The 288,358-nt window shown below is 41.2% G+C and overlaps 3 protein-coding genes across 9 annotated transcripts; 1 reads left to right on the top strand and 2 right to left on the bottom strand.

The window, feature by feature from the left end:
- Positions 1-98,468: 98,468 nt before the first annotated feature.
- TRIB1 (tribbles pseudokinase 1) lies at positions 98,469-104,028 on the bottom strand. Its single transcript, XM_074887857.1, has 3 exons — positions 103,531-104,028; positions 102,806-103,098; positions 98,469-100,726 (listed from the first exon to the last, which is right to left on the bottom strand). Exons 1-3 carry the CDS (start codon positions 103,831-103,833, stop codon positions 100,258-100,260), a joined length of 1,065 nt encoding a protein of 354 aa, XP_074743958.1. The 5' UTR covers positions 103,834-104,028; the 3' UTR covers positions 98,469-100,257.
- Positions 104,029-113,685: 9,657 nt separating this feature from the next.
- On the bottom strand, positions 113,686-245,502 carry NSMCE2 (NSE2 SUMO ligase component of SMC5/6 complex). The gene is made up of 8 exons (XM_074887843.1): positions 245,349-245,502; positions 244,280-244,338; positions 241,434-241,581; positions 216,019-216,125; positions 182,707-182,860; positions 117,744-117,844; positions 117,321-117,427; positions 113,686-114,074 (listed from the first exon to the last, which is right to left on the bottom strand). Exons 1-8 carry the CDS (start codon positions 245,485-245,487, stop codon positions 113,915-113,917), a joined length of 975 nt encoding a protein of 324 aa, XP_074743944.1. The 5' UTR covers positions 245,488-245,502; the 3' UTR covers positions 113,686-113,914.
- Positions 245,503-245,525: 23 nt separating this feature from the next.
- WASHC5 (WASH complex subunit 5) lies at positions 245,526-275,204 on the top strand. Of its 7 annotated transcripts, none has more exons than XM_074887784.1 (29): positions 245,526-245,688; positions 246,628-246,928; positions 249,287-249,432; positions 250,497-250,581; positions 250,853-250,953; positions 251,877-252,069; positions 255,014-255,166; positions 257,529-257,642; positions 258,768-258,939; positions 259,803-259,930; positions 260,787-260,916; positions 262,065-262,177; positions 262,746-262,912; positions 263,548-263,623; positions 264,330-264,440; positions 264,558-264,698; positions 266,001-266,081; positions 266,732-266,833; positions 267,473-267,652; positions 268,370-268,494; positions 268,891-269,053; positions 269,773-269,875; positions 269,985-270,064; positions 271,667-271,770; positions 272,249-272,378; positions 272,498-272,594; positions 273,007-273,160; positions 273,442-273,529; positions 274,777-275,204. In XM_074887784.1, the coding sequence occupies exons 2-29, from the start codon at positions 246,743-246,745 to the stop codon at positions 274,831-274,833; spliced, it is 3,480 nt and encodes a 1,159-aa protein (XP_074743885.1). In that variant the 5' UTR covers positions 245,526-245,688; positions 246,628-246,742; the 3' UTR covers positions 274,834-275,204. The 7 variants fall into 7 exon arrangements, with proteins under 7 accessions (XP_074743885.1, XP_074743902.1, XP_074743921.1 ...); XM_074887793.1 differs by lacking the exon at positions 245,526-245,688 and adding an exon at positions 245,717-245,732; XM_074887801.1 differs by lacking the exon at positions 266,732-266,833.
- Positions 275,205-288,358: the final 13,154 nt, after the last annotated feature.

Here is a 288,358-nt window from a genome sequence, read left to right as displayed (position 1 = left end):
GCAGTAGAGACTGCATCCTGTTGAGTTTTTAAACTTTCAAAAGCTGTGTCCCACCATACCTTCTGTCTTTTGAAATGAATTCTCACCATTCACCCCATCAGCATGTCTCATCAATTCGTTTTAACAAGTTAAAGCCGTTCTTGTTTCTCCTTTATCCCCTCATGGCAAAGCTCCTTGCTCCAAAAACTACAGGCACATTTGCTCCTTATGCGTTATAATTTCAAGGTCTTTACAAGGGCAATTATAAATTTTCTTTGATCTATACAGCACCAAGCACAGCAGTTCCTAACTTTGCACATCACTAAGCACTGCATAGTGTAAGTCAAGTCAAATAATAAATAGAGCTATCAGTATTTAACTTATTGATCATTTCCCTGGGGCCCTCAACATACTTCTCAAAAACTCTTGCTTAGAGGTTCCTTCACCATGAAGAAAGCTCATCCATTTGATCAACTCATTTTTTTAGACTCTTCTGTGGTGTGACCTGCAAAACACTAAAATGATACCTCTATATAAGGTTCATCATCTCTGAATGCAAGTCCCTCTGCCTTTTCACTCCCTTTCAGATCAAGATCATTGAAGTGGAGACACCCTAATATAATATCTTTATACTTTTCACAGAATCACAAAATCATGAAGGTAGGAAAAGACCTTGTAGGTCATCCAGTCCAACCATTTTCTCACCAGTCATTTCAAGTTCAATTAGTGAAAGAGAAGAGGGTACAGTACTGACACGCAGGACAGACTTGATTAGGGTCTCCTCACTTTTTTTGCCCCCAGAAAGTCTGTGCTCTAGAAAAAGTAAGCAAGAAAGAGACCTTAAAGGAGAGGCCTTGCAAGAGGCTGTAGAGGTAAAATATACACAAAATGCACGTGTCACAACATAAGTTTATCACGGACTAAGTGAAAACCGAGATGAAAAGGACTTTATGAGGTCACTTAGTCCATCAAGTCAAGGTCACATACACTTAACCCATCCCTTTCTTTCCATTTTCCAGCACATACAGTAGGGGCTGAAAAGACCAGTCAAATCTGGCAAATCAATAAATGGTTACAGGACTGAGTCCACAGCCAGGGGTTTGGCTACTTAGATCATGGGACTTGTTTTGAGAAACCTGGCCTATGGGGGGTTCATGGGGTCCACCTGTCAGAGAAGGGGAAGAGCATCTTCAGTCATAGGCTTGTCAAGCTGGTGAAGGGGCTTTTAAGATAAAATTGCTGGGTAAGGGGAACCTCAATGTCCTGGGTTTGAGTGAGTGACCAGGGTTTTTGGAGCGGAGGAGGGGGCTACAGCAGTGGCCCCCTGTGAGAAGCTTCTCGAAGATCTCCCAGCTCCAAGTCAGACCCACTTCTGCACCAAGGCCAAGCCAATTAACTGTGCCTCTACGATAATGTATTTAAGAAGGGGAATCTGGGAGGAGGAGTTGGAGTTGTGAGGAGGAGTTGAGAGGAGAACATCTGTTCGAACAGTCAGGTCAGTGGAAGAAAGGAGAAGAAGAGGGAGGTGCACCGGTGCAGAGGCCCCTGTATCCCATGGTGAGACAGCAGAGGCCACCCCGCCCCTGCCACCCCTGGAGGTCTACGGTGGAGCAGATGCTGATCTGCAGCCTATGGAGGACCCCACACTGGAGCAGGTGACTGCACCCAAAGAAGGCCAGGACTCTGTGGGGGGAAGAAGCCCCCGCTGTTGTAGTTCCGTGCTGGGAGGACTGCAGCATGTGGGGGTGACCCATGCTGGAGCAGATAGGGAAACACTGCAGCCCATGGGAGGGACTCATATTGGAGAAAGTTTGTGGAGGACTCTCTCCTGTGAGAGGGGAACTGTGCTGGAACAAGGGAAGAATGCCAGAAGTTCCCCCACTCCCCAAGGTGGAAGAAGTGGGGGATGGACTGCACACCCCATTCCTCCCCCCTGTGCCACTGGAGGAGAGGAGGTAGAGATATCAGGAGCAAAGCTGAACCTGGGAAGAAGGGAAAGTTGGGGGAAATGTTTTTAAGATGTGGTTATACTTCTCACTGTCCTACTCTGCTTGTTAAGTAGTGGTGGTGGTGGTGTTTGAATTAAATTGATGTTCTTTTTTTCTTCCCCTAATCAGTCTGTCTTTTGCCCATGGCTGTAATGGGTGAGTCATCCCTCTCTGTCCTTATTTCAATTCTCAAGCCTTTGGCTTTATTTTCTCCTTCCCACCGCTGGGAGAAAGGGGAGAGTGAGCAGCTGTGTGGTGTTCAGTTGCCTTCTGAGCTCACACCATGACATTGCCAATGCCAGCAAAAGATGCCCAGAGCCAGGAGAGGGATCACAGATCAGCAGGAGAGCACCTGAAGAGCAGCACAAAGGAATTCCAGAGAGAAAGTCAGCTTCACTGGGGGCCCAACTTAAATGCCTCTATGCAAATGCACATAGTATAGAGAATAAACAAGAGGAGCTAGAGACATGCACAGATCTGTAGGGCTATGATCTTATTGGCATCATGGACATATGGTGGGATGGCTCTTATGACTGGAGTGTTGGAAAGGGTCTTTAGGGAGGACGGTCTGGGGAGATGAAGAGTCATTCTCTGTGCTGACAACCAGCTGGAGTGCATGGAGCTCTGCCTGGGGGTGGATGAGGAGCCAACCAAGAGTTTATGGGTCAGGATTAAAGGGAGGGCAGGGACACGTGATGTTATAGTGGGGGTCTGCTACAGGCCATCCAACCAGGAAGACTCAGTAGATGAGGCCCTCTATAGACAAATAGAAGCAACCGCACATTCACAAGCCCTGGTCCTCAATGGAGACTTCAACCACCCTGATATCTCTTGGAGGGTCAACACTGCAGCGCATAAGTGATCCATGGGGTTACTGGAATGCGCTGATGATAACTTCCTTCTCCATCTAACAGAGGAGCCAATGAGGAGAGGTGCTATGCTGGACCTTGTTCTCACAGGAGAGTGTGAAGCTCAAGGGCAGCCTTCTCTGCAGTGACCATGAAATGGTGGATGTCAAGATCCTTAAGGTGGTGAGGAGACCACACAGCAAGCTCACTACCCTGGACTTCAGGAGAGCAGGCTTAGACCTCTTCAGGGATCTGTGTAAGGAACTGAAGGAAGTAATGCCTCAAACATTCATCGACACAGAAGACCTCAAGGAGAAATTGAAGCCTTTGTGATTAGTCTAAGGAATGAATTATCTGCCTAGGGAAGCACAGGGTGTATCGAAGGGTGCATGGCTCTGCTCCCTTGCAGTTGCATAACCAAATTCCCTAGATAAGCCTTGAAGGAAGGAGACGTAGACTGAGAAAAACCATATGTTCGGGTTAATGCCTACACTTTAATTTACGACTATAGCCTCGAAGAAGAGCTAAAAGATTGGTAAGAAAGATAAACAACCGACACCAGATGGAGCTAATGACTGGATAATTGCCCAAGAAACAAAAACTGAGGAAAAGGTAAAGGTGGTAGGGGGAGATCGCAACCACCAACTCAATTGGACAAAAGGGTTAATGTATCCCATTCCCCCCCAACTCATGCACAGAACCCATGCTCCATCTTTTGCCCATCTCTCATGGAAATTTTTTCATGGAATACCTGCCCCTCTTTGTCTAGTATGCTAATCAGCTAATAAGATGAACCTAAAAGGCGACAGAAAACTTTGCTCTGTGTGCACCCACCACCCAAGATCACCAGACCTGAGATAATGCTGGATCCAGGGGTAGCGATCCAGATTTCTTTGACTATCTTTCTCTCCTTTCTTTTTTTTTTCTTTTCTCTTTTTCTTTTCTTTTCTTTTCTTTTCTTTTCTTTTCTTTTCTTTTCTTTTCTTTTCTTTTCTTTTCTTTTCTTTTCTTTTCTTTTCTTTTCTTTTCTTTTCTTTTCTTTTCTTTTCTTTTCTTTTCTTTTCTTTTCTTTTCTTTTCTTTTCTTTTCTTTTCTTTTCTTTTCTTTTCTTTCTTATAGATTTATAAGAGACCATATTGCTTATTGTCAAACATAAAGACCTGGGGAACTACAGGCCAGTCAGTCTCACCTCTGTGCCCAACAAGATCATGGAGCAGATCCTCCTGGAAAATATGCTAAGACACATGGAAAATAAGGAGGTGATTGGTGACAGCCAACATGACTTCACTAAGGCCAAACTGTGCCTGACAAATTTGGTGGCCTTCTACAACAGGGTTACAGCACTGGTAGAGAAGGGAAGAGCAACTGACATCAACAACATGGACTTGTGCAAAACGTTTGACACTGTTCCGCATGCCGTCCTTTTCTCTAAATTGGAGACACATGGATTTGATGGATGGACCTCTTGATGCATAAGGAATTGGCTGGATGGTTACACTCAGAGAGTTGCGGTCAACAGCTCAATGTCCATGGGCAGAGTAGTGATGAGTGGCATTCCTCAGGGGTCAGTGTTTGGTCCAGCGCTCTTTAATATCTTTGTCAGTGACATGGACAGTGGGATTCAGTGCACCCTCAGCAAGTTCAGCAACACCACCAAGCTGTGTGGTACAGTCGACTCGCTGGAGGGAAGGGATGTGCCATCCAGAGGGACCTTGACAGGCTTGAGAGGTGGGCCCATGAGAACCTCATGAAGTTCAACAAGGCCAAGTGCAAGTTCCTGCACATGGGTCAGGGCAATTCCAAGCACAAATACAGGCTGGGCAAAGAGTGGATTGAGAGCAGCCCTGAGGAGAAGGACTTGGGGATATTAGTGGATGGAAAACTGACTATGAGTCAGCAGTGTGTGCTCACAGCCCAGAAAGCCAAACATATCTTGGGCTGCATCAAGAGAAGTGTGGCCAGCAGGTCGAGGGAGGTGATATTCCCCTTCTACTCTGCTCTTGTGAGACCCTACCTGGAGTACTGTGTCCAGCTCTGGGGCCCTCAACATAAGCAGGACATGGACCTGTTTCAGCAGGTCCAGAGGAGGCCATGAAGATGATCAGGGGGCTGGAGCACCTCCCCTGTGAGAACAGGCTGAGAGAGTTGGGGTTGTTCAGCCTGGAGAAGAGAAGACTCTGGGGAGACCTTATAACAGCCTTCCAGTACTTCAAGGAGGCCTAAAGGAAAGATGGGGAAAGACTCTTTATCAGGGACTGTAGTGATAGGATGAGGCGTAATTGTTTTAAACTGAAAGAGGGCAGATTTCGGATAGATATAAGGAAGAAATTCTTTACTGGGAGGCACTGGAACAGGCTGCCCAGAGAAGTGGTGGATGCCCCCTTACCGAAAATGTTCAAGGCCAGGTTGGACTGGGCTTTGAGCAATGTGATCTGGTGGAAGGTGTCCCTGTCCATGGCCGGGGGGGGTGGAACTAGATGATCGTTAAGGTCCCTCCCAACCCAAACCATTCTATGATAATATGCAATTTCCTGTTTCTTTTCCAAGACAGGACTTCTCCTCTTCATACTTATGCTTATATCCATGTAATCCTCAAGGAGCTCTGAACACTCAGAGGACACCTAGACTAATGCAGTGGGCAGGAAATATTACCTCCCAACAGGTGGAATCAGAAAGATGTATTCTTTCCCAGAAAAATGTGAATTCTTTCAAGCCAGAACAACAGTCAGATCTGAAAAAGCAGACCTCACGAGAGGAACAAGGCACAGAAAAATAGAAAATAAGGGGAGAGAGAAACTTTCTTAAGAGTGTGTTCAGCAACTGCACTTCAAGGTCTTACTGAGAAGTGTATAAAATGTAACACAACAGAACTTTTCAGCCTGAGGCAATAACGAAGGCAGGGAGGGCCAATTCTGCTGGTCCTACTGCTCACTGATGCTGTGCCGGCATTTTAACAGGGAAAAACCATGAAAATAATCTCCCTTCAATTTGCAGCTTAAAAATCCATATATGAGGCAACATCTAAATATATTAAAGCTCAGTCCATGATTTCCAACATACAGAAAATGAAGAAAGACAGGCTTGGTCTTAAAGAATCACTTTCTTCAAATTGGGACAGTACTTAAAGTTTAAAACACTCTGAGCTAGATTCACAGTGGGTGCAGACATAACCAGAACTTTTGAAGGGAATTACATTGACTTTCATCTGCTGAATATCTAGCTCTGCTTCTACCTCCTGTCCTGATTGCAAAATCATCTGTTTCAAAGACAGATCTTTTTTTTACCCAAAAATATATTCACCTTTATAGGTTCATTGCTGTAGCTTCGAAGTAGGATTACATGATCACTGATAAATACAAGAACTTATTTTGCCATGTCTGGATGTCTGATCCTGCATAAATAGATTTTTGTTTAACAAACAACCCTTTGTTTCTTGTTCCTTTTTTGCCCAGGGGTTAATTTTGGCATGCCACATGCTAAGGGGATATATTGCTTTTAGTCAGAGAACAGTGGGGATGCTGTTTGTCTGGAATGCAAAGAGAATGGAGCTAATCACTAAAGAAAATAAACAATTGGCCCTGTGCTTTGCCTTCTTTGACAGGTCTGGTTCTGAAGGTGGCACTTGGTCTGCCTGATTAAAAACAAACACTGACGTTAATAGTGTGACTCAGCCCACGGATGTTTGCTGCAGAACAATATGCCACTGTAAAACACTGAAGCATGATATCCAGAGGGAGGGTCTTTCCTGCTGTATGGAACAATGTATGAAGTTTTGCAAGCACAGCTCTATCCTGAAAGAAGACTGACTCACCAGGATACCATGGGAAACATGTACTGGATTTGAAAGACTTCCACCAGTAAGGCTTGATAGATATTCCCACCTGTCCATGCAAAGAGTGAAACAGTCAAGAATTAGGGCACAAACAAGACAAGCTAAAAGGTAGATGTTAGCAGCAAAGGAAACTGTAAGACCAGCCCCACAACTCAAGAGCTGCTAACAGATTTGGTCTGCCAGCCTTCCAGCTCATTGCACATCAACCTGGTCCAGGCTGTCAGCGCTGGGAAGATCTGAGCTGGTCATGTGCGTTTGTCTAATCTCCATGTACAGGGAGGTAGCTTTTAAGAGATGCCAGAACCTGTGGCAGTTTAACAGGAGAGAGGTACAGAGCAGAGGTCTAACAATAAGAAAGGGAAAGACCATCCTGTGGCCTCATATTTATTCAAAGAGATTGTAAATCTTCATAAGATGACTTCCATCTGTGGTGAAAGCGAGTTCTTTGAAGAAAAAGCAGGAGTCCATCATTTCTGTAGTAGGTGGCAACTAATTCTGCTTGGTACAAGGGGAAAGTGGCATCAGGATATATGCAGATGCCATATAAAACCAGTAAGATTAAGATCTCTAGGGTGTGGCTCTTTGGGCTCTGTTTTCTGATGACCAAGTTGGAGTTTTTGTGACACTGGCTTTGTGAAAAGGTGTGAGATGGGATCAGGTGACTCCACCATTTAGGGAAGAATGGTTTTGTCCTTCAACTAACAGCTTCTTTAGTTAGCTGGTTGCAGCGAGTAATGAGAAGTGGCCCACTGAAGAATGCCCCACAAGAGGAATACAGCCAGAGAAGAATCGGTCTAAGGCTACATCACTCCATCTCTCATGCCAGGCTGGGAGCCTTGTAGGTACCTGGCAAGTCTGCTGTCATCAGCTGTCCCTGTAAAAGAGCAGCCTTTCTTTGGGACAAAGGGGCAGGAAGGCTCCAGCATCACCGGCATCCCAGCACATGATGGAGGAAAGGGGAAAGCTTACCCACCACCTCCCTTCTCTACCTCAAGTACCACGTGGAGGTGAACATTGTCTCACACAGCTCTGACCGCACCCCTGGATCCCTGGGGGTGGTCCCACACCCAGAGAAGCTTGAAGGGTGGTGGAGGCAATCTGTGAAAGTTCCATATCTCATTTTATCCCAAAGAGAGGTCAGGAAATGTGTTCAAATTCCACCAGTGTCCTTCTTAGTCATTCCTCCTCCTCCCATCCTCCACCCCTGTAGCTTACACCCAAAGAAAGGAGCCTGAGAGACCAACCAGAGCTCCCTCAATGTAATCATCTCCACTGTCCTGCTTTCTTCCTCCATCCAAATTTTCATCCTTCCTCTGTCAGAAACCCTTAGCCTCTCTCTTTTTGAAAACAGCTTTCAGGCTTTCTGGACTTCCCACAGAATGTAATTCAAACAAACAAACATGAAAAACAGTCTTGGTGAGGGAGAAGCACATTAAAATTCCTATTTGCCCCTTCTAGATTTCTGCCCAGGCTGGCTTTGAGTTGACACCAGCAATGATAGCATAGACAGCCTGCAGGAGTCCTCTCAGCTCATGCAAGAACAACCAGGCCAGAAATCAGCATTTTCCTCCAGGACATGCAGAGTCATAGCCCTGGACATTCAAGTCAAAGGTCTGGTTCTCAGCACATGAAGAGGAAAGAATCAAAGTGGAGCTGATTCTCTTTGTTTGTCTTTTGGAGCAGGAAAGAAAGATATCATAGAATCATAGAATGATATGGAGAAAGAAAGGACAAGGATCAGGAGAAGAGGGCTGTATCTCAGGATCTCCTTTCTTAAGTGACTCCAAAATGGGAGAATACCCCTGTGCTGGCCCTCTGCAAGTCCTATCAAATTTCAGAGCAGTGGTGGATTTTGGTAGATTTTGGACCATGTAGGCAGTCAGCCCTCAGGAGCCAGGAAGGAGCCTGCAGCCTTCACTGCAACAAAGCCTGGAGCCTGGCTAGGTTGTACATAATATATCTATTAACAAGTTAGACTCACAACAACCTTCAGGCTCACCCCCCTTTCCAGCATATGTGCCTTCTCTCAAGCATTTGTAGAGTCTGGATAGAGTCTTGCTCCTTGGCCCAAATTACAGCATGTAGCCCATCAAGTCTTCCTGTTCCCTAGTGACTAACAATGTCTGGAGTGTGAGATCAAAAAAGAGGACTGAGGTCCCCATGCTTGACCACAGTGAGGTTCCTGCCACCCACAGCTGCCCAGCTCCAGCTCTAGTTCCATTCCTCTTACCCAGCACAAGTACCATGACAAATGTCTCATGCTTTGGGTCATGGCCAAGCATGAGACCTCCTGACTGACCTGACTCACAGTCTCACACCTTGGTAAATTCACACACAGAGGAACCCATAGCTTCAGGGCCATGGGGATGGGACTGTGCCCCCCAGTTACCTGCTTTCTAGCTAGTAGGTTTGTTATGCTGTCATCTTGACATCCACAAGGTTTTCCTGAGCAATGTGCAAATCAGTACTGCCCCTTGACACACCTTTCATTAGCTAGCAGTGGGGCTTTGCTTCAAGATGAGAAGCATCCACCAAAGCAGTGCCACAAAAGTTAGCAGACACATCTAAGAGCACTGCCACTTCCTCCTCCCCCTCTCCTGTCTATTGCCATAGTTCCCCAGCTCCCCCGGCAGCTCTCATATTCCCACAATCCCATCCGAAGCAGCCACATCCTCGAGACATGCCAGGAAGGCTGACACTACAAAACCACACTACTTGACTTTCAAAGCTGTCCTGCCTGTGGGGAGCTATCAAACACAGCTGTTCTGGGCATGCCAGCAAAAGCAGAGTGAAGCAACAGCATTACCTGGACTTTAAATCCATCTGATACTGTTTTCAAACAGCCATTTTCCTGGTTGATCTTTTAAACATTTCCGAAGATTTTTACACTCTCTGAATAGAAACAGCAGCAGCCTCCAGCCCTGAGCTGCAATTCAATCATCAGCACTGCTCTGAAATCTAAGTTTTTGCTCTGATGTGTCTAAACTTGAAGGACTAGACCAGCATCTATGACCCAAACTCTGCTCACAGCTTCATTTTATAAAAAAGGCCATAGTACTTCATATTTCTTGAATCTGCTTGGTTCTCTCTCCTGCTTGCCATACGCATACAGTGCTGAATAGCACTGTGGGGTATGTTTACCCTTTAAGGTAAACCCAAAAGGCCAATTCAATCATTAGGAAGTAAAAGGTTTTTACCATGGGGCAAACCTATCTGAGTGTCAGTGGCTGGTTTCCAAATGGTTCAAAGGGTTTAGTCCAGCTCTGTCATTAATTTCAGGGACAGCTTCTTGGCTAAGTTCCACACACTCCTTTGAACCATATCTTAAGGCCTCCATCCCCAAGGGAAAAAATCTCTTCAGGCAAAAATTAATGCAATGAATAAAACATTTAAGCAAGCTTCTTGAGACTTTCTTTTCCCTGTGTGTTTGCCCAGTGGCGCCCTGACATAAACATGCAGGTCATAGACAAAGATGCAGAACAAATAATTGATTATTACTTCTGCCAACCTCAGGACTAATCATTACATGGGTATCTGTACCACTCTCTCTGCCTTCTGATTTCCACCTCTGCTTTAATACATTCTTCAATGAGAGGATTTTGAAAAAGAGCTTATGCAGCTTGTCACTCCACTCTTCCAGGGTTTTAGGGAGAGCTCAGCACTGAAGTTCTTTAGGTACTCTCCAGCCCTAGATAATTAACACATTTCCTCTTTCTACCCTCACACTTCAGAGTTCTACAGCACCAGAAAAGAACATCAGTAGAGTTTTAATTTCCTTTTTTTAATGGAAGAACTTCTTCCTTCTTGTTGCTATGAAAAGTAGAAGACACAAGAAACAAAGGTTAAATGTCTAATTTCACCAGGGTCTCAGATGTCCAGCCAGTTATCAATATCTCTTCCTTCATGCTCTTTTTTATTTCTCACTTCTTTACTTCTTCCCTCTCTATTGCAGGCCCTCTCCTATAGCACTGTTCCCCAGCTTAGCGAAGGAAAAGTTTTGCTGACTAGTGAAGAAGAAATTCTAATGCTGCTTTCTTTAGAGCAAGAGTGGAACAGTGTCCTGAGGGAAGTGCCAGAAGTCCAATTGATTGAAACATTTAAAACAAGATGTCATGCTGTGCAGGAACAAGTAGGAAATGTGCTGTAGAGAATGGTCTTTAACTGGTAAAAAGTAACTGTTACACCTAGTTAGAAAATGATTGATGATGGGGGGAATAGATGGCTTTCACAGCGTTTTTCTGCTGGGGAAGGGCAGAACAGAAGAGATACAAGGGGAGGTGTTTGTATCCCCCCATTAGCACTGCTAAACACAGTGCACATGGTTGAGGAGACATGACATGAAGCAGATGCACCACAGTATGTCCCTTCCCTCCCCTTTGCAATGTCGATGACGGATCCCTTTCTTCCTCTGCTCTCTCCTTCACTTGTCTCTAGAACACTTATACTATATTGACACATCAACAATCCTGCCTGTTCTGCTCCCAACATCATCAATTTTTGTAATTATACAGGAAAAAAAAATAAAACTGAACTTGTCTAGCACAACTTGTTCCTTACAAACCTATTCCACTTCCTGCATTTCTGGTGCACTTCAAACTCTTTCTGGAAATAATTATTCTGGATTGGGCCACATAAATTCTGTCATGGGAAGCCCCTACAAAGAGAAAGATAACTGAAAAGGAGTAAAAACTTGCAGGTAGTGCTGTGAGGTCAGTCTGATGCAATGTCTTCATTAGGATCTAGCAGGGGCTTATCAAAACCAATGCTAGCAGGGGAGTGAGTGGTTTGGCAAAGTAGTTATGGGACAGAGGGGAAGACTCAAAGCCCGTAGGCCTGCAGAGTTCTGCCAAAATCTCGTTCACCAGGCATCAAGATTCACAGAGCTCAATCCTGCCAGATGCTTGGCCTGTACCTCATGCACAAACAGGACAGTGCCATGTCTTCTCTTCAGAGTCACGGCCTCTTCACATGAAACTCAGCTGGTGACCCAGATCCACCAGGCAACTACACTGGGTACACAGGTCACAGTGCAGGAGGGAAGCAGCACCTGGGATATGCACTCTAGATGAGTTTTACTACACATGTGACACCTCTACAACATGACACTCCCAGCTGCAGCCCAGCATCCCCTTTTCATGACCAGATACAGGAGCTCTCACCCACTGGGGGAAAAAACACACCAAAATGTGGGCAAGCAGCTGTCCCAGAGATAAAACCAGATGCTAGATTCATTATTTCTCAGCAGTGAGTGATCTCTCTAAGACTGATACAGCACAGGAGTGACTCCACATACGACATGAAGATCAGTCAGGCCCAGCATCAAAAACAAAACTGTAATTAGAGTGAATGCCTGAAGAACAGAAGTTCTGTACCACAGCACTGACCTTACAAAAAGTCTTCCTATAATTAAATCAAACTCTCCAGCAAAATGTTTATGCCATACTGTAATTGCACCAGCTGCAAGATCTGCAGTGATGGAAACCCTTTGTAAAGGTTAGAATTATAATTTTATAATATGATCCTATTAATGGACATTTTATCATTTAAACAGTGAGTCAGGAAAAATACTTTTTCCTTTCTCTCTCCCCTCCTTTCCCAGCCTTCTGCTATGGATGCAGACACTGTGAGCAACCATCACTCATACTTTTTTTTTCATTTGCAGATACTTCTCTTCCTAGTTAGAATGGCAATCATGAGAGCGTTTGAAAAGAAAGCTTAAAGGCTTAAAAAAGAAGTAGTATTTTGCACTGAAAAGAAAGCTTTGGAAAAATTTCAAAAGTAGTAGGGTTTTATACTGAATAAAAGGTAGGAATAATACTTTTTTTCCCCTAAATGCTATTTTCCAACTTCAGAATTCAGAATTCAAAAGTCTACTTTATTCTCAGCTAAATACAACATACAGGCATACAGCCCTAGCTGGGGCTAGAGGTGTTTCTACAGGGAACCCAGCCTGTCATCTACTCGAACCACAGAGATTGCAAGTTTTTTGTCATTATTGACGTGGGAAGCTGCATTTCCCAATGTTCTTGTAGGAATATGAATCACATTGACATTCAGCAGGATTTGTGCTCCGAGATAATAGTTGAAAATTCTACCCATAAATATTTATATTGAAAATATTGCCTGGAATACATCTCAATAAAGTCACTGTCCCAGTTGCACAGAGTAATGACAGAGTAACTCAAATAGTAACAGCAAAAATCAGGCATTTCACAAGTGAGCCACTAAGGCAGGTCTCACTGAGAAGGAAGGCTGAGCACGGGCCAGCACAGGATGACACAGTGAATCACCTCATTACCATCTTGACAGACAAAAGCAGAGCAGAAATGCCCAGCAACACCTGGTATTTCAGTGGCATTTCAGCACGGCACTTAGCATACTAATTACCAGCAAATAACACAGCCCTCTCTGGTAAAGCTAAATTGAGGCTATTGCACTCCAAATAGGCCAAGCCCAAATGCACACTTGATTTGACATGAAACATGTACCTGGGCATCAGCAGTGTTTCCACCCTTGGATGCAGGGCTGGAGGCAGGGCTGGCTCCACGGGGGACCTGTGGTGGGCTCACATGGGCACTGTTGCACAAGACTCAGAGAAACAAACGGTAAACCAGAAAAACCCCGACTTCCATTTCCAAAGGTGGAATGGAGGGCAGGGAGGGGGGTGGGGGGGGGAGATTTTGCGAGGTTTCAGGGATGCACCTGAGGTGCTGCATGCTGGAATGGAGGCGTGAAAATAAGACAGCTGGGAAATGGCAGCAGTGGAGGATGGGGTGAAGACCAGTTCATTATCCCTCCAGATGGCCCTTGAATGTCAAAGCAGAGTTTCAGCAGTGGAATAGAAACTACTGTAAGGAACCTTTCTATCAGAAAAGCAGTCTGGAGGAGATGTAAGCAAATCTGAGTCAAACGAGTACAGAAACTGTGGAATTAGGGGAGTCATAGCAGGTACTGGAAACAGTAAATCTTTGGGTGAATTAGAATTAAGGTATCAGATAGTCATCTGGCAGTACTTCCCTAATATTTATATAGCCCTTAAAATAAAGTGAGAAAGAAAAGAAGTAAATACTGCACAAGTATTTCTCACAGGTGGTCAGGGTGAAAACCCTTAGGAAAAAACCATGGAAAGACCAAAAGAGAGTAGTCCAGAGGTTAAAACTGTGGAGAGCTTCAAAATCCCAACCAAAGACTGTTACAAATACATAAGGTATCTCCAAAGCAGTAAAACACCCTCACTGGCTTGACTTTCAGATAGCAGCAGTAGTGTAAAGCCAAGCAAAGACTTTAATAAGCACATTTCCCATGTCAGAAAACAGCCACAGACTGCACACGCTGCCCACATGTACACACAGAAAATGCTTCAGAGCCCCATTGTCTCCCCTGCCAGGACATCACTGCCTTTTGGGGCGAATGCGACTACATTGACCACTCCAGCAGGGAACAGAGAGCAGAAAAGCCAGCCTCAGTAACAGACACTCAGAAACGAAAATTCTTAAGTATAGAAGCACAAATTTCATCTCTAAGACAGATATTCACAAATTCATCCTTGCCCTCAAAACAAAGGTACAAAGCTCATTATACAGAATAAGGCACTGGTCAATTATAAGAAGATACTCAGGTTTGGCTCAAGGGCCACAATGAAGGCAAAGGTCACCATTCACCTCAGTGCTTACTTGTGTTCTGGGTACCCAAGAAGAGGCTGTTGCAGTTTAGCTGCAGTAACAGAGAGTCAAAAAAGTAGCTTTTGCAGCCCCTGCTAAGAGGCATAGCAAATTCACCTAAGCTGTGATCTGCTGTGGCTTGTTTGCAACTGATACTAAACTCAGCAAGTGAAAAGCCATTGAGTACCTCTGTACAATACTGCTGTGATGTCCTGGAACAATTTCTACAATAAAAATAGTGGATGCCCAAGCAACATAGTGGCCTTTTGCTAAAAAGCAAGAATTTCTCAGTTTCCAAGTGTTGCATTATTCTTCTATTCACCGTCGTCAAGCGAGAGAGACAGGTTTCAAATTTACATGTGATTGACTAGATTACCTGAGTGATGCACTTATTTTGTTTGGCAAATGAAATGAACAGAAATGTTAATGCTCCATAAGAACTGTGCCTGGTATAGCATGCACTTCTCATCTGGCCGTTGCCTTTATCACATGCAATAGCAAATGGGTTTGCTTTCATTAAAGTCCCAGCTTCAATACCTCTGTTGCTCTAGCAAGAGCTACTCTTTGTAAGTTGTTTTGAAAAAATTAAACAGATTTTTTTTCTATTCTAGTTGGCAGCTCTTCCTAACCTAAGTGACATCCACATTTTACATAACTCTTTCTCTGTACACTGCAGTGCTAGAGAATTTCCCAGCATTAAAAACACCTTTGTCTCATGCCTACCACTATTATTAGGGGGCAATGTTTGTATGTGAGTTCCCCAGGCCAAGATCCCTAGCCATGCTTGAAGCAGTGCTTCTAAAATAGCTACTGAGAGCAAGACTGGACCGATGCCCACATCTCAGTGCTATTACTAGGGTGATGTGAACCAGCTAGGTGATGCATGATTTGGATACGTGCTGCAACCACATTGCTCTGTTGCAGTAGAAATAAACTTTCACAACAGTTATTTGATAGGGGAAAGAATATGGTGAAAGGGCTGGGTGGATCAGAGTTAAGATTACAGTAAATGGGCTGTAATGTCACATGCGGCAATAGCAGCCATGAGATCAGTTACATACAGTTAAGTGTGCTAACTTCTCATTTCCTTGTTTTTTCTGGGTCTGTGTCTAGCATGTGGCTGCCTGAACAAATCAACTTAATGGTGTTTCTCCATCTGTTGGGATATAGTGTGATAAGCTTGTATAATTTGTAAGTTAATTATTTACATATGTTCCTGAAATTGGAGAAAAAACTGTATGCAGGGAACGAGCAGGGATGGAGGAGTTAAGGGATGCGGTGACTGCGTTCACCTCTGATCTCCTTGCAGCTCAGGGAGAGCTTGGTGGTTCCTACAGATTTCCAGGAAAACAATATGAGAGTGAAAGAAAGGAATCCAAAATGCAGTCATCGGGTTTCCAGCTAAGAGCAGTTAATGCAAAAGGATCCTAAGGTCAGTTACCGAGTCTGAAGTCACCCTGCTGCTGAAGCACAAGGCTTTCAAGCAGGGCAGGAGGGAGGGGGAAGCCGCTGGCATCCTGCACTCCTGCTCCTCTGCCACAGCTCAGCAGCCCGGGGGGATCCTGTTCAGATAAACCCTGTGGGCCAAAAGCTCCCTCTGATAAAGGTGCTTCTGGAAAGGAAGAGTTTCTCACTAGCAGTGGATGTGTTGAAATATCCATCCATTTCATTTTACATAATTTCCAAATGCAGCACGTTCACAAGCCTGGCAGAGCAGACAGAGGGATTTGGGCCACAGCTGCTGTCCCCTGCAAACACCAAAAGTTTAAGAGCCTCATGTGTCCAAACTGCTTTTAGTCATGGATTTTGTTTAAGCTTAGCAACAGCTGATGTCCCAAGTTTAGGGAGAGGCAGAAAATTTTTATTTTCCAGTTTTCTCCTTGGCATCAATTGCCAGTAGACTCCACGGGGATGACAAAGCCGGCTTTCTCGCTTCCTTGCTCCACAGATTGAATCCAGCGTGAAAGAGAATCTAAACAAGTTGTCAAAGCTGCTATAATTTCAGTTTTTACCAAAATCATGTTTTTGTGAAAGAAACATATTTCCATTAAAAAAATATTTTCCCTAAAACTCCTATAATGTGGTATTGGCTAATTTCACATCACCCCATCCTACACTATAAGTAGCAGCTTTCAAGACCACATTGTGGTCAAGACAAGATGCATCTGGACTAGGCTACCCTGAGATGGTGCTGTCCCTTGCCACAAGAAGGGATGCAGTGTATTATAGGAAACACATTCTCATAAGGTTCCTGGCCTGTGGGAAAGAAAGAGAAAATTATATTGGACTAAAATTTCCACTACAGTGGCATATCCCCATTTGAATTTTATTCCTGATACAAATTTCCCACCAAAACCCCTAAAACTCATCTTTAACTGACCAGAACAGATACATGTCAATATTTGTTGTAATTCACTTTTCATTTCTCGGAATGAGGGTGCTGACTGCTTTTGACAAACAGACGATACTGATGAGACAATGCCACAATACTAGAGAGATTTTCTGCAGTTCTAACGCAGACAAGAAATTCTTAACAAGTAGCACCATCCTCTGGATATCAGTGGGAATCGAGCACAAAGCAAACGCTTGGTTCCTCAGGTAGTGCTGGATTTAGATTTCACCATCCGTGGAGTTCCCAGTCTCTGCACCGTTTGCTGGAGTTCAGCGTGAGGTCTCCATATGCACCATGCGCAACAGTGTCACAAATTTAATTCAGTATAAAAGAAAAGCCACTGGAGCAACAGATTAAAGTTAGAAGGAAGAAGAAATCAGCTGAAGAGATAAAGACAAGAAAAAGTAATATATATCAGAGTGTAAGCAAAACTCTTCTGAGAGCTGTTTTCCATACTGTTTTACAACCTGTAGATCACTATCATACTCTCCAGATTAACACTGAGTCATTGAGTCATAGAACAGAATTAATTTATTCTGAGATTTATGTTAAGTTTTGACTACACATTAATATGAAAGCAAATCTTGGTGTTTTTTCTTCATTTTGCATTCAAGGATTTAAGGACCTTGCAGAGAAAAAACTCCAAACACTGAGAAGACTTATAGTTCAAAATGGTTCCTCTGTCAGTATATCCCAATTTTTTTCTCAGCTATTTTGATGTTTCTATTTATTTCAAATCTGTTTTCAAGTTTGCATGTAACTGTGTAAGAACAAAGTAAAAAAACTAAGTTTCTTTTTAAAAACAGTGCTAAAAAAGGAAAACTCATTCTTGAACAGAAATGGCTGGATTTTTAACTATGAAGGTGCAAAAGAAAATATTTAAATCATGACCCTAATTGGAAAAATCAATGGGAAGATCCTGGGATTAGTTATCAGAGAGAGTCGATAAATCCTTCTTGTCACAATGATGTCTTTAATGGCATCTTTCTAAATGATGTAACCTACTTAAACAACAGATTTTGAGGCCTGATACCACTCATGTAAGATACAGAGGAAAAATTCATGGAAGAGTTGAAATTCACAGCTCTGCAACATACAAAAATGCTATATGATATATAGGCATTACGTTAGGGGATTCCCACAAACTTCAGTTTGTGAAATCACGGTGCTTATTTTATAGCTACTGTAAAACAAAGCACTTCTGAATATGCAGGGATAGTGATAAACCTAGGTCAGATGGGACTGTAAGGTCATTATGATAGGTTTCAGACAGTGTCCTGAAAGGAAGATCATTTGGAGTTTTAGGCAAAAAAAAACAAAGATCTTGTTACTTGCAATATAGAGGAGAAATGAGATTTAACATTTAATTTCCCTAATTACACTGCCAGTGCTAATATCTGAACAGGGATTAGAAGATCAGCCTGACAGTTTAGTGTCTTCTTCTGTTTCATAAGATCACTTCCAAGCAATAGCATCATCCTTATTGAGAAATATAAAAATATTTCACACCAACAACTGCAGACTATTCTGGGAAATGTCCTTGTAGATGCTGAGGGTCTCCAGCTTTGATGACATCAATGGGAACAAAAGATGCTCATCTGGGCCTATTCAAGGAGACAGCACTTGGCTTTTGCTCACAAGCAGCTCTCAGTACTGCTGATGGCTTCTGCTCCCCATTAGTACCTCCTGCAGAGATGCCCAGCACAGATCAGTCTATAGTTTGGGGATGGTTCCGTATAAACTTACCTGGGTCTTTGTGTAATGGCAGTAATTTATTATAGTAACAGATAGGACTGTTAGCACCAGACTTGTGGCATTTTTATGTAGAAACACATATTGGCTGTACAAAAAAGCAGAAAGCTCGTATTCACAGATGCAAAGGCATTTTGCCCAATTGTGAACTCACTCAAGACATTGCAATCGGGAGCAAAGCTGAAAGTGCCGCAGCCCTGGCCTCTTGCCAGCTCCCTGCCCAGTGCTGATAGCACAGGCTGCTGCCGCTGCTGACAGAAACTCTGAACTGGTTCAAGCCTGTGTTTCTTGGCTCAGGGAAGAACTTTTTACAGCACAGATTAGGAAGGCTGAAGGCAAGGATACACAAGATGGCTGCAAACTACCTCAGCCTTGCATGGAAATAAGGGCAGTTGCTCAGTTATGCTATTCTTGTTGGGTGATTGCGCTCTAACAGAAGTGAGCACATGTATACATACTGAGATATGCTGTACCTCTCTCTCACCAAAGGAGAAGACAGATGGATAGCCTACCAGCCTCCAGACACTCTCCTGTCCAAGTGATGTTGCCCGTCTCTTGATACTGGATGAAGATCCACTGGTCCATTCTCCTCATTTGCTGTATTCCAATCCCATTCCCAAGTGAGCTGCTTTAGAGGTGCATTCCTTGTATCTACCATCATATCAAAATAGAAATGCATGTCTTCCTCCATCTGACATGTAATCTTCCTACAACACCCATTCATTCCTTGCAGATAAGTTCCTTAAATGGAAACCAACTCATAGCGTGATCATTTCTTCATGCAGTCAGCCTAAAAATAAAAATCTAAAGGCGAGGGATTTCAAATGATATGTGGTGCAATGATTGCAATCATCAGATCTAAAGAAGATGAAAACACAAGAACTGGAGCTGAGCAGTAGCTTCAGGAGGGATGAATGTACTGATCACAAAGCTGAAAAACAAACACTCTTCTGTCTTACCTTCTCTATTCAAGGTGCAGAAAGTTTGACAATTGCCCCATTAATCATTTAATACTCATGTGTTCTTCTGCTATTGATGTTGAGCCTCTTTGTACTGCTACACTGTTTATAGCTAAATTTGTTTTACTGAAGTTAAAAAAGCAGCCTTCCCACCTCCCATTTCTTGAATGTTGCTGTTCTTCAGCCTTCTTTTACAATGGTTTCCTAAAATCTCTCTAATGGCTTGGTGGTTGTTTAAAAAATACAGAATTTATTTTAATTGTCTTTTTTTCCTAGAATGTTTCAGCCACTGTAGGTGGGATCACAGCCTCAAGGGCACATGGGTTTGGGGAGATAACCATCCTTAACCAGTGCTGGAAACCTTTGGCCTCAAGCTTCATGTCTCATTACATACTAAGATGTGAGAAAATATGATATGGCCTGGAGGGATGAGGGGCTCACTAATTTCACTCTTTGAATGATGCACCTTCCACTTGGGAAGACTTGCACCGAGTTCTTCAGTGCACAGTTCATACACAGCTCAAGGATCCAGCAGCTTTTAGCTGGCATGCTGTAGGATGAAGACACACAAACTCATCTCTCCCACAGCCCAGTAAAACCAGAATTCTCCAGGTGACATGTCACCCTGCTTCAGCCTCCTGTTGCATGTAATGGGAGAATTGCACTGACACAGAACACCAACTAGAAATCCAGTGGTCTCAGACATCCTAAAAATGTTCCCAGTAATTTCTGTTCTTGTCTCTGGCTGAAATGAGCTGCAAATTTTCTGAGTACTTTTTTAAATGCCTAGAATTTCAGTGTGTAGTAGTAAACATTACAAACTAGAGGGAATATGCTTGAAATATTTGTGCTAACTAGCAAGAGAGCAGAGAATGAAACAGGTGCTAATCTTGGTCCTGGAAAGGTCCACTGAGATAGACCCGGTTCTGCAGAGTCCCAAGGTTCAGAACATGCCACAGCCAAAAGCCCCGATACCCTCTTCTTCAAAAAAATCAGCTTTGCCTTAACAGCTCCACTCTTGCAGTGCTGACCTGGATGGAACTGGCAGAGGGAGCAGGCAGAAGGAGCCACAGGGGATGCAGTGCTGATGACAGACCATCAGGCCTTTGATCTAACAGGCCTTACTGCTTCCCCAAGGAGGGCGTTTTATGGTTTCTGTTCTCCCATCACAAACCTCACCAAAACATCTACCTGAGGAATCGTAGCATCTGAATTCCCCAAAGGCACCCAAGTACTCATTTCTTCTGTTGGAATTCTGAGCCATTTAGAGCTGATTTCCTTTTCCCTCCAAAAGAGCAGTTTGAATTTCTCTAGTTTTATGATGCTGTATTTTATTGTTCATTGGGCAAAAAGTTCCAAATATCATGATTCTTCTCTTGCATTTACTGCACAGTTACATTGGAAGGAAGTTTGTAATCATTAAGTCTTCTTTTCCTCTTCATTGCAGCCTGTGCACATAGTTATTCACAACTTTTTTTTTTTTTTTTGTTACTGTTGCAGCCACAAAACTCTAGGTGATGTTAATAGAGCTGTTGTGGTGTAAGTAAAGGCAGAGTTTTCCTCATCGTAGAAAACTCCTGTAGCTTCATATTGTGACCTTTACAAATCCTCTTCTCTGTGCTGGTCTGTTGAAATAGATATGTTTCCAAATGCATGGCATTTGAAAACGAAGAACTCTACATACGCTATAATTACACTTATTTTGTCAAGGTCTGTTCCACTCTTTGAAATGCTTGCAGTAGGCCATAATCCAGCATATCCTGTAAGGCAGCATCAATTTCTAAGGAAACAGATTAATGCACTAAATATATTTGCTTACTACTCTGCACAGGCACGTTGGTGAAATATTCAGCAGTGAAGCATCCTGGTATTTTCCATGAGCTATTCAGAGCAGAGCGTTATTATGGCTGTTACTGGAGTTGTTTTGGTGCATGCAATACATCAGCCTGATGCATCCAGTAAGGAGAAAGGGAGTCCCATAGTGGGCACTGGCCAAGAAATGGGATCCTTGTAATTTTGCCAGGCTACTCCAACAAGCCTTCTCCCTCTCATAAACAATCAGATGAAAAGGATTTATCTGTTTACCAACTACAGGTCAGAATTCCTTTGAAATGTCTGAGTCTGCTCTAGGGAAGAAGAAAAAGTTAATACTTTCCTTAACTTCTTTGCATAAGCCTTTGTGTTAATCTTCTCCTGCTATTTTTTATTTGTCAGGTCCCTTTAGGCTGTGTGTATATACATCTAAGCACATCACTAAGCTTAAACACAAAGGTTTCCCATTTACCAGTAGTAGTGGTAATTCTGTTCTTACAAGTACTAGACACATCATGTCCTTTGACATTTCAGCAATGCGTTAACCTGTTGACTGGAATATAAATGTGACCTAAGAACTGATTTTGCACCAAAGAGTAGATTAAGTTTTTCTTGGAAAAGTAGTTCAACATTTTTAAGTTCTGTTTTCAGCTTTTCCACTGGATGGGCAAAATTTAGCACAAGTACACATCTTTGAATGAGGAGAGTAGTTCAACATGAATGTTACCTTGCAGAAATGATTACTACAATGGCCAGGAAGGTCCTGGTTAAGTGAAATGGCTTCTATTGGGTACCTGACCTTAAGGTAGCTGTTGCTTCTGCTAAGCAGAACATGCCGAGCTAAGTTGCACCAACCTCATTAAGCAGACCCATTAAAACCAAAGATGGCTAGCATATTGCTTCATTTTGTGTGAACACTATATGTTAAAAACCAGGATGTAAATACATAGGTGTAAATTTTTTTTTAAAAGCCTATTTAATGAAAAGGTGAACAGAGGATTTTCAGACTAACGTCAGACCCCTGCTGCATGAAGCTGCTCTCTCCCTGCACATCCCATGGATGAGCCCTTGTGCTTCCAGAGAAGAGACCTAACTCACTCTCCCTGAACTTCCCTCTGGAGGAATTTATTGCTCTCCACTGATTGGCTGGGCCTCCTGTCTTAGAGACCCTTGAATTAGATATGGAAAGTTAGCCAGTGTCTCCTCCATTGCCTCCCCAAAATCATGCTCCACTTTTTTCCTTTTTTAAAAAAAGAACAAAAAACACAGATGTGGTTATAATGCTGATGTGGTAGCTCCAATCTGAGTTAACTTTTCTCATTAAAGTCTTTACCTTAAGCAAACAATAAACCAGGTCTTCCAACACATCATAACAAACTGTTTTTCTGGATAAGTTGAACTCTGCTGAATACTTCAACCCCAAAATAGTTCAGTTTATTAAAAAAGTGGTGAGTCAGGTTTGCACTGTGACTGTAACTATATACTTTCTCCTAAATTAATAGCAAACCATTCTCTTCAGTCACATATTTTCAAAGTGCTATTTCAATGATAGTGATATGACTTGAGGGAGGTGGTTAATAGACCTGACACATTTAAAGAAGTTAATGAAAAGGAGTACATTACTCCTTTACAGCAGCAGGCTCAGTAGCATCGGTTGGTCTATGATCCCATATTGTCTGGCACATGTGAGGCATGTAACTGCAAAGCAATGCTAAGGGAGGATCACTTTTGCCCAAATCTCAATTCACCACTATCTACAAGCACGTGTTTCAAAAGCTTTCTGAATCTGGGTCTCAATTATAAATTAAATAGCAGTATGAGAGGATGGAGGGGAGTCTGCAGCTTCCCATTTAAATAGCCTTTGCAGGTAAGGTAATTCAGGCTCACTTTTCCCCAGTGCAGCTGTACGCAATTTCCAGTCAATAAGTTGAGCAAACGGCATCTGCTCATAATAAATCAACAGGCAACAGCCACAGCAACTGATAAAGAAGCAGAAACATGTCCTAGCAGGGACTGCCCTTTTCCACAAGAGCCTTCAGGGCCAGGCTTATGTAGGGGAGACCACACACGCACAAGGGAGGCAACGAGTTCCCTGTGGCCCCAGGGCTCCTGCTCCTCCCAGCAACACTGGCTTGGCAGCCAACACCCTGGGGAAACCAGCATGAGGTGCAAGAGGTGGCAGCAACCTCTGCTCTTGGAGGAATCAGGCATGGGTGAAGACACCCAGCTGCTCTCTGCACTGCTGGTGGGGGATGTCACCTCCCCAGGGCCAACAGCCCTTCACAGTCCTTTCCCACCATGCACAAGATGACTTTCTTCAACTCAGCCTCCTTTCCTGCCCGCTTGTCAGTAATCACTCCTCCCTTCCTCATTCTTTTATTCAGTTTCTCTTAGTTAATATACTTATTACAGGACTCAGCAGGCCTAAAGCTCCCTTGCCGTTAAATAAAAAACAAAAAGACAACCTAACATGAGTCTTTTCTCAGATGCTCCCACTCCCTATCATCCTCCTCAGCTGTCTCGGTATGACCCCTCTAAGACAGTGATATTTTGCCATCTCATTGCTTTGGCACAGAAAGGACACAGATATTTGCCAGCAGCATTATGGAAATGAGCAAGATGCAACCCAAGAATGGGGTTGCCCAGGTTCTGGTGCCCTGCACCATTGGGCAAGGAAGCACACAAAGCTATGGTGAGACTGGTGTCTTCTTGTGCAAACACAATGTCAGGTGCTGACTCTTCCATCAAACTTTCTCAGACACTTGTGCTTGTGGTTATGAGTCTTAATCAGCAGCAAGGATCCAGTCCGGTGCTTGGTTCCCAAGCAAAAGTCACAGCAAAGCTGGAAGAGTCAGGATCAACCCCCTGGGAGTTTCAAAAACAGCGCCCTTCATTAACTTCTCAGTGGCTGTGGTTTTTAGAAGAGAAAAATCATCTCTTTCAACATCACAGTGAAAAAAAAATAGTGAAATACATCTACTTTGAAGTGGTGGGGAAGCACCATTACCCATTCACAGACGGCAGTCTGGCGTTCATTACGTGTGATAGGGAGTCTGCGTGCGGTAATGCATGTAAGGACGCATTTCTTATAGAGAGCAGGAAAGGTACATGCTTCATGCTCACATGCCACGCAAGCTGCTTTTCACACAAGATGGCCCACTGACTCTTACTGTCCCCTCTTTTGGGGAGCTGTGGGATTCATCCCTCTTTGGCCTTTCTTCTTTCTGGGGCATCTCAGAATCAATCACAGAATCACAGAATCAACTAGGTTGGAAAGGACCTTGAAGATCATCTAGTCCAACCATTAACCTAACACTGCCAGTTCCCATCTACACCATATCTCTCAGCGATCTCAATGCTGGTTGATCATGCAGAGATCTGGACTGTCACCCAGCTTTGGCTTTCTCTGTTCAGCCTCTTAGAGCAAACTTTTGCTTCTATTAGCTTTCATTTCCTACACGCTTGAAAGGCTGAAGTCCTTGGTTTAGCTCTATTTTCTGTATCCCCAATCCCTGACAGCATAATCAATGGCTCTGATTTTTACAACTCCCTATAACTTTTCCCTGTTCCTACTACTGTTCCTTTGTTCATCCATAAGTTTATTATAAATTCTGTAATGCAGGTGGGACTCCTTGAAATGCCAAGCCGGCTTTCAAAAGTTAAAAGCTGGGTCAGCTCTAACAAAAAAAAATGGATCTATATTTAGATTGTCCAAGAAATTCCGGTTCCCACTAATAGATAACAGAATATTGGTTGAGCAGATGATGAACAGTAATAGTAAAAGGAAAGGTTTTAGTTTTATCATTGCATTTCCTGGCTAGTCAGAGTTTATTTTCTCCCTTTGGAGACTGCATAAGCATTGTTTGCATTGGATACTGTAGTTAGCCTGCATGGCCTGTTACCAAAGACTTCCATGAGGATATAGCTGCCCAAAGAAATATCACAAAGTTATTTCACAAAAAAAATTACAAAGAATGAGAAGACTATTACTGGGGATTGACATCTAGGACTATTCTCTCCTTTGCTTGGCTCTGTGGACAATTTGTTTCCCTGCTACAAGACTGGCAGCAAACTCACCTTGCCCACAGAGCCCTGAACAGCCATAATCCTACAGAACTGGGTTCACTCAAAAATTTCCAAATCATGGAAATGCACTGGGACTACAAAGAAATGTCCCCTATGTTACATCCAGTGGCATTAAGGACAGCAAAATCATCACTTTCCCACAGGGTTCCCCGCTGGAGCAGATCCAGGGAGGAGCATTAACATGCTTCCTATCTTCCCCAAAACTGCACCCATCCAAAACCTGTTCAATCCCCCTGTCATCCTCTGCCAGTCCCCACCAAGCCTCCCCACCTGCCTGTGCAGAGATCTGACGGGCTGTGGGATCTCAGGGGGTTGTGGGGAAGCAATTACAAATGGATTTTGGATCCTGGATGAAAGAGCTTGACAACAACTGCTCCAGTCTTTCTGAGGGAAACACCAAGAAGCCAGATCCTAATCTCCCAATCCTGTCCTGACAGTGTGATCTTGCGTCAGTTGCTGCCATCCATGCGTTCAGATTTCTCCAGCACCAAACAAAGCCTGATAGTGCTCATTTACCTACAGAAGTGTGGGGATGCATCCTTGATTAATTAGTACTTACTCGGCTCTCAGAGAACAAAGCAGCCTTATACTACTAAATACCTTCAAGCCAAAGTGACCTCTGGACAGCCAAGTTCAAGGATGGATTTCGTCTATCATTCCCAAGTATTTCTTTTCACCTGAATAACAGTGATTTCAGTCATTCCCAAGTTCAGAACCTGTTGGGGACCGATTCCATGAAATGCGTATTAAAACAGCTTTGTCCTTCTTCCATAGAAGTAGAAGGATTAAATACACACATTTACCACTTCTCAAGAACCATTCCAGCAATGTTCCTATTACAGAACTCTTCATGTTGATTACTGCATTATCTGTTATGTATGCTCTAATTTTCTCCCTATGGCATACTGGGGAAAAAAACGTAGTTTTGTAAGAAAAACCCCACAAGTGTTTTTTTTTCCCCTGGTTAAAACAGAATTTCAGGAAACTGTACTTTCTCTGCTTCGTTGGGATTCAGGCAGAATCTGAGCTCCCCCTGCTGTTTGCAAAAAACCTGATGTATGGCTGAGCTACATGAATTCTTAATACCGAGTTTCTCTGGCTGAAGACAGGCCCTGGGGATCCCGCTGTTCGGGCTTTGGCTCGGGCTGCTGCACGGAAAGAAATAAGTAGCTAGATTTCAGTCAAAGCCTGTTCTTGCAGTCCCACCATTGAATATGGAAAGTATTACGTTCAGAAGCAGAGAAGATTGCTGTACATAAAAACAGCCATTTGATATATGAGTCAGAAGAAGAGAACATTTATACAAGCCCAAAAAGGTGTTGACCTTAAACCATCCTCTAATCTGTAGCCAGAAGTGGATCCAGCCCTTTTATAGTGGGCGATATTCCCAGTAACACTCCAAGGGCCAGAGCCAAGGCTGTATGACACTGAAATTACTACGTCCTTCATGCAAACAACAAGTCTGCCCATGGAAAGATATGTGCTTTATATAAGCGAAAATATTCAGAGCTAAGGCTGCTGGAAGAAAGCCCAGCCCCTCTGCCAGAACATCTCTGTCAACAGGGCACAGGTCTGCACTAGGGATATCAATGATTTGGGGATGTTCACCTTGACAGAAGTGAACAGAGTCCAGTTATCACAAGCCAAGGGTTTCAAGTCCCATTATTAAAATGCCTCTGGCACCTCAGTGTGTGGTATGAATTCCCCTTAGATTAACCAGTCATTGCCCTCAGTCTTTTAATTCACTCATCAAAGAGGCAGACACCTCTGAACTGCTCTCCAGGGGAGGCTAAATTAGACTCTCTGAATCACCCTCTGGAAGAGCCCCTCATGCTGTCCAGATGGGGAGAGCGTAGCAGATCCCAAGCCAGCTGAGACGCACTAGTCCTTGATCTCCCCACCTCATATGGTACTTTTGAAAAATAATGTCTTTTACTGAAGTTAACCCAAAGGGGGGAAGAAAAAGAAAAAAAGAAAGTAAAGGAGAGTTCTTCTAATAAAGATTCCAAAATGCTAAAATATTTTCCTGTTTTTCTGGTTGTATGTCAGGTCTCGTTAGCCTGTGTTAATGAACTTGTTCCAGGCAAGTTTTGGCGTAGTTGTTTGTGGTTTTGCCTAACACATGTGAAAGGGCAGGCTAAGTCTGGCTTGTTTTCAAGTTAGTTTAACAATCAGAAGAGTTGGGTGGGAATATAAAAGAAGAAACAGCTTACAGTTTGACATTCAATACTTGTTCTAACAGTAAGAAAAAAAATCTAAAGCACTGTTTTGCACTTTGGCTTCTTCCTCTATTATAGCACAGTGATGTATGACTCTTTTAAGGGGGATTTGGTATGGTTTTGTCTGCATTTGGGTTCTGTTTTAAAGAGTGGCAATCAGAAGCTACCTCACATAAATCCTCTTGTGCTGTTGATGCAGAAAGTCTTACACCAACACAGCCATCTTGGCAGAGTCTTGTCATTCCTAGAAAGTTTTAGTAGATTAAATACATCTTTGTGATATCAGCAGAAAGGTTGCATATCAATTGTTTTCTTTGGAAGAATTCCCCAGGTTTGAAGTTTGAAGGAACTGGGTACGAACAGCAAATGGAGATATCCAAATCGATGAGGGCTGCCTAAGCAAGAGCTTGGCATCATCGGTATTCTTGATATCTCGCCCCATCTACCCAGCCACTGCATTCCTGGAATATCAGCACCAGTTTCTAAAGAGAACAAAATTAGTGACACTGAGAAAGAAACCCTCCAACTCCTAAATTTTGTGTACTGCAACAGAGAGATTCTGCAAGAAAACTGAAATCTGTAACAGCATCTGGATGATAACAGAGGGGATGAGTCAGTCACACATTGCTACTGCTTGCTTTGTTTATGTTTGCCATATCACTTTGAGTCTCTCCATTATTCATTTTTATTTATTTTACAGCATCGGGGTTGCAAAAACTGAGAGCTGTTACAAAAACAAGGTCAATGCCCTGCTGAGTGCAGAGTTAAGCAAAATTATCTGTGCAGCTGAACTCTATTTTGCAATCCTCGTATTTAAATGAACTGTGAGAGCCTAAAACAACTGCCAGATCACAGTATTCATGGGCAAGGTTCGATAGATCTTTATGTCTTCCTAAGGAATCAGGTATCTTCATCCAACTACTATGTGCACCATCAGAAATCTAAATAATTTAGACATGCAAAGGTATCCACTTGTCTTTAAGCAGTCAGATACACAAGATGCACTATGTAGGACACCCTGCTAATACTGAAAAGCTAAATGAAAGCTGTGCCACTCAAAAGCCATGTTTGACAAGCCTGTATTACTGTCGCTGATAGCTAGCAGTCACTCTGATCCTAGAGAACTGTCTCCACAGGACAAACTTCTGAGGAGTATTTCTTTGCCCCACCATTGTTACGGTGACAAACTCCTGGTAGAATAAGAAGAGGTTTATCCCTACCACCCTATTTCTATCTGTGCTTTAACTCTCCCCTTATATACCGCTACCATAGGTCTTTCCAGCTCCAACAAGTATTTCTCAAATCAATTTAGCAGTATCACTATATTAACAGCTATCAAAATCCTTTGGTTTTATCATCAGGCAAAGAGCATCTTTCTGTCCCTATTCCTTCCTCTAGCACAATGACAAACGGCACCCAGTAGTTTTCTCTTACCACATCTTAATTCATAACTAACAGGCTTCCTTCACCATTTTTTCTATCCACCAACCTCAGAAGGTACTAGAGGTGCTTAATAAAGACCTGAGCACCCTGGCCACATTGCAGCATTATCACACACCTTTAACACACCAATAAATGTGGCTACACCACATGGCGTATTGGCAGCACATGGAAGCACCAGAGAAAGCCCATAGCATCCTTTAACACAAAGTTGTTTAACCTGCCCCAGAGCAACACCCCTATCCTTTCCTTACACCCTTTGGGCAGTTGCATCCAGGTTTCCTAAAAACTGGCAGTGTAAACACAGCTGTGGACTTGGGCTCTCCTTGAAGCCTCATTATTACAGTTCAATTGTTGCTGGCTTTTTTTCCTCCAAGTTTCCAAATTACCTCCAGCCTCTATGTTGTTATAAACTAATTAGGCTTTAATAAGTCAGAAAAGGAGGCAGATTAGGATAATTAGGCCCTATGATTGATTACTGGAGCTGTTGTGGAATACACCAACTAAAATGCAATGAAGGAGAGAGTGGGCATTTGCAGAGGGCAGACAGGGTTAGGAAAACAGACACCCAGACTAGCAAATATTAGTCTTGAGCTAAACTCAGTCAATTCACAGTAAAAAACCTCTAGCATAGATGCATCCTTCTCTGGTTTCAAAAGAAAAGCCAAAGTTTAAACATCCAAGGTGTGGGCTCTCAGCATTTCATCAAACATGCTTGTCTCTCCCCTTTGCCAAGACAGCAGCCCATGGGGAGCAGCGATGGCAGTGCTCTGTCCTCTGCATCAACCTGTTGCACAGGAAGCACAAGAATGAGGAAAAGCCCAAGCTCTCCTCAGCTTTCCCTGCCTTGAGAGCTTCCAGCAAGGCTTTGAGTTATCCAGAAATACCTGCCCCTGTGGCCCATCACACCAAGCTTGCAACCACCCAGCCAGAAGGTCTTTAGGCAAACACCCCAGAACAGAGCCGGCTCTGTACTCGCATACAGGTGAGCTGTGAGTCATGCCCTCTGAATCTAGGTGTGCAATTTTATTTCCCACATGATAATAAAAGGGTAGTAACACTCAGCTAGTTGGCTCATCACATCAGCATAGCAAAGGCTTTATTTAATAACCTAATCCAGCTCTGAAATACATCCAGATTTAAACCAGTTGAAAATAAATAGTTCTCCAAGTGGTTACGGATGAGTCAGTTTATCGTGTAGCTTTAAGTGAATTTTGATAAAATGTTCAAAGAAAATTACTGTCCCTGTGTGAGGCAACACTGAGTAATAGGGAAAGTTTTCAACAGGCTGCCATGTTTTGAAAAACACCCAAAGTAGATAAAACCAACAAATTTCTTCTATCCTTTCTTTTTCCTATGTATCCTCAATGCAGTTGGAGATTTTTAGAAACCTGTAAATTAGTCATATCTGGGCAGAATATTATTATGGTGCATCAAAGCTCTATCTTATCAAATCCTTAGGTAAGCCTGGATGGTAAAATTAAGAAAGGGGGAAACTATAACTCTGTCTGCTGGGACAAAAAGGAAGTTTTGTTCCAGAATTAGAAAGTTCCATTTGGCAACATTAGGATTATGATTAAATAGACTTAAATAGATTATCAGTCCCTTGACAAACATGTTAGAGAGACAGTCTTTTAGGATTCCAGTCCTATAAATACACACTTTACTAGGGAGCAGGTAGGTGCTGATGAAAAAGAGCCTCTTATCCAAGAGCTTTCTCTGAAAAGCAGAGCAGCAGGGTGTGGCTGTTTGATAAGATGAACTCAGGATCCAATCACTGAACTTACACGTTGCAGTAATCTACAGGACAAAGGTTTACAATGAAATATAATTGCAATAGCCTGCTCCTAGGAAACAGCTCTTAAGTAAAGGTGTCTTGGGTCATAACATTCAGCTAAAGCACAGGAAAGCTGCTGCCTATCCCTCACCAACCTGCATGATTTTGAGCACATCATCAAATCCTACTTTTATTCTGGGTCCAGCACCCACGCTAGAAATAGTTGTAAGCTCAGTTCAAAGTTACGAATGTGAACATCTCTTCTTAGCTGCCACATGAGCATCTCAGGTCATGACCCAACATCTTCTGATAAAATGCCAGGGTGTTTTGCAGTTAAGCAATTTCAGGCCTTGTTCAAACCTAAACCCAGAATCCAGGTGTTCAATCACAATTCATTCACAGACAGGATCAGACCCCTCAGGGAAATCTGTGACACCTAATGCTTTTCTTCCAGAGCAACAGCCTAATGATTAACACCCTCATCCAATAAGTGGGAAGCTAAAAGCTGAATTATTTCTCTACTAGCAGAAATGAAAAGCCCTGTTTCTCCCCTACAAGGTTATACATTGAAACACAAACATTCTGAAACAGAGGTATAGATGTATGTGCTGGTTTTGGCTGGGGTAGAGTTAATTTTCTTTATAGTAGCTAGCATGAGGCTATGTTTTGGATTTGTGCTGAAAACAGTCTTGATAATAAAGGGATGTTTTTGTTATTCCTGAGCAGTGCTTACACAGAGTCAAGACCTTTTCCTTCTCACACAACCCCACCAGAGAGAAGGCTGGGGGTCCACAAGAAGTTGAGGGGGGATGAAGCCGGAACAACTGACCAAAGGGATATTCCATGTCATACGGCATCATGCTTGGCATATAAAGCTGGGGGAAAAAGAAAGAAGGTGGGGATGTTCAGAGTGATGGCGTTTGTCTTCCCAAGTAACTGTTACACATGATGGAGTCTTGTTTTCCCAGAGATGGCTGAACACCTGCCGGTGGATGGGAAGTTGTGAATGAATTCCTTGTTTTGCTTTGCTGGCATGTATAGCTTTTGCTTTACCTATTAAACTGTCTTTATCTCAACCCACGAGTTTTCTCACTTTTGCTCTTCCAATTCTCTTCCCCATCCCACCAGGGAGGAGTGAGTGAGCGGCTGTGTGCGGCTTAGTTGCCGGCTGGTGTTAAACCATGTCAGTGCGGTTCTACCCCAATAGTTCATGAGTTTGCCTGTAAGGAACAGGCTAGGTTTCAGTCTGGGGTCAGTTTTGCACAAAACCATTGTTTCTTTATGCCCTTTCTGAGCCAGCAAGTATAACATTATTTTCTGCACAGTGTCAAGGCTGTAAAAGAAAAGCAGGGTACCATGACTGTATAGCAGCCTGTACTGCCATATTTAGGGCAATTTTCAAGGAACTGCAGATTTAAAAGACCTGAGGCTCAGGGGAGAACAGCTGCTCCATAGATGGTGGACTGGTACAAGGTGGAAGGTGGTACCCTTCAAGTCCTTCGCTGAAAAGAAAAAAGAATCCCACTCAAAAGTTAGAAGGGATGTGCATTTCCCAAACTTGCACATTCCTGTCCTTGCTACCCCCACCTCATTTGGGGCAAGGCTTTCTAAGTAGGCACAGGGCTACAGGGAGGTGCTTAAATTAAGGCTTCTGGGGCTGGGATTTACCACCCACCCTTGTTCTCAGCCACTCTGACTAATGAGCTGTAGGCAGCTGCATGCTGAATACATTGACTCCAGGCAATTCCCTGCTTAATGCACAAGCTTTTTGGGGTCATCAACTTTTCTTTGTCTCACTTCTCATCTAGAGGGACAGCATAACCATGAGGAGACTGTTTAAGAGGAAAGTGTCCCCAGGAAGGAGATGCTATGTGTTCCCTTAGTAAACCCCTTTTTAGAACCCTTCTTATACAGTAGAGACAGCAAGGACTCTGGATTCTGTTCCAATCTCTTTTGTCACTTCACTTTTGGATGGTTAAGTCCTTTGCTGGGTCTCTTTTTTTAATCCCTCTCTCATGAGGAGTTACAAAGCGGTGGAACTGACTTGTGGCACTCTAGGGCTATTTCTGCAACACCTGTTAGAAAAGGACCCATGTTTTCTCTGTGGGTTGCTGCAATGCAAGTGGTGTGCTGCAGTAATTAATACCAGGCAGATATGAAGAGGAAAAGGTTGTTTCTAGTTGTGAAGAAGCAGGTTTGGCTGAGGTTCTGCTAAGTCAGTTCCCACACTTGATCTGAAAAGCAAATGCAAATGTTTCATAGTGCCCTGAGCAAATTTCACTAAGTTCAAGCAGGGCCAGCAGGATGGCTCCTCCAGAAAGCCTTCCTCCTCAGCTCTTCCTCAGTCTCTGCTGCCTCCTTATGCTCTGGTGTGAGGGAGAGAGGCACCAAGAGCTTTCTTTTCCCGGTGGCCTGCTGAAAATGTCTCCTTCCACATAAGCTGTAGAGAGGCAAACGAAAGTGGGGACAAAAGCCCAAAATTTTTTTCCTTGTGTGTAGGGATGTTTGTAATTATTAATCTCACAACGGCAGAGGTAAATACGATAACTGCATGACTCAGGCTGTGCCTCAAAGGTCATTCTCTGTTTCTATCCCAAGCCAAAGGGGAAGAAGGAAAAAAGCCTGTTATATTCATGTTCTCATTTCTCTCTGAGGTGAATCACTCTACCAGTTAAACGCTATAAAATGACAAACATTGGTAAATAAGATAATATTAATGATACTGATGACTCAACTGAAATAAACACACATCAGTCACAGCTCAGCAGCCTGAAAGAACCTTATGAGAAGAAAAAAACTGCTCAAATCAAAGACGAGATGATGATTGCAAATCTGCTATTAATAAATATTTTTCTATGACAAAGCATTCCACGCAGTATTTATATTTCATTATGCACAACACAAACCAAGCGACTGGAAACATTACTCATAGCAATTGTGGAAAAAAACCTGTGAGAACTCTTTTTCATTTCTGCTAGGGCAATGTAATTGTCTCTCTTAAAAAGCAACAAAGTTGCCTTCATATAAAACCCTTTTGTCCTCTGCCCTGGAAGATTAGGCTGCATTCCCAGATTTGCACCTTCCTTCTAATGCTAAATCTGAGACATAGCCTGAGTGACTGGTGAGCAGAGAGTCTCCAGCACCCTAATTCAGCAAGAAACTACACCATATGTCTGGTTTGAAGGTGTATTCCCAATGCACGGAGGAAAACCTGCAGCATCTAGAGTTTGACAGAATGGCTCTTCAGCTCCTGGTGGAAGGACTGGAGGCTTTCAGCCCGAGGAAGTCCCAGGTTTCAGGGCAGAGCGGCCATCATGAGCTTTGACTGCATTGCTCATACAGTTACAGATATTGCCCAAGGAAAGAGCATGAGGAACAGTGGCACAGCGCAACGGCAATGTTTTTATCGCCAACATATTCTCAGGACACACTCACATATGTGCCTGTGATCTCCCCCCTCCCAGCAATGGACTGAATAGCCCCTGTTCTTCCTGCACATGCTGTCCCTCCTGCATTTTCGTTTTTCCTAGATTAATGACTCTCTCATTCATCTGAAAATATTTTTGTCCCTCAGTAGTGTCTGCATCTATCTGGGAGAGTCCAAATTAAAAATACGGAGCCAAAATGAAGCCTAGATATTGCAGGAACTGATGTGTGGGCTTTCACACAGGAGGCAGTCCTTTTTTCTGCTCCTGCAACAACCTCTCCTCATGATGAAGTCTGGAGATATAAATCCTGCCTCCCAATATGTGGCTCCCACTGAAGTCACCAGCAGGTGTTTGCAGACAGAGGGTAAAATTTGCACATAGGGAAGGATCATTTGCAGTTTACTTTTCAGAGCAGTTAAGCCTGATCTGTTGGAGATATATATGTATGTGAGTCATCTCACGCTCACTCACTTTCCTCCCCTTCTGAACAGTGAGCGATCTTCAGACTAGTAACCACATATCTGTTCTGCAACATCTTTATGTCTTCTTCCCTGAAGACTTCACAGTCGACTTAGAGAGGGAGAAAATTTGCACCAAAATACTGAGCAATTTTAGGCCTGATCTTGCAGAACAGAAGTGATAGACTTCCTTTCCTGATCACATACCCCAGAGTGTTTTCATTTACCAGGATATAAATTTTGAGAAAGTTTAATGTCTTTGGGTATAAATCAGAAATAACTCAGAGGAAGGCACTAGAGGATTTTTAGTCATTACTAGTGGTATGTGCCATATATCACATAAACTACAAACTTCAAGGCGCAACTCTGTTCTCCTTTAACATGGTATAAATCCGGAGGAACTCAGCTCAGCACACCCGAGTCTCCCCAGCACTAAATTCATCCAGCTGTATTTGTGATTTAGAAGCCGCAACACAAATGTCACAGCACTGAAAAGGCACTGAGGACAACGAGCAGCTCTGCAGTTAACCTTGAGGCTGGGCATCTGCATCAGACTCCAGGCTCTGTCACAGGCTCTGTTCTCCAATTCCCTTGATCCCAAATCAGCTCTACCTCTTGGAAACAGGTTATTACTTTCCTCCCAACTTCTCTCGTTTATCAACACTTCATTAGAGGAACAACCCCTTAGTAGGTGTTTAAAAAAAATCTCTGACTAGGTTGAAAAATGTACTGTGTTAAGCATGCTTTTATATAATAAAAGAAAGTTAATCCCTGCATGGCATAACTGTGGCATTAAAAAATGTCAGTCTCCTTGCTTTGCTCAGCATTAATCAGCCTACTCTACAGGGTTTTTAAGCAAGAGAACTTTTAGGAGGTAAGTGTTATTGGCTATGTGACCTTGCAATAAAACTTTCCTTTGGAACTTCTGAATGCTTCCCCAGGCAATCAAAATAATTTCAATAGCTCTGTGTGTCCGTCCCCCCCCCCCCCCCCCGAGTTCATATGAAAACAATTAGGTTCTGAGAAAGCATCTACACAGCTGAGATTACAGTCCAAAGCAATGAGGAAATAGCTCCTCCAGCCGCTCTGAATTTTACGTAAAACTATCAGTCCCAAATACCGCTTTTCCCCTTAAAAATAGTTTCTCCAAATTAAGCGTTGGGACTGAGCATTTTGCCATCATTTCTTTAATCTGCCTTGATTAAAGGATTCTTAATAAAAAGTCTGTCTTTCTGAATGCTCTGGATTTCATCACTACTCATTAACGGATACTAACTGGAGTTACAGACCACAGCACAGGAAGATGATTAAGATGCCTGTCCCAGATGAAACATTATTTTAATGTTTGGGCAGAGAGGTATCTGTTTTCCTTTGGACCACATAAGGATTTGCAACATGAAGAACTGAACACAGATAAAATGAGCTAACTCAGGTGGTTTATCATACTGGACTGGCACAAATGTTACAAGGGACAAAGGCAGTCAGTGGGCTGGCCAGAAATGCCATACTGTGGAACATGTACCTTCAAGCAAGGAGCTGCTCCTGCTGCTGCTCCCTGGCCTCACCCCCTGATCTCCATCTCACCTGTGTTGATGTGTCTTTAAGAAGCCCTCTCCATCTCAGTAGTCCTTACCAGAGAGGTAAGCCTCACTTGCAATAGCCCAAACCTAGAATAACTCCTTGTAATCTCAATTATTAGACTTAAAATACTTTTTCTGAGGCTGGAAGCAAGCCTGGCCAAGGGATGCAGGGGAGCGGATGGCACCTAAGGTTCATCCACCACCCTCTTAAACAAGGCCAATTCCTCACTGGCAAATACTCAGCACTCCGTGTCCTACAAATGTTTTATTTCCAAGGGCAGATGAGGGAACATCTTATCATCTTGAGAAAGGAATTTGGGGTATTACCAAGAAAATAGAGGTGCCCAAGGTGCACTGAAATTTTGCCTGGGCAGCTCTTCTCCTCTGAAGGAGCCGTGTGGACATCTCAAGGCTGCTTATGTAATTTGTTAAGCAAACTTGGCTGCATATCGGAGCTGGTCAGGACATTTTCCACAAAGTAAGATTTCAAAACTGAAATGTTCTAGTTAAGGCATCAGGTTTTGAGAAAGGGTTTTTTGCAAGAGATTCATGTAATTTACAACCTGGTGGTTAGGACAGTGGCCAGGAGATGAAAGAGCCAGGTGAAACTCCTTTCCCTGCACAGACGAGAAAGAGTTGCAATGAAATCTTTTGACCAGTAAGACGGATGGGGCTTAAACAAGAGATTCTTACACTCCAGGCACCCAGCACCTTAAAGACAGGAAACAAAAGAGTCTGAAACCTTGAAAACTACTGCAAAACAGAGTAGTCATCTTCTAAATCAGTTCTCCTGCATATATGCAGCAGGCCTCAGTAAAGTGGTTTCATGCAGGGAACAGTAATTGAAAACAGTCATTGAAGTGGTAAACAAAACCAGAACACTAAATATTAATGTGCAGTAAGTGACCGTGTAGGTTTTCCTTCAATATTAAGGATTTAAACCCCACAGTGTATTCGCAATAACCCATTCTTGTTTTTAAAACATTTTGTTCCAGATAGCTCAAAACCCTGCTCCCTCCTGGCAGTGAGAACAATAGTTTTCTATTGAAAACTAAGGATAACTTGTTCTAGGGTGAAAAATTCTGCAAAGTTCAACCAAGTGGCTCACAGGCAAATGGGTTGTGTAGCAAGAATAATGGGTCAGAACCTTGGTTTTTACTTCTCATCTGAAAAAGAGCACCTCCAACAACACAGAGCCCCATAGCAACATGCTCGGGCATTGACTCTGCATTGAGTCAGAGGGAAGAATGCCATTTAATGACTCACCAGCACCACTTATGCTGCATTGTATAATGCTAAATAATCTAATCTGTCTATCTACTCAAGAGCCTTTAAAGGGTGCTAGTATGCAATGTAAAGAGTTTTCATTGGCATACATGAAAGGCATTAAGGACTGGATTGCACTCAATGGAAAGCTGCCATCATTTCCACTGGTAGTTGGACCAGAGCTTACACATGCAATGCATAGTGTTTGGGAAAGCTCTTTGTGGGGCAGGGGGAAGGAGGCTCTTAAAATCAAAAGGCAATACCTATCAAAGACAGTGGTTTCTGGACAAAGTTCTGTTCTCAGGTATTCTGCATTATCTGTGTGTGCAGATCTCCCTTTGATGTCGATGAGAAACCTGCTCATCAGGGGAGCACCACACTGACAGCGAAATCTCCTTTTACAGAGAAGGGAGAGGAGGTCAGTTCGTCCTGCAGCTACCCGGACAGTCGCTGGGTTTCCCGGCATTTTCCTGTAGGTGGCACTGCTAAATTTTTTAACAAAAGTGAATTTTATGAACTCTGACTAAATTCTCAATCATTTAGTAATCTTATCTGAATGGAAAAGCTAAACCACACAAGTCATTTCCCTGTCACAGCAGCATGCCTCGCACAGACACAAAGGAGTCTGTGCCTGATCCTGCATCCAGTGAAAGTCTAGGGGAAAAAGAAATGTAAGGTCAAGACTTGTATTTGTGTCATCAACTGAATACTTTCCTGCTAGGGACTCAGTTCAGATGGAGAATTCTGGATGATTTCCTCTCAGGATTACAATTGTAGGATCTCTACCTTCTAGGTTACACAGTGATATGTGGATGTGTCGGAGCTGTTCCTTGCCTCCAGTATAAAACATGCGCTCCTCTTTCAGGTCATGGCCTGGGTTAAACAGCCATGCTGCCTACTGTGGGCTTCTGCTAGCAATTTCAGTGCCTCACAAACAGTGCTGTGAGAGTACTACAGGTGCCAGGATGCTCCTTTTCCAGCAGAAGAACCACTTCTCCTTTTCCAGCCCTACTGTCAAATCCTGATATTTGCAGCAAACTAAAACAGTCAATCATGTATGGAAAAATCAAAGTAGCAGTGGACAAAAAGGATCATCTGAGGGGCAGAGGATAAACTCCTCTGGGGACTATTCAACCTTCATCAGCCCTGGGCATCCCATGTCAAACCCCTACGCAATAGAACCACAGTGCATCTGCACACAATATACAGTCAATGAGGATACAAGAATTGCCCTTCAAAATATCTCACTGTGCAAGAGCCAAACCCAAGTTGTCAGCTGGCTGCTTTACAATGGGCTGACAGTAGAAGGACAGTCCCGTGCAAATCCAATCATGTATTAAAATGTCAGCAATATTGCCGCTAACCCTATCTACCTAATATCTGATATGTAACCTGTCCTGTGAAGATCAATACTCTTCTATTCAAATGCTGTAGGTAAATGCATAAGCTTGCAGAGTCCTGAAAAAGTCTTTGTTTCAAGAGCATCATGTGACAGGAAGTCCCACGTGTCAGATATTATTTTACAAAAACGTCCTTCTTTTGCACCAACTACGGATGTCTCCCTCAGTTTCCTTGCTTCCTTTTATAGTCAGATATATGGAACAGTAACTAGCAGGGACACATAAGCTTTTGGAAAATCCTATCCAGAAAACCTTGTTCCTGTCCAGGTTATCAGTCCAGAGAAGCTTCTGGTTTCCCCCCAGATATGCTTCTTTCCTTACTATGGGAAAGGAAGTCAGGCAGGACTCTGAGCATGCCATAATTAAAGCTTCTCTGGTGGCCACATTCAAAGAAACGTGGATATAGTCATAAGCCAGAGAGAAGCTTGTATCATGACTGCTCTCTTTGTACCTCTTCTTTTGTTAATGGAGGATCTCTCAAGCCAGCTTCTTCTGCCAGCACTGAAAGGAGAGAGCAAAAAAATCCCTCTCTTCCTCTATCACAACTGCACTTGTTTGACAGGCACTCAACCCAAGGACGCTGCTTGCCTTCCAAGGTAAAAGCTCTCAAAAAAATGATTCTGATGTATGTTGTAAACTCCCAGTTTTTACTATCATCGTGGGATTCAAGTATCTGGAGAAGAGATTTGACTTATGAGAGATGGCAGCATTAGCAGCTCAAAAGTTCATTCATCCTCAAGAGCATATATATCAGCTGAAATGAGTTTCACAGGACCATTCACTTGAACTGATTTACAGGTACACCGGCAGACACAGAGACACTTCTTTCAATGACATAATTTTAATAGGCCAGGAGCAGTTTTACTACTGCAGCCAAGATCAGGATATTTTTATTTTGTTTGTCAGAAGGGAAGCTTTGCTTTGCATGCATTTAGCCTCAGGAAGAGTTTCCTGACAGTATTGCCAAAAGCACATGATTTTTGCAACAGAGGCAACACTGGGAGAATGATGGGCTTCACTGGTCTTGACTGGAGTTCATAAATGTTTTTGCAGCCATCATACAGAGGACCTGAGCCAAACTGTCTGGTGCAGGTGTGCTGAGCAGCCACAGGAGCCTGGCTCTGCCCTTCTCTGTCCCGAGGCAGGAGGCAGCTGCACTGGGCTGCCCGTTTCTGCCAGCACCAGGGCAGACAGGCCCAGCTCCACCTCCAAGAAGACAAAGGTGCCCATGAGGCTGCATGCACTGCCATCACAGGGGACACTTTGGAAGAGGTTCTGGAGAAGGTGCAAAAATGTTTTATCTGGGTATAACACTTTTTTCCGCAGCCCCAGGGATCATGAACCACAAGCGGACTGTGGAAGTGCTGCCTGGGCAGCCAGTGGTGCCATGCATTATCTCACCAGCAAATCCCACTCCTAAAGCAGCGATGTGAGCAATGCTTGTGCAGAGCAAGGCTGATGATGATGCGAGGGGAGAGAGCTCAATGAGGGAAAGGGTAAATTGCATAATATCTCCCATCCCCTCAGCAAAGCCAGCACTTGATGCGGAAAAATGAGGTGGCATGGTTTTATTTTTATGTGACATTTTTTTCCCTCTGTTAGAAAGGGGAACTTTTCAGCCACGGCATTTTCGCCTCCAAACTGAGTCTGTGGAACAAACTTTCAGCTGCTGACTCAGACAAACACTCAGTGCTTTCAGTGGGAGTTTTGCCCAAGCTATGACTGCAGGATTTGGTCACTGCTCCATACAAAGTAGGTATTTGAAATAGTCATTTTAAGTCACAAGATCCCTTCTCCCTTGTTCATGGAAGATGTTGCCAAAGCCCATGTTATTCTGAGGCTTCCTCAGAGCTCTTCCTTTAAGTCTATCCAATTTTCTCTCTATCCCAAGGGTGGTAGGGAAAAAAAATAAATGGATTCTTAATGTCTAATCTAATTCCTCATTTAAATTTCTCAGATGTAGAGAAGAAGGGGGCTTAAATCTAGGAAACTCTAAACATTTCTAGGTAGAGAGACCATTTTTGTGGGTCTCTTCTGTAACATTAAGCATTTTGCTGAAGTTTAATTAACAGTAGCTATGGATCAAATAATTGGCCCTGTGAAGGATCCCATACACCACTGTCACATTAAACTCATGTTAAGCAAAATGCATTCATGCCATAAATATTCTACTAGCAGACAGACACATAGTCAAACTTGCTCCCAGATGCACTGGGCTCAGCCTGATCCAGCTGATCACAGAAGTACTTCATTCTGGAACAGGGTGGGGGGGGCGGTTGAAGATGAAAGAATATCTTTTACTCCGGTTTGCCTCAGATGTTTCAGCGCTGGAGTTGTTGTACAGCGAGACATAGTTGGGCACTTGGATGGCAGAAAGCCACAGCCCTCATCAGTAGCACTGAGGTGAAAATTATCGTGCTATAATTCAAGCCCTGTCATGCCTCATTGCTTAATTATACAGTTCTGATTACAACGGAATCATTTTTCTATAGTATGTCCCAAGCTGACATCACTTTGATTAACAACTCATTTATCTGATTACATAGTAACTCAATAACATTTTGAATTGGAAGGAAACCAGGAAGCCCTTTCATGCCCATTCAGCTTCCTAGCTAGCATGTGTATAAGTACCCTGTAATTTCATCTTCTTTATTTATAGCATGAACAATGCTTTAATGATCTGGAGAATGGAACAAGCAGTAAGGTACAGACATTTGAAGATAATAAAAAACCTAAGAGCTGTGAGAGAAAGAGATAGACCCTACAGGGACCTGTAGCAGTCCTGCAGCTGGTGCCATCTTCATGCTTATGTTCCTAATCATTTATTACAGAAGGGCTCAGAGGCCCCAGCTATGTCGTAGCCCTATTATGTTCAGCTCTGAGCAGGCTTCTAATTGAGGAGAGTCTGTTTCAAAGAACTCACAGTCTTAGGCTTTGATTCAGCAAAGAACTGAGGCATTAAGTCTCTGACTTTAGGCTTCATTATCATACCTCCTCTTGCAACACTGACTCTTTCTTTTATGACTTCTGATGTTTCCCATAATATGGTGTAGTTCACATCTTCAAAGTGCTATAAAATATAAGTAAATTAAGCTTTAAGACTACCCCAATGAGATCAGCAGACAGTTGTTTCAGAGACAGAAATTGAGTCATAGAAATATGAAGTGACTTACCCAAGGCCTCATGGTAAATCATTGTTAGTAAGCCAAAGAGAAAAAGGCTAGTTCCTAAAGCTCTGTTATCCCACCGTATCTTGCTATTTATTCTTGATTCACCCATTTGCTTTATGTAACTTCCTACATATGCCATGGGAATAGGAGGAGAAGACCACTGTTAATGACCATACGGCCCTACCATGATGGGATCCAAGGGAGAAAACTATGAGACACAGCAACTGCATTTCAGCAAAAAGGCTCTCCATCAGAAAAGACTGGGTGACATCATTACTGCACAAAAGTGCACTCATTCCATCAAAATCCCCAGTGAGGGTCCAAGCAGCTGGCATACCCATTGATTGGTTCATTCCTGTTACTCAACTTGAGAAGAACTCCAGAAAACAGCACTCCACAGCAGTGGCTGGCATCTACCTGCAACCCTGGAGGCCTTCCATTGCCCTGTCTCTCCAGCAATTCCCTACAAAAGCCAAGGCATTGTCACCAGAACCGTCTAAACAATTAGAAATCATATATTCCAAAACTGTTTTTTAAATGAGATCTATGACAAGCTTTTTTAATGTAGGAAAGCTGATTTTTCATTCCATCTTGTTTAGAACAGTTTTGATAACAAAATCATGCTTTTCTACACTCCTCTCAACAGTTTTAGCTGATTAAAATAGCACTCCAGCTTGTAACATCCTCAGGAAAGGAATATGTCTGCTGCACGTGTAAGGTGATGTTAACAGCTGCCTTGCATATTGTTCATTGTCAGCTCATGATTATTACTTCTCTGATCCTTTAAATAACAGTTCTGTCGAATTTCCAAGGCATTTCCAAAGCCCATGCATTCTGTACACATTCTTGTCTACTTTGCATATAAATGGGCTGGAGGTATTTCATTAGTTAGTATCTGCAGGTTGCTCTTGAGTTTCCAAGATACAGCTATATTCACTAAACCTCAAATCAAGCCCCTCATCATGTCACATGAAATAAGCCATCTGCTGCCAAAGTTCACAACCTGTGTGACAGATCCAATGCAGCAGGTGTGGCTATTATGTCAAAAATTATCTTGGGAGTTCTCCAGTTGTTTCCCAGTCCAACATCTGTTTATTGACCTCCCTGCAGTTAATCTGTGAATACTTCCCATTTCTCTTCTTGACTACATGGGCATGGTATGCAGCCTTCTGCAAGAGAAAGATAAAGTTCATCATGTGAATACTCCACTTGTCTGGAAATGTTTTCCTAAGTGGCAGTGGAAATGAAATGCTGTGTATACATCCATGGCAAACTGCAGCTGAACTGAACCTAAAATGGCACCTGCATGAAGCCAACAGCATCCTCTAATAAATTTAGAGGGGCAGCAGAAGGAAAATTATCAGCATTTTACCATCAACACTTTGAGAGTGCATGCTGAAATGCAAAAACAAGGACTTGATTAATTGGAAGAATCCACAAGAACAATTTCTAACCTGCTTCAAAAACACCAAGAACGGATTCCAGCCATCCAGCCCATTGCAGTAACAGTTACTTAGCTGTCTCCAAGACACAAAGCCATCTGGCTTTGGATTTTTTCCACAGCCCAGCATTTGTTATTTGAAAGGCTGGTAAATGTCTCAGGCCAAGACTGATCCAGCTCTGAGCAACTCTGGGCAGATTGGGAGCATGGAGCGAGAAGCATCATTACAGATTTCTTGATCCACAGGTCATGGGACAAATCCAAACCAGTCACTCATAAACACCCCCTCCCTCCCCAAATTCGAGCAAATTTGCAGTATCCTAAAGGGCTGAAGCCACTGCATTTGCTCTAGACATGCTCTGCTTTCTAATGGGGAATAAAAGACAAATCACGGCAACAACATGATTGTGAAAACTGATTGCAGGACCCGTCCTGTTTCACTTCTAGCCCAAGGCATCGATGCTAGGGGAAGACAGCTATAAACAAACTGCACATAATTATTCCATTATTACAGTACATGCCTACTGCGTGGGTGGGAATTCTTCTCTTCTATCTCTAGCATGTTTCCCTGCAAAGCTTCCTCCACCTCCCGTCATCTGTTCAATTAAGTAACACAACCAAAGGACATTACCTCAATGTATTAACAGGGGATACTAAAGCACAGCACACAATGTCTGAGGAACCTTTAGACAGGTGTGTATTCATCTGATTAAAAATAATAATAATAATAACAACACTCCCACAACCTCCAGGTTCTTTACTGCTTTTCTTTACCTTTCCAACTTTTCCAGGTGTAAGTTATTTGCATTTTATTATTATTTTTTAAAGAGTAATAATTAGGGAGGGTGTGAACAGAGAATCACACTGCATCTGGCTACAACCTTTGCCAAATTTTGAGTCTTCCTTGCATTCCAGGGTTAGGATCAGGGAATTAAGGACTCTTGTAATGTGGTGCTGTAGAAATACGCATTTCTCAACCAGGGCCTGATTTTTTTATTCATTCATATGGATGTAAATTGGGAGTAACTGCATCAAATCAGCTGAATGCGACACAGTTAGGATTGCAAGGAACAGAAGTTTTCTTGCTTTCTATTTCAAAAAAAAAAAAAGGGGGGGGGAAATAGAATGAGAACTTCCTTGTGGACAGACTGCATTTGCATATTTATTCCCACAAGTATAGAGTTTTGTTCATGTGGTTAAGGAAAAGGTGAATTAATTGGGCAAGAAGCTATGTATGAAAGGGTGACCAGAAATCTCCCTAGAATATCCTAGTGCTTCCATCAGCTGAAGGGCTTGGGTAATGAAATGTGAGTTTGACAGGTCTCACTCTTTAAACTGAAAAATGGGCTGGACTAACTCTTTGCAGGGAAAATGTTTCCAGCACCTCCACGACCCCAGCCACAGTGGGCCAGGCTAGAGCAGTTTCTGTATGTTTTGTCACAGAGGTTGTGCTTATCTTCTTCCATTCCGACTAACATCACACCTACTGGGGCAGGTACTTCACCCCACAGGGACAGGCTACAGTATATTTGCCAACCTCTGGTGTACCTCAGCAGTTTGACATTTCTTCTCTATTTATTGACCTCTTAGACACCCTGTCCAGTTTCCAAGCTCTTGAATCCACACTCTGCTTTCATCTACTAGAGGACCATAAACTGATGTTATCGTACAATAGCAGGGACATGAGGCAACACCTTGACTGGAACATCACTCTGCTTTTCAGAACTGTTCACCTGTAGGGTCATTAACTTCTTCAAAGACTGCATTCCTCTACCATCTCCCTTCATGTTGCACCCTACATTTTATTAATACCTCCTTATGGAGTAAATGTTCATTTCTTTAGCTCCAGCTCACTCTACATGGACTGTCCAGTTTGCCATTATCCTGGACAAGGTGCTACCATTTACATCTGTGCACTGCGGAGGTAGGTTATCGTGCTGTCACAAGTAAATGATGGTCCATCCTTTCTGCACTGCTGTAAAGGGTTGTGCAAAGCAGATGGCCATGGAAAGACAATTGCCCGCTCCCTTGAAGGACAGCAGTACACAGAAGTCAGCTTTCTTGTCCAAAAAGGAAGAAAACAGGGCTCATGCATTTTCCTGATCCCTCAAAATCTTTGCCGTCAGAAGGTTCTCCATAAACATACATTACACTTCTGAAGTAAACACAAAGTTCCAGGTAATTCTCATTTATCCCGTTCAGAGTATTTCTGTTTTGTGAAAAGAAATAGATCTCAGAACAGAGGAGACAGTTGTCCTGCCATGTGGAGAACTACTGTTCTCCATTAAAAGAGTATCATGTTATAATTAGCCAGTCAGGCTTTGAAATACTGTTCTAGCCTTTAGCTAATGTTGTAGAAAAAAATTCTACAGCCTTTAAACTTTAGTGAAGAGAATTATTTATGTTCAGATTAGGACATTAACATTTTGTCCTTCACAGTCTGCTAGTACCAAACGAGACTTGTATTTACTATTTGCAAGGTGAACTAAAATAGTGGCAAGACTGGACAAGGAGTGTGTGACTCAAAAAGGGCCTACTTTCAGCAGGGCTTCAGAAGGCATCTTACTATCACTAAGATCTTCAAAAATGCTGCTCAGCTGACATCTAGAGCTACAGGCAACCAAGTTCATGCCAGAAGCAACAACTTGCTTCTGACATTGTCGAGCTTTTTGATAACATCTTAACTAATGCCCAAATCCTGTCTGGGCAGGATTGAACCTAGATATTCTCCCACTTGTCTCCAAGGTCTCAAACCAATAGGTATATTTAGGTATACACTATATATGGGCACAACTTCATGGCCAGGACTCATACAGAAGACCACTGGTGAGAAGGTGATCTTATGTTTATCACCATCCCATTTTAAGCCATACCTAGGTAATTGTCCTTAGAATGGGGGATATCTATATTTATTACCTTTTCCAACAACTCAAGAAGTGGAAGAACTAGAAAACAGGTGTCTTGTCTCCCGAATGACAGATCTAGCTCTGAATATCTTGGTGCCAGTGAGAAGGCATGTCCCTCTCCTCAATGGGAAAGGATTGTGCTGGCAAGTTCTAACAACAGATCTTCATCATGTACAGTCTATACTGGGACTGTCCTGGAGGAAGGCACCCCATTTAAGAGGCCTAACTGTTGGGTTTTCCTATTAGGCAAACAAGAGCTAAACCCTCCCCCAGCTTTGCATGGGAAGGAAGTCTGAGTGCCTAACTCAGGGCTGGGGATGCCACGAGACAGCAGGGTGCCTGAAAGTTAGGCAATGCAATGTCTATGATCACATAAAGAGTTAGCCCAAAGGGCCTCAGAGGTATTTCACAGAGAAATGAAACAGAGTCTCTGACCATTGCAACACTTGCCATCAGAAACTGCAAAGTCAGCTGATTTTGCGAGAAACTTGCCGGTGAACACAAACATTGGCATCTTGTACTTTCTACATACACATGCTTTGAAACTGCAACATTCTCAACACTAGGCTGAAAATGTTGCACATGCTTTATTTTTCCCTTTTCCACTACTGTCAATGAAACAAACTACTTTGCTCGTTAGTGAAAACCCTGTCTCAAGAACCTCTATCGGTAAAGTCAGTGAAGAAGGTAAGTGCTCTTTTCTGCATTTGACAGCCTCTTCCAAACTCCTTTTTCCAGCACACAAAGTGACAGAAGCTGAGAGTAGCCTAATCTGGTACGCTAGGAACTTGGTTCTGGTCCTGGCTCTGACACCAATTTACTGCCTGACCTTCATCTTCATAGGACTTCATTTCCCTCCCCCAGCTCTGTCATCGCTTGCTCTTGTTAGGCTGAATTCTTCTAGAGAAAGACTGCTTCTCATTAGCATGAACTCTTTTACTTAGCTTAGAAGAAGACTGATATAAACTGGAGAGTTTTAATGCTTAAATGATGCAACTGCCCACCTAGGGGAATTTAAAGAAGCCAACTACTAATGATACACTAAAACATGATCCTCAGGCTGGAACTTCTTTCAGCTTTGGAGCTATATCAAGAGACTGGAAATTATTCCTACCATTTTGTTTGTATGTCTTGATTTTCCAGTTCTGGTACGAACACAGCCAGCAGTAGCTGGATTTCAAGGAGGCCTGAATACTGCCAAGACAGATGATCTTGTGAAGTCCTCATCATTCCATTTACCAGAGATGCCCAGAAAAGTAGAGAATTTAATAAGCATCTTTTAACACTCAGCGGCCTGCAAGAGAGGCTTTCTGGGTGCATGGGAAGTCTGCGCTGTCTCAACCTTGAATACACTTTCTGTTAGAAGTGAATTGCACAAGCTCAGATTTCCCAGAAAACAGCAGTTTGTTACTGAAGGCTGCAATAAGTTACTACAGCTCTGAGAAATATTCCAGATAAGCGAAGTCCTCAGCTTGCAATACAGCATCTTTTCTTTCAGCAAATGTGGCAGTGCTAACCCTGCTACATCTGTAAGTCAGGTTTGCATGACAGGCAGCTAGTTCCCGTGGGTGTGATTCCTTCACCTTCACTTCACTCTCCAAAAGTTAAATACCATGGTCTACTCTAATCACCTTAGGCTCATTATACGGGGAGTCAGAAGCAATTTCACTCAAATTTCTTATTCCCATCGACTTAATACAAAAGATTCAATGTTGACTAAGTCAGACTTAGATGTCTTCTCTGTGACACATGTTCATGTACTCTGTGTCACACACCCAGTGATGGTTTAGTCACACATCCTTAAGACTAAACCTTGAAGTTGGAATCGAGGCCATCATGACTCTTTTCCTATTCTGGTACTTGTGTTCATACTGCTCAACTCAAGTGCTTTCACACAGAGTTATCAGTCTGAATGAACTGAGGTGCAGATCATCACACCTGCCTTCATGCTGTGTGGATGATGCTTTCAACAGTTAAATCTGAATGGGAGATTCAGATTACCAATGGACAAAGTTTTTAAATTATAACAATAATCTTAAAGTGTTCACACAAAAAATGCACAGTTCCCTTCATTTGACTCCTTCTGGAGTACCCATACTGCAATACAATGAGCACAACTTGAGAAAAAAGAACCAAATTTTAGGCAGAACCTAGATTTTCATGATCCAAAAGCAGGACAGTGACAAGGCAGATAACCACAAGGTGAAACTAAAGATTCAGCACTTTTCAACACTGACGGAGGTCTTTTTATTACAAGACCTGCAACACTCTTTGCTAATGAAATATCATCTTCTATTTTTACAGGTAAATCCTGATTTTTAAGCACACAGCAGAAGATTGGAAACATGCTGTGAATTTCAAGCATTAAAAAAATATATCCCAGAAAATCCTAGGATATACATCTGCTTGTAAACACTGTTTGTACAAAATTTGGGCTGGCATCTAAATCCAGGTACATACTAAAGTTTTTGTTATGTCAGATTTCTGAGCCATGTGCCAGGTATGCTACATGAGATAACAAAAATCATCAAAGGGACACTAATTTTGTAACCAGGAGGAATAAATCTCACAATCCTGTAGGATTTTTTCCTCTGGTCAGCACAGTGGACTCTCCTTCTAGTTTCATGACAAGGGTTCTGATCCAAGTAGAGGATCTGTTAGAAAGTCGTGAGGACCTAAAATTTGATAACAGGAAAGTAACTTTGGAACTATAATATGAGACACATAAGAGAAACACTTAGAAGCAGTAGTAGTCAGATCAACAAATAATGTTGCTGCTCAGTTGAACATGGGCATGTAACAAACAGAAAAGAACTTGTGTTTTTGAAGGATCAATTAAGTAGCATGATTTACCTATGAATGGTAGAAAATAAGCACATAATTCACCAAGCCTCTGTCCTTCACAAAAAAAATAACTTTTCATCAAATATTGCCTGAAGAAATCTTCCTTGTGTTCTTCTACTCCAACTGAACTTTCTAATCCAATTTCCCTTGTTTCTCACAACCATTTCCCAGTATGCTTTCTTCTGATTTCAGATAAGGTAAAGTCCAAAGATCGTCAGTCTGCTGCATTGACTTGCTTTTCATGAGCTTTACATTAGGGATAGGACATGGAGAGCTGGGCATAGAGGCCACAGGAAGTAAAAAGGTAGGAAAAGTTTACATGAAGGACTTAGCCTGGAAACTAGAAAAGTATCTTGTTAATAGAAGAAAATGCAGTAAAGATGAACATTGCCTGTATGCACTTGGGAGAGAAACATCGGGCAAGAACTACCTCCTTGTTTTTAATCTTACCATCAAGAGAATCAGTCCAGTTGACTGTAGGCATTAAGGAACTGAAAAACTAGCATGTATTGTTGAGCTCTGCTGTGTTTGCTTACACAAAGAAGAAGAATTCCTTCAGCCAAAAGAATTATTAAGTTGAATGGTATGGACTGTTTCAAGTGGTCAGATGAGATCATCTGCCTGACCCTTCTGACCCTAAAAATTACAAAACATGTCCTACCTTCCAGATACAACCGTTAGGATCAGTGCCTCTGAAAGTCAAGCCACTCATCACATTTAAAAATTCAGGCAGCTACTCTGAAAATATAGTCTTTAGCTTCTTTAGGCCAAATATTACTTTCATTATAACAACACTGAAAGTGTGTGAGATAATATATCCCTGGCATTCCCACCTGGCTCTTCACCCCCTACTAATGTCAGTGTGTTTCAGGCTACAGCATGGTTACCTGCTTTATAATCTTGTAAACGGTCTGAAATGTCCAGACCATGGCAAAGTTTGATACTGGTTATTCATGTTTATTGGAAGATGTATTTTCATGTAGATCTTTTTTCAATAATGTTTTTCTTCAGTGAATCCAAAGATCCAAAGATTTTTAAATGGGGGGGGGGGAGGAAGCACCAGAAACTGCCAAGCCTTGACTCTCAGTTATGTTTGCTGGCAATGAGCCTGCAAAGCACTTAAGCACATGCTCAACTCAGTGCACAGGTATGTCTTCATTGACTTTACTAGGACAGGTATGCCAGGTATGCAACATCTTACAGGGCAAAGCTCTTCACACAGCAGTTCTCAAATACTTCCTTGTTATAACTCAGTTTCTGACATTCTCATGACTAAATATTAATCCCAAACAGTTTAGTATCTGTTGAGTCAGGACGCCACTTGTAACCCACTTGGGGCATGACCTCTCGTCCCAGAAGAACTGTCCTAGAGCCCTGCGAGCACACAGTGAGTTTCTGTGGTGATTATATGTCAGTATGTGACCACTACACAAGCAAGGAAAACCTACACTCTCTCATTACTGAGGCTGGTTTGGGCACTAGTCCAGTTCTGCCAAGTCCTTTATCTTCTCATGTAGTTAGTAATCAGTTTGTTTCTACCTCACCCATATTTACTCTGGTAGCTGAGCACCATCTCAATAAGGTGAGCAGCTCATTTTGTATTCCCTTTCCTAATTGGAGCCTTTAGGCATCAGATCATGTTTGTGCAAGACACTGTAGAATAGCTCAAAGTATTCAAGTTCTAGTTGATTCAGGTAGTAGAGAGCCTTGATATCATCTGTTGCATCTGAGATTAATTGGTTGTTGTGACCCAACATTTCACATGAGTTTTGGGTACCATTTTAGATCACTGGAACAGAGTATTCCCATATATATGAAGTATCCAGTATAGGTCCGGTTTCAACCTATGACTCTAATCACTCTATAATAAATTAACAAAAATACTGGATGCTTTTCCCTCTTTTTTCATCCTTTGTCTCTTGTTTTATGAATACTAGCTCTTTGTGGAGGAGAAAGTCTTTCTTTTGGGTGCTTATCAGCCTTTCATTTTGTTCATAGAACTTCTGCTCCCAGTCCCTGTAATGAAAATGCTTATACCTGCTGTGAGCAAGGGAGCCAATAATCAGATATCCCATACTAGGAGGCTAATAGCAGGAAATCAGCACAAAGGAAAATGTCATTTTAAATGACCGTTTAACTGTCAGATAGTGCAGAGGAGGACTGCTGGAACCAATAAAATACAGTCTGCTGCAGTAGAGAAAGATGCTCAAAATTTATATATTTGTCCACAAAGGAAATTTTTACCCTGCATTCATGAAACCAGCAGTTAGAAAAAAAAAAAAAATCTTAACGCTTTCAAACACATACCATCTCCTATTTTTACCCTCATTTTCCGTGTAAACAAGTCTTTCCTTAAAAAAACCCAACACTGTGGGATTCATCAGCTTAAGTGCCTACAAGCTGTGCAGTCCTCAAGGTTCCATCCACGCTCCATGGTGAGACAGACTGCTCAAACGCAACTCAATCCCATCCCAAGCAAAGTGGGTTTTGTCACCTGATACTTACTTCCCCTTTAATTGAACGTTGCCTAGTTCTTTTATAGCTCAAGAGGATAAACAGGAACACCCCCCCGCCCCGACTTTCTCTATCCCATTCATTAATTTGTATAGCTCTTAGTCATCTGCTCTCTAACAAAGTAGTCCTATTCTTTTCAATTTCTTCCTGAGGGAAGTCTGTCCATGCTTAATTATATTTGTTGCCTGTTCTCAACCCCCCTGTGTTTCTGCTGTCTCCTTTGTCAGGGCAAAATGCAGTTGGTAGTCCTGACTGTAGGGCTGACAATTCACACTGACAATTCACACTATGCTGACTAGTTGTGCAAGACATTCAAGTTAGGGGAAGAGAAACTCCACATATCTTGTGTAACTAACCAAAACCATGTAAATTACTACTGAATATGCAACTAGGACTGCTCTGCTTCCTGCAGAAAAAAAAAATAAAAAAAAAAAAAGGATGGGAACTTCTTGGTAGGCTTTTGTGTGCGTCCTGCTTCGAAGCCAAGAAGAACCGAGGCTGTGGGAAGAAGCAGGGTGCCCCATAGGAAATTTAAACACAGTCTGAGACAGGGTGCCTTACTCTCTAAGACCCCTGCTTGTCCTGTTCCATCAGTATCATGGTTTTCACCTCACAGTTCCCATGATTTAGACCTCCCACTGTAGCCTCTCCATTCCCACACCCCTCTGCCTCTCAGCCTTGACACCAGAGCAGCCCCTACCACTCTCAGCAACAAGTCCCAGAAAAACCCCACTATCTTTTTCTGGCAGACACCCCTCTCTACTTGCACATCCCCTCTCAGCCCATCCCAGTGACTTAGGCATCCCACCCCTGAACCCCCTTCTCCTCCCTCCTCTGATGTACCCTGCTCAGAAGAAGTGGAGGGCTCAGACAGGTTGCATGTCCATAGGAGGATGCTGCCCCTCCGTCAGACTTTGCCCTGGGGATGGCAGTAATTGGGGCTGACAGGACTGGTTACCACAACCAAGCAGGATCTTGGCCTGCTCTTTCTATATAAACAATTTTTGATTCTTGTTCTGAAGGACACAATTAGGACATTAGCCACACATTTCAGAAAATGTCTCTCAATGGCACCTGAAAAGAGATGAAAAGGACATGTCCAATGAAAAGCAAGACTTGTTGAAGCCCTCAAAACTGGGCTTCATTCCCCTTTTCTTTTCCCTTTTTTCTAAAAGCATCTGTGAGTTATTTTCTGACTGGATGGCAAACACGATGCTCTGTCCTGCTGTTGAGACCAAATGCAGGCGGAAAGCACAAGCTGTTCACAAAAGATCATCAGCCCATGAGTGACTTGCGGGGAAAAAATGTGAGTGATTTTCAGCAGCAAGGCAGTCTTAGATGTTGATTATTGGAACCCACAGTGAGACAGCCACAGGAGGGGGAGGCTTTCCTGTGAACCAGTAACAGGCTGGTATGTCCCACATAAACTGGTTAAATAACACGGTATTGACTCTGCCCCTTGGCTGGGCATCTTAGGTAAGAGTGAATTGTGAAATCCCCAACCCAATATCACCCTCTGACATTTGCTTTTGAAGAAGTTACCACAGAAACCTCAAAAGCAGGTTCCAGCGAGACACATGTAGGGCTTTAGTCCTGCACCAGCCCCATGCAGGAAAGCATATTTCATCAGTCCCGAGGCCCCAGTGCTCCACGGGGGTCCGTGTCCCAAAGGCAGAACTGCTTCCTCCTCATGGAAATCCCCATGGGATGCAGCGAGACCATAGACCCCTGCAGGGTCTCATGGGGCAAGATGGGAAGTCAGTCTGAGAAAAGAGCTGGTTGAATATATTCAGGAACCACCATGCATGTTTACAAACGCCAGCCCAGATCTGGGTATCTGGCTGATGAATAAGGATGGCAATGAATGGCTGTAGGGGTTCCCATCTTCACCTCCGAGCCCTGCCCCTGCTTTGAGACAGCTCAGCTGCTAGTGTGGCAGTAGCTGAACCACTGCAAATTACAGCTTGGTGTATTAAGGAGAGCCAAAGTCAGTGCCAGTTTTTCTGTTAATATTACTGGGCTGTGAACTGTGCTGGTTCAACAGCTGACTCCCAAAGAGCTGAGCCACCTTCACAGTGCGAATGAAAACTTCCGAGAGAGAGGTGGGGCAGACAGCCGGCGGCAGGAATCACTGCAGCCATCTCCGGGTAAGTCATCATTACCCGTGAATCAGAGTCCTTACAAAGTGGATCTGAGGCGAGATGTAAAATATTACACATAGCTCTAATAACCCTGGGTTTTTCTGAGCCTCATGATGTATGGCATTCCCCCATGGCACAGACTAAATCCATGACTGCATGCTTTCTAAGAAGCTTAGGAAGTGATTGTATAAAATTAGTATTAACTAGTTTCACTATTATTAAATGGAAAATTAAAGCTTTCAACACTAAGCTATTCAAGGTGGTTGCTACACGAATACTCTGTAATGCCCTCATCAACAATAACCATCATTAAGGCTGCTCCTTAAAAGCTGGGGAAAAATTCATAATCTGTTGTGTTATAATCCACTTTCCTAGAGCAGCCATGAATTTAAAAATCTATTAAGAATGGCATGTACAGGGAGCAATTTCCTGTAAGATCACAGAACAGCTCAGCCATAAATAGAGCAAACCCTATCAGTTCAGTTGCGAAGGATAATCAGACATATCCTGTCCTGGATTCATAACATCAATTTATCTGTTTGGCTGACTTTTCTTCACTCTCTGTATTATAGTTTGTGGTTCCAATGTACCAGGATACTTAAGGAAACCAAAAACCATGAAGGATGTTTCCTTTGCACCACATTTTGGTCATCTTAAAAATCATGCATCTTATTCTCCCTTTCCTCAGCATTTACAGACTTCAGAGCCATTGCATTACCTTTAGCCAGGCAAACACACACAAATTCCCACACCAGGCCTGCTAAGACAAACCAAAGGAAAAAGTTAATAGCACTGCCAGCAGTGCAAAGTGCTGCCACTGGAATAAGGGGCAGCAGCTGCTGCCATGTCAGAGCCTCAAAGAGTCGTCCACATGCAAGAGGAGAAAAAGAGGGTAAAAGCACCCCAGGGGTGCAGTGAGACTGCAAGCTGCCAGCCAGACCACAGTGCTTGATCTGAATAGAGAACAGTAGAGAGGGTCATCCTGCATCAGACCTGCAAGGTCAGTAAATAATTCGTTTCCCTATTCTGCAGGTGAGAAAGTGGGAACCAAATTATTTAATGCCATCCAGTGGGTCCGTAGTAGTAGGACTAGGACTGTTTTTCTCACAGCCTCTGAGCTACACACATAGCTTTCTAGAACATTATATTCTACACACAGCATTCAAAATAAAATTACAAGGTTCAAGACAGCAAAAACAAAGAATGGTGCAGATTTTCTGCTCTAATAGATCCTTGATTGCCTTCTTTGCTAGTATCCACAAGAAAGGAACATGGGGGGAAAGGGGGAAGGGGAAGTCTAAAATGCCCTCTAAGGTTCAGACTCTTGCATATTTGGGTGGGCAAAAATTCTTTTGGACAACCCCCTGTTCACTTGCTGATCATGGAGGCAGTAACTTCTCAAAGGCAAGGCAGTCTGCCAGGGACCCAGGCAAGTTTTTAATGGGTGAAGCTCTACGTTCAGCGGAAATTAATTGAATGTGAGATGTTTTAAATGAGACAGTTCTGTCTGATTCCATGTCAGAAGGACACACCTATGTGCTCCCAGGATTGTCAGTCAGTTGTTGTTCCTGGAGTGAAGCTCAGTCTTTTCTCATTAAAACAAAAAAAAAAAGCAACAACAACAAAAGACATTAAAGAAAACCACCTAATCATACAGTTGTAGTACTTAGATTCAGATTTCTGAGATTTCTGAGTCAAGAGGAATGGGACAGCCTTGAATTTAAAGCTCCCATGTGCCAGAGTAATGCTGCACCAGTGTATGTGCAATATTCACTAGCCACCTTCTAGACAATACCAACAAGCTTAATCCAAATGCATTTTATAGGAGACTGGGTCCTAGCTATTTTCCAAAGATGCTGTATAGACAAATATACCCCAGAATGGCAAATCTGAGAATCCTGTGAAGTGCCACCATGAGCGGAGGCTGTGACAGATCCCATACGTCAGCCCTTGGGCACTTCTGCCTACGTTCACCTGCAGAAACCGAGGCATCAGGACTTTTTCCAGTCGCCTCAGCATAGTCCTTCCCTCTCCCCCCTACTCAGTGCAAAGCATTTTCCCTGAATATCCTGGCCTAGATTTTACCATCAAATATCTTAGTGCCAGCTTACTGTTGATAGAACATGGTCTGTTCTTTCATAAAAAGAGCTTTAAATAAATCTCCTATGTTAACACACAGGGTTCAGCAAGTAGGAAAAATCAGATTTTCAAGAGCCCTCACTGTTGTTTTCATTAAAATTAGCAGCAATACTCCCATTAAACTTGAGAACACTGCAGCCAGTGCTAAGCTACTTTAAAAGTCTTGTCTGTCTTGACTAAATTCTACAGTCTTACTCCAAACAAAAATCAGTTCCATGCAAGAGGCTCAAAAGAACTAGACTATGAAAAATCCATAAATTAGCTCATAGGCTAATCAGCTCTTCAAAGTCATTCTTATTTGTTTCCTTGGAAATGAAAAACAGCCAGAGAAAAAATCTTCAAGCTCATGAAAGTATTCTCTCTATAGCTACATGAAAAAGATCTGAGGATTTAAGCAAACGATGAGTGCTCAGTAATAACCTCTTCAAAGTGTGCCCTCTATGCTAATGTCCTTGATTGCGATAGTCAGAAGAATAATAAAATTATACAGACTAAAATTCACCCATTCAAGTGGTGTCTGCTTGGAGCTAATTCTCTACATGGAGGTCAAATTCAAGCCACTGTAAAACTGATAACCAGATAGTGCTACAGTTGATAGGAAACCCTGATGATATTTTAAAAATATATGGTTGATGATTTTCTTTTGGTTTTCATCCCTCTTTTTTTCCTATTCAGATTGTAAAATGGAGAGGATTAGGCAATTTGGAGGACTGAAGTTTTAGTCTGCCAGATTTAATACAGCATAAACTCCTACTCTCCCAAGGAGATACCCGATAACTGGTCAGTAGCCACTGTGAAATGAGTTGGTGGGAGCATTTTGGAGAAGTTTCTTAGGAGATCATTGTCTCACAGGTTTTGAAAAGGTCAGAGTATGATGGATTCTCCCACTATAGACACCACTGGGATTAATGCACGCTGGTTTAGATCTATATTTCCCTTCATATTTCCACATCTTACAGAACTGATACCATAACATCTAATCTCAGGCATGCTGGCACAGAAGATTTCTATTTTGGTTTAGATTTTTCTACACGACAGGCAGAAACTGGGCCCATTTAAAAAAAGCAACCCACCTTCTGTTACTTTGCTAATTGGTTACTTTCTCAGATTCCCTGCGAGTTAAAGAACCTGGTGGTTTTACTGGACTATGAGCTCTTTCCACTCAATAAGCAATCAAGAAGGTTTTAAATATATATAATTTTTAGTATTTTCAGCCCTGTCTAGTGTTTAAAAAAAAAGTCCTTATTCCTCCTTTCCACCAAGGCCAAGGTATTCTCAAATAAGACTTCCTCTATACAAGCATTTGTAAGTGGCTACACCCTGATATCCCCGACCCAAGAACTGGACCACCCTACCACTCTATCTGATGTTGTTTCAAGATATTCTGAAATTGCTTCTTCAGCAAATGCATCATCTTACTTATCTCTTTTGTCAGACAAAAGAGAGCGTGACTACCCACTTAGATAGTCCTAACTACGTCTCCCTAGAAAGGTTAGCAGCAGCAAAATGTCCCAGCTTCACTCTGTCAACTGTGGTTCCCAAGCCTCCCTAGCATGAAAAGGCCAAACCCCATAGCAGAAAGCCCAATGTCACTTGCTGTCAAAGTTGAGAGCCCACATCACAGAGCACTTTCATAGCGCATTTCCCAGAGAAACTGTCTCTTTAGGACTTCTGATGCCTTTGCTCATTCAGCTTGGACATCCTTGTAACTAGTTAAGTAAAACTACAAGCCTGAGCTCCCACACACAAGTGGCTCTAGGGAAGAAAAACTAACCTCCCAGTCACCTTTGCCATCTCTCAGGAGGCTTTTAGGAACGTGGAGTCACACGTACTCCCCTGTTTGATGGGAAAACAATAGCAAGACATCTGGTAGTCCTCTGTATGCTTACAGAGAAGAAAATAAGCAAGCCTAATCTGTGCATCAGGAATTCGGTCCACCCTCTTATTCCAGTCCCTCTTATTAAAGGATTGGCTTGCAGAAGCCTGGCCATCGCCAGGGCACTTGCACTCTGCCTTCCCTGGGAGTCCATCCTTCCCAGATGGCCTCCTCCAGCCCTGAGGCAGCAGCGTGTCCCGGCCGCCCGCGGAGGAGCCGCCCAGCGCGGGAGCTCCCCCCCCCCGCCCCCCCCCCCCCGCCAGCGCGGAGCCCCCCCCGCCCCGCCACCGCCGCCGCCCGCCGGCCCGGGGCTGCCTCCGCCGCCGCCCGGCTCCGCACTGCCACCGTGTGTCCGGCTCCGCTCCGCACCCGGCCCGGGTGGCGCGTCCGCAGCCGCCCCAAGCAGGCAGGTGTCACGCGTGCAGAGGTGCGGGAACCTCAACCTGGCCGCCATGACCGCCGCTTGCGGAGTGGGACTCTCTCCTGGCGCGATGGACACCTGCCCCGTTCCGCAGGGGCAGGATGGAGAATGTCCCACCCTGCGTCTGCTTCTGAGCTGCTGACCAGGACAGTCATGGAGAAGGTGGGGGTTCAAACCTCCTCTGGTATAGAGAGATGGAGGTCGTGTGTCCCACATTCTGGCTGAGTGAATTAACCACAGGAATATCTGGGTGCAACTTTTAGAGGGAAGTTCTGATTTCGTATGTGTGCTCTGGGATGACTTTTGGCTCAGGCCCCAGGTGACAAATATGAGCAGGAGGGATTGTGAATCATGTAGGGGTGTAGGCACTCCTCTACTCAAAGCAAAGCAGAAGCAGAAACAAAGCAGACATGCCTAGAAGCAGAGATGTTAGGGACTGCCAGAACTTTGTTGGTGAAAACCTGATGACTGCTAACTTTATGTACCACCTAATTTGTAGTAGATTAGTTCATTTAATGTCTGGACTTGCTCTTCTCTAGGGGTGAGACTCCAATGCTGAAGTCTTTCTGAGAATTCATTGTGACTATAATTAAATGGCTGGTGTACTAAAAGCCCAATACCAACATCTGGAAGAGTCACAGTCCAGTCCCTTCTCCAAATAATATTTTTTAATGTAAAACAGAAGCCCACCATCCAGAGGCATTCATAATGATTCACAAAGGCCCAACTGACATGGAGTTGCACGCATACCCCAGTGCTCTACTGCCAGCCAAAAGCAGATCTGAGCTGAGCTTCTACATGACCCAAGTGCTCCCCAACACCCTCATCCTCTCGAGACATGAGGAGATTTCATTTCATGTGCTGTTTTCAGAGTCAGACTGGACCATCACAGCAAGACAAGAGGAAGTACACCTAGCTTGTGAATCTCATGAATGAAGAAGCAAACCATGGCCTGCTTTCTCCAGAGTTATCCAGAAATGCAAATGTAGACATAGTGAAGCAACAGAGACATTCCTGGCAGAAAGAGCAGTGCCCTGAAACAAAAAATGAAAGAGAGGTTTTGAGGGTCTAGGTTGGCAATTAGACATTTAAATCCTCCTTTCAAGCCTATCTCCATCCTTCTAGATCATGAGGACCCTAGGTGTACTTCTGCTTACAGCAGCTCAGCACGTTTCTGCACTACCTGTGTTTGTTTAGTAGAAGCAATATCGATATTGTTGTCTCCATGCATCACCCTTGCAAGCAATGGAGCTGACTACAAATGAGGTTATTAGAAACAGGTAAATAAACTATTACATCCATTAAATGTGTGGATATAAATGCATGTAGTCAGGCAGGACAATTAGGTTCAAGGCATCATTATATTCTGTACTTCAGACAGAAACGTAAGTGCTGGATCCTGCCTGGAAAAGGCAATAAGATTAAATGGAAAGTGGTTATTGGGTTGAGGGGTACTATTCCTTAACATATTGCACAATTACCTTATTTCCTGGGGCATTATAATTAACACCACGGTCCTGCCCACAGAGGTAAATACTTTCAGGACAGAACTAAGGGCCATCACCAGAGCAGCACATGGAGAATAGCTTGTGCTATACACCCTGGGGTACTTAAGGGCATTATTTAATAAGCATTAGACTTTGACCTGTTTCCTGTCAAAATCCAGTGAATTTAGAGCAACAATACTGGGACCAGTAGTGTGTTCAGAAAAGTCCAACAACACATTCAGACCTGTTAATGCACTTATGTTCTTCTTAAAGTGACACAGATGTAGGAGAGGAGGGGGAAGTAGCAAAAATAAAGTGTCTTTTCCTTATGCCTTTTTGATCTCTCCTGACCTCCTGCTCAGCCATGGCAAACAAGCTCTAGAGACACAATCCAAACAGAGGGGCAGACCATCAAGAGAGCATGTGACATCTGGGTGAAGAGTTTCTTGCACCGTGGGCTGGTAAGGAGCAGGCTATGTTTTGAAAGCAGACTCTTTGACACAGGGTCTTGCATTTCATCTTGCTGTCACGCTGTGTTACCACACCACATCACACTGTGTGACATAACCAACAAACCCTGTTGTAACCTGCCTTGGTATGTGTCATGGGAAGGCAACCTGCTGCTTGATGCTTGTAAGGGCACTTCAGGAAAAAGGCAATCCTGCTACTTCCCCACACCCAGAAGTGTACCAGAAGCAAAGCTGAACATAGAGAGCTGCTCTCTTCCTGCCTGTCCTTAATCAGCTCCAAGCAGTCATCACTTGTTCCCCTGAACATTTCAGAAATTCCAGAGTACATAGCAATATAAAGCCGCTGAAATGGAGTAACGTCTCATGAAGAAAGAGGCTGCCTGTTGAAACCTACTATTTCACATTCAAGTAGGAGGTGGTATGATAGAGCACACCACAGCAAAGTCCTGGCAGCGCACATCAGGAAGGACAAATGAACTTTTCAGAGCTGACTCAAGGCATTTCAATGTTGTCATCCACTGAAGTTTGCTCCACTAACCCTCTTTGCGTGAAGGTAGCGCAGTTGGGAAGTGATACCAAGTTACACTACACAGAATCTGAGAACTTTACACTTTTCTTTTTGCTACATTCCCCAGGAATTACCAGTTTTTTCACTTTCTAGTGTCCCCACAGATGACATTTAAGTAAGCACTCTCCTGATTTATCTTGTCCCCAGGGGATTTCTAACCTATGTGGACTATGTCTGTGGATAATGAAATACATTGTCATACCACAAATTAAACACATTAAATTAAATGACTGTCTCTCGTGCTCTTTCTCACTTTGTGAACTTCTAACCATGTATCATTATCCCTGACATCTTCAATACCACAGACTCACCTTAAATTCAGAGAAATATATTCTGTCCCACAGCTCAATAAGCAACATTTTAGAAAACCTCTTTTTATGCTCACCAAGCAGGTCATTCACCCATGGGTGCCAGCTCAGCAAAATGGAGAGTCGCTCCTTGCACCTTGGCATAGAGGTGGATTTCATCCAGCAAGAGAAATTTGCTTCCCCAGCAAACAGAATTTAACTGTGAGCCATGTAGGCAAAGAGTTGAGTTGTTTCTCTTCTCAACATCCCCCAAAGCATTTTTTGGTCAACAAGAGGTATTAGGGAGAAAACATGTCTCTGTGCAATGTGGTGTACAGACCTCCCTGGTGCCCACCTGTCTGCATCATGGTGTGCAGGTGGGAGCATCTGTTCTGTGACACACTCATTGCAAAAGAATTAAATATTCACATCTTTAAGTGTTTATAGTTTGGGGTGAAAAAATAGAGCAAGATACAGTCAAATTCTTCCACCAAACCTGAATTGCAATGCACTGGGGTCCACCTCACAAGGTTGTATGTGTCCTCTAGTGTCTGTGTCCTTGTACCTCTGCTTTGTTGCTGAATTCCTCAGCAGACCATACAGCGTGATCATGACAGAGCCATTGGCAGCCTGCCTAGGTCTCTGCCTTGAGCAGCACACAGGGGCCATACAAAGCCAGCAAATCCCCAGGTGCTTTCATCAGGTGCTGAGCGTCCTTTGGTGCATCAAGGCAGGCATTTCACTGCATGCAGGAGCAGCCCAGCGTGACGTCAGTGCAAGTGGTATGGGGAGGAGAGCAGCTCATCCTCTGTGTACACAGCAGCCACCTAGGTGAATGGCTGCGGGCAGCGTGATTAATAAGAGCTGAGATGTGCAGCTATCTTGATGAGAGAAACAGATTGTATTGCAGTATGGATTACTGTTTGCATATTTGCAGGGAGAAAGGGCAGTGGTAAACGTTTCCAGGGACAGATGGACATGACCACAGAACCAGCTGTATAACCAGGCACCTTCAGGAGCCCCAGGATGCTGCAGGCATGGGCAGGTAATGGAGGAGAGGCATACTGAGGACTAAGACTTGGAGGGAGTGGGGCTAACGGCATTGCTGGACCAAAGGCAGGATGGCGGCAGTGGGACTCTACAGCAGGCACCTTTGAGCTTGCGATGTGGGCCAGCCAGGGCCCTCCCATCAGATGCTGGTACCACCATGGGCCACACACACGAGACATGGGCCAGGATGGTGGGCAGCACTTGGCCCACAAGACCTAACAGGCCCCGGTGCTGGTGGCACACGTGGGATGGTGACGCAGCCACCAGGGCCACATGGCCACCTGCCCTTGGGAGTAGGACGGGGACTGGCATCTGCAGGAAAAGAAAACTCCAGCCCCTCAGGTATCCTGCCCTCCTTGCACTGCAATCTCGTCGGATCACCTCAGAGAAAATGGCTGAGTGCCTTGGCTGGCGCTCAGGCGGGACAACAAAGGGCGAGCTCGGGTGATTCACCGGCTGTGCCAGACGGCTCTCCCTCCCCACTGGCACCCGCCCTGCTCTGCGGCAGCACCCTGCTTGCCCCGGGCATGGGCACCATCAGCCTCTGCTCCACAGTGACCCCCTAACACCATTTTTAAGGTTTTAATCCCAGCAACCTGGCCCAACTCCAGCATAAAACCTTCCTGGCTGACAGGACCCTCTCGGGGCCCACAGGCTCCCACCTACCCCAGAAGTGCCCAGCTCTGTGTGTAGGCCAGCCCCTCTCAGCCACCACATAACTGCCTCGCCCAGCCCCACTTTCCTCCCCTGACTGCGCCTCTGACAGGCTGTTTTGGCGGAGGAATGGGAGCAGGTTGGTTTTAATTACATTGTTAAGTATTTGGTTTCCACAGTTTTGTCCTTGTGTAGCGCCTACCCTAAATCCCTAGTCCCTACAGGGCCCAGGCTGCTATAATTAGCATTAGGTAAGATTAAGATAAAGGGTAGATAGCTAGCTAATTTGTCAGGGATCCAAGAAGGAATACACCCTGAATGTTGATGCATGTTACAGTTAAGGTCTATCGTTCCTCACATATTCATCATCTTTAGTTTTTTGGGTATTCATTAGAGTAACAATTTCAACAAACTTGTTCACTGGGTATTTTAGACACTCATCTCTAAAAACAGTGAAACAACACTCATGTTTTTCCATCCTACTTCTCAATGGCCTTTATGTAATGTATTGCCCACCTTTCACGGCAGCAAGGCACAGAGGAAAGGGTTGGAGAGGAGGTTTACGACTTCCCTTTTCATGGAATTTAAAATCTTGAGGTTTCTTGAAAATTACAGAAATGAAAACTATTCAAGAAAATGTGCAGATGGTCAGAGGAGAGGGGAAATCTCACAGCTAGAGAAATTTTATTGAATGTACATATCAGATACTGCATCAATACATATCAATGGCCAGATAGTCCCAGAGCCCCAGCCCTCTAACCCAGAAGCCCATGTTTTATTCACTGCATGTCCAACGCTTTGAGACTAGTACAGTTACATACTACAGTAAACATACATGCACATTCCTATTGCATTGTTGTTATCATATTTCTACCTCATACATAGATACAAAATATTTTGTTTTCCCTGTGGCTATACATGTACTTCTTAAAAGAATATTTTACAACATTGCTGTACAGTGTTTTCACAAATGGATGTATTATTAGCAATAAAATATCCTACTCCAATTTACATTCAAGCATCTTCTGCTTCTGGCTGGGGAAGCACGCTTGCAGTGACTTCACAACCTCTTAAACTCTATAAATACAGCTATACATCTTCTGTAGAAAAAAAACCTGTCATGATTTATGGGTAACTCTCTCTGTTAATCCTAATAATAGGGCTAGGAGAAGCAATCTGCAACCTACTTTAACCTTTAGATTTAAGGATCTTCAGAGTGTGTCATTCTGCTGCTCTTCACCACAAAGGCAAACGGACAGTGAAAGAGGAGCAGCACATTTGTCCATCCAAAGCCAGAACTGCCAGATGAAAAACAGGAAACCAATCCAGTTTAAGAGCAACAGCAAACTGTAAATATGCATCTTGATGGAAACACGTTCTCAATCTGCAATGCTCTGAGCATACACCCTTATGCTTCACAAATGCCTGGAGGAGAACAGTGAAGTTGTAAAACTGACTCCAAACAATCTCATCTTCTGAGCTACAGCCTGACAGTCATATAAATGGTGTAAGAATGGCATTCCTCTGTCCCTCGCCACTGACTCACTGATTCCCACCTTTTAGCTGGGGAATGGACACAGTCTCTTCTGATCCTGTATTTTATGGTTCCCTGACCCCATTAATGCCTGCTCAACCCTTACAGTAATATAGAAGGGACCAAGCATAGCTTTTTCATGAAAGTGAGTCTCGTGTCCGTCTCCATACCTGTCTGTCTCAGCTAATGTAATTTCTATTTCTCAGTCCCCATCATTTACTAGCCTCACGCCTGCTTCTTGCTGCATGAGCTAGACTCCCTGGCTGGAGTCCGTCTCCGTAATGCACTGCAGTCATCAAATTGCCATGATGCATCCTGTCAGTGTAGACAGCACGGAGACTACAGTGCACTAAGTAAGGGTAATGTAATGCGGCCACGGGGCCAAGGGGCCCAAGAGGAGCCGAGACTGGAAGCACAGGAAGCCTTCTCCATGAGGCATTAGAGATACTCATGCAGCCACACTGATTAATACTGCCTCTCCCAAAATGAAATATGCCGTCTCAAGGTCAGTGTGAATGAAAAAGCACACCAGGGTAAAACTCCCAGCTTGCTCAGGTTGAAAGAAGGAAAAAAGGAGTGCGGAGCAGAGGGAAGCAAGTGGTAATAGCAATACAGATTATAGAGAAATTTAATAAGGTCATGTAGAAAAGAGGGTAGCTTTTTCTCTCCCTTTTCCTTTTTTAATTCTTTCTAAAGAAACAGCCTAGGCTGATAATTCTGCAGATGGGCACTGAACAATGAGTCTATATCAGTTCAGGAAGAAGTTCCCGATACAGACAGAAAGACATGCAGACGGAAGAAAGTTCAAATGCCTCCACAGGAAAATTGGTCAAATGGTATGTGGAGTACAGAAGTTGCCTCAAATAGCAGCCTCTAAGGGCTACAGCTGACTTTGAAGGCAAGGGGAAGACACTTAAATTATGTACAGACAAAGGAAGGAAAGAAGTAATACAGCAGGTGAGGATTTAGACATGTTTTTGCCTCTAGACTCCTGGCAGGGACATTTTTAATGGTCTGTGCGGGTGAGGTATTTTGCAGGAAGTCCAAGGAGGCTACAGGAATTGGTAATTGCTTGCAGGAGATTTGTTTCAATGAATGCTGTGGTTTCACTACACCTCTGTAGATCAGGCACCATTATGTTTGTGAGTGACACCAGCTCATGGCGCTGTCTAAATGCAGGGGTTATTATTAGCGCCCATGCACCATGGATGTACAAGCTTTAACTGCTCAGGCCCAGCCTTTGGGAAGAAACAGCCTGTGTTTAGCTGTGTACATTTGCAATGATTCATGACATTGTCTGCAATCGCTGTAAAAATAGTACTTACGCAACTCAGGAGCTACTACTGAAATCCTGACATTATTGGGTCTTCCCCTCTTAGTCACACTCATTTCAATTAATTTCCATGCCGCCAAGAGAACTTCATACAGAAAAGGCATAAACCTGAAAGAGGAACTGGGGGAGTTAGGAAATGCAGCGAAAGGGGATGATCATTTCTTTGCAATTGTGATGAGGAAAGATTGCAGCTGTTATTCCCCCTGTAGAAGTGAAATGTGCAAACTCAACGAAAAAAAGGAGACAAATCTGTAGAGACTTTTTTTTTTTATTTTGCCAAGCTGATATTTTTCTTTACTTTTAAACTGAGCAGCTAAGGCATGGCTGGAAGGTATGAATGAACATACGCTTTTCCAGCCATTTTCTACCAGCGCTGTCCAATCCTTTCTCCATTTCTATCAGGGCCTGGCTCTGCACTTGTTGCTGTACTCACAGCCTAGCACGTGTCAGCTCAGCAGCACCCTGATGAGCACCACTTGAAGGATGGTTCAGAGCACACATAAGCACATGGTTTTTAGCCCTTTCACACATAAGCAACCTGCCAGACCTCATCCACTGAGCTATGATTCACACATGGGGCTTTTGTCCCCCGTGCTTTTTGCTTAGGCCCTACACTTCCACCACACTACCTTAAACACATAGAAGAGACCTGGAAGTCTGGACAGGGACAAGGCCTTCTTCCAGTGTTCACAGATACCCTTAAAAAACTTTCAGAGTAGAACCTGTAGGGCCAGATGATGAGCCCCTTTCCTATACTGGAAAAAAAATACAACTGCTGCTAGCCCTGTTGAACTCGTGGGTGTTGTTTGGTGCAGGAGCTGCTCCCTAATGCAAGGAACACACAGGTTAGCCCACAGGCCAGGCCATCAGGGCAGGGGTACTTTTGTCACAAGAACTCTGTGGGTTCCTTTTTACTCCCATATTCATTCAAATCTGTGCTGTTACATATCCATGGAGTTACACTGGTGTGAAAGTTGAGTCTCAACACTCCAGATTGGACTGGATTTGTTCCTGGTTTCTTTTCAAGTCATCTGAAATCCAGCTGAAATTGGTAGAGCTCTGTGCATTTGGCACACTGGAAAACAAGGCTTTTGGACTTCGCTCTCTCAAAATGCCCATTTGCTGGGACTGGAGAAGAATATAATTTGTGTATGCAGGAATACTAGATGAAGGCCTTCAGAAAGTTCTTGCCATAAAAGTTGTCATGCACAGCAAAAGAAACCCAAATGACAAACTGCTTTAAAGAAACCAAGCCTGAAGGAGTACTGCACAACTTCACATTCGTAACAAGGCAGGCGTGCAGAATGGAACTGAAAAACAAGTAGATGTACCTGGGCCAACTTGTACAATAATATGTGGTACATAAGGCAAATTTGGGTCCCTTTTCACAGTAGTTGACAATGATCTAACGTCTGCTTGAATCTCACTGCAGTCCTGATGAGGCTGCCAGATAATTTCTTCACTTTGTCACTCTGGGATTCTTCCTAATTCTTCATCCTGACATGGAAATGGGATTTCAAAGCTCAAGGTGCACCACACAAGCAAAAGCAGTGTTAGCTTCCCAGTAGGTTAAATACAACTTGTATCTCACTGGGCCAACCATTTGCCTTTTCAGGGCTACATGGTAGAGGATGCAGAGACACATTGGTTTTGTAGAAAAGCAAGAACATAGCAATCGAGCACATATACTCAACACACTGGAAGATCCTTTACCTGTGACCCTGAAATACCTGTTAGGCCTCCAGATGTTAAGAAAAGGAACACACAAACAGAGAGATAAGGTCAGGGCAGAGCACTGAGTTGAAAGGCAAACTCTGAAGAGGGATTCTTAGGGCCATCACGTCAGGCTGGGCACTTTTTAGACAAGCAGTGTTTCAGAACAATTTACAAGATTAGATCACAGCCTCTCAGAGTGCATGATCAGGCAGCAGTGTAAAAAGCATAGCCCATGGATCTCAGAAACCTGCCTGAAACAATGCGCAACAGCAGAGAGCATTCAGGTGTGACAGAGGTAGGTAGGACATGGGAAATAAAGCTTTTTTCTAGTGTTTCCTGCCCTTTCTAGCAATGTGATGCATCGTGAGGTTAGTTAAGGACATTGATGTAATCTAACTCCAAAATACGTATTTGCTTACTCTCCACAGAACAGAGACAAGAGATGTATCAGGTCAACGTTCTTCTTACTCAGCTCTCTGTATCTCCTGATACTGAAACAGAGAGACGTCCTTCAGAGAGATGTCCCCTGTACCAATTCAATCTGGTGTCTAATGCCAACAGAGGTGATGATTTGCATATAGACAGCTTTCTACTGGAAAACTGCCCTTTCTTCTAGAGCAGAGAGCAGTCTTCAGTTGGTAATTAATGATCTGTGTTTTCTGTAGTCAGCTAGCACTTGATGCATTGGTGCTGTACAGGCACAACCATTCAGAGGTCATGTTTTTCTATCCCACAACTGGATTTCTGTAAGCAAGCCCCCTCATCTGAACAAATCTTAAAAAAAAGAAAAAAAAAAAAAAAAAGGCCTCAGAGCCTCAGGATTGCAGAAATTAAAAGAGAAGACCAAGAAGAACAGGAAGGATGACAGGGAGAGATACAGATTAAGAAACTTCTGGACAGCTTAATGTGAAAATAGTCCCACATGTGAGCCAAAGTGACAGAAAGGAAAGTATAAATCTCACTTGTGCCCCACCTGATTCTCAATGTAGCAGCCTGGCTGAGCACTCTCTTTTCCAGAATATAATCATAGACACTTAGTTCATGGCAATCAGAAAGGCCTAAAGTATCCAGAAGTAATCAATACCTGAAGTAGCTGAAGAAAGTACAAGATAATGGGTTTTCTCTGCACACAGGGAAGCTTAGGTAAGGAGCAGACTGAGGCATCCATTGCCCCAGATGCAGGAACTCCTCTTAGTGTCGAGTGCTTCCTTTCCACTCTGCTCCCAAGAACGGTTCCCACTGATTCAACACTCAGAAACAAGCCTGGAATTTCCATGTGGTTTTGGTCCTTGTTTCATGAGCTTGCTTCAAATCTCATTGTCAGAAAAATTTCTCCTTAAATCCATTTTCATATTCCTATTCTCTAATGTCTGCCATCCTCCCATGCTGCACATTTTCCTTTGGTCAGGGGAACCAAAAATTGATTGCCCACCAACCATATTAGCTTTCCTTTAAAGCTGGAGTCATCACTCTCACCAAGCAACACAGGCATGGGGAGCTCAGGACAGTGGGAAAGAGGGCTGAGGTGTTCATGGCACAGCAGTGAGCCGTACCACTGGGAACCACATAGTACTGGAGGGCCCTAATGAAATACATTGGCACCAGTATAAACCATTGTCTCTCTGATTACAAAATGGCTGTGTTGAAATGACTACCAGGCCCTGCTAAAACACCAAGCTCTTATATACCACTTGTCAGACATCATTTTCAAAGCACTTTCAGAGGGTGGGAAATGATTTATGCAGGGTCACTGAATAGAAGCAAAATTAAACCCCTCTGTGCCTGAGTCATCTGCCAGCATCCTAACCACTGAGATACTCCAGGAAACCCTGGCTTCTTTGTCGTGTTAGCCATCCACAGGGCAGGATATAGCAACAGTGGCAGCAACAGCTACACAGCTGGAATTTGCTTAGACAGACTTATCAGGACAATTTTAAGTGGTGCAGCTCTGAAGCACTACATGTGACAAATAGATTTCATATGCAGCAAAGTGATGCAAATCACAGAACATTTTTTCACTGGAATCTATGGGACAGAGGTGCTCAGGAAGGCCTACTAATATCACATTTATGCTTAAAGTCGTCAAAGCAGGAAACGAGTAATTTGTGAGGTAGGAGAAAAACTGCAGACTCTACAGTTCTGCGTGGTTAATGATCTTTCCACGACCTTTCAGTTTTGCACCTCATCTTTTATTTAAACCATCTATTTAGAGCCACAGGGCTTTGTACGAAGCACACGTCTGGATTCATTTTCTTACAGCATTTCAAGATTAAAGTGAGAGTTTTTGGTAAGAAAGTCAGAGGGAGCAGCACTTAATGTTTGTCTCCAATCAGTTTTACAGTGCTAAGCAGGGAGTCTGCACAGTAAGGCACAAAGGAGACTGGGGGATGAGACTCCAGTCTTTGGCTTGCCAAGTAGCATCAGGTTAGACACTTCATCACTCAGCTTTTGGCACTTTGCTAAGCTGGGAAAATGGTTACCTCAACTCCCTGTACTGTCAATGGAAAGAGGTAATTAGACTGAATTACTACCTAAACTGAGGAGCTGTGAAGAACTTAGGGTAATGTCTGTATCAGCTGTAGGGACACTTGTTACTAAAGTCGGGTGGCCTGGCCTCATTTCTTCTGAGTCCAAGGTCACCCCTCTTGAGTCCCTCCATTTGTCTGACAGAAGAATTGGGAACTTTAAAACAGCTCTCAAGATACCAACAAGTATTATCTTATAGGAATATACCAAAGAACTGAATTGGACAGGATTAAAAAAAAACAGCCAACTAAACTTGGAGTCAATCTGCACAGTTTTCAGAAGTGGGGAGCACTGGAAAGCTCTCTTTAATCTGCAGGGTATTTGTACATCACATCACTTAACAGGAGCCAGAAGCCCAGGCTGAGGACATCGCTTTGAACATCTCCTTGGGAAACCGCTTGGCCCAGTATTCTAGCACGCTCATTCCCACTGCACAGCCAGTACTGGAGTGCTGTGTGTCACTCCCTCGGTTTGCTGAAGCCATAAACTCATCCCATTCAGTCTTCTGGGAACTGTTTCTCCATTAAAAAATGTAAATAATAGTAGCTAAAAAACTAACCCATAAAAAGCTTTGAAGTTTGCTTACAAACAAAATACCTTCATAAACTCTCCCAATTGTGTTTGTGCTAAAATATTGACTTTTCAGGGAGGTAAATATTTCTCCATTGCTCATTGCATAGAAGTTTGTTTCTGCTGTTTATTCACATGCCAAGGCCAGTAAGTACTGCTGCAGTGCATATAATCCCAGTTTAGAAGCTGCAGTACAGTTCCCAGCCTGTTCCTGAGGAAGTTGGCCAGTGGCAATACTTTCATTGACTTTGTGGAGAGCCAGGTCTTATTTGCCTGCCTGTAGTGCTACTCTGTGTCTTTAAGTGTGCTTCAAAAGAAGACCCCTTTTGCAAGCAGACTAATGATCTCTCTTGTGTCTTGTTGCCAGTCCCTTGCACATGCCCTTCTATAAAGTTTGAATCATTTGTTTTTCCGGGGTAACAATCAATTGTGGATGATATTTGCAGCTGAGTCACTTCTAGCAAGGGCAAAAGGTAACGCCTGTTTGTGCAAGTGTAAGCCATATCCTTCCTTGGGGCTGTGCCATTTAACTACAAAGGGTGATAATTTTGCCCATCCCCCTCTCCCTTACATCTCATTCAGGATTTATTTTACATGTTTTATCTGCAGAACAAGGGATTTCTATTATTTTTTTTTTCATTCCTGTGACTACACCTCAGCCATCTCAAACACTGACAAGTCCATGTAAAGTGCAGCTATTGATGCAGAGGAATAACCTCTCCTATCTGCCCTAGGAGAAAAGAAAATATTTCCCTGGAAACAGGAAAAATAAACCAACCTATTGTATTTCCCTGACAAAGTCACCTCCATATCCTCCAACTAACCTCGTTCATTTCCAGCCTTCCAAACATCCTCCCTCTCTGCTGGGCCAGGAAAAGAAGAAAGGCCACTACAGCACTGAACTCAGGCCATTCCCAGGCATGGAGAATACGGACCAAAATTGTCCTTCTGAAGTGGAAATCCAGTGCTCAGCCACAAGATCACTGGGGCCTGAGGTCACAACCTTATTACAAGAATGAGGAAAAGCTCCTGCAGCAGACAGGCTTACACATCTGGCTGAGGCAGACAGGGAAAAGAGCTACACAGCCACATAACTTCTAACCTCACACGATGGGACACACGTGCCTACCGTGTGCAGGCTTAGCGGTGTGGAGGCATAGATAGATCTTCCTTGGCCAAGCCCTTCCTCTTCCCTCCCCTGCCCTCAGCACTTCTGCAGCTGGAGGAAACGGGTAGAACAACCCAAAGAAATGACAGGACTTACCTAAAGGTACATTCTAGGTCAGTGGGGGAGGTATGACTTGAATCAGCCTTCTGGATTTCAGGGTAATGCTCTACACACAGGAAGATTTTCTTGTCCTGCTTTTTTTTCTTTTTACATTCTTTTTGCCTTTTCTCCCTTGCTTATGCTCTCTCTAATTCCCATCCTCGCCATTTCTCCAGACACCTTACCTCCCCTCACAGCCCCAGCAGAAGTTTATGATAATTCTCTTTGCCTAGTCTAGAAAGAGGATTTTGGGAAAAGTTAGTCAGATTGACTATAGTGGACTGGACTCAAAAGTCTAACACAGACACCTGCCCAACCCTGCCTGCTTTTCTGCCAGAATGAACTCAGAGGTAGCTCCTGTCCAGATGCAGTGTCAGATGTGTGAGATAGACAGATGGCCTGAAAATAAGGAGATCCATACCCTAATTCTCTATTTTTTCAGACCGCAGTCAGGAAATTAATCTGATTCCTGAACTTCGCCACATGGCAATTTCCCCCTTCCCCACACACTGACACACCTTTATATAGTGACAGACTTCATGCTTACAAACAAGGAAAGACTGATCTAGGATATGAAGGTCAGGGGCAGTCTTGACTGCAGTGACCATAAGGTGATGGAGTACAGGATCCTGAGAGAAGGGAGCAGGGCAACAAGCAGGATCACAACCTGGACTTCTCTGTTTCTTCAGGTATATCAGCATCAGAAGGAAGGCTGGGGAAAATGTAGGCCTGGTGCTGAATGGGGCATGGGACCTACTGAAAAGGGCATGGAAAAGACCAAGGTGCTCGATGCCCTCTTCACCTCACTGGTAAGACCTGCCTCCAGGAATCCCGGGCCCCTGAGATCAGAGGGAAAGTCTGGAGCATGGAAGACTTACCACTAGTGAGTGAGGACCAAGTTAGGAAATTTAAAGCAAACATAATGCAGGTCTATGAGACCTGATGGGATGCATCCACAAGTGCTGAGGGAGCTGACCAATGTCATTGTGAGGCCACTTTCAGTTATCTTCGAAAGGTCATGGCAATTGGGGAGGTTCCTGTGGACTGGAAGAAAGCAAATGTCACTATTGTCTTCAGCAAGGGCAAGGAGGAGGAACTAGGGAACTACAACCTAGTGAGACTCACTTCAGTCCCTGGGAAGGTGATGGAGGAAATAATCCTGGAAACCACTGCCAAACATATGAAGGTCAAGAAGGTGACTAGAAGTATTCATCATGGATTTATGAAGGGGAAATTGTGCTTAACCAACCCAACAGACTTTTACAATGAGATGCCTGTCTTGGTGGATGAAGGGATAACAGTGGAGGTTGTTTATCTTGACTTTAGCAAGGCTCTTTACACTGTCTCCCATAAAACCCTCATAGATCAACCGATGAAGTACAAACTAGATAATGGGATAGTGAGGTGGACTGACAACTGGCTAAACTGACAGGTTTAAAATGTTGTGATCACTGGCACAAACCTAGCTGGAGGGCAGTCATCAGTGTTCTACCCCAGATGTTGATACTGGGACCAATACACCAAGATCTTCATTGACAACCTGGATGATTGAACATCATCAGGAGCTGATCCTACCCCTCTGGTCAAACCTGATGAGACTGGAGTGTTGTGTCCAGTACTGGGTGCACTAGCCATACTGAAATGAATTCAGAGAAAGGTCATAAGGTTGATTGAGGGATTGGAGCATCTGTCATATGAGAAAAGGCTGAGAGAACTAGGACTGTTTAGCCTGGAGAAGAAAAGGATCAGGGGCATCTTATGCATGTGAATAAATACCTGATGGAATGCATTAAGAAGATGGAGCCAAACTACTCTCAGTGGCACCCAGTGACAGCACAAGAGGCAAAGGCACAAATTGAAATGCAGAAAATTCCATTAAATAAAAAAACAAAAATTAATTTTTAGTATGAGGATGGTCAAACACTGGACCAAGTTGCACAGAGACATTGTAGAGTCTAAATTCCTGGAGATATTCAAAACCTCCCTGGACATGGTGCTGAGCTAGCATCTCTAGTTTCCCCCACTTTGAGCAGCAGGTTAAGATAGGCCATCTCTAGAGGCCCCTTCCAACCTCAGTCATGATATGATGTTGTGATACTGAGCTACCTAAAATACGCTGTCCAAGACTCCAGGTAAATGGAAGGGAAAGGATCTCTAAAGATCATCCTTCTTATTTCAAAACAAGATCCTTTAAAAACAATAAACTGTACCTATGTCATTCCTGTCATGTTTGCCTAGCTTGTCCTTCAAGCTCTGCTATTGATTCTAGTATTTCATTATCTTTGATCGTTAGGTTTTTTTCCCAGTGACTAATCTGAATCTTTTCTAATGAAATTTAAGCCACTCTTACAATGCACTATACATTTAAAAAAGATTAAGTACTCTTTTTGTATTTGGAGAATGCCGTTGTGTTCCCCTTCAGTTTTCCCTGAGATGTCCACAATTTATTCAGTCTCATCATGACAAAGTAACTCTTTGCAGATCTCTGATCATTCCTGTTTCCCCCTTCTGGGCTCTTCCCAGTTGACCCACATCTTTACTGAAGCGACCCAGACTCAACATAATACCCCAGCCAAGGCCACACCAATGATAAGTAGAGCAGAAGGATGACTTCATCTGTCTCACAAGCTGCATTCCTCTTACCAGAACCCAATACAATGTCTGCCTTTTTTGCAATCCCATGACACAGCTGATTCATGTGCAGCATGTGATCTACTATAACCCTAGACTCTTCTCGAAAGAGAACTGCCAGCTAAACAATTGTTCCCTGTCCCAAATTAGTCTAGTTACTCTATTTCTTCTCACATGTAACATTTTGCACCTGCGCCACTGAATTCTTCCTTTTTCAGCCCATTTTTGCAACCTGTCCCAAACATTTTGAATTCTGACTGTGGCTTCTAGCATACATGCAGCTTTGTTACCACCCAGGTTTTTATAGAAGAGGGTGACCCAGAGCAGACCCTTACAGAACTCCACTGGCTACAGGTTTCCATATCAATGATGATTAACTCACGGTTAAACTAAGAGTGTACTTTCCAAGCACAAGCCATTTTGCTAGCTATTACATAGTGATTTGTTCTAGAGCATATTTGCCTGTCATGTGGGACTACACTAAGGCAAAAATCAAGATGGAAGGCCCCTACCTTCTCCACATCCCCTAAACCTTTTACCCCACTATAAAAGGAAAGATCCGTTTAATATAACTTGCTTTTAAACCATGTTGACTGCTGCCCACCTCTTGGGCTTGCAGACAGTTTGTCTGACACTTTTTCCAGAGTTTTCCACGGTTTAGAAAGTGGCCATCCTTCGACTTCTTCCTTCTCCTCTCCTTTATTCCACTTCTTAAACATATCTTAATCTTAATACTGCCCAAGGGATGCCTACTTCATAGAAGAGTCTAGAGGGAAACGATGCAGAAAGATGTGTCAGAGCTTCAAACTGGAACCTCAGGACTGGCCAGGCCTGTGAGAGTCTTGTCCCAGCTGCAAGTCTCATCCATGAATTGGCTCTCCTGTCTGGCATAAGACAGGGGACATTGACCTACTAATGTATGGGTAAATTTGACTAATACTTTAAAAATGCCCAACTTTTAATGTCAGTGCTTGGAGAATAATGTCTGACTAGCAGAAATTGATGGCTCCTGTGCCAAAACCTGGAAAGACTAAGAATTTTAATATGCAGGTATCTTAGACTTCCAGTACTAGAGAGTAATTTGTTTCAGAATATTATATATACATCCTGGCATTTTGTTATGAATCTTCTCCTGATTACTGCTCTGCTTTATGGCTTTCTTGAGATAAACTGGTACATTATATCATGGGTCTCATTTATCAGATGTAGTTTTAAAAGTAAATTGTGCATGCTCTTGCAGAACATGTGTACCTCCAGGCCAGACTGCCTTGCGCCGTCAAATCAAATCAAACTGCTCCAGGCTCTGTGCTGTGAAGGATATAATCAGTCACAGAAAAGAGCAAAATCTCCCACTAAACCTTTCCCCTCTCTCACCTTTCCCCTGACTGGCAGGTTTTCTCTCCAGTATTACACTTGTTGGTTCCCTGTCAGGCTTTATTTTCCAGCAGCCTGCCTGTCACTGGCTCTGTTTTCCCAGAGATAACATTTCTGTACGTCAGTGTTCACTATCTATCCATGTCACATTCAGCTTTAATCCTTTCTTAGACTTTTGTGAGAGGCCTTTGCAGTCAGTACCTGTTGCAATGGGGGTCTTGTAACATTTGCTTGCAAACTTAGTTAGGCAACCTGATTGTGTTTGATGGAAGTATCTTGAGTAAACAGCTTGTTATGTACATGGCCACTTGCTCAAGAGGTTGAACGTTGCATTACTCATTTACACATGGGATGTTTTGAAAATAAAACCCAAAACACTGCCTTCTTATCAGATAGTGTTTAACTCATTCATGTTTGCAAAGGATGATTCTGAAATTCCCTTTCTATAGTTCCTTTCCTCTTATGACTGTTTATAAAAGGTGACCAAGCTTATGACTACCTCAGGGAGGTAGCTGTAATTAATCAAAGCACAGTTGAGGTACTTACATCCTACCTATCTGAAATCTCCCTCTAGTTTCAATTGAACAAGGCTTTCCTTTCCACTTCCTAGCCTAAATTGTTGCTCTGGAATGTTAAATATTTGCCACGGGTCACTCCAAAGCTGGCTGTACTTCAGCAGGAGATAAAGCGACCTCTGGGAACTATTTGCGACATTTTCAAGAGGTTCTGAAATCCTACAAGGAGGAAAAAAAAAAGGATCTCTATACAGAATAAGATTTTTTCATTATTAATTAATAAGGATGATAGACATTTTGCAAACAGATAAACTGAATCAGAAAACCCTCAACTGTATCTGCAACTGTATCTAAACTAGAGCCAACTGGAACTGAAGAACACTATCAAAAATTTGTTGCTAACACTGTGATTCCCAATAAAAGGGCTCAAAAGCCCAACTGGAGTGTCTGCAACTACAAGTGGGGTCATGAGTCTGACAGAAATTCACTGTAATGCAGGATTTATTCTAGTCCTGGGGTTGTGCTGAATGACCAGCACACCAGGAAAGAGTTTGAGGAATGCAGTCCCCAGGTAACCAGGCTGATCAATAGACAACATGTTAAATCACATCAAGTTGCATCTGAAATGTTCTTGCTATTAATCTAATGTGAATTAAAGAACAGTAGGTAACGTAATGAGCTGAAGAAATATGAAAAAGACATATTCTGTTAATAGATAAAAATCCTAGTACGATCCTCAGTGAAAATAAAAATTAAGTTCTTTGTTATAGCGCTAATTAACACTATTTAAAAAATCAGTTTAAATCACCTGCTGCCATGATTCTAGTGCTGTGGACCAGGTCTCCAGCAGCCAGAGCTCATGATGCTCCAATAGCCCCAGGCCTCTATTTTTAACCATTCCTGTTCTTTTTCCTTCCTGGACTCTCAAGGATTCCACTTTCTAGCTTTGCAATTTTCTATGAAAAATGTTGAGTAGACAATTTTCTTTACTCTCACATCCATCTGGCCAGCCACAATAAGCCACAAATTTCAGAAACTGCAATAAAGATAAAACAAACAAACAAAAAACCCCAACCCAAACCACCATGGAAATAGTAGAGTCAACTACTTCTATTGAATTCTGCCAGACTTACACAGACCCCTGGGGCCAGGTTTTCAAGTGTTTATTATGCACAATTACTGCTTCTTTTTTTTTAAAAAAAAAGTTGCATATTGGGTGCTAAGCACCCACCTTCTTTTAAAGATCTGGCATACAAAATTAATCTGGGCAACAATTGTGCAATTCTAATTACCTGTTTACACACATTTAAATAAGTGGTCACAACCAAAGGCTATGTCTATACTGGTAAAATAAATGTGCTTGGGACCATTTCTGGCCCTGAGGCCAACTGGCATGGAACAGCATGTCCGTACAGTTAAATTCCCTTACCCATCAAAACAGGGTAGCCATATCCAACCTGCCCATTGAGAGCTGAATAGCCTGTGTTGACTCCCAAACAACAGTGCCTGGGAATTGTTTGGAAGCCTGCTAGTTAACACTGGCCAGCACTGCACAATGGAACATTTTAACTATTCAATAACATGGATGATTGTGTATCAGGGCCCAGGAATGTGTGCTGCTTAATATACTAATATGGACATAGCCTGAGAGTCAACTATGACCTGAAAACTTTTTGTTAGATGGTAATTATTTTTTTTATTCAGAACAAAAATAAATGTCCCACTGTAAAACCAATGAAGGCTGTCTATGCCTCTCTATGGACCTCATTCAATTTTGGCTCGGCTGCTAGAAAATATATATTTATAGTGCATATTGTTAGTATTTATGTTGCAGTACTGCCAAGGAATGCCAGTCAAGGACAGGGATGCTTGCACGAGCTGCAAACACAAAACAAGATGTGTCTGCTCCAAAGGTTTTCAGAGATAAGTGTTCTAGCAAATCCAGGATATATTATCAGCATCTCCAGGCCTGACTGCATTGGTTGTTGCAGATAGATGGGAGCTTTCTCTGCCCATACTAATCCCAGGGTTGGACATGTGGGAAGCAAGGCGTTGAGAGATTCATTCGAGCTGGCCAGGAGCCAGGACAAGTCCAGATGTAGTCTAGACAAATAAAGCTGTAGCTGCCAAGAGTAAAGGCTTGGGAGCTCGTAGGCAGCGCCGTGTAAATACAGCCTGGCTTCTCCAACCTGGAGCTAGCCAGACCCTTGCTGTGCCCTGTGGGTGTGCCAGCTGGGTCTCAGCTACCTCTGCCCCCCCCCCCCCCCCCACTGAACCCTCTTTCCTATGTAGATGTGCTCTCGCTCTGCACCGATCTCCTCGTGCAGCTCCTGGCCACTGCGGTCTGGACCTGTCCACATTAGAGCAGCTGGGTCAGTGTGAGACTACCTGCCTTCAGCCAGAGCTCAGCACAGGCTGCAAAACTTGCCTGTGGAGCTTCCCCAGCTATTTCCGTGCTGTGGGCAGCACCGCAGGACTGACCACAGCATGAAGACGTGTGTCAGTGTCGGGGAGAGCCCATGGTTAATGCATGTGGCTGAGGCAGTGAGTGACAAGTTTGCAGCTGCACAAATCTAAATTAATCTTGGCACTTGGACATAAATGAGATTGAATTGTGCCTGACCCATGAATGAATGAGAATTATATTTTGCCATAAGCATTATAATTTTTTGATATTGCAAAATATATATTTTATACCAAAAAAAAGGGAGGGTCTTTGCCTTTTTTCATGCCCTTTGAAGATTATTGATTTTTGTTCTCTCTATCATAAACAAAAAAAGCAACACCAAACAATCTGAAAAAATTACACAGCCTGGTCATAGCAGAAACAGAGACTCCTGAGTCCAACATCGCACTCTTAGCCGTTGCTAGCCTATTCACAGCCTTGCAAGGCACTGATTACATCCTCCATATCAATTCATGGATTTCACTGATGTACTGCTCCTGAGAAAATCCTGATCTCGTAACTCAGCTGTGGAGTCCACATCCATGTGATCTCCTTTCTACGGCTACAATGTTGGGGCTGCTGCGGGTGCCTGGGCAGCTCATCCCACAGCCTCCCCAGGAGCCTCCACTTCCCACTGCTTCTTCAAAAGAAAAAGCCTTTTCATCTTAACTCCTCAGCTGAGCTCAGAACTGAGCCTTTTGATGCCCTACTGCTGGGGAGTTTTAGGGAGGCCTGAGCCCAGGTGAGGGCTGCCAGCTCTGCCCTGCCACTGCGGCTGTGTTTCGTCTTCAGGGCTTTGCAGCACTACTGCACCTGTGGAGTTTTCTGTGCTCAGTAACATCGTCTGATTAACCCAGGCTTGCAGCACCTCAGGAGGACAGCTTTGAAGTTTGCTCATTATTCTCTCTAATTCCAGTGCTTCTGGAGAAGCTCAGAGTAATTAGTATTATTTACAAATATGGCAGGAGATGTCTTAGCATGCAGCATACTGGGGTGTCTGTGCACCAGATGGAGACAGAGAAATGTCACCACTCCAAGATTCTCCCATGAATCTGGTGCTCTTGAAATTTGTGTTAAGCTCTGTCTAGAGGAAAAATATCGGAGTCAGGACCCCCTCCCCACTCTCACAGTGAATTAGCTCAATCAGGAGCCAGCCCTGAGACACACATTGATTGCATTTAAATTTAATTTCAGGTACAGTAATGTGCCAGGGTCTGCAGCACATTGCTTCCAGGAAAGGGCAATTCCCACTCAAACAGGTACCTGAGCAGAGGGAGGAGGATTGACCATTAGTTTGTGAAGGACAGTGTGTGAGCGCTCATCCAACAGAGAGAGAGCTGAGCCCCAAGGAGGTGAAGAGGGGCTTCGTTCGGTCAAGAGCTATCAGCCCATCTCCTGAAAAAGGAAGAAATCAAGTAGCTCCTGGCTTCTGGGAAAATGGTTAAATGCTTCTAGGATCTCTTAGGGGATGTCCAGGGGCAGGCAGGCTTTGAAACTACCCCAATCCACCAGGAAGGCAGATGGTCTTTCCAGGATGCCCCAGGGGTGTAAGAGCCATGGAAGGATGGCAGCCCCTGCACCATCGCATTGGGTGAGGCAGCACGTGGTGGTGGTGTCCAGGGCAACTTCTTCAGCTTCTTCCTAGTGGGAGTAGATAAGGAAGAGGGGTCTCCACCTCCACTCTTTAGAAATGAGTCCTAGCTATTTTTTTCCACTGTGCATCAGTGCTCTTGTCTGTGTCTCACGTCACGCTGGCTGGCATTGTGGGCAATTTGAGATAACCAGGAACAATAAGGCTTTCCTCACCCAAGGGTGTGGTGAGTGAACAAATGGGGGTATTGGGACACCTCAGCAAGTGCCCTGGTCCCCGGCATGCTGCCAGCGAGGCCTCCTTGCCCAGTCACTCCACCTCCACAGAGGTGTCTCCCATGACCGGCAGAAGAGTCTCACTCACGATGTTGCAGCTGCGCTCAAGCCCTGAGGGTCCCCAGGAGATTCTCCCAGCCCTGTCACATCTCTTTTGCTTATTACCCTGATCGTGCTCTTGGCATTTTCTGACGGGATCTGGGTGGGTGCATGCCGGAGTCTCAAGACAAAGCTAACTATTGCCACTATAACGAGATGGCCAGGGGTTCAGTCCTGTGCTGGGACCTCTGGAGGCAGCAGCAGGGTGTGCCAGCTGCATAGTTGGTTTCTGTTGCAGTCGTACTGCTGGAGGGGTTAGAGTTTCTGTTGATTTTCCTGGGAGATTGTCTGTAATTACAGCATGGAGAGTGTTGTTACTGATAAAAACAAATGCCAGGACATACTGTTACAGGGCTGCAGTCAGGTAGGGCTTCCCAGCTGCCCTCCAAGCTCAGCACCTCAGCTGTCATGTGGGCAAGTGCTGAGTTTCGGCTCCCCTGCCCCCGGGGACCCCTGCACCCAGAGGGGATTTCTATCCACATCTTCATTGTCACTGCTCCTGCTACTGTCCCCAGTGCCACCGGTAACTGTCCCAGTCTCGGAGGGACCTGCCTTCCTCAGGGGTGGGAAATGGCCTATTCAGAGGGGCAGGCGCAGGAGCCCAGCACTGCACCCTGCCCTTCCCGGAGCATCCTCAGCATGACGCTTTCTGTCCTGTGTTTTATTTATTAATCATAGATATTTATTTTTTTTCATGAAAGGCCCAAACGGGTCCAGCTGTCGGTTGCTCTTGTTCTCTGGGTTGTTGATCCTAGGTGAAATGTCATAGCTGGCAGTTGTCCTATGTCAAGCAGAGGCACTGCAGAAGAAATAAAATTAATCTTGCTGATTTCCAACAGATAATAAAATATTTGCAAGCTAGTTATTTTACCTCATTTCCCACTTCTTTTTTTTAATAAAGCCTATTTTGCCCTCACCTTCAGAACAGCTATTGCTTCTCTCCCCGCCGTGCACAAGCTTGGCAGGGAGCAGCACTTGGAGAGAGGGTGCAGGGCAGCTCTGCCATAAGCGCCTCATCCCCGAGGGGTTTCTCATTTCTTCTGCAGCCTTCCCAGGGCAGAACAGGGCTCTACCTGCAGCCTCACAGCCAACCCCCAGCATTATACCAGGTACCAGCTGCTGCTGAAGGGGTACTGGCAAACTTTGAGACACAAGCTTTTTGCTCTGCCAGCTGTAGAAACAAAACATTAATGCACATAATAAAGTTTACCTTACCTGGCTTCTTCCTACAACTGTGTTTAACAGTCATATCAGCCTGTGCAGTACCCTGCAAGCTGACATTTCCTGTGAATAGTCAAGTTGTCAGGAGAGACAACAAAGCAAGTGAAGTGATAAATTAGGAGCAAATACTTGATGAGTACATTAGCATACAAGAACTTCCTTCTTTAACCTTCTGTCAAACATTTAGTAATGGAGGGGAGTGTTTTTTTTTTTTTTAAATTAAGTGCTGGTTCAGTTATTTGATGGTGGAAGTTGATGCGTGTGCTGGGAAGAGAGCAGTCAGTGCGGGAGAAGTTCTTCTGGGCTCTGCTGATGTCAAGGCCAGTTCCCTGCATGGAAAAGATGCAACATGTGTAAGACAAGTGAGTCATCCCGGGTCAGGCCCGGAGCCAGCGACTGCTGAGCTCTCTTCCCAGCTCTGCTACTGATTTGCTTGATGGCCTTGGTGGGTTTGTCAGGCCAGAAATTTGATATCACCCGCACAAACTGCCCCTTAAGAAAGCGGCTGGTTTCTCAGCATCCACTGTTTCTCACAGCTTCTTAAAATAGCAGCCTATCTCTGTTACTTCCTTGCTTTTCTACCTGGATAATGGGGGTAATTGCTCAGATGTATCCTAGTGCTGTGCAAACAGACAAGACCTTGCCAAGACAAATGTACAATGTTAGGCTCTCTAACACTTTACTATAGGATGGAGATGTTCGAGTTACCCAGACTGAAGCTGCAGAAACATTGAGCTCCATGTGGCTGACTTTACCCCCTCAAACATCCCTGTCCCACTGCTTCCCCATTAATTCCCCATTAATAACTACTTTTTAACATCTGTCACTCAGCCAACTTCTAATCCAGGTAATGTGTACCCTATTCATCCTGTCTAATGTGAGTTCATTAATCAACCTGTCATGTGGTGGAGAAAGCCAAGAATACTGTGTCAACCAGATCTTTAATCTTGTCTGAAGAAAAAGACAACAGGTTTCTTTGACAAGACATACCTTCCTCAAAACCCTGATGATTAACATTGGTTTTATTTTTAGCCTCTAATGCCTCGTTGTTGGAGGCCTGAATCAAATTTTGGCGATTGTGTGGAGGGATACTGTCCCACTAACCAGCCTATTGCTCCCCGGAGTGTCCCTTTTATGCCTACTAAGTCCCGGAGCTACCCTGGCAGTCTCCCATGTCTTTGGAATTTCCCCAGATTCGTAAATATAAAACGTCACCAAGCATTTTAGCTGGCTCCTTTAAGACGCAAGGATAGCTAGGCCAGATGATGTGAAAAATGTTTAATTTTAGCAGATGCTGCCTCACATCCTCCGTTGCTCCAGATGGTAAATGCTGTACTCCATCTGCAACATCATATGGGATGAATATCCCGCTTCTTTCCAAATGCAGAGCAGAAATAGCTATTGAACATCTCTGCCTTTTTTTTTTGCACCACTGTTTATGATTTTACCATCTTCATTTAGCAATTGATCTATACTGCCATGGGGATGGGTTTGAGAGAGGAGGCAGCATTGTTCCTGACATGATTTTTTAAATATTTCTGTGTTTCTTTCACTCCACTGGCTGTTGTCTATTAATCCTTTGGCTTCCTTTTAACAACTACTTACACTGTTTTAACTTTCAATTTATAATCATCGTCTTTCTATTTCCTGGGGTTTTTTCCTGCTTTATACATCAGTTCTCCATGTTACATTTGACTTTCTACATCTCTTTTTAACCAGGCTGTTTCTTACCCCACATATCTATTTTCCATCTCCATGATATCATGGATTTTTGAACATCCAGTAGAATAGTCTTGGATAATTTCCAGTTTTCATTAACACTTCACATTTTACATTTATGTTCCCAGGCAACTATGCCAGCAACTGCTTTAAATATGTGCACACACGCACACACACATAAACACAGCACAACGTTGAAAACTCAGATACAAGGGGACCGCAAGAAAAATGGTCGTGTTAGCAATAATTTGTATGAAGTGGGAACGCCAAAGAACAGACTTGGCAATGTGTTGTAATGACACCAAAGTGAGAGAGTGCATTTAACCCACCCTTGATATGGTGAGCAGGCCTTCAGTCATGTCATTACTAAAAAAAGTCAGTGATCTTTGTCTCCAGGATGGTGCTCTCTGCTGCTCCACAGAGGTCTCAGTTCCATCAGTCACAGTGAAGTAATGTGATGTACCAGCCTATGTCTTCAAGAAGTGACGAAGTTTGTTAGTGTGTGCTTGGGCTTCTGACAATGATACATGTTCTTCAGGTCTGCTGACTTCAGCAAGGGCACCAGCATCACTTGGATTTTCTCCTGAAGAGGCTACAGATAGAAATTTGACCACAAGGTCACAAGGGCTTAACTTGCCCTATGGCTACTAATGTTTCATTGGCAGAAACCCAATCTTTGATGCAATCTCTTCCAGTCCTACCAGGCCATATGCTTGTCTATGTCTTAACTGTTGTTCCACCACCACTACGAGCTTTGCCAAATCCTCCACTTCCAAGATACCATCTTTATGGACAAGCCCAGATGTCTGAAGCATCAAAAACCAATGGTGAAGTGGAGATTGTCCAGCACCACACATGTGGAGATCCTCCTCCCCACACAGGGCAGCAATAACCTCCACTTGGGTTTTGGGTTCAACCTTATATGTATTTCTGAATATAGAAACGTATGGGTGTTTATGTTCACAGATGTGTGTGTACATACTGCATACATAGGCTGATAATTAGTGCTCTAATCTACTTTCATGAGATAAATCTAATCTGATTATTATCTGTGGTACAAAAACAACTTCTAATTTTTAGATTGAATGATTAGTCCTTCCATTTCCGTCAGAAGGAGGCTCTCTTCTGAGTTAGCCAGAGCTGTCTGAAGTTTAAGAAATGAACCCCTATTTTTTAAAACTCTGGAGAGCTGCTGTTGGCTGGATGAAGTGACCCAACTAACAATGAATTGAAATCCTGGTGGGGTTTCCTCCTCTGAACTTGAAGAGGTGACTGGAGGACTGAACACCCTGTTCTCTCGCACAGTGAGGTGGTCTTTTCACAGCCATCCATCAGTATCTCATTTCCAGTTTTATTAAGTAGAACTTCACTCCATAAATCACATCTTGTTACTTGCAGTACCAGAAGGAAGACATTTCCTGCTGGTACTAGGCACAATTGCTGTGCCGGCTTTTAGAGCTTGGCAGCTGTACAGAGCTGAGTCCTGGTGCAGAAGCACACAGAGGTCCTGGGTTTCCCAAAGCATCAGAAGGGATCTCTACAACTGATCTGTAGCATCTCTACAACTGATCTGAATAGAAAGCATGAGTCAATGCGGATGCTCAACTGATTCAAACCAAGAAGGTAGGATGAGCTAATACCAGTATGAGAGGAGGAGAGCAGACCAGCTTCTCTGACGTGCCTCAGTTATGCACTTGCCTGAGTGCCTAGATCATCTGTGTACAATTTGGGGTTTAGTTTCTTTATGCTTTTCAGATTGAACATTTACCTGTGCTTAACAACCATGTGACAGTAGCTGCTGCATTCCCCAGTACAGTGTCCCAAACAGCCCCCTCAAAATTACAGTAAACAGTTGCTTTGTCTTTTGTTTTTATTAGTCCCACAGGAGACAATATTGCCTTTGCTTATGACCCTGCGCTCTTGCTGGTACAGCTGTCTTCCTGCCAGAGCACGTATTAGTTCCTGAGCTCAGGGTGCATACAATGTGTTTTGTTATGTGTTGACACAGACACACACACACACTGGTTTACCCTAATGACATGGGTCTCTCTGAAAACTGAGAGCTGAATTCCAGGCAGCCATGGGGGCTACACAGGATCCAAAATATTAGAGGATGTCTCCCTACATGTCAGAGCCGATTTCAGAGGGACAGGGAGGCTGGGGGGGGGCGGGGGGGGGGAGCGCAGAGAAAGAAAAAAAAGGTTTTTGGAGGCCTAAACAGTCTTCTGGCACTGGTGGTCATGATTGAGCTTCCCCTTGCCAGAGGATGGACTTTGTCTAATTGAGCTGCCCATCCTGAGAGCACGAGGGTATATCTGAGCTGTTCTCGTGTCCTGCTCCAAATCCCCAGGTCGTGGCGACACGGCCCCTGAACTCCACTAGCTTCAGTTTCATCATTCCACGCATCTCCTGGCGCAGGCAGGCATGGACAAGAAATTCTTGGCAGCCACCTCTGGAACCACATTACTGTACTATAGGAACTACTGCCACTGAGATGTCCTCATCTTCATCCGGCCCCACCAAAGGGCACCGCTGCCCTTCCTCCAGGACGGATTGCGGGGGTCAGCAGCACAGCAGGTACAGAAAACGAAGCCTAGCATCCGGAGGGGATAGACATCTGCTTCAGCCAGGAAGCCTGGCTGTCTACAAAGCAGCTTAAAAGGTTATCCTAGGTAAAAGAAGGCAAACAAAGCAAACTTGTGGGCTTGTTTCCGTGGATACTTGCCTGGAAGTGGAGGCATCCTTTAGAAGTCTTCATAGCCTCAGTGCCACAGATTGTTATGAATCACTTGGGACAAATACATCCTCAAAGCAACAATGACTTTTTAGTCCATTGTAAGTAGCTCATGTGTTGATGTTTTAGAGAATAACATTGCTTAATGTGTTTATACTTTCTGAAGGATGACGCAACAACATCTCTTTATAAGGTAACCAGCTCTTGTGGAAAGACCCATATGGCAGGTACAGCATCCACAGCACTATTATCCAGAGCATCCTGTTGTCATTTGCACAGTGTTTTTCTTTTGGGTGTTCGGACATATACTTTTCTCCTTGTTACTTTTTTTACTCCAGCAGATACGTGCATGGCACCCGTTTATAGCCCATTCCAATTTTGCTTGCCACAGGGGCAAAACTTTTTTCAGAACCTCAAAAAATTTAGTAAACTCCCTTATGTGTGTTTATGTAGCCTTTCATCAAAGACTATAGAAAGAGGCCATGTGGTCTTGTGGCTAGATCAAAGCTGGAAAGCTCCTGAGATCTAATCTGGGCTGAGCCAATGACTCACTGGGTGGTTTTGGCAAGTCACATGATCTCAGTTTGCTTAAATCTATCCAGCTGAAAAAAGCAGGCGAGAAATACATGCTGAATCCAATCTGAGCTTTCCAGCACAGATGTATTTACAGGAAAGAACCTAAATTGATATACCACACATGCAGGCTAGAGTTAATAATCCATAACAAAGATGCCAGACTCTCAGTAATATGTATTGACTTTGGACCTGTGGCTCTTTCTTTGCATCTGCAGTTCTCAAACAACCTCAACATACGCAGGCTTATCTGAACAAAAGGCTGTATATATGCATGAATCCTTGGGCTCTCGCTCTGCAGTCACTCTTTTCACTCCATTCTTTAACCCACCTCCAACAGCAGGTATCATACATTGTCCACTTCTCCTGCAAAGGAGTGTGTTCAGTTCTTTTTTTTTACATTGTTTTATTACAGTTTTACCAGAGTCTTTCAGGACGCAGCGTGTGAATGCACAGGCAATTACCATCATGCATGCATGCAATGGCATTTTTGTTTTGCACAGGCCTGCACCCTGTAACGCTGCTCTCAGACTACCTTCGAGTGGGAAAAGCCCAACTCAGCAGCTGCCTGATCCCAATCTCCAGTTAGTGTTTATCCAACAATTCCTCCTGGAGAGATTCTCCACTGGCAAATAATTTCCCTCACGTGTTTTCCCCTTACACCTGTTTTGAGGCTGAGAACATTAGGAAGGCAATCCTGATCCTAATCTGTATTGTAATCCTTTCAGCCAAGCATGGGATGAAGTGAGCAATCTGTTTGCCTGACAGTCGTAATATCTGGAGGACGGTTGCATGCCTGGAGTTACGCTGCTGTGCCGCGATGGTGTTGAGTCACAGGCAGAGTGGCAGGGGGAAAAGTAAAAGGCTAAAAGTAAAAAGTTCCTACACGAATCTGAGATTTTCGGTATTACTGAAACCCTCCCATTCTCTGCCCACGCTTGCAAGCCCAGCGAGTGTATTGAAGGCTGCTTCTTGACTTTCAGTAGGCTGGGTGCAACCTCAGAGTCATCCAAACACATGCCCTGACCCCCCCTTTTCTCCACTCCCCAAGCTGAATAAGCCCAGAGGCTGAGCTGCAGTCACTTATTGAGGCAAGGGGTGGTGGGAGCAAGATGGCCAGTGGCCTGGCATCACCCACACAATTATAAAACACAACCAGCAGCCCAGGTAACCCTGGCATCACTCACAAAATTCCCACCCTCAATTGCTCCAGTCCTGGATCTCCGTTCCACAACCACACTCTTCCTTCCCCTGCTGCCACAGCTCCCAGTCTCACCTTCATCCTTCCCTGTGTTCCCCAGCAGCCTGGGACCCAGTGCCATGGGGGGAAAATTGCTTCATGTGCCAAAAGTTGCCCAGGCCTATGTTAAATGCACAACTGATGACCCTGCCTGATTCCAACTCAAAGCATTGGTGGGTTCCCGAGCATCTCTCGTGCCGTCACACACACCAACACAACGCAACGCTTCTAGCATCAAAACATCTCGGAGAGCTCAGCCTCAGGGGGTCCCCACGCCTCTTAAACCTCCATGGGCTAGTTTTACTGCCAAAATCTCCATTTTTCTTATTTTCATGGTCCTTTGCAAATGAAGCCACAGCTGAAGAACCCAGAGGGATGTCTCATAGCTGGAAGTGTTAAAAATGAGAACAGAGTTTTGAACCAAAACTAAGTAAAGCACTTAAACACAGATTAAAACCCACTCCTACTTAACACCCTGCAACTGGCCATCCTGCCAATTTTATTCTATACCCAAAAGAAATGATGTATGTATTTGGCCTAGGGGAAATAAAACCAGTTTTCCCTGAAAATATATTTGGTTTGCCTAATGGGCACAACGGGGCTGCGAGTGACTTCTCGCACTCCCACACTGCGAGTGCTGGGCTTGTCCTTACCATCACAGTAGATGCTGCCACAGCTGGACACCCATCCCTGGTAGCTGCTGCCTGGGTTGGATCTGGAGCCATGGGGCTGCCCAGTCCATGGTTACAAGTCAGGATCTGAGGTGAAACAAAATGTCAGCAGGCTCCAATGGTATTGGCATCCCCTGTGCTCTATTAAATATATTAACAAGTAGTGGCACAGTAAACTCCAAGATGCAGTGGAGTAATTAAAACAATAAAATCTTTAAGGTTGAAATGGTGCCTTTTGTTGTGGGTGGAAGGTGAGTAGAAAAAAAGAGCTTTACATCTGCATCAGCTCTTTGAAAGAGATCCCTGAAAACAGCCTGGGAAGCAGTATTCTTTCTCTGCACAGAAACAGGAAGGCACAGAGAGGGTGTGAGTCCCCAGGGTAAAGCTCACCCCTCTGTGAGGGTGTACACATGTCCTGCTTCGTCCCATCTTCCTATCCCACGCCTCGGTCCCCCCACAAAGTCTCTCCGATGAACCTTCAACACTGGGACTCATCAGATCTGAGCAATGAGCAGTTCTTGCATTTTGCACATGACTGAATTTCACTCCAGTGAGTAAAAAAAAAACCTGACGGTAAAAGGAAGTACCGCGCCTGTGTGTTGAATATGGGAAGAGTCACAACTTCTGCCCCACGTTTGTACAGCTCTGCCCTGTATGGAGAGCCCAGAGCAGCGCTTTACTTTGCACAAAGTGCTGACGCCAACAAATACCATAATAGTGGAAGTAACTTTAACAAAACACTGCTGGCTAGCACAGCACTTCTGAACCCCAGCCACTTTATTTTTTTTTTAAAGCTGTTTTGAAAGTTAATTGTTGAGCCTCACAAAAAAAAAAAAAAAAAAAAAAAAAATTTGAAGTTGGGCAACTATTTATGCCAAGGTTAAATTGGGTCAAATCCTGAAATCCTGACTTCAGGCCAGACTCTACAGTTCCCATTGATTTACACAGGAATGTTGCATGCGCTGGAGAATTTCTCCCTGGGTTGTTCCTCAGGCTCTGCTGGGTGAAAACTGAGTTAGGATCTCTAGGTCTGACCCAGCACACTGCAGGCAGGATGGCAATGCTGTGGGCTGCTGGGCAGGCCAAGCCTGACTTTGCTCCAGATTACAGTGGTTGCGTTATAATTTATGCCAGAGCAAAACTCCTGAGTATATCCTCAATATAGTTGCATTATAGTTAATGTCAGAACAAAACTTCTGGGTATACCCTTATGATCCAGCTGGGGATTTTCTGCATATGGGATCTGTGGGACCAGATACCCCATGCACCGAAACTGGCTCATCCCTGCAGAAGATGCGGTGAGTCTGCCAGGGTTTAATTGCAGCTCTGCTTTCTCAGAGGCATCTGGTTTGAGTGAAGCCTTTCTAACTTGCACCAATGGGGTAGGACACACAAGGGCTCACAGCAGACAACTCAGCGACGTGCTGGTTGTTCCCATCCCCGGTTGTCTTTGCCTCTGTAACTCCCTGGCATTTTTTGACACTTTGCTAGCAAGGGAGGAGCAACTGGGATATGAGATGGTTCCATCGGAATCATGCTGTGTGTCCTTGTCACCAGGAGCACCCTCAGCTGGCCCATAAAGGAAAACTCCAGCTCCCTTAGGCTGCCCAGCATAGGAAGCAGATATGAGATGAGAAGTTGTTCTTGTGTGTTTTCAGAGCATGCATTTTCTATACACACACACAGAGTGATTTATTTCTCCTTCCTCTGAACTGCTGCAGCAGCCTGGATCATGGCTGTATCATTATCTGCATATTTCTTTTGTTTTGGTTGATTGCTTCCCAGTTTAACTCCTTCCTATTAGGTCTTTAACTGAAGAATTTCTCCCTTTTGCTTTTGAGGGCTACACGCATCCTTCGGCAGCTGCAAACATACCTGGGGGAAGTGCGTTATCCAGTGTACTGGTGCATTATCCTGTCGGGTGTTTTATGTGACGGTCACTGGAAGAATCTGAGTGCTGAACTGTACTTTGTCGATGTTTGGCATGTGGTGAGACTAATCCTGTCTGTTACAAAGTCACTCCTGCTAGTTGTTTCCAAATGAATCAATAACCCTTTTAAAGCCACAGCTGCGAGACCGTGATCCATCTACCGCTGGCTTTTGAACTGCCTACAGTCATACCCAGCATTTGTTACTCTATGCAAGTCATCCCATTGACTCCAAGAGGCACTGGGGATGTTCAGGGCTCTGTGTTTAAGTGCCAAACCATGGACACGTTTCCACTCACCCAGTGCTGGAAGTCCATTGCAGCTGGAGTACTCTCCAAAATGATTCATCCTGACCTTTGCTTGAGACATGCGACAGCTTCCTAGCAAAGAGGGACCTGATTTCTGGAAGAATCACTCTAAGACCATAGTGGAAAATTTCCATAAATAATTAAATGCAATCATTTGCAAGGGTCAAAATATCTGGACACCTGTTTCCTGGCAAGGCGGCGGCGGGACCGGCTGGATCATTGCTCAGCTGTCCCAGTGCCCAAGTGAGATTAGCACCTGGGTAAAGAGCAGCTGATGAGTGCTGAAGATAGCAAGACTGAGGTCAAGCTGATGGGAAGACGGGGGGTAAAAACTGCATTGCTTTTCCAGCAGCCTCTGCCCAGCATAGATTCACAGAATGGTTTGGGTTGGAAGGGACCTTAAAGACCATTTAGTTCCAACCCCCTGCCATGGGCAGGGACACCTTCCACTAGACCAGGTTGCTCAAAGCCCCATTTAGCCTGGCCTTGGACATTTTCGGGGACAGGGCAGCCACCACTTCTCTTGGGCAACCTGTTCCAGTGCCTCACCACCCTCACAGTAAAGAATTTCTTCCTTATATCTAATTGAAATCTACCCTCTTTCAGTTTAAAACGGTTACCCTTCTTCCTATCCCTACACTCCCTGATAAAGAATCCCTCCCCATGTTTCCTGTAGCCCCCTTTAAGTACTGGAAGGCTGCTATAAGGTCTCCCTGGATCCTTCTCTTCTCTAGGCTGAACACCCCCAACTCTCTCAGCCTGTCCTCATAAGGGAGGTTCTCCAGCCCCCTGATCATCTTTGTGGCCCCCCCTGGACCTGCTTGAACAGGTCCATGTCTTTCTTATGTTGGGGGCCCCAGAGCTGGACACAGCACTGCAGGTGGGGTCTCACGAGAGTGTAGTAGAGGGGGAAGGACATGGATCTGCTCAGCCTTGCTGTGTCTTCTCGTTGCAGGGGACAGGCAGCAGCTTGGGATGTCTGTGCTGAGAGCCCCCTGCAACTCCTTCAGCTGTGAGGTATGCAGCTGCTGAAAGGCAGGCCCTGAGCTGCCTCTACAAACCCATCTTGTAGCATTTGCATTGAACCTCTGACAACACGGTGGGAAACCTGGCTAGCTCCAAATCCCCTTCCCCATGCCGCAGGTGCAGACATTTCACCGAGGGAGGCTGTCAGCAGTAATAAGCAATCGCCTCTATCAGCGCACAGCCTGAGCTCCCTGTGCCGCTCTGCCTGCTGCTGGGCGAGGCCTCTTCCTCTCAGGCTCTGACTCATGCCCACATGCGTGAGCAGGATGTGCATCACGGGCCAGCCCCAGGTCACCAGCTCGGCCCCGGCACCCTGCAGGAGCAGCCCTGCCTGCGTCCGGCAGCCAAAGCCCTGCCAGTGACCCCGAACCATACCCAGCACCAGGACTGAAGCTATATGCCACTCCAGCATCTTCCCTCCAGCACAGAAAGACATCCCAGGATGGACCATCTCCTGGCCGTGGCTATTAAAGGCAGCGCTGTCTTCAGCAAGCACAGCTTGCCCAGTGAGCCTAGAGGCAATGAGGTCCCTCATGTCTGGAGCCCAGGTCACATCCTGATGTGGCAAAAGCACTCTCTCTGCAAAACCACTCTTGCCCCATGCTGGAGAGAGATTTTTCAGGGCTTTCTCTGCGGTTGGCAGATACACATGAGGAGCCTGGGGCCACAGCATGTCAGGAAAAGGTGCTCCCCCCCCAGCTGAACCACAGATCCTGCTTTTCTCCATGCGCCTGGAGAAACAGAAGAGATTGAGAAAAATGTTACCAAGTCAGGAAATCATTCTGGAGGAGGGGTGGTAGTTCCTCTAACCTCACGCATGGGGAAAGAAAACTATTTGCTGACTTTGCCTTATTTTTTAATTTATTGTTTTGCCAGCTGCTCAGATAAAAGGACAAAGCTCTGCCTGCTGTAATGAGGCAGCCAGTCAAGCATGCTTTTGCAGCACAGAGCATCTGGCTGGGACACCGGTGACTAGCAGGGAATAGTCCAAAGAGTTCACAGGACACATCCTTTCAAATCCCTATTTAAAACAGTGAGGACTGGACACTTGCTTGTTCTTCCTCACATGAAAGTTTGAAATCTCCTGGAGATCATTAACTTCAGCAGACAGGGCTCTTACATATTAAGGATCACAAGACTCATGATAGAAAAATCCCATGAGTTCACTGATTAAGCCTTTCTGTCCGCTGGGCTCGAGTCCCCATCGCCCCGGGTGTCGTGGCCACCTCCAAAGGCTGCTGCCCTGCACAGAGCACGGCTGCTCTGCGTCACCTCCAGTCCCCACAAGGAGTGAGGGCAGTACAAAGACCCTCCAAAACTAGGCCAGTTGGTCTTCTTCAGTGGTTTCAGTCTTATTTTTGTGTTTTACAGCACATCCCCCTTCCAAGCAAGGTAATTTAATGGGGCAGTGCCAAGCTTTGCTCTGGAATTCACTGCTGCAGGATTTCAAGACCCACCCCAAAGTAAAGATAAGGTCAAAGGCAGCCAAGCAACTGTTTGATAGGAAGGTCCTTGGAGGGTGGTTAAACACCAGGTGGGCATCAGTGGGCCATGGTGTCATAGAATCACAGAATGGTTTGGGTCAGAAGGGACCTTAAAGACCATCTAGTTCCAACCCCCCTGCCATGGGCAGAGACACCTTCCACTAGACCAGGTTGCTCAAAGCCCCGTCCAACCTGGCCTTGAACACTTCCAGGGAGGGGGCAGCCACAGCTTCTATGGGCAACCTGTTCCAGTGCCTCACCACCCTCATAGTGAAGAAATTCTTCCTTATATCTAATCTAAATCTACCCTCTTTCAGTTTAAAACCGTTAGCCCTCATCCTATCACTGCACTCCCTGATAAAGAGTCCCTCCCCATCTGTCCTGTAGGCCCCCTTTAAGTACTGTGTCCCTGTGCTGCAGGGGGAACATCACTGGGGGAGCCCGATGGGCACCTGCCCTGTTCCCATGCACATCTGTAGGTGTCTGCCAGTGGTTCTCCTGGGGCCCGGTGAACCTGTTGGTCCAACAGCATCCTAACTTCCCCCTGATCCAGGCAGCTTAGGCACAGGCATGTGGGTGGGAAGGAGCAGGGTTCACCACCATGCTTGTCAGTCAGCAATTTCACACAGACACCAGGGTGGATTTTACCCTTTTTCCTGGGGTTTGAGGGCTATTTCCCCCCTGCTTTGCAACAAAGGCTGCCAGCTGACCTTTGTGAGCCTTATTCTGCCACCTTTACACACCAGGGGAAACACTTACTCACACCAGGCGTCCCACTGTCCATCTACAAAGTCATTGTCATCAGGCATGAGAGTCTTGTGCAACCTTTTGCCCCAAACTATGTTGATACTTTGCCCCCAGTTGCTAGCACAGCAAAGAAAACTCACAGTATTTGAACCTCAGCGAGACTACAAATCTGACAAGTCGAGACTTGACAGGGATGTTATCACAAGGCCCAACAATGGCTTTACACTCAATTACATTTATGGTTTCTGTGATTCATCTAAATGTTTATGGCTTTATCACTGCTTGGAAGTTAAGAACAGAAAAAAGAAAAAAAAAAAAAAGAGGAAAGGAAAAAAAAAAAGGCCTGTAATGAACATTTCGCTGGTGCAAGACTCTGGGTGACACAGGAGAAACTGAGCAACTACCTTAGGTGGTGGGGAAGAGTCATTTTCTGTGGTGACCGGAGCTATATTTGATTTCTTAGGCAATGTCAGTTTTTGCATGCTACATTCTTTGGCTAATTGCCAGTGCGATGTGTAATACTTTAGCCACACTGTTGTTACTTAATCCTTTCCTAATCTGCAATTTGCGCAAGAGGAGTAAAATCTAAGCAAAGCCACTGAGAACATCTCCACTAATAATTTATCAAACTCGACTTTTGTTGTTGGCAGGAGATGGTAGTCGGTGGAGGTGAATGTTTTCCCACAACAGCGCCGTATGATAAACACGGGGCAGCTGATTCATGCTGCACTTATTTTCTGTCATCCACCCTTCGTGTCACCCTGATATTTCTTCGAATGATAAGCCCGCATGTGTGCTCACAACACACCGCCGAGGTCCCGGTTTCATCTCTTTCTGCAAATTACACATTAATTAACCATTAATAACAGTGGGAGTTGCATGCAGAAATCCACACCCGCTGTGATGAGGCTGTGCCCTGGGTGAGCAAGTGCCTTATTAATCACCTGCATTTCAGTGCCGGAGCTGCCTCTGCAGCCCTGTGAGACAAACGTCCCTTGAGAGGAAAGTGCACAGGCACTCGCCAGCCCTAATCCTGCCGTAAAGAAAAGCGTTACCTCTTGCTCTATGAATTTTATTTATTTTGGTCCTCTGGGCAGTGCTTGCTGTTGTTAGAAACATGATTGCTTCATACAGTTATGTTAATGTTTGCATTTGACAGAATGTAATTGATACTTCGGCTGCTCCAGCTTCAAAGCCAAATTAGGAAATGAAGTGCTGCACATTAGCTTGTTTAGCTGGTTAAATACTGTAAATAAATACATACAGGGCAATGAAAACTAATGAGTTTTCTTTAAGGCATTTTCTAAATAGCTGGCTTCATAAAAAAAATTAAAAAATGTTCCTGCTGTGAACTCATATCCTGAAGGATTTGTCGTTTTGCTGCAACAAAAATTGATCCTGGCTGAAATCTGAACTCTGGATTTCACTTGGAGAACAGGATTTTGCAAGTTATGGGGGAATCATGGTAAGAACTGTTGCAAATTTCACAGTACTTTTACCAACAATAGTTCAGAGAGATGTTGCATTTAACAAAGCCATTTTTTGCAAGGGATTAGTTCAGACATGGTTACGTGTCAAGCTCTTCTTAATGCTTGCTAGGAAAACACGTTTGTAAGAAGCATTTGCATAGGATATTTCTTTGTGCTGCTAAATCTGTGCAGTTCCATAATGCTAAACGTTGGGGTTTTTCCCTGACAGCATGCAATAGCATGAAAAAAAATGGAAAAAAAAAATCCACTTCTGTATAAAGAGATAGTCTGAAGAGATTTGCTTGACAGAATACACTCAGCACTGATTGAATAAAATGTGTTTTTCAGGTTATCTCTCAGCCCTACCCTCAGTGCATTAAAGTAGAGCTAGAGAAGAGCATTGCACCAGCTTTGTGATCCAGCCAAGTGCAGTGAATCTTTGTCTTGTACATCTGTATAAAAAAATGTTCTTTTCCCCCCTTTCTTTCATAAATAATACATTGATGCAGAAGTGCCTTTGACCAGCTTGAAGGTGTTCTCCCAAAATCAGGGCACTGAACCTCTACAAATCCTTAATTAACTGCAAATAACCTCAGCAGTATCACCTGCCTGGCAAAGAGATGTTGACCTTAAACCTGAAATTGCTGAGCTGGCTGTTTTACCTGGTGCTTTAAGAGGATGCTGATTTATAAATTCTGCTGTGCTACTTTAAAAGAAAATTACTGAACTGATGCTTAAAATGCAGCTAAAGTATCAAGAGTTGATAAGAGTATATATTTAGGATGTAAGATCTATCCTGAATGGGAGGTGGCTTGATGCTCGTTTAGGATGGAACCCAGGATGTTGTGAAAAGCCTCAACTTTTCTTGTGTTTTTAGCAATAAAGTGAGGAGGACTGAAGGCTTCCAGCACTTTTCAGAGAGGCCAGAAATATCTTACAACTTTAAGATGAAAATGGTGACCAGGTCTGAGAAATACGTAAGAGATTCATATAGTCCTCATCCAAAAGGACCATTTAAAAATAGACAAATTATGACTCTCTCAAAAAGAAATGTATGCATTGCATAAATCAAAGTTCTCACACCCACCATCAACGTTTAATCACTTAATATGCTGGTTCTTTCAACATGCTCTGAAACTTTGTATACAATAATACAAACGATGGGGTTACGAAGCAATAGCAATTTATTCTGCTGTACAAACGGATGTTGCATTATAATCCCTAAAGCAACACAGAGGCTGTTTGCAGATGTTACTACAATTTGGCGTTTATTTTAATTGCTCTGCAGCGTAGCTCATGTGAAATAAAGTCATAGGATGACCTACACATTCACCCACTAAGGGTGACTTAACTGCAAGTGGAGAAAAAAAAAGAAGTGTTTTGAAAGTTTTCAAGGGTTCACTAAAACACAAACCTCCTGCAGTTGTTTTAAAAGGATGCATCAGGGCTTCTGTCCAAGCCCAAAAGCATGGTAGGGCAGGGGGTAATTTAATCAGCCAGGCTATGTGGTGTATGTATTTTTACAAGTCTTGCAAGAATAACATCAGTAAAGTAACTTGAGATATTTTGGTGTCTGACATTCACTCAGCAAGTGCTAAGAAAATATGCTTACTGCACAGATTGCTGGTTTCTCAGAGTGGGAGTCAAGGTGCCTAATTAAAGTCAGTGCACTTTGGTTTATCACTGACCAGGTCCCTGTTCCCTCCTTTTGTCCTTCCACTCCCCTTCTAAAAGCAAAATTCTTTTCAAAGTTGCTTCTGCTCAAAAAGCTGCCTGGAAGCAGTTGCTCTGGTGAACAGATTTCAAGCAAAAGGACAAAGTTAAACATGAGGCAAAGTATAAATAAAAATCAAGACTCTCTTCCTCCTCCTCTCTACTTGTGAGCGATGATCTCACCGCTCCGGGTGGATTACAAGGGTGGCTTGATCTCTTTCAGGAAAGCACATTCTCTAACCTTGATACTGCTGCTATTTATACTCCTCTCTTCTTGCCACAAAGGAAAGCAGCTCTAATAATCTTTGCCTTCGTTTTTAACAGGAGCACCAGGTGGCCTCCGCAATGCCTCCAAGCAGGGGGTCAGGGGTCAAGGCCCTGCCCACTGACTCCGGCTCCCTGTTAAAGCCAGTGCTCTCGACCACTGTCTCTGCTCCTGGCTGCTCCTGAGACACCTGAGATCTGATTTTCCACTGGCTTGAGCATCACATTGCCACGCACACAGGTGCAGGGTGACAGCCTTGCAGTGCCATAGCATTTTCTGCTCCCGGGGCAGAGATGGAAATAAATGCACATGCTGAAAGGCAGTAGGGCTTCTGAAGTTCAGAGGAGAGCTGTAACTCCTCTCCCCCTTGTTTATCAGATGAACAGGATACCCCGTTTCACACAGCTCTGGGGACATGTCAGGCCCTTTCCACCCCTCAAAAAGCAGTAGCCATCCCCTGTCCCCACTCATCTCTATGGGGATTCCCCCTGGGCAGAGCTGGGGGAGTCAGGGCTCAGACCCCAGCAGCTCAGGCACAATGAGGCATGTATAGGGACCTCTTTTATGCGAAACCCCATTTTTTCAGATTAAACCAAACATATTCAAGTTGCATTCCCCTCGAGGCATCGCAAGAAATAGGGACAAACATTATGAAACCAAGTTTATTAAAACTTTCTACAAGTCAGACTTTATCATCCAGCTTTCCACATACGTATACATATTTACAAGTTGGACATAGTGTTTTTAGCTTTTCTGGCAGAGTTTTCTACCAATATATACAAATGTACTGTTTTTCATAGAAGGGTTAAACTGTATCACAGATACAAATGTCAAGCAATCATGAGAGGTTTAGTGCAACGGAGAGCTATAGTGCCCTGCTCTTAATGCTCATGATTCTGTCAAGTTAGTATTGCCAACAATAATTCACATTAAATTGCTCTTCGACACCTCTTATTAGGACAAACAAAGTACAACAAAACAAGAAAACAAAACCCCAAACAGTAAGGTATGTACAAAGTACACAGTCCATGAGGTATACATGGTATTCTCGCAACGCGTGGTGAGCCTGCAGCTTGCCGGGGGTTAACCCTTAAAATTACTTCACTCAAACTGTGCCGTGTCAGGGATGTGCGTTACCCACTTCACGGCCATTTCAGAAGCCACACTCTCACCTAAGGAGAATGGACATCTCTTTGCATAAGCCACTGGACACAAATGTCAAACAAAGCAGTAATTTTAGGCAGGACTAAGCTTTACTTACCCCCAACCCAGGAAGCTAATGATTTAGATATATTCATTATCCACGCACATTGGAAAGACTATGAATAATCATGCAGAAAAAAAAAAATTAAGGGAAAAAAAATGTAGCCAGAGGCAAACATACCTGAATAATCAACTAAGGGCGTATGGAGATTTTACTCTTAAGACTAACATTTGGGGGGGGGTGGGGGGGGGGAAGAGGGAAGAGGAGAGGGGATGTGATGTTTTTAAGAGTTGAGCCTGTAGGAAAACACGACCATGTTTACATGTACTGTACAAGATACCCCTTATTGTTTTCCAAGGGAAGGCGCCCCAGCCGATAGTGTTACGGTTTGGTAAACGGATATGTTTTGGCACTCAGAGCTAACGAGACCTGCTACTTGACAAGCTCGCTGAGGGCATAAAGTTATATAGGCTACACCATGGTAACGCAAGGCTTAAGTCTATTTAAAATGCTTTCCCGGTCAGTGAATGGAATTGGAGGGGATCCGGCTGAGAGATCCACCAGTTTCTGCTTCAGAAAGAGCCACAGCAGTGATTTGTCTTACAGGTGGATCTAGGAGCTTCATGCCTCTGAAAGCAACATCAGCTGGAGGAGCAGCAGCAAGCAGGCAGCTGGCCGTGGCAGGCGAAGACCTCCTTCTCTCATTGAAGTGTGCTTACAGTCAGAAAGCTACTTTGCAAGCCAGCTGGTGTGGCATGCTGAGTCGATTCCCCTTTTTAGCCATTTCTGTCAGATTTGCTCAGTTAGAGGCACGTCTCGTGCCCCCCACCCCCTATGCATCGCGGCCAGGGCTCCGCACCCCTGTAGCCACCGCAGGAAAGCAGACGGGGCTGCCTTTCGGTCTCACACCTTGCCAGCCATAAGACTCTGCAGCCAAGATGTGGCCAGTTACACAGGTGGAGGATGCGGGAGGCAGGAGAAAAGCCAGGCAGCTCTCACGAAGCTGCACGGGTCCTCCAGGGCTGGCGGGATGGACCTACCAGCAGAGCAAGAGGATGAAACTCTGAGTATGCTCAGGGAGCGGAGATCTATGGGTTGGCATTTATTTTAAACAAGGTCACTTTTCTGACCATACTGGCACTTTAAGATGCTGTTGAGTTTGCAAATGTGGAAAAATGAAACCCTACGAAGATGCCGGAGGTGAGAACCGCCAAGGTTTTGGAGATTTCAGGGTTAGCAGAAGAAGGAACTAATATCATCACTGTCTCCGTGGTATTCTGGAACAATCTGATCCGAAGTTCCCGTCTCCTGGTCTGTATATCCAGGCTCCAAGACTGCCTCGAACCAAGGATGAAGCAAGATCTCTGGAGCGGTGAGTCTTTCAGAGGGCTCCCGCCGCAGGAGGCTGCGGATGAGGCATCGGGCTTTGGGGGAGACATGGTCAGGAATACAGAACTGTCCACGCCGGATTTTGGAAAACAGAGTGCTAGGGTCCGAGTCATGGAAGGGATAGCGTCCCACCAGCAGAGTATAGAGCATCACTCCCAAACTCCACACGTCAGCCGATTTTCCAGAGTAAGTCCCCGTTGTGTTTAGGATCTCAGGGCTGACGTACGCTGGGCAGCCGTGCTTGTCTGAGAGCGCATCGTCTTCGCCTTTGATGATGTGTGTGTCTTCCAGGCTCTCCAGCCGCAGCTGAGTCCTGGGGAGGACAGGAGAGGAAGCCACAGGTTAAAAATAGCAACACCCAGGCACAAGTGAGCACGGCAAGCCCCCTGCCACAGCAGCGCCCGCTCCCCTTCTCACACTGGCATAAAGGAAAGTAAACACTTTTTAATTTGCAGCAGGGAAGTTGCCTGGGCTCGTGTAATGCACACACAGCTACGTGCATCAGGTAGGAACCCAGCGACGCATGCTTATTTTATTTACTGAGGATTTTAACAACACAGAGGGCTCTCGAGGAACACCAGCAAGTCACCTTCTATCTATGCAGGTTGCACTGCAACTGCAGGGGGTTAATTGGTTACAATACATTGTACACGCCGCTATCTGCGGTTCAGGCTTTCAGCAAACAGCGCCCAGTGCGTGATTTTGCAAATTGCAACGTCCAGCTCCCTTCCGCGCTTGCAGGGACCATAATCTCTCCCGAGTTTTGTATTTTATTTTTTAAATTTATTTTTTAACTGTTCTTGTTTTTGCCTTTCTGGAGGGTACCACAGCACCCGCCACCTCCCGGGTGGCGATGGGTCCACCCTGACCTCCTCTTTCAGGGGGGAAAGAGGGGCTTCGCATCGGCAAGGAAGCCATCGAGCGTGCCTGGAAGGTCTCTGCGCTGCCTTGCAGCCCGCTGGGGTGTCGCTGCCTTGGCTGCAGCCTGTCCTCAGCGTGACCTCGTCAAATACCCATTGGTTCTGCAAACGGAAAATATGACTCAACGCGAACCGTGGGCCCGGGATTGGCTGCAGGAGCCCTGAAACTGCACCTGTGCCGGAGAGCCCGAGTCCGCCTGCCATTGCTTAACCCTCTTCTTGCCAAATGGGATGCACATGACACTTGCCTGTGCAACGCATTATTTCCAAATGAGCGAGACTGTGTGCAATGTAACATTTCAACAAATGTTTCATCTTCTTATGGGCGGGAAAAGCTGCAATAGTTTCCTTCAAAGGAATTACTTTCTTTGCATGTCAACATATGGTTGTTTCTGTTTAAGAGGGGCAGTGCTGGTTAATTTTCTTATCTTTACAAACGATATCCTGGAGAAGCCCAGTTAAAAAAAAAAACCAACGCATTTTCTTCTGCTTCAGTAATATCACCTCCAGTTTCATCAGATTAAGTACAACTACGTTACAGCTTTTAGTTATTTTTTTAGCTTTCCACTGGGTAAGCAGCTAGTCAGAGTCAGTTTTGCTGATTAAAAATGTATTTCTGGCTCTGCCATGTGTGGTGAGGCACTGCAGGAGCAGCAAACACTCCAGGGAAATACTGAATTATTTCCCTAATCTAAATTTAACAACTAGATTCTAGATCTCCTCTCTATAAACCTAGGCTTTAGGCTAAGTTTTACCAAAGTGCTTTTCTTCGGTGCAGGGTTCCCAAAACAGTATTTAACCATGTCCCACCTTCCCTCCTGTGCGTGCCGACATCCCCAGGCACACGGGGCACGGAAAGCACTGCCATCGGTAGTGGAGGAAGGATAAAAGCCTCAAAGGACACAGCTGGTCTTTCGTTAGCAGCGTAACCCTGATCAGCAGGGGATTTCAGCAAGGAGACCCTTCCTGAGCGCTGCAGCTCTGCTGTGGCCACGGGGCAGCTCTCCTGGGTGCAAGGAGGAACGAGAGCTCCAGCTCCTCACACCTCCCGCTCCCCCAGCCGGGCTGCTCCCCCTCGCCGGCACAACGCCTCGGCCTCCCTCCTCTCCTTCTCTCTGCCTTTGATTCATTTTACACTGAATGAGTGGCACACATGACATCTTCTGGCGCTAATGAGCATCCGAACTATCGTCCTTTTGTCTACCAGCAGGTTTCACTGAACTTCTGCTGAATGAGAGGAAGCTCCCGGCGAGCTTCCTCCCTTTCATCAGCCGAGATCCAACTACGAGTAAGTGCGTACCAGTTAGATCCATGACCTACTACACACACGTGATGGAGACCGATTTGGATCGCTCGCTGGTGATGCCAGGCTGACATGGCTGTTTCCCCTCCCTGGGATGCTTTTTGCATCTCTGGATGTGGCATTCCTCCCTCCCCACTCACCCCATGGCTGGCTGGTGACAACCGCTTACCTTTCTTCATTAGAGAAGACAAATTTCCTGAGCTTGAGGTCACCAAGTACGATGGCCGACTGGTGGCAGTGAGCTACAGCGGAGACGATCTGCTTAAACAGCCGGGCAGCCTCCTCTTCCCTCAGCCTCTTGCAGCTCCTCACATAGGAGTGCATGTCCCCAAAGTCCTTTTCAAAGAACACATAGGCCTTGGTGTCCCCGAGGATAACTTCGACGACCCCAGTGATGTTTCTGTGCGACGGCAGCTGAATGTAAGGCCGGATCTTGTCCTGGTAGTGTTTGAGGGGGAACACCTGTAAAGAGGAAATTAAACCGAAATTCATTCTCAAGGGCGTTGAAAGCAGCCGCTCGCGTAGCGACTCTCCCCAAACAATGACGAGGGAGCTGGAGGGGAGCCAGGGCTCAGCAGGAGCGCCGTTCAAAGCGGTTACCGAGACCCTGTTCATTTTATATTGAAAGGGGGGGAACAAAAAAAAAAAGATAAAACAAACCGCTATCCCCAAAGCCTTTTGGGGAAGGTACTCCGAGGTAACCCGGAGTTACAGCTGACTCTCAGCGCATGTAAATCCCCACCGGCGGCGGGCCGGGCACTTCTAACCGGGGAGGGTGTTTTGCAAGGCTCTCCCCGGGTCGAGCGGTTACGCGGCGCTGAAGAACACCGGGAGAATCCCGAATTCCGCGGCCCCCCCCCCCGACAATCCGCGCCCGCGGAACCCCGCGCTCACCTTGCAGCGCAGCTCCCGGCCCGAGCTGACGCTCAGCGCCCTCGACACCTGCTCTCGCTCGGCCAGCGGCAGCAGCAGGTACGAGGCGATCAGGCTGGGGCCCGCCGCCCCCCCGCCGGCGGGAGACGCGGGGGCACAGGGCGAGCCGGGGGCGCTGAGGCAGTCCGGGGGGCCGCAGTCGGCGAGGCGAGGGCACTTGGCGGCCGGCGCTTCCTCGGCGGAGCCGTCGTGGAGCGGCGGGAGCCGCTTGGCCGGGGCGCTGCGGCAGCGGGCGGCCGGCAGCAGGGGCGCGGGGCGGCTCATGGGGGGAGCGGGCGCGGGCGCGGAGCTAGAGGCGGGCGGTACGCGCTTGGCGCATCCCTTCGCGCTCCCCGCCGAAACCTCGGGCTGTGTCCACCATCTGCTGCCGACTCCGCGCTAAAGTAGTTGGAGGCTTTAAAAAAAAAAAAAAAAAAAAAAAATTAAAAAAAAAAAAAGTGAGTCTCCTCCTCCTGGTCCTGACGCACGGGGAAATGGGAGGAGGGAGGCTCAGACACGCCTGCTCCGCTCCGCGCCGCTCCGCCCGCTGCTTGCCGCGCCCCCGGCCCCAGCGGGTCACGGAGCCGAGCGGGGCGGCGGGTCCCTAGGACTGCGTGACCCTCTGGGGCCGGGGGCGCGGCGGGGACCCCCCCCCCCCCCCCCGCCCGGCTCTGGAGCAAGGTCATCTCATGTCCGAGTCCTGAGGATGGCAGCGCTTGGGGGTCACCCCTTCGCTTTTGGGGTTCACCCCAGGCAAGGCCAACGTGCTCCCAGAAGCCTCCACCACCCGCTTGTAAGCACAAAGATCGAGGCAGGGAGAGTTTCTTAGCATAGCCGAGCTTTAATAAAGTCCCCAGCACTGGAGAATGAGCATCTCTTCTGCAAAGGCAGCCCTGGAAATGCCAGCAGCGGGTTTACCCATGACCGGCGGGTGCTGCTGGGAAACGGTGCCAGAAATTTCAAATGCCTCTGTAGTGCTTTTGAGACAGCATCGCCTCGTGCGAGGTGTAAGAACAAGAAGCTAAGCCAAGCTAATTGTGGAGGGAGACCCTGCCTAGCTCCATTCCCAGGAGCTTCTCCTTTATAAATTTGCCACAGCTTCTCCCCAGCCCCAATTCTTGCTTTTCACTAATCACTAATTAACCATCATTCACCCCAGTGTTTGCATCACGAAGCTGTTGTGTATTTACCACCCTTCGTTCACAAGCATGGACTTAACATGCACCATCAGAAATACTTTGCATTGGGTGTTTCCCCTGTTAAAACTCAGCTCTCCCTAAAAGGAATAGCAGGGAGAGCAAGCAGCAGCTGAAGTGACCTGTGAGGAGCAGAGAATCGAGCTCAGCAGCCACCATCGGGCTCAGAAGTGTGGGTTTAAAGGAAGAGTAAATAGATTTGCAGCCAGGACTGTTAGTAAACAGAAGAAAAATGAGAGAAAACCAGACAACAAATCATCCCTGGAAAAAATGCAGACAGCTGTAGTTTTGACAAGAGTGCTTCAGAGGGAAACTCTCCAGCTTTTCTGTTTACATATATGCAAATTTTCTGTAATTCAGTGCTGAGGCTTCCCTAATAACACAGGAAGCCTGCGCTTGGTTATTCTGTAGGATCAGTTCCTATCCTGTCTCGGTTTCCCCAACCCTGGTATGTTCAAGCAGCAGAGAGGGCCCAGGATGCGCCCCCCCCCCCCCCCAGCTCTGAAGCCCGTGGTGCCACGCGTGCAGGTATTCGCTCAGATTCCTGATAGATAACTGCACGGCAAACCCGTGCATGCCTTCAGCTACTTCTAGTGTATTTTAAGAAACACATGAAACTCTTGTGCGGGATGACTCATAGCATAGCAGTCCCATTAATGCATTTAAACATAAAATGCATATGCCATAAAGGGATATCCCAGGGCCTGCATTTTCCTTTTCTTTTTTTTTTTCCCCCCCCCAGAAATACAATTCCGTTAATGTCTGCAGATTGTTTCAGAGCAATTCACCACAAGTCTCAGAGCATGCTATTTTATTTCGTTCCTCTCATAGGTAAAACATGCACGACTATCCATCAGACCTTTGTTTTACTTTTCCCTTCCTGGAAGTTTTATGATTGGGATGCTGCTGCCAGGCGAATGTGTGGATTCTTCCTACATCTGAGATAGTGCGAGGTGAGGGGGGTGTCAGTGCTGTTGGGGACAGGGGAAGGGTGTAGACACATCAAAATAGCAATGGACCTGCATAAATGTACTCACAGGCATTATTAGTGTGTAACAGCATCCTCAGTAGCTCTCTCAGGCTGAGATGCAGTGTGAGCAGGAGTGAAGATGTCAGTGTAAAAACCAAGTGGTGCACCTGGGATAAGTGTGTGTCTTTGGTCCTCACCCTCCTGAAGATCCCCTCTCTCAGCTCCTGTGCCAGCTCACTGTCCCCACTGAGGAGAAGGGTCATACCGAGCATCCATTTGCACAAATCCTTGGAAGCTGTATCCTTCGCCTTTCCAGCCTCCCACCCATTTAAAGCCTCCACAGCTGGTCCCTTCATGCTGGTCCTATGCCACCAGGACCAGCACAGGTGCTTGGCTCAGGCTACTGGCAGCCAAAGTGGGGATGGCACCCACTGGTCCTTAAGAAGGGCAAAAAGCCCCCTCGTCATCCTGTCCTCCCCAAAAACCATCTGGGGTGTGAGAGGAGAGCAGAGCGCAGAGGTACACACAGCATTGCACCCCACAGTTCTGCCACGGGCTCCTGGTGTCTGGGCAGCCTCTTCTCATGGGGATTCCCCAGATTTCACACTTTGTGGGGGCGTCCCAGTTAACTGGAGCACAGAAACTGGGTGTGCAGTCCCCAGAGGTCAGGAAAGGGTAAGGCCTGGGCAATTCATCCCAGAAGTGCTGGTGGGTACCCTCTCCCAGCTGACTGTGAGATGAACCCAAGCTTAAATCCCCCAGGTGTCCGGTCTTTACAAAATGGGGGCAGTTCTTTACAGTAGGAAACCTTCATTGCTTCTTTAAAATGCCTGGTATGCATTGAGGTGCTCAAAGCATTAATGAATAAACATGTAGTAGCAATTATTAACCAAATTAATAAACCTCACTACCTTATTCTCAGTCTTATGTTTTGGTATGGATCATAAGAAAAGGTCCACATCCAGACTCCTCTCCATCCCCACCAAATTCATTCCATCATGCAGAGCAGAGTAGTGATTCCCACTTTGGCGTTTCTGTTTTTTCTAATTTTGGCTGATCCCTAAAATGCAAAAAAAAAAGGGGATACCAAGGATGGTGTCTGATGACCTGCATGGCATGGCGCTTCTCAGAGGGTTGAAACTTGTCCTCCTTACCCATCTCCACACTTGCATGCAGGCCTGGTTCGGTTATGCAGAGAACAGGAGGAACTCCAGGAAGAGGTTTGTAAAGAATAGAAGAACTGTTGCAGCATTTCAGCATTAGAAGATTTTTGCAGAAGATGGGGCTACCACACTTCCCATAGCGGTCTCTTGTTCATTGTAGGTCACCCCACAGACTTTTAAGCATCCAGGCACATCTCCTGCATTAGTCTCCTGAAATCAAAAGCCATTGGGGGTCTTCCTTCTATGCCCTGCACAAGCCTTCATCATTCTATCTCCTCCTCCCCCAAAAAAGATTTTTTTGGGGCTACCTGCTTGGCATACATGAGACGAATACCAGCATGGCAATTCTCAGCTGTGCCTGCAGAATCTGAGTCTGAATGGCTTTATAGCCCTTCCAAATGAACCAAGGCAGTGTTACGCTTCTCCGATGGATAGCACTGTAAATCATTGCAGATCAGTGCAGAATTACACTTATGGACCTAACCTGGGGATAAAACATGGACTCTGTGGATGAGTCTTGCTACCCAGGTGCCAGAATAATGAACTGCTGTGAGCCAGCAGACTACAAGGAACCAAACACTCAGCCTTGGATGCTCCGACAGCAGTGCGGTACCAGTGAGGTGGGGCAGGGATGGCCTTTGGGAGTACAAATCAGTAGTCTGTGCTTGGCAGAGAACAACAGTGTGCAACAGGCACTTTTCAAATGCTAAGGAAGTCTGAGGAGCAGTGAAAGGATATTACAAAATCATTACAAAAAGTAGATTCTGCCTTGGAAAAGGATGGTCAAAGCAAGCAGGACTGCTTGCTGTCTCTCCTCTTCCTGGAGTCCCAACTGCGAGGCGAGGAGCTGGGGCTGGAGCAGAAACAAGATCCTGTGGGATGTGTATCACAGATCTGGCACGTCCCAGCAGAAGACTTGCCCAGCACAGATTTGCCAGAGCTGTGGCAAGCTGGATGTTGCTCTTCACATTTTTTCCTCTTTTTTAAGAGACAAGCAGCACTATTGCATCTGCTAGATGAAGATTTAAGAATCCAGAATTTCTGGTGGTCAGGCATCACCATTCCCTTTTCCTGGCATATTATTTTGTTTAAGGGGAATTTTGTTATGTGGTACTCAAGCATCTACCTGTCTCACCCTCAGCCAGTGCCTACACTCACCTGATCGGCTGCTTTTCCTTAGATGCTCACAAAATTATCTCCACTGCTCCAGTTCTCTGACCCTTTATCTTTGTAACTAGAACAGCCAGAGGCAATGAGAATTGTGTAACCATCTCCCCACTTCCCAAGTGCTTGGGACAGGTCTGGTAACTTTGATAATATGTATCATGGGACACACAGAGTAAATCTCTACTAGATTAGGCCACTTATAAATAAACTGGCTGCTTGCTATGGGAAGAAATTAAAAAGTCATTATTTTAGTTATCAGATGAGAGAAGCGTGACACACAAATACTTCAGCTAATATTAATCTATCAGGCAAATGATGAAAAACAAATAACTTTATTTCACAAGTTATCTCAAGCCATGTAATGAAACTTAAACTACTGCTAGAATGAAAGGCAGCAATTTAAAACCAGCAGGTTGTCCATAATCTACTGGTGACAGAATCACCCTGCACAGACAGGACTCAAAGAGTAGTTGTGTGGTCAGGTGATAAAGAACTTAAAAGTAATGTTTTTTACAGCAGGCATGGCATCTGTGATAAACCCACAACCATCCTTAGACACCGTGGAACTCAGTGGCAGATTCACTGTTAAGATATAAAACACATGATGAGCATGTAGTGACATCAAAAGAAGGGCAAGGTAATGGTGTTCAGATGTCTCCCCTAAGCCCACACAGAAACTGCTCTGAGGGTTGCTGTTGCTAGGAACTCTAAATAATTCCCTTTTGATAAGCCAGTTGTTACCAAATCCAAGGAATCTCATGTGCAACACCTCTTGACTTTGTTCCTTTGTGGACTAAAGAGCATGAAGGCTTCTTCTGTTGCTTGAAAGACGTGTGAAGGTTCAGGTTTTAAACCTCAAATCCTGTTTTTATTTCAGAAGTTGATTGCACAAGCGGACAGTGAATGAGTGTCTCTCCATTTCCCTTGCGGTCAGAGAAGATCCTATTCATACTGAGTTTACAAGCAAACACTTCCTTTGGTAAGCTTCCCATGCAATTCAATTCATGTGTGTGCTTTCAAGCTCTGTCTTCTGGTCTGGACTAACATCAGAATAAGCGAGTGAGGCAGGCTCTCTTCTCAGCCCACCACAGCATTTTCTGCAGCATTTTGAAATGATGAAACACGCTGTGTTTTCTATACATTGCTGCACTCCTGTTAAGTCGCTGAGATTACTCATGCATCAAGAGGCTAAGCACATATATGGGTATCTACTGTACAATGTACACACATCCCAGAATTTTACTTGCCTAACAATCAATCTAATGCTTTTACTTCTTATAGTTACTGGCTGGCAGCCTAGAATTTGCTGGCACCTACACATAGGATTCTCCTCTGAGCATTGCTGTGACCACATCATGTCTTTCAAATAATATGTATTAACAGTAACTACTTTATGACCAGAAAATAAATCATTATTTATGGAAGGCTTGGAATTTTCAGTCAGTACTAGTCTGTACTTGTTGTGAGGAGCCATCAGCTTAAGGGTTCAGCTGTAGCAAGAGAAAGGAAGACCTGTCCTTGGGATATTCTAACATTTTCCTCTCCAGGAAGCCCCTTTCCTAGGTGCATCTTCTTCACTGTATAACAGAGTACCATTATGGAAATGTTCAGCTAATGGACCATTACGGAAATGTTCAGTTAATGGACCACATGGTACCTCAGGATCCACATGTGGAGATTTTTAGAGAAGGTGGAGATTAACATTCATGGAAAATGGCAGTGGAAGTTAATCAAGTTGTGCAGTGAATTCTAAGCTACTTTTGGCAACAATACTAGAGCTATTCTTGAGAAAAACGTCATGAGGTACTTGTGACCACAGGTAGGTAAGACCTTTGTCATCAGCCACTCATGAGGAAACATGAGTATGTCCAAGAGGACATTGTCTAAAATAAGGCAGTGTGTTGGCCTTGGCTGTTGAGTCATCGGTATCACTTCCTGCAGCCCCTGCTTTTGCTCCGGGTATTTCTCAAGGGAGCACTGACTTAGCCTAGTCTTTTTGATTCTTCTAGAATGAATAAGATCACAGCTCCGGAGCAGTAATGATGAATATGTCCTTGATTCAGAGGAATGTGCACTCCTTTTAGCACAAGTGTGCTAAATCTTCCATGAGATGTCTGCCTGATTAGTTTTTATCTTTACACGTCATGGCTGTAAAATAGTTGTAAAATGGAGAATTCTGCTTCACAGGAGGATCTGTTCGAGTGAGAGAGCTGTGTTAATGGCTTGTGCCTCGGGGTACCACTGAAAGCTGTTGCATTTGGATCTCTCTTGCCTTTTCTTTATTTTAATGTTTGATTAGATGTTTCTTTAATCACTCAAAATACTATGTGGAACTTCTGTTCGCTGGCAGAGACAGATTCTCACCAGGTTTCAGTGACAGACCCTTCTCAGCTACACTGAAGTTTGCTGCATTTGTAAAACACCTCTTAAGGAAAAGAAAAAGACCCAAACACCTCACCTCTGAGTTTCTGTCCTTAAATATTGTTGCAAAATGTCTGACGTCAAACAATGAGACACAAATTACCCTGTGAACTGTTAACATATGCCTGTTTACATATGATATCTTATAGCCAAAACAGATTAAGATTTGAAGGTTTAACTGCTGTTGAGTTTCCACTTCTGTGAATCATACAGATCAGCTTATTCATCACAGACACTTATTTTCATTCTTTAACTCTTTCAAACTGCTTCTATCCAGAGCAGAGTTTATGGGGGACATGGGAACAGAGGTCACAACTCCATAATAAACCCCAAACTTTGCAAATGAAAGAGCAAAGAGCTGCCAGTAACTACAGCCACCCCAATGAATCAGTAGCAGTTTTTAACTTCCATCAGGTCAGCTGACAGGCACAGAAGCCTTCCCCAATTGCCATGGCTAGTCTGTCCTTCCACCTCATAAAGTGCCAGCTGCAATTCATGCTGATGACCAAGCCTGTAATCTTTCAGTTTCAGAAGGAAAATTACTTGTAAGAACCAACAACAAGAGAGAATCAGCCCTGAAAAATCAACAGGGTAGCTCAAATTCTAGGTTCAGAGAAAAAAAATTGCACTCATCGTACTAGGATTCCTTGGATGTTGATATAGTGCAAATTCAGAAATGCCAAACATTTTGTGAGGAACTTCACTGATTCCAGTAAATACAGGCAGTTTTCTCTACCAGTTGAATCTATGTGGTGCATCACTGATTTTGATGGGACTCAAGTACTGTCATCAGCAATCCTGACATAAGTGCATGAGTATTTGTCTTTTTCTGGATAATATGGCTGTGGCCATACTTGAAAAGAGGTATCTCTGATGATAAAAGAAAGAAACCTACCTCCATCTAAACACACCTGCCTCTTCACCTCATATGTGATTGTTATTAAACCCAAGCAGGCAAGTGCTGCCAAAAATCAGTCCATTTCTTTCAGCTGAAGACTGAAAAGGATTTCAGAATTTAGGTTGAACCTGCACTTGCTGTTCAGGCTTTCTGATTCACTGATGCTGCCTGGCTCAGGCTAGCAAAGCGGAGAAGGAAGATCATGTATTTTGAGGTAGGAATGTGAACATTCAGAAATACCTTTCCACTTAGAGTGGTAATAAGTGAGTGCTTGACTATTTGTTCTCTTCATTTAAAGTGTTGCTTCAGATTTGTTTGTTTTTTTTCTCCCAGCTGCATCACCTTAAGCAGGCAATTCACATTATTACCTGTGTATTAGCCAACACAGAGACAGGTTGAGTGCAGCTTCCACTAGGGCCACCAGCACTGCTATGGGTCAAGCCTCTCTAACGTACAACAACAAGGTGTAACCAAGACAGCAATCTCCCTTACAGCATTACTCATTGGAACATGGGGGTAATGACCATATCAGGAACTGTAGCGATATATCTAAGGGTATACTGGTACAAACACCACAGGTAGCAAACCAAACCTGCTGCCACCAGTTTGTCGGTATGAATTAATCTGGGTATAATTTAGCATTTATAAGGTTATGTGTTATTGGAAGGCACACTCAAGCATCCAGACACCTACACGACCTAAATTTAAGGTGCAACACTGCAGCCATGTAAAATGTATGTCCATCTTTGTACCCGAAAACCTGGGAGACCGATCACTACTAGGGACTGAATTAGATCCACGAGGACAGTGTTAATGCACCTCTGTCAGAGACTGCAGAGACTGTTTCACCAACGCAAGTTTCTGTTTCTGAGTGTTCTGCTTATAAATGGTGCTGGAGTAAATTTAACCACAAACTTAAAGGTGAAACAAAAAGCTGTGAACAGTTTAGGACATTTGCCCCCACGTTCGGGTTTTTTTTTTGACAAATGCTAATGTTAACATCCTCTCTTGTGGTATTTAACTGAAAATTGGTGACCCATCTTAAAATCTATAGGTCTGAGACCTGAAATGTCTTAAACGGGACTGATTTTTACACATAAAAATACAAACAAATACATACTGCTCAACTGCCCCCAGTATCTTTCAGCTATTTCAGCTGGGCTTCCACAGACAGAAGCACTCATGATCACTGCTGAGTTTTGAAAAGATGGACTTTTGGGGTTAGACCACATTATGAAAATTACCCAGCTGATTCCCATGAAGTGTTTTGAACACAAAAGCTCAGTGCAAATAATAATGGTTCAGGTCCCTTTTTTAGCTATGAAATCAGCTTGCAGATTAATATTCTTCAATTACAAAATAACAATTTCAGTTTGAAGTGGCTGGCACTCTTAAGTGCAATTGGGGTTAATTATGGTCTGCTCAAGGAAAGCTGTTAGCAAACAGTAACAGGGTGAAAAGCTTAGCATTTAGGTACCTTAGCTACACATTACAATAAATGTCAGATTATAAATTCAGAAAAATGACCTAGGAAAATACCATCTAACCTGCTAAGGATCCCAAAGCTCAAAGAAACCTATATTTTCTGCTTCACACATGCCAAGAGATAATTGCCATCTGACCACCAAGGCAGCTCTTTCCACCTATGACTATTTCTAGTTCATATATGTAGTGCCTTATCTGCTTAGATGTGTTCAGAAAAATTTAGGTAATAAACATGAAGTGTCGCAAAGTTTAAGTCCTTTTTTGGATCTGTGCCCAAAGGCATAGATATCCAAAGCTTATATAAAATGAGATTAACTGCTTTTCAATTCAAGGCATATAGTTAGAATATATTTGTATTATCTACAAATTGGTTATTGGAATACATTTGTAAATAATTGTACTCTCCTAACCTACAGTATTAAGATAAAGCCCTCAGAGACTTCCAAACACAAAAAGACTGAAATAAAAGCTTCTGAATCTCAAATCAAAAGCCTAAGTGAGGGCAGAGTGTTCAAAAATTGTAAGAACAAGGCCAAGATCCTCAAAGCTGAGTGGTAATTTTGTGCATCCACACACAAGGTATAGATGTGTAGCACTTCCTGCAATTTAAGCTCTATTAAGGTTTCCTGAGGTTTGTATTAAAACACGAATGTACTCCCAAGCAGGGTATATGACTTGGGTAAATGCTTGGTCAGAGTGCCCTGCTCTGAATATTCCCAGCAGTTACAGAGACGGTAACAGAACTATCTGCAATATTGAGCAAAGCACTCGCTATTACATGCCAGCAGAATCTGCATCTCTAATATGCTGAAAAAATTAGCACACTGACAAGGAAGGTTAAATGCTGCAAAACACATTTTATTTATCAAATACAAGCTTTTAGAATTTCAGGAAGGTTAAAAAAAAAAAGCAATAAACAAGTTAAACTGGAATTCCTCATATTCGGCAGTTTAAAAAATGCTTTCAGTTATAGCTGAGACCTTCAACTTTGCCTATAAATGAAACACTTTAAATAACAATCAGTTACACAACCTACTTACAATCAGCAGCTTATCTCACAAGACCTCTAATAACAAATTTTCTCTGTGGCAGCAGCGTATCCAGCTGACTTATCCAGTGTTGACCATCTTTGTTTATTCTGACTGTCAATCGCTCTTTTAAGTGCTTCATCTGGCACAAGATCTGATCCTTTTACATCAACATGGCTACAGCCAATTTTAGGGCATCTGTTAAAAAGAAAAGAGAGACTCATTAAATTGGAAGAATTGTATTTGTCAGACATAGGCTTTTACATAACATCTGGTAATTTATTGTATTTATCTGGGATTCACTCTCTCCATCAGTTCCTCGTTACCTCTTTTCCTCTTCACCAGCTCTCTGTGGGGAAAAATAAATCAATTTATCTAAACTGAAGGGAATCAACAGCTGAAGGAAGGAAGGAACACAGCAAGAGATGGAACCTCTCACCTGTAGATCGCTCTCTTGCCTTATGTACACAAACCAACCTGCATCAGTAATGAGACTAGCATTGCATAGACATCTTTCAGTGTTGCCTCCTCTCTTTGTAGTCCTCTACAAACTACAGGTAACTACCTCTTACCTTATTAATCTGCAATGGAGAAATATAATCTTCACTGATAGATAAATAGAGAAACTAATTTCTAGGAAAATAGATAAAAGAGAATGAGACTTGCAAAGGCTGACCAGTGAATCAGTGGACTATCTAGTTGGTGTAAAAATTTACCTGGCCTTTTATGAACTGAGAAAGCACAGAAAGGAGAGATGGGGTCAAATTAACAGCCTCTAAATGATAATCAAATACCAAATGTCTTACAACTACTTGAAACAGACAGATAAAGACAGCAGGGTGAAAGATATTCAGGGACCAAAGGTCATTTTCCTCTGGCAGTGGCCCAAACACACACAGATGATACCTGTAGTCAGAAATAACACTTTTCCTGACTTTTTCCTCTGTTAGGAGTAACTTTTTTCTGAGGTGTGGAACTTATTTACACTCAGTACTCATAGCTTTTACTCCAGATTTGTCCACAGCTTACTGTGTTTGTCATGGTTAAGTCACTTAATTGCTCTGTGCCTCAGTTTTCCCATTTATCACCTTATTAGAGCAATAGCTTGCCAGATTAATGAATAACAAGTCCTCAGAAAGCTTCCCACATTTCCTGTAAACATAAAGTATTAATATGTCCTTCCAGGCAGTGGAAAAAAGTGAGCAAACCAAGACACGTAAGAGTTGCCTAAAGGAGTCTATGGCAAGTCGATCAGCACAAAACCAGTGGCTGTGTGTATGTCAGCTGAAGAACTGAAGTTCAGCCAGGGCCCTGCCAAGTGCACCGAAGGGATCCCAGGGATTCAAACTGGAAAGTATGTGTGAGGAAACAGCCACTTCTGTAACTCAGAGTGAGCAACAGCTTTGATTTCAGAGTCAGGATAGACAGAATCCCCCTAACCACAACTCTGCTCTATCAAGACACCTACCTCCACTTGAATACCGCTGGCAGGAGCACAGACAAGCAGCAACACCATGAGAACGGGGTACTCAAATGGGGAACTTGTTGCACCAGCTGGCTTGTCTTCCCACCACAGCAGACTATGGTTTTCCAAAACTGACTGCATTTTCACGAGAGAGGTTAAAATTACAGCAAGTCAGTGAGACTGGGCAGAGAAAACCAAGCAGTCTTTCTTAATTTAGTTACAGTGAGGCAGAGTTATTGCTCTGTGTGTGCTTTTCTAGCACACTGGAACTGCTGCAAAAATGGTAAGGTTGCAAGCTAAAAGCTCAAAATTAAGAACTGCCAGTATTCAGACTGTACAAATAACTTCAGTTTGGGTATAAGGTAGCTTTAAAAGCTAGGTGTTTTACAGTTTACAAGATTTTTTTTACTCTAGACTTTCTCTTAGTCTTTAGTTTCTTAAAAGGTAAAATAAAATTCAGTCATGTGACCCCATTAGTTTTTCAGCAGTGCCAAAACTTTTGATCCACCACAACACTCTCTACTACCATAACATTTTCCTGATGGATTTAAGAACACAGAGAAGTACTTAGATATGAACATCCTAAACTCAGTTCTGCATTGCAGAAGGTATTTTTGTTGTGGTTTTGGGCTGTTGAGTGCATGCTTCCTAGCCTGTCTCTATCCTCCAGAACACTCTCTTCTCCCCAACTTGTGAGCTATTTCCCAACTCCCGTTCATTTTTCCAGCGAAGTTTCTGTCCATCCATGTTGCTGGTTTTGTTGTTATTCCCAGGATATTGCACCCACTCCATTTTTTCTCCCTAGACCTCATAACACAAACAAAGCTACTTCCATCTTGTTCTTCAAGCTGTCTTGACACTTAAGGTGGTGACTGGACATCCCAACTGATGCTTGATTTCATGGTAGTGCTTTCCTGTAGCCAGGAAGGAGTATGAAATAAAAAGTCCCGCTTCCACCTTTGTATCCCCCATGGTGGAGTATGCAGAATCTAACAGAAATGCAAGAGCAACAGACAGAGGAAGTAAGATGCCTGTGGCATTATCTTTGGGGAAATCAGGTTGCTAATCTCTGATAGACCTTCCTGAGAATGTGCAGACTGCACATTTATATTAAAAAGTCCACAACTGGTAAGTTTCTGTGAGGTCAACACCAAAGCATGAAGCTCTAGCATATATAGTATAAAAACAAATATGAAATTAATGATGAAATGATATGTCCTCTAAACTTGCTCTAAAAAGTGTTTGAGCCCCTTCTCTTCTCTTTTTTTTAAAAATAAAAAGCATCCTAAATTTGAAACTTACCTGGGAGAATTTCAGGTTTAAAAAATTCAACTGTTACATCTTTTCATTCAAAAGAAATATGTCCTTGTGGAAAGTGGCAGGCTGCTTTGATGATATATAACTAAGAATTATTTAATTGCATTGTAGTAGGAACTGCACAATACTGTCTGATCATTCTTAAAGCTCTCTCTGATCATTCTTAAACTCTGTACTACCTAAAAAGTTGTGCTTTGATATTTCTCACTTTAACACTCACTTATGTGTTTTAATACTTCTCAGTTGTATTGGATTATAAATGCAAAAGAGGGTGCACAGAGGAGCTGTTTATTTTTTGCATTAACTTCAGGGCTTGCTAAATAAGCAGTAGGAACAAAATGAGCTACTAAATTTTAGGAAGCTGAAGTTTCTCTTAGTTGTTCATGGCTGTACGAAATCTCTTTGCTTCTGTTGTGCAGGTACCATAAGTAGCTGTAACTTCCCCACACACTTCCTGAATATTTCCTTACACATTGTTTTCATTAACAAGAAAAGCTCCTTCACGTGTACAGTACTAATGAGGAGACTGTGACTTGGGCAGACACTGAGGTATTACTTCCTGCAGCCTTGCCAATCCAAATACATTTCCTAGAACAAGCGGAGTAAAATTCCACTTACACAGCAAAGCAAATAGCTTTTCCACACATTCTTTGTTAGCTTACCGGACTTTTTTCTTTTGCTGCTTTCGAGTCTGGATAATTTTAAGAATGGCGTCTTCTTCATAAGTATGTCCACAGACTTTGTTTCGAACTGGCCTCTTCATTTCCATCTGTAATCAATAAGGTTTGATTTAAAGGAACTGATAATGCCCATGAAAATGCTTCTGATGAGATTTTATGTAAAACAGGAAGTCTGTTTGACATTTATACATGGCATTCCACTCAAATTACAGTGTCAGGTCCTGCATAGTAAACTGCATTCCTACGTACACGGGTTTTTTCCCAAGCAATGTTGCCGTTCTCTGATAATGCTTGTAATTTATACTGCCTGATTTTTAACAAGTATTTCAGATTTGTAATAAACAATCCAATGAAGAATATGAAATAACTATTTCCCAATCGATTATAGTAGCAGTGATAACATACCTGTGTAATAGGACAAATAAAGTTCATCTGACTCTGAGTCACAGCTATATCTTCATCGATTTGTTCAATGGCCTCATTATCATTATCTGATCCATGACAAACTATAATGGGAAACAAGACAATTTTAATTTAATACTTAATATAGATAGCCAATACTTAAAATAAGCAAATAATATCCAGTATTTGCCAAGCATTATCTTACAGTGATATCTAAGATGCCACAACATATTTCTGTACCAGTCCCCAAACAAGATACTGCAAAAGATACTGTACTATAGCCTCTGTTAGAAAATGTGTCTCTCAGAAAATGGTAACCACTTTTGTGTGTGTGTGTGTGTGGCTATTTATAAGCCAATTCTAGAAAGGAAAGCAAGATGACCTGAATATATGCAAAGCCTTTGGTATTCTCTGTTCAAGTTCACCAAAAACCGGTAACATGCAGATGAGACCCCAAAATCTAACAAAGGATGAGGTGGAGCTTTTGCAGATTTGGCAGTTCTATCCTCAAGATCAGTTTGTGTTTGAATGTCATAAATGGGCTTGCTATATAGCCTGTAAACACAGTATATACTTTATAAGGAATTTGTACTACTTATCATAATGCATCATTTGTAAAGTGATGCTGCTGTACTTCAACAAGACTATAATTAGTGAAAAACAAAAGCCAAGAAAGTGTTATTTGAGATGAGATGGACAACAGAACATTAGCGAAGTATCCTTAAGGAGAAGGGGCAGAATAAAATATGAAAATTTCCCAGAAAACACCTCATGGCCCCATGCCAGGCACGAATGAGGGGCAGACAAAGAAGAAGAAATCCACCTCGAGCTAGAGAAGATGCAGGTCCCTACCTTTACCAGAAGAAGAAGGCAAGGTGTAAGCAACTCTGTGTACCTAGGGGCACACCAGCCCAGGGTTCCACGCAGAAACTAATTAGCCAGAGTCAAAAGCTGAGACACAGGAGCAGCTAAGGAGGATATATATTATTAAGTATAACCTTAGTAAATGTATACATGTTGTTTTATCTTTTCCTAACTTTGCTCTATTATTGTGAATCTAGGCTTTTAGTTGAATGCCTTTGTTTATCTTTAAATCTTATCTGATAATAATAGCAAACTTAACACCTGCCATAACTTTCCATTCCTTTGGGGTAGTTCTGCAATGTTTTTACAGCAGTGCCCTGGGGTGTAGTCCTCAAGCTGTCCCAAGCTGAACAGAACATTTTTCTCTCTAGCTGGGCAAGCTGGTTTGCAATGTAGCAACACAGGGTTCAGAGAGGATGAAATCCTTCCATGGCCTGTGTTGGCTTTAACTGCCAAGGGGGGCACTGAGAAACACAAGTGAATAGGGAGGGCTTAGTTACTTTATGATTTGCTTCCTACAAAGTGTCTGCCTCGGTTCCCTTTGCTGCTATTGTACACTATCAGCCAATCTCTGCATCTTTGCATCCCTGGTATTCAGCCTTCCACATCTGTTAAGGACCAGTGTTTCCTAACTTATGGTCAGTCCTGCGTGCCTGTATAGTACCATCACCTTCCGGATGATAACAGCAGACATCACTCTTGGAGCAATCACAATCTCTCACACCCAGTCTAGACTGAGCACACTTCCATATGAGCCAGCACATCTCTGGTTGAGGTACTTTTGGCATGGCTATGGCAGCCATCACTCCACCACAGCACCTCTGGGTATGCCGGTTTTATTTGCATATTTTTCCTTCCTCCTTAACACAGCTTGCCCTTCTCTCCATTCCAATATACCAAGAGTTTTCCAAGCATTCAGGAATGTTTCTGACCTAGGTACTCCCACAAATACTTAGGCAATACTCAGCCAAGCATCAAGGGTATTTCTGTTTCTAAGTCCTCATTCAATCAATAGGGTGTAGATGCAGGGGGTAAAGGAGCTCAAATGTCCAATGTCAGTAATAATTTAAAGGCTTTCATCTCCAAGAATATTAACATACCTTTATCAGATACTGACCCCCTAAAAAAAACTAAACACTTGCAAATTTGAAGGAAAAAGTGAGTACAATTTAACTGTAAATACTGAAACTGCAATGGTATGGACATCAGAAAAAGACTTGCATCAGTTACCAGTTTTCAGAAAAAACCTGTCACATATCATTCTTAGATTGCTTATATATAAGGATTTTGCTATCATAAACACATAGTATTTTGAAGAAAACACAACTTTTGGGGGAAAAAAGTGGGTTTTTTTAATGAAGCTTTTGAAATACAAAGCAAAGGGTGAAATCCCACTGAGACAGCAAGGCTAACCAATATTGCAAATATTAGTGGGTGCCAGCTTTGGCATGGGCTGCTTTATTTAAATACCATACTGATTTTTTCCTATGAGTAATGCCAACAAAGAAAAAGAGATTCAGAATTTCCTTAAATTCATGCATCTGCAAATTTTGACTCTGCAGCTCTAATCTTTCCTGCTGAAAACATCAGGAAACTCACATTTTTCTATGTTGTACTTTATTTCAACTCATGAACTTGGTCTGTAGTTCCAGTGTACCAGCACATCACGTTGGTTAGTGAAGTTAGAACACAGCAGTACTAGCAAGATCTACGACAGGTGACTGTTTATAAAGGATGATTTATTTTTTTTTTAAATCAATATGTAGATGTCAAGGAAGGTGAGTAAACTTTTAAAATATGGGGTTTGTGCCTGTGATTTTACTTTTAAAGCTCAGCACTCCAAGTTAAGGCATCCTAAGTGGCCTCTTCTGTAAGAGTGTTCACCTTGCACAGCATCTTCTGACTTTGCTAAGGAGTCACCACTTCACTCATCACTTCTGTGTGTGCTTACTTAGGTACCAACACAAGAATTTAGGAGGCTATGTTGAAGCATCCATGTTTGAAAATATGAGCTCAATGTTGGGTACTGGTGCTTGAGTCTCCCCTGAAGGCCTCAGGTCTCCAAATTATGTGAGCTAAATCACAGGCTGGGTTTACCTTTCTCATACCGGCTCTGGAGGTGATTTAGATGTCTCATGTTTAATGGATGAAATTCCATGAGTTGAGACCCACTCCTTGTAGGTGGGATGTATTAATCTTCCTGGATTCAAACTTCCTTTTGCTGCAAGCTTATCTTAAACACTTCAGGTTGCACTTAATTTACAATGATTTTGTATACAGTCTACCAGATTGGGGCCCTGGTTTCAAGAGGTTATCACAGCACAAATGAATAATTATTTAAACCATTTCCTTTTCATAAGCAGCTAAGATTTTTAATAATAAATATGCAAGACTGGGATGATGCAAGTGATACCTCAATCATGTCAGTAGCAAATTAGCATAAATCAGATAAACCACCCACAGATTTGTTGTTATTGCTTGATGTTCTAGATTACAGGAGGAGAGAAAAAAATAACTTTTTTCCAATTACAGTAAATTTTACAGCGATTACGCAAGACACACATACATCCCAAACTGGCCAGTAAGATGCTCTAAACTGTAGATCTATATCTTTAAACTCATATTGAAAGATGTTTTTATTAAGATCAAAGGGAATTTTTACCAAATGAAATGTATAAAAGTTTGGAGGATCTAACCTGCAAGTTTCACTATTCCATAGAAAGAAGAAACAAAAACACTGGGTCATACATATTTCAGCTAAGTCAGGTTACATTTTTGTAAAATTGAGTTTTCCTTGCAAATTAAAACCAGATTCAGAAAACACTAAGTTATTGTTCCTGAAATTCAGATGTTGCCTTAAGTAACAGCATTGCATACATCTATTTTCGTAGTCTCAGAGATTACATTTTAAGAGCCTTTAGAGTTTCTAGTTTTCCATTCTAGCCAACTGAAACCTCTTATGAGCATTATTAACACATTTTCTATCTGGCTATCTCAGCAATGATGTTTACAGCTAATTAGTGCCCACTGTTGTGATAAAACTGCATTCTCATAAAGGTAGCTATTTTTGGTAACACATCATAATGAATTTTGCAACTGCCAACTGTTTTTTACTTATTCAATTTTAATTAAAAGCTGGTAGTACTTTATATCCCTATCAATTTCATCTCTTGATAAAAATGTGACTAATATGCCTTAGCATAGTTTTTACCTACTCTGCTGAGAGAGACTGAGAACTTTTAAGCCAACTTTTAAAAACATGAAAACCATAGTGCGGAGACATTAACTGCTATACTGTGAATTATATTAGGCATGGATAGTATACATATTAAAAAGCATTAGAGGAAAGATTGTCTCCGTTGACATCGTCACTTCTACGACAGACAGACTGCTGTCTGCTCACTGCTTCCAGTGCCAATAACATCCTCTACCCAATTCCTGTTTCTCTAACCTGGCCCCGAGTGAGTACATGTTGCAATGTAAACTTAATTGATTTCTTTCCTTTTGTACTGTGCTGTTCTGCCTTCTCACCTGCCATCAGTCAGATACTACTCCTGGAAATCAAAGGGTAACGTTAAGCATGCAGGATTGAGTCTTTGTAAGCCTGAGTTACTAGACAGACAAGGTCTTGGCTCCCAAGAGGGTCTATTGTACTGCTGACTCTATAGAAATAACAGCAACTCATCCAGGCTGGGAAAAATCCTATCTCTGAGCACTCCAAAAGCCCCATGAATGTTACGAGGACAAGTCAAATGCGAAGTGTTCCTGCCAGCAGGACACAGAAAATAATGAAAGGTGGGGGAGGTGAAGGACATCATCACACCCAAGAGTGGTATTCTAAGAGTCAGAAGGAGTCGGGGGCACTGCGAGCATGGGGTGAGGAAGGTCCAAGGACAAGTCTAAAGGAGGGAATGAGCCCAAACAGTGCTTTCCATGAAACACACTGCTGAGACCACCATGGGCAATGCTTAAGAGTGGGTCAGCACGCCCATTAGTGCTCTGAATTTGGGTTAGACTTCACATCCTGAGCAGCACACCAGAACAACTGTCCAGTGTCCTGCCCCGGGGACAGATCCACAGCAAATGCTATAGGAATGAAAGAAGAGGGGAAGCACAGAGTAATACCTTTCTGGCAAACTTTCTCAGTCTCTAGCAATTTGTGGCCAAGGACTTCCTGAGTCAGAGGTAATATCTTTGCACTTAATAAGCCCTGGAGTTTTCCTCCAATGAATTTGTCTAAACTTGGAGAGGGGAATTTGGGCCTGGACTTTTCAGCTTGATTAGAGACAGTTATCTTTGCTAGAAAGGTTAGCAACAGTTTAATTTTCCTTGAAACTTACCACAGAGGCTGCAGGTTACAGTTTAATTTGATTTTTAAGAGGGAAAATAAGGTGTGCAAGCTACAGCTGCAGTCAAACAGTTCAAAGGCTTTCTGCTTTTGCCAGAGGCATGCGATAGTTTAATTTGCCAACCAAGCCAAACTAGGCTTTGCATTAAAGTACATTACAATTTCATTACTTGCTGGTGTTGCAATACACAAGTTGATCTAAGGAAGGTGGCCTCTAACATGTTGCTCCAGCTTGCAATTGCAAATTTACTTGCTCCTACCCAGGCCAAGCAATTTGCTGGTAATTTACTAAGTCCCTTGTATGTGCCCTGTTTTACACATACTTGTGTAAGAAATGCATAGACATGCATTCAGTCAATCCAAAATAAAATGACAATCCTGTAAATATAAGCCTGATTTTCCTGGAGTGTGAAAGACAAATTAGATGAACAAATTAGCAAATTGTTAGTTCCTTTACATAATAAGAATGGGGAAGGACATTATCCTGCACTAAGCAACAATCCTCTAAAAACTCTTTTAATGCCATCAAATTCACAGCACTTGCATATTTTACAATATTTTGTCCCACTAAGCTACAGGCCTTTTAAAACACACTGTTTCAAATTGAAATACTATTCCTGTTTTATCCTTTCACTACAAGGTAGAGCTGGTTGATACCAGTTTTCCAGAATGACCTTAAAATGAAGAGAGACTATATTTTGATGTAAATGTTATGGGACACTCGTTACAGAAATGTAAGTGAAGGAGACGGAAAGACACTTGAAGCTAGATACAATTTGCTGTTTAATGTATTAATAAATTAAATGTGACTACAAATTCCACCTAGGAAAAAAACCAAAACAAACTCCAGCGGTGCCCTGTGAAACCTTCAGCTCATATACTATTTTAAGTAAGACATCATCTTTGTCTTTAGATTTTGGGAGATTCAGACTGTTGTGCAGTGGGAGCTGTGTCCCTAGAAATGTGAACAGAAAGGGTATCTTTGATTATAAACTATGCAACTGGAGCAGTTTGGTAGTCAAACACACCGAGGCAGCTTCTTGCTCCCTCTGTTATTGCAAACAAACATGAGAAATCCACAAGTCTGTGGATGACATTTCAAACAGCAGTTTCCTCATTGCTGCAGTCTGGACTCAATCTGAAGAAGCTCCTGGGGGAGATGAAGATTACCTAAAACAGTGTCATGAGGGCTCATCAGTAAACTCAGAGAAGTCACTATTTCTGGAAAATCTAAAGCAGCTATATTCTTCCATCTTAATTATAATCACCCACAATGGCATGTAAACTTAACAAGCAAGTTAAACACCAAAGGCTCGCTGAAAATAAACCTAACTGATAAACAGACTACTTAAATGACCAGGAAACTCCGGGTCTACATGAAAGCGTGCCAGACATGTGACAATACAGCAAAAGCGTTAGGGATGCCATAGTACAAGCAAAGCAAGACAAAAACTAGAATATCTTACAAGGAAAATATATATCAGACACAAGCTACTAAATTGCAAATATATGTAAAGAACATTTTTATTATTTGGGTTTTCTCCCGCTCTTTAGAAGAAAAAAGGCTGAACAAGCACTGCTTCACACAGTGTACTGTATAAAGGCAATTTCCGTACTGCATAAAGGCAATTTCTTAGACAGCATGACTTCATATATTGGAGATTAGAAGAATATCACACACATTCAAAAAATGAAGAAATTCACTCCAGACACGTGAAAGAAAAAAATTGCAAAAGATGCAACCAGGAAAAAAAGGCCTACCATTTCATTAGAAGATGAACCACTTTCCATTACTAACATTGTGGTCAGAATCTGGAATGTCACTGATGCAATGCTAACCATCAAATGACATGAACATGTAGGGCTTGCCTACACAGGGAAGCTGTTGCAAAATAAGCGAGGGTGTGAATGTAGAATGCATTAGCTACTTGGCATTAACACACGGTGTGGACGCTCTTATTCTGCAGTAGGAGTGCCTTTGGCTGTTTAGCCTAATCCACTTCCACAGTGGACTTGAGAAAGGCACTGCTAATGCTGGACAGGAGTAGTGAGAGGAAAGTTGTTGGTATTGACAGCAGTTCAGAGCCACATCTGTTTATGCATGAGCCTTTACAAGTCCTTGGATGGTCTGTTCTGTAAATTTAAATCAAATTTTCACAGAACAATCCATGCCAAGTATTCTCTACATATTAGCTCACAAGCAGAAACAATGTCTATGACATCTCTGAACTAAATGTAACATCATGCATCTTTGTAACCTATACCGGAGGTCGCTTTGCTCGTTTCAGTGTATCATTTGTGCATTCCTGTAGTCATTCACTTGTGAAAAGCTGAAATGGTGACAGGTTTTAAGGTGGAACAAGCTTCTGCTAGAAAACACTCCTGGACAGAACTGTTCCAGGGTAACAGAGGGACAGAAAACAAAAAGAGTAGTGATCAGGCAAGCAGACCAGGTAGCGTAGCTTCCTAGCAGTCCATCCAACAGCCTGCTGTGAAACCAGTGAGCAGAAAAGCCCCTAGCTAGCCCAAATGATCACACCCCTAGAAGATTATCATTCTGATTATCATTTCAATCTGTCTCTTCCCGTTCTCCTCACAAGACTTTTTGACAGAGATTTCACTGTCTTTCCTAAACAGGCCTGTTGTAAAACACCTTTAAAAAGTCACCAAAATAATGCCCCCAGCCCTGGTGTCAGGAGAGTGGTGAATACAGACACATGTGGTGTGTCATGTGTTGGGGCAGAGGGAGGAAATATTTATGACGTATACGGTGAGAGGGCATGAATCTATAAACCCTGAACATGAATCTGTTGATTTGGTGATTGGTGAGGATGGCACCAACTCAGCAGCTGTCTGAAACTGCAGAGAGAGCACAGGAAAGAGCAATCTCTCACCTTTGGGAATCGGCAGGTTTGTAGTACAGGAAACCAGCTCCACTGCCCCCTTCACCCAAAGGAAGCTGGAGAGACAGATCTGCCTTTCTTTACCAGGAAAAGACAGATGCACTGTATCACTCTTGAATAAAGACATGAGTACGAACAAGAAGAAGTGAAACCGAAATGATGGGGGCAAAATATTCTTTTCTCCACCCCCTAAGGCCCAACGTTGAAACACTTGAAAGGAGCTTTTAGGCGAGATATTTTATTTCAAAATTAATATTAATGAAGAGAGCAGCATTTGCAATTCTGTTCTTAATGATTCATTTCAATCCTTCAGAGCGCTTTCTAAAACTCTAAGCTACTTCAAAAATTAATTTACTTCATTTAGAAATACATAACAACAAGCGATTACAATTCAATGTGCAGTGAAGCACTATATATGTCCACATAACTTACTGGAGTTACATTATTAAGATGTATAAAGAGAGAAGTTCTGTTCATCTCCCAAGCTTTTTCAATAGAAATTAATTTCTTCTGTAATTTACATATAAACTTTACCACTCCAGTTATTCTGAATTCTGCAGCTTTGCACCGCCTGAAAAGCCTCTGCTGAAATGGCCTCTGGGATGGGCAAGGAGACTCAGCTGTCTGCATGCCATGGTCATTACTCCAGCACCATCTCAGAGCTTGTCCCTGCTGCAGTCACTGCTCCGGGCACTGGCTGGGTACCCGCCCTGGGCTGCATCTCCCGCTCTGCTCCTGCCTTTGGTCACCAGCCCACAGCCCCAACAACCTCCTCAGAAGAGGAATTTTCCTAAAGCAATGAATCATTTGTGGAAGTAATAACAGCAAATTCCTTCTTCTCTTGAACACAAAACACTATAAAAAAGGTCAGTTTTACTACCATGACTGTGTCACTGGTGGAAAACTGAGGCACAGGGCAGGGATACATCCAGGGCCATTAGCACCTTTTGTGTGCTAGACTGTTGTCTTTCCCATTAGACCACCCTGCCTTCCCCCGAGTAACTAAGGCTATGAACAGCTCTCAGATACATTCTTAGGGAACGCATCAGTTCCATGCTAAAAGCAAAAAATACAACACAGAAACCAGTATCTTCTAGTAATTGAACAATATCTGGTTTATTCTGAGAAAACTAACACTTGCACTGAAGAACATGTGATCATTTTCTGGTAAGTCAGATTTATAAAATAATGCTTCTTTGCTAGACTAATTGAGAAAAGGAAAAAAAAATCAACATTTAATGTCATATTGAAACAAGTTAAGAAATAAAACTCACAGGTTTTTTTTTAAAGAGGAACTTACAGATTGCCATTGCTCAATCATAAAACTGCAAGGTTTTCATTTAGGTTAAGGAAGAGTGACATATTGCATGTGTTGTACTAAGACATTCTGCATAAACTATGCTGTGCACACTGAGCAGATCTTCACTATAATAATCCTCGGTTCCCTAAAAGAAATAAAAAATGTTGCTAATCCCAATTTATACAGCATACTCCAGAACAATGTCACAGGTGCAGCTAAACATAATGCTATCATCAGTTTGGAACAGCTGAACAGTTATTCTTCTCGACCTGTCCTGTGATGTAAGATTAGGCTTCTTGAATGGCAGTCAGTACAAAAAATCTAATGCTAAAGCCCTGAGCTATAAATACTCATGGATTATAACTGCAGCAGCCTAGTAGCTCTTCTGATGGTAATTAGCAGTTAATTTTAAATCTGATCGATACTTATTTCAAATCTCTTTCTGCAGATTCTCAGTTGCCAGGAGTGTAACTGGCAGAGTGCATCTTCATTAATGCTACATGCATCAGAAAATCATTACCACTCTATAGGTGTCATTTATTTAGCAACACATGCATTTCAGACTTCACCTTGACATTTTTGCATGGTGCAGATAATAGACAATCTGGAAATGACTGTGCTTTATGGCAAATGTGCTGGAAAAACTGTGAGGGGCTTAACTAAGGTCAGGCACAAAGCAAAGTCTTTTAAACCCTCAAGGTCTCTCTATGTCTGCACTTTCCTCTCCAGATCAGGTTTCATAGAGTAGTGAAGTGGGACAGAGAAAGGACTTGAACACCCTCAGCACAGATGCACGCAGCAGCAGAAACTAGAACGGCTAAGCAGGACAAGCAGAGCAAGGGCAGCTAATGTTGAATTGATGGGACAGCAGTTGCAGTGTCACTTGTGCTTCATAATAAGGATAACGAGCACATAGCTAAATCACATGGCATTCTGCACAGTCTTCATCTTTCTAGCAGAGCAGTTAACGTTACACTCGCCATTTCAATCTTATAGTTATTACCAAGATGGAGTAACATTATAGTTGTCCTCTTAAGAACTATTAATTTCCCTTGCACTCCAGCTGGCACATCAGCTCTTGCAGAAACACATACAATCCCTAAATGTATGCTGAGGAAGATCAAGATTTTATATCTCGAAATAAAAATCTTAATGTAAGTAAGTGAAACAATCAAACTATAATAATTAAGAAAGGAAAACAAAACTGAATACAACAAAGCTACACTAAGGAATCACCATTTCAAAACAATGACGGTAAGGCACAGACTGTTTTTGTCAATGCTCCTTTCACATCAGAAATCAAGCACAGCCCTGCAACCCAGAATTTAGGTTAGGTCAGTGTTACTGGGACTTTCTGGTTTGTACAGGTAATTAAGAGTCCTCCTTTTCTACACATTTGGCTACAGTTAGTAAAAATATGTGGGAACTGGGTTCAGTGACTGGAAGGAATGGAAAACCTTTAAGGACAGAATCAATATATAAAGGGGGATCACAAGAAAGATGGAGAGACTTTTTATCAGGGCCTGCAGTGAAAGGACAAGGGGAAATGGTTTTAAACTGCAAGAGGGTAGGTTTAGATTGGGTGTGAGGAAGACATTCTTTACTATGAGGGTGGTGAGACACCGGAACAGAGAAGCTGTGGATGTCCCAGCCCTGGAAGTGTCGGACGGGGCTTTGAGCAACCTGATCTAGTGAAAGATGTCCCTGCACAAGGCAGGGGGGTTGGACTAGATAATCCCTAAAGGTCCCCTGAACCAAGACCATTCTATAATATTTCCCTGATTCCAAGCTTTTATTTGCACATACCAGCACTGGCAGTTACAGCTCTTCAGGATCAAATACTACCTTGATATGGCGTGCATGACAGTACTAGAACACGTGACACAATTTAGGAAATTATTTGTTAGATTAAGAAGCTGAAAAGCACTTTTAGTAAAGACCATAAAGGGACTATGTCCTTAAAAAAATGCAACAATAGGAAATGCTAGTCACAGACAAATGACACAGTTAAGCTCTCCCCATAACAAAACACACTGAGCCTTAACTGAAAAACTGCAGCAACCATACACTTCCTAGAGGTGTTTTGCTATTTTTTTCATTGCAAAGCTGATCAAGGTACAGTGTCCCATTTCATGTAAAGGAAAACACATAAAGTATCAAAGGGGCTCTTCAGAGGGCACATACTTGAATAATAAATAATTCTAGTCAGGGAGTACAGGGGAACCTGGAAAACAGCAGCAAGTCGCATGCCGATTTTGTAAACATAGGAAATGATCACTTCAAAACTTTCAGCTGCTTGGGGTGCTGTCCACTCATATATGACAGACCTAACAGGGAAGAGTCACCATGTTAGTGACACCCACAGGTATGTGGAAAGGGCAGTCATTTAGCAGTAAGCAGAGTTCCTTGGGAAGTGACAGTCTTTGCAATCACGCATTCCTGGGTTACTACATTTGGCCTCTGGCTTGTACAGCGCAGAGCTTGAAACCAGGAGCTCGATTATCACTGACAATGCTGATCTGGAATTTCAGGAATGGGTTGTAGTGGGTCCCGGGAAGCAAACAGCATTTATGAAGTGAAGAAGCACTCTATACCTTTGCCAACAGAGAATGTTATGTTGCTCTGAGATGTTGCAAGAGCATGCAAGCAGTGTGGGAAAAGTGCAAACAGAGCTGGTGCAGTAGGAACTACAAACGGCATCACGTTATTTACCACGGGGGGCAGGAAGGTGTATGAAATTCCACACCACTCAGCGCCTGAAAATATTCTTCAGCAAATTGTTAAACGATTTGATTGTAAGCAGCTAAAGGATAACAAGGTAGTAAGAGGCAGCCAATATATTTCTTTCCAGATCAAATCATGCCAAACTGATCTAACCTGCTTCTCTGATAGATTAACTGTCCCTACTGAATGAGAGAAGTCAGCTAACATATATATGCTGATTTTAAATACAGCTCTTGATGTTCTCCAGATGACATTCTCCCAAGCAAACTAAAGAAATTAGTATAGATCTTCACCCAGATCCAAGAAACAACACAACAATTAAACTTTCTTCTGATCACAGTTTCTTTTTTTCTCAAACAGATCACTGGTGTAACAATCATTACAGTAATGCCTAAAAACCATAATAGAGATCAAACAAGATTGTACAAGACGCTATACACATTCATGAAAAGACAATTTCTGGCATTGGAGAGCTACAGTCTAAACAATCAGGGCAGACAAGGAAAATGTCTTACCAGCACTGTCAGAGATGGGAAACTGAGGCAAAAAAAAGATTAAGAGCCCGATTTTCAAATGAGCTCAGCATATTTGTTGCTGAGCTTGCTTGAAATTCTAGCCATAATCAACATCATGGAAATCGCTAGATGTTGAGCTCCTTTGAAAATCAAACCAATATGAAAATTTGGCCCAGAGGTCTTTTGAAAATCTACATCAAGAGGCTTACCCAAGGTCACCCAGGAAGTTGGTGGCAGGGCTGGGAACTGAACTTACATCTTATGACTCCCACTCTGGTGCATAACTAATGTCACTCTGTGTTCTGTTTTAATTAGCTATGGGGAGATCTCAAACCAGAGAATGCTTTTGAAATGAAAGAAAAGAAAACCCTTGTAAGTGCATTCAGTTTCCTTTCAGAAGCATCAGCACAATGGACTACCAGCAACTCACAAACTGTAGGGATTTCTAGCTTCTTTACTAAGCTTCTGTTGTCCTTGGGGAAGATAAATTGTTTGTTGTTTACTTCTCATATATAAAGGGATTCCCTGGAGAACTGTTCATTTTTTCACTAATAATATTTTTTTTTTAACTTGCACTATGCCTCTGACCCATACAAATATTTTTCCAGTGACAAATGAGGATAGAAAAAGGAAGCCTGCAGAGTGCAAAGGCTTGTAAGGATTAGTAGACAACCTCTGGGGCAAGGAGTGGAGACTTATGCTATTGCTTATTATTACTACATTTTTCCCTAGGTAGAGAGAGGTGTTTGAAGTGGTTTCCTTGCTAATGCAGTGGCACAGCAAACTATTTACTTTGCATGTATATGCGGTTGCTTCAGTACCTCTTTTGCTGTTCCTGTGGAACACCTAAGATGCACTGTTTTCAGCAGTCCCCAAGTTTTTTCTGGAACATCTAGATTTTCTATACTTTCCGCGGCTTTGGCAGCATCCATAGGTCTCTAAGCATCTTCCCTGACAAGTCTTTGATGGAGAACTATTGAAGCCATCTCAAGAACAACAGAATATAGAAAATTATAACAAAGGTGGAAAACCAAGTCAAAGCTAGAGTACAGTTGGTAGCAGCTTCTTTCAGCCCAATGCACTTTGCTAAAATCTAGATGTGGCACTATTTTGTCCAAGACAGAATAATAGGTTAGTATTTCTATTCATATTTTTGCCATCAAAAGCTTTAGCCTACTTTCCTGTAAAAGACTATGCAGGTTGATACATCAGTGCTCTTCAAAAGTTGGAGTAGGTCATTTCCTTAGCTCTCTGACCCTGATACGCTGTCTGTGATCACAGGGGACTTCTGAATTCACTTTGTTGTACACTGGGAATCTCACTGATAAAAGCCGATGAGAATTTTGCCCATTTTTCCTCAGACAGAAAGCTACTTGGATAGAAATGGAAACTCTGGCTCATGCTGACGGCTGGAGATTTCATAAAAGAGGAGCTGCTGGGTTCATTATTCCCAGATTTCTGTCAAAAGTAGAAAAATGGCTTTCTTTCTTCTTTCTAACTTTGAGTCTTCTTGTACCCTTTTAGTGTTATTTTCAACTCTGCTGCCTACTTTGGGGTATGTTTCTCTTGGGGTCAGAACAGTGTCTTACTTCTGCGTCAAAAGCACCTTCCACTTTTCTTCTTCATAATTTTCACTGCTACAAGTTTACATGTCCAGCTGCAAAGCTGTGTAAGTTTAAAAACAACTTTATCTAGAAAGCCAAAAAACACTTCACTAGAGACAAAACATAATAGGTAAGTGACGCAAACAGATAGTGGAGTGAGAGAGATGGTTTACAAGCAGAATGTTTGTTTCTACAGATTAGTTGGGCACACTGTTTCTTCTTACAGAGCATTTTTAGTTTCTTTTAATCAGTAAAAATATATTATTAGCTTTAGTTTAGCACTGGTTCAGGGATTAGTAGTGTTTCTACAATGGAAGTCATTAAAGGGGAGGTTTGAGGGAAAGCAAATTTACAGGGCTCCCTTCCTTCTGGAGAGTGTTTCTCATGTAAGGGATGGCACAAGAAAAACCAAAGGGACACATAGGGGAAAATAAGCAAAGCTGACAACTGAGGTTGGCAGCGCTGCCCAAGCAGAGGGGAAGTGGGTGACTCCATCAAGTCGCACGGTGCGCAGCTGGGTGCGGCAGCAGTTTGAAGGTCCTCACAGGTAAAGCATTCCCAGAGCCTACTTCTGCAAGAGTCCTATCTGTCAGGTGCTTTTTTCCCATCTTATCTGTCTCTTGTTTCACTCCACACCCTCCTTTTCTTGTATGGCTTTCTCATTGTCTTGTCTCACTTATCTTGGATCACAAGCATTCTGGGGCAGGGAACGCATCTTTATATAGTAAAGAGGCAGTGCTTTTATGGCATTATATGCATAATTAATAATAATTCTTTCAGTATATAAAGTGAAACTTCTCAAATAAGCATTAAAAATCAGTTGTCTAGAAGAGGGGATCTCTTCAGTTAATGAAAAACATTGCTGAAAATCTTGGGGTTAACCTTAAAGTGTATGCTTAAAACAAAACACGACCACTGTTAAACATGCAGGTTGCACATGTTCTGGAATGCTGATTGAGCAGGCTTATGTGGGATCATCCAAAACCTTTGCAAGCTGATGAATCTGCATAATTAAGCTCTCCCTCATTACAGGTCTCCAAAGCACATTAATCAGGTCTCCACAAGAGTAAAGTTCACTCTGGAGACAAGAATACATCTTTGACTAATTGGGTGTTTTGATCAGCTCGATTTGGTAAACTGAGGCTGCATCTGTATTGACCATATACCATATTATATGCTGCCATCTAAGTTACGCATTCTGCTGTCTGCATACTGACCCAATAATAGATCTTACAATGTACATTATTTTACTCTCTCTCTTCATTTTTGACAAACATGAATTTCTAAGGACCTTATGAAATACTTTCTCCTCTTCCAATAAAATCACAAATGGATTGGGATTTTGTTTTGTTTTTTAACTAGGGAATTTGACTCTATATTATGATCCTGACCGTGAAATGAGCTTCACAGGGGCAGTACCAGCAGTCTTGTCAATTGTGTTGAACAGTCATCTTGTTGTTCCTAAGCTCACTGAAGGATGGAAATCCCTCTTTACATATGCTGCTGTCGTGGCTAACATCCTGAGATGAATGTTGTCTAGTCTGTTGATCACACAAAATTTAGAATTTAAGTAACACTGAGACAAAGTGTATCCATACATGAGAAATCAAATACAATTACAAATATCAAATAATACAAAAATGCTTTTGAAGATGCAGGGGAAATTTTATCTGGAGAATCCTGAAATAGGTACAGAAACCAGGCAGCACTAACATACTAAAACTGGTATAAACCAGTAGCAGTAGCACCACCCCACTACACTTTCACTTTAATCCTGCAAACTTGTCTGGCATAGGTAGCCATAGGCATCTTTTCTAATATGCAACATCGTAAAGATCTAGTTATTGGATGCTTGAACATTTAAAGTGGGTTGAGCATTATAATATTGTAAAAACAAGTTCCTAACTGAAATCTTAGCTAGCAATACAACATCACGCATTTATTTCCAAAAGGAATTAACTATCTTGAGATAATGCACAGCTCTAATGGTACATATAAAATTTTTTGAGCTAGAGCACTTAACCAATATTAGCAACTTAAATGATTTCAAATATGATTTGAAATGATGAAAACTTTCTTATCAGAGGCCAACATCAGATTTAATCTATTGAGCAATACTTGTGATTAGTACACAAATAGATGGGTGGAAATGCAGAGTTATTAACATTTGAGAAATTAGGAAACCTTATAATCAAAACTTTATTTTACAAATTGATTTAAATACAGAAGAGGAATATGTTCAGGCAGGTCTTCTATTTCAGACATTTTATTTCCCTTTGAAACTTAAAAAAAAGAAGAAGCAAAAGAAGACGACAGACATGTCAATGGTTGAATGGGTGGGTGGGTCTTCCTGTGAAATGAATCATACTTTTCATTCAGTTTTATGAAAGTCTTGCTTCAAGCATGCCTATAATTACTATTTGTTGCAATGGCACACCAGTCTGCCATGCAGTACAGTTTACTAGTTTTCTGAGGGTGCAAATCTCTTTTGCAGACACAAATTGTTGGTCCCTTCCTCAGCATGCACATGTGGGCTGGGGAGCTGATAAAGAAATTTTAGTACAGGATGGTCAGGAAGGTCTTTTGTTATAATAGTCCGAATTGATAATTGAAGATGCATAGTAATCATCAGTACAGACTGAGATAACTACCTAAATCCTGTGGCCAAAGTTAGCTCTGCCTCAGAGGCTGTTACTACAAGGACACACAAGCCAACCCAGACTATGGCCTGTCTTTGTCAGTCTTGATGTTTTATGTAAATTTCTATTAATGCCTTGCTTGGGTACCTGCTGTGTAAAATTAAAAGTGATTCTTTTATGGGTGATTCCACCAAAGGTGCTCAGCCACTGCATTGGCAGATAGAGCACCAAGTTAGGTACTGAAGAGTCTTACCTAGTGCTTCAGGAAAGTCAGGTAACTAGCAAAGGGATCTACAACTACCACCAACGTTGAAACTGCTAAAGATATCACACAGCACATGTTGATGACAGCACTTCAGATCTCTCATATTGAGGAGTTTGGTGCTTTATTCTGCAAAAGCATCCTACCACCAGAGATTTAGAGTTCTAAGGCTTCTCTGGAGTTCAAAGGCTTTTCTTTCAGAACAATAGGACACAATATTGTTTCTTTCAAAATATGTCAGGAAGAGAAAGCAATAGCACCAGTCTTTCCTTTTCTTTCAATAACTAAGAAGAAAGAAAAAAAGTTCAATTAATCTTGGGTAGCTTGCAGCCCTACTAAGGAAAAGGTAAGAGGCCACTCTGACATCATCTGCTGAAGCCAGACCACTGTGCCTCTGGAGCAACAGGTTGAAACCAAAAGCCAAAAATCCAGAGCATGATTTTGCAGCTCCAAGAGCCAGGCATTCAACCAGGAGGGAGAAAGTACTGAGCTTCTCCCTTAACTCCTTGGGTTATTTCTAGTATCTACTCACATAATGCCTAATGTAAAATGCAGTCCTCAGTATCTTGAGAGCAGTACCAGTGCCAACACCTAGCTGCATGCCCCAACCACTAAAAAGCAAAAAAGTTACATTTTGCTTGGTGTCCTCTTGCCACCCCTGCTCTTCTTGAGGAGAAAAGGAAGACAGGGGTCTACACCCAAATAAAAAAATGCAGTTTCTGTGTTCAGGCTTTTGGATTGCTCACTGGAGACATAGAAGTGTCTCTCACAGGAACAGTATACGGCACAATGTACTAGCTCCATCCCTGAACAAGGTACCTGTGTCTAAAGGAGAGACACTGTTTCATTTCCATGTAGCAGGCCAGATCACTTAGGTGTTCTAAGTAATCTGCTGCTTAAGCTTGTTATATGTTGTAAATCCTATCCTTAAAGGTCTGTTTTCATTCATTGTACAGAACATGTAGGCGCCTAACTCAGCATTAGGCATTCTACTATATGACTTGGTCTTCTGATGCTTTTAAGAAGCATGTATCTAAATCTACAAATGTTTCCCCAACCAATCCTTCCTTTTAATGGTCTTCATGGAGTCTATGGCATATCTCTCTTTCAGCATAGATTTGTGTACTCTACGGCAATTGCATTTGAAGTGCAGATTTTGTGTGCTCATTACAATGAAAAAAAAGAATGAGGGGGAAAACAATAACAAAAGAGCTTATCATCCAGAACTACACTTGCTTAGAAACTAATTGTGGAAAATACCCAACGGCTGAGCTACAGTGAACAATTTTTACCGTGTTGACCAATTCATTCAATTATCCTTTTTCCCTTTCTGCAACTAAAAATACTGGAACATATTTATTAAAAAAGAGTTTTTCCTTTTTCAGGTTATCTGTGTTTTATATAATCAAAACATATAGCCCATTTAATGTAAAACTTTAATTACTGTCTCCCTTTAGGCTGCTTCATTAGTATGCAAAGAATGATAGATCCTTCAGAGGTAGCCTGAAAAAAAAAAAACAAACCCAAACCTTTCACAGACTCTATTTACAGAACTCTGCTGATTTAACATTTCTGTGTCATAGAGACAATTCATATCTTTTATTTTGTCACTACACTTCTATCGGTGAATGACCTCAACCACTTGCATTGCTTCAAGTACTATCTGCAGTTCATACATGTCTTTCCTTTTCTAACCTCCTTCTTTTCATTTGCTCCTGTATCTCAACCCATCTCTCTCCCTCTCACATACCTCAACACTGAGATCAACATAGAAAGTGCTGAAATAAAATTTTTATGCCAGAATCTACTGTTCAGACAGATTTGCACAATAGCCTATGAAATGAGGAGTAAGAAAGTAAAAAATATTTAAGCTCTCTAGAGTCCAACACCAAACACAAATTAGAGAAACCACATTGTCTGAAGAAGGCCACCAATGATACCAGGGGGCTATTCTGGAGCCTGGTGATGACAAGAAGGGATGCCTTTCCAATGATGGCCCCTTACTTCTAAGAAAGTCACAGAAGCATCTGTTATGCTCCTTAGAACTGGGAGTCTAGTCAGAGAATATTGGTTTTACATCACTGGAGAGAGAGCACCCCTTACATTTGCTCTTGAACCCCTATACTTCTTCCACTACCTGCCTCTACTCATGTCTACGTTAGCATTGTCTTTGATAATCTACTTTTCCATGGGCACGTTGGCCTGAGCTGCACTAAAAATTCTGATATCAGTATTTGCCCTACCCAGTTTAACACACTGCTTCTGCCCCTTTTGTGATCACAGCATATACATACTCACTTCAACAAAGCCAATATCTGTCTCTCAACTTTTTCTCCCAATTGATGACAAAACTCATAGGAAAAGGGAAATAAAGATGAGAGATACTATCCAACAAGCAAATATGGAATATAAACTCATTAGAGTCAGAAGATAAAGAAAAGCATATAAACAGAAAACCTGTAAGAAAAAGAAAAGCATCTGTATAAATAGAAAACCTACAGAAGAAAGACCACCACCTTGAAATTTGTCTAACATACTATTTGCAAACTGATTTTTAGGCACCTGAACAAAAATGTCCTGATTCTCAAGGTGCTCATTATGCATAATTCCTTTCACTTGGGCCACAGTGTTTCTAAGAAATCAGGACACCTACTCACATGTCTAAACACTGGGTCAGTTTATGCCAGTAAATGCCATAACAGTGAAATGGCATCTCTTCTAAGGAACAGTATTGCTAGTTACCTCATGCATTGAATGAAACCTTATGTTAAAACTGGCCTTCAGATTAGAACATTAGTTATCTACAAGCTCAAAAGTATCTATCCATATATTATTTTCCTGTCTTCATATAAAATGTTCCAACAAAAGTAATTCTTTATCCACATATGAATGCAATTATTTACAGAGCCTCCTTCTGCAGACTTGCGTTACTGAGAATAAAACACAATCTTTAAAAGTAAACAGTTACAGTTACCTAAGTATTTTTGCAGTGCAAGAGCGGATTAACAGAAACTACTTATCTCAGAGGGCTCAAGATCATTCCTAAAGTTCAAGGGAAAACTGCAAAGAAAGTATTCCTGTCACATTTCTAAAAGCACAGTTAAAAATGTTTGAACTTCTTCCTAGCTTTTAAATATTTTTGTTCACAACAGAAATTAGCATTGTTTGCTCTTAATGATTTTCTCTCTGAGGATCTGCTCTCTGCATCCTGCCAATTGTTTCTGGCAAAGCTCAGCAAGGCCATAGAGCAATCTTTCTTTGCCATTTGTGTTTGTGGAGGCCTGCCAGAAGAGGCCAAACAGGAGTTAAGACTTGATTTAAACAAGTCTCAGTTTCCGTACAGCTCCCTGCTTAGCTCCTTTGGCTAGTTACCACCACAAATTATATAAATTATATGCTCTGGGGTGGGCAAAGTGAGAGAATGGGAGGGGGGAAGGTTCACTATGTATTTTACCTGGTAGATACATGAAGAAGGACTTTAAGTGCAGAACTAAAAGTGAATTAATTTGTCCTGCTCAGATTGTGAAAGGCCACTTTTCTAGAACTCCACCAAATATGAAGACCCTCTAAAACTCTGCCTCTCTAAACTCTCTGCCCTTCTAAAACTATCCAAGTAATATCTGACTTTATAAGGATTCCTGGATCTCCCTTAGATCAGAATAATTTTCAAGAATGATGCTTCACCTGAATTAATTAAACTTTACACTATCACTGTAAATTAGTTACCTTTCTTCTCCAATTATGTTTTCAAAATTTCATACCTTTAATCCTTCGTATCACTTCCCAGCAGACTCATAATGTGAATTTACTAACAGAAATTATGGGCAGAATGATAACAATTTTCAGCAGCTATCATACTATTAAATTGTAAAGGTTCAGAGATTTTCTGAGCCAGCTGCCTGATTCTGGCTGATATATATGTTTTGATACCAAATCCAGCAAATGTGGTACAAATCTGTTCTGAGATTAAATTAGGCCAAGACATATGATAAGAATTACAAAGATTAGAAAAAATGTGTTGTAAATGATGATTTAAAAAATCTCCAGTATCGGATATTTGGCAATTAAAGAGACACCATCATGTCATGGATTTGACACTTGGCACCGCCACACAAAACCAAGCATGTTAAAAGCTTAGCAAAAAAAAAAAAAGATTTTGCGCGTATCTTACTAAATTACTATTACTTAGGAGTTAAAATTTCTAAGGAGTTCCTCATAAGCAGGAGCTGAATTGAAGTTTCCACTTCAAAGATTATTAAAGAAATCTTGTTTCTGCAGGACTAAGGAAAGATGCTTTTATGTACTAAAAGTTGGAGAAGAGTCAGCAGTAGGATCAGTGATCCCTTCGAGGGATCCCTGCTGAACCAATTTTATTCAACATTTTCACTAGTGACCTAGAGAAATGAGAAGGTGGTGGAATCTCCAAGTGTGAGGATACTATTAAACTCTTTCAGCTAGTCAAGTGCTGGAATGAGGAACTAATTTAAGATTTTACAGAAGTAAGTGGTCAAAAAGGTGACAGAAGAGCTTCAATGTAGACAAATGTAAGGTGATTAATCTAGGGAAAAGTAATCTAAACCATGCCTGTACAGTGCTGAACTCAGACCTTGTAGTTACAAATCAGGAAGGAGATCCTGGAGTTGCTACTACCAGTCCTGAAGCAGCTCAATGTGCAGGACAAGTCAAGGAAGCCAAGAAACTGCTGGGCATCACCAGGAATGGCATTAAGACCATGACACTGCGTGCCTTTCTGCCTGTACGTAAAACACTGGTGCACCCACAGTTGGGGTACTATGTGCAGTTCTGGTTTTTGCAACTCAAGGACAAAGTGGAGTTAGAAAAGGTAGAGAAAAGAACAACTAGAATGATCAAGGAGAGGGGAAAACTGCCTTAAATGGAGAGACTAAAAATGCTGAAAGTCTTCTGTAGCCTAGAATCTGAGTCTGAAGAGACTATGAGTGAATGAAAATGGGAAACAAGGAATAGAAGGAAGGGGAAGGGAGGCAGATTTGGGTAACAAGTAAGATAAGAGGCAGGAGTGCAAAAGGCAGATGAAGTGGGCAAGGATTAGGATGGTAAGATGAAAAATATAGTAGCAGTTGGGTTGAAGGAGAAGAGGTGGGAGTGACAGGCACAAGCAGGGGCTGGGTTGGAGAATGTCAAGAAAATCTGGAAAGGGTAGCAGGGAGAAATATCCAAGGTTGCAATAGAAGAATTTCTACAAATACATTTTTAACTTGACTCTGAAATTAAACTTGAAATTCCAGAACCTCAGCACTGGGAAAATCTCTCACTAGAAAACAGAACCATAACTGTTGCTTCTGCTGGTATTTCTTTGCCTTAGTGGCAGGGGACACCATATACCCAGATGTTCCAAAACAGCTGATAACATGCAGGCTCAATACAACTTTATCTTTTCAATCTTTTCTGTATGGTTCCATGTGAATTAAATTGCCTGTAGTAACACATTGAAAGGGAATGTCTTTGACAGTTCTTGATCCCGCCCAGCAGGTTTGGGGGTATCTTCTCAAGAAGTGAGGACAAGCCAGCTGCACCATTCTGCTTTATTGCTTATAATGGAATACAATTATTAAAACATTTCTGGCATTTCTTTTCATCCCCACCCCACGCCCTGTGACAATAAGTTAAATCTGCTAGTTTTCATTTAGAGTCAGAAAAAGTTGGATTTTTTTGCTCAACAAATTCTAATCTTAATATATCTGACATGAGATCAAAACCAATAAAAAAACCCCAAACCAAGACAAAAAGACAAACAAAAAGCAATGCCAGTTCTTATATTTCTTAAGTTTAAGTGCTAAAATTTTCATCTTGCAAGTCTTGTAAGAGTTTTGTCGTGTTATGGCATGACAATACATATGAAGTGGAGTAGTGGGCTAGCAGAAGGTTGGTAGGTGGAAAAGAAGGGAGGAGTAAGGCATAACAATGAGACATATTTCTGAAGTTTTATAAGGCTATTTCTGTGACATTTCAATGAATCATTTTCCAACATCAATAAAACTTACAAAATACTCAAGCCTGTTTATAAGCTGTTGCAATAATGGATAATAAACTAACAAGGGATTCCTTACATCCCTAAGAGGGAGTTGTCTAACTCCACATATGCTACTCAGTATACTGTCTTCATGGAAATACAATAGCTTTTGTTCCATTTAAAAAAAATCAAATATCAAGACTTTTTTTAAAAAAACGTATTATTGAAAGTGTCTCCTTTTTCCAGTTGAAATACTTGTACCATTTATGGTAAGCACTCCTTAACCCCTGTAGAAAAGTGGGAAGCTCGTATAATTCTGATAAGATCAGTTTTACAAAAGAGTATGTCTAAACACTGCTTACATGAAAGATTTCAGTTTACAGGAAAGAAAGGGAAATCCCCGCTGAAGGAATTGCACAAGATGTACCAATTGCAAGGTATAACGTTATGACATAAGGATATGTTTTTATTTTGGTTTCTGATGACCATAGGAACCACAAAGACAAGACTTCCAACAGGTTGCACTCTGCACATGTAACTGGTGTCAGGAGGCAATAAACTCACTACAGCCACCTTATACAGACAGGTATTTTTAGCATTGGTATGAAAAGAAATGGTTGTTGAAAAAGAGAAGGAACACTTGTAAATATAAAATACAAACCACCAGATGCAACATTACAGAATTATTTTTTTTCTCATCAGAAAAACAGAAAATGGATTTACTCTAATGAAAACGGTGACAAATCTAGTTCTATGAGCTACGTACATACTCTTTGTGGTTTCTCTATGCATTTAGAATTTACCCTTTTGACCTCATGTCTAAGTAAATAAATGTCTTTATTCGAGATATTATCAAACTAAAAATCTTCTAAGTTGATTAGCCACATCCAAATATAATTCCATTCATATTTATTCATATCTATAGTTTTGACTTGAATAATAAAATATTTCATAACAGCAAGTGTGATTAAATACTTCCACCTTGAAGTGCTGGAATTGTGCAATATTCTTCTGAAACATCTTGCTAGACTACTCCTTGACACCACTTGTGTCTCGTCCTTCGTTTTAAAAACATGCATTTAAAAAAGTATTCATATAAATCTTTCAGTCTTAAGTGCCCCTACATTTTCACTTAGAAGGACATTATCCAACCCAAGTAGCCAACATAAACTACTTCTGGTATATATTTTTTCCCAAATTATGATTCATTATACTGACTATCTTTATATTTTGTGTTACATTTTTGTAAGTCTTGGAATCCAAAGAAGAGAGTGGGAGATATCATATCAAGAATATCTGTTAACAGGATAAGTGTCTAAAGTACTTCATTTCTTTATTAACGGTATTTCTTCATATCATAAAACTCTCAGGCAGCAAGAGAAATCTGTTGCTACAAAGAGAACTACAAACTCAATTAACTTTTTCTTTCTGTGATTTTAATGACTACTCATCTAAAACTCAGTGATGTAAAACATCAAATAAATCTTAATAATAGCTGCACTGTATTCACTACATGAGAGTCCTCCACTTCTCTGTTCCCATTACCGTCCAAATATTTCACAATCATTTTGAATAGATGAATGGGAAGAGCTATCTAACTTTGACAAGGCTATCATCTCCTATGAGGATAGCTTAAGATCTGTTTAATAGTTTTGATATTCTAAATGCCTTAGACATAACTTCATGCATCAGTTGTTTCACAACTATTCTCTCAGGTTTTGTTTTGTGTTGGCTCTTCCAGATTAAAAGCTTCTATGTAAACTTATATTTTTTAATTAAATCAATAATTGAATGTTTAGCCTTATTTTCTGCCTTATTTTAGCTTATTATGCTTATTTTAGCCTTATTTTACATTTCTTATCTTTTCAGAAAAAAAAATTTGAGTTTTTCTTCCTGTAATGCATATTTTTTGCCTCTCTCTTTCCAGCACCGAGATTTTCAAAAAAATAAAGCACAACAACATTAGACTACTTTAACATGATGAAAAAGAAACTCACTGATTTTACCATTTTATCTGCAGAATCTAAATTTCGGAGATTAGTACTTGTCCACAAATTCTCCAGGAAGTTATAAAAAGAGAGAAAGCTAAAGAATCTCGAATACACATAATTTATGCTTTTGCTCTTAAAAACCAAGTGCATTTGACATTTGAACTTGAAGCTAAATGAATTTTTTATATTTGTTTTACAAATTTTGACTTGGTTTACTTGCATATTCTGAAGTATCACAGTGAGGCACATCAAGAGTTACACATCCACTTTTAAAAAATATCTTAAAAACATCACTCTTTCCTGAAGATAAGCTGTCATGTGCATTACAAAATAGTCCTTTAATTATAGTTTCATACTTCAAAAAAAAATATACACGAGGTCTGTGTTATTGACAACACAAGATAGCTGCAAAGCAATAAATAGATCAGTCTTTAACATTTCATTCTGTCATCATGACTCAGTGTGTGGTTCAATGTCTCATTCACTAGAGCCATCAAAACCAGAACTACAGAAAGATCCATATCCTCCTAGGCTTTTCCATGCCATTGGTCTGTATTCCTGATGCTGCACTGACTGGTGGGGTGAACTTCAGAAAATCACTTTCAGTGTCTGAATTTCCTCATTTGAAATGCCTTTATTGGTAAAACACATTAAGGCCTACTGATTAAAAACAAGGTATATATGAAGTAGTAATTAAGTAAAAGCCAGTTATCTTGTACTTAAGGCCTGTAAAGTCATCAGCATACCCACCAGTCTTGACACAATGGTACCCCTGATAATGACTACTGTTATTGTTAATACATAAATATCAAAGAAGCTATTTTCTGTATAGATGCTGACAAGTACTAGATTAGAGTGAGGAAATTCAACATCAGGTAAAGGAGGATACTAAAAGCAATGGACTTCTGCAAGTTCATTCATCATCTGTTACGTGCTCTCAGTGAATCTGCTGATAAGGAACTCATTTTACCAGTTCTTCTCTAGTTTCCAGCCTTTTAAATAAACTATATATTCAATATAAACATATACATTAAATGGTATTTAATGGAGTTGTATGTACAATCAAAAGAAAAAAACACAAACAGTAGCAGTGAAAGAAAATAACCAAGTAATGGGGTTTATTGCTGGTTCTCATTCTAAAAAGTTCATCAGTGCATGGTGGCATCATGGTGACAATAGTGATGGACAACAGTGCAAGAGAGAACAGAAGAGCAGCAGCTTGCCCTGTTGCCACCCAGGAAGATTTTACAGATGCCCTCCACTACACCCCCACAGAAGATGATCTTTTTGCATTAAAATATATTCTGTAGTGCTAATACTTTCTGTACAGTAAAATGACAACATTGCTGCTAGAAAAAGGGACTGCTGGATATTTAACCATATCAAGGAGAGCTCGTATTACAAAAGACTCAGAAAGGATGTGAAACCTCACTTCCAAGTACTTATGAAATAAAGCATGCTTAATGAAACTTCTGCTGAAAATGAGTAAACAGCACATGATTACGTTTTGCTTCTCTATTTTAATATAAACTCTTCAATCTAACGAGCTCACTTCAATTGAGAAATTCTGTGACCCTTAGTGTTCCACCTTACAACTTTTTACAGAATACTTTTGCTTGGTTAATTTAGATCTGGACCTTCCATTCACCATTTTCCACTTTGTTTTCAGGATATTACTTCAAAATAGGACTCAAAGTGTGTAATACTAATTACTTACAAAACCAAACAAAACCCCTTTTCATCACCCTCTCCTCCTCCAACCATTACGAAGTAATAATAACAAAAAAAAAACAAAGAAAAAATTAGTAGAGGCCATCAATATTTCTCTCAATGAGCTCCCCAAAGAAGGGATCAGTCTTGTTGCAAAGGAATAGTTCAGAATTCAGAAGATCTGGGCATTATCACATGTAATCTCTGGGATTTTGCTTTACAGAAATTAGGAATAGTACTGAATTTCTCACCACATGTTCTGCATCTAGACTATAATCTATTCTGAGCAGGGATTATTTCTTATTATGCGGATGTATAGTACACAGTCTGATGTGATACACATCTTAACTGAGATGAATAGAATTTATTCCTATGAAAGTCATGAATGCGTGCATAAATATGAATGGTACAGCTATGGGAACCAATTGGTGGGTGGGGAGGAACTTGAAAATAGATGCAATAGGAACAATAAAGCAATCACTCATGAAAACCCTCCAAACAATACTGAAGATTTGTCTAATAGCCATGCAGACTGCAAAATACAGGTAGGCAGCCTTAGTTTCTGCAAAGTGGAAATACAAATACACCCATGAACGGTGCAGTACACAGTGCTCTTGATATTGCTCGCAGTATTTCTACAGCACAAACATATGCAGTATTTACAGATTTCACAGTAGAAATCAAGATATTGTTTTCCCTTGTTTTTAGTTTATAAGTTACATCCAATTTTTTAAAAGTACAATGTTGTTTTTCTCTTTGTAACCCTCCAACAGTTTTCTTATTGCAGCAAACATCTACAAATGTCAGTTAGAGGTTCATTTATTTCCTTGCTGATTTCCTGTAAAACCTGTGACTCAGCATGTCATCTGAACCTGTTACTCTGTGTACTGAGAGGACATCGAACACTTTTGCAACCGTGCTCCAGCTGCACACTTTCTACCTCCTTTTCTGTGAGCAACGTAGAAGTCATCACTGAACCTGGGGTGTTCATTACCCTGTTACTAAATTCAGCCCTGCACATACGAATGCATGCACACACGCCTTGCTCACTGTGCCAGAACTATTGGTCATCTTTATTCACTATAGATGAAAATACATTTTTCTCTATTCACTATAGAAGAATGTTTTTTTTTCTCTCAATAGTTCTGATGTTAACTACAGTTTTGAGTAATTCCCTTGCATCACTGGCCTCCAACAATTCTTTTTGAATGAGATCTACTTTTTAGAACCTAGCTGTCTTTTCAAATGCAGCCCAGAATCATTCATGTATTAATTTTTGAGTATTTACTAGAAATATTTGTCAGACTCTCCTTTTCACATATTTATGATGAACTCTTTCAGTCTGAATTGCTGGCTATTTAACATCATAGATTTAGGACTAAAAATCATTACACCCATAAAAAACCCCTTCTCACATGCCTTCTTTCTATTTGAATTTCTATTAAAACTTTGAATTTCTGTACAGGTTTGGTTTCTGTTTTTTCAGAATATCTTTTGTTTCCTAACGTAACTACATTGGTTTCTGGAAGCTACTTATAAAGATTTTTGGTTTTCTTTGAGGAGGTATTCAAAATACACACTTTAATTTTTGTTTTTAATATTGAATGACTCTAAGCTTCTGCATTTAATATTAAGAGAGTGGTTGACTCTGCAGGTTTAAACAGAACCTACTTGAATACTGTAGAGCGTATCTCTATCTGAAATAAGGAGTAAATTGTACTCTCTAATTTGTTTTCTTGGCATGATTCATCACTTTACGGGCCTCTCTTCTGTCATTTCATTTCCAGTCTAGATTTCTTCATACAAGAAAGTTTTTTTGTGCTTTTAATAGTTTTTCCTGCCTCTCTCTGAACTTCACTTTAACTGCCTTCTCTTTGAAGATAAAATCCCTGCAGATGAATACCACATTCACAGTGAGGATACAGAATTTGTATATAATCTCTCAGTTTTCTCTATTCATTTTTAACATGATCCTTTTCCTCTTGCTGTACTGTGATGGGCCTGATATTGGGGACCCAGAAAAGAAAGCACTCATTGTTTTGGGCCCTTCTTGTCCATGTATTAGTAACAAAACAAGGCAACATCTAGCTGGAGACGTTTAGGATGAAATTATTTCTGTTTCTAAAGAGCTTGGGAGGAAAAGCCTGCAACCAAGAAGGCTTTACACAAGGAACCTAGTGTATTGCTGGGATCAGTTCTTGGGAAAGTTAGAGCTCTCCTGCACAGTTATTCTAAAGAACACAAGTGCAGAACAACAAAGCCATCTGACTGTAACATCTACTTGACCTCATGAGCTGAGTCTGTGTTTGAAGTGTATTTTATACTGACTTAAGTCAGAAAATCTCTTACAGAAAATAACTTTATTTTTATTTCTGAAATGCCTTGATTTTCCATATCAAGTCCTTTGGAAGAGCAGACTGCTGGCTGACAAGCAGTAGTAGCACCTTGTTCCAGTCTCTGTGCTTGTGCCTGGCTGTGGGACCTGGGCGAACACTTCCCAGCTGTCCTTCAGGCAGACAGAAGGTTTTGAGCCTAATCACACGTATGCAGACTTGAAGTTCTCTTTTCTGTAAGCATTACCCCTAAACTTATCTGTACTAGCTAACGTAATGCTTACTACAGTTCACACAGTTTTCCTATTCTGGTCTAAGTTAATTATTTTTTTAAAATTTACTCAATAAAATAAGTGATTGTGTTACAGTATTTTTTCTGAATGGACCCCTAAGTCATCTCAGATTGACTCTCCTTCATGACAAAATGTGTTACTTATTCCCATTCTTTATTTTATCCTCTCTTTGTCCATATTTAATTGCTTTTTGAAATAACAGGCTTCTCCTGTGCCACAGAAAGTGACTTAATTTTTCCAAATCTGATAAAGACTTTATTATCCACAACAATTTCAGATTTTGTGCCATGGGTCAGGAGACCAGACTAATTCCATAGTTCAACAGCACTCTATTGAAATTTTCCTCATGCTTAGAAAATTCAACAATGTTAACTTGTTCACTACCTGAACAGAAATACTTTAAAGGCTTTCTGAAAATTATGTCTCTGTTCATTAGGGGTAAGTTCCATTTGCACAGCTTTACTCCTGGTGAGCAGGCATATTACTAGAGATCCTTGTAGCCAAAGATACCGTGCAGCAAGTACTCTTCTCCAGGTGTATGTTCTGCTTTAAAGTATGTATAGAGACAGACTGACAGGGAAAATAAGGAAAGATATGGTTGAGAAAGGATGGTTTGGAAGAAAAAGTATTAGCCTGTGACAGAAGAGAAGTGGATTCAATTCTCTGTTCTGACACACTTTGTGAAAGCTTCTGTACAAATCACTTTAACCCAGATCCACAGAGAATGATATGCTTAACTTCCACTGAAACCCCTGAGAGTTAAGGCTCCAAAAATATTTTTGTGGAAGTAAGTCTTGTTGTTTTTCTGGGTCTCCAGTATCCATCCACAAAATAGGTATTACTGCAAAACAGCATTTCTTCTGAATCAGCTCACATATTCCCCATTAGTATCCACAGTACAGAAGAATTTAAAGACAATACTGGCTGTGTGGAATATTACACAAATAGAAGAAAAAGAGACCTACAAAAATATATTTCAGTCCCAAAGCTGTACTTGTCTTTAAAATAAACAGTCCCAGTGCCTCAGCAGTCACAGATTCTCTGACACACACTGCTGTGCTAGGAAGATTCCAGAAGAGCAAAAACCTTAGCGGCTCTACTGCCATGGGAAAAAGAAAGATAACCAGCAAGGGTATAGAACCTACTCCTCCTTTCAAAAATAAATAGAAAGAGGAAACATTTCTACATTTGAAACAGAATCAAAGATTTTCTGCCAAAATACTGTTGTCATTAAGTTTCATGCGTTTGATTTATTGCCACTTCCTGCTGCTCCTATTTAAACTCTCCTTTCCAGCAGGCATGTAATCAAAATCATATTAAGTATTCCAACAGCTCGCTTGTCATGGTTATTTATAGTAATTAATTACTGATAGATACTTTAAGAGAAAAATAAAGTCCTACACATGAAATTATTTGGAAAATACTGATCAAATTCAGTTGGATCAACACTTCAGTATAGGATCTGAGGTTCAAGGAAGAACTAAATTGAGTCACATTTTGCTTATTTTTAGCACCTATTTCATATTGCCTCACTAGGAATCTACAGTGCAGTTGCACCCTAGCATGTCACAGAGATGTGAAGCTAAGAGACATTTTTGCTGCATCAAGTTATCTCATTAGGTATGAAAAATGTTTTCTCTATATGAACTCTCACATCGGTGAGAGCAGTTGTCATTTGCTCAACTTATTTACCATCTATTATAACAGACAGTGTAAAAGGGGTCTTTGGCTTGATGACAGCAAAAGTTTTTGAAAAGCCATATTTTGGAAAGTTTGGAAATTCCATGTGCTGCTGGAAAATAAAATGTGTGTAAAAGAGTTCAGTAACATACAATGGAAATCACTGTGTATGGCGTTCAATAGTCTGCTGAACAGCTGGAATTTTAAGGCTGCAAGATTGTAAATTAAAGAGAACCCAAGCAATTTTTCAAAGAAACACATTAATACAGCAAGCTTATGACAGTACCAAAGCCCCTTACTTTAGGGCTTTTTAGGACTTATGCTTCTCATTTCATGACTAAATTGTCAGCTTAATTTATTTCATGCTAACTGTCTCAATACAATAAAATTGTGATCAGGCTGATGATTTAAGAAGACATCACAACAGACTGCCTAAGTGGCAGGCAGCATGAGTACATACATACGCCTCCACAGAAGAAGCTAAGGAAGGTTTCATGTATTAGATACACTAATGTGAGGGTAATGGATACATACCACTAGGAAGAGCTCAAAAGAAACAGTTACACTGCCAGAATCTGCTTCATTAAAAAGAAATAGTGCAACTCTATGGTCAACCTGTTACTCTGGTAACAGTTAGTATAAAGAATCCAAAAACAAGTCATACATGTAAAGGTGTATGCAAACTGGTGAGTAGCTGTGTTGGTGAATCAACAAATTACAGGCAACAGAAAAGCCCATCTGTGAGCACTGATGCATAAGGTATACGCTGCTATTCTGATACAATTACAAGCAAAATAAACCACAGACAGCACAAACTGGTTAGTGAGAATAATACATCCTAGCAATCCAACACAGAAGATTTTCTGTGAAAAGAGCATGGTCCTAAAAGATTCTGAGATCTTTAGCTTGGCTTTGTTACTTGTGAACACACAGCCTGGATAAACAGGTAGACAAAGGTAGAATAAATCTCTTTGTATCAATGACCTTTACTCAACAGCAGCACTTTAGTTTTCCCAGGGTTGAAAATAAGGTAGCTTTAACATAGCCAGCTGGCACTATCATCCAAGCATTACTTCACGGGAGATGCCGAACTTTCAGGTTCTTCTGACTAAAGAGAGACATGTCTGTATTTCACCAGCATACTGATGAGTCTCCTTTCTAAATTCTGAAGTGGTGGCTCTACAAGGCATCATATTAAACTACCTGGGAGGCAGAATATGGCCTTAAGGGCTGCTGCATTTCAAAACAGTTGATGATGACATAGTTGTCTGCCAGTACCTGTTAAGCCCTTTCTCAGAAGTGCAGTAAAGAGCAAGAAGAATAGCCTCCAACATATCAGCAATGTCCCTCATTCACCAAAACAATAAACCACAATCAAACCTTCTTTTAGACATTCAGCATAAATGCGATGATGAGGCAACCTAGATCTGAGAGTGAAGAAATTAATTCACAACCAACACACCTAGTACAAAACACGGAGGAAAGCCAAGCTTGGCCCAGGACCTTTCCAGATGCCATTGACAGGCAAAGTCAAACTATTCTCTACTCTTTGTTTCCAAATGGGTAAAATCTTGATATTACTGAAGTCAGAAGCAAAACTCTCCATTTAACAGTGCCTGTAATTCATCTGCAGGAAATTAACTGTCAGGCTTTCAAGCATTTTTCCTCTTGGATAATACTTGAAACATTCATCAACTGTGTAGCAGGATCCCAGCATCCCTGTTTTCCTCTTGGTAGATAAACATTGTAGCAGCTTCCATGTTGCTGCATTTATCTACATTTTGAATAACAGAATAATAGAATAACAGAATCTTACTGCTTCTCCTATCAGGACGGCCTTTTTGCAGTCTGAGCTCTTCATGTTTCCTCGTCTGCAGCTGTAAGTAAGAGAGAAGCTGCTTTGGATTGTTTGAGTATTCTACCATTTTCTGCTTAGGAAACATGATTCTAGGAACTGACAAGTCAGCTGTCAAGAGATTGTTTCACAGATGCACTTGGCATCATGCGAAGCCATTTTCAGCTGGTAATAGCTTGAATAAACATGTAATTCCACCACAGAAAAGAGCAGGCTTAGGAAAAAGCAATGATGAAATCAAGAGTAAGCAACATGCACTGTTGAACTGTTTTTTGATGTTCAGCATGTCCTTCCAGAACTCAATGTGTACCTCACTTCTGTTTAGCCTTACAAGTCCACACTCCCTTTCATGAGGTACCAATCACAGAAGCAAAAGGAGACTTAACAGACCAAGGCAGGGAATTACATAAGGGTATCAACAACCTCAGCAAGTGGCACAGTGAGCGATGTGGGTTTAGTGCCTTGTTTCAGCTATCAAACTCCGTATTTTATAGAGCAATAAAAATATTTCCTTGATCACACAATACATGGACATTAAGTTTTGGTGCTTACATCAGGAATATGCTTTGATTTCTGTTACGTTAACAACTGTGAGACTCACAAGCCTAGTAAGCATAGAGAACACAGAGTATTTGATGTTGAACAGTCTATTATCTTGCCAACCACACTCTACACTACAGACTGAGTTCGATTACAGACACTGAACATTTCTCACAAGGATGTTTTATGAGCTGAAATATTTTCTGATCACTCAGTGTAGCTGAAAGAGAATAAATGAGTTTATTATTTGTTACTTTCCAGGTTTATTTGTATTCAAGTAGCACTCAAACTGTGCAAGGTGTTTTACCTGAAGTTTTTGCTCATGTTCTCCCAGAAGAGTTGCCAATCAAAGGAAATGCAATAGAAGAAGGATCCAGCTTATAGAAAACTAAATTAAGCACTTTTGCTTCAAATAAGAGGCTTATTCACAGTGCCGTAAGCTGGGTCTGAAAATGCATGGATACCAAATCCATAGCTAATCGTATATAAATGCACCAAAGTGAATATTCCAGAATTAACAAACAATATGCACTTTCTCTTGCACATCACATTCCTTAAAGTATTTGTACTGTAAGCTGCTTGGAGCAGAGACCTGTCACTGTTAATTAGTCCATAAAAACTATATACATTAGAGACCACATTTAAGACATTCTCTTCTTTTCAAAGTTCCAAAGACCGGATTTGATTTTACAGTTCTCCTATGAATTAGAGGCTAAGGAAAAGCAAGCAAAATCCCATTTTAAATAATGCAACAGATTACTTGGGATTTGGATAATTTATTTATTTATTTATGATTTACATTAATGTAAATGATATTTTTTTTGGTGTTTGCGTTTAATTTTTAAACAGGTGTTCACACCAAAAAATCTCCAGTCTCCTCCAGCTAGACTACCTGCATAACACCTGTGTTCTTCACTTTCAGAACCACATGTTCAGGACACATCCTGAGCCATATCTTACATTCACAGTTTCTACAATCATTAAGGGGTAAAAACATCTGGTAGATAAAAAGATTTTGTGGAATCAAATACTTGGTTGAGGACTACACAAACAATAATTACTGGAAGGTGACATTTTGGTGAACTTTGGGCTAATTTTTTTTTCTTAGAAAGAGAAGACAATTTAAGTACAAACTTCCTTAAAATTCAAGAAAAGGAAGTTAAAATCTTCCAGATGCCCAAATTCATAACTAACTTGAAAACTGATCTTTGAGAACAAATAATAGAAGTCATTAAAACATCAACAAAATCTTTTATGTTCTTATTGTTCCTCCCATACTGCTGACCACACTGACTCTTTGAATATGCAACTCTGAAGGAACCAATCCAAAAGGAAAATATTTCTGAAATGCAATTTAAAAAAAGAAAAGAGGAACCAGACTGGGCACACACGTTTCAAAAAAATCTGACCTTGCATTTAAGTTTTTGAATCAAAATCTGTTGTTGTTTAATAGCTTTCATATGAGCTACTTCCATATTCAGAGCAGAAAACCCAACTGAAATGATCAAACTATGATGTAACTTTGCCCAGGTATTTTCTTCTGAGATTGCTAAAAGCATAAAATAGCATGTACCGAATGCAAAGTTCTTTGATGTACAGGTAGATCCATGACTGCTTATCATCTTGTGAAATCAGCCTCTCACATAAATGCAAGTCTCCATATGGACATAGTTGCAGCAAATCAGACTGTTCTAATTTAGGCAAAGAAAGGGTTCCCACTCCTGTAGCTTTAACCACTCTCCCTTTACACTTTCCAATCCATTCCTTCTCAAGCAATTCCAGCATTCATCACTCCTCTGATACCATTTGTTTGCCAGAGTTGCAGCATTTAAGATTCAAATCCAAACACTCCCCAAGGGAGCTGAATACCCTTAATTCCCATGCATATATGTAGTTATAAATCCTTTACCTGAAAGGTTTGGGGCCAATACTATCATGAGCAAAAGCATGTTTTAAGAAAGAGCTCAACTTTGAGCGTATTTTGCTACAGCTAAAGCTATTGCAAAAGCAAATATTTTGAACAATGGGTGTCTGCACACCTGGGTAGCTGACAGCCAAACCTTAGGTAATTAGTAAGTACGGAATGTAACTTTCCTTTACAAATCTCAGAGTATCATTTGGACAATTAATCTTAAATATAATGGTCTTTTTTATATATGTCTGGTTATGCTGTGTAAAGCACTTGTGAATTTTTAAATTCTGAAATCTCCCTCTGTAGTTCAGTACCATTTATAGTACGAGTCCTGAAATGCTATTTACTATTGTGGTGCTTTGTGCTTCCATGACATTTAAAAATATTTTACAATTAACATTTCTGTCTTCAAGGATTTGCAAGATAAGGCCCCATTCATTAATGAGCTGTAGGTCAATGGTTTTTAGTCTGTGGTCTTAAGAGAAGCAAACTAATCTTCAGGAGACTTAGGCTGGTTTTCTAAGGGCCAACACCTTCATGGTGTGAAGCCTGCATTTGAAATTGGTAACAACTAGATTAGCAATATATGAGTAGGACTGGGATCTGTAGACCAGCCCTCCCACAAACAAGAAGCTGTTTATGAGATTCCAAACGTCCTGGATTTCCCCTAATACTCTCTTTATTATTTAGTCCATACTATCTACTGGCTTTACTAGCTCATCAGGCTGTCATTGGGGATGGGTCTAGACTTCTGCTTGTCAAAAAATTTCACTACCTTCTCTTTTTCTGCTTCCAAAAATGGGAAAAGATCTCTGTTCTTACAGCTATCAGTCACTACTCTGAATTTGCCTTAAAGCTACATGTGCATGTCTTTTCAGTTTGGTTTCAGTTAGAAAAGTGGAAAGCCATTTTTCTAGTAAACCCTGTTAATCTCATTACCTTTCTCATCCAGCACAGACAAAACCTGTGACAGCAATTCAGCCCACAAATTCAGAAGCTATGAATTGCTACACAATAAGATTTCTGTTTACAGTACTTTCAGATAAAAAAGCCATTTGTTACAGATGAAAATTGCTTTCTCTTTCTGGTCTCACCAGACTGATGCCCAAGAAGTACATAATTTCTGCCACTTAGAATATATTCTGTTAAGGTATGAGGACATCATGCAGAATTCTCCAGTATTTTTGCTGTCCTGCCAATACTCTCGGTGCTAGTATCTGGATGGAATAGTTGCATAGATGAACAGATTGTCTGAGACAGGACTAAATATAACATTCTTTACTGTTAAAATGCGGATAAATGCTGACCTGCAATCCTTCCAAAGTTTGCTGCTAGACTCTTGCAAGTGCTACAAGAGGATCAACCCCAGAACACCCTATCACAGAGGATAACTATATCCTATATCAGCCCCAAGACTTTACCTCTCCTGTGGATACTCAGGTTTTTCTGCCACTTTTCTGCTGTATTTGTGAAGAAGCTAAAACACTCTATTGTATATAGTGCAATAATATAGTAGCAATTTAATTAAAGAAGATTAATTCCTAAAGAAAAAGATCTATACATTTCTTTCATGTCCCAATGTAAAGCCATCTGATAAACCTAGTATCAAATAAGTTAAATTAATGATATTTTGTTCTCAAACATATACACAAACAGATCACATTCAGCATTTTTATTAGAAATAGCAGTGTCAGTAATACAGCAATATAGGGCTTATAATTTTGCTAAATGGAACCACTTGGACTGACATTGACTGACTGAATTTCAGCAAAAGAGTGCATCCTGAGCACCAAAATCACAAAGCTAAGGAAAATTATGCAGTTTTACCTCCATAATTCTGACAATTTGTTCTCTGGACAGCTCCAACGTCCCTTTGTGCTGAAGCAGGGACCTGAAGTTAAGCTCAAGTCATCTCTGTGTTGGGAATAAATTTTTGTCTTTCCTATAAGAATCTGTCCATTTTAGCCAACAATAACCTTCTGAAAAGCTGAAATCTACACATTCTGTTCTGGGCTTCTGGGCTTAGTAATATTGAGATTTCATCTAGGCTGGGCATGAGTCCAGAAAGAAGAAAGGAAGATGATCATTCCCCTGCCTAAACTAAGTGGACTAAGTGGAGGAAGAGGCTTTCTGATCAAAACGAGATAAGGCACAAGCCTTGGGGAGGAAAGAGGAAGATTGGGAAAAGCAGCCTGAGGGGGATAGAATGAATAGAAGACTGGTAGGGAAAAGAAAAGGGAAGTAAGGAAGGGAGTTTCCTTATTTCAAATTTAGAAAAGGAGTGATTTGAGATGACCTATGAAACCTGATGTAAGACTGCACTCTGCTTTGCATAAATGCTGAAGTCAATGGGAACTGAGTGCCATATAACAACTCTGATAAACCAAGTCCTAGGCTTCTCAAAAGCTACCAAAAACATTTATGTTAATCTCTCTGAATTTCAGTTTCCCATCTGTCAAGTGGGAATAATAATAATCCTCTCATATGGGTAATGTAAAAACAAATTCATTAATGCTTGCAGATACTGTTGTAATGAGTATCATAAAAAAAGCACAACAGAAGTACTAACTGCATTAAGAACACGGTTTGACTAGTCTGCAGTCAACAACAAATGGGCCTTTTGTTCTCTGTCTATGTTTATATCTTAACAGAATGAAGTCTTGGTATTTAATAACTCATAGACTGTAAGCAATACCTGCGACAGTAGTAAGAAAACAGCATTGACCATATAGCCAAGAAGGTATAGAATACAAAATACTGGGATCAGAATTGAGAGGAAGAAGTAAACTGTGACTGTGTGACTTAAAGGTTATCTGATTGATCTTGTGTGGGGGAAGGAGGAGAGGATAAAATAATAATTTTAATTCAGACACTTAGTTTGTAAGGTTACCTTTCCAGCCTTCGTAATTTCCATTAACTTCACATTACGTGTGTGCATATATTGATGTTCATGCAGGCACTCACAAATCTTCCACACTGACACTGTGTTTATACCTATACCTATATATCAAGTAATTTTCAGTTAAACCAATAAAATACATCTAGAACTAATATATTTGGTGTTACTGCACAATGACGGTAATAAATTCACTTAGAGCATAAATTATTCATGTACAATAGCAGCTTGAAAATACATTTTTCAAATCTTTTGAACTCAGACTAATCTTAAAACAACAAATGATGAAAGTTCAAACAAAAGCTAATTTTGTTTAATGAACTAACCAAGGAGGTATTGTGAAAGTATTATGCAACCAAATGCTAAGCTAATTATTGTGAGATCAAATAACTGTTGCCATAGTTACTGGACAGTGTTTTCCATAACCACTTTTATCTCTTCAATAAATCTTTGTGACGCAACAAATATAAGAAGTTGACTGTAAAATGTGTACTATGTTTTGAACAGCATTTAGTTATGACTGACCTGTTATTGTGCTTCTGTTCCCGTGTTTGTCAGAGGATAATAAAAGACAAGTATCTGCTCAAGTTAACAGAGAAACAGTTACAGCTATAGCTTGGCTTGGGGACTGCAGTTCAGGTTGTTGATTTTAGCATAAGACATTTTCCTTTCTGTATCAAACACATTTGTGTTGACTTGTTTGTCTTTAGACTGTAAAGTATCAAGAAGGCCAGCTTGTTTTCCCCCACTAGTGTATTATTCTTTTATGTTAATTCACATTAGGTGATGCAGTGAACTCTACAGTAACTGAAAGCTAAAACCCAAATCTGGGTCATAAACAACTGAGTATGAAACTCAACATCAAAAGCATATACCACTGCATAATGAAACAAACGCTGCTGCTCTGGCTGAATGCCCCTGTAAGGCAGTCCAGTCTGTATCATGTCATAGACTCAACAGCTGGCTTCTGCAAAAATTGTCCCAAATGAATAAATATTTCACGTTATCTACATTTTTATGTACACAGTTACACCAGGGGATTCATGACTAAATCTAATGCTTGGAATTAATCTAAATTTGAAAGGTCTTGAGAAAATACTGGTTTTGACTGGTGAACTCTAGAAAATAAAGACAAATGGATACTGGAGAATAAGCTATCTCAGCCTCACAGTGGAATTTTCTAAATTCAACAGTTGAGTATAGATGTTGAAATGAAATCCCCAATAGGAGAAATTAAATGTCTTCTAGACATATGTATTAAATGACAGTTCTCTGCTTCTCTGATACCCTGCAATTTCATGTAACTCCTGCCAGCTTACACAGGATGCTGCAGAAGGTCCCACAAACCAGATGTGGCTCCAAATATGCTTCTGTCTTAAATTCATGAGCAACTGATTATCAACTAAAGCTAGCCACAAATTCTACAATGAAAAACATAAAGTTGACCAATTTCACATGTTTCAAGAAAACACTGTGGATTTATACACCTTTTTCATGTCACCAGCATATTTCTGATCTTCTGATGAATTTCTGGGAGAAAATGAACTTCGAACACAAAACAGTCTCATTGTACTATATGTCCCAGATTTCCTGCTGCAGACTCAGAAATCTGGCCATTGCAAGGCCCACAAGATTCTACTCTTGACAGACTTTGCAGCAGTAAGAGGCAAGGAAGCCCAAAGGTATAATTCAAAGCCATGTTGTATGGGAGAGGCTCCATTGCCACTGTAGTTTCTCTGACTGCCCTAACAAGGGACTGCAGGTGTTCAAGACTTGGAATATTGTAGGCCAGAGAAGCGATCTACCAGAAAGGTAGATCTTTCAAGGAGAGGTTGAGTTAGAGCAGTGTTAGGGTTCTTGAAGCTGGAAGAGCCACTCCTGCCAGTTTCATAGTGGTTACACAAACAAGAACATCGCAGTTCAAGTCAACTCTAGGACACAGCATATCGTTTCAGAGCAACAGGTCCATTTTTTTCCCAGCAAGTATTTTCACAGTTCTCAATGCATGGGAAACTTTCTATTTTAATCAGTTCAACAAACAAAAATCCTATTTTTGGCTGGTTTTGCCATATCTGTCAAGCAAAAGGACAAAAGAAATTAGATGGAATTTACGACTCAGAGAAATTCTGGTTCTAAAATAAGCTCTAAATAAAAAAAGCTACATGGATTTCTATTAAGCTTAGATCTGTACAGACTCCACAATGTTTTTTAAACTTTGCAGCTCAGCTAATAAAGTTCAAAACACCACCATTCCTCTCTGAGGCACTTGCATGGTTCACAGAGGAGACAAGTGGCACAGGGCATCTTTGCATTCCACTGATTTTTGCCACTCCTATGGACTCCAACAGCCTCACGGCATCTGGGCAGTTCAGATCTAAGCCTAGAACTGGGAAGCGAAACCCTGTGCCATTTATCTTCCTGCTTTTCAGCTGAATTAGAATCTAATATATTGTGTTAAATAAGACAAGAAAATAGATGCATATAAAAGCATCTGATCAGATGGTTAACAGGAATGAGGTAACTGAGAAGGCATGGCATAGAAAATAATAGCTTATAAAATAAGATTTGAAAACAGCAAAGAACAAAGACGAAATCGGTTCTACAGAAAAGAAGATTTTCATAGTGCTACAAGGGACTCTAACGCTAAATTTTGGATCACAAGTCAATGATCCATGCATTGCTGGGTATGTTTTTTCTCCTTTCTCATTCTCCCAGCCTAGTAAGAAGTTTCGTTATTAGTTTACCTAAGTTGGAATGCTCAACTCCAGCATGCTTTTCAGTGTTTCTGTAACAAAGCTGCCATCTCGATATCACATGCCTGCAATATAAATCGTCACTTAGTAAAACTCTTTTTCAGGTAGAAAATAAAACACTGCATGTGTTCCAAGGATAACTGTTTAAAGAAAGAGGCAAATTGATTAGTTACATTCATGTAACCTTGAAACAATGAAATTTTAGAAAGCTAAAAGACCTTGAACAAATAAACAATAATACTCCCTGTCAGTAGGCTAAATCCCCACAGTCCTTACTCAGGCCAAATGTATGTTTTGCTAGGGAAAGGATAACATTGCAAGAATTGTATTCATAGGAATTACAATATCAGCTAATTTTTCAGAAACTCTATATAGTAGTTGAGAACCTTCATTATTTTTAATCCAGGATATGTTGAAGATGGTGATACTTACTGTAGCCAATAAAACTTTTTTTTAAAATATTCTTCAATTGTTCATTCAACTAGAAGACCATGCAGATCTAGTGCTGTGATGTTAAACTGCAAAGTATTCAGTGTATTACACAGAAATCTCACAAGGTGAAAAAATTTAGTCTGCAATCCCTGTTCATGGGAGCACATTTTGCATTGTGAGCTGTGCTGCAGTTTTGAAGATATTTCTGTGCTTTTTGCTTCTTACAACATTCAAAAGCACAAAGTTACACAGACTTACACAGTGCATCTCCGAGACAGCATCTCTTTCTCTATGCATCACAAAGACCTTGATTAAACTTGGAGCACCAGCTTGTAGGGCATTTTGGAACTTATTTCTCCAATAACTAGACAAAATGAAACCTTTATGAACCCAGATGATAAAACTGTATAACCTCTGACAATACAAGCCATTCCATGGTGTCAGACAGCCCTAGAAAGCAGACAGCCTCTTTCAGAGAGCAAGAGAGGTGAAGTGAAGAAGAAAAGTTGAATAGTAGTTGAAAGAAGGAATTCAGACTTCAGTGGTTGGGGAGATTATTAGATTCAGGTCAACAGCCCCACCGCAGTGATTCCTAAACTCTTCTTTCATAACCCCACTTCTAGGATTACAACCCTGTTTTCACTGCAACTTTTCATAGTGTCCGTACTTGCAAATCACTGCTCTTAATAGTAATTTTGAAGTTTTCACAGAATTATATGAAGTTATTCCAAAGCATTGGGCGCAAGAGAAACACAATACACAACTCCTAACTCTTCACACACTTGCATCGCTTGTTTAGTGGAGTTTCCCTTCAATTCTAGCAGTGTAAATGAAGGGGGACACAAGGCTCTTCAACTCTTATATAAACAGAAAACATTCTTTGTACTATTACATAAAACTCATTTTGCAAAAGACTTTTTCTGAAGCTTTTCTACTATTCTACTTATTTCCTCGCCTGATTAGCTTTTAACCAAATGTAGATGTTTTCCCTGACCTATTTTCAAAACTAACTAATCCCTAAATCCCCCAGTTATGCAATCTTGAAGGATTAAACGTTTGTCATGAAAGAGTCTGGATTTGTTTAGACTGAATAAATTTCAGTGGTTTAAATACAGTTCATTGATTAAATTACATTCATAGAATGCTGGCTCTTGGCACAGGGAGTCTGCCAAAGTATCTCTATTTAGATGTATATGCTTCTGCTCACAGTTAAACCCACAAAATATTTGCATGTGGTGCATCTTGGAAGAGAATGAGGCTCTTTTTATATAAAACACTTGTTCCATCTCTGCAAAAGTATTACAATTATATAATATCTATATTGCAGTAGCACCTGAATGACAGCCTGATCAGAGCAGCATTATACTAGGTAAAATGACAATCTCTGCTCCAAAGCATGCAACCTAAAAGGCAAGACAAACCAGGTGGAGGAGACAAACAAGTGGGTTGGTCTGGGGGTGGTAGCAAAGACGGGGTAACAAATAATAGGATGCACAGGATTTGCAGGCAATGAGGAAGAACAATCACAACATGCCATCTGCCCACCCATAATTAGATTAGAGTTCTCTCTATGCAGTACAGCAGAGCAGTTTTGAAGAGACACTTGGAGGAGGACAGGACTTTGTCTTGGTGTTTCTCCTATGCTTAGTAAGGTGTTATGAAAGCATAAAGATGCCCAAGGAGAATTGGAAGATTGAGACCAGCAACAAAGGCAGGTGTCAAGGACGTAGTGAGAGAACAGGTCACAGACAGAGAGCTAAATGGCCAGAAAGGTATATTCTGCTTGTTTAGGTTTTGCTCACAGAGTCAGAACATTCTTTAGAAGTCACCTTCACGGTGGTTTAAGCTAATTGGTTTTACTTCTCATTTACAGTGGACTGGAAACTGCTATTTTCAGGTACACTATCTTATTTGAAAGGGTATAACCTCAACTTGTTAGCATTGAACAGTTGCTTTGTACTTCTTAGCATGCACTGAGATCATTTGCAGCGAAATGAAGACGTCTTTATTGGAAGTGTGAACACCAAGAGAGTGATTTAAAAGAACTGAAAACTTACTTCTTCAGGGTTATACATGAACATTTCTAAATAAGGAAGTCAATATTTTTCTTTTCCTTAAACATAATGATTCCTGCTTGGGTTTCTATCCTTTCTTCCAAAACACTATGTCAGTCTCTCTCAGGAGAGGAAACCAAAATACATGAACTGCTTTCATGAACGGCTGCTTTCACCAACTCTAGCAATTGCTATTTTAAACAGTTGAAATAAAATGGTCATACACAATCCACCTTGAAACCTTCTAAATCTGTAGATTCAGAACTTATTCAACGTATCTAGATTTGTGCCCTTCAATTCTGAAGTGGGGAACTTGAGATTTCATTTTCAATTCATTCTGATAAATCACTCCATTATGTGAGCAAGGACTATGGATTAAACAGGCATGAAATTCAGGTTTAGCAAAAACAGTTATTATAGCATTGCAACATATCTACTGAATATAAAGATGCAAAAATAATACTTTCTACATTCCATGGCATTTTCTGTAAATACAGTCTTTTACACAATTACACTGTCTCTTCTTTCTGGAAATAGAAGTCATTTTCAGTTTCTACTAGGACAGGAAAAACAGCTCACTGAACTTGAGGCTTCAGTATTGCAAAATTCTTTATGGATAAGCCAGCTCTTAAAAAGAAAGTCATAGTACTTGCTCACATTAGGGGTGGATACCCTGAGTGGCTGCAAAATACGACTGCAACCATTACCCTGTAGCAAGGAACAGATAACCACAGCTTTACAATACGAACTGACAGCGGCAGATTTGCTGTATTTAAGATAAAATCTGGGGGAAATTCACAGCTGTCAGCTGTGTGTCTGCGTTTGTAGTATCCCAAAACAAAAACACTGATCAAGGATGAAAAATAACTGAGTAAAACTGAAAGTAGAAAAACAAGACTACTCTTGAAAATAATGGAAATGAAGGAAATGAAAATGAAGGGGAACAGTTACAGTGAAGCACTGGCAAGTCTAAGGCCTTGAGAAATAAAAAGAATTATGCTAGTACATGTGCCTCATGCTGGGCAGCATCACCATGCAATCTCTGAACAGCTAATACTCATCAGAATAGGGCTTAATCAAACAAGTTAAAAAAAATCATACGTGGTGGTGAGCAAGAAGATTTAACACAAAATCTATTTCCAGGAAAATTAGTTCACAGAAGTAAATCAAGAATACAAGATTAATAAAAATAGCAGCAAAGGCCTTTTTTTGTGTTTTATTTTCCTAACTTTTAAGCTTGTTTTTTACAGCTTTTACTGTAGGCTTCATATGGAAGAGTTAAAAAGCCTTGCTGGATTATCAACTGAATTAGCAGAAATTACCCACAGCGCACCTCCTGTTGCTCTTATTTCAACAGCAGGCAGGATTTAAGAGCAAGGTTATAGGACTGGGCATTAGAGATCTCTCAACATAACTCAACACTGATGCATGACCCTCCATATACCTGGTGACACACCACAAGGGCAGTGGATATCTAGATCCTCAATGAGGATAAACCAGACTGAATGTCTAGAGAGGGCTCTGGTGCCAGTCTGTTTCTCAAGGAAAGGACGTTCGAGGAAGATCTCAAGCTGGAATCTGGCTAGATGGCACTGCCGCTGTGACAGCAAAACTTCAGATCACATCCATCAGCCATTGTCCAGAAAAGGAAAGACCGCAGGGTTGTAAAGTGAAGAAGTGAGATACAGGCACTGCAAGGAAGCAGTGTGAGAGGGCTCAAATCAGTGACTCCCCCATGGCTGGCACACTGCCTGACAGGAGTAGGTAGCAGGCACAGTTACAGAAGTGAACATACACACAGCATGAAACAAATACATGGTATCTTGAAAAGTTAGTAAATGGGGAAAATTCCTGCTTAAATTGACCACACAGACCATAAACACAAGTTTTAAGAATAATGGTGCTGGGTCAAGTCCCACAGTGGCCATGGATGAAGGCCTAGCTCATGTATTTTGCATTCTTCAGTGCTTCTGGACAGACTGAATTAGCTGATAGTATGTTCAAACTTAATACACGTGTTTCTAACAGCACTTCAAGTATGTTGGTATTTCCTTTGATGTGTGCTTAAAACACTTACTTCTGAATGTAAAATCCATAATTCCATCCAGGTACAGCAAGCCATTTGTATATTTACCCTCAAACCTCAGCAGAATACTATACTTTTGCTAGATTTTGGAGAAAGAGCAGTTAAATAGCTTCTAGTTCAGTTCTTGAAGAAAAGCTGAGAAGTAGAAAGACTGTTAATGTCAATGGTTACAACAGGATCTGGGGAAATGACATTATCGATGGTTACAAAAGAATCCCCACACACAATGCCTAACCAGTTAGAAGATGCAATGTCTCAAACAAAAAAAGTGCACTAACATCTCTTTGCCATGTTTACAGTCACCAGGTTTCACTTAAATATTAATTTTCACCTGAAATAATGTTGAAACCAAACATTAAACCAAATTTGTATGGAGTAGGGATGACATTTGCCTCAATGCTAATTACCTGCATAAAATCTAGGCATATTTTATGATGGTGTGAAGTGCTTGCTGTGGCACATATTTCCTGTAGTGTCTCATAAGACTTAGACTATGCAATATGCAAGTTTTTCCAGATTAAACTCTAGTGCTACATATGTGAAACATCCCTTATTATTTAATTATTGTTTATGAATTAATTTCTATAAGGGAATTACGTTTTGGTGTTACAACACTACCATCAATTTAAAGAGAACTGCCTAGAAAAAGAGCAGAACAGAAAGCATTATTTCAAGTTAGATCTTTTGTCCAAGTCTTTGGTTGTTTATTTAAAAGACAGTATTTTAAAACAATTTTTCACCTAAAGACTGCTTTTCTATTTTAAGTCTTAAATAATCTGTTCCATGAACCACCTGGAAAAAATGTGTTGAAAAATAGTTGAAAAACATCCTTTCATTATAATTCCTGGAAAAAATGTGACAGTCATTATCTGTGATGAGACTTTTGTATTTACAAAGAGTTAATTTAAATATCGTGTTGATCTCTCCTTCCCTCTCTAAGCAATACTGAACAATCAGATTTCATTATGCTGCCTATTATAGCTCAAATGTCATTATTTCTTGTTGTCATAATGAATGCAACAGAAAAACCACACCAGAGTAGAAAATACCACCTGGTAAAACTGAAATAACATAAAAAAGTATTTTCTATTCTTTATAGTTGGATCAGACATGCACTACAGAGCACTGGCTAAATACTGCACCGCAGTTTTCATGATCCACTCTCAAAGGTTGAGTGACCCAAAGATAGTATCAGGGGTTATATTACTCAGCCACACGTCCTAATGAGAAACTTTCCCATTCCTGTACCCGCAACCACTGACAGGTTGGCTCACAGACACACCTTTCTATGCATCATCCAGGCAAGTCAATGGATTGTACAGATGGTCTGAGAATACCAATGTAGAGAAGCCAGGGAATGCTGCAGTGCCTTAAGTTTCAACACAGAGATGTTCTGTGCTTTTATGCAACTGCTTCTAAGGAGGTTAAGGAGCTGTAATTAGCATACATCACCTCTCTGTCAGTGGAGCTAATCAGGCTGAAAAATCCCAAGCGTCTCCACTCCTGAGCAGTCCTGCTTCTTGCGATGGAATTTTCAAGCTCTTCTTGCTAATTGCTTACACTGCTTTCAGACTTGCTGGCACCACGGAAAGCTTCCTTCTGGTGTGGAAATCGGGGTGAGGGGAGACTTTCGCTGTGGAAGTGACCTTTTCTCTCTCCTAGGAATCTCATTAAAGCCATAGACTCTTCTTAAGACATCTATTGATACTAATGACACAGACCACTTTGAAGCTAGTGTTACACGTTCAATTTAATTCTTACTGGATTTCAGGGGTAATCCCTGGCTTCTGTCTATACTGTAAAGTCAACAGCTGTTTGAAAGCAAAGTATTCTAGGTGTCATGGCTGGTACCACGCTGCCAGCTGCCAGCACAGCTGTAGTTCAGGTTTGAAGCATCCAAATTATGATTACAAACGGTAGAGGTTATGTGATCTGCTGGTGAGTTGCGGTTGTTAGGTACTCAAATCTACTCGCACCTCATCAGATCAGACCACATGATTGACAGCTTGGGGTCAGGCTAGCAGCCTCAACCTTTCCTCACTGAGAACATCTCCCAGAGTCAGAGCTAAGTCTGCACCTAAGCACACACCCAACATAAACAATGTGGATGATGGGCAAATCTGTAGCTGAGAATGGGTTTAATAGTTACTATTCAGTTATCTTGAACAGGCATTTACTCAGACTTCAGAATCTATATACTATTCACTTAATGCCTGCTCAGGTCTAAATGTGATGTTCACACATCACAGACACAGATGATCTAAGACCCAACTGTTGTAAGAAACTATCTAACTAGCTGTCCTTTTCTGCTTATGGCTAGTGTCTGTTGGGCTTCTCTCTACCTTGCCTTCCCAGGATCAACAGTAAACTATTTTTCATTGCAGGTCTGGCAATTTTAGCTTGCTCTCTCAGGTTGTTAAATACTGTCTTCATTTATCAGCTTCAGTAGTTTTTGACTGAGGTTATTTTGACATAACTTTCACACTATGAACTAAGAGTGTGCTTGTAGCAGGGTGCTTTATGTTATTAAAATTCAAACTCAAAAATAAGTCACTATGTAGGGAATGTCATGAGCATAAAATAAACTGTAACAGCCAAGAACTAAATAATATTTAGATGACTTTTTATATATTTCTTATATCATGTTAACATGATTTTATTTTTACTTTGTAGCTATTTTTTCAATCAAATAGTTTTTAGAAATCAGGGTTTCATGAAAAAAAACCCTACATATAAACTAAACAACAAATGCTTTTGCTGTGCTGATATGTCAGAAGGATGATATACAAGTTGCTACACCAGGAAAACATACTTTTAATGTCAGTCTCTCAGTATCAGAAATTACTTTCTTAACTGTATTGCCAACGTAAATGCAAACCTTAAGTAGATCTACACATTATAAGTAATAAAAATGTAGAAAACACAAAAGCTTCTGAATGTTTTACTAGAGGACATAGTTTAAAAATGTCAAGGACAAAATTTGCTATGTAGAAGTAGGGCACTGCACTATATCCTCATTCAGTTTTTAAGTTAAAAAACAAACAAAAAAACCAAACCAGCAATCTCCCTTCTTTATTGAAAGGTCACTGTAATGCAATAGGACACAGTAAGCAGTTGTGAAATTAAGCCCTCCAGAACCTGGTTGCAGCTTTGGAATGTGACCATTGTTGTGCAATGGAGTTTGTCACCATCATATGAAAAACCCATTGGGAAATAAATCTTTTGTTTACCTGCTCATCACAGATAACCATCGACTGATTCACATTCTGTAGTATTTTACTAAGGTCTAAAACAATACCTGAACTGCAAACATCATGATCTTTTTCTTTAAAGAACTCTATTCAAGCAGTTTTGAAATAAGCTTCGTACATTATACATACAGGCTTCTCAGTTCTTGCTGCCCATTTTTACCTGCTTAAAAAAATACAATAATGATGCTGTGCTACATATCCAGTGTAATATTAATCATGCTGATGTCTCAAGCAGAGGTTTGACCTCTGCTCAGGAGGAACAAGCAGTAAAAGCAAATTAACCCACATGTAGAGACATCTATTTAAGCAGAAGTATGAGCACATTGTTCTAATTACAATCTTCATTCTCTGGAATTTTGAAGAATCTGAGGGCACATCTGGATAGGTAGGGGTAAACAGAGCTTCTTCACCCATTCCCTTGGGTGAACTGATGGAGACTAGTGCTGATTCAGAATTTGTATAGCCACATTTGCATGGCACTGAACTGGCTAGATGTAGAGACAACGCAGGCAGAGGAACTCAATATGTCTGCACATGTCTGTAGACACTTATCCTGAGATGCAGACTTTCCCCGGTATACAGAGGCCAACATAATAAAGATGATAATCGAGTTTCTCAATCAGGGAGCTAAAGCGATACACCAAGTTTATATATAAACTAAAAATATGGCTCCAAATTTAGATTCCTACATGTGGATTTAGGAATTAACTTTGTAATGTGCAGTGTTGACACAGAAAGTTCACTTTCAGTATCTTAAATTTCTCAACTGGCACAGCTGATCTGAAATACACAAACTAGTTATGCCTTAAAGTAGGAGTTTCTAACTTGCTTAGTAACAAGCATGTCTCTTCACTCCCGTAGTCTTTGGTGACTTTGGTCCCAAGACTAAGGACTCTCATGACTTGGAAGAACTTTTCAATTGCAAACATCAGTTTGCAGTTTCCGGTCTGTAGTTAATCTCAGGGCAAATTTGTCCACTAATACTTCACAAAAACACCTGCCACTGTAAGTATAAAAGGCTTGCCATAGGTTTTAAGTGTGAAAAAAACCCAAAAAACAGGAGCAGTGAAATCTGCCAGACTAATCTTTTCTTTTGAAAAAGAAAAGGAATTTGACAACTATTTAGAAATGAGCAATTTAACATACAGTCTCTTCTTCTCAAAAGGTTACAGTGATTATCAGTCAGTCCAATGATGCTACTGGACCTTGTATGACTGCTTGTGAATCAGCCTCAGACAAAATGCAGCAAAAATGCAATTTTTAAGATTAAGACTCACAGAATAACCTTAGTCAGTAAGGTTGGTTCTATAAGGGCACAGTCACATAAAAAATAGTGCAACGGTGCACTAGAACAGTGCAAAAGAACAGTTTTTCTGGCCATCTGTGGCTCATGCTATGCAAGTACTACATTTAATGGCAAATCTGCTTAGTAATAACTGTATTATTCACAACTCATGGGGAATAACGAATTACATCTTAAACATCCCATCCATTATATATGAAAGAGAGTTCCTCAGGTTAGATGTACATGATAAAACCAATTTGGAGGGTGGGGAAAAGAAGCATCTGTTCTGCTGTTGAAAGCAGTGGTGAAACGGAAATGTCCACAGAACACAATTTGTTAATGCAAAATTCCTACCACTTTTCTGTTGACATCTCACAGGCATATTGGTTCCTATACTGCACGTCACACTTCAAGACCCAGGAGAAGAATGCAACAAAATGGACATCCTCACAGCTGTAGTGGTTAAGTAGATACAAATTCTTTCAGCACCATGCATGATTTACAGCTTTGCATAATGTGTTCTGTTTGTTCTATCACATGAAAATATTAAAGAAGATCATCTTGGATTCATAACTGGAACAGAAAGTGACTTGAGAACTGAGAGTTTCATCTGTCGTTTTAGCACGCACATGTAACAGGATGTTGGTTTCAGTTCAACAGAGAATTTCTCATGTATTTATGGAAAACAGTTAATACTTTGTAATGAAGTTCACATTCAGTGCTAGACTATTGTGCTCCTGTGTGCTTAATCTAGAGTTCAGCACATGGTCTTTCGATTAGCTCCTAAAGAGAAAGACTCCACATCACTGCCCTGCCCATACTCTCAATGTGTACACAGAAACACACGCATATGTGAGGGGAATAATTTGCTGTAGCTTAACAGAGGCATTACTTACACGACGTGTATAGAGATGCCCAAGAGATATCATGCCTTAGGCAGCTCCAATCTTTCTGATGATCCTCAGAGCAGAAAAGCCTCCTACACAGAGCTGTCTTTTAAAAGGCACAGTCTTACTCCTAACATAAATTCTCATGTCTATATTCTGCATAACATTTCTGGAGGTGGGGCTGAGGTACAGCCTATTCAGTAGCTATGAAGAGGTTGCTAAAGAGCATATACCATGAGTAACTACTGAAACCATTTTAACAACAATGATTTGGGGGTCACTGTCAAAGAGGTAACACAGAAAAAAATCAAAACCCTATCCCACTTTACACTGTTTGATATAAACCAGTCATTTTTTTATTCTAGGTTTAGGAAAATAACATGGCATCATTTTTTAGGATGATTGTTAGGAAAACTTAAAGAAATATTACTTTAACCTTATTTTAGTTAAGTTTACAGAACAATTTTAAGTTTTAAACAGAAGAAGTCTCTTCAGTGCAGTTATGTGTGTCCTTCTAGTCACAAACCCGTGTTGAAATAATATAGAATAGTGCACATCAGGGCAATGCTTAGGATGCCACTGTTAAGCTTAATTAATCATTCTTATTTCTCTCTTGAGTCATCATAATGAGATTTTTTTATAGGGAAACCACTTCAAGAGAAATTTTTGAAGTTGGTGTTCTAACAGATTAGATAGAGAAAATACTTGATCTTATAAAGATCCTGCAACGACATGTATTATTAAATGTACAGATGAATGTACCTACAGACTCTATTTCCAGCATCAGCATCTGCAGTTAAAGGAAAAGATACACAGCAAGCTTTTTAACCGTACCCAGGTATGTGGGATTTTACTTTTGTATGTTTTGAACTTACATTATTGGTATTTTAATTTGATTGATGGTACCTCTTTTAAATACATGCAGAAGGTTGTATGCTGATAGCATAAGATTTTTCTTCAATTATCACAGTCATATTTTTTTTAAGTAGAAAAAATTAGGGAGAATATTAAAGGATTTCATTATCTATTGTTCCAAGAAATGGCTTTTAGTTAGAAATTACACTTAGCTGGAACCAAAATTCTAGCATACTGAAGAGTGATATTTGGCCCTGCCAGTGTATTTCAGGATATCATCACATGATTGCCTCAGCAAGTTGCTTTTGGTTTCAGCCCTCTCTCATTACCCCTTCCCATCTGACTGAAATCAGCTGATCTTTTATAGGCATTCCCACAGTCAGCCAGCAAGCTACTCGCTGTCAGATACCAAGCACCATATTTAGGGTGTGCCTTTTAAATACAGAGGCCAATAGGAATACAGTTGCCTCGTTTTGTCTGCCCCTAAGAGTTGACTGACTTCCCATCATAAAACCTTTGCCAACCAAAGAGAAAATGTTCTCAATCTACAGGCTTAGCTTTCTGACTCCACATATGCCTTTGTCGAAAGTGCAAATAAATTTAAATATAAGATATTTTAAAATGTTTAAAGTATATCTTACATAATCTGGATAAAATGTAATTAACTTTTAACATCCATGCAATCATTTTGTTATTGCAGCTAAAAAATAATTCTCAGAATCCAGCTCTTCCAGAATCTCCAAGAAAAATACTCTTTGTTTCACCATTTTCTGATTCATTTGACTTTGGAAGCAAAATAAACACATTGCTGTGTTTAATATTGTTGCACAAGAGAATTCACAAGAATGAAATGTGTTCAAAGTTCCTAGAAAAAAATGTAGCAATGCAGGCTGCCAACTTGTTCAATGTCAAGCTCTAGGCAGTATAGCAGGACTAGCAGTAAATGACTCACAGTGAGTCACGCTTTAGCTATTTTTGCTTTTAAAGTAATGCCAGGCGCTGTGTTAATATTCAACCCAGAGTAAATTTAGCAATGCAAGAAAACAAGTGTTTCCATGGTTGCTCCTTCACAATGTTTATGGTATATACACAGCCATTAGGCAAAGGAATTAAGCCAAATTAAGAATATGGAAATGTTCCTCTTTCATTTACAACTGAATTTGGCTACATTGGGTTTCATGACTCACTCAGCTACTAGTTTTTCCAACTGGAACAAAAATGTAAAGCCATAGCTAGCACACCACCAACTGTACTGTTAGTGGTCAATAGCCACTACTTTCCTCTAAATTATGGCTTGTGTTGTGTACACAACTGAGCTGGAAGCATGCTGGCCTATCAGTGACTGTGCAGTCAAAAGCAAGTGTAAATGAACCAAACGGTTTATCATGATAATGAAGTTACGCTTTTTTTTTTCAGGACAAACCAAGATTGACACAAAGGCCTCACTAGTGAAACTAAATACATCAATCATGGGTAAGATGTTCTGTGACATTTCTGAGGAGCTGGCAGGGAGGAAAGCTGAAGAGGAGCACTGAATGGAGGAAGGAGGTTGTGGCGTCATGTGAAAAGGGAAAGGAACTGCAGAAAAACGAGGAAGGATGCTGATTCAGGCTGGGGAGCAGTTGAGTAAAATGGCAGAAGTGGCAAAGAGAGTATGACAGAGCTGAAAAATATCTTTCCATGACATAGCTGTGATGTGACAAAACCCATGTGCAGGCACGATTTCAACAGAGCTATCTGCACAGCCATGTTTTCTTAGGTGAGCCGGTATTTGTGGAATTATGGAATGTGAGTCCAACTAATGTAAACATCTGACATGGCACAACAAAACCCTGCTGGAGAACAGGAAGGGAGAATTTGAGTTGTAGGGAAAAAAACAACCAAAAAACCCAAAGAATTGATGCTACAGCAAAGGTTAGGTGAATAGCTTACTTTGCTGATACAACAGAGCTGCCAAATGATTACATATGATTGTTTGTTAAACCTTTTGTTCACATTTTAATACAGTGATTTATTCATTAGTGTAAATGGCAGTACTTACTATTTTAACTGTATAGGCTGATAAAGCAATCAAGAAGCTTTTACATTTTTCCCCTCAAAGAAAACTGTAGCTTTTCTGCATGAAGTCTTCTACCATACTGCGATAAGCAGGGCTTTTTTTCATGTTTTCCTATTTGATTATAAACTAACCACTCAGTTTACACTGAAAGTTTACAGATAGATCTGATGAACAGCCTTCCTGGAAAGACTTCTTTTGATTTCATTAAGTCTTGGATTGACCCATAAACTTTCAAAAGGGAGTGAGGGAGAATATTTAAGTCTGGGCCAGATCCAAAGAACTGAAGCAAACTACAGACACTGAAATGATGAAAAATCCTGTTCAGTGGCCTCCTAACCCTGAAGGCATCTAACTCTGGTAAGCCCCTCCCAGGTTCTCCAGGGATCTGAAGTTCTGACTTCTGTACTTGCCCAGAGCTGCCCCAGCCTGAGTAACAAGGAATACGTTGTTTGTCCTGTGACCTCTTTGGCTCTTGGAAGTAGGCGCAGCTCCATTCAAGTGGAAGAAGACAAGGGGGTGATGAAGATGTAGAGAACCAAGTTTCCCATTCCTTGCTGAGTGATTTAACTACTGGAGCACACAGTTATGCACCCTCTTTGCATCCTTCCTAGCCCGTTTTCATTTCCAGCTGCACATTTTCCTTCAACTAAAGGGCTGAAGAGTGCCCTCTACAGACTAGCCTACAGCCGAGGGGTTGCTTAAAAGCCTATGAGCAACTGTACGATGTCTGATGTAAGGTCTATCCCACCCAGCTGTCTGACTCTGATGATGAATAACAGCAAATCCCTACAGAGGGCACGGGGCAGGGAAAGCCTACAGCGATGTTTTCGTGGTATTCTTGTCCAGCCTCTAGTAAGCTGGTCAGGAGCATTTGGAGGATCCAGCAAGGAGCCAAAAGTGACATCTTACCCGTAAGGGATTTTTCTTAGATGCCTATTTGAGAATTTATTTGCATCGCTTCCTGGTCAACTGCTGTAGACACAATGCTATGATAAAAAACATAAGCATTCTCACCATCATCCATTAACTGCTTCTCTCTCGCATGAGGTATTTTTGGTGCCTGCTGGAACACCTGTTAAGCAACTTGCCTTTAATCCTGAGATCATTCGCTGCAAGTCTGGTAACACAACAAATCTACATCCACATTTGAGATGGTAAGACATGATAAACCTATCCACACTTTTAAAGTCAGATGCTGTGTCTCAAATGAGAGCTAATAACAGCTGAAAGATGACAACTTAAACCACTCCTCAGTTGTGACAGTGAATGCTCCAAGCCTGTTTTAGAGTAAGGGTAAATGCCATAGAAGGTGTTTGTTTGACTTCTTTGACTTTGTGCTAATGGTGACTGAAAGCAACATATCTTAGACTACCCCTGAGAGACAGCACACACAACTACCAAATCCACAGATTAGAGTCATGGTCCATTTCCTCTCCAGCTACATCATACAAGCATGTATGCTCAGTCTCACAGTAAAAGCCCTGATTCATTCCCTTTGCGTTACTTTATAGTTGGCACATTTTTAGTCATCTTATGCAATACGGTGATTGACATATAGATGCAAAGCATGCTAGGCTGACAGAATAGATTCGTCACTAAACAAAGTTGTTCACGCAGATGTGCCATAACCCTCATTGTGGGAGCCAAGGCACTTAACTCTGGGCTCTGGCATCGTCTGAGGTCCACAAACCTAAAAGATGGGTGTTGCAGTCCTTTAGTGCTTCTCTATCTTTCTTCCTCCATTTCAGCTCTACTTACTTAACAGGTTTGGGATAGTGTGAAGAAGATCTCCAGTTCATTTAATGGCATAAAATTCAAGTTGGAAAGAAATCATGCTTTACTGTGATGTTATTGGTGCCTACAGCTTTCAAGAGGGAAATGAAACAATATGGATATCAAAAATTACGGTAAGCAGCCAATGCACGTGAACTTCTGATAAAGAATTAGAGGATGTTTATTAATCTTACCGTACATTTCTAGTTTGCATGTTACTGTATGTTGCAAGTTTAGACCAGGGAAATTCCACTGATTTCAGAAGCTACACTGACGCTTATCAAAGCAAGATCTAGTTCAACCTGCAGCTTTTCTGAAGGACACACCAAATAGCTACATGGCAAATAGTTTCAGGAACTATAAAAACACCAAATGTTCTCCTTTCTCTGAACTGGAGTACTCTGAAGTTACCATTCAGTGTGATATGCACTGATGGATTATTATTTAGTCAGCATTATCTCAGATCTACTTCCCCGGTCTTCCTCAAATGCTTTTTGTGCTGGCACTCAATCCAAATGAATTACTTGGAGTAGAGTTCTACTTGAAGTAGTATTTCCTTTGATCCCTGTGCATACTAGTGGCACAAAGTCCCACATACAAATGATTAAAATGAGCATATAGGAATGGTAAAAAACCCCTACTGTCCCTCCAGAAGTAAGATAAATACTCAAGTAACAGAAAAAATGAGTTAATAAAGTAAAAAGCTCCCTAAGTTTAAAGCTCCACTGAGCTTTATTTTCCTTTTTTCTCCTCAATATCCTAACTTCAAAATGAGAACATCTCAACTGAAAAATCATAACACTGAGGTGCTCTCCCTTTCCTCTTTCTTTGTTTTCTTCTCCTTCGACTGTTCTTCACCTGTTTTCCTGTGATCACACTTGAAGTTTACACTGTAAGCTCATGGCACAAGAATGGAATTTCTTCATCCCCTTATCTTTCAAATATGTCTGAATAGCATGCAAAAGACATAATGGTAAGTAAAATTGTACTGAGCTGGCTTTTTATAGCTCAGATTTTTACAAGAAAAATAGTGTGTCTTATTACACCATGAAAGAAGTGAATGAAAACTTTTAGTGAAATCACTCATGTTTTATTACCAGAAAGCAAATTTTCCATGGGGTATAATCCATCTATTGAAGTTTTCAGAATTTCAGATACAGGCAAGATTTAACATCTATCTCTATGCTTCTTACTCACCCGAAACTTATAAAACATTTCTGATGATTTCAAATCTGGTCACAAAACATGAGATTTTATAAGTTTCCATGTTGCACAAATAGATTACCATACAGTCAGGAAAGACCAGGAACTGACTAGATTGAACTAAACACCACTGAGGAAGAACACCTATTTAAACTAGTGCGTAGTGCTGGCACAAGAACAAATGAGCAAAAACTTGGTCACAGACTTGATTTTCCTGAAAATTTCTCACCATCTGGGCAAGGTTCTAAGGTTTTTCATCACTATTCCAGTAGAAGTAAAGGGGAAAAAATAATATATTTTAAGATGGCATTTGATCAGATAATGTGATTGAATGCAACATCAAGGGAATGGAATCAGCATCCAGAAGCTCCCCTCCTGACCTGTATGTTCTTACAAACAGTAAAAATGCCATGCTGGTAGCCATCAATGTGCTCACTTCAGAGGGAATTATCCCATGACAGTAGGTAATAAATTACCCAAAGTATTATCCCTAAGTGTATAATAATAATAAAAAATTATTTCTATGCAACACTCCATTTCCTTCTAGATTTTATATACTCAGCACTGATCTGAAAGCCAGCCTGATATAAAATCAAGAATTGTATCTTGCAAAGACTTCTGTAATGGAATAAAATGTAGATCTTTTAAAAATATATGTATAGATCAGATGAGAGACACAGAAAGAGATAAAAAGAGTCTACCCTTAAGTATTCACTGATTGGAAGGGTAGATATTTATAACAGAAGAGACCTACATCTGATGCTCTTTCTGATTTAGATATCTCCCTCAGCTGAGTGCCTTCACCATAAGGCTAAAGGGTCAGTGTCTCTCAGTATTTCCTTCTGCCATTGTTTCCCTTTTTATATATAGCTAAATACACACTGGACAGAGAGAGAGGGAGACTGATTCCAGAGCTATAGGTCAATCAGTCAAGTTCTGATTTGAAATCTCTGAGACTGAAACCCAGGTCTCCTATACTCCACGTTACTCACAGTGGAGAAGGGCTGTTCGAGAAGATGGATTAACTATGAATTCCACATCAGAGCTCTAAATACCAAAGCAAGAAACTTCTTATTTTGATCAATCACATTAGAAAGGCAATCATTCCATCAAAGAAACCCTCATCAGATCCACTGACAACTGATGTTCTTCATTAATCCACTAACAGAACTATTGTTAATGCACGCTTCTACCTGTTATCCTATCAACATAGCTAATTTTTGACCCAGAAAAGTTGTCCCAGATTGCAAAAGAAAAGTTCTGGCAGTTTCATTCATTCTAGAGTTGGTCCTTCTTCATGAACTAGCAAGGACACTAGCTGTGATGGTAATTTTGCAATTTGGATATTAATCTTAGGTACTGTACATCTCCCACTGCTATAGTATTTGAGCATCCCATTTATCTAGTTTGTTTCTCTAGCTTGATTCTCTTTCCAATAACTCTAGGAAATAGAGGGTTTCTATGTCAGCCATAATCCTCATCACTTTAACTCACTCCATCCTTCAAAACTACAAGTGGGCCAGTTCACTCCTGAGCTAGACAACTAGTTTCTTCCAGAAAATATCCAGACAGGACAGTCCCAAAAGGACAAAACCATGCCAAGTTTCTCTCTCAAGGTAGTCCTTTAACCCTACCCAAAAGTCAGAACTCATTCACACAAATGACTCTAAATATATTCATGTCACTCCCAGCAGCTGCAGTTTGGTCCCTCAGCATCATGTCATGAAAACACTACTCTGGCAGACTAAAACACAGTTATTTTATTATTTCCAGTTCTTTGAACTGAAAAAAAATCACAAAAAAAAAAAAAAAAAAAGAAGATGCTTTATTGCCACAAGAGAAGCAGGGCAATTAAGTGTTTTGCAGTGAAGAGTGGACATGGCTACTCTACTCCACAGGGTACTAGCCTGGAGCAGTGTGGATATGAGCCAGTCCATGTTCACTAGTCTCTGCTTGCACAGTCCACAAACACAATATATATATAGCTGAATTTAGGTACAAGGCTCAGGCCCACCGAGCTTTTAGGCATCTAACTCCCAGTGATCTGTTCTGAACCTAGATGACTTGATCTAATACAAGAAGACTGTAAGAAAGCAAAGAACTAAACCAAGGTCTCCTAAACTTTAAGTGACCTTCCTGAGTGCTAGATCATCTTTCATTTCTTTACTAGTCAAAGGGCTGTCTATAAGGAATTTTACATAAATGAAAAGTGCATATCCCACACACACGACTGAACTGTCATAACACCAATCCCACTTTCAGCTAGAATTTTTAACTTTTGTGCTGAAGTTGTTTTCCCATAATTAGTCAGCAAAGGGATTTTAAATTATTATTTTATATCAAAAATACAAAGAAAAATACGCTAACATCATTTTTCAGCCGATCCTCTGCCAACACAGCTAAGTATGAAGATGAAAATAGACTAAGAAGTTAGGTACAACTGAGAAGAAGCCCAGACCTGCAAATCAGTGATATGACTTTGCAGAAGTAACTATTTACTCAAGTTTCACCTCTGTTATATGGTGAGGAGTAAAATCTTGCCTACCTCAGTGTGATGTTGTGAGGATTAATTGGATGAAACTTGTCAAGCGTTATACTACACGCTGTCTTGTTGCAGCTTGTTTTCTTCTCCTAATAAAAGCAAATCAAAGACTTTAGTCTTTCCTGGAATCTCCAGATAGACTGTTTTATGAATTTAAAGATAATTCCTTTCACAGTGTCAATTTTTCTACCTCAAACTGCATCTAAAATAACATTTTTTTTACATCATTATTTCTCAGCATATGCATGGCTTAAAATATATGTATCAACAGGGCATAATGGTGTCTATTTGAACTTTAAATATTAAATCTTAAATCTGCTCCTTTCAAAATATTTGCTTATTGATAACGACTATAAATCCATCCTAGCAAAATGTTAATCATGATACATGCTTCTTCCTTTCAAAACCTGTAAAACTTTTTTTCTTCAGTGGAGAGGGCAAGGAAGAGTTTTACAAGTGCAGTGTTACGACTTTCCAAACTACATTACAATGACTGGTTTCCTATGACAAAAAGTTGCCTAAACTACTATTGTGTCTCAAAATTATTTGTTCCCTATCAAAAAAATATTATCTTTCCTACATTTGCCAAACTCCTTAAATTGTTTGGCATAACCAGCAATATTGTCATTCACTCAAATCTTAACACTTTCTACAAAATGACTACTGAAGCATGCATCTGTTGGGTGTTCGTACAGACCATAGTTATCAAGGATTCCAAAGTGCATGTTATCAGCTGCTATAAAAGGGCTATGAAATCTGTCATCCTTTGTGCACCAAATGTGAAACTAAATAAGCTTCAGCAAATACAGCAGTGGCAGCTAGGGTCACAGAAGCAGAGATTATACCTTCTGATTAGCTCTTTTGACAGAGTATCAGAAATTTAAACTGATACATAGAGATTAAAGACAGATCTTACTTTCATTTTGTGAAGGCAAAATTCTCATACTTTGTGCCAGAAGATGCCTTTGATATACATATACTGGCATGAAATAAAAAGACTTGGTAATACAACTTTAAACAGAAAGTGGGATTTTAAATTTACAGAAGAGAGAAAATGCAAAGTTACAATTCCTGCAGTAATCATGACTTAGTTTCTATAGGCTCAGTCCTGCAAGGTTCTGTACTGTGGTTACACTTCAATAAGGAAGTGAAACATGTCAGCAATCTCACTCATTTCAAAGGATCTACTCACGCATTTTAATTTAAGCAACTTGCTTAAGTATTTCACTTAATCAAAAGGAAATCACTAAGCAGATCCAGGACCCTTATGTGTAAAGAAAGCATCAGTCATGTAGGGTTAAGGTCACAAAAAATCTTCCTTACAAACCACACATACAATCATTTAGAACTTTCTGATATTACCAGATTTAGTGAATATCCCTTCAAGTGCTCAATTATTTTGAAAAGATAATGTAGCCACTTTTGGGTACAAGAAATGGTTAAAAAAAAATAATACTCAACACTTCTTTTCTACTGCTTACATTCTAAGCAGGTTTGAGTAGAAAAATGAAAATGTTTTCCATTAAAAATAAGAAGTGGGAATTTAGGAATGTAAGATAGCTCTGAAAACAGACTTCAGAAAAATCACTTGCTGTTCACATAAAACCTGTCTGACAGTGTTTTGACACATATCATCAGAGGTGGAGATTTTGCATCATTTTTGCTCAAATTCCAGCTAAAGTAGCTGCATAATAAAGGCTCACAGATTGAAGGAAAATGCCTGCAAACTGTCTGAAAGATGAGCAGAACAGAAACTGCTCTGAGGCATGATATCATCCTTAGGGCTACAGAGATGCACTTTCCCAATTTCATTTCTGCACCTTAGTTGCTGCTAAAGTTCAAAGCTAAGAAGGTCTCCTTCCCGCAGGACTGCCTAGAGAAGGACAATCTGAGGGTGATACAGGGCCATTCTCCTCCCTGACTATTAGAGCTACCTACCACACTGCATGTCACATCTCAGGTGGCAGGGAAAAACCATGCAGCTCCCTTTCATCACTGTGGCAGAATATCAAGAGAGAAAATGTATTAGCTTTCTTAATTTTCTGTTAAAATAAGGTTATATTTAACTACTTCACACTCTGCACTGTGCCTAAAAACTGTGTTGAGAAAGTTTTTCTCCTTTAAATTCTAGTTAATTGCTAAGTAGCAAGACAATATGAGATTATAACATTTCCTTGTTTAGCTATTCTAGAATACAAATGTCAAACTCTGCATAAAAGTTATGTAATGATTAATGGTAACTCATCGTGGAAGACAAATCATTTTAGCATCTGCCTCATCTGCTCCTTTGAGAAAAAAAAAGGCTGGGACAAAAGAAAACCCCAGGAAAGCCCCTCTGTGAAAACTTGGCTGGAGTTATTTTAACTGATTTAGCAATAAAACCAAATCCCAGGAGAGTTAAAAATTGGACCATACTGTATATGTGTGCTTGAAAGGGCCAAGAGTTATGCACTAAGTTGTGCCCAAACTTGGCAAGACTAATCACTGAAAACAAAATATTAATCAGGTAGCTGATGATCAAGTTGTCAATACAGGTAACACATCAAGTAGTTTTAAAATGTGCCCCAAAATTTGCAGACACATTATAATAGGCTGTATTATTGGACCAGTATTGTAGGACTCATGTTTTTGAAACCACAACTCATACAGGAGAAGCTAAAGAATACACAGATGACTTAAGCACGGCTGCTGAATATTTAACAGTGACCTTAATGTTCTCCTTACAAAAGAAAAAAGAAATCACATGTACACAAAGTGTGCTATAGGGTAAATCACCAGCTTATCAAAAGTAGTAATGTCTTTTACATATTTTAAGACTCTTCAGCTCAGCTGGTATTGCAACCCAGAAATTCCTGCCTCTGAACCCACTTTCTTTACAATAACACCACTTTCTACATGGCATATGTGATATTGTAGATAATATTGACAGTGCTCAATTACACATCTCAGCATAGTAATTTACTGCCTAGAGCCCAGCAATGGGAAGAGGCTTTTTGTACCAGAGGGAGTACACATGTCAGTTTAGCCTCTCACAAAGATCTTAAAACCAGAGGTCCTGATCCGATAAGAATGTTGGTATCTGTCATTTTTAAGCTTGTGAATAAATTTGTGATACTCAGTTCCTTGGGTCTTTTTAAAAGCTAGGTATGAGTGAGAAAAACACACAAAAGGAGAGAGGGAGGATAAGGGTAATGGCAAGAAGATCATGTAACTACAATAAATCAAGAAACTGGACAGTCTTACTGGTTCCAGGTCACTGTAACATACAGAAGCAAATTTACTAGGTGAATATAAACAAACTGCACTGATCTTCAGTCACCCATTATTAATCCAGAATTTCTGGGAGCCTTCCTGGTAAAGGAGCCTTTTGAAGAGGAAAGTATAGTAGGAAAGTGACTTTATGGTGAATCAACAGATTATTTAGGTGGAAGACACAACACTGGTGCAAGTTTAAGGCAGCAGAATTGTGCTTGCTTTGAAAAATTTAACTTAGAATTTTCCACCTGTTTTCTACCTGCAGACCTGAGGTGGCATTTAGTTATCCATTTCAAAAGAAGGTGGGCTGCACCAGACTTTATTTGAACACACCTTCATTATATTGCATCCAAGACTGTTTGTGAAGGCTAACTAACAATTTTCCATTCAACCTTTTAAATTGCATTAAATGCTGCAATAGGAGCAAATGTGATGGATTTACCTCATCAAAAACTTAATGAATTCTACGAAACCCAAGCTGACCCAAGCTGACATGATCAATAGTCCATGTACTGAACACAGCAGTCCATCCAACATCATCACTTATTTCATTTGGAGCACAGTCTGACCTCTATGCATAACCAAAACAAAAGTCCAAGTGGCTAGTAAGACAAATCTGGATTTCAGGCAGTAGTAGCAGAATGATGCCCTTTTTCATTTTTTGGGGATTTTTTTGTAAATAATAACTCTTATTTTCTTATTTAATTTGGGTTTTTTTCAACAGGTCTGCCAGTCAGAACTCAGTCCCACAGCCTGAGCTAAATGTATTACTAGGGCATACACCCCTTCCTCAGGCAATTACAGGGTAGAAAGTAAATCCAAAGTCAGTTATCAAGATTTTATCTTCTCATTTACAAACACCTGGAAATTAGGAATTACAACATAATGGTGGGGCAGTAATAATTTTATGGTTATGTAGGGAGTGAAAATTATACTGTTTTGTGGTCTACAACTTGGTATGTTCATTCTTAGAGTAGTGCCAAGAGCTCTATTAAACTCAGAGATCGGTGCTAATACTCAAATCCAAAATCTTATAAACCATAAAGATGGGAAACAAATATATTAAGCCCTCAAGCTCTAATCCTAGGGAGTCTTGAGATATCAGATCTAAAATTCACCTTGTCAAGCATGTCCTCACACTTCATATATCTCTATAGGGAAGTAATCTGAAGTCCAGTGAATTCAGCAGTAAAATTCTTTCTGCTAGTTTCAGTGGGTTTTGGATAGGGCTCCAAGAAAACAAAACTCAAGGAGAGCTACAGCATCCAGAGTATCATTTTCCAATGGTATAAATCATTAATCTATGACTCCTGAAGTTCCTGAGATACCAGTTTATGTTGAAATCAAAATGTAGGGTGGGAGGGAATAGGTACAGGGGTCAAGGGACAGAAAGCAGAATAGTATGATTTCAAAACATAATCATGATTGGGGAAGAACAGCACAAATAGTGTTAGAGCCCACGAACTTTCCTGGCAACAGTAATCAGAGTGATATTCTAATGGCTGCTATACGTGCAGGGCAATAAAAGCCTGTAATTCTGTTGTGCTGCATAAATACTAGAACTGTTCTCTCTCCAACGTTTCTGGTAATTCAAGCACAAATTACTTAAAATTTTAACACTTGATAAACCACATGAATTAAGAAGAACAGATTTTAATAAGTTGCAGTGTTACACAGTGCGTGCATAGAAGCTGTAAACCTGAGAACACACACAGTAAGCATTTTCCAACAATATAGTTCTGCGATTAAAGCAAAGGTCTTCTTAGAGTTGCAACACTCTAAGTTGTGAAACAGGAGCAATTTGTTTAAGTGACAAATGAAAACAGCTTACCTAATCCTTATTAGAAGATCATATCGGTTAAGGAAAAAAAATGAAAAAGTCTTCAAATGAAAAAGTCTTCAAATGAAAAAGCCCACCTTACAAAAAAAAGATGTGAAGCAACATTTTCATGATATTTCTATTCAAACACGGCAGAAACTGTGGGAGTCTAAACAACACTACCAAGGTAATTACACTGGCTTTCTTCTACACAGATATCAATTTAAATAAGTTTTTAAATAAGAACACTCACCTCAGAGCCATAACTGGCAGTTCTGTATTTTAGGACAGTTAGTCACATCTTACCATTTAGCATTCAAATAATCTGTATTTTTTTAAAATAAGACTTACATTGTTTTCGCATCTCTTTAAGTTGATCCTTAAAATACATATATTTTTCATTCTCCTGCAAATCTGAGTCACTGTTCTTGCTCTCCAGTGCAGTAAATTTTTCTTTTACCAGTTTTTTTAAATCTGGTATATTTTCTGGTTTTTCTCGTTTTATCTGTAAGGAATAAGTAACAGAATATTATTAATTATGACACATTTTAACGCAAAGCAAAAGACATCAAGCAAAAATTCATGACCATAATCTCAGTTTCTTTTGACTACAGTTAGGCTTCCTGCTCTGAAAACATAACCTTCAGGTAATTATTTATTTCAGCAAAAGTAACAGAAATGTAGAGATTAACTTCTCAGTGTCATTTAACTCAGTTGCTGTATACAGGGTATTTCTCACACTAGCCATAGGGAAAACTGAAACTTGCAGTCAAATTGACTTCTATGACTGGTAAAAGTCAACATGTTAACAACAACCAGCACAACACTGAACGTGAATGAAACCAAAGAATAAGACTCTGTCCAAAAAGTGAGAAGATGACTGAAAACCAGAAATAACCTTTTTAAGAGTTTTCTAAAACCCTCCACTCTTCTCACCATTTTTGAATCAGCTTTACAGAAGTTTATCCACTACATGCATGATTAGCATGATAACACCAGCAAAAGCAGTGCAGATAGTTAACGTAAAAGGAAACCATCTCAATTTATTCCTGCTGTTTGAACAAGAAGCATTATGCTGTACAGGCAGGCAAAAACACAGTTTCTTGAAAAGCACTTGCTTACAGTAATTGCATCTGGAATGGTCTGAAGAATAAATGACTATAAATAAAAGGGAAGTCATCACATAGGCAATATCAAGATATTCCAAGAATGCCAAAAGGACTTTGAGAACCCCCAAAAAACAGTAATCAGAGTTTTCCCTTCTGTTTTGCAAGCCAACTTTATATTCTAGGGAACTATACCTTTGACAGGTCTTCATAAGAACTAGCTTACACGTGGTGGGGACTGTGCTACGCAATGCTGATCAGCAACAGCACAGACTCTGAAAGAAGGTGGACATCTGTCAAATCCTTAATGCTAAGCATTTTCTGAACCAGACAAAGGATATTTCTATCCCAAACACATGGCAAAACATGTCAATCTGAAAAAAGGGAGGTACCCTCCATTTCTGCTGAGCCTTTCCCCTACCACACACATTAAATTCGTCACTAGATCATGGTACTATTCATTGTAAAAGACAGGAAAAGAGCTTACTGAGGGAAAAATGGTCCACTTCATCAAATTGTTTACAGGTTCCAGAGATTACAGGGACCTTAGAAATCCTATGGAACTATATATTTTATTTCAGGAGCCAAAGCAATAATAAATGTTCATGTAAAAATGGACTTTGCAGATATATGAAATGCTACATAGCCATGAAAACTTTCCTTTTAATCAAAGCAAAGCAATCCATAGAAATATTATTTCTTCCAAGAGTAAAGCCAGTTTGGCACATCTGCATTAGACAGATGCGAGTTGTGGCAAGAAGAAAAATAAGAAAAAAACCCACACACTGCCAGGTGATAGCATGCAGTTTTCAAAGGCACCTGGAGATAAAAGATCACCTACCACAACATCCAACTGTGAATGGGAAAGACTCAGGAATACCTTGGTACCTAAGGAGCACAGTGACTATGGAAGGCCAGCAGCATGTCATCACAGATGCTCAGACTGCTGCACAAAGCCAAGCAGTAGCGTACAGTCCTTACCCTATGAAACTTGACCAAAGGAGCAAAGGAAAACAGAACATCCTGTGTCCAGGTCACTGGGGGCAATCGTATGATCAAATGATTTGCCCATGTTAGCATCACACAAACCTGCTGCAAAAGAAGGTCTATCACAACCAAAACCAACATTGTTCAGTACTCATCTGGAGAAGAAACTTGCCCATCACGTGTATGCAAGCACAAGAAAGCAGTTACTGAATCAAAATACATTTAAAATTCAACATGTTATATTGATTTGATTCAGACAACATGTAGTGCAAACATACTCCTTTCTTCAACAACTCCATCAGGCTGTTTTTACAGACATTCTCTCCCTAACATAAAAATAACGTACAAACACAGGAACACACTCACAAGCATAGCCCATCACTAAGACCTGCCTTTATCACGAACAAGAGCACTATGGCCAGACACCATACAGAAGATCCAGCTGTGTATACTAAAAAAACTCCAAAATGCTTCTAAGTTTCCAATAGTCACACAAAGAGTAAAAGAAATGATGTAGACATTCATTACAAACATCCATCTGTAGCAAAGACAATGTCAATAATCTTTTCCTCTCCACAGGGACTCTGTTACACGTTGATATAGTTACATCAGGCTCTTTTCATCTTTTTCTTGACTCGTGGAAGATTTGAGTACAGAAATTCACCAACATAGCATCTTCAATCATACCCTCAGAGTGAGAGGTGAAGAGAAGGGCACAGTCAGTGTTAGTTCAAACAGTGGTTCTCTCAACTCCAACTTCCAGAATTAAAGGACTTTACACATATGAGTAGAAAAAGAGCAGGAACTGTAACTTATACCGTTATGTTAGCAAAAAGAACAGATATTTGAGAAACTGCATTAAATGCACATGAATAAGCTTTGCCCCTGCCACTGTGGAGCTACAAAAATTTGAATGTACACATCTGTACTAAGCTCAAGAGAACAATTATACAAAAACGTCCCTTGGCTATGTAACCATAATCATACAGCTTGCTGCCATATATCTAACAAAATAAGAGGTAGCATGCTATTTGCTAAAGGCAACATGAACAATTCCACCAGTTATCAAGAAAAATAAAAGTATTTCTCAACAGCTATATTGCCAATAGCAATATACTACATTGTGAGGATAGTCCAGCAATGCAGCACATATGACATATCATCAGACAACCATCTAATATAGAAACCTAAAGACTCAGATGAGAGAGATGCTCAAAGAATGCTCTTTCCTGTAGTTTTAACTTCTTTCACGTTTACAATTTAAATTCAGTTTCTGTTCACCTCCAGACTATTGCTTTCATTAAAATGATTAGTAGAGGCACCATTCCTGACCACACTCAGTACTGTACCATCACATGCTATTACTGAAATGCCAGGTAGACCTTCTGGAAGGTCAACATGTCACAGGTGAATAATAAGGCATGTCCACCCACTATAATAACAAGTAAATACGTTTGCTGTGAACCAGCAAATTCTCTTTCATGCTACATATCCTATTCCATGAAGAGGGTTGAGAATGGTCCAACCCAACAACATAACTGTAAACTAATGAAAGAAAATATGACATCAGTCCTAGTTCCTCACGGTGGGACAGAATTGCAACTTCTTATATACAGCATCAGCACAACACCCTTACAGGTACATGACAGTTTTCTTTAGTTCTCAGCACCCACTCCTACTCTACAGATCCATGATGTATGTAGTGATGATGAGATCAGCACAACAATATGTATGAGGATAATACAAACATAGGATATGGCTAAGGGACAGGGCAAATTATCGATATTCAGGGCAACAAGCTGGGGTCATACTTCTTTTTGGTCTCAGCAGCATATCAGATAAATGCTTACTAGCAAACCTGAAGCCATGTTCAATTTGTCAGTAAAAGTTACTTCACATGGGAACCATGCAAGACATGTTAAGCAAACAACTGTTCGTTTAGTGGCACTGTCAGCCAAAACCAGCATGCTAAGTAACACCTTGCAGTCATTAGTCAATCCATTGAGAGTTACATTGATTTTGAAATGGGGTGGAGGCATACACACCCTACAAAGCATCCTGGAAATGACATACAACTATGAACTGGGAGTGTTCTGGACATATGGTGAAAAGAAGTATCAGTCACAACAGCTTGTTTACAGCAATAGAAAAAGCAAAAGCATCTGCTGTGACAGTCCCATAGCAGCGAAGAACCACATGGGTGTTTACATGGGAGCTCAGCAGTAAGAGGGAGAACAGACATGTTATACATGATAATTAATGGTACTCCATACATGATCTACCAGCAGTGCTGATAAGAAAACACATTTAGAAACACTAGAAAAATAATTGTTTAGAAAAACGTAGCTGTGGTTTACCTATCAAAAGATACATTTGCTCATGGCAACATACCGCACCACCTGGTCACAGCTGATATGTGCAAAGAGGTTACTGCACTTGATGGGCAATGCTTATGAAATAAGCCAGTACATGGCAGGTCTTTGACCTCTGCCAGTATCTGTCTGTAAGGATGAGCCTTCCTTTTGTAGGTTCTTTCACTGGTAGTGTGTCTATTACATGCATAAACTTTTAGACTATGCCTCCAAAAATCACACTTTTTGAAAGGTCAACTTGCACAGTCCAAGATAACAGTAAACTCAGGGTATCCTAAGGGGCAGTCTGGGGAATTTTTATTTCATCAATTACCATAACCACCAAACAGGAAATAAATTATTCTGTTCCAGATCAATTCCAGAACCAATGAGGTCAAAGGTACCATAGACTAAAATTGGACCAGCTTGCAGTATTAGTCTACATACAGTAAAGAATCAGTGTCTAAAAAGTCACTAATTAGAATAACTGCATGCAGTATTGCAGCATTTAGTACTCTGTCCTTCCCAGTATTATGTCCCAAAACACTTTACAAACGTTAAAGAATTTAGCCTCAAAGGCCTGTTGTGACATATGTACCATCAACTGTATTTTACAAATGGGGAGACTGTGGCATGAAGAGATTAATAAATTGGCCTAAGGTTGCACAGGGAGACTGTGGCAGAAACAAGAATAATCAATCCCAGTTCTGTGCTTTGAGCACAAAGCCATCCTTTTACCTTCTCCTTTAGCTGAGGGAAAGTTCAAATTAACATGTGTATTTAGTTCACTCTTTACAAAGAGGCCTAAAACAGTTTGTGGCTGCTTGGCAAACTTTGTGATAAAAGAGCAGGATTCTGTATACCACAAAAATGCTCCACTGGACTTTGCATTGCAGTGGTTCAGCATGTGACACTCCACAGTTATTTTTTAGCCTTTTCTTTCTTCTCTCTCTAGCACAGAAGTCCTTTAGCTGCATATTTTGAATCCTGTCGCTGTTTCTAGATACTCTTTCTCAGGGCTCTTGTTTATGTCTCTTGGTTTTGGGGCATTTGCCAGTGCCATCCATTCTATTTCTCAGAAATTTCTTGCTGTACCTGAACCATGTTGAGGTTTCCTCAAACCAGTGACGCAAACTGCAGAACTATCTTTCCAAAGAATTTGGAACTCTCACCTTAATCTTTCAAACCACACAATATTTGTTCCCTGTAATTTAATCCCTACAAAATACGGACTTTTAAAGCTTAATTTATGGATATTATCGGCATTTGGTATTTGTGAGGTAAAGAAACATTCCAGCTTGCTAATGACCTTTTTAATGACCAAGTCAGCTGACATGGCAGAATTTCTTCATTTTTCAGATTCTTTGTCGTTTCATTTATGAAAGGGAGGGTGATTAGTCACTCAGTGCTAAGAAGCTTGGGGGTATGCAGTTACCTAGATATTTATATCCTTTTGGGACAACCCAAAAAAGGATGCACTGATGTGTCCAGCTAACTCTAAACTCATAGTAATTTAGACTGTGTTTACACTACAGCCATGTGCCTGTGCATATGCTTATGGAACACTGATAGCAGCCTGCATCTTTTGAAGAAAAACAGTATCTTATAGCTCCTGTTGGGACACAATTTCTTATCTCTGTGAATTTGATATTGTAAAGGAACTCAGTCAAGATTTTTCACAGACAACTCCAGGTACTGACTTGGAGGGACTAGCCTAAGGCATCCTAAGACCCAGTTTTCAGAACATAGGTATCTCACACTTTCTGAATTGACATCACTTTAAAATGTCTGACACAGACATGGACATATCTAAAACTACTTATTTCAGAGAACAAATGCCAAGAATTGGTTGGCTATAGCAATAAGTACAGATGCTGTCAAAAGAGCCTCTCAGCATCTTCATCAGATAAAAATAACTATTCTTCCTTTATTTACAACTGCTATGAAACAAAATCAACCAAAAATGCACGTCATATTTCTTTCTTCTTTAACAATTTCTACATCCTATTATTTCATCCTTACCTCACTAAATAATTTATTATTACAAATATGCAGCCTTTCAACACGCACATTTATTTTACCTCAGGGTAAGTCAAAGTTTTCTGTGATTATTTATTATAACCAATTTTTTTTTCACTGAGAGGGAAAATAACATGGGAGCTAAGTAAATTTGTGGGTTGAGTCACCCATACACTTTGTGAATCATGTGAGAACCAACTCTAAGTGAGTCACCACTGTAACTGAATCAGGCTGCAAAATTTCAGCTCAACCTAAACAGTCATTTATTATTCTTCAATGGCTGGATTCAAACCCTTAGCAAATATCAGATCATTTGTTGATGCACAAATAAAACACAGCTCTTGGAAACAGCTGCAAGGGCAGTCAAAAAGGATATCATCATTCAGCAGCAGGAGCTGCGCTAGTTTGAACACAGCTCTGCTGCAGTCAGAATTGCCTAAGGGCCCACATCTGATTCAGGAGATTCAACACCTCTATACATCATGGCTGCAGGGCTGGGACTCTGGTTGAGCAACACCTTCACAGACAATTGTGAAATGCCAAGAGAGGCATATTTATAAGGGCTGACCCATACTTATGACACATTCTGCCTATTAAACTGGGCCAACACAACAGAAAATGACTGTCAGCACATTTCAAATATTCCAAAACTCTGCCAGAGTAACAGTCTGAAGGTGAAGCAGGGTTGCCATGGTTCAAAAGCAGCATGTCAATATGGTGGTTGTAGCTAAGGTGTTCCCCATAATGAAATTGCTAGTACCTTCCACAGTGTCTTTTCCCTGCTTTGAATGCAGCTGGAGATGTTTAACCTTTATAAAGAAAGTAAGCACAGCGGAGCACGCACTGCTTCCATGTACACTGGGGTATATTCAAACGAGCTCTTCACAAGTCATGGCATATTAGAGTCATTTGGGTAAGGCTAGAAATGGACTTTGGCCCACCCTGTTTGTTTTCTTTCTCCTGTTTAGAAAGGAACTATATATACAGAGTGGGATTAAAGTAAATGAGCACCAGGTGAAGAAACAAAATCCCCTGGGCCCAAATGCAAAGTTTACAGCCTGAACAGCATTTCTTGGGGTTCCCATCTGTTAGAAGTTTCACCTCAAGCAAAATGCTTTACTCTGCACATGTTTTAAGAGAAAAAAATGCTCTTTGTATTTTCCCCAGTTACCCACTATGGTAGAGACCAGACCATGAACATCTTTTTGTCTTTCACCAAGACCCCTTGTGCACTGCTTTGCAAAGTGCAAAGGGGCAAAAAGAAGCAATTAAAGGGGATCTTACTGAAATACCACTATTGAAACTACTTGCTACCAATAATGTAACACTGGCTCATAAAGACAGCAATAATTTTGAGCATTAGCAGTGAGGTTTTCCCAAGGTACCAAAGTGAAGAAAGTTAATGGATATTTAGCACCTTAATCCCTTCAGCATTTCTGAAATCCCAACTGCTTGTGGTTTGCTGTGAGGGTTGGACTGAATTTTCTTAATGATTTCAACCAAACAGAAGTCTGTCTTCATCTTATTTCTCTGTAGTTTTTCAATATATGAAGTATGTGCAGAAGCACAAATTAAGGCCTGTAACAGCAAAAATAACTATTCTTATAAAAATGTTGCTTTGTTTTAACAGCATGTTAGAAACTGAGGCAGATGGTGCATCTGTTTTAGCAAGGTTGATTCAGCAAATGCATCAGGCTGTTGAACCAGTTTACCAAGCTGCTGATTAATTCCGTATTTAGAAAATACATTAACATGGATATTAGAGCTTTTTTTTTGCCTTTAATATCCCACTCAAATTGATGGGAATTTAGACATTGATTTCAGTGGGAGCAGAAGGCGGCCCTAAGGTGATTTCAGATTAACAACCTGTTTACTCTTGTATGGCTCTGCTTGGTTGACTGAGATCACTAAAACCCATGTTTTCCATAGTGTGGAAATAAAGGGCTAAATCCTAAACCAAGTACAATTCAGTGTTATTTTCAACAGCTCCTACAAAACACTGTTGATTTATGCCAGCTGTGAAGCTGATCCCTGTTTAAATACAAAGTGTGACTTATCCTTTGGTGACCTGCATACAGCATGTATTGTTAAAATCAGATGATTTTCCAGAGGGATATTTTCCAAATTCCTTGGGTATACCTCCAGTAAAATTCAAGCAGACTTTTTTGATTTTTACTCCTCTCATTTTTTTTACATTCATCTGATGAAATTATTGTCCTCAAAAAGTTCTTCAGCACTGACAGCATTTCTTCTTCATACTCTCCAAAACAGCAATGTGAGTCATATTGTCATTTTTCATCAAGACTAAATGTAACCTTTACACTTTTGGGAAACAGCAATAAGATTTCTTAAGTACAGACTCATGCTTTATTTGAATTGACATTAGTTGAAAAACATATATCCTGGCTGACACAGGCTAGACCCACCGAATTAATGTATCTATATTAATATATGGCTCAAGATGGCAATACTTCCATCAGGGTCTGCTCCACTGCACTAAGCAGGAAAAAAAAAAAAAAAAGTGCAACTGCAGTATGCCCCCTCAATTTCCTTATAAACTGGGAGTACCTACCTTCCTTACACTGCAGTGGGTAAAAAACACCTCACCTGTATGACAGTCCCAGTCTGTGCCATGTCAGAACTGCCTTTTATTTTGTACTTTACTGTGAATGCCTTAGAGACAAGTCTCTCCCTTGAGCCTTTCCACATATCATATTCTTCAATCATTATTAGTGATGCATTCTTATCCAGCTTCCTATTGGGACAGCCCTCAGTAGAGTTATTAGCCACTAAATCCCAGGTCTGTCTTCCATTCTTATCCTTCTTGATTCACCAGTTCTGGCTGACAGCTTGCACCTCTTCCCTTGTCTTGGCAAACACTATGTGCTATTCTAGTACACGCACAAGTGATTCTTTTCTGTTGCACAGGACACTCTGGAAAGCTAACATACCCTTTTGCTATCTAGGTGTCCCAGGATATCTCAGTTCCCTAGTTCTTATAGGCTCCCTGCAGGCAGTGTCTCATCTGACAGAGGATGATATTTTCAACAGCGATTCTTTTCCTCCTCTTTGCTATAGGTCCCATCTTTGTTATGAATGCTGTTTCAGCAACACCTCAGAAGCAGAACTGTATCAGAAAATTAGCATTCAAAGGGCCTTTGTTCCTAGTATGCTAGATTAAGCTACTTATACATTCCTCTATAGTCACCAATTTTTGCAGACAATATGTGCTGTGTAACAGCCTGGATTAATCTTGACTACATTACTACCCTACACATCCTTCCCACCGACTTTCCAAAATCCTTGAAGTCTATCCACACCTTTCCTGTTATCTATCAGAGCATCAAGAGGCTGGTTCTTGCCAGTAGATAACTGATGACGCCAGTCCCCATCACTCTACCTGTTTGATTTTCGAAACAAATGCGTTCGCACTGTCTCCTGGTCCTGCTGTCAGAAAGCTCCTCATTAACATTTGGGAATATATCTTTAAATCCTTCTTCAAAATCTTTGTTCAAAAACATCTTCCTTTATTATGATGCCCACAGAGCCCTTCACAACTGTCTGACAGTTTCTGTGCTATGACAGCTGTGTCCTGCATGACTCAACCCAACTTTCCGATTCCACAGCATCCCTTTTTATACAGAGCCTCGCAAAACTGGGTCCTGAGAAATTTGTAAAAACCTGAGCAGCTTTTTTATTATACGTCATTACATTAACTTCCACATTGTAGCTCAAAACCAGCTTGCTTCATACTCTCCACATTAAAGGAAACCTGAAAAACTGTGAACAATATAATAAGCTGTAATTAAAATACTAGCAATAGTAATACCTAACTGTAAGGTGGATACAGGAGGCAACCTGATAGCTGACTGTAGAATACAAAGTACACAAGAAGAGTTTTTAAAAATTCAGAGACATTTGTTTTGCAACTCTCTTGCAATTTATATGTAATGTCTTTTTAAAATCATAAACATAAATTATCAATCCAGGTTTAAAATTGTGACTAAAAATGAAATCATATTCCAACTCTCCAGCCCGTATAGACTCCCCCATTACACATAAACCCTTGATTTTTACATGTTATTGGAAGTAATTAAAATACAACTTTATTTTCAAAGTTTTTAAATAGTAGTTAAAATAACAATTTCTGTAAATGAGAATGGTGTGTGACAACAGTATTAGTTTACTCATGCATGCAAAATGTGACAATAGGGTGAGAAGAAACAGGGAAAAAATGAGAGTCCTCAACTGCAGTTACAAGGCTGAAGGAGATGGTTCTGAGAGTCTGCCTGCACGGCAATAGGAAAAAAAAGGAGCTCAAAACATAAGAATTCCTAAAAGGAGTACTCTTGACATATTCTGTTGAAATATTGTTTGTAAAAGCGAAATACATTAAAAAGCTTAGCCTCAAATTTAAATACACTTTTCTTAATATTGCCTTGGTTGAAAATAAGAGGTTATGGAGTAGAAATCTTGTTTGTCTCTGTAAGAACTTACTCACACGGGAAGTCAAACCAGCATGAGTTTGGCCATAATACTGAAAAAACTCAGTATTTGACTATCAAAAACATTCCCATTATGCTGGCTGGCAATCCCAGAAATTGATGCTGTCCATGACTAGAAATTGTCACTTACTGTGATTTAAAAACATAAAAAAGAAGTAATTTTCTTCTAAAATTATCACTCTATGCATGCAAGTATTTCCTTTCTGTTATTTTCAAACTCAATAAATGCATTTTTTTCTTGTTCCTCAGTTTCTGCAACGCTATCAAATTTGTCTCCCCAAATTCTTTCAGGCTGCTAGCATAAACCCTATGCCAGCCAAGTCTCCTGATCACACCTTCCCTGCCATTTGAACTTCTCCTTACATCTTCCTGAATTTACACTCCTAGCTCTTATATTTAGTACTGGTTTTGAACTTGCCCTTCCTCTTTCTCATATTACTTTGCTTTCCCTTTTTTAGCTTCTTTTGAAGCTCATTTCATTACCATTCATCACAATTTTTCAGTACCAAACTTTCCTTCTTATAACTCTATCAAACTCGCTTTTCCTTCATTTCTCTGACTCATTCACTGTATATCACATGCTAAACTGATTCCTCTCTCATTACTAGCCCTAATTATGGGATGCCTCCATTCTTCCTTTTATATATTACATTCTCACCAAACACCAGTTCCTGAGTCACTGGCAAAGGATTTAGGGAGCAGACGGAGCAAGTGACTGCCTCCCCTACACGCACGGGTCAGCAGTCTCACAGGAACAGTACGTTGTGCTGATCCCTTGACAGGGTGTTGTTAGTACGTGCTCTCCCAAGTGCACCCACTGGTACCTAGGAATATTTTGTCCTGACAGTGCTACTGCTGCGCACTTTCCTCAACTATCAGTGACCTCCTTAAGTCACCTCATTATAAAGTGAAAATACACCATCCAAAGTGGAACACTGTAACTCACCATAAGTAACTAGATCTTATAATTGCATCTCACACTTCAACAGGGATCTTCTCTATGAGTATATGTCACAGCAAAATACTTAAATTTGACTTGACACTACGCTGTAGCTATTCATAATCAGATGAAATTTCAGCTGCTTCTCAGCCGATCACTTACTATTTTGGCCAGTTCCTGCAGATTAACTATTATCAATCCCCATCATGATTACTCTCTTTAGTTTTTGTCTTCTTCCATGCAATATACAGTCACATGTTAACAATTCTTGCTTCATGAGTTTCTCTTCTCCACCAATCTCACCAGCACATTCTCTTGTCCAAGGGACTTAAGTTTTGCCAGCATTTGCTCATCTCTATAAAATACAGGGCACTTGATACCTGCCCTTGTTTCTCAAGTTCATGACAGACTCCTGTGACGAGCAATGAGGAATCTCATATTGTTATATAAAATACTACATGCAAAAGAACACAAGAACAGGACAAGCAAGTCCCTGAGGAAGTTATGGATTACAATCAGTAATCAGATGGATCATTAACTGGTCAACCGTTTCATTGTTCGCATGACAGAGAAAATGAGATATGTCTACTGCAAAGTTGGATAACAAAACTGAAAAAAAAGAACACCCAACTCACTGGCAGAAGAAAAAAACTCTATTGCAGAGTCACTAACTCAAAATTGAATAATTAAAACTCCCACTTCAGAAGCTGCTGCTTTGAAGTGGAACTGCAGATCTCTATTTGCATATTAGAAACGCTTGTGTCAATTTCCATGCTCCATCTGGGCAAGAGATTGCAGATGAGGATGACAAGGCTCTGAATTAGGACAAATCAAATGGATGCGGACTCATGAAATCCTGTTGAGATAATTATGAGTCTCTCAAGATGATGTAATTAGTATATTAGCATGGTTTCCTCCTTTAGCAGTAAATACATTTTAACAATATGTAATGTCTTTATGTCTGCTATTTATTATGTCAGCCCTGCTGAAAGTCCTTTGCACCTTTCTGTTCCAATCCCTACTTAGTGGCAGACAACTAGATGCACAAAAAGACTAAGTTGTAGCAAAGATGCAAATTGTAGCACTTAAGCTTTAGAGATCCTGCTACCTAAAGTAATCCCCTCCCTAAATTAGACAGTCAGACTTTTTTATAAAATGGATGGAGAAAGCCAATGTCAAAAAACAGGAATCACAAAATCCAACTACCTAAGCAAAGGTTGTCTAAGAGATAGGGAGTCCTATTCCTCTAATGGCAATGGGTGCCTCCACCACAAACCCTTTCCTTCAGTCAGTTGCTTAAGCCAGACAAATCCTTCCTCATAAACAGTGATGAGAGAAATCCACATACTATCAGATTTAATATCTCAGTGGTTGAAACAGTCATCAGTAAGGTGAGTGACCTGTTTTCAAATCTCTGCTCATCCCATATTAGTTGTCCTAGCCCATAGGCTATTGGGTATTCAGGGGTAAGACATCTCGATCTTTCCTGTTTGAAGTTGTTCCACTTTGTATAACTAATTAAAAGATAATTGGAGCAAGTACTTGAACCTGACTCTCCCACATCCCAGGTTATTGCCTAACCATTCAGCTGTGGATTCAGTCTCTCATTTTGTTTCTGCAAGGTTCTTAAATCATGTAGGCACTTTTGAAAATCCTATTCTCTGTATTTTACATACAAATATTCACAGAGCAGAAAGTCACATTCATCTCAGGATTACCACTACAAATATCTCTTATTCTTCTCACACATAGTCCCAGCTCTCTTGTTGAATGGTGAAAGCTAGGTGTTGTGTTTGGTGGGGGTGGGGGTGGGGGTGTGTATCTTTTCCAAACCTTTTGTCACAATACAACCCATTTGTGCAAGTACAAACCCAACTTTTTCTGTGGTTCTTAGTTTTGATTCCTTGCTTGGAGAAGGCAACGAGAAGCCTCAAACAGTATTCACAGATAGCATAATAAAGGGATATTGGTCTTTCACAATGACTGATGATCATTCTTTGGATTCTAAAAATATGGTATGGGCTTCAGAAAGCACATGATGTGATGAACAGCTCTCTGCCTTAAAGAGCTTGCAAAGTGAATGATGGACCTGGCACACAAGCAAAGACACAATATAAACCACAGATCGGGAGAAACACAGATTACAAATCCATGATAATGAAGCACAAGTGAAAGCTTGTAAGGTATTTCAAAATAAGGACAGCCTGGTATAACAAGCATTTGTTCAAGGACTATAAGGGCATCGTGAGCTGATAAGAGAAAGATAGCAGACTAGGGAAGAAGTAGTTCAAGAAGCAGTACACATGACAAAGTAATTCAAGGAAGGCTGTTCAACTGGTCTACACAAGCAATAAATGTTTACATTTATTTTACAGTTATCCTGGTATAAAACTTGCAGATCCTTTTATTTCATTTCAGCTTACATGTCCTATACGAGAGTTTAACAAAATAAAAGAAAACCCCACCCAAAAAAAAAGAAAAAAAATATTAAAAAACCCTGATATAACTATTTCAGTTCTGTCACTGGCAAAACCTTCCCATAAACAAAGCCTTAGTTTCAAAATGTGAAGTAACTGCAGTCTGAGAATAGATGAGGGAAAATTTTAGAAATGTTGGGTGAACAGTGGCTTAGGAAAAATTAAGAGTCCAACAACAGTATTGTGAAATGTTAAATGCAACAACATTACACAGCAAGCAGGGGAAGATGTGATTCAAAAAACCAAATTTTGGCTGTGCAAAAACACACTGGCTCATTTATGGTTTCCAAAAAGGCTTCTGCGACAACAGCATTCTGTTAGTTTTCAGCTTAGAGGAGTTCTTCCCCATAGCAGAGGCTTGTGGTGATATAATACAGGCACAAACCAACTCCCAGAACAAAAGGTTAAAGTCTTTTATAATATTTAATTTCTGTAGAGATTTAAACGTTTAGATAGGTCATTACAAAGCAAAGTGACTCAGTATAGATGTAATTCAGGTATACCAAAATGCATTAGTCATTCAATAAAACAGGCACTGAGGATTTACTAAAAATACAGAAGAAAATAACAACATATATTTACTTTATTGAATGGTTGTTGTGGAAAGCACATAAAACCAAATCCTGTATAGATCACCTTAATTTGCCTATCCCAAAACTAGGACTGCTAGTCCTAGTCCTAAAGCAGCATGGCTAACTCATGCACAGTCTCCAACCCTTGTTTTGAGCAGCAGTGCAAGAGGAAGCAATGTGTGATGTGATGTGATCACAAGGCAAGGCAAAGCAAACAGGGCAAGGAACTAACTAACTAACCAGCAGCATGAGGAGCTCCCTGCCAGGTGGGGGTCTCACTAGAGGCAGAGTTAACTTGCATCAGCTTCCTACTCATCTAGAGATGAGATGGTGTTCCTTAGGGAACACCAGCAACAAGGAGCCCTGCCATCAGGACGCAAAACCAGAAGCAAAGCAGTTAATATGGCAGTTGGATTGCAGAGAGCATAAAGAAATCCCAGATGTGTCACCAACAGAAGCTGCTCCCAAACGGTGATAACACAGCACAGGTCACCAGTGAAGCCTTTCTGGTAGTTTGGCAACCTCAGCCTCCAAGGAAGTGCTGAGGGTACATTGGGCCATCCAGGGCTTGGACTGCTCAGACACCCGGTGCTCCTCCCTGAGCAGGGAGCTGGGGAACTGTGTTCTGATCAAGTCACTGCTACACTCAGGGAAGAGCTGCCAGAGAGGTCAGCAGACTTCACTGCATCGGGGTGCTGCACAGGACACCACTAGGATCTCTGAAGAAATTTCTCCCAGACACACGTTTAAGCCCCACTGGGGTAAGAATTACCAGATGTCTGCTGGAAATACAATACAGTGGAGAGGAAACAGTCCGGGAGGTTCCTGGGGTGTGTGGAAGATAACTTCCTGACAGAGCTGGTGAAGGAGCCAACTAGGGAAGGTGCCCCGCTGGACCTGTTGTTTGTGAACAGAGAAGCACTTGTGGGTGATGTGATGGTTGGAAGCCATCCTGGGCATAGCAATAATGAAACAATAGTTTTCGATTCTCGGAAAAGTAAGGAGGGGGGTCAGCAGAACTACCTTGGACTTCTGGAGGGCAGAATTTGGCCTGTTTAGTAGCCTGGTTGACACAGTCCCTTGGTAGGCAGTCCTGAAGGGCAAAGCAGTCCAGGAAGACTGGACATTCTTCAAGAAGGAAGTCTTAAAGGCACAGGAACAGCCATCTCTATGTGCTGAAAGATGAGCCAGTGGGGAAGAAGACTGGCCTGGCTGAACAGAGAGCTCTGGCTGGAACTCAGAGGAAAAAAGAGAGTTTATGACCTTTGGAAGAAGGGGCAGGCAACTCAGGAGGAATACAAGGATGTCATGAGGTTATGCAGGGAGAAAATTAGAGGGGCCAAAGCCCAACTAGAACTTAATCTGGCTACTGCCATAAAAGACAATAAAAAATGTTTCTTTAAATACATTAACAACAAAAGGAGGGCTAAGGAGAATCTCCATCCTTTATTTGATGCAGGGGGAAACATAGAGACAAAGGCTGAGGAAAACGCTGAGGTACTTAACGCCTTCTTTGCCTCAGTCTTTAATAGTAAGACCAGTTGTTCTAGGGGTACGCAGCCCCCTGAGCTGGAAGACAGGGATGGGGAGCAGAATGAAGCCCCCATAATACAAGGGGGCAACCTGCTACATCACTTGACACACACAAGACTATGAGGCCAGATGGGATCCACCCAAGGGTACTGAGGGAGCTGGCACAAGTGCTCACCAAGCTACTTTCCATCATTTATCAGCAGCCCTGGCTAACCAGGGAGGTCCCAGATGACTGGAGGTTAGCAAATGTGACGCCTGCCTACAGGAAGGGCCCGAAGGAGGATCCAGGGAACTACAGGTCTGTCAGCCAGAGCTCAGTCCTGGGGAAGGTTATGGAGCAGATCATCCTGAGCGCCATCACGTGGCACGTACAGGACAACCAGGTGATCAGGCCCCGTCAGTATGGGTTTATGAAAGGCAGGTCCTGCTTGAATAACCTGACCTCCTTCTATGACAAGATGACCCACTTATTGGATGAGAAAAAGGCTGTGGATATTGCCTACCTAGACTTTAGTAAAGCCTTTAACAGCATTTCCCACAGCATCCTCCTGGAGAAACTGGCTGCTCATGGCTTGGATGAGCGTACTCTTCGCTGGGTAAAAAACTGGCTGGATGGCCAGGCCCAAAGAGTGATGGTGAATGGAGTTAAATCCAGCTGGTGGCAGGTCACAAGTGGTGTTCCCCAGGGCTCAGTACTGGGGTCAGTTCTGTTTAATATCTTTATCAATGATCTGGACAAGGGTATTGAGTGCACCCTCAGTAAGTTTGAAAATGACACCAGGTTGGGTGGGACTGTTGCTCTGCTTGAGGGTAGGAAGGCTCTACAGAGGGATCTGGACAGGCTGGATCGATGGGCTGAGGCCAATTCAACAAGGCTCAGTGCCAGGTCCTGCACTTGGGTCACAACAACCCCATGCAACGCCACAGGCTTGGGGAAGAGTGGCTGGAAAGCTGCCTGCCAGAGAAGGACCTGGGGGTGTTGGTCAACAGTCAGCAGAATATGAGCCAGCAGTGTGCCCAGGTGGCCAAGAAGGCCAATAGCATCCTGGCTTGTAACAGAAATAGCGTGGCTACTAAGACTAGGGAAGTGATTGTCCCTTTGTACTCACCACTGGTGAGGCAGTGCCTTGAATACTGTGTTCAGTTTTGGGCCCCTGACTACAAAAACGACATTGAATTACTCGAGTGTGTCCAAAGAAGGGCAACAAAGCTGGCCAAGGTCTAGAGCTCAAGTCTTATGAGGAGCCGCTGAGGGAACTGGGGTTGTTTAGTCTGGAGAAAAGGAGGCTCAGGGGAGTCCTTATCGCTCTCTACAACTACCTGAAAGGAGGCTGTAGTGAGGTGGGTGTTGGTCTCTTCTCCCAAGTAATAAGTGATAGGACAAGAGGCCTCAAGTTGTGACAGGGAAGGTTTAGATTGGACATTAGGAAAAATTTCTTCACCAAAAGAGTTATCAAACATTGGAACAGGCTGCCCAGGGAAGTGGTGGAGTCCCCATCCCTGGAGGTATTTATAAGACGTGTAGATGTAGCGCTTAGGGACATGGTTTAGTGGTGGACTTGGCAGTGTTAGGTTTATGGTTGGACTCAATGATCTTAAAGGTCTTTTCCAACCTAAACAATTCTATGATTTGATTCTATGATCCTAAGAAGAAAGGTATGACTGAAGGACCAGGAAGAGTATACAAACTTATGGAGGGTGGAAGCTGGAAGCCTGTGACTTCTAGTAACAGGAATAAAGCTCTGTTTCCTCCTCCAGCTGTGCCTAGCTAACAGCTTCAGGAACAGTAGGGGGTGTTTAGGGATAAAATTCTGAGTGGAGATCTCAAGTCTTGGGGTTAGTACCACTACTAAAGAAAGCACTGGTATTAGTGGCTGATGATGGTCCCCTGTGTGAAACTGAAGAATCCATCCCTATTATCCAAGTGAGTTTGCTGCTTGTCCAGAACCTAGATCACTGATGTTGCAGAGAAATTGCCAACAGTCAATCAGCTTTCCAAATTCTGCCTCTTGCTGTTAACCCTTGTGGAATAGAAGTAACACAGCCAAGGGAAACCCTGAGCAGTTCAAATGGAACAGAGAGCTCAAAACAAACATGAGAAGGCAGAAATCCCAGTGGTGCTCTCTTCAATCCTTCTAGTCAATGTAACCAGCAGACTGATGCCCGTTTGCACAGCTGCTGTCACCAGCAAGACTTTGGTTTCTTTGATTACAATGCCTCATTCAATGAAGATGGACTGCTACGAAGATATGGAAGCCACCTGACAACAAGAAAAACATGTCTGTAAAGAGACTTGCTATTCTAGTGAGGATGGCTTTAAACTAAATTCGCTGAGGAAGGGGTACTTGGCCCAGAGGTAAGGGAAGGGAGGAGAAAGTGTGAGTATGTGTGAGAAAAGGCCACAAGTGAAAGTTACACATTTCTACTTGGAGGCAGGGCATGCAGAGGCTTACCTCAGGTGTCTGGATGCTAACACACAGAGCCTGGCCAACAAACAAGAAGAACTGGAAGTCTATGCACAGTCAGAGAGTTCTGATGTGATCAGGATCACAAAGATTAAATGGGATAGCATCCATGACCAGAACAGCATTGTGGAGGCTGTTCAAGGAGAACAGACAATGAAGAGGAAGGGCAGCTGCACTTTCTTACAAAGCATCTCCTTGTCTACACAGAGGTCCAGTGTGAAACCAGAGACGTATCTGACAGGAATCTTCTGGTCGAAAACAAAGGCAAAAGCAACACTGACCATGCAGCAGTGGGGCCTGTTACACACCACCCGCCCAAGGGGACAAAGTGGATAAGGCTGTCTACAAACAACTACCAAAAGCAACCCGATTACCAGCCTTGGTCCTCATTAGGGATTTCAACCATGTGGGCACCATGGCATTGTGCAAGCTATCCAGGATATTTCTAGACTGCATTGGTGATAACTTTTTAATGCAAATGCTAGAGAGACCAAACAAAGGTAATACTCTATGTGACCTCTGTGCACAAACAAGGAAGAACAAGTGGCAAATGTGGTCACAGACAATAGCTTGGGAGCAGTGATCACAAGCTGATTGCATTCAGGATGCAGAAGAAGATTGGGAAGGTAAGCAGAAGAATTAGGGCTCAGGATTTTATGCAAGTGGACTTTGGGTTATTCAGGAGATGGCTCAGCAGAATCTCCCAGGAAGCTGGCGCAAAAGGTGCCTAGGATAGGTGGTAAATTTTTATAGAAAACTTCTTGAGAGCTCAGTAACAAATAATCCCGTTGTACAAGAAGACTGGAAAATTCAGTAGAAGATGCACTTGACTAAGCAAGGAGCTTCTTAATGAACTGTAATGCAAAATGACAGCATATAGCAAACAAGAACAGGCAACAAAAAAAGTACAAAAGCACTACTTCAGCACTTAGGAACAAAACTGGGAAAACCAAAGTGCATTTAGAATTAGAACAAGTGAGGGATATGAAGAACAGCAAGAGGGAATTGTGTAAATTCAGGTGAAATGTGGGGATGTTAATGAATGGGGGAGACATCCTAGTGGTTGTGCAGATGGAAGAGGCTGAAGTACTCAATACATTTTTGCCTCAATCTTCACAAAGATTACTCCTAGATTTCCAGGTGCATCAGGATGGTTTGGCAAGGAACAGGTTAGGGATGTCAAGTTAGGAATGAGTTAGAGCAGCTGGATGTATTCAGATCTATGAGGACAGACAAGATTAATCTGAAAGTGCTGAAAGAGTTGGCTGATGTGACTCCAGGAGTCCTGCCTGCAACTACAGGCCGGTTAGCCTCACCGCAGCCCCTGGAAAGATTACATACCACATCCTTTTGGATTCCACCTCCAAACACGCAGAGAACAAAAAGGTAATCAGCAACAATCAACATGGACTTACAAAGGGCAGTTCATGCTTGATCAAACTGATTGCCTTATGTGATGAACTGACCTGAAATGCAGATGTGGGGAGAGTGGTGGATGTAATCAAATGGTCTGGTAGGTAGACTGAAAATTACTGTGACAGCTGGGCTCAGAGGGTAACACTCACAGTAAGCATTAGTTTGATATCCAACTGGTAGCCAGTACCAAGCAGGGCTGAAAATGTTCAATATCCTCACCACCAACCTGGATGATGAAACACAATGCACTCTTACCAATCTTCTAGACAATACTAACACAGTGGTATTTGACAGTAGAGCTTTAATCAGGAAGGACCTTGAGGAAATTCAAGACTGGAAATGTCAAGTTCAACAAGAAAAGTTCTGAAGTTTTTCTAGGGGCAGGGTAACCCCATGCATCAGTGCATGCTAGGAACTGACTGGCTTTGTAGCAACTCTGCTGAAAAGGACAGGGAGGTTACGGTAGATGCCAAGCGAAATGTGAGGAAACTTCCTCACTGCTGATAAGGCAAATTGAATACCAGCTACATTAGGAACAGTGTGGCCAGTAGGACAAAGGAAGTTATTCTCCTCCTATATGAAGCATTGATTAGTCAATAGCTGAAATACTGCATCCAGTATCAGACTACCCAGTTCAAGAGGTACCTGGAGAAACTGGAGTCTGGGGAGGCGCCATGGGCTCATGACTGATAGAAGTTGAAGCAGATGGGTTTTTTAGTCTGATAAACAGGAGGCTAAGGGAGGCAAAAACTACTTGAAGAAGAGTTACAAAAATGGTGGAACCAAGCTTTCATCAAGTAATGAAAATGCATGTAAAATCACAGTCTCTTTCTGACAGTGCTATGAACTTAGTGCTTTGTTTTTTAGAAAATAAGACATGCTTTGTTGTCTCTTATTCAGTATCTCCTGTAATAAGCAGCCCATAGTCACAACTTAGTTGACCATATATATAATCCCAGTTGGATCACCCTTCTAGTTTATAACACTGTTGATGAGGATATAAAAGGCATTTTTATGTTCACTGATCCAGGAATCTCAAGGACTGATCTTAAAACTTTCAGATTCTGATCTATTAAAATAAGTAAAATCTACATTGTATGGTACCTAGCCATCCAGGAAAACATTTCATCCCATTTGGTATGGTTGAGATCAGAGCAGGTACTTAAGTTGGAATTTCATCAAATTTATAAGAAGGGGTCCCAGCAGATACTCACCCAGAGCTGTAGCTCACCTCCTCCCATCAATATTATAAGCAAGATTTGTTATTTGGAAAAAGTTATTAAGTTTTTCTTGGGCATTAAGGACAAAACTGGCTGCAAGACAAGGATCTAGCTGAAGATTCCTCCCTTCTTTGGTCCGAGTGGGTGTAGCTCTGCTAACTTCAAGACGGATTTTATCTGCTAGAACCTAATTATTAAATGGTTTGTGTGGTTTTATATGATAGAGATTTGAAGTGAGCTTTGAGATTAAGAATTTTTCAATTATGTAACAATGCCCAGAGCAGGAGCTGTTCATTTACTTATTTTTTAAGTCATCAAATATATGAGTAAGAACAGAGAGATAAATTATTAGATACCCTGAAGACTTTCCAAATTTTAAAATTATGGAGGTGAAAGGTAGTTTTTAGATAGAACTATGTTCCAAAATAGATTTGAAACAGAGTATAAATGTTATTTATCTAAAGCTATGTAGCCAGTCAACATAAATTTGAGGATGCAGTAGTGCTTGTGGACTCTGTATAGTTTATGTAGTTTGTTTTCTGCTGCATAAAGATGTGAGTACTGATCAGACCAAAGATCTATCCAGCATATTCTCTTGTCTTTCACAGTGGCAGAAGCAAAAAGCTGGAGCAGGAGTATAACAAGAGTGCCAAACAGAAAGATCTTCCCCTGTTTCCCACCATATACTTTCCCTACTTCTAGCAACTTGCAGTTTAGGGATTTCCCAAGACAGTGACTGTATTTTAATCTTTACATGAAATAGCTGTCAATTAGTTTTTCTTCCATGAATTTGTCTAGTAGCTTTTTCAATCCATTAATGCTTCTGGTCTCTATAACATGCTGTGGCAATTAATTCCACAATGTAATTATTCACTGTGTAAAAAGTTACTTCCTTTTGTTGGTTTAAAACATACTGCTGGATAATTTCATTAAATGGCTCTTTGTTTTTATGTGACACATTGTGAACAAGCCCTTCTGTTCCATCCATGACTGTGCATACTGCTATTATAGTCACCTCCTATCTGAATTAACTGACAGTTTCTCCTTGAACAGCAGTAAAGCCACACCTGTGACACCTTATATGTGCCTTTTGCTTTAGCTGGATTTTCTCCTTACCATAAAACACTGTACTTCTATTAAAAATTTAACAGACAAATAAATATTGAATAAGGAGGGACTAATATAAGGAGTTTGGGTTTGAGTTTTGTGGGGTTTTTGAAATGGCTGAGTGCAAACTCATTTTGAGCTGTAATACATGTTACAACTACAGTTATCTACGCTGTGCATATAAACCTGGTTGATGGGATTTGTCTGATACATGTTTATAAGCCTGACTGATGAAGGAGGCCAGGCATATGCAAACCTAACTGGTAGATTACGGAGGTTGACTAGCTATACTCAGGTCTAATTAGCTCATAGAGGGTTAGCAGAGACATACATTGTTATAATGGATGGGGCAGCTCTGTGCAAATCTGACTGATGGACCAGATTCCCTTAAGACACAGTTCAACAGGATCTCTACTGTTCTGTCGGATTTTGTCTGCCAAGAGATACTATAAGGCAGTGCTTCTCTAAGTCTTCTCCAAGTGCATGCCACCAACTAACAACAGCCAACTCTGGTTTTGGTTAAAAGAAGACAAGAAAGAGATTCTAAAGCCCAAGCAGGCTGTAAGAGGGGAAGTAAGGGGAGAGGAAGAGGAGCTGCCCACCAAACTGAACATAATCAACGTGACTCCAGCGAGAAGAGGTGGTGATGAGGGCTGTGGCTCCAGTAGTTAGTGGAATTTAACAGACAGCAGTGGATGAAGGTGGGGTTGTTTAGCAGGGAGTAAGGGCATACAGTGAGGTTGCTAATAGCTATGTCCAGAAACACCCTGCTTCAATAGACAGTTTTACTGAACTGGACCAAATTGCCTCTAGTGCAGCCCAGCCTTTATCTGTATCACCTGATCACCTCCAACTAAGCATAAAAATATCCATGGAGAAACATTTAATCTACAGCCCACACTTCATCATTGCAACAATTATCACACACCACAAAACCACACCCCGTAAGTTTTCCCTACTAGACTTGCCATCTTCCCAGCAACCCTTGTAAACTCACCATTGCATCCAAGTCCTTACCATCCTATCCTCTCCCCACACAACAGACTGCTGGAGAAAAAATAGCATCATAACAGCTTTGAACGGAGGATGAGTATCTAGTTGAATAAACACTGTGAATTGTTCACACAGAAGCCGTGGCAGTGCAGTAAGGCACCAACATTTGAAAAGAGCCAGAGGAGTTAACAGTAACAACATCACTGAGCTTTTAATTTCTCTGGTTTTGTGGAATTTATCAGGCATAGTATGTGTGAGTACATGTTAACGTGGGAACTTTACACTTTACAAGGAAGTTTTGAGTGTATCTGATGTACACACTTATTTTCTTAAGTCTTTTAAAATATTTTTCATTCACTGTCAGTATTAAGGATCACAGGTCTAAGGATAAAAGAAATCCTTCAGCTTGTTAAATCAGCTTACTCAGGCTATTCACCTAGCTCAGCTAAATAAGATGAGAGCCCAAAAATTAGTCCAACGTGCCAACCCTTATTATCAAGCACAGTGTTTGTAACTCACTGTAGGTTATCAACAATGGGGCCACATTTGGGAGATACCGTGACATCTGGCATTGATTTCTGGCACGATTTAGGTCTTTTTTGAAACCTTTACCTCAAATTGGAAAGATAATAAAATGCATATGTACTATTAAGCAGATTTTTTATTTTAGTAGGCATTAAAATAGGCATAGTTACATATTGCAAGAAATCACAAGCACAAAGAAGTCATGCTGCTTCTTTTAAATCAAAGCACTACCTCGCATCAACGGGAGCAATTTGAAAGGTGAGAAAGACAATTCAACATTTGCAGAACAGGTTGAGTGCGTGTGTTAAAAATCATGAGAAACTCATTATACAATTTAATGAAATAAATGTCAAAAAGCTCTCTGAACTCCCAACATCAAAAATTAAAACAAAGAAATGCTCCACAAACCTTCGGTTCTTTCCATTTTAACAAAGGCCCTAAATATGCAGTTCTGTAAAAGTTAGAACATTCAGAACAATCCATATTACGAAGTCACAATAATTTGGTACATTCGAAACTACACGTAACATGTTGCATGCACACTCCTGCTTATGCTCAGTATTGGATAGCTCAATGAGAAAAAGTCCCAAACAATACAACTTATGAGAAAGCTAGGAACAAGAGTAGCAACTTCTAACTTCTTCTTAACTGAAATTCTTTAACAAAAACAAATTCATGGTAGTAGCAGCCACAAAAAAGTGTGATCTAGTTAATGCTGTAAGCAACGTTTTATCTGTGATTCATTATGAAGCTGCTAAGAATTTTGTAGAGAAAATCTGTATAACTGAATATTTTTATTGATAAGGTCAGTTAAAAAACATACTAGGAGAAAGAGTAAATGTTTTTAAATGAGTGACCTAACATTTAAACTTTTGGGGGAGGATTATTAAAAAAACCAACATACATATATAATTTCTGGAAACAATTACAGTAATTAAAACAACACCGAACATTTGGAGAGAGACATTTTATGGAAGGAATTCCAAAACTGCCTCCCCAAAGACACTGATCAACTTGGGTGTGTTCAATTAACAGGAGAAATTAATTTCAAGTCAAAACCCCTGCTGCTGAGAATCATCCAGCCTTTAGCACTCTCCCCTACCTCCTGGCCCCAGCATTTAAATCCTTGGACTGTCAGCAGGAGCTTTCTAGATGAGATGGTTAATCTGAAAACTATTTTCACTACTGATCAACTGAAACTACAACTCCAGTGTTTCCAGTAACAAGTTTCATCAACAAAAAAAAAATAATAATCCATGATTTGAGATTAAGATGGCCTTTTAATTTGCACTGGCTATCCACCTCAACACCTACCGATTTCATTACATTTCATAATTTTATCTTCTTCCTCTAGGCTAAACTAAGCCAGACAGAGTTAACTCATGTTGACTCTGAAATACAGACATTGCCTAGAAAAGCAGGGATCCAAACCACAGAGACTTTCAGTTGCTCTCTGTTCTGACCTTCTGGAATTCCAGAAACAGTTCAGACTGCCAATTACAATCCTTAGTATTGAAATAAAATCATTAAAAAAATTAATTCAAACTGCTTTGAAATCTTCAGGTAGAAAAAAAAATCTCTCTACAGACAGAGATATGGGATGCTGTCCACATGACTGAGATCGTGGTTGAACTAGATAGTAAATTCAGTTTCACTATGTCTAGTACAAGATCAAAACCACCACAGCTGCATGACGCACTGATTAACTGCAACCCACTCTGCCAATTCTAATTTTGCACAGAGTTATGCTCCATCAGGTAGCGTCTGTCCTTCTGCAACCGGCATACAGCCAGCGTAAACATGGTATCATGTGACCTGGCTTACTTGATGAGAATGTGCTACGAAGTGATTTGGTCCTGCACAGAAGTAGTATTAATGAACATGGGACCATAGCCCAAGGCGCAGAGTGAAACAATTTGTCAAGGTCAACCACATAGGCTGCTAGTAGACCTGAAAATAGTATCCAGTCCTCCTTAATCCCAGGCTAGTTTGCTACCTACTGGGCAGCACTGCTGCCCAACATAACAGACACAGTTTTCAAATTACAATGGGGTTCTGAGGATTTCTTTGGCACATTTGTTCTAAATACTATCCCTGCTGCCACCCAGTCTACGGTGCTCCCAGCTCCATGTGATGGTCCTAGGTCCGAAACATTTCTTTTCACCCAAATCCTCGCTCTGCTAACCAGTTGTGGCCCCCGCTGCCCCACTGCTACCCATACAAGCCAAGGTCCATTTCAGCAGCTACAGTGTTGACACTGCAAATATTTAGGAAAATGTTTAGCTTGACAAATGTAAGTAACCGCAGTGAAGTCAAATAAACCTATGTTCGTGTGCAAGGATTTCCAGGATTTAGTCTCCAAAAAGCAGGACACATTTTTTATGCTTGCTATAAGACACTCAGACACACTACTGAGTATGTGCTATATAACCCACATAAAATAAAACACTACTCCTACTTCTTTATATACTGCTCACTAAAAAAATATTTTTATTGCAGCTCATCAAATGTGGCCTCTAACACATTACTGTAGTGAACTGTACACATAGCTTACTAATTCTGGGAAAATAAAAAAAGCAGCTTCCATCAAATGTTTAGCCCAACACGTACAGAGACAGACACAAAAAAGTAAAGTAAATATTATAAAGTAAATATTAGAAACGTGTTGAAATGCATCCTTGTCCCAGTTTCTACAGGAAACGGAGTACATGCCTACAACAGTGCAATATTGTTTGAATTACTGTTTGAAGATGGCAGTAGGACAGAGCAAACATTACACTATTGATTATGAATTGTATCAAATTGCACTGAAGAAACTTAAAAATGTTAAGAACGCCATAGCTAGTAAATGCCAGAATTAAGTTTGCCTGTAAAAGTTTTAGTAAGCCCTATGGCATTCTATATATGCAGAGGTATAACTATAGAGTCACATATTGTTTTCCTCTACTATCTTGCCCAAGTCATGATAAGCATTTGATCCAATGTCCATATTCTGCTTATTCTGTAAGATGAATTACCGGTCAGAAGTGGCTTCATTAGTAGATAGCAAGTAAACAAGCAGTAAAGAGCAATTCCAGTTAGCATTCAATGTGCCTAAATAATGGTCAAGAAGACACACATTGTTAACAAAAACTTTAAAGATGAAGCTAGTTCTCCAGAAATCTGTTTACTCTCTGATGGGAGAGAAGACACTGCAGAGGTACAATGTCTTTCACCAGGGGACTTGTTGCTGCTGATGGTGCACTTCAATACACTATAAGCAAACTTCAAGATAGATTCACTAGCTTCTACATTTATAGTCAGAATAAACGTAGTGAAAGACTACAAAAGCTCTTCTATTTTCCTACCAGCCCAAGAAAAGATATATCTATTTCACTAAACCCATTTTCATGGTAGCAGACATCTTCCTGAGCTATTTCTGTGTAGCAGAGGATTTTTTTGACGAAAAGAAGGTCTCAAAATTTTCATGGCTAGCATACAAGATTTCAAAATCAAGAAACACTGATGCACTGCACATATCAAAGAAAATGCTCTGAACTCAGCTGGAACAGTAAGGTCACAGTTGCAGATACGGATATCATCAGTGGATTTTGCCCTAAAACATGCTGTCATGACAGCGCAGCAAGAAGAAAAAGAAGAGCAAAGTGCTCATGAAGAAAGCATCAGCACCAAATAAGGCTTTTGTTCCATGAAACTAGCAAGTTCCATGTAAAAACTGTTTCACTGACAGCACTGTAATGGTTATCACAGTGCCAGTCACTGGCAGATAGTCCTGAATCACCTAAAACACATGAATCCCACAGCATTCATAGTCTTCCTGTTATTTAGCCCTACAGAAAATTAAGTGACAGTCTGACTTTGAAGCACAGCCCTGTCTCTAACAGCCTGCAGAGGTCACTGATGACACTGTCACTGCCTGCCACACAGACTGGACTTGATCATCACATTAGTTCTGTTGCCATAGCTGTGCCACCGAGGAGGATGGGAGCTGGGTGGAATCACATTCCTCGGTTGACCTTGCTGTTCCTTCAAAACCCACATTCCAGATGGAGCTACCACTAGAGAAAGTGTTTTGTTGGTTTAGTTTGCTTTGTCAAAAAAGATGACTCGGATATATCGGCAGAACCTTCTCCAATAGGACTTGTGGACAACACGGTTATGCTGGCAGAGCCTGGGTAACAAAGATGTTCTCTTTAAGTCCCTTTCATTTTTCTGAGACCAAGGAAGACTGTTCAAGTCACTGGAGAATTATATTATAAGTTTTAAGTGAAGAAACTGGAATTCTTATAAATATTTTGCAAGTCAAACGTAGCCCATGGACTTTCCTGTACAGCAGTTTTAAATAGGATTATTTCTTTTCCTGCAGATGCTCCTTAGATCACTCACAAGCTGCACACTTGGAATGAATATGACCTGCATCACCGAAGGGAATTATTCCTCTGCAGGATTAAAATCTACACACTTGGCCATGAAGATAACAGACACCAATACTACGTAATCTGCTCTAAATTACTGAGAAAGTGAACAAACACCCCCTCCTATCCCTTGCCCAATGAACTTACTAGTCTAAAGAGAACTATTATCAAAAGTACAAAACAAATGAAAGAGTAGTTCCTGTATATTCCGTAGAGACAAAACCACTCTTGTAGGACGAACATGGTGCACTCCTCATCTTTGCCAAAGGAAGACTGAACATTTGACAAGGTGTGAAGTCACACAGGCATCAATGACCAACGTCAAACCCTATGCAAGACACACACATGCATCAGTTGTATGTAGTTTTAGAGATAAAACCCAGGAAAGAACATGTTTAATTTCACTTTCTGTGTCCAAACAATAATTACCTCTGATCTAATTTACAGTTATAATTGCTCAAATCAGTTTCCATGCAGGACAATCAGAAAACAAAGATGTCAGCAGCCACTGACACGGTGATAGAAATGACTCACCTAAAACAACATGAGAAAGCTGTAGCAGAAGTAAGGATAAAACCCAAGCACCAACACAACTTCTAATATTTCCATATTTTTCTTCCAGCTTAACACCACCCTCTTCCTCACACTCTTTCAACCAGTCTCTTCCCCAGCTGTCTACATGACCTCATGGCTTCCCAAGCCCATGTGCTTCACCTTTCCATCTGCCTCTTCCCACCCTCAGTTCTTCCTTAACATGACTCTTAATTTTTTTCTTAAACACATCTCCTATGTTTTTCTTCCACCTCACTCTGGTTTAGATTTTATCCTCCCTCACAATTCTCAGGCTTAGCAAAAGGCAGACACAATTCAAGCAAGATAAATTGATGTTTGGCAAAGCAGTAACTTACAAGAGGAAGTACTAAGCAATCTTTGCCAGAGATGCCACTAGCACATTCAACACTTTGCTCTCACCTGCAAAAAAAATGAAATAGCCCAGGTTCTCTTTCACTGCAGGAGAAGAAGAGAAGCGGGAATAATGCAACATTAGAAAGTTAGTTATGTCTTCCTTGTTCTCTAGATCAATCTGCAATACATTGTGATTCATTTTATTTAGAGAAGTCTGGAAACTTCAGAAAATTTACCCTAGCTTTTGCAGTCCCAAACAAGCCAAACACTTGAAAAGCTGAGATAGTGACCATAGATAGTCCACCATCAACACCCCTGCTAATCTAGAGAGCAGAGTGGGAGTGAGAAAGGCACAATACGCTGGCAGTCTGGCCACTTAAGAGCTCTCCCAGAGTAGGGGACACTTGAATTGGCTAAATCAGCCTGGGTCCCAATCGCCTGGCTCCACTTCAAGAGTATAAAGAAGTCTAGAAGAGATACTCGAGCTCCATCAGTCTTCTGTTGTTACACTAAAAATAAGAGTGCTGTCCAGACTTTGCATGGAAAGGACCCGAATATTGACTAACCTATTTTAAAAATACCCGTTAAAAATGAAAAAAGAAGCAGCAGTACGAGTCCAGTCATTACACAGGTACAAGAAAATCCAGTGGCACAGGGAGTTTCCACAAACAAAGGATTTCCCACAGCCTATTGTTGGAAACACTGTGATTCAATTGCTCATTTCTTGCTCAACAGGCTGCTGATTCAACCAGAAGAGGATGCTGGTACGTTTCACCTTCTGCATTCCACCTACTGCAGCTTAAATCAACAAAAAACCTGGCTTTTAAAAACATATGACTATATCTCATGCTAGTTCCTAGTTATTTACATTACATAGTTATGTTGCACAATATAATCTTTTTGTCAATGTCATTTAAAGGTACACATAATAAAATAATACATCAGGAATTTTAACTGCCGCTGTCTCCTTATCTTGCTAACTTCCAGTTAGACATTTCACTACAAGCAGGTCGTTAGAAGGTGAAACACAGACTATAATATACTTTCAGATTCACTGCTGTATGAAGAAACTACAGACCAGAAGAAATGACAACCTACAAATTCACAAAATAATGAGATAAAATGTGTTTTGCAGCTCGAGACAAATACTGTTAACACTGTATATGAAAAACAGTCTGCTTGTGAAAATGAATGACCTGCTGCAACTCCCAAGAGAAAGCCCTCAGGTAAGGAATTCTGATGGAAACAGGGAGCAAGCCAGTGGAGGCCACTATGTTAAACCCAAGCCTTTCTGTAGCTACCTCCAGGTGCGCTCCTAAATTCAGCAACAGTATCTGTTTCCCAGAAGCAGATTTTAAACTGTCTCTCACAGGTACCTGGAGATACGCTGTGCCGTTCTAGAGGCATGGCATGTCGCTATCCTCCAAAATAAAGCACTGTTATTTTTCAGAGAACAGATTGTATCTCTGTCCTACTGCAGAAGCTTATATAAATTTCTTTCTCTTAATCAGAAAGGTTTGTTCAGGATGCTAGCAGTGGAAAGTACAGAAAATTCCCTAGAGCGAGATAGGAAACACAGAAAGGAGAAGTGTGGCTAGAGGCTAATAGATTAGCCATTACTGACTTTATAATCCACATAAACTTTAAATGTGTCAAATGTCTTGGAGCTGCATTTTTAAAACGTTGGGAATGAATGAACAGGGAAGGAGCCTGTTTTGCAAAGCAAGGAGTCTCTGACACAACATAAATGAGCTATATGAGGGGAAAAAGGGGAAAAAATGAAAACCAACCCTTCCAGGACTTTTTTTTTCCCCACACAAGCACAGATATGCACACAGCAGATGCTGCTGAATCCAACCCTAAAAATCATGAAGGTATCATTGCCCTGCCTAAACCCACAAAAATATCTTCACTTCAGTCAAACAGTTAAACCTGTGCTTAACTTCAAAGATCATGAGTGAATGCATCTGAAGTAAACAAGATTTGAGTGCTTTGTTGGTGAAGGCATCAGCTTACTCTTTATATTCCTAAAGATGAAGAAAGTGTTTTGCTGATACATAGGAATAATGAAAGAAGTCACATTGTTGAAAATGACTTGAAAATCCTATTACAACAATAAGACATCAATTAGTTAATAGCTTACAATCAAAATATAAACCTACTATGTTTCACTCAAGTCTGGGTATACACCATTAATCACTAACGATGTGAGGACTGTGTTAGGTTTTACTAGGAAAGCTTTAAAAATCATGAATATTCCAAATAAAAGGAAAAAGTTCTAATCCACCCAGTTTCTGACAAATATAAACTAGAAGGTCTGCAATTACGGTGACATCTGAGTTGAAATTTATATTTAAAGACTGCATGGGGAACAGTGACTGTATTTAATGCTGTCCAACATTTGCTGATGTAGACCTAGTTTTCAACTCCCTTTAAACATGCAATATTTAATTATTTGAATGAAGATTTTTCAGTCAAGCATCTGACTCAGGGCGATTTTAAAAATTAAAGGAAAACCTTTCTACAAAAATAAAAACCATGTAGGCATTTTTCAGAATACAACTAGTGAAAGATGTATTGCTTTGCTCTCCTGTTTCCGTTTTAAAAATAGCAAAAAACAATAGCAAGATAATAGCAAGAGAGGTTTAATTAAAAAGCTCTACTACCTTCATGCTCTGAAACACAGATTTGACATCTCAAAGGGAAATCAGGGAGGTGCTTTTGTCTTTTCTAGAGAAATCCATAGAAAACTGTCACCTAAAAGCCTATTTGCAGACACTAAAATAGGCTACTTAGGAAGTTGAGTTCTCCAAGCATGATGTGGCCCAAAAACCGAAGCGATCAAGTACAGACCGCACTGAAATTGACTCTTTCAATGTCTGGCGCTGCCCTGGAGCCTGCACTTTCAATCCTTTGCTTGCTAATGGCCAGGCTGCGATGATCAGAGAGAGGAAACTAAGGCGCCGTTTTAAGAGAGCGGTCAGGGCCAGCCGGAGCGCGCGCAGGACTCGGGGGAACGAGGTGACAGGGCTGAGTGGCTCACGCGGAGTCCAAGAGCGAGGGGCAGAGACTCGAAGGGGGCTGGCAGGGCGATAATGGGGAGCAAAGAGGAGACAACGCCGGAGCGGGAAGGGGGCGGGGGGGGGGGGGGGGGCAGAGGCGCTGCGCAGGCCCCGGCCCGGCCCGGCCCAGCCCCAGCCCAGCCCCGGCCCCGGCCCGGTCCGGCCGCCGCAGAGCGCGGCCCGTGGGCAACGCAACCGCGGCGCCCCCTGGCGGCCAGCGCCGCCGCCGCGCCCCGGCCCCGCCCGGCCCGGCCCGACCGCTCGGCCAGCGCCGCGCTCCAGCCCTGGGGGCGCGGCGGGGACAGCGCGGGCTCAGTTCGACGTCGCCTTCCGCCCGCCAACGGCAGCGAGGGGGCAGAAGCTCTCGGAACGCTGGTGTTCGGCTGCCGAACCCGCGGCGACCCCCGCCGAGCCCGGCCTGGTAACGAAATGGAGCTCAGGCAGCCCGCGCTGCGGGCTCCGGCCCAAGAGCCCCGGCACCTGTTGTGCAACCGCGGCGGCGCTCAACGCCGAGCTACAAACCCCCCGAACATCCCGAAACGCGACAGCTCTTGCCAAAATGAGTGGTCAGGGAGCGAACAAAGACCCTGGTTAACTGAGCGAACAGTTAACAAGCTCACCCCGTATGAAGCACGATCAAATACATGTGGCAGGAAGGCACTGGAAACCAGGCTTCATCAGTTCCCCGCGCCACTGCCGCTTGTTTCTGCCTGAAATCAGCTGCCTCATTCATTACACAGCTTCCATCTTCTGCAATACGTGAAGCAAGTATTACCTGAGACTACAGTGTCTTAACTACCCAGTCCTCAGCCATTCCCAAAGCACTATTCATCCCATATTCCAACCGGTGCAAGAGTTTGGTGGGGAGGAATCAGAAACTCTATTGCACCGCATGTGAGTTAGGAAGAAAAATTAATAGTTGTACTGGCAACTGTAGTATTTTATACCTGTGAAAGATCTATCTGTCCAACTTTGCGTTGTTTTAATGTAATATTTGTATCTATTAAAAGATAATATTTAAATAAGGATATGTTTTCATAACTTTAATAGAAGTGGCAGTTTACCTGATTCACTGTTTCTTCAACTGCTCTCATATAATGATTAAGTTCTCTGTCCATGGCAGCATATTCTAACATGACATCTTCCATACTCTTAACATCCTCTACATCATCTGCAAAACAAAATATTTTGTACATGGATGATCAGTTGTATTATTTTCAGGCAGCATTTTTTCTTTACAGATATGAAGACAAGTATTAATACTGTGAATTTCTAAAGCACCTGTAAGGCACAGCAGGTGTTTTCAAGCTCCTCATATACTTTTTTCCTATTTTCCAACTGTAAACCTTGACATTTCTTGGGTAACTTGAACAAACAGCTTATTCAGAAAGATACTTCCCTGGTTTCATGTGAACAAGAGAGAGTGTGTGCGATTTCATCTACCAACACCTAGTCATTAGGCAATCAGGATATTTTCTGCAAAAGTTATATTTCATGACTCATCACATTGCCTCAGAAATAGTCAGAAGAAACTTAAATGCCCTCTCAGTACAGTATAGTTCACAGCTATAATTAGGCCCCTTATCCCCAATAAACATAGCTACTGCAAAATCAAAACAGAGCCAGCATTTTATAACACGGAAGATAATGGAAGACTGAATAGCACTGGTGAATCAAGCAGTAAAATTTTAATTGCCAGTGAAAATAAATGAATACAGGACATGTGCTTAGTAATTCACATCCACTTTTATTCTCCTCTGCATTCCTCCTAATTTCACTCCTTTCATCTCCAACTACACCTCTGCTTTCCCATTCTAACGTTGCTGTGCATCTGCTTAGCTGGATACGGACTCTTCGTAGGTGCTACAGGGCTGCACAGCCGCAGCTGTATCTCCTGACACAGGTGCATGTACCACACCAAATACTGCCAACTGCACAGGGACAGCCAGCCACAAGCCCCTGACCCATTTAGGAAATTAAGAAATTAGGAAACATAAGTTTCCACTTCTACTCCCATTTATTCCTACCCTGCAGTTTGCAAGTATAGAGAAAACAGCTGGAAGCAGCTGGGAGCCGTGAAAGAGCCCCAAAGTCTGCCGTGCAGCATTGGGGGTTGTCATTTAATGGAGTATTCTTCTTTACAAGCAGTTTCACTAGCCATTTGATTTCTGTGCTGTTATTTTTAAGAAGAAAATTGTAGTATATCTTTTTAAATTACTTTTTTGTGAAGAGAGGAAAATGTCTTCTGATCTGGCAAACCAGTGCACTTCCTAAATTGCTAACTATATTAGTATGTTAGAGCACAAAAATCTGTCTGCAGAAAGCAAACATAAACCATTGTATACGGCCATCATAGCTTGAGAGCAAAACCTGAAACTCTTGCTGAAACACATCGCTCGGGGATAGGAACTTCATAGCATATGAAACAGTGATGGATCCAGGAGACAGAAGGAAAAGCGCTAAGATATATTTACACAAAAAAGTTACATAATAAGTCATATTATTTTGTGAACATGGCAATTCCAGTCATGATGTTTCTCTTAATTATATATAGGCTTGGTATGTATCCATTTTTCATTAAGTAGATGAATGGATATTGCAGACAGAATCTTGGCATTCCTGCAACTTTCTTCTGAATAATCAGCATTTCCCTCTCCCCTTTCCCTTCCCTCCCACCCAATTTCCATATCCTATTTGGTAACTATGATCATGCTCTTTTTCCTTCCTGCTAGGAAGCATATGAAGTGCCTCCTTCAAGGCTGACACAAATGGCATTCCATGAATCACAGGAAAGGTTTGTGTAGCAAGTAACTGTCATTCTCCTCCCATGGCCAAAATGAATCATATCCACAACATAAAGAAACTACAGTGGCCCAAATCTTTTTCTTTTAGGGGAAGAGAAGTGCATTGTTAAACACCGAGAGAGCTGTATTAACGCCATCTTTCCTAAAAGTTAAAAAAAGCTTTAGGTAAAGAATAATAATGTTGCAACTTGAAAGATGCATTAAAATAAAGCTCAAAGAAAGAGGTGGAACACAGCTCAGGCAAGAGGGACCTTATCTGTCAACTACATCCTGCCCTACATTCTTCATGTACTGACTGTTCCACCCATCCACCGGCCTGTTTTGAGTCTCAGTGATGTTCACTGCAGTTTCCCTGTTGCTGTTCTTTCATGCATATTAAGTATGTTATATATGCTGGGAAATCACTGAAAGCGGCACTAATGCACGATCATAGCCTACCCTTGAAGGAAGGCGTTATGGACATAAAGATAGATCTGAAGGACTGTATACAGGTCAATTGTCCATCCCTTATTTCTGCCTTTTGACAGATACTAGAGTCCATTTTCTATTCGCAGTTCAATTCATAGTCCAAGGTGCTGAGAGCTAAGAGGAAATCTCCCATGTTCCCAGCCACTCATCTCCCCATCTCCTAAACAAGATTTAAAAGAAAACTTACATTACAGGCTATTCTAATTGCCTTTAAAAAACTCTTGTTGTCCCACATTACACACTGCAATAACCCGCTGTGCATGGCTCCTCTGCTCCCACCACACTCTCCCTTCCCCTGATGATCTAAGAGCACTTCTGCCCCTCCCTGGTAAGGAGCAGATGCAGAGCAGAGCTTGGGAGCACATGATGAGAAGCTGTGGGTGACTGTATGGGGATGTGAAGTTTTACAACTCTCCAAGGCAGGGATCCCAGCACCTTCAATGTTTCCTTACAACAGACTCCACCATAGACTAATCAGAACACATCAGCTGACCTGATCTTACTAGGGAACAAGCAATTAGAAAAGAAAGACTTCTCTCTCTTCACACCATCCCACAACTCACTCTCCCAAAGCCCACCAACCCATTAGTTTAACAACCCTATAATATCAAGAAGAATCAAAACTTAATAATTATATCAGGCTTTTGAAAGATTCAAAAGGCGTTGTCCATCATCCACTCTGCAAGCCCCACTGCTACTTTTATTTCAGTTGTGAGGAAGGCAGTGGAGATTCATGGTAAAGAGATTCAAGGCACTGCCTCTCTTCCAGCAGACTGTGACCACATTATCTGCTGAACACCCTCCAGCCAGACTCCAGCTACAAAGCCAGCTAACTCTCCAAAGTACTCAAACCTTGCACTCTGCAGGCCAACAACCTAGCTCAACACCAAAATCAAACGCTTTGCAAGTGCTGGATCAGTGCCCTTCTATTATCTAATCAAAATTTATCCTAATCTTGTTTCTAATTCATATCTAAGGAATGCATTCCAAACTCTTTGCATATGCTTTTAGCTACTGCCACAAAATACCATCAAAGTTGCATACTGTACTTAAGTCTCCTTGTTATCTAGGCTAAATATGTTGAGTTTAGTAAGCATTTCTCCACAAGTCCTTACCCTCACCACCCAGAGATTATACATTTTGCAATATTACATCTTTTACTCACAGAAAGTCCAGTTCAAGGCCATAATTTTCATTTTCAAAGGCCCACGTGCATCATGTTCAAGTTATCTGGCTCAATATACGCATTTCGTGATTATGAATCCCAGCTCGCATGACTTTATGATCTCTTTTTGTAATATAAACAGGGATATTACTCTGAAAAGTCTCCCTAACTATGAAACAACAAAATTACATAAAGAGACTAGCAAAAGTCTCAGCAAGAGGCCAAACTGATCATGCTCAGGTGCCTTACTGCTGATTCAAACTCTAATCGATCAGGGCTGGGTTACGTATCATGAACCTCACAGTGTTAAAACAGAAGTTGCAATAACACGATAGAGTCACGTCAGCACTGGTTTAAAACTTCCTATATTGACACTCGTCTAAAATGCCACCCATTTATCCAAAACTTGCATTTCCTTCTAACATCTGAGTTCATATTTACTTTAGTTCCCTGTATACATCCACAAGTTAGCAAAATTTCTAAAGATTTTTTACAACTACCTCTTTTTCTGTGCAAAAGTTACAACATCAGTATTTGCTTATTTAGGGTATTAGAGCTGTCCTGCAGCCAATACACAGCAATTCAAATAAGCATTCACTTCCACCGCAGACTATCTCAAACACAAAATAGTTTGGAATACCATAAAATTACAGGAAGGCTCCAAGCCTACAAATATAACAGTACTTAAAATGAATGCTTAAGCACAAACAACATGGATTAACATAAATATATATACTCGTGTATTTTTATAGTATTGGCTAACAAAATTCAAACTTGCAATTTCAAGAAAACAGAACATTGTCAATTCTACCTCTTGCACTACATATTAGGTTGCTTTGAATTTCAAGGCTACATGCTGTTTTTTCTATCAGGCTCTCCCATCATTCAAGGCAGAAGAGGAATGGTGTACCATTGCCCACAAATTTTGACAGTAGACTTCAGACTTTTAAAACACACGTAACACAAGTATCTGTCACTTGAGCCAATAGCAACAGCAGTAGTAGGCAGTTGTCTTCGTATGCACCAGCAGCAGATAAAATACACACTTTGCCAGCAGGTTTCAAGTTACTGCTGACAGCAGAGGAACACAAGCTCCCCAACTCCTTGATTTTGTTCCATCTTCTGGAGGAGAATGTACATTCTTAGTTCAGGATACAGCTAAGCATTTTTGTTGTTGTTTTTAGCAAGTACTTCATTTTCAAAACCAAAAGTGCTAAGACACCTCCCTGCAACCCCAATTTTGGTCTACTCAAAACTGTTAGTAATTCAAGTTGGACAATACATCTTGAAAAAAACTACCAACCAACCCACACTCTTTACAAACAGATTCACAAAACACTTGGAGTAGACAGTAGCAAGATGTCCCTCTACTGTCTAGATGCTCAGTAGTGGATCTACCTATGTAGACCACTGTCTTATTGTCCTCCTCTGTCTAGAGATACTTGAACCCTGCCATGGTACTCCAGACTTAAACAGGAGACTGAGTGCTTCTGTGGTGCTGAGGATGCATCTTCACTTTTTCTCCTGCAGGTACATGGACAGCTCCTCAGAAAACTCTTCACTCTCCCTGACCTGTAACATACTTTATCTATTAAGCTGCAAAAAGAGCAAAATGCTAGTACAGAAAATTCTAAACCATTATAAATTAGAAGCTAATCAAAGGAACAGCAAAAGACTGGAGAAAACCATTTTCATCTCCTGAATACAGGTGTCCTCCAGAGAAATGGTTGAAAGTAGAATGCCCCAAAATCTCCATGGAGCCCTTTAGATAGGGAACTAACCACTGCAGTTCATAAGAGAAGAAAAATTATTGCTCATTAGAGGGCCAACAATCATACAGGGAATGGCACTTGGTGGAATAAAGGGGAACTTAGGACAGCAATTGCAAAATTTCCCTCCATGTAACAGTCAGAAGTAAGTTACTACTGAAGCTAGCCCTAAAGAAACCTCCAACTTCTCAAGAAATGTCTTAACTGGGCTGTAGATTATTTCAAGCTGGATGTCCCTCACTGTCCCCTAATGAAGCCATTCTGCTTGCACAGAATGCTTTCATACACATGGAGTTACGAGACTAAGCATGCATGAGTGATTTCACAGACCAATACCTTCTCCTAGATACCAGCACTCCGGTGAAAAGTAGGTATGTCTTACAAAATGAAATGACATGAGAGAAAAAGAAACCTACTCTAGGTGGCCCTGCTTGAACATGGGGGTTGGACAAGATGACCTCCAGAGGTCCATTCCAACCTCAACCATTCTGTGATTCTATATTCCTCAATAACCAATAACCTTGTCTCTAAACCATTCTTCTGGTAGATGGTTGAAAGTCAGTTCAAGTTCAAGTCCTCTCAAGCAATGAAGGAAGTTGAATCTTAGTTTCCCATATTCTATCAAAGAAAAAATCTGAGTAGAAGGAATAAAAGTGAGAGGAGTGTGGGAGACAGGACTACCTAGAGCTTGTAAAGGAAAGACCAGCACAGAAGAACACTGTTACTTGACTATGCCCACAGTTGCACCAGATCTATCACTTGTGAATAATTTCTAAAGTTTCATCTTATTTTCTATTTGTCTTCTGTTAAGAAATTGCAAATCAAACTACAATACTTAGATTTAGGTGAAGCATTTTGCTGTACCTGAGTAAAGTCTTCTAAGGTTTTATTTTGGAAAGAAAAGGGCAGTGCTTTTCAGTCTGGATTTAAACATTTGTTTTATTCACTAAGTAACTGAAAAAATCTTCAATTATCCATTTCTCCATGCTTTTTTGGTTTTTTTAGAGTAAGATGAGCCTAGAGTGTCTTTTAGATTACAGACTACTCCTGACAAAAAACCCCCTCATCTTGTGTTACAAGCCATTTCGCTGTAGGCTATGACAGTCTGAAATGGGAAGAGACAAGATTCAGTGACCCAGGAGCCTCCTGCCAGTCCCATGGAAATGAAACCCAAGTACATTATATTGTAGAGAGAGTCAGAATTTCAAGAGAAACAGACCATGCAGGGTCTGAATGGCCACTCTGAAACATCTCAGTTGCTGAATGCCCAGTTTGAAACATCTCAAGGGGCCAGCATTTCCAGCGAGTGGGTGTTGCACACATTCTGAAAACAGAGTCATCTCAGAGTGGGCACAGAGAAGCTGAGGTACCCAGTATTACTAACCACTTTTGAAAATAACTTACTATATTATTCTGTAATAAAGTAATCATGAAACTTTTGCTCAGAATGAAACTCCCTTAAACTCCATTGCCAGCAGAACTAGGCCAACAGTGCTTTTGAAAGTAACTTCTTTACAATACATGTTTTTCCTTCAAGACTACCAGGGCAAGGCTAAAAAGTCATAATGATCCCAGTTTAGACTTGAGAGCTGTAACAAAGATCTATCTTACCAGATATTTCTGCCACAGTATCCAAACAGACTGCAACATAAAGAAGGACAATACCTTCGAACACCTATGGACACTGTGGTAATACCAAGTGAAATAACCAGGGTTCTCACAGAGAGTTTGATTTAGCAAAGCACTCCAACATGTGCTGACGTGCTTTGCTGTATAAAATCCAAAGTAAAATATTATTCAACACAAATAGAGATGGCTTAATTTAGGCTGAGGCATATAAATAATAAAAAGACATCAACTAATCTCTCATACAAATAAACAGAGTTAGCTATGGAACAGAAAAAGTGTAAATATCGTATCTACATATTTTTGCTACTGTAACCTCTACATTTGATGCCACACATACAGCACCAAGACATGAAGACAGGTAGCCTGTACACACTTCCCCAAATAAAAATGCTTAATTTGCTTAACTAAATAAAGGCCTATACAATTCCCACGCTACTTCCCTCCCTTCAGACAAAAGAGTCCAGCACCTCCTTTCTCCTTACTAAATTCCAAGATCACAGTGAGGTTAATCTTTATTTTACCAATTAACACCTACCCAATACCTAACTTTGCAGACAGGCCAATTTAAAGTTAACAAAGACAGTGTAACTAGTAAGCAGAAGCTCTGCAAGGAGCATTTACTCTCTGCAAGGATCCTCTGCAAGGATAAAGCATTTACAAGATGCAACAGTTTTGAGAAGTCACTCAAGCTCCTCTATCATAATTCTGTATCAGTTTCCTGGCATGATGGTGATTCCATCCAGAACTACTGTGCTCTGTTCAGCAAATGAGTAAATCAGCATTCCTCAACACTATCTACATCCACAGGCCCAAGAAGAGAAACACAAGTTGACAGACAAGCAGCAAGAAAACACCAAGGCTGGGGTTCATGTACCTTTTCTTTGGCAACAATGGGAGCTTCACAGGTCATTTCCCCAGGCACTCATCCTTGCTGTTCCTCTGTGTTCCTCCTCTGCTGCCCCTCAGCTAGGATAACAGGACTTTTCACAGGGTTATACTATAAACTGGATTAATGAAACAATCCAAGCTAAAAATAGTATTCCATCCTCCAAAACCAAACCAAAAACCCCAAAACCATGGTATTCCAGTAATTGAATCTGAAATGCAGATACACAAACAGTTGTACCAGTACACTGCGGGGGGTGGCAAACTGTAGCAGGGTGGAGTGGCGGGGGGGGGGGGGAAGAACTTCCTAAACAGACTTGTTTGCCAGGAAAAAATTAGAGGAACCACACCTGTATTTTCTAAGCAAGTACAAGACATATGCTATCTTCACACAGAAATCTGACCAATCTCTCATTAAACAAGTAACAAACCCCCCCTCTATTTTCCTAACTATATATATATATATCCCTCTCTTCTCAGTGGATTTCAACATACGATGAAATTAAGGCTGAAAACAACATTCACTAATAATTTTAATGGGAAAGGAGTTTCCTATGACTAACGAGCTTCTTGCCTGTGGAGGCGTGGGCATGTCTACACCACACAAGAGAGCATGGTTCAGAGCCCCGAGCTGCTGCTGCTCTTGCCTTCCTCAGAATGAGAGACAGGAGGGCTGGGAATATTTAAAAACAACGGGTCTACTGCTGTCCTCCTTCTACCCACTTTCTCCTCTTAGAATTTGATATGGTAACATTAGAACTTGGGTAAAAATTTTCTTGAAATCTTTTCCCTCACACAGAACAGTAAAATATTTGTTAAGGTGTTGTAATTTTTACTCTTTGATCCCTCAGAACACTTTCTAAAACTGCTATTTCAAATGAAGTATTTTATTTCAAGACTTTTAATGGGCATTTACAATTTCCATAAAAGGTGCACAGGCTGCTTTCTACTGGAGAGGAATACCAACAAAATACATTTTTAATGATTTTTTTATGATTCTAACAAGTTTATTTCCAAATTGTTAGAATTTTTTTAAGCACAATTTCTTCTATATTACTCAAGATCTCTACTTGCACATTATGAATTCTACAGAGATAATCCACCCCTTTTTTGTTTACAAGCCAACTGTGTTAATGTTTTCTGCTGCCAATAACCAATTCTTCTCTTATTTTAAATTGCATTGACAGGTGGAAAATAAATATTTTAGTGTGAAGTGCAAGTCTGTCTCTAATAAAAGGCATGATTGTTATTATCCAGCAGTAAACAATACCATTAGGTTTTTCACAAAAAAACTTCGTTTTAATGAACCTATTATATTTCTCATCTCAGAAAAGCTCATTCAAAGTGCACCTTCATTAAACTAAATGCAGCAGTTGCTTAGAATGTCCTCCATTTGGGGGAAAGAGGAAATGTGTTGGAAAGACATATCAGTAAAGATAGGGAAGTAAACCCCTTTTTACCCAAGACCTTCAAAATTCTCAGAAACGTTCCTTCTCTGTCCAGAATTGGAGGCAGCCTAGCTCAGAGACTAAGCTAACAAGCCCTCATCAGAGCTTACTTAATCAGATATAATGTTTCAGTAAATGCAACTATCTTCGTTCTGCGCTCAAGCTATCATAATATCCAAGTCTGGTGCAGACATATCTGATTGGAAATCTAATTGCACAGACTAGACATGCTGCATGTGGCACCACAAGAAATAGGAGTCACATGGTGCATCATCAATGGCCTGGCCAGAAAATAGGGCCATGACTCAGGACAGAAGCATGGGAGAGTCACCTTGCAAAGTGATGGAGAGTGCAGTTTCAGTACAGAGGCAGTCTCACTCCCAGTCCCTCATTGCAACGCTCCCTTCCTACTTCACAGGCATCAGTACTAGCGCTTGTGCATGAAGTGCTCAACAAAATGGTCCCACTAAAACTGAGCGAGCTGTTCTTTCTAATGCAAGCAAAGCCCGATTAGCAGAGTGCAGTGTGCATAAGCTCTAATACAAGTTAAAGCAGTAGAACACATATCAAACAGGGAGGTAAGACCATGACAATCCTTCACTTCAAGGCAATCCAGCACCAACTTATTTCGGCTCAGTTCAGTGGTCATAGTTATATTCCCACACAAAAATCCACAGAATCCAAACTAAGTTTCCACAACCAACAGCAACAGCTTCATGCAGACACAAATGAACCCTCCTCCAGCACTCAAATTTTAACATTATTGACCTAAAATGAAACAGCTGGGGGAGGAAAAATGCCAAAATATGTCTGTTTTTTAAATGTCAAATATTTTTATTAGATACTTCCAAACATAGCTTTTTTTTTTTTTTTTTTTTCCCTCTGAACCCACACAGTCTCTTATTCTAAGTTTTTATATTTCTGCTTCTACAACCTTTGGCACTACTGACTTCAGAATTTAGAAAAGCTAATCGGTAGCCCCAGACAGAGAAAGGCTGGACTTCAGCTGACTGACCAGGGCACTGGCCATACTGCAGCTGCAGCAGCAAGCAGCTCAGGGTAGAAAAACAACCCAGTTTTATAGTCAGCTTTTTAGACAAATCTGGCTGGCAGGCAACTCCACATTCTACACCACTGTGAACAGAGCAGTGATGTGTCTTACAACAGAGCTGACACGGGTCCACATACATAAAGGAATAAACAAAAGATAAATCAGATTCATAATATACAGCTAACAATGGAAAGTTTGGGGTTTTTAAATCGGAAACACTGATTTGTTAGATTATCAGAAATGGGAAGGTTAGTAGAAATAGATATAACTATCATCTCCAAAGTTAATTGTTTGTTGAAAATGTAGATAGTTCCATGTGCTTTGGATATTTTCCAGTTTCTGTTGAAGAGAGCTAACAGACAGAACTCAACCAAGGTTAAACTAAAAGAGTCTAGAAAACCAGTGTCTCATGCAAGCAAAGGTCAAGTGATGTTCCCCACACAAAACATCCAATTCAGCATGAATTACATAGTGATATGGTACTTGAAGTGCTAACCATGCAGCAATACTAAAGTTAGGACTTTCAGGGCCCATAATTCCTCAGTATGACCCAAAAAAACCAACATAAAAAAAACCAACCCACAACCTAATCCTCTTACACAGACAAGGCAAAGGCAAAGACTGCACATAAACTGCAAGCATAATGAAAACCAGCAATTCATTCTGCCTCTAGCAGGCCTCCTTTGCATAAAACCTCTTCTGTGAATTGGCAGATCTCCCCTTTTTGGCATGAATCGCTGGTATGTGGCATTCATTCTGTTGCTTGCATACTGGTAAGTGACAGAGCTAAATCTTTCCATTGCTGGAATTTCATTTCCCACAAACTTCATACAAAAATTTCTCCTACTATGAGGAGCTGCTAGTTTGTTATCATACGGAGAATGCACATTTCTGTGCAAAAAAGGGCAACACAATTCTGTATTGCCTGGGTCTCTCATATACACACAAATATTTATGATTTTGAGAGGAAACAGGAGTTTGTTTGATGGCTTACAGTACACCACAGATGATGGTCTCTTGGCATGTTTTTTAGATAACACTGTTATCTTTGTCCATAGTAGGAAAGAAGTAGCTTTGTGGGGGCCTCATGGCATTTGAAGGGGCCGTTTTGAAAAAACAGGAACATAAATTGAAACCAAGTGTGGAAATGTTCTGTAACAAGATAGGAAGAAGGCTCCCTCTGTTCAGTACTTAAACAGAACTGGTAAACTATCACATAGTTATCAGACGTGTTATTAAAATAAATTAAATTCAGAACCATATGACTGGGCTTGAGATTTGTGTAGCTGACATGTACCAGTTGAGAGAATTTTTTCCCCTTTATACTGATATGCTTTTGAATTTTGTTCAATTTAAAATCTGTTTTTCTATAAAAGTGACTGAGCCAAATCTGTGCACTAAAGTAAGTGTGTTCAGTGGAGAAGTCATCTTGATTAACTTGAGATTACATTGAGGTATCAGGACAGACTACACACCTCCAACAAAGCATGGATAAAAAAATTAATCTAAAAATACTGAAGAAATACAGAATTTGAATGAGTGATGGCATACCTAATTTACTGAAAAAACAGCTGTGAATTAGATCCACACCTACAAGTAATAAACTTTAAAAAAAAAGGTCTTGTGAAAATGTCACATTAATCTACCCGTACAGCAAAGTCTACTCACCCACTGCTTACTAAGATGATTAGTAAGGAAATCACAAGTTAAACTTTATTCATCTGCTTAAGAAAAATAGGAAAGAGTTTGCAAGGTTGATTTCACTCAGAAGATATTATTGTCACTTGACATTTACATGCAATGTATAATTCCATTCCCACTTACAGTCTGGGGAAAGCCTGTTAAAATACTTCCTTAATGTGTGAACACTTCTTTGAATTGTGTTCTTTTCATCTGCCACCTTCTCCTTAAGCCAGCTGGCTCCTTTTGTTAAGTCTTTTTTAATAAGAAAGTTCATTATATGTAATTTATGGAGCAGTTTGAGATTGTCAGCTTCTATTGCGTGCTACGGCACATGCATATTTCAGAGCATCTACAGCATTTGTTGATAATGTCAAAAAAGTAGGGAGGTTCCCACACACATCTATCCTGAACAACTACAGTGTAAGACTAATCAGAAAGACCCCATCTCTCTTCTCATTTTCAGCCACATGAAGCAGTCCTCTTTCAATTTATATGCCAGACTACTCTTCCCATTTGCAAAAGCTAACACCTTTGTGGAAACTACTGAAGTTGCTTACATGGGAAACATCATTAGCACGGTATTTAAATATCTTTCATCATCTAGAGCACAATCAGCGTACTGTCCTGCTTAATCCTTTTGCTGTGGCTTTCTTATTTCTTACCTCTCCTTCTCCTTCATTACACGTTTCTTTACCACTTGCTCCTCTCCCCTTCTCTTCCTCCTTAACCAGTTCCCCCATTTCTGTTCTTCTTTTCCCTGAGGACTTGCTAGCCTGTTTTTTGATTCTTTCTGTGTCAGCAAGTGACATCTTCCTGGTGATCACAATCTTTGGGGGTTACCACCTACTTTCTCCCATCCTTTTATATAATAGCAACTCTAACAGACTGCTGGCTGTTGATTTTCTTTTATTGGCATAAAGGTCCATTAACACACAAAAAAAAACCCAAACTGAAACAACAATAACAAAAAAGACATAAGCTCACCACTCATTAACAGTAACTGCTATGTAGTGCACAGTTTTGGAACTAACATAATGCAAAAAATGCTTGAAAGGGTGGCTGGGGCAGCAATGTGAGTGCTGGCAGGTCACCTGGCTATTACTGTATGCCCTGCACAGAAGGTTGCGCTATATGATGCCTATGATGAATGCCAGACCCTTGTTCAACGTCAAAGGAGGGGTACAGGGATTGTTCTAATTTTTTATTTTTTTTTTTTATAAAAGGGGCTGATTGTATGCTGACAATTTTGCAGATGCATCCCTATCTTTATACGGCACATAGTGTATAATTCGGGCAAAGACCCTTTCTGGACCAACAAGCATGAGACTAAATCCTGCTAATTGCATTTTCCTTCAATAAGCTGTTTCAGTATTTCAAAGAAAGAGCAACACAAATTACTCAATGCCTGGAAAGTGTGACTTTCATCAAGACTGACTAAAGCAGCTCAACTTGCGAAGTTTGAGATGCTACGGGTGACTTGATCTACTGCTACCGTCCTGAAAATTTCTGAACATATTGAGCTCTTTGATTATCAGACAGAAACATAAGATCCAGTGCCTGAAAACTGAAACGAAGCTAACGAAGAAAGAAAATACAAGGTTGAACTGTTTATTAGAGATAGCATGGATTCTCTGTCACTTCAGTTGACCTTTTGCTGGACTGTGAGTTTCACTGTAAATGTTCTTTCCATAAGCAGTTTTAGCAGCACATTTTTTGAATCAGTGAAATATTTTCTCTCATCACATAGTATTATTTATTGACCCACCTACCACCATTACAGACAGCTCACTTTATTTCTAGACTCTTGCAGCAGAAGACATAAGCAACAACAGAAGTGAATATCTACACAGGAGTTTGAGATATTCAGGTGTTCATACATCCTCTCAAAACACTCCTGACACCTCTTTTTATAGAAGGGAAGCTGATGCCTAGTGAACTTCAATTACTTGCCCAAGGCCACACAGTGCAGTGCCAGTTTGAAATAACAGTTGTTCCTAGCCTCAAGGCCTCAGCAAAATCAGACTTGGAGCATCTCAGTTGTTATATCTCTTTCATATAATGTATTATGAGTTCCTTGACCTTCTTGAGAGACAATGTGAAGGAAAATGAGAAGGGAAGCAAAAAAATCCATGAAAATTATAATTAAAAAAATCCTAAATCTATAATTCAAACAACCAACCTCTGCCTGTCCTCCAAAGTATGATTTTTTTCATAGGTCTCAGTGTCAGCAATCATAAGGAACACACAAGTCTTACATGTGATTCTGACTGATAAAGTAAACATTGCTATTTAAATTCTTAGAATTTTATCAGTACATATTATAATCTTCATTCTTCACTAGAGCATCAGCGTGCTATATAATTTTGGTGTAAATGGAAACATGTCATAAAACCTGGATTTGAGTCAGAGTGCATTTTTAAGTTTTGTAATTATTTTTATCTGAAAGTATTAAAAACCTATCATAATTAATTCTACATGCACTGACAAGTTATTTGAGTATCAAAAAAAAAAAAAGAAAGGAAAAAACCAGTTGCAAGTTCTTGAATTCTTGAAGAGAAGAACAAAGAAGAGAAAGGAAAAGAAAGGGGGGAAAAAAAGTGTCCTGTGTCTTCTGGTAGGGGATCAGGATGAAGGCTTCAGAGTGATCACATCTACATAAGGGCTTCTTTCATGTTTTGACCAAACAATGAAAACATGTCAGCACAATGCTCACTTTTAACCCAGATAAATCTTTCCCTAACGGAAAGAATCAAGAAAAGAAATACAATTGCTTTATATTCTTAATCTTTCTGAATGCTGCCAACCCCAGGTTTTTTCCTACTTTTGTGGGTTCCTCCTCCCTCCCTAGTTATTTAGGCACATAATTAGATCACTGAAAGCTAAATACTGATCTACTTAAATTGATAAAAATTAAAGCCTTCAGAGAGGGTTCTTCAAAGCCCACACTACTTTCTATATATACACTGTATGCCTCTCCATTTAAACAGGAGTTAGCGGTATTTTCTTATTGCCACATTTCTGTGGCAGAAATATGACGATAAGAAAATGACAGATTAATATACTACAGAGAATATTTTCATACAGTAAATTACTCAGATAAAATATTCCTCTCTGGCTTATGTTCAAAGAGGCTGATTTATCTTTGTGCTAAAGAGCCCACACAAGACCTCTGCAGTACTTCATAGTATTTTGAAGCTGAAACACACCATTAGGATCATCTATTCTGATCTCATGCATAGTAGAGGCCAAAGAACCTCACCCAGCAGTTTCAAGCCTATAACTTACAGCTGTAAGCTCACTCATTCTCTCAAGGTTAACATCACTAGTGTGCAGAGGGTCTGCAAAAAGGTCTATACAGCATTTAAATCCCACTTATGATCTATTTTGAAGACTGCTGAGAATTTATGAGGTCTAGGACACAGAGAAATTTATAGTGACTATGGGTACATGAGGTAACCCACCAGGTGACTGCAAACCTCCCTAACTCATAATAACCTTTGGGGGGAAAGAATTACCTGCTTCCTTAGGAAAATACATAGGAAAAAAGTATAAATATGCACACATACATATGTATGTATGATTTTGATATCAGCAACTATGTGAATACCACCTGCTGAAACCTAAGAAATAGAAAATGTGCAGTTTTCATCTGAGCACTCACAAGAGTTCTGACAAAAACTGAGACTGTCCAGAGTATGACCTTCTGTTCAGGTGCAAGATGTCAGTACATTTCCATGAGAATGCACTAAAGACAGTTATTCAGCAAGTTAGCTTTAAATCAAGACTAGATTTCACTCTGAATGATACTCTGTAGTTCAACCACAATATACCAGCTTCATGCAAGAATAACTGTACGAAATGCAATGATCTGTATTATGCAGGAAGTCAAACCAGTAGATCATGCTGGTCCCGAACAGCCTTAAAAATCTATGATCTGATAATACGAATTCTTTTTCTCCACTATTAATCTTAATCCTCCATTTCTATTTTAGTGTTACGAAGTGCAAGAGCATGGTGATATGGCCCCAACACCTCTAAATCCACTCTAGGAGTGAGTTACTGTAGCGCCACAGCTGCTGACCACAGCAGGTGAAGGAGTAACGGCACAAGCTGCAGGAAAGCCTTTGCTGCCACCTCATGGGTTTCTCTTTCCTTCAAGAACTGGGAAAGTTGAGGAAGAAAGATACTTGAATGCACTCAGCTTGCTGAATACCCAAAATGAAAAAGAGCCAGCAGAACAAAAGCATGCGGCTTAATATAGCTACTTTCCCTTCGCTGCACTGTGTTCTTTTTACAGTCAAAATTCCAGCTAGGAAATAATAACAACCCCACATATTTGTTTCTTCCCTCTTTGTAAGATTGCAGACTATGGTCAGGGTGGTTTTTGGATAAATTTAAAAGAACACAAATCTTTCATTACAACTCATATTTTTCCAGATTTTGAAACAAGGCACATTTCCAAATTCTCATTTTTCAGACAGCTTCTTTGAAGAAAAGCCTTCAGAAACAACCAGTGTACTCCAGCAATGGGCTCATCAGTGCTGGCTGTAAATGTTTTAAGTAATTTTTATGCTGTAATTACTGAAGCACAAAGGTAGTAGAAAAAATTAATCCAACCCTATCTTCTCAAAATTTTGGTATAATGCACAAAATGTATTTTTTTTGTCTTCAGAAAAGCATTTCACAAGAACCCAACCAGTCCTTTTTGTTTCAAAAAAAAAATTACTTGAAGAAGAAATACTTAGATAAAAAAGAATATCTTTCCTAAAAGGATGAATTTTAAGCAAGCGATTTGAATGAAAACAAAAGCAGTATTTTTGAGAAAGGGAATCTGAAACATTTTATATGACATACCCCAAAATACAAGTTTTCTTTAAACAACAGGAAGAGAACCTTCCCAAGAAGAAATATGTAATTTTGGTGCCCACGTTGAGTTTGTGCATGCCACCAATTAGTACCACAGACATTGGTGTAGCAACAAAGCAGACCAGTTAACAAACAGCTTCTGGCAGATAAATGCCTGAGGTTAGAAAGAAACTTCCTCTGTGAACAGCTTGGTATCATGAGAGAATTCTTCCAGCTTCACAAGAAGCATCTGGTAGAGGCTAACACAGAAAGTTTACTGAACTTCATGGATCACTGGTCTCTGTTTTCTACAGTACCTTCTCTCATAGCTAGAAAACATTTTTGGATAGTAAGCACCAGTGAAAAGCCATTTATCTCCAGGATAGTCTTTGACATTCTACACTTACATTCTCCAACAAGAAAAAAGAAAAAAAAAAATCCTGCAACTCTTACTTGGAATTTACTATAACCTAATGACAAAGTAAATTCTGAGAGACTGAGGCACACTCGGGAGATTTCAAATCCAGGTAAGATTGTTCCCTCGTGTCCATAAAGAAGTAATGGATTGCTCAATTCTATTGCTATTCCTGCACTGCATATAAAACCGTTTGCTATTTGCAAACCTTCATGCTACACCTTACTCAAAGCAAGTTGCAAAGTGTCATTCTAGCCTATACACTATACCCTGTTCTCAGGACAAGTACCTTATGTTTTGATTATTTTTATGAAGTACAATGATCTCTAACACCATGGAAACTAACAGAGCATGAGAATTGCAGGAGCACAGGTGTCAGCCTGTTTATTTCTGGATCCCAAAACAATCACATCATGGTCATTTCATGCACAAGAACTTTGCCAGTGTTAAGATTCATGTTATGTTATGGTCCTCCAGGAATCCTGCATTTGAATTTTCAATGAAAAATAAACTAGGAAAAAAAAAAAAAAAAAGGAAATACACTAACCAAATCATTTTATATTCAGCTACAGAGTCCATCCTTATAGTGGAGTCTGCACCATCCCAAGTAGGATATGTTTTAGGTCAATGACAGAGAAACTTCCATGGAAAGGTCTCCTGCTCTCAGTGATAACTTGAACTTATGATGTTCAAGTCTGACTGTTTGTTATAGGTTGCTCCAATGTGTTTAGAAAGCCACTGCATGTAAGAATAGTGGATATTCCAAAAACTCATGAACCAACTATTAAAAGGCTACCAATAATTTCATAGAACTAGGCTAACCACCATGTCTATATTCTCTACACTCCTTCCTATGTCAACAAAGGTCAGCAACCTTAGTTTGCTACCCTTTAGTGATTCCTGTTTAACACTGTTTCAAAAGAGCAGTGAGAAAAATCAAAGTGAGGTGGGTAATCTCGCAGAGCTAAATCCACATTACCAACTACTGTTTAGCCAGTGTTTAACAGGCATCATGACACAAGTGGATCCCAAGCAATCTGGAGAAGAGAAAGCAGTCAGTAAGGGAGGACATTGTACGTGTGAGATGCAGTACAGCACACATGAAGAAAAGCGCAGACAGCTCTGGGGCAAGGGGAACAGACAAATGGGATAAGCATCCGGAATTGAGTTAAGCTCTGCTGGCAGAGAGCAGGTTATGCAATAGGAAACGAGCAGACAAGCAGGAAAAGCCAGAGCTGTAAAGGGCTAACTTAATCTGGGGCACATGCCAAAGAATCCTATCACTAACACTGTGTAAGACCCATGGGCCTGCCCTGTACATACTGGTGGGCAGAAAAAATCCTTCAAAGTGTGGAGAAGGAGAGGAGGAATTCCCTGATATTGCTATGGGAAGATGACTGCCGTGTAATACAGATGGCAAGCAGCCAAGGGTAACAGCTGACCATGACATTTTAGGGCAAGTTTTTGAAGAAAAAGCAGCTAATTATTTTTTTCCCCAAATAAGATTAGAGTTCAGGTGCTATAACTGCTTCCCACCCAGCTATTCCACACTCCAAGGCCTCTACACTTCACAGTGGGAATGTGATGTGTGGTTGGAAGAAAGTCAGTCCCAGACATCAAGGAAGCATCTTGCTTTCTACTAGAAAACCTGTTCAGCTAATTAAACAAAACTCTATCTGTTAATGCTTTAAAATGCTTTTCAGAAGTTGTATGCTAAGAAATTCATATCATCTTGTCAGTAGTTAGCATGCACTCCAGCCCTCCCAATTACTTCCCATTTGTACTGGACATTCCTCCCAGTCCCACATAGCTTTGGCTCCAGCCCAGACAAAAGCAACAGCTCCTCTAAAGAGCAAGCTGCTGGGCTGGAAGCCTGGAGATGACCATGAGTTAGTCTTTTTTATTCCAATATTTATAGCTCTCCGTACTTCACAGTCCTATATTCTTGAGAAAGCCCTTCTGCTTTCTCCCGAGGAGTCAGATAAAACTGCCATCCTCAGCAAGTTGACAGAATTCACATCCAATAACTTCTGAGCAAAGCTGGGAATGGATGCCCGTCTTGGATCTGGCAGACCTATACTGGGCCGGCATATTCATATCATTACCAGCACATCAGCCAACACACATAGCACGTTACACTTCCAAATACAGAGAATAAGACTTTTCCTCCAAGTATTTCACATGGATGTCCAGCAGTGCTTTCTAACTCTACAGAGCTACTTTAAGTAGTTTAAGTAAAGACAGTTCAGCAACTAAGAGAAGTTAAATTAGCAGTGCAAACAGCTGTTCCTCAGTGTGCAGACATGTCAATACGGGGCTCAAAGTCCAGTACTAGGAGCATTACAATTGAGAGACATTGCCAAGCAAGTACTGACTTAGTGGATTCTTTTTTCAGTCACACTACTAAAGCTCAAAAACAGGCTGAGGCTAAATTTAGGAAGATGCAAATTATAGTAGAACTTAGGTGATTTTACTTGCATTATAACTGATTTTGAACAGTATCACCTTCAAATTCACATTATCAGGACTCCAATCCAGCAAAGGATGCAAGTATGTGCTTGAGCTTTAAAATATACAGACCACTGAAAGTTGGTGGACTACTCAAGAATTTCAAAGTATCCTTTCCTTCAGTATTTTGCTAGGTTGGGCCACAGAACATCTGACAGTGTTTTGAGCACAGGGAGGACATACTGAAACCAACTGTGCACAGTCTGTTTTTCTGCATACATGGTTTTTTATATAGTAACATTTTACAATGTTTCTATATCACAATGATATTCTTGATAAAAAGAGAAAAATATGACCTCTAGACAATGTCATTATCTAATCAGCAGAAAGACTGGGATGGACATAAAACTTAGCTTTTTAACTCATTAAATAAAATGAGCTTTTAAACTGGCTGTTTCCCTTTGACATTCAGTTCAGTAAAACTAGTTTTCACCTCTAGATACAGATCCTTAATCCCCGAGTCTGCAGATTCTCAATGGACAGGGCGATCTTAATTGACAATTTAACTTCATGGACATCAGCAGAGGTACTTGAAAAATAAAAGGTTTTCAGGATCAGATGCATTAAAATTATTCTTCACCTAAATTAACAGCAGTTAACAGAAACTCTGCCTTATTTTGCTAGAGATCACACATGTTCATAAATAAGCTATGCCTGACCTGAATATTTAACACTAGTAATCTTTTTTCATAAATCTATACAGGACTAGAACAGAGGACATAATGTATTAGTGGACTAAGCAATAGCATCACTGATGAAATTAAGACTTAAGTGCAATTTTGGCAATGAACCTTACAGTAGTCTTAAGTATCTCATCCTTATGGCACACTGTGAACAGCAGATTCCTTAGAGGAAAGAGACTTGGGAATCACTGTGGTTAGAGCTAACTTGAGATTTATCTCGAGTGCAGCAGCAGTGATCAAGATGCTAGAAGGCAAAAAATAAAGGGGAGGTATTACAAAGCTGGGAACAGATTCTGAGTGTTTGTATCATTTAGAGGCCTCACAAACATTTCAGACTGTTTTAATTCTACTGTGAAATATTTTCCTTTTGACTTCTGCATGCGAGGTCTGTTATTATTCACAATTCCAATTAAAAAAAATCCACATTTCCATATTATCTCTCACTAGGATTCCCAAAACGTTTCACAGCATTAAATAAAGCTTAAATGGACAGGAATATTTTTAAATTTACTATTGTAGACTGCAAACAGATATCAAGAGAACTATATGTGTAAGTAGAGATGAATGTGAATCTGCCTAGAAATATTGGATATTAAATCTTTCTATTATTCATATGAAATAGCAAAGCATTGTTTTTATTAGCATTATTATTTTGCAGAAAGTAGTCAAATGAACTCAATTCAAGGTCATGGAGAATTAGATTAATTAGTACATTCTGTCCTACATTTCAGAATGTGGGACCATGTGACAAGAGGCTATAAATCTTTAGATCTTCAAAGTCATCTGGATTGCAATTTATATTTGTAAAACTGATTCCCTCACTTTTCTAGATTTTTGTGACCACTATTTATTGCAGAACTACAATGTTTAATTATTTAATTGAACCCTTCCTCCCCCATCAATTTCTTTAACAGTCATTTATACTCCTCGGAATAGCTGTGTCCAGTGAGATTACTTTATCTTTCCAGAACAGAAAGTCAAAAGCTATAAGGGAAAATACCAAGTTAATAAGAAGTTCTGAGAACAATTAACCTGTAGGAGAAAAAAGAAGAGCAAAGAACCCCAAACCTGAGAACTGTATCCAACTAAAAGGCTCTGTTGTTATTGCCAGAGAGTAATGGCCTCGTGTAAGTTAACTATGAATAGCAAAAGTGTTCATTTTTCAGAACATAATGAATAGATGTACATAGAGCTCTTAAAACAGAATAAATTTTAACTACAGCAGCACAGAAATGAACAGTAGGCACAGTAATCAATAGTAGCATCAGTATATGCACTGGCTTGCAGCCATGTTGCCCCCAGAAATAGATAAATTCAATTTAAGCAGGACTGAAGTGGTAGGTAGACAGCAGCTTCCTAAAAGGAATTATGGTGCAAAAAGGATAGTTCAGTTCAACAGGAGGCATTCTCCATGTGAAATTACTGTTGAAATGAAAACCCAGTGTTTGATTGAGTTTTGAAACTTTCAAACATTATGTCAAATAAAGGTGTGAAAGATCTATTGTGATATTTATTCATGAGTAAACAATTTAAGCTGATGTCCCTGATGTCAAATTCATAAATCTCTATCTTCTCTAATAAAGTTTTCTCAGTTGTTTCAGTCAGATGGAGGAAATTTTATGTTTCTCTTTTGGATTATGATACAGTTACAATGTTTCTATATAGCAACTATTATTCACCCAAAAGTTTCATTTCAGTGGCAGTGAAGTAAGTAATCCCTGTAACCTGTATTTACCTCCCAGAGAGTTGAGAGGCTTAGCCAGTATTTGCAAAGCATCTGAGATGTCTGAAGAAAGGCTACTATAGGTTACTATAAATCATGGAATATCCTGAGCCAATTCCTGCCCACAAGTCTGGCAGCTCTTCCTATCAGCAGCCCTCTGGTTTCACGATCAAACAAGTAGTTTTATTCCCTCTTCATTCTATGTAACACTACCACCATCTGTTTACAAAGCTTAAATTTAAAATCATTCTGAGAGGATTTTATAGCTTCCATAACCAGTACAAGAGTTCTTTGTTCTCTGGATGGTTTAACTGGAGAGGACTTTAGGCTACTCAAGGATCACGGCCAGACCAACACACAGGTAAAGAGGCCACTTTCTTGCAACTTAAATCGCAGTACTGCTCACTTCCTATCTTCTTCTGCCCCCTAGTGAGCTTTGATTTTCACTCCACCTGAACAATCGTGTGGCTGCTTTATAACTTAGATGCATACAAAAGTGCTGAAACACCAAACTGCTTTCTTTTTACATCCTTTAGAAGCATTCTTCATATCGTTCTCCACTAAACACATCAGAAAGTAAAGAGCCTTTTCTAGCCCTGCAGTGCTAATATGCAGGAAGTGAATTTTACTGAACAGGGAAACACCCACAAAATTGGCATACTATAAAATCCCTTTACACATGTCAAAGAAAACTTAAAATTTGTTAATTTATATTTCCGTTTAACTAGAGCTCTGAAGTTAGAAAAATGACCCATAGGCTCTTTCACAAACCACTGTTTAATTGTTAAAAAAAAAAAAAACAAAAAAACAAAAAGAACTATGGTGTTTGCTGCCTAAAAAGCATCTCAAATACAGCACCAGAGCAAACCCACTACTACCATACTTAAGAAAGAAGGGAAAAGTGATCCAGTTAGGTCTTTTGATCTATCTTAGCATCACATATGTTTATAGGAAGTCCCTCCATAATACTGCATTAAACAGTAGCCAGTCCAGCAAACACTACTGTGTACTATTTAATAAATATGCTTACCAGTAAATGTTTTCAGGATTGGGCTTGGGGAGAATAGCAATTAAGAGAGGAAACAGACATCACTTACTGCACTAACTTTGCCTGCCTTTTCAGTTATTTATGTTCAGATGTAAACTTCTCTCATGTACTTGTGCTGAAAATTTTTGTTACTATTCCCAAAAATGAGCATTGTCCAACGTGAAAGTCCAAAGGAACAAAACACCTTCACAGAAATAGTGCTTTTAGAAGAGAATTTTTTGCTTCTACAAAGCCTGGCAGTGAAACCTGTCAGAAGCTGGACAGTTAAAATTTTTTAAGGGATATTGAAACAAATTGCAAATGGGACAGGAACAAGATTGCAGAAACATACTGTCTAATGCTGGCTCAAAATTAAATTAATATTTTGCCTCAGAACATGAAGGCAAAGTAGCACAGATGACTAACAATTCTAGAAATAGAAATCACCACATATGAGTTGGAGGTAAGAGCTGAACAGTCAAGTGTGGCAGATCAGATGATACTAATTCTAAAGCACTGAAAGTATTTGTTTACCAAAAGCGTGTCATGCAACAGAAACCCTGTACCTTTCCTGATGGCACTGTGTAGAGAACATATGAACTTGAAGTCCAAGTGGAGTAGTCAGGAGAGTGAAAACCAAACCTTACAAAAGTGAGGAGCTTCACTCATTTGTTTGCTCCGTGTACACATGTACATACATCTGCGAGGAAAAATGTAGGACTGAAGATGACAGCTATTGTAAGTAAAAAGCTAACGCCATAACACCAGAGCAAAGAGCTATAAACTACAAATACAAGTCTGGAATACCTTTTCTGTAGAGCAACGAGAGGGAGTATGTTAAAAGGTCGTGCTTGGTAATTCTATAACTATGATTCTACAGGAAAGTTGCCCCTGCTAAAATAAAGTGAGTGTTATGGTCTAGGGGCTGTTTTCCAGTCACATGATACAACTTAACTGTAGCAATGACCATAGGTATTTCATCAAAAGTAATCTCCTCTCAGGATAGAATGCTAATTATGGTCCTTTTGGTTACTGAATGAAATGGACAAAATAATTTCAAGGTTGTAATTAAAGATTAATGTGTCAGAAGCAGGTAAGTGAGGAAGATAATGACATTTCCTAGGAGTATAATGCACAGACTTCCAGCTGCAGACCCGCCACAGTAGAGCTTAATTTGCTTTTCACACCTCCAAAAGGGAATGCAACAGGGGCTTCTACTGAAAGGTAAAATTAATCAAAGCTTTTAACTTCTGTACAAATAACTAATTTCTGTGGATCATTCTGCAGTCTTGGGACTGAAAGAATTCACTACATTCAGTGTATTTCCATGTATTGCTTATGCAAAGTAGGAGAGATGGTGACTACAAAAGCAGAGAGGAAACAGAACTGGTTATACCAGTTTTACCTCAAAGGGAATCCCCAGTTGACTGTTCAGACAAGCTTTCCATTTCCTCTACCCAGCTAGAAATGACATGTCAATTGTCTCTGAGGCCTTGACAATTGTCTCTGAGGTCAATTGTCTCTCAGTATGGATAAAAAGGTCAAAGGAGAGAGAACTATCACACTAGGCAAAGAGAAAAGCATTCATCTTGATTGTACATAAACCCTGGCTTAGTTGAGTGCAAGATTTATAATGAACAGCAAAACTTTTGTTTCAGAGGATTCTTGTTCTCCACTCTCCACTCATAATTAAAACTATTAGGGTTTTGGAGCTTTAAAGTTTTTATTTTTACCTGGTGAAAACATTACCACAGATCTAAGAAGACTGAGAAATGGGATGCCTTTGAAAAGTAGCTTTACAGTGCACCTGTTATTGTGAAATAGCAATGACAAGACTGACAGAAGTAATTACAGATTTAAGGTACCCCACTTTGCAAGTGTCCAAATTGAAGGACCCTAAAAGGGCCTGATTTTCAGCAGAGAGAGAGCACGTTTAAAAAAACTGCATGCCCTAACAGATGTCTGAAGCTTTGTACTCAAAATCATTAGCATTATTTTAATATATCTTGCCCTAAACATCAAATAAAACACACAAAGAAGCAGTATTAGAATGAAGTCATTTTATTCACCCACTTAAGAGGCCTTCATCTCATTCAACACTGTTAAAGTTTTTACAAAGCTGTAGGGTAGCAACCACTGGAACACAATTAATCTTGGGTGTTACAAAAGATGGGACAATGCTTGCCCGGTATTTACATTTTCACTTAATTTATCATTTAAGACAATGAAGTAATTGGAATGAAAACACCCTGGTCTAGCCAGAAGAGCTACAGTTCCTATAATGAAGATAGATATTGACAGTAACTAAGTCAAAATATGTAGACCTAGGACTCATCTGTCAGATTCAGGATGCAATACAAGAGAGAATATACTTACTGGAACTTTCCACAAGGTCAAGGGCAACATGAGTAGCAATATCCATTCCAGTATTTATGTAAGACTGGCAGTTTTTCAAAGATGAAAGAGAAGAAGTCACACAGTTGAATGAGATTCTTGCACCGCCTGGCATCTTGAAATCGTTACTCTAGAAATAACAGATACAACATTTTGAATGCAGTTTACACCCAAAGAATTTGGAAGAGAAAACAGAAGTACAGACAGCTAACCATAAAGCAGTGTCAACAGAGCCACTGAAACATCAGAGAGCAGGGATGAAATCTTAGCTCCAAAGATGTCAGTAATTTCAGTGGAACTGTAATTCACCAAAGGTTTTCAATTCACCTCCTATTCAATATTAAGCAAAACTACACCACAAAAAGCAACTTTCAGTTTTCAGCTGCTCATTCCTATTGCTAAACCACAATAAGGTTCAAACTCAATGATTATGTTCGCTTGAAAATTACTGCTCTATTTCAGATCCAAAGAAGCCCACATGCCAAGAACTTGGCTGTGTTTTCTAGGCATATTATCAATTAGGATAGAAAGAAAAATGACTTCTAACATCCAATTCCGCCTCACCAACTACAAGCCTGTTTCAACAGTGGGCCCTTGGCAAAAATAATCTAACAAAGGACCACTCTTCTAAGAATGTACTTCACAGCAAAACATCTAGCACCATCTTTAAATAAAAGCCCACCTTACAAATGATACCTACTTCCCCCAAAGATGCTACAAACTTTTAGGACCGATATTCCAGTAGCACAGAATAGTGTTGCACAGAAATGACGTTTATCTCCTTTATCGCCACTTTCCAATACAGACCCACAACCTACAGCCTTGCGGGGATTAACTGCTTCTCCTGTCACAAATACAACCTTCAAGTGGGTTTGCTTATGCTGTGCCTATCCACACTGTTCACATCAGTCGGTTTCTTCTCAAAAATTCCAACTTCTGCTCTTCCTTCTTCATGTTTTGCCATAACTTGCTCAGACAACATGAACCTGGTGTGCAGAATTTTATAGTGTAAGCTGCAGGAGGTATGGAAAATTCTGCTCAGCTTTAAATATGCAGTTGTTCACAAAAAAAAACCCACTAAAGTCTTGGATAGACAGAAATAACTGCATTAGTCCATTTAAATAGTAATCAATATGTGCAAGGCCTATACTGAGCTGATACTGGGGGAGGTAGAGCATGGAATCCACAACCAAATTTGGGGTATATCAGAAGTTTTATCTGAATTGTACACAAAATAACAAGGGGGCAAGTTGTTCTATCAACAATAGCCTTTGACAGGCTATAATCCAAAAGAAGTATGGAAAAATACCTAAATAGGAAGGACAAAGCTTTGCATACCTAAGGCTGTATCTCACAGAATCATCTAGGTAGGAAAGGACCTTGAAGATCATCTAGTCCAACCGTTAACCTAGCACTGACAGTTCCCAACTACACCATATCCCTAAGCGCTAAGTCAACTTTACTCTTAAACACCTCCAGGGATGGGGACTCCACCACCTCCCTGGGCAGCCCATTCCAACACCTAACAGCCCGTTCTGTAAACAAATGCTTCCTAATATCTAGTCTAAACCTTCCCTGGTGCAACTTGAGGCCATTCCCTCTTGTCCTATCGCTTATTACTTGGTTGAAGACTCATCCCCAGCTCTCTGCAACCTCCCTTCAGGTAGCTGTAGAGGGCGATGAGGTCTCCCCTCAGCCTCCTCTTCTCCAGACTAAACACCCCCAGTTCCCTCAGCCGCTCCTCGTACGACATGTGCTCCAGACCCTTCACCAGCTTCGTTGCCCTTCTCTGGACACGCTCGAGTAATTCAATGTCCTTTTTGTAGCGAGGGGCCCAAAACTGAACACAGTCATCGAGGTGCGGCCTCACCAGTGCCGAGTACAGGCGCAAGATCCCTTCCCTGTCCCTATTGGCCACCCTATTTCTGATACAAGCCAGGATGCCATTGGCCCTCTTGGCCACCTGGGCACACTGCTGGCTCATGTTCAGCCGGCTGTCAATCAACACCCCCAGGTCCCTCTCTGACTGGCAGCTCTCCAGCCACTCCTCCTCAAGCCTGTAGCGCTGCTGGGGGTGGTTGTGGCCAAAGTGCAGCACCCGGCATTTGGCCTTATTGAAACTCATGTAGTTGAAACTCATACATCTCCCTCCACTACATCTTGTGCTCACCCTAACCTGAATCACATTCCTCATGAACATCATGCAGACTGTGAGACCTGCTGTCACACTCTCACCTCTCCTAATGTTTTATTTCATATCTTTTTCTGTTTTTTTTTTCATTTAAAAAACATACTTGTCCACTCAAGACTATCTTTTATGACACCAGTTTTAGGTCACGTGCTTCCAACATTTTAACAACAGTTCAAGTTCACCACAACTGAATTACGTACAAATTGCCTTCATCTCCATCTCCTTCTAAAGGTGCATCTTGCCACAGAGGTGGCAGCAGCCTTCAGCAACAGCTGCAGTTATGTCAGCTTATGCTCTCCCTGCCAAAAGACAATGATTGCTATCTTTAGAGGCTGTCAAACTGGCAACAGAAGACAAGGAAGAAGTTCCTTACAGAACTCCTTGAAAGTAAAGGAAAAGGATGCGCTTAAAGATTTAATAACAAATGCTTTCAGCTGTTACATTATTTAACTAATTTTTTAAGGCACCCGTTTGCCTCATAGCAACTGTCAGTATAGAACCTCTGTGATGCAAATATACACTATTAAATAGTCACATAAAATCATGTTAGCAGCTTTATCCTTCTGGGCCCGTTTAGTGTATCAAAGTTAACAGTGAGAACCTAATTCCCTTCTTGAACTTAGTAAATCTCACTCACTGAGAAAGCCTGCTGTTCTTTTGGAAATTTCACAGATACACACTGTGAAAGGCAGGAATCTGAAAAAAACAACAGTAAGAAGTTAAAACAGCTTCTTCATTCTCTTGACATTTATGGAAGCACTGAGCAAACTACACAGGAACAGAAATTACTGTTTACAATATTAACTTATACCACTGCATTGGTAGTTTCAACTCAATTTGTCTTTTGGAAAGTAATTTAAGTATCTTTGGACAGATTTTCTGTTTTTTAAATAAAAGATTATTTTTCTTAGAAACTGTTTATGATCTCAAGCAAAGATTTCACTCGAATTTTCTAAGTGAATTCTTCAACTTTAGCCTGCAGCTGTCCATTCTGCCTTCAGAGGAGATGCCACATTCTTCACTGGAATCAGTTTCACAGCAGTGTTTTCAAGGCACTCTTTTTTGCCAGGAATGTCTTCAATGGGTGCATCAATGAAGCACTTAAAATCTGCAGCTGCCACACCCAACCCCCTCACTCTGGGAAAACACAACCAGCAAAATCAGAGGTGAAAAGGAGACCAAGTGAGACTACCGAGGCAGTTTTTTTTCCTTTCAACAATAAGTGATAAAATGGTCTAGACAGGCTTACAAAGCAGCAAACTCAAATTACAGTTTCTGTCACTTATTTTAAAGATTTGAGCAAATGACCTAACTGCTCTATGCTTCAACACCCCAAACTATGAAGCAGAGATAAGAAAAAAAAAGTTACTTCTGTAACACAAGTTCTATAGGTGACAAGGGCTCACTGACTACCAGGATTAGTGTCCACCCCCTAGACACGCTCCGTGACCATCCTGCCACACAGGTCGGGGGAAGAGCCCACCAGGCAAGCAGCTCCGCTCTCCCAGCCCTCCACCTCACTCCCCCGCCCGTGCCAAGCCGGGGCAGCTGGCCCGGCCCACCCCTCACGCCCGGAGGGCAACGGCCCCTCATCCCCTCCCTGCCCGCCTCTCCCCGCTTCCTCGGCCGGGCGAGCGCTGCCCTCACCCCGCCAGAAGGGAAGGGGGCGGCGAAGGCAGCCGCCCTCACCAGCGGCTGCTGCTCACCTGCTCCCAGCCACCGAGGCCCGAGGAGGCTCCGGGCCCGGAGGTGGCCCACACACCGGCCCTCCCAGCGGCAGGAGCGGGCGGGCGGGCGAGCTGGGCCCGGGGTAGGCGGTCCGGGCGGGCGGCGGAACCGCCTCATCAGCCGGCGCCTCTCCACGTGATGGCGCCGTCACGTGATGGGAGGGCTCGGCCGCGCCGCACGCAGGGCCGCCGCCTCCTTCCCTGCCCGCCCGCCGCCGCAGCTCCCCTCAGGCGGCCGCCGCCGGCCCTGCCCGCAGCCGCTGACGGAGCCGAGCACCTTCCTCGCTGCCGCCGCTCACCGCGCCAGCGGCGGGGGAGGGTGAGCGCCGCCGAGCGGGGGTGCACCGGCGGGGAGGCCGCTGGGTGAGGGGAGGCGGCGGGAGCGGGGTCGGGGGGAGCCGCCGCTGCCGCCGCTCCGAGGCGGTTGCCCTGGGGCTGGGCTCAAGCCGTGAGGGAGGCGGGAGCGGTCAGTCCCGGTGGGACTGGCGCTGGCGGAGAGGGATGGGCGGTGGTTCAAAGCCCAGCCCGGCGGCTGTGGGGTCCCGCGCCCGCCCTGGGCCCTGCCGAGGAGCCCGGCACCTCGCCGAATGGGAAGGCCGGGCTCCGGGCGCTCGTTTTGGGGCGCAGGAGGCACTGCCATCGTGAGTGGTTTGGAAGGTTATTGGCGAGAAGTCAACTCGTAACTCCCCATAAATGTTTCTAAACGTAAAAGCTTATTTTCAGCAGTGCTGTGCTCCATATCTGGCAGGAAACATGTCAGTAAATAAAAATGTCACGAGGAAATGCAACCACAGCGTGGGAGCTAACCCTTCATCAATAAATAAAGGAACAGAGCTGTATCGTTTCGTTTGCTGTAGAAGTTTTCCTTGTTGCTAAAGCCTATTACAGTCATTTTGGTTGTATTTTTAAAGTGGTTATTATAAACACATCTTGTAACATGTTTTTGTTTTCCTTGCTGCCGTCTCCTTGCATGGTCTCAGCTGCTTCAGTATTTGTGATCGTCTCATTTTTCAGTAGTTCTCTTCAATTTTTCTGGTACAAAAGGCCATGCTTTCCTTGCCTGGTCACACAGGTGACTGAGTCAAACACTGTATGTGCTGAAGATTGATTCAGCGCATTTTTTTTCATGTTACAAAGCTGTGGATAGTTTAGATTTCATAAACTGAAAGATTTGAGAGTATACTTAAAAATCCACATAGATTAAACTATCAGAAATAGGAATACAATCCACTCAATGTCTGTGGTTTTGTTTTTACAGGTTATTAATGGCGCAGCTAGTTTTCTCATCAGACTTTCTTCTTCAAATAACCTAAAGGCTAACAATCAGAATCCAGCTGCAGGACTTCTGCTGCTCTGTCACGTCCAGCTCCACAATGGTTGATTTTCTAGCTGAAAACAATCTTTGTGGTCAGGCAGTTCTTCGGATTATCTCCTGTGGAAATGCTATCATTGCAGAACTTCTGAGACTTTCTGAATTTATTCCTGGTGTTTTCAGGCTAAAGGACAAGGCTGATCAACAGAAGTATGGGGATATCATATTTGATTTCAGTTATTTTAAGGTAAATCCTTTTATTGCTAAACTTCGCCTTAAAGCATTGCTGTCCTGCTTGAGGGTGCTTCAGGTTATGAAACAGCTGTTCCTGACCACTGTATTTGTTACTAGCATTCTTCAGAATTGACTATCATGACTTCTTACTTGCTGAGTTTTTAACAAAAACACACCAAACTGAGATAGCAATCAGGATGTGCTTGCATGCTAACATTCCACTTCTGGGCTGTCTTGTATTTTATATACTTATGATCTTACTCAGCTTCATCTTGTTTCAGCGAGCAGAAACAGTCTAGGGAAGGTTCTGTGCTTAGACCCCTGGGCAGAATATAAGTGTAACCGCCACATGCACTGAGGGTATGAGGGCAAGAAGCAGGTGACAGTTTTAAGTGCATTCAGGAGCAGTCCCAGCTACACCTTTTAAAATGTTTGAGGAGTCATCTGGCCTGTAAACTTTGATGGATACTGATTATATAAAACTGGGAGGTTTTGGTGTTATTGTTGTTATTTCCTGCAGGAACATTATGTTATACTTTCACCCAGCAGATTTTGAGCCTGTGCATTTGGTTCACAGAATCATCTAGATTGGAAAGGACCTTGAAGATCATCTAGTCCAACCGTTAACCTAGCACTGAGAGTTCCCAACTACACCATATCCCTAAGCGCTGTTTTCCTTTAGAGCAGTACTGTGGGCAGTATGCCCATCTTCCTTTGGTTATCTGTAGCTTATTCTTTGCAGCCTTGAAAACTGCTTTCTGCTTTCCTGTTTGACAGTACAGTGATTGTTCATTCACTGGACTTCTCACATGCGCCAAATAAATAAATCAAAGAGTAGTGTCCATGAAAAGGCATTATTTGCCTTACAAAACTAAGCTTCTTGCAGTACCTATTTCCCTCTGTCATTCTCCAACATGATTAAGAAGGAACTACAGAGACTATCTAATCTGACTTTATCTGGGTTGTACAATATAAGACGTGCTAATAGTAAAGCAGGGAGTGTATGTGTGTTTATTTTTTTTAGTAAGAGTTGTAAATTTTAAGCACTAACTGTGAGCCTTGGACACTGAAAAGCCTGAGCACAAATGATTTTCCAGATACCTTTAACTCCCAAGTTCCTGTTAGAAGTCTTTTTTTTTACACAAATTACTTGAAAATTTAAAAGCAGGTAGGTATAATTGGTGAGAAATACAATTATCCTTGAACTTGTAAGATTTACGCATGTTAAGGAGGCATAACAGTGCTGCTGTTTTTCAGAGTAAGCACCTCAAAATCCATAAAAGACATAAAGCAGAGAGTAGTGAATTTACAGATATTTTCACTGCAAGTGTGCCATTTCTGTATTCATGATTCTTAGAATTACCTAATGAGAAGAGATTTGAGATTTTGAAAATTCAGGCTGTTTACTTTCTCCATTTGAACTTCATAGGCAGTTTGGGGCCTGCTTTTATCATTTGTTTTATGTAAGTATTTTACATGAAAAGAGAAGCAGAAGAGCATTTTTTAAATCACACAAAATTTTGTCAGCTGAGATTAAGCTTGATATTTTATTTTAACTCTGTTTTTTATGGAGCTTGTGTTGACTAAATCTTTTTAAGCCATGATCTCGTCTGTCATAAGTGGTCTGTGGAATGACATTAACAGTATTTTTCAATTAAATGTTAATAATATTTTCAATTAAACATTAACGGTATTTTCATTAAATGGTGATAATAAGACCAAACGGCGATTATGAGAAATGTTGACAGTGGTAAATGGTCAGAAAAGTTTGTACCATTGCTTTAAGGAAGTCAGCCTCTTCATCCCAACCCTTTTTCCCCCACGGTTGTTAATGACATAGTTTCTGCATTAATTTGGGGGACTAGCATTGAGGTAGAGCCAGAGTCTGTGGGGAAGAAAAAAAAAAATTAAAAAAAAAATCAGGTCTAATACTTTCAAGCAGTTTAAATGTATGAGAAAGTACTAAGCTTTGTGAAGCCTCAATGTTATGATTTCTGTCGGAGGAATCAATCGGATCAAATGTGTAAAGGAACGATTTCCAGCAGGGAGATAGCACTATGAAAAGCACACAGTGACTTCAGATGCATTGGGGCTTTACTCAAAGCATTAACTGTTCTTTTCCATTGGTTACATAGGATAAATCAAATTTAAAATCATTACAGATTGCAACAAAGTATAATACTCATCTTTATGTAATCAATGTTCAATCATAAAGTAGCTTGGAATACTACAGATTCTTGTTTTGGTAAGAAATGTTAATTCTGGTGGTGTGCACACAGTGGTGGTTGTACGTGTTCTGTGTCCTCCTGAAGAGAAGTCAAACAGAGGTCAAAGTCAAATATTGTCTCTAAAGATTAATTTATTCTCTTAGGGGCCTGAGACATGTGAAGGCAAACTGGAAGCCAAACCTGAGTTACTGGATTTAGATGAAGAATTTCGTGAAAACAACATTGAAATTTTGACAAGATTTTACCTAGCTTTTCAGAGTGTACATAAATACATTGTAGATTTAAACAGGTACAGTATCTTAAATACATGTGGATTTTCTTAAAGACTAGATTATTTTTTAGTCTTAATAATGAGAAGCTTTTTCCTGAGAGATTTAATACACTCGCTGTTGAAGCATATTCATGTGCACCTGTAATCCGGAATTGCTGGAGTGAACACTAACTTTTACTCCTACTGTTGCTTACCAGCTTAATACATGACTTGAAAACATTAAACCTCTCCACCTCATTTCCTCAATTGTAAGCTAGAGCTAGTTTTTCTTTATCGTGGAGATTGTCTTGAAGATTTTTTTTTTTAATAAGAGAAGACTCCATATTATTAAACTAAGTTTTTTGTCGTCTGCAAAACAATATCAGGTAGGGTTGTTTCTTTAACTTTCATTGGAATTGTTTTTCTGAACTTAATTTTTCAGTGGAGTTGCGATATTTTCAAGTTTGCTACTCTTACCTGTAAAAAAAGTACGAAAGGGTCATGAAATACTCTAAGAAAATAAAGTTTCAGAGAATCTTAAGCATACGAATTGCATTTGTTATTGATCTTATATGAAAAGATTAATTAAAAGATTAAATGTTTAACATTTCTTACTAGTATAGGAAGAAATCTTCTGTTAATAGAGTTGAACATACTCTATTTCTAGCTCTACCTTCCAGATTGCAATTGAGATCAATTTATGGTATTTCCAGGAGATGTTTTTGAGGTAACTTTGAAAAGTTTCACTTAATTTTGGAGTGGAAGCCTTCTCAGTACTCTCTTCTCAGGCTGTTATCCATCCTTAAGAAGATTAAGAGGATGTTAGCTGTAAGTTACAAAGTATCCTCTTGTGTCTTTCACATCTACCATCAGGATATGGCAGGATGCTTTTGCCAGCTGCTTGGCTCTAGCTAGGAGTTCCAGCCTCTCATTTCACAGTAGAGCATCTCTTCTTCTGCGTCTGAAAAACTCCATGCTATTTGTACTAGGGAAATGTTCTGATGTGTCTGTTGACTTTCAGAGAAAATTGACCATTTGAGTTCTGAGGACATATGATTTAAGAGCAAAATAGCCAATGAACAACTCTTTGTTATGATTCCTAGATATTTAGATGACCTCAATGAAGGAATTTACATTCAGCAAACATTAGAAACAGTCCTCCTTAATGAAGATGGAAAACAGCTTCTAGTAAGTATTGAACAGTTTTGTAATAGCAGAAAATGAACCAACTAGTTTAGTGCCAAACTAGACAAAAATTTAAGTTTACCAAATGCATGGAAATGCTATGACTCACTATAAGGAGGACAAAGACCAAAAATCTACAGCCTGCTATTTTTCATACTGTATTGACTATGTAGTTGACATTGGGTTAGTTTGACAATGTGTGTTTGTCTTTAAGTGTTACTACAAAATTGTCTTTATGTGATTTCCTTCCTTTGTTCTTTCTTTTTCCAAACAGTGTGAAGCGCTCTATTTGTATGGAGTCATGCTACTGGTCATTGACCAGAAGATTGAAGGAGAAGTCAGAGAAAGAATGTTGGTTTCCTACTACAGATACAGGTAATGTATATTGGTATGCAGAAGCACTCAAGGCTGAAAGGATGTGACATGCAGTATATTTAGTTAAATAGGTTATTGATTTAAGATGAAGGGAAATATCAGCACCTTTTTGGTCAACTGACTACATACAGATAGACTGATAATTCAGCAGAACTCTCTGAATATCAGTAGAACTGTGTTTGTAGGTCTAGCTGCAAAACTGGAGCAACAGATTTTTTGTGCTGAATAGAAATTTGAAGTCCACTGACAAATAAACTTTCAGCTACAGCTTTAACCTTGAAAGTGTCAGCTATGAAAGTATTATAAGTTCCCAAATGTACGAGCAAATCTTGGTGAAAAGTCCTGAGTATCTACATGACAGATGTATTGCAAGTCAGACTTCTTGTAGTTACAGTGCTTGATTAGTCAAATCAATAATGAGTTTTCCAGGGTAGGTTGATAGCATCATTGTATGACAGGGTCTGAAAGGGGGTCAGTGCAAATCCTTTCACACATACAAAAAAGGGGGTATCCGGTTCCTATGCTTTTTTGACTATGGTTATGCCTCTCAGTGTAGAATGAGAGAGGATTCCTTAACTCTGGAATAAAGAAATGGATCAACAAGAGGAATTCAGAAATGGAAAGGAAAAAGAAAAAGAAAAAAAAAAGAACAAAACTCCTCCTCTGAATATAAAGCTACGTGTTTCTGTTCCTGAGTGAAGTTCATTTTTCTGTTTCTGCTTATCTGAGATTCCAGTATGGACATTCATCGGTGTCCTCCTGTAATGTGGTAAACATTATATTCACAGAGTAAACAACCAAAAATCTTCTAAATCTTAGTATCTGATGATTTTCTTGGAAAAAAGTGTGGTTACAAGGGAAGGGAGAGGAGGAAATGGTTGGATCATACAGCTCAATATTTGTTTCTTTCTTTTATAACACAGTGCAGCCCGATCCTCTGCTGATTCCAATTTAGATGATATCTGTAAATTGCTTCGAAGCACTGGATACTCAAGCCAACCTGGAGCTAAAAGACCTCCAAACTACCCTGAGAGTTACTTCAGCAGGGTACCCATAAGTGAAACATTCATTAGCATGGTTATTGGCCGCTTACGGTCAGATGACATTTATAACCAGGTAAGTTACTGTGAGATAAGAGGGATCTAAAGGTGAATATAAAATGGTTTCTCAGGTTAGTTACTTAACCATGAAGCCCAGGAAAAAAAAAAAAAAAAAATCACAGAATTGCAGAGGTTGGACGGGACCTCTTGAGATCACCTAGTCCAACCTCCTGGTTCAAGCAGGGTGAGCTAGAGGAGATTGCCCAGGACTGAGTCTAGCTGGGTTTTGGGCACCTCCAGAGGTGCAGACTGCAGAACCTCTGGGCAACCTGCTCCACTCTTTGACTGACATTATGTTGTGGTTTGAGCCCAGAAGGCAACTGAGCAGCATGCAGCTGTTCACTCACCCCTTCCCCCTCAGGAATGGGAAGCAGAAAATAAAAGCAAAAGCATCAGGAGTTGAGATAAGGACAGGGAAGGATGACTCACCCTTTATTGTCAGGGGTAAAAGACAGACTTGTTAGGGGAAGAAAAAGATCCCTTTAACTCAATCACTAACACCACTTAACAGACAGGGTGGGACAATGAGAAGCATTACCACATCTTAAAAACACCTTCACCCACCTCTCCCTTCTTCCCAGGCTCAGTTTTGTTCCCAATCTCCCTATCTCCTTCTCCCTCAGTGACACAGGGGGCAGGGGATGGGGGTTACGGTCAGTCCGCTGCTCCTTCCTCCTCAGGGGGAGGACTCCTCGCATTGTCCTCTTCTCCAGCATGGTATCCCTCTCACAGGAGACTCCTCCACGAACTTTCTCTGACATGAGTCCTTCCCATGCGATGCAGCTGTTCCTGTGCTGCTCTGGCGTGGGTCACCCCAGCGTGTTGCAGTCCTCCCAGTACTGAGCCACAACAGCAGGGGCTGCTTCTTTCCACAGAGTCCCGGCCTTCTTCAGGCGCAGCCACCTGCTCCAGTGTGGGGTCTCAGAGGCTGCAGGTGAATCTCTGCCTCACCATGGACCTCCGTGGGCTGCAGGGGCACAGCCTGCCCTCTCACTGTGGGCTGCAGGGGGGCTCTCTGCACTGACACACCTCCCCCACCTTACTCCTCCTCTGTTCCACCAACCTTGGTGTTCACATAGGTGTCCTACTCACAGCTCCTTCTCCCAACTCCCACTCCTCCTCCCCGGTTCTCCTTAAATATGTTATCACAGAGGTACAGCCACTGTTGCTAATTAGGCTTGGCCCTGGCCAGAACTGGGTCCAGCTTGGAGCTGGGGGAGCTTCGAGAAGCTCCTCACAGGGGGCCACTGCTGTAGCCCCCTCCCTCACTACCAAAAACCCTGCCACACAAACCCAGCACATGTTGTGGTTAAAAAAAATGTTTAATGTCATTAAATCATAAATGATTGGCCACTCTTAATAACTCATAATTCCTTCAGAGATTCCCATTCTTTTAGTTACTGCAAAGAGATTTATCATCATTTAGTAGGCAGTAATATCGCAGTTCTTAACAATGACAATTGTTTTAATAAAGGAAAAGAACAAAAATTGAAGCAAAGTATGAGTAATGGCTACTACATTTACAGTCTCTTCTGATATGACTCCTTTGAGAGATCTTTAACAAAGCATTTACTTTTGAGCAGGCTTCCATCTTTAGCATGGACAAGCAATCTTATTTCTATAATGACTGGCACACTTTTAGTGAATCCTGAATAAATGAAACAGTTTATAGATGCCAGAAAACTAGCATTTGAAGATGAATGACTGATTATAAGAAATAAAGGCTTAAAACTTTAGGCAGGAGTAATAATTTGAAAGTAGGGACCTTATGAAAAACACTTTCATATTATGGACAGACATAATAACCTTCAAAGGGGAAAAAATGCCTTTTCGGGTACTTTAAGAATTTTTTAAGCTGTGCAAAACTCTAGAAACAGACAAAAGATAACTTAGCAAGTTGGGAAGAGAGACCAGTTTATGACATAATTTATGTCTCTGATAGGAAACTGAAGTGTTTGTGAGAATATGCTCTTGTAAAGCACTTAACCTAGAAATCTTACTTAAATCAGCTGATACTTTATCAAAATTACTTGATCTCTATTTTATATAATACTGTTGGTTTATTGCCTTTGCATTAGAAGAATAACAGAATTTTTATTTCTATTTTGTAGTGCTTACAGTTGATAATGAAAAACAGTGATGTTTCTATACACAGCATGATTATAACCGGTGTTTCCAAATGTAGTACAAAAGTAGGGTAGAAATACTCAGCTCAACCCCAAAAGAATACAACTTGTTCTAATAAATAATGTTATGTGTGAGGTGTTATCTCATTTGATACTTGCATCGTATTCTTGATGGCAGTGGACAGAAGCCTCCTGATTCTTCTTACTAGTCTGAACATTTAACTTAATGTAATAACCAAACAAAATTAAAGATAAATAGGTTGTTACTAAACAAAAGCACAGAACTGTTTTCCTTTCAAAATGTTGAATATGATTTTGATGCCAACATTTTGTTAGTAAGGAGGTCTTTTAATATATTGTCCTATGTATTTTTTAAATGAAAATTCAGTTGATAATTTGAATCTTTTTGATCTTGCTGGTACACGGAATTGGTGAATAATTCAATTAACTGCATCCTAATTGCCTATTACTTCAGTTAAATGAATACTTGGTTTTATCTGAGATGAACTAAACATACCCAGTTGTTATGAAATACTTAGTTCTAACTCTGCTCCTTTCATCTCATCTTAAGCTCTTTTGTTCATCCCTCCTTTGACTCATTTACAGCACAGTAATATCTTATACCCTGTTAAAGTTAGCAGGCATCTACACAGTCAGCTTTTATATACTGTAAAATATATCTGGTAAATATGCTGCGTATGTAATCTTGTCCAGCTTATCCACATAGTCTTCCTAGTATCTATATGCTGTATGCCTTAATGTGCCCCATCATGTTTGCAAGTGGTTTATATTGCATTATATTATGTTGAGTTTCATTTTGTTTCCTTTTCCTAGGTTTCAGCATATCCATTACCAGAACACCGCAGCACTGCCCTGGCTACTCAGGCTGCTATGCTCTATGTGATACTGTATTTTGACCCTTCTATTCTTCACACTCAGCAAGCAAAAATGAGAGAGATAGTGGATAAATACTTTCCAGATAATTGGGTAAAAATTAATTCTGTTTTAGAACTGTTCCCTGGATTTAATGTTATAGGAACAATTTAGCTTTTTTTTCAGTATGCATTATAGAAAATAATAATGTCCTAAAACTAGAATAGGTTCTTCTCTGTGGAAATTTTACTTTGTTCAGAGTGAAGCAGTCTGACTTAAACCTTCTGGATAAGCATGGAAGGCTGTCCTTTGAAAGTATCAATTATTGTCTTAAATGCTTAAATCAGCTGCACTGTAGTACCATCATGATACAGTGAATCATAGAAAAATGTAGGCTGGAAGGTATTATAGGCATCTTCTAGTCCAGCCTTCTTCAAGCAGGACTAACTTCAAAGTTAAATCAGGCTTCTCAGGCCATGTCCAGTTGGTTTTGAAATGATCTAAAATGAAGAATCTGCAGCCTTTGTGGGCACCTGTGGCTGTGCTTAATCACTGTCATGGTGAAGAATTTCTTCCTTCTGTACAACTGGAATTTCCCTTGTTGTAGCTTGTGACTGTTGCCTCTTGTCTTTTCACTGTGTATGTCTGAGATTGGTCTGGTTCTGTCTTATTCATAACTTCCCTTTAGGTGGTAGAAGACCACAGTCAGATCCCTTAGTCATCTCTCTTCCAGCTTAAGCAAACCCAGGTCCCATAACCTCTACTTACATAGTGGGTCCCCATGTCTTAGAGGCTTTCTGTTCGATTCATTCCAGCATGTCCATGTCCGTCTCATACCGAGGAGCCCAAATCTGGGCACGTTACTCTAAATGGGACCCCATGAGGACTGACTAGATGGAAATAATCACTTCCCTCAATCTGCTGGCTACGCTCTGGCTGACACAGCCTCGTGTATGGTTACTCTTTATTGTCATAAGGTTGCGTGTCTGATACTGTCCACCAGGATGCTTAGGTCCTTTTCTGCAGAATCGTTACATAGGCAGTCAGTTCCCACATTGTGCTGTTGCAAGGGTTTGGTTTTGTCCCAGGTACAGGACTTTGTATTTATCATTATTTAACTCCATGTGGTTTCTGCTGGTGAATTTTACCAGCTTATCAAGTATGCTCTGGATGACAGACTTGCTCTCCAACAATTCCCCACACACTGATGTTATTTAAAAACTTATTTAAGGATTCATTCCATGCCATTGTCCAAATAACTTAGAAGCAAAACCTGTCACTCTGGGCAGGACCTTTTCAGATGCAATGATCAAAATGGAATTACTCTGTGTCTCAGTACTGAGATTTAGGATCTCCATCCATCTGCAAAAAATGCTACTGAAACAGGCTGGCATGTAACAATAGAGCCCCTGGGTAGTCTATATCAAAGGGAATCAGACTCAACAAAGAAACTATAAATTAATTTGCGTATCTCTATTTCAAATTGTATTCTTCTGTACCACAAGTGTGACAGTGAAGAAAGGAGAGAAGGAAGAAACTGTAATAGCTGGCTATTTTAATAGACATTAGAACCTACCAGTTTCTGAAAAACTGCAAGCTTATTTTAGAAATGAGAACTTGACATTGTGAGTTTTTGATTATGCCAGCGTTTTTATTCACTGGACTTCATAGTACAAACTGTTATTTTAAGACACCACCTATCTTCTTGTTGTCGGGTATGGATGAGTTAGCTGCATCGTACAGAATACGTGACTCTTAGGCTGGTTTCAAATGATTGTTAGCAGTTGAATTGTAGCCATTTGAGGAATTGTCATCTACAGGAAATAATGAGCTTCACTTCAACAGTATGAGAGGGATCCTCATATCAGCAGACCAGTGTCCCATTTGCATTTACTGGCTTCATTTTTGGCACTGTCAGAAGAGCTCTAAGGCTGACAGTGTCCCCCTAAATGTGATCACTCCTGGATGGAGGAATATTGGAGGAATAGTGTGATAAAGCTCATAATACCACAGCTCTCTATATCCTTCACCTGTCCATAACCCAAGGCTTCCATTTTTAATCAGGTATCTTACAAACACTTGTAAGTCAACCACAATTCTGTATTTTTAATCACACTTAAACTTGAGCTAGGAGTCTGAAATCAGTTCCTCTTTGCTCTTTAAAAATCATAGCTTGGCATCATAGTTTCTTTCTGTTTGTGTTCACGATAGAAGATGCATTACGTTTCAATTTGGTCCTTTTGGCATTCTCAGTGCAGGATTCATTCAATTAACTGTGTGCCTTTTATTTCAAAGTCTTCTTACTCCTTGATTTCCAGAGGTGGTGGAACAAAAAGTACAGCTACAAAAAGAGTTTAGTTATCTCATATGTATACCCACAGCATAATGCTTTCTACTCATATTGTTAAGTGAAAATAATGTCTTTTTCTTAATACAAATATAAACACAACTTCTTGTTTTCTGCTTCCAATCTTAGGTCATTAGCATTTACATGGGAATCACTGTAAATCTAGCAGAAGCATGGGAACCCTACAAAGCTGCTAAAACTGCCCTCAACTACACGCTGGATCTTTCAAATGTCAAAGAGCAGGTACATAAGCCAGATTTAAGTATTTTTAGCAAGATTCAAGCTGTGTGGGCATCTCAAATATATTACATGACATCAGTAATGCATGGGTCCTTTTTCTTGCATACAATTATTTGCATTACATTAAAGTACAGTACTTTTGAGTACATCACTTTGTACATAACTTTGAGTTAAAGATACTTCAAAGTTTCAAAATCTCATCTTCACAGCACTGTTTGTTTCACTTCCTCTTGCAGTGTTTGTTTCCCCTAAAAGTTTCAGGATTGTGACTTGACTGAATAGCTGCTAGCACTTATCGCCATGTTGATCACTACTGGGATGTTTTAAGCTGACTACAGTGTTTGGTCTTTCACAGATAACAGTTTTAGTAGTTGCATATTTATGCTGACAGAGTGTGGCACTTAATTTGGGAGGCCCCATTTAAAACTAAATAAACAATAATCTGGAAAAAGCATCCAATTTGAAAGAATTATACCAGAATGTTTTATGATGCAATGCAGTTAGTTCTTTTTATGTGAAATAATTTTTCCAGGCCTAAAACAGTGAGTAATATTGGGTTGGTTGATAGTTTGCCTAATGAACAAATTGGTTGACTGATGATAGCTAAATACCTCCTTAGAATCTGACCTCAGCACTCAGGAAAGAACAGACAGAAGTGTCTAATTAGGAGAACTGTACTATACATTGAATAGTAAACTTAAGGAATATGAGCAGAAATTTTTCATTCATCTTTAGAGAAGAAGTTCGCTAAGTAGAACTGACATTTAATTCATAACAAGTATTTCCATTTTGAAGTAGATTTTTGTTGTTCTTTCTCATTAGGCAACAAAAGATTAGTAGTGTTTTTCAGGAATAATTTCTAGAGAGTACATAAGTGAATATAGTAGATTTACAAGTCTGCATTTTGAAACGTTGTGCTTCCTGTCTAGGCTCTGCTTTAAAATTTAGTTTACATCCTTTGTCATGCAGTTGCAGTGTATGATATTGCCTACTAGTAATGATGATAATTTTAAAGCACTTTTTTGATCTGTGTGCCCCTTAAGTTCTCGGGAAGCCACAGTCACATTGTACATGATGTATTCTCTTTGAGGCAAGGGTTATATTGATGCAAGCTTTGTACATTCTAAGGCAAGCAGATACGCTGCAGTCACTGAGCGAGTGCACACTCAGGTGCAGCAGTTTCTCAAAGAGGGCTGTCTGAGGGAAGAGCTGGTGCTGGACAATATTCCGAAGCTGCTGAATTGCCTGCGAGACTGCAATGTAGCAATCCGCTGGCTGATGCTTCACACTGCAGACACAGGTAAGACTTCATGCTAGACTTTTATTACAGAGCTGTCAATCCTGCTATACTGGTGCTTCTTGTTACATCCCGAGGGAAGTTCAGTGTGTGCTGCTGTTGAAGTCAGCAGAGTTTCATCTACTGTTTTCAATAGATTGTTGAGCTGTTCTTTTGCTAACAGTTTCCTGAAGTATTCGGCTGAAACAGCACACATGCATTTTCTTAATTCTTACAAGCTAGACACAAATATAAAAAGTAGTATGAGAAGTCATGATCCTGTCGAATAATACTCAGCAGAAAGTCTGGGAACTTTCTCTTTTTTTCTGCCTTATCACTTAAAGCATCATTGTGAAAGTTTTATGTAGTGCCAAAAGTAGCCAACTTTTTATTATCTTAGTAATGAATACCAAGGTTTTTATTCTGCTGAACTAAAATTCAACTGAAACTGCTGAGTAATGTCTCTGACATGAGTCTGGGTCTGTAAACTTAGCTATTTAGACATTCTCTTGGTTGAATGTTTGTGCTGTCTTTGGGACTTCTTGGTATGTGAGCGAGCTTCTGTTACACCTCCATGAGTTTTCTGTAATGGTTTCAGAAATGTTGATCTCTGGTCTTCTCAGTGAGGTGTACTAAATTCACATTTAGTTTGCAGAAGCCAGCAGAAGAGTTTTAAGAAGGCTGAAGCACCACAGAAACCTTAATTATTTCCTATTCTAAGGAAGGGTTGTACAAGGGTGGTGAGACCCATGTAAATGGAGAACAAGCAGGGACTCAGAGCAGATTGGTCTTGCTTTCAAACTATCAAAAAAAGAGTCTGTTTACAAAGATTAAAAAGCTTGCCCAAATTCTGTAACAGTGGAGAAATGTTGTCTTTCCATTTTCAGCTTGTGATCCAAATAACAAACGTCTCCGCCAGATAAAGGATCAAATTCTAACAGACTCAAGGTACAATCCCAGGATCCTTTTCCAGCTCCTTCTGGATACAGCTCAATTTGAATTCATTTTGAAAGAGGTAATGTGCTGCTGCCTTCTTCAGTGTTTTCCCCTGAATGGCAGAACAGAGCTGAAGACTTGAATAGTAGTGATACATTTACCGCACAGTCCACTTACGTAAAGAACGATTGTTTTGATTTGTTAATTGTGAGTTTTCTATAGAAGATTACAAACTACTGTTTCTTGAAAGTGACTTTTGCAGTCTTCTCAATAATTGGCAGTTTTCATTCTTACCCAATGTGTTTATATTTACTCAGAATTTTGCATGAACATCCTGATAACAGGCATAACAAAATCTGTTGAGGAAGCTGCATAATTTTTTATCCTGCCATACTTCTCTTTTTCAGGCTTTCTTTTGAACAGAAACAAAAACTTATGTACGCTGAGGATAAGCTTCTAAGAAAACTCTTACACCTATGTATGAAGTTCTGCCATTTCTGAAAGATTCCCCATTAATGCTCTTGTACTAACCTGGTAGAATATGTAAGAGTATGCTTAAATTCACGTACATGCCTTTTTGTATTGGGTTTCTCTGCATAGGCTGAGATGACCATGCAAAGTATGCAAAGACCAGAGTCTTCTAGGGTCTCTAAGCTAAAAAAAGTTACTGGATATTTTTATAAGTGACTAAAATTCAATAATATCTGTATCGTACTTTTTTTTTTTTTAAATTCAGTTGATTTCTATCACTGTATGTCCATCATACTGGCTGTATTTCTTAATGTTTTTAATTTTGTATTTAATATTCTGGTAAGATCTTGAAGTTATGTAGTAATCACTGTAAGTCAGTTCCATCAGTTTTCAGTATTTTATTTCATCTATTCTAGTATGCTTTCTTGCCATCTTGGTAAACCAAAGGCTTAATTTTTCAATAGATGTTCAAGCAGATGCTGTCAGAGAAACAAACGAAGTGGGAGAACTATAAAAAAGAGGGATCTGAAAGGATGACTGAGCTTGCTGACGTCTTCTCAGGAGTTAAACCTCTTACTAGAGTGGAGAAAAATGGTAATTATTGAAAACTAAACTGTGGGGGAAAAAAGTAATTTTGTTTTTTATTTTTAAACTGATACCAGAAGAAAATACATGATGCTAATACTGATAATAAAGAAAATTTTCATGTCTCTCAGCTGCCACAGACGTCTCTTATACGCTGTCTTCTTTAGGTTTTCTGCATATATTCCATATGTAAGCCATATTTAGCTACCTAATATTTAGATGGCCATATTTATAAAATATTTTTTATTACTTTATTTAGACATGCCAGGTAAGACTATGAAATGCCAGTTCACTTTTCCGTGTATAGTGAGTTCACATTACTGTGATCTATGTACAAAGGAGTGCAAAAATCATGCCCATTAAACATGGGGATGGTTTAACCACTCCTCTATTCTTTCCATAGTTGTAACATGGATTTCTGTTGTATTGGCATTTTTTCAAACCTTCTTTTACTTCTCTTCTGCACCAAGTGGTATCTTTCTGATTCTCCAAGTTCTCCATGGACTTAAAAGTGCTGGATCTATTTCTTTCCAAATTTCTTCAAATTTCTTGCTCTGTTTTTTGAAACATCTCTTTTTTTTTTTTTTTTTCTCTTGAACTGTTGTAAGAATAAGAATTATAAATCACTCTCTTATTTAATCAGGAACACTGCATAAAGTGGCAGTGTAAGGGCAACATTTATGATCAGTCCAAAACAACAAAACTTAGAATACAGGCAGTTTTCTCACTTGTTTCCAATTAAAAGCAGAATTACCTTACTAAAATATTTCCCTTTATCTTTTTCATGTCAGCAAACTTGTAGCTAAAACATAGAAATTGCAACTGCCAAGGAAATTACATTGTAAAAGCATTCATAAACCACAAATTTATGATTTGAAGGGCTTTATCATTTTTATATAGATTTTGTAATGTCCATTTGTGTTGGTAGTTGGTTTTTTTTAAATGTTGTATATGAAACTTACCTGAGCATTTGCCTCTTTACAAGACTGCATTTTGAAAGGCTAGAAATGTAAGAGTAAAATGGAGACTTTTTAAGCAATCACCTACTCTTATAGCATTGAATTTTTTTTTTTTTTTGCTTTAACTAGGAAGTTCCCTGTCTTTGTTGCTGACCATACATGCAAAGATTTGATTAAATTTTTCTTGTTCTTACACAGAAAATCTTCAAGCTTGGTTCAGAGAAATCTCCAAGCAAATAATGTCTCTAAACTATGATGATTCCACTGCAGCAGGCAGAAAAACTGTGCAGCTAATCCAGGCACTGGAGGAGGTATGGCAAAGAAATTGAGATAAATGACCTCGTCCTTTTGAAAAATAACATTTGATACACACACATTGACTTCAGATTGATGAGTTTCAAAACAGATCTGCATTTTAACAACTCTTTAAGTCTGTAAAACTTTGCAGTTTTATATATACAGTCAGCAGGACTTGCTTTATAGAACTTGTGATTGTAAAATAAGGGATATAGCATGAAAAATCATGCCACCTGTAGCTGAGCATTAGTAGGGTTTTTCAAAGAAATTAATTCAGTATTAAACATTATTTGACAGCATTACTCTTTTTATTAGAATTCCTGAAAATAAATTCATTTGAACTAGAGAAGGTAATTTGAAAGGCAAAATAAAAATATCATAGTACCCCTCCTTGCGTAAATTTGTGAAATTTATTATTTAATGCACTCTAAAGTAGGCCAGGATTTGTTAAGTGTCTTACTGTAATAACATCCTGAAAAACGATGGCAGTTTACTGATTCTATTTGTATTGCTGTTGTTAAAGATGAACAGAAAAAAAGGGGTTGTTTTATGGGGCTTGTTTGTTTGTTTTTTTAAATATAGGTCCAAGAGTTTCACCAGCTGGAAACTAACCTGCAAGTTTGCCAGTTTCTGGCTGACACCCGCAAATTTCTCCATCAGATGATCCGAACTATCAACATTAAAGAAGAGGTTTTGATCACCATGCAGATAGTTGGTGATCTTTCTTATGCTTGGCAATTAATAGACAGGTATCTTAGCAGGAGCTTTCTCTTCTCAGTCATCATTTGCAGAACTTGTGGGAAATAACAGGCATAAATATTATTAATACTATAAACTTTACAATTTAAAAACAATCTTGAAGTGTTGTTCTATGAGTTGTTGAGTATATTAAACCCTAATCAACTTGAAAAGGAATTAACAGTCATCCTTGTCATGGTTTTAGCTGCAGGTTAAGTAATACTGTAACTTTTTACTGTCTATCCTGTTCTAAATATAACAATTTTGATAACCTTCTATCTCCAGCCTTTAGTGTGGTTAAGTGTTCTCCAAAATACTGGAGTTCCTATTTCAACCAAAAACAAACAAGGAAAGACAAATGTTAGAGAACTCCTTTTCCATGGTGTGACTTTCCTGGGCTACTACTTCATTATCTTGGCTGTTGACGTTCCCTCATGCCCTCTTCTTTTGCCCCACCTACCCCTTTATCTTACAGGCTTTTTTCTAGCCAATATCTCTTCAGACAAAATCCTCCTTTAATGAAGTTCTTTAGTGATCTCCTGTGCCACTTCTAGATTACACTGGTGCTGGTGACATATGACTTAAGAGTTGAAAATAAGAGTTTCAGGGGAAGAAGCTGATTTATTTTGTTTGTTTCCTACCCCAGCTTTACCTCTATTATGCAGGAAAGCATAAGAGTCAGTCCATCTATGGTAACTAAACTCAGAGCCACTTTCCTGAAGGTAAGTGTGAACAACAGTGAATGTATTTGAACACTGCAGGTCAACCAAAACATTTGTTAAATAGACCTTAAGGCTGTGAAGTCACAAAAGAGTCAAAACTTCCTTTTACCAACATTTTCTATATCCAGATGGTTTAGACTGTATTAAATTAACTCAAGGTTAGTTTTAAAGAAAATAAAACCAAGTTATGCATGGTTTTTTATGCAGCCAGTTATATTGCTGCTGTTAAGCAAATAAATCTCATCATCCAGCCTTTACTCATTACAGTTATTTGCTGGAGACATTGGTGCATAGATGGAATCCTCTGCATATGTATCAGAGAGGCTGAAGGAGTTACTGGTGTGATGATGGCTGTGCCCTTTGTCTGTCATGATGAAGATCTGGCATCAGATGAAAATATTTTCTATAGAAATAAGAATGGGAAATAGCATGGGAGGGAGTATAAAATTACAATGAAAAAAATCTCATGCAACTGGTAAGATTTAAAAAAAATTAACAAGGGGAACGTAGCATTATAGACTGTTGGACTTTTTTGACTTTTAACGCTTTTTTTTTCCTGTTGGGTAACCTGATGTTGTAACACTGCGCTTTAGGAAGAATCTAGTGCTTTGAGTTGGAGGTTAAGAGCCTGAACAGGAGAGATCAAGCATGTAATTTACATTAGAAAAGCAGACATGTGACATTAAAATGTTAACTTTATTTCTAGCTTGCTTCTGCGCTTGACCTGCCGCTTCTCCGCATCAATCAAGCAAACAGTCCCGATCTTCTCAGTGTATCACAGTATTATTCTGGCGAGTTGGTTTCCTATGTAAGAAAGGTAGGCGTTTGAAGACGTGTAACTATCTTGTTCTCTAATTACTTTTTCCTAATGGAAGATTATTTTTTTTTTTATGAGAATATACTGACTGTGTGTGTTTGTTCTCTCATTTCAAAGGTTTTACAGATAATTCCAGAAAGCATGTTTACATCTCTTCTCAAAATTATAAAGCTTCAAACTCATGATATTATTGAAGTGCCTACTCGCCTTGATAAGGACAAGCTACGAGATTATGCTCAGCTTGGACCACGATACGAGGTGCAGTTAAAATAAGGAATTCTGAAAAAGCGTATCTTACAGGTGGCCAAACTCAGACTAAGTTTAAATAGGTACAGCTCCAGAGAGTTATACTTCAACACTGAAGTTGGATTTGTTGACCAAGTAAGAATTAAAATTGACTAGTGTTATCATGAGTATACCTTAGGTTTCCTGAGGACAGATGAGTAACTTTACTCTTCTGTTTGTAAAAGTTTAAACTTTTGATATTGTAGAAAAGGGGAGGAAACCTAAACATATTTATAAATGAGAGTAAAGATTTTTGGATTTATTTAGGTGGGGGGAACTAAAAACCCAAGTCTGAAATGGAGCTCTCCACATTTGGAGTGCTTGTTCCAGGAGAAGAAGGTTGAGGACTGAAAAAGCCTTTTTGCTGCCCTCAAATGTGAGGACAGCATGGAGGAATGTTGATTTGATCAGATAAAGCTGCTATTGCTCATTGGCTTTCTGTAGGGCTCTTTTCTGCACTGTTATCAGTCTGGAATAGTGAGCAAACATTAAAATTACTTGGTTTTATTTTTAATAGAGGAAGATGAGGAGCAAAAACCTGCGTTAGACCAGTAACTCTTTCCCTCAAAGAATGTATCTTTGCCAAAGTGCTCACTTGTTAAGAGTTTTATACAAACAGGCTGTGATCTTGGATTAAGCTGATGTTCAGACCTAAACATTAGGTTTAGACTCCCCCATTAAACTTTGTAAAGACAGTTTATTGGGGGGGACAGACAGGGATGGAAGAGGAGGCAGTATTCAGTAATATTTCTTTTATTTTGAGGAGGTAGAGGAGAAACTCATCATTTCACACAAAAGCTTTTCATTTTTGATTTCTGTAGAACTGTAAGTCTGAACTGTTGTCTCTGTTCTATGTTGTAAATGTCTTAAAGGCAAAAGACTGGCTTGTCTGATCTTACTGCTGGCAGCAGGCTTTATTATGGAATAACTACTTCCAGCTGTGTCCCTAGCCTGCTCCGAGGTACCCACTCAGAGTTTTGTCCATGATGTTTTCACACACATGATACAGCCGGATAGGTCTTTCCTCCCATAATCTCTCTAAAGCCTCTGAGGGTTACCTGTTCTTTCCTACTGGTAACATACCTATATTAATTAAAAGAAAGATTATTATTGTACTATAAATAAGTCTAGAACAAGATGTAAAATTTAAACTATATCAGCAAAAATTACTTTAAAATAGCAAGCTACCACTGGGAAGGATGTGTATCTTTTTAGCATAATTATTTGAATCTATTTAATCACTTCAAAAAATTGTATTTTCTCTTTCTGTTAAAGGTTGCCAAGCTAACCCATGCAATTTCAATCTTCACTGAAGGTATCCTCATGATGAAAACTACTTTAGTTGGTATCATCAAGGTAATGTTCCATTATTCCAGTAGGAAAAAGTCATTTGATGTCAATTAACACTTTAGCACAGATATTTTGACACATTAAGCAAGACCTTGAGGAAAGATAAAAAGACAAGAAAAAATAAGTTTGCATACAGATTTTCAAATGGTGACGCCTAACTTGGCATTCAGATAATGGTATTATTTAAGGTTGTTAAGAACCCACAGTGCTCATTGTAAATAAATTTATCAGCCTTAATTGACGCTCTTTTTTTTTTTTTCCACTACTGGAAAAATGACTGCAAGCTTTTCTGAAGAGCTGCTTCTTCCATTGGCAAAGACTGCTCTTCCTACGTTAAGATACCTCTTTTAGGACCAGGAGCAAGTATTCTTGAAGAAGTATACACTGCTTGATGCATACTGGCTTCTTATAATTGTACAACATTCTCGATGGAATATCAGAACTACAAACCTTTGTCATTCAACTTAAAGGAATCATTTATTATCTAGTAGAAGTATTCCAATATTTACTCTTTGGACGGTGCTGGTGGGAAAGTGCATCTGTTAGCAGTGCTTTCCAATTCATCATAAGTATTTAAAATATTTTTTGGTACAAATGAAATCCCTTCTATTTTTTTAGACCTTTCTGACTAAGAAAAAAATGTTTCTTCTACTTAGGTGGACCCAAAACAGTTACTAGAGGATGGAATAAGGAAAGAGCTAGTAAAACGTGTAGCTCTAGCCCTTCACAGGGGACTCATCTTTAATCCTAGAGCTAAGGTGTGTAAGAGCTTGGTCTGATTTTATTTTATGTATCTTGGGTTTGCTGGGACCTCTGTTATACTACTTGCTAGACAATAATTCATATTTTTCTGTACAGATTTCCTTTTTGTAAAAAAATACACTTTTGGAACTTCTTAAAGGATATTTAGAAAGCCTTATTTGATGTTAAAATGAGTTCATAAACTGCCAAGAGTACATAGAATTCAAAACTATTTTTATTCTGTTGCCAAGTATCCTCTCAATTCTGAGTTCACAGTTCTGTTTGTCTGTGATGACTGATGACAACACAATATATGTAAACCAGGTAAACATAGAAAGGCAATGATAGAATAAGGAGTGTGACTCCTTCATTTGATCCTGTCCAGATTCTTGAGTCTCCTAGATAAATTAGTAGTACCATGGAAGCCTAAAATAAACATTAAAAGCAGGAGGAAAAAAATATTTAGTAAGAAGAATTACTTCAGATAACAAACAACCTTTGATAAATTTCTCAGTGTTTTTCAGTTCTGGCTGGAGCATAGTGAAATCCTCTGGAGGCTGTTGTGTAAAGTCATTTAGAAGCCTTATACATTTTCTTTGTATTCTACCTGTTCACAGTTTTGGTTTTTGGTTTGTTTTGTGTTTTTTCATCTGTAGCCAAGCGAACTGATGCCCAAACTGAAAGAAATGGCAGCTACAATGGATGGGTTCCATCGATCATTTGAATATATCCAGGATTATGTCAACATATATGGTTTAAAAATTTGGCAAGAGGAAGTGTCTCGTATTATTAACTACAATGTGGAGCAGGAGTGCAATAACTTCTTAAGAACAAAGGTGCCCCTTCAAAAACAAGAATGAGTAAAAGTTGATAAATGTCTTTATATTTGGATGTCAAAGCTTGTGACTGATTCAGCATATGTACCCCACTGTGCACAGTCCACACTGTTGTGACTTCAACTAAATATGCTAACTACTGTGTAAAACATCTGCCCTCAGCTTTTTCTGGATGGTTTCAGCATCCCCACTGCATTAGTTGTACATAAGGAGAGCAAAGTACCCCAAACAGAGTATTTTAATATCTCTTGCCTGTGAACAATATGCCTTCTCTCTTTCTCAAAGAAAACAGAAAATAACTACTTAATCATAATAGTCCTCTCTATATCTGTTGTTAGTCATCAGAACACAAGCTTAGAAAGATTGCAGTAGTTACCAGCTCTTTTTTTATGATATTTCACAAGTGGTGGAGTGAATAGATCTTATATTCAGCTAACAAAATGATGGCTAGTCTTACTGCAGAAAGGAGGAGGTGGAATTCTCACCAGAAATGTAGGTGGTTCTCTCAACCTCCACACTTACCTTTTGCTTGCTCTTTGTCATAAAACTCATTCTTCTCTCTGCTTTATTTTGTCTTTATAGTGTTCTGCTGTGTGCAATTTACAATATTATCTTACAATGTACTACTTTTAAATTAAACAAAAGGAATCAGATTTCTAAGTGCATTAAAAATGTGCAGTGGTAACACTGCAAATTACTCTAAAACTTATTTTTCAGATTCAAGACTGGCAAAGCATATACCAGTCTACTCATATTCCTATACCAAAATTCACACCTGTGGATGAATCTGTAACATTTATTGGTCGACTTTGTAGAGAAATCCTGAGGATCACAGACCCAAAGTAAGTACTGCGTGTCACAAGCTGTATTACAGCACCACACGTTGGATTGCTTCACCATATACAAATAAAATACGCAACAGTTTGTCCATAGCTGTCATGTCACTGTCTTCATCTAAAACCAAATTTACCCAATCCATTCTGTACATTTTAAGAACTAGTCTAGAAAAGTTCTGATTTTAGTCTAAGAAGGAAAGCAGTGTGTTACACAAATAGAGCAGAGAAGAACCAGGGAAGGGTAGCAGAAACCTTGCAGAGAGAGGAGTAACTAAACATCACCTGAGATACTTAGAGAGTCTTTCTGATCTCTGCCTGAATAAAGATAACTCATCAGTCAGATTATCACAGGAACTGTCTGGAGCTTATTCTGAAGTATTTGCTTGTTTAATTTCTCCTCAGAATCACATGTTACATTGACCAAATGAACACCTGGTATGATATCAAAACTCATCAGGAAGTAACCAATAGTCGTCTCTTCTCGGAGATCCAAGATACTTTAGGTACCTTTGGTCTCAATGGTTTAGACAGGCTGCTGTGCTTCATGATTGTAAAGGAACTGCAGGTAATTTTGGACTTTGGTTTCTCAAGGTCATGATGCTTTCATTGTTTAATAACTTCTAGTGAAATGAAAAATCTGTTCATTTTTGAAATGGTAAATTGAAATCAAAAGCATTTGAAAAATGTGTGTTCAAACCCAAAGGTAAGAATTTCAGTTATAGATGTAATTATGGAAGTTGATACTCTTGAATAAACGGTGCTGTGTAACACAAGCTTATGCATTACATTAAACGGTGGTTTGCAAGGAACGCCTTTTGAAGGTGTACACTTGCGTGTACTTAAAAGTTGATCTCAGGTCAACTTCTCTTCTTCTGCTGAGATATCAACAAAGGATTAGATTATTTGGGTCTGCCATGATATAAATAAGGTGTCAATTCTGTGTAATGACTTTTTCCCTAATACTTCTTTGTGAAACCAAGTTTTTTTGTTTTCTGAATCCAGTCCTAGCCTGGTTAAAGATTTTAAGGACAATAAGTATTGATGAAGACAGTTCTTCCTCAAAAATTGAATTAAGAGTTGTCTACAGTGGGTACTAAATATTGTTGAGGGGGATCTGCTAATTGTCCTAGCACTGAAAAGCACAAAGTCTAACTACAGAATTCCTCAACTCTTTGTGGAAATATTCTTTCCCTGCTGTTAAAAAATATGGCTCTTGTACCACCAAGATTAAGCATAGAGTACATGTGTGAGGATTTTACTTACTTATTTCTTTCTTTTATTTAGAATTTCCTCAGTATGTTTCAGAAAAATATATGGCGTGACAGGACAGTACAGGATACCTTAAAAACACTTATGAATGCTGTCAGTCCTCTCAAAGGAATTATAGGTAAGTGCTTACTGGTTAAGATGAAGAAAACTGTTGTCTTTGTACACTTGCATTTGTTTCTCTTCTTACTTGTTCTTTTTTTAATGCCTCATCCCTTTTCTTTTCTCAGCAAATTCAAACAAGGTTTATTCCACAGCAATTGCAAAAACTCAGAAGATCTGGACAGCATATTTAGACTCCATAATGAAGGTATGTTTACGTGACTTAGTCATACACAGAATTCACTCTAGGATCTTTGGTTACGTACTTTAATCTGCTTATTTTACAATGTTGTATTATGTTGACCTGGAATTCTGTAACATTACAAGTGAAGCAGGGCTGGATTTGCAAGAGCTCCTGAGCTTCGTTTGTATGACAGCTCACACTCCACAAAGTGTTTAGGACTGAGATTCATATGTTTGCCAGAAGAGCGGTCTGGCACTAGAGATCTGATCTGGGAAGACCGAGTGAGTGCTCAGTATCAGGAGCTCTGAGAATCCCCTCAGTGCCTTGTGAACGTAATGTACCTAAGGCTGAAGTTTGGAGCAGTAGCGTTTCCTGAACTTGCCTTGTTCACACAGAAGGCAGTATACCGTGCTAAAGATTTGAACAAGCTGTCCCATTAACATGTCTCTTTATCTTGTCTCTGTAGTGATATTTTGTGACTAGTGTCTTTCAGAGTGCTGTGAATGTTTGTTTATGTTACTGAAGAGAAGAGGAAGGTTCAGGGAAGGAAGGGGAAAGTTGACTGCAACAAGCATCTCTGATGGTTTTTATCCCTGCCATTGCTGACCCTAAGGTCTAGGGAGAGGTGGGGAAAAGAGTACAAGCATTTTCGCTTACCAGTGAAAAACAAGCAAGTAATGAGGGTTTTACACCTGTTAGCCTTTTAGTGCCCTTTTCACACTGCCTGTGTTTGCTACCATGAACTGTGTAAATCTTGAGTGCTGTGACTACTTCCTTTGGCTGCACTGCACTGTTGAGGTCTGCCAGTCCTGACTGCAGGCGGAGAAGGACTTGGGGGTAGTAGTGGAGGGTGTTGAGGGATGGTGATTTTCCCCCTCCGCTCTCATGAGACCCCACCTGCAGTGCTGTGTTCAGCTCTGGGGCTCCCAACATAAGAATGTCATGGACCTACTCGAGCGGGTCCAGAGGAGAGCCCAGAAGATGATCAGGGGACTAGAGCACCTCCCCTGTGAGGACAGGCTGAGAGAGTTGGGAGTGTTCAGCCTGGAGAAGAGAAGGCTCTGGGGAGACCTTATAGCAGCCTTCCAGGGCTTAAAGGGGGCTACAGGAAAGCTGGGGAGGGACTCTTGATCAGGGAGTGTAGGGACAGGACCGAGGGGTAATGGTTTTAAACTGAAAGAGGGCAGATTCAGATTAAAGATAAGGAAGAAATTCTTTACTGCGAGGGTGGTGAGGCACTGGCACAGGTTGCCCGGAGAAGCTGTGGATGCACCCTCCCTGGAAGGTTGGACGGGGCTTTGAGCAACCTGGTCTAGTGGAAGGTGTCCCTGCCCATGGCAGGGGGGTTGGAACTAGATGATCTTTAAGGTCCTTTCTAACCCAAATCATTCTGTGATTCTATGATGAATCAGTGTCCTGTTACTGAAATGAGGAAGTAGGTCCAACCACTATGTATGTCCTTGCTTTGGGCAGCCATACAAAGGCTGTTAGGTGTAATGAGGAGTTTGTGTAATTGATTTAACTGTAAATTGTTACGCGTTAAGTTTTTCCTTAGTTTGACTTTACTCTTCCTACATTGTGCTCAGTATAACACCCCACCATATTTTTGTTTGCTTGTTTCAATAGGTTGGTCAGATGCAGATTTTAAGACGACAGATTACCAATGAATTAAATTATTCCTGCAGGTTTGACTCCAAGCATTTGGCTGCTGCTTTGGAAAATCTCAATAAGTAAGAAGCAGAATGTGCTGAAGAGCTGCATGTATCACTGTGATGTAATTGTTATCAACTCAGCAATCCTTAAAATCTAAATGACAGCAAAATGTGGAGTCTGATTGTATTTAGGTTTTTGTTGATGAATATTTGAATTTGAACCCAACAAAAATATCGAAAATAAATAACTTGGCAAGTAATTTGTATGAACATGCTAGTGGACAGTGCACCTTCTAATTGCATTCGGTTATACCTGGATTTGAGGTCATATTTGGATAAGAAATAAGAACAGTGAATGTGTGTGGTGCTGATTGTGAATCGTGTATGATGTTTGTAAAAAGATATTCCAAAAAAGGTGGTTTACTCTTGCTTGTAACCATTTACAGGTTTTGTGTCTTCGAAGTTTTTACATTAATATGAGATAAGGCATTGTATAAGGCTTATTTGGTGATAATTTAAATAAGTATTTAATATAATCAATTTATTTTCCTTTTAGAGCAATACTGGCTGACATTGAAGCGCATTATCAGAACCCATCACTACCTTATCCTAAAGAAGACAACACTCTCTTGTATGAAATCACAGCTTATCTGGAAGCAGCTGGTATTCACAATCCATTAAATAAGGTCAGACTTACATTCCAGTGCTTGGTACAGTTTGCTTTTTCTATTTTACTGATTATTAACTGAGAAAAAAATTAACATGTGAAAGAAATGTGTTCCTCTTTTTTTTTTTTCCCCCTCAGATCTACATAACAACAAAACGTCTTCCATATTTTCCCACTGTCAACTTCCTATTTCTCATTTCCCAGTTTCCAAAACTTCAATACAACAGAAATTTAGGTATTGTATAAGTTGTTGTTTGTCTAAATCTAATGAAAATCTATGTGAAATTATCTGTAGAGAAGATAGCAAAATTATCTGCATAGAAAATACTTGGTTTCTGACTTTAGTCCATGTGTCCAGGCAGGTTTGTTGTAATATTGAAGCCAAATACAGAGTATTCAAAAATACAGAGTAGGAAACAGAACCCAAACACCTGACTTTCTCATTCCATCCTATGCCTTAGTTAATATCATTAAGCTATTTGCTATGGAAGAAATGTAGTTGTTACATTAGCTTTTATGTATGGGCAAGCAGAAGGGGAGGCACAGCAAAAAACATCATGAGAGTATATTATATAAGTTTGCCTCTGCTGTAAAGCATTTGTTCTATTTTATAAACATGTGTTGTTTTGGGTTTTTTTTCGGAGCAGGAGTGGTGTGCAAACGGCCAGCTGATCAAATTGACTGGCTTCCTTTAGTTCTGGGACTCCTTACCCTGTTGAAACAGTTTCACTCAAGATACACAGAACAATTCCTGGCTCTGATAGGTCAATTTATTCGTTCAACAATGGAACAGTGCACAAGGTATCCATGTTTTACTTTTTCCCTAAGTATCACCTCTGTGAAGAGGGCTTCATAGTAGTATCACTGCTTTTTCAGTATGTTTTTCTAGCAGAGTATATTTGACATAATAATAGCAATATATTTGACTAAATATAAGATTAAAATACTATTTCTTTTTGTAATGAAATCACATGGTACCCAGTGGAAATGGTGTTGTTTGAAGGCTGGCATTTTTGTGTAATTTTATCCAAATAACTGTTTGGCTAGTAAGAGTGTAATCTTTCATGGTGGTTTAATTTTAGCCAGAAGATACCAGAAATGCCTGCTGATGTAGTGGGTGCCCTCATGTTCCTGGAAGATTACATTCGCTACACAAAGTTACCAAGAAAGGTAAGAGAGAATTCCATGTCTCCTGTATGTAGCACTGAGCAGGGGTCCTGTTCAGGTGAGCTAAATCTTGGTTTATGCTGTGGTTACGTACTAGCAGTTTGATCACGTGTATCTGCTCTGGAACATGGCGCCATCTGAAAACAAATATCCAAAATAATGGACTTGTTAAGTTTGTCCAGAAAGCAATATTGACCCTTTTCAGATGTTCTGAAAAAGATTGGAATGGGTCATAATGAATTCTTCTACCCTGTACAAACTGCAAATTGTGTTACTTGTGTACTTTGTGTAACTGTTCCTATATTAGTCATGATATCCTTATGGAAAAATTATTTTCTAGAAAATACAAAGGGGATACAAAATACGGAAAGGATTTCAACTTTGTGTGGATTTAGGAAAAGTCTGTTCCGTTTAGTCTTCAGAGACTGTGTACATTGCTGGGGGGCTTTTGAGAAGGGAAGAAATAAAATGGAAGTTCTGAGATGCTGCAGAATTAAGTAATAATAAACTGAGCAGTATTCTAAATGCAGGGCAAAAAGCTAAGTAGAAAGTCTTAAATTTTGGTGAAACACTATCTTCAGTCCTTGATTTCCTTCCCTTCCCTTCCTGCCAAAGCATAGATTCCCAGGCAGCTTCTTCACTTTGCATGCAAGGGGAGTTCTGAAAGTCTGGGCTTGTATTTTAGGGTTAAATGCAACTTAACTGCATTTGAGGATGATCTATTATTTATACATGGTATTAAAAATAAGTCGTAATCCCATTTGCTATAGGCGTTACCCCAGTGATTCTTGAATAAGCATTTCCCAGCTAATACAACTAAAAGAGAGAGAGATTCTTCCAGTTTCTCTCTTCTTCCCAGCCCACAGTGAGATGTAGCAGAAGTCCCCACATCAGCCTTGCAGCTGCTGTATCTGGTACCTGTGCCCACTGCCCCTTCAGCCTGGTGCTGTGTGGAGAAACAGCAGAGGGTGTCAGCGTTCCTCCAGCCACACAGTACCTGTGCTCCTGGCGCCTCCCCACAGCCCGGGGCTTGCCCTACCTGCCTGACACGGTGTTCTCCTTCCTCCCTTCCTTTGTGCACCAAGCAAGAACACATCCGGGAGCACATCCTAAAGCCAGGTGGTTCAGGTCAATAGTGTTGTGTACTTGATGCATAGATTAGATGTGCTTGTTAATGGGGGAGTAGAGCATACAAATGAATAATGAGAAAATGAAGAAAATACTTACCCCTGCCTTCCTGTTTACTTCAGGTTGTTGAAGCACACGTGCCTAGCTTCATTTTTGATGAATTCAGAACTGTTCTATGAATATGAAGAAGGACCAAGTCTTTCCCCCAAACCTGAAACCGGGGAGCTGGGGACTGAGGATGAGACAAGTACAGCTTTTCAGATGTGTATCTTTTCTGTGCTTTAAGGCAATACTACAACTGTCTTTATGAAATGTAACCATCAGCTCTAGTCTATGTAATTAATACTTGTTTAAATCTTGACGATACGCAATTTATAACTCATCCAAACAGTGTACATTTTGTACTGCACGTTATATAAATGCTGTATGTAATTGTTTATGTATAAATCATTTAGTTTTTTGTTCTGAAGAACTACTTGTGGAAGTTTGACTTTTGTATCCCAAATGAACAATGAAATTGGAAATAAAGGTGTTGGGTAGTTTGTCAGGACCGATGAGTCCAAAGTGTCAATTTTCCTGTTAAAAGAACCATGAGTGAGAAGGAATATATAGTGAAAAGAGGTTGGGGCCTGCCTCTGTACTACAAAAAGTTAATTTTCCTCTGTAGAGGATGGAAAAATAATTGAATATCCATGGCTGAAAAGTCTTGTGATACTATTTGAAGGCACAAAGATTTCTTTCAGTGCAACTGTGCTATGACAAATGGTGGGGACAAGGTGTTTATTCACAGAACTTTCAGTCTTGGTGTGGAACCTTTTACACCTGGCATAATTTTCTTGCTAGAGGCTGCTGGGGGAAAGCCAGGGGGGGATGTTGTGCGATCACTGGGACAGCTTGGTGCTTATCAGACTGGGAAAAAGGAGGCAAATGCAACAGCTGAAGGGAAATGTTACTCAGAAAAAGGCGCTGGTGGCACTAAGACAAGCTGGAGGGGGTAGGTGGAACATTGACTCCTTGTTCTAGAAGGAACATCAAAGGAGCTGTGCAGCCCCAGGATGCTGGTCCTGTCTGTGTCACCCTCTGGCTGCAGTGGAGATACATCTTCTTCACCTGCCCCTAAATACCCCAACCTTTTCCCCTGGAAACAAGAAGAGGGAAGGTGTGGTCCCCCTCCACTATGGCTGACAAAGGGATGGGGGCAGGGAGCCAGCGTCTACCCCTTCCATTTGTACTACAGCGAAGCCAGCCTAACAAATAACAGGTTAGGGCCCTGCTGGTTACCGGTGCAGAAGCAGCCCTAATTCATAGAAATTAGTCCCATTACCACAAGAATTAATAGATGAATATTAATGAATTTGGGAGGGGGGAAGGGTTGGATCAAGAAGATTTTGTAATCTTGCAACTAGCAGGGTACCCACAGTTTTTGGATGAGGTGAGGATTACGAGAGTGCCTGAACAGGTCACAGGGCTTGATCTGTAACAGATTGTCCCCTACTAGGGGAAAACACTGCATTGGTCCCTGACCAGCTTGGACCCTGGAGCTCGCAGCAGGGAGGACTGTGACTGCTCCCCCCCCCCAAGCCTATAGCCTTCAAACAGCAGCGGCTGCCGCCGCAGGGATACCTGCACAGCCCCACGAGTCGTCACAGGGCTGTGGCTCAGCCCTCAGAGCAGTGCAGCCCCTCCCATGTCTGTCACCTGCTCCACTTACCTTAATGATAACCTGCAGACTGATCCTGCCCTGCGGGATATCAGGGAGGCACTGAGCAGTGGGGGCATTCTTGAGAAATTAGTGAGGGCATTCTTGGGAAATTAGTACGCAGACCAGCAAATGAAGTGCAATTCTGGGGCATCATTTGGAAAGGAGCCTGCCAGATTGTGGAAACAAATAAAACTTCATACAGCTGAGCCCCAAAACACAGTTGATGTGCAGTGCTTTGTAGGATTACTGGGGTGCTGGCGCCAGTTTATCCCACACTAAGCACAGGCTTTAAGGCCCCTGTATAATGCAGTGAGAAAGAGGAACCAGTTTTTATGGAGGAAAGATGAAAAAAGAGCTTTTGAATGAGCCCAGCACTCTGCCCTGCAGTTGTGCTGGGACCTAGGCAGCCTTGCAGACCTTTTGAGCTGGATGTCCTTGTTTCAGGAGATGATCTTGCACATTGGAGTTTGAGGCTAAAAAGTGAAGGAAGGCTGCTAGCTTCTGCCTGGGCTCAGGCAGCCCCACCACACACACAGACACACACCCCCCCCACCTCTTCCCCCTGCACCCAGCAAAGCACGTCAAGGCAGTGTAAGGATGCTGCCTATCATCATGGAGCAGATCCTCCTGGAAACTATGATAGGGCAAGTGGAAAATAAGGAGGTGATTGGTGACAGCCAACATGGCTTCACTAAGGGCAAATCATGTCTGACAAATTTGGTGGCCTTCCACGACAGGGTTACAGCGCTGGTGGATAAGGGAAGAGCAACTGACATCATCTACCTGGATTTGTGCAAAGCATCTGACACTGTCCTGCACGACATCCTTGTCTCTAAATTGGAGAGACATGGATTTGACTGATGGACCACTCGGTGGATAAGGAATGGCTGGATGGTCACACTCAAAGAGTTGCTGTCAACGGCTCAATGTCCAAGTGGAGAGCAGTGACGAGTGGAATTCCTCAGGGGTTGGTGTTGGGACTGGAGCTGTTTAACACCTTTGTCAGCAATGCAGACAGTGGGATTGAGTGCACCCTCAGCAAGTTCGCCAACAACACCAAGCTGTGTGGTGCGGTCAACTCACTGGAGGGAAGGGATGTGCCATCCAGAGGGACCTGGACAGGCTTGAGATGTGGGACCGTGTGAACCTCATGAAGTTCAACAAGGCCAAGTGCAAAATCCTGCACATGGGTCAGGGCAATCCCAAGCACAAGTACAGGCTGGGCGATGAGTGGATTGAGAGCAGCCCTGAGGAGAAGGACTTGGGGGTATTAGTGGATGGAAAATTGAATATGAGCCAGCAGTGTGTGCTGGCAGCCCAGAAAGCCCACCATGTCCTGGGCCACATCAAGAGCAGCGTGACCAGCAGGTTGAGAGAGGTGATTCTCCTGTTCCACTCTGCTCTTGTGAGACCCCACCTGCAGTGCTGTGTCCAGCTCTGGGGCCCCCAACATAAGAAGGACATGGACCCATTTGAGCAGGTCCAGAGGAGGCCACGAAGATGATCAGGGGGCTAGAGCATCTCCCCTGTGAGGACAGGCTGAGAGAGTTGGGGTTGTTCAGCCTGGAGAAGAGAAGGCTCTGGGGAGACCTTATAGCAGCCTTCCAGTACTTAAAGGGGGCTACAGGAAAGCTGGGGAGGGTCTCTTTATCAGGGAGTGTAGGGACAGGACAAGGGGTAATGGTTTTAAACTGAAAGAGGGTAGATCTAAGGAAGAAATTCTTTGCTGTGACGGTGGTGAGGCACTGGCACAGGTTGCCCAGAGAAGTTGTGGCTGCCCCCTCCCTGGCAGTGTTCAAGGCCAGGTTGGACGGGGCTTTGAGCAACCCAGCCTAGTGGAAGGTGTCCCTGCCCATGGCGGGGGGGTTGGAACTAGATGATCTTTAAGGTCCCTTCTGACCCAAACCATTCTCTGATTCTATGATCTGCAAAGCAAAACTTACTCAGCAAGGTGAGGGTAGCAGCCAGTATGCAGAACTCACGGTCATGATCTTCATATTAGACGAGACCCTGCCACCACTCCTGAGTTATGTACTGCCTTCTGGGTGGTATATAAGGCATTAACTCCATGGGTTAGTGTAAGTGGACAACTGGACAATACGCCATGGTAGGGTCAGGATTTATGGAAGCTCTTAACACAGAAATATCTGAAGTTACACCTGTGGGTTTGACATGCTGATGCTCACGTCACCCGGGGTGTCAGGGAAATGAGGCACACAATGCCACAGGTGATCAGTCAGGTCAAATTCGTGGCACTGCTTCCTCATACCCCATCCCCTGATGCTCTGCCACCCAATGATGAAGCTCTCTCTAAGTGGGCCCACAAAAAATTTGGCCACCTGGGTGTCAATGACAACTACAGATGGATTCGAAGCCAGGGCATCCCATGTACCCAGATGCCACTCGGGAGCCAATGCAGCGGGGTGCTCTCTGTAAGGTGAGAAGGCTGAAGCTCCTTAGCAGCCTTACGGACAGCTCTGACAAGGGTGGGCGAGCAGCAGGAGGCTGAACGGCTTCATGCAATGGTAGCAATTCATGGACGGACAACACTGTGCTCATACTCAGCTTGCTTCATTAATTAACATTAATTTTTACTGGCTTTTTATTATATTTGTAAATTAAATTCTAGAATAATGTGAGCAGACTGGCACAGCCAGCACTCGTCCTTTTTCTCAGTGCTTTTACATGTAAGAGATTGAAAGCCTCAGGAGAAAAACTGCTAGAAAAAGAAACAGGACTGAACTCTTTGATGGTTCCTGTTTGGCCAATCCCCATCTTTACAGTGCTGGGCTGTACCCTTCTTGTCTCCATTGGTTTGCGGTGAATTCAGAAGTCCCCCATGAGGGCTGTCCAGTCCACCCTCCTGCTTAGAGCAAGGCAGCCAGCACAAGGTGCCCAGGGCTGTGGCCAGCCGGGTTTTGAGTATCTCCAGGGAGGGAGACTCCACAGCTTCTCTGGGTGACCTGCCCAGGTGTTTGACCACCTGAACAGTGAAAAAAGTTTTTTCTAATGTTTAAATGGAATTTCCTGTGTCTCTGTTCATGTCCATTGCCTCTTGTCCTGCCACTGAGCACCACTTACTGTCACTGGGCTCTGTCTTCTTTACTCCCTCCATCCATTGGATATTTATCAACATGAATAAGATCCCCCTGAGCCTTCTCCAGGCTGAGCAGTCCTGACTTTCTCAGCCCCTCTTCATGTGACTGATCCTCCAAACTATTAATCATCTTCATGGCCCTTCAGTACATCCATGTCTCTTTTGTACTGGGGAGCCCAGCACTGGACACAGCACCCAGATGTGTCTCACCAGGGCTGAGCAGAGGGAAGGATCAACTACCTCAGCCTGCTGGCAACACTCTGCCTGATGCAGACCAGGAGGCTGGTGACCACCACTGCAGGAGTGAACTGGTGTCCCCCAGGATCCCAGGGCCTTTTCTGCCAAGTTGTTTTCCAGCAGTTGTTGCAGTGCCTGGGGTCATCCCTCCCCAGGTGCTGGACTTCGTGCTTCCCTTTGCTGAACTTCATGAACTTTCTGTCAGCCCATTTCTCCAGCCTGCCCAGGTCCCCCAGAACAGCAGCACAACTCTGCACTGTGTCAGCTGCTCCTCGTGGTTTTTTATCACCTGCAAACATGCCAAGGATCCACTGGGCATTAATGAAGACATTAAATAGCACTGACACCGATATCAATCCCTGGGGTACACCACTAGTGACTGGCCTCTAGCTGAACATTGTGCAGCTGATCGTGATCCCCTGGGCCCAGCTATTGAGCCAGTTGGTTAAGCTTGGGTTTCCCTTTGTAAATCGATGCTGACTACTGCCAGTCACCTTCTTGACCTTTGTATGTTTGGGAATGGTTTCCAGGTCTGTTTGTTCCATCACCTTCCCAGGGACTGTGGTGAGGATGGCTGTCCTGCAGATTCCCTCATCCTCCTCCTTGCTGTTACTGAAGACAAGAGTAATGTTTGCTGTTGTCCAGGCCCCAGGATCACCACCACCATTCACAGAGAATTGAGAGTGGCCTCACACTGACACCTGCCAGCTCTCCCCACACCCCAGGGTGCATCCCACCAGCTCCCATGGGCTTCTTTAGAGCCATGTTGTTTAAATATGTTCCCCAACCTGGTCCTCCTCTGCTGAAGGACTGAGTACTGATCTGTGGGGTTTGGCACTGCCAAGTGTTCTTGTTTCACCTGTTCCCAGCTCAGCCTTTGCAAAAGCTGAACCTGTGTCACAGTACCTTGGCTTTCAGGGGAGAAAGCTGTGCCAGCAGCTGGCTTTGTTAGGAGTACAGCCCTTCCCTCTCCAGCAGGGAGAGGCTTCCCCAACACCCATCTCCCTGCCCATGCAAGAGCTTTGGCATGTTCATGTCAGCCAAGATACAGCGTAGGCTTTGCCGCTGGCATCCAGTGCCCGTCTGGCCTCCATGTCTCCCTCCAGGTATGACAGATGCACTTCCTCTGTGTAAGTGAGCAGCACTTTGGTTCAGGCATCACTGACAAGAAGGCCTGACTGAAATCAGTCTGGCTGTGCAAACCGTGAGAACTGTGCTAGGCCACATCGCCTCGGGAATTAAGTCTAGGACACATCAGGAGCTAAGAGCGTCAGCGCAAGCTGAGACTAGACATAATTAAAACTGGTACAGCTGCACTCCTGCGCATACACCAAAGCGGGGTTTGACTACAAGTTAATCACTACACTATAAAAATCTGTAGCCCCTTCAAGCCCCTTGAGCTCTCCTGCACAGCAACAGGCTGCACGGCGGTGATCTCCCCCTTGAACAGGGCTGCCTCTCAAGGTTACACCTCGAGATTGGAAGACCCCTTACCCAGCATCTCATATCTATAATGAGGCAAGTGACATTTTACATTAGGCCTGAAGGTATATTGCATGCTAGCAACATTTTTATATCCACCTATTATTAGAAGTGTTGTAAGTAGTAGAGTGCTTGACCACTGTCTAATCGCCATCTAAATTATCATTTAAATCATCCTCAAATCAAATCACTCTTTAACTAACATTAAATTATTGCTTAATCACCATTTGATTACCATTTGATTTTCAGTCATCAATTGATTAACATTTGATCATCATTTGATCATTAATAAAATCCTTTTAGTTAACCCCATAATGATGACGTCTCTTAATAATTCACCTGCAACACCAGATAAGCAAATGGAGGTGTACAGCAAGAGAAAGAGGGAACACAGTGGCAAGATTGCAGAAAAAAAAAAGGAGAAATTGGATGAAATGGGGGAAGAGGGGAGTAGGTGTCACCCAGCATTATTAACCTGAAGCCTTTAACATCTAACCCATGCTAGAGACACGTACCCCTACTTTAACAGGTAGGAAAGCAAACAGCAGCCAAGGAAGAATACAAACTGGTGTCAAACTATTTTTTCCTTACTTGAATTTAAAGGTTTTCCTTTATAAAGCTCTGAACTTTCCAAAAACAAATACAAATATCCTGTCCCCACCACAGATGTACAGTTTCCTAAAGTTGGTTAAGATAAGTTAAAACACACGGAAAACTCTTAACACATTAGGGCTTTTGTTATTAAAGCAATTATTTATGATCAAGCTTCAAGTCTTAGGTCCTGTTTTGGAGTTACACTGGACCCTGGGGGAAAAGCAGATTACAAGGGGCAGTTCAAGGGCAGTGTAAATTACTGCTGTGACTCAGCAAGCAGAAAAATCAATAATGATTTTATTATTAAGGAAAAACTAGTGGTCACAGACAGACTAGAAAAAAAACACTGGAAAAATACTTGTAATTAGTTTCTGCAGCTGATGTAGCCCATAAACTTCAGCAGGTGTCTTTCCTGTGCTTTAGTTCATCACAGTATGCCTCAGCAGGGATTATATCCCTGCATTTCTTCTTTAAAACATTATATTATGCTTCAGGTCTCCATAATGCTTTTTGAAGACCTGACTCTGAACTTATCTGCTTTGGGACATATCCACGATGCCAGAGTTAACCAGCATTCCTCCCTGGAAATTACCATCTCATGCTTTATTCGAATATAAACCACCAGTGCAAGGATTCCCTTTCACTTCAAGCACGTACAAACCAACTGGTACATAGCATTCCACAGAAGTCAAAATGCAATTTATGCCATTTTTAATTACAATGCTTAATTTTAACTCCTGTGTCTCTTCAGACAGAAAAATTAATACTTAGAATAATGATAGAGGTATGATTCTAGCAGACATCAATTGGTTATATCCATGATATTTTCCCATCCTTCCATAATCAAAATAAGTAGAAATCCACAGAAAACAAGGCTTCCAGCTTTCACATTTTGTACTTTTTAACAAGTAACAACAAATAAGGCAATGAAAATCCATTTATATACAAATGAAGTAATATCAAACAACATCCTCCAACTTCAAATTCTTCATCTATAAATTTTTTGTAATGCAAAAATTAAGTATCACACAAGAATTAAAAAACTAAGTTCTTGACTCCCAAGAAACCCCACCGGAGCAGGGACTCAGGAACAAGCTGGCTATTTTGTGGTGCTGAAATCACTGCTCTGCACAGAGGGTGCCAGTCACCCCACGCCACTGCGAACCCCATCCCTGGGACGCCAAACAGCAGTGGCAGGAGCCTTCCTGCATGGGGTCACGTCCCACCACTGCCCCGAAACCAGAGCTGCCACAGCTATAGCTCACCCTACAGCCAGTTCCACCACAAGCTATTTGGTTCCCATTAGCATTGGTGGGAATTAAGAGCAAGTGAGTAGTAGTATGTTTAAAACATAATTCTCAGTTCACATTCCAGCGTGAAACAAAAGACCCAATATATTGCATTTACTCCTAAGTTTGATAGTGGCAGACAGCGTTGTCTCCCAGCACCATTATCCATTGCTTAATTGTTTAACCAGCCCCAGGGAAGCTCATTAGCTGACTTGAGAGAAGCTTGACTAACAAGACTCCCACTCAGATCTGCCCGGGGGATGATTGCATTTATCTAGCCTGCACGTTAGTGGGGCATTTGAAACTCCTTCCTGAGGAGAGGAGGCATCTGTAACTTGCATCTCCACCCAAAACAAGAATATCCATGGAGACTCTTCCAGCATTAAAAAAGAAACATGCCCCAGTGCAGGACTCCCTCCCGGCCACACTCCCCAGTGCTGCAATGGCTGTACAAGGATAAAAGATTTTGAAGCCTCAAGCATCACATAGGGCTTTCAAAGCTGATGTTATGCACTAGGCTAATGCAGATACAACCTCCTCTCTGCATGCTTGTGTCTTTTAAACCTAATGCTGTGTTCGTCTCTATTTTGCATTTGGCAAATAAGCACCTTCATTTACTTGTCCAAATATAACTGAATAAAATCAAGATAATCCTTTCTACAGGTATGCTGGTCCTTAAAAGCAGGTTATAAGGATATTTTTAAGGTGTGCAACTCCCCAGAGTATTGTTCCAGATCATCAAAAGGGTCTTCTTAGCAGTATCAGGCAGTGATGACTGGTAAAGCAGAAGTCTGAGAGGATAAATGTCTTCCTGTTACAGGTTTTAATTTATCTGAGTATAAAGATGGTATGTGACAAACATGGTAGCTGACAGGTACTGTGTAGGCATCATATGGAGTAGAATGATGCCGGGTGATGTTGATGTGATCAGACACATGAAAACAAGAGACCTCTGATTTAAATGCCTCAAGCTGGGCTTGCAAATAACATCTATATGCACTATTTGTTTCCAGATGTCATCTGCAGTAGAAACTAGCTCTGGACAAGATAAAAAATGCAGACACCACATACATTATTGAGAGACAGAGTGGTTCTGTGTATGCTCTATAGCAATCAGCAAGCATACTCTGTGTACAGAGGAAACCATGGTACGTCAACATCCAGTTTCCACCACTGTGTAATTACCTCTGGTTACCAAGTTACTGTATGGTCAAACCTGAGCCAAGGCAGTGCCACTTTACAGCTCATGTTTGACAGATAAAGGCAACTGGAGTTGAAAACCTGGGTACTGGATCTGATTCATGTCTGGTGATGGGAGGAGAAATGGAGACCTCGGAGAAAAATGCAATATAGGCAGCAGTCATTAGTCAGAAAACTTTCTGGCATGGGGCAAGCTATCAGAGAGTACAAATGACCACCGACATCCCACAGCAGCCTGTGGCAGAAACTTCTCCTGCCTCCTGTTGATTCTCACTTGAAAGAGAAAACTCAACTAGAAAAAGCAGTATAAGGCTAAAGGTCAATAGAATCGCTTCCGACCACTGGAGGTGGTAACAAGGACTGAAGGGAAGATTGAAACAGGGACACCCAAGATGGTTTCCTGCACATGATAGTATCTCATCTCAAATGCTTGAAAGGTTTATCCAGCTACAACAGCATGTGCACCAAAATGTGATCATTGTCAACAAAATGCATTTCAGTCCATCATTTCAACGCACATTCCAAAAAGCAAAGCAAAAATTAGTCAAGATCAAAGCACATCCACCACATTCTCAAAATAGCGACCAATTTCTTGGTATCAGTGGCCTCTTCTGCAAGAGTGTCCTCCAGCAGACATGAGGACAAAGCACATGATAAAACGACCACAGTTCTGGCATGGAAAATGCAGGGTCACCAAATATATCCAGTCATAAGAAAGGTGGTAAATCTTTGTAATCTAAAACCTTAATAACAGGGTTTTATTTATCTTGAAATATAGGTGGGGGATATGTTTATGCTGTACCTCCCACACAAAAAGTATATGAACCAGTTGTTGCTAGGCTCAGCACTATGCCCAGGAAGCCCCACATGTTCATTCGGGTCCAGGATCTCAGTATTCACTCCACAACTTCATAAAACATGTCAGGACCCATCTTGTGATACAGGAACCACCCGGTACAGCATGGCTCACACCCAATGTTAAAGAAATTTCTTTACCCCAGGTTTCCCATAGCAGAGTCTCAGGCATTGAATCCTATAAAAATAATTTATTCAGATAGTACAGAGGAAAAAGAGCTTGAGCTGGGTGCTTCTGGAGGGGGACCCTGAACAAAGAAATCCTTGGGCAATTATACCCTGTCATGGCCTGGATTGGAAGCCCAAGAGAGTCACAACAGTTCTGTGATCCCATCGGGTTAAATTAAGATGAAACGACCAGTTAAAATGTTTTACTCGCAGTAGAAAACAATTTAAACTTGGAAAAGGATAATAAGCAAGGTGGTCTCCTATAAATCTATAAGAAAGAAAAGAAAGGAAAGAAAAGAAAAAGAAAGGAGAGAAAGACAGTCAAAGAAATCTGGATCACCACCCCTGGATCCAGCGTTGTCTCAGGTCCGGTAATCCTGGGTGGTGGGTGCACACCCAGCAAAGTTCCTGTCACCTTTTAAGTTCATCTTATCAGCTGATTAGCATACTAGACAAAGAGAGGCATGAACTCATTTCCATGAGAGAAAAGGAAAAAGGTGGAGCATGGGTTCTGAGCATACACTGAGGGGGAATGGCGTGCACCATCCCTTGTCCAATTGAGTTGGTGGTCATGCTCACCTTGGCCACCTTTTTTTTCCTCAGTCCCCACATTTTTGCTGACTTCATGCTTCTTGAGCAATCATCTGGCTTCTGGGGCAGAAATGATCACCTCTTATCAGTTCTTATCACCTCTTCAGTGGTGAAGTCGAGAAGCCTTAGCAAGGCCTGCATGGTGTCTGGCTTACACAATACAGCCACACAGTGTCGAGTTTACACAATGGAGACAGTGATTAGGGGTCCTTGTGCTTGATGGGAAACATTTGGTTTCACCCAGTCCAGGTTTCCCCCTTTGAGGCTTATCTAAGGCGTTTGCCAGTACAGCAGTAAGGGAGTGGGAGGTGCATCTTTCGATACACTCCCGCTTCGTTGGGTGACATTCCTTAGAATAATCACAAAGGCCACAGCTTGTCCTTGAGGTTTTCTGTGTCAATAAATGTTTGAGGCATTACTCCTTTCAGTTCCTTACATACCCTTACAATCTAAGTTCCCCTCCCCTCATGCGATGGTTTGGTCCAATAGTAATATCTGGGTCTGAGGTCTTCTTGTTCCACATTGCATCCTTTCTCCATCTCTAGGCTGACTGTTCCTTTTCTTATCTTGAGGATGCAGCTTCTGCTGACCGATGTGGCTACCTTATTTTTCCTAGGAGGCACCGGTCTCAGGGCCTTTAAACTATTTGTGCATGAGAACAAAGGAGTAACCAGGGGAGTGCTTGGAGTAATCTGGCAATCCCAATGTCAGAGCAGAAGTTAAAGCTTATTTTTATAGCTTGGAAAGCCTTTTGTCTCTCTGGATCTCAATGTATAGGCTTCACTCCCTCTCCTTTGGTAGTTTTTTGTCCATGGCTTACTTAACTCTCCTAGTCCCAGTATCCATGGTCTGCAGTATCCTACTGCCCCTAAAAATCCTCACAAATATTTCTTTGTTACCAGTTGATGTACTTTTACAATAACAATAGCCTAGACTCGTTCTGGGTTTTTTAATCTTTGTCCTTCTTTTAATATGAATCCAAAATCTTTTAATTCCTGATGACACAGCTGAAGCTTAGAAAGAGATGTGACTTTTTTTTTCTCTAAAATAGTACATAGATAGACGTACAGTGTTTCTTATACAGACATCTTCATCTTTACTTGTTTTTTAGCAAATCATCTACATATTGTGTAAGAGTTGATTAGCCCAGTAGTTTTAAGTCTCTCAAATCATTTCCCAGTATCATGAAAAAATTGTAGGAGGCCCCACAAACACTTGTGGGAGGCACATCCAGGTTAATTGTTGTCTTTTCCATGTAAAGACAAACAAAAGTTGACTGTCCTTATCTAAAGGGATACTAAAGAAGGTGGCGGTTAGATTAATTACAGTAAAACACCCTACCCAGTGTGGTATTTGTAAGAGCATGGTAGAGGGATTGGGTACTACTTGCTGAGGAGACACTATGTGCTAGTTAACTACCCTTAGATCTTGTATAAAACAGTATTTCAGGTCCAATTTTTTTTTTTTTTTCTTTTACAGGGAGTATAGGAGTACTATAAGGTCATATACACATTTTTAGAATTCCTTGGGCTAAATACCAGTCTAACCGCTTTTGAACGCTCTTTTTAGTTTCTTGAGTAATAAGATACTGTTTCACTGCCAGAGGGAGGGGTTCCTCTCTTTGTTTTTATGTTTATGAGTTGAGATGAAACCAGTAATCCTACATTTCTCTTTGTTTTACTCCACAGCTTTGTTGATATGGATTTCAATACTTCCAGCATTTTTAACTCCTTATCTGGGCTCTCAGTGATCAGTCACTTCCATGATTATTAGGTCTATTCCTTCAGGTGTCAAGTGTAAGTCTGTGCCTAGAGCCTGCAAGATATCTTTTCCTAATGGGCGTGCTGGGGAGTCCTCTGCTAATATAAATCACCCCCTGTGTAAGCTGACACAGGCAGGATGCAGGAACAACCACAAAACCACAGATGAAATGCAAAGAGTATATTTATTCTTATTACCTCATGACCCAGGTGATCTCCTCAGCAGCACCTGGGCAGAAGCACGCAGGTGGGGACACAGGGAACGCGGAGCTTGGTCCTGGCTAGCCAGAAAGAGGAGAAGAAAGAAAAGATCTCAAACCTGCTGCTTTCACCTGTATATATCAGGGATTTTTGCTGTGCTTTGATCTTTCCCACAGCGGGGTGGGAATTTCAAGGATGTTTGATAAGGTGCCTCTGAGTCTATCACAGGGTTGTGTTATCTAAACACAGATGTTCTGCCTGTCAAGCACACAAAATTAAACAACAATTAGTATGATAGATGTGTTTTTTGATGCCCCAGCTGCAAGTCACCTGGGCGGGTTTACAATCCCCGTCACCAATCTTCTGTTGTCTTCCCACATCCCCCGCTCTTGTTTCCCGTTGTTATTAGAAGGGGTTTACTCAAATTCTGTTCTCTGTCTTGTGACTCCATACATTAAAATTCTGTCCGTGGTCCTAGACCCTTTCTGGGTAAAATTCAAAATGGAAAATGTGGCTCCTGTATCCAGC

The sequence above is a fragment of the Strix uralensis genome, chromosome 1 (assembly GCF_047716275.1).
Source record: "Strix uralensis isolate ZFMK-TIS-50842 chromosome 1, bStrUra1, whole genome shotgun sequence".
Classification (NCBI taxonomy): domain Eukaryota; kingdom Metazoa; phylum Chordata; class Aves; order Strigiformes; family Strigidae; genus Strix; species Strix uralensis.
This window is presented reverse-complemented; position numbering and strand designations above follow the sequence as displayed.

Coding starts and splice junctions, on each gene's coding strand:
- TRIB1 (XM_074887857.1), bottom strand. CDS start 103,833: ATGAGCCGCCCCGCGCCCCTGCTGCCGGCCGCCCGCTGCCGCAGCGCC. Junction 103,099..103,530: donor GCCGGGAGCTGCGCTGCAAG/GTGAGCGCGGGG, acceptor TCCTCTTTACAG/GTGTTCCCCCTCAAACACTA. Junction 100,727..102,805: donor GTCTTCTCTAATGAAGAAAG/GTAAGCGGTTGT, acceptor TGTCCTCCCCAG/GACTCAGCTGCGGCTGGAGA.
- NSMCE2 (XM_074887843.1), bottom strand. CDS start 245,487: ATGAGGCGGTTCCGCCGCCCGCCCGGACCGCCTACCCCGGGCCCAGCT. Junction 241,582..244,279: donor AAGAACAGCAGGCTTTCTCA/GTGAGTGAGATT, acceptor TGTTATTTCTAG/AGTAACGATTTCAAGATGCC. Junction 182,861..216,018: donor TTGAAGAAACAGTGAATCAG/GTAAACTGCCAC, acceptor TATTCCTTACAG/ATAAAACGAGAAAAACCAGA.
- WASHC5 (XM_074887784.1), top strand. CDS start 246,743: ATGGTTGATTTTCTAGCTGAAAACAATCTTTGTGGTCAGGCAGTTCTT. Junction 262,913..263,547: donor GCTTGGCAATTAATAGACAG/GTATCTTAGCAG, acceptor TTCCTACCCCAG/CTTTACCTCTATTATGCAGG. Junction 266,834..267,472: donor TCTTTAATCCTAGAGCTAAG/GTGTGTAAGAGC, acceptor TTTCATCTGTAG/CCAAGCGAACTGATGCCCAA.